This window comes from Syngnathus floridae, chromosome 9 (assembly GCF_059516105.1).
Source record: "Syngnathus floridae isolate MCC-2025c chromosome 9, RoL_Sflo_1.0, whole genome shotgun sequence".
NCBI lineage: Eukaryota > Metazoa > Chordata > Actinopteri > Syngnathiformes > Syngnathidae > Syngnathus > Syngnathus floridae.
Window position 1 is genome coordinate 10,680,833 of NC_142421.1, and position 283,650 is coordinate 10,964,482.

General features: G+C 40.8%; 19 protein-coding genes and 3 long non-coding RNA genes across 48 annotated transcripts in view; 12 read left to right on the forward strand and 10 right to left on the reverse strand.

Annotated features, from left to right (window-relative positions):
- Positions 1-283: 283 nt before the first annotated feature.
- Positions 284-125,022, forward strand: cdh23 (cadherin-related 23). Of its 4 annotated transcripts, XM_088384580.1 has the most exons (69): positions 7,819-7,905; positions 8,386-8,476; positions 10,565-10,639; positions 26,685-26,827; positions 26,969-27,016; positions 27,365-27,457; positions 42,459-42,653; positions 42,739-42,867; positions 48,212-48,290; positions 62,053-62,165; positions 64,510-64,698; positions 67,293-67,442; positions 67,833-67,991; positions 74,814-74,878; positions 75,314-75,551; positions 76,946-77,051; positions 77,384-77,511; positions 79,806-79,878; positions 81,177-81,293; positions 81,515-81,627; positions 82,425-82,532; positions 84,660-84,849; positions 85,060-85,205; positions 85,386-85,605; positions 85,931-86,083; positions 86,240-86,353; positions 86,432-86,580; positions 90,058-90,118; positions 90,810-90,958; positions 91,227-91,362; positions 92,410-92,798; positions 92,863-92,964; positions 93,229-93,378; positions 93,538-93,666; positions 94,309-94,437; positions 94,520-94,747; positions 110,080-110,301; positions 110,381-110,500; positions 110,619-110,799; positions 110,904-111,037; positions 111,255-111,464; positions 111,668-111,775; positions 111,875-111,977; positions 112,719-112,844; positions 112,918-113,121; positions 113,199-113,354; positions 113,472-113,657; positions 113,743-113,859; positions 113,937-114,161; positions 114,797-114,966; positions 115,078-115,215; positions 115,427-115,546; positions 115,739-115,916; positions 116,023-116,234; positions 116,944-117,138; positions 117,208-117,321; positions 118,023-118,152; positions 118,237-118,500; positions 118,581-118,742; positions 119,476-119,732; positions 119,829-119,926; positions 120,644-120,764; positions 120,840-120,919; positions 121,030-121,070; positions 121,152-121,212; positions 121,363-121,492; positions 122,069-122,188; positions 122,415-122,525; positions 123,778-125,022. In XM_088384580.1, the coding sequence occupies exons 1-69, from the start codon at positions 7,858-7,860 to the stop codon at positions 124,114-124,116; spliced, it is 10,038 nt and encodes a 3,345-aa protein (XP_088240706.1). In that variant the 5' UTR covers positions 7,819-7,857; the 3' UTR covers positions 124,117-125,022. The 4 variants fall into 4 exon arrangements, with proteins under 4 accessions (XP_088240704.1, XP_088240706.1, XP_088240703.1 ...); XM_088384578.1 differs by lacking the exon at positions 7,819-7,905 and adding an exon at positions 284-495 and having other exon boundaries at positions 113,199-113,657; XM_088384577.1 differs by having other exon boundaries at positions 113,199-113,657.
- On the reverse strand, positions 86,606-88,936 carry LOC148393447 (uncharacterized). Its single transcript, XM_088385238.1, has 2 exons — positions 88,847-88,936; positions 86,606-87,837 (listed from the first exon to the last, which is right to left on the reverse strand). The coding sequence occupies exon 2, from the start codon at positions 87,823-87,825 to the stop codon at positions 87,340-87,342; it is 486 nt and encodes a 161-aa protein (XP_088241364.1). The 5' UTR covers positions 87,826-87,837; positions 88,847-88,936; the 3' UTR covers positions 86,606-87,339.
- On the reverse strand, positions 97,223-108,910 carry vsir (V-set immunoregulatory receptor). The gene is made up of 7 exons (XM_088384583.1): positions 108,711-108,910; positions 101,990-102,403; positions 101,258-101,308; positions 101,052-101,162; positions 100,577-100,604; positions 100,128-100,303; positions 97,223-98,721 (listed from the first exon to the last, which is right to left on the reverse strand). The coding sequence occupies exons 1-7, from the start codon at positions 108,781-108,783 to the stop codon at positions 98,684-98,686; spliced, it is 891 nt and encodes a 296-aa protein (XP_088240709.1). The 5' UTR covers positions 108,784-108,910; the 3' UTR covers positions 97,223-98,683.
- Positions 125,023-125,574: 552 nt separating the features above from the next.
- On the reverse strand, positions 125,575-130,642 carry eif3l (eukaryotic translation initiation factor 3 subunit L). The gene is made up of 15 exons (XM_088385633.1): positions 130,493-130,642; positions 130,160-130,196; positions 129,816-130,074; positions 129,655-129,734; positions 129,049-129,110; positions 128,866-128,935; positions 128,699-128,772; positions 128,425-128,596; positions 128,142-128,296; positions 127,903-128,073; positions 127,631-127,764; positions 126,836-127,009; positions 126,558-126,747; positions 125,853-125,933; positions 125,575-125,767 (listed from the first exon to the last, which is right to left on the reverse strand). Exons 1-15 carry the CDS (start codon positions 130,514-130,516, stop codon positions 125,696-125,698), a joined length of 1,755 nt encoding a protein of 584 aa, XP_088241759.1. The 5' UTR covers positions 130,517-130,642; the 3' UTR covers positions 125,575-125,695.
- Positions 130,643-131,522: 880 nt separating this feature from the next.
- smoc2 (SPARC related modular calcium binding 2) lies at positions 131,523-152,643 on the forward strand. 2 transcript variants are annotated; one of them, XM_088385512.1, is made up of 13 exons: positions 131,523-131,881; positions 136,913-137,075; positions 139,997-140,103; positions 140,259-140,358; positions 140,730-140,771; positions 143,798-143,878; positions 144,424-144,498; positions 146,217-146,403; positions 147,131-147,213; positions 150,240-150,339; positions 151,246-151,493; positions 151,677-151,714; positions 152,155-152,643. In XM_088385512.1, exons 1-13 carry the CDS (start codon positions 131,807-131,809, stop codon positions 152,176-152,178), a joined length of 1,323 nt encoding a protein of 440 aa, XP_088241638.1. In that variant the 5' UTR covers positions 131,523-131,806; the 3' UTR covers positions 152,179-152,643. The 2 variants fall into 2 exon arrangements, with proteins under 2 accessions (XP_088241638.1, XP_088241639.1); XM_088385513.1 differs by having other exon boundaries at positions 143,831-143,878.
- Positions 152,644-172,601: 19,958 nt separating this feature from the next.
- dact2 (dishevelled-binding antagonist of beta-catenin 2) lies at positions 172,602-177,270 on the forward strand. The gene is made up of 4 exons (XM_088385687.1): positions 172,602-173,088; positions 174,101-174,233; positions 174,332-174,622; positions 175,125-177,270. Exons 1-4 carry the CDS (start codon positions 172,816-172,818, stop codon positions 176,918-176,920), a joined length of 2,493 nt encoding a protein of 830 aa, XP_088241813.1. The 5' UTR covers positions 172,602-172,815; the 3' UTR covers positions 176,921-177,270.
- Positions 177,271-191,450: 14,180 nt separating this feature from the next.
- On the forward strand, positions 191,451-207,581 carry lrrfip2 (leucine rich repeat (in FLII) interacting protein 2). Of its 8 annotated transcripts, XM_088385064.1 has the most exons (27): positions 191,451-191,645; positions 192,705-192,869; positions 195,935-196,021; positions 197,454-197,516; positions 198,071-198,127; positions 198,230-198,268; positions 198,398-198,469; positions 198,801-198,848; positions 198,942-199,010; positions 199,495-199,587; positions 199,900-199,959; positions 200,770-200,823; positions 200,946-201,002; positions 201,293-201,364; positions 201,533-201,646; positions 202,008-202,049; positions 202,525-202,656; positions 203,096-203,167; positions 203,701-203,871; positions 203,971-204,063; positions 204,381-204,473; positions 205,007-205,108; positions 205,718-205,850; positions 206,040-206,210; positions 206,290-206,369; positions 206,445-206,549; positions 206,862-207,581. In XM_088385064.1, the coding sequence occupies exons 2-27, from the start codon at positions 192,780-192,782 to the stop codon at positions 206,970-206,972; spliced, it is 2,280 nt and encodes a 759-aa protein (XP_088241190.1). In that variant the 5' UTR covers positions 191,451-191,645; positions 192,705-192,779; the 3' UTR covers positions 206,973-207,581. The 8 variants fall into 8 exon arrangements, with proteins under 8 accessions (XP_088241190.1, XP_088241188.1, XP_088241187.1 ...); XM_088385062.1 differs by having other exon boundaries at positions 198,071-198,268; XM_088385061.1 differs by having other exon boundaries at positions 198,230-198,469.
- LOC148393453 (uncharacterized) lies at positions 202,772-205,839 on the reverse strand. The gene is made up of 2 exons (XR_015860392.1): positions 205,674-205,839; positions 202,772-205,009 (listed from the first exon to the last, which is right to left on the reverse strand). It is a non-coding gene; the product is annotated as an uncharacterized LOC148393453 (long non-coding RNA).
- A 902-nt stretch (positions 207,582-208,483) lies between the features above and the next one.
- Positions 208,484-213,966, reverse strand: mlh1 (mutL homolog 1, colon cancer, nonpolyposis type 2 (E. coli)). Its single transcript, XM_088385065.1, has 19 exons — positions 213,524-213,966; positions 213,352-213,442; positions 212,832-212,930; positions 212,696-212,769; positions 212,549-212,621; positions 212,036-212,127; positions 211,913-211,955; positions 211,751-211,839; positions 211,576-211,688; positions 211,415-211,508; positions 210,834-210,987; positions 210,222-210,532; positions 209,863-210,026; positions 209,530-209,638; positions 209,398-209,461; positions 209,169-209,333; positions 209,004-209,096; positions 208,818-208,928; positions 208,484-208,734 (listed from the first exon to the last, which is right to left on the reverse strand). Exons 1-19 carry the CDS (start codon positions 213,628-213,630, stop codon positions 208,579-208,581), a joined length of 2,202 nt encoding a protein of 733 aa, XP_088241191.1. The 5' UTR covers positions 213,631-213,966; the 3' UTR covers positions 208,484-208,578.
- A 1,782-nt stretch (positions 213,967-215,748) lies between these two features.
- sack1ha (scaffolding CK1 anchoring protein Ha) lies at positions 215,749-227,903 on the forward strand. Of its 4 annotated transcripts, none has more exons than XM_088385049.1 (6): positions 215,749-215,924; positions 220,262-220,713; positions 220,802-220,966; positions 222,771-222,895; positions 223,041-226,377; positions 226,472-227,903. In XM_088385049.1, exons 2-6 carry the CDS (start codon positions 220,270-220,272, stop codon positions 226,481-226,483), a joined length of 4,083 nt encoding a protein of 1,360 aa, XP_088241175.1. In that variant the 5' UTR covers positions 215,749-215,924; positions 220,262-220,269; the 3' UTR covers positions 226,484-227,903. The 4 variants fall into 4 exon arrangements, with proteins under 4 accessions (XP_088241175.1, XP_088241176.1, XP_088241174.1 ...); XM_088385050.1 differs by having other exon boundaries at positions 220,266-220,713; XM_088385048.1 differs by lacking the exon at positions 215,749-215,924 and adding an exon at positions 219,165-219,418.
- Positions 227,904-228,273: 370 nt separating this feature from the next.
- Positions 228,274-230,171, forward strand: LOC148393456 (androgen-dependent TFPI-regulating protein). Its single transcript, XM_088385072.1, has 5 exons — positions 228,274-228,640; positions 228,713-228,838; positions 228,911-229,012; positions 229,092-229,207; positions 229,774-230,171. Exons 1-5 carry the CDS (start codon positions 228,308-228,310, stop codon positions 229,940-229,942), a joined length of 846 nt encoding a protein of 281 aa, XP_088241198.1. The 5' UTR covers positions 228,274-228,307; the 3' UTR covers positions 229,943-230,171.
- Positions 229,964-232,448, reverse strand: LOC148393457 (uncharacterized). Of its 3 annotated transcripts, none has more exons than XR_015860389.1 (5): positions 232,433-232,448; positions 231,001-231,127; positions 230,862-230,915; positions 230,659-230,706; positions 229,964-230,566 (listed from the first exon to the last, which is right to left on the reverse strand). It is a non-coding gene; the product is annotated as an uncharacterized LOC148393457 (long non-coding RNA). The 3 variants fall into 3 exon arrangements; XR_015860388.1 differs by lacking the exon at positions 232,433-232,448 and adding an exon at positions 231,837-231,852; XR_015860387.1 differs by lacking the exon at positions 232,433-232,448 and having other exon boundaries at positions 231,001-231,861.
- On the forward strand, positions 232,096-241,150 carry herc4 (HECT and RLD domain containing E3 ubiquitin protein ligase 4). Of its 4 annotated transcripts, XM_088385054.1 has the most exons (24): positions 232,101-232,380; positions 233,181-233,443; positions 233,550-233,709; positions 233,808-233,884; positions 233,955-234,176; positions 234,275-234,366; positions 234,845-234,975; positions 235,074-235,228; positions 235,466-235,542; positions 235,642-235,766; positions 235,907-235,966; positions 236,785-236,896; positions 236,972-237,161; positions 237,357-237,529; positions 237,626-237,745; positions 237,836-237,934; positions 237,997-238,164; positions 238,240-238,383; positions 238,630-238,796; positions 239,413-239,479; positions 239,603-239,685; positions 239,780-239,963; positions 240,097-240,199; positions 240,290-241,150. In XM_088385054.1, exons 2-24 carry the CDS (start codon positions 233,218-233,220, stop codon positions 240,496-240,498), a joined length of 3,144 nt encoding a protein of 1,047 aa, XP_088241180.1. In that variant the 5' UTR covers positions 232,101-232,380; positions 233,181-233,217; the 3' UTR covers positions 240,499-241,150. The 4 variants fall into 4 exon arrangements, with proteins under 4 accessions (XP_088241182.1, XP_088241179.1, XP_088241180.1 ...); XM_088385053.1 differs by having other exon boundaries at positions 232,099-232,380; positions 237,626-237,934; XM_088385055.1 differs by lacking the exon at positions 232,101-232,380 and having other exon boundaries at positions 233,297-233,443; positions 233,555-233,709; positions 237,626-237,934.
- Positions 241,151-242,341: 1,191 nt separating this feature from the next.
- Positions 242,342-246,255, reverse strand: LOC148393459 (antigen peptide transporter 2-like). Its single transcript, XM_088385066.1, has 11 exons — positions 245,692-246,255; positions 245,384-245,498; positions 245,037-245,167; positions 244,728-244,933; positions 244,425-244,622; positions 244,134-244,262; positions 243,857-244,045; positions 243,462-243,635; positions 243,120-243,279; positions 242,812-242,948; positions 242,342-242,697 (listed from the first exon to the last, which is right to left on the reverse strand). The coding sequence occupies exons 1-11, from the start codon at positions 246,206-246,208 to the stop codon at positions 242,500-242,502; spliced, it is 2,154 nt and encodes a 717-aa protein (XP_088241192.1). The 5' UTR covers positions 246,209-246,255; the 3' UTR covers positions 242,342-242,499.
- On the forward strand, positions 245,595-256,120 carry ndnfl (neuron-derived neurotrophic factor, like). Its single transcript, XM_088385071.1, has 5 exons — positions 245,595-246,044; positions 251,795-251,982; positions 253,197-253,415; positions 253,481-253,602; positions 254,088-256,120. The coding sequence occupies exons 3-5, from the start codon at positions 253,237-253,239 to the stop codon at positions 255,494-255,496; spliced, it is 1,710 nt and encodes a 569-aa protein (XP_088241197.1). The 5' UTR covers positions 245,595-246,044; positions 251,795-251,982; positions 253,197-253,236; the 3' UTR covers positions 255,497-256,120.
- LOC148393461 (uncharacterized) lies at positions 250,473-257,246 on the reverse strand. 2 transcript variants are annotated; one of them, XR_015860391.1, is made up of 3 exons: positions 257,016-257,246; positions 251,857-251,963; positions 250,473-250,734 (listed from the first exon to the last, which is right to left on the reverse strand). It is a non-coding gene; the product is annotated as an uncharacterized LOC148393461 (long non-coding RNA). The 2 variants fall into 2 exon arrangements; XR_015860390.1 differs by lacking the exon at positions 257,016-257,246 and adding an exon at positions 256,296-256,726.
- On the forward strand, positions 256,431-258,053 carry dnajc9 (DnaJ (Hsp40) homolog, subfamily C, member 9). Its single transcript, XM_088385073.1, has 5 exons — positions 256,431-256,731; positions 257,045-257,185; positions 257,291-257,545; positions 257,607-257,693; positions 257,763-258,053. The coding sequence occupies exons 1-5, from the start codon at positions 256,558-256,560 to the stop codon at positions 257,865-257,867; spliced, it is 762 nt and encodes a 253-aa protein (XP_088241199.1). The 5' UTR covers positions 256,431-256,557; the 3' UTR covers positions 257,868-258,053.
- A 286-nt stretch (positions 258,054-258,339) lies between these two features.
- Positions 258,340-263,929, reverse strand: fam149b1 (family with sequence similarity 149 member B1). Of its 4 annotated transcripts, none has more exons than XM_088385068.1 (15): positions 263,467-263,929; positions 262,877-262,990; positions 262,484-262,628; positions 261,882-262,030; positions 261,659-261,793; positions 261,238-261,566; positions 261,016-261,158; positions 260,418-260,480; positions 259,944-260,050; positions 259,575-259,799; positions 259,323-259,428; positions 259,120-259,245; positions 258,965-259,046; positions 258,716-258,856; positions 258,340-258,574 (listed from the first exon to the last, which is right to left on the reverse strand). In XM_088385068.1, the coding sequence occupies exons 1-15, from the start codon at positions 263,511-263,513 to the stop codon at positions 258,492-258,494; spliced, it is 1,995 nt and encodes a 664-aa protein (XP_088241194.1). In that variant the 5' UTR covers positions 263,514-263,929; the 3' UTR covers positions 258,340-258,491. The 4 variants fall into 4 exon arrangements, with proteins under 4 accessions (XP_088241194.1, XP_088241193.1, XP_088241196.1 ...); XM_088385067.1 differs by having other exon boundaries at positions 259,120-259,248; XM_088385070.1 differs by having other exon boundaries at positions 259,120-259,248; positions 262,484-262,787; positions 263,467-263,481.
- A 231-nt stretch (positions 263,930-264,160) lies between these two features.
- On the forward strand, positions 264,161-268,112 carry ecd (ecdysoneless homolog (Drosophila)). Its single transcript, XM_088384546.1, has 14 exons — positions 264,161-264,294; positions 264,373-264,590; positions 264,652-264,769; positions 264,843-264,930; positions 265,064-265,242; positions 265,698-265,890; positions 265,967-266,095; positions 266,172-266,297; positions 266,377-266,462; positions 266,535-266,638; positions 266,755-267,001; positions 267,217-267,287; positions 267,351-267,541; positions 267,691-268,112. Exons 2-14 carry the CDS (start codon positions 264,398-264,400, stop codon positions 267,901-267,903), a joined length of 1,938 nt encoding a protein of 645 aa, XP_088240672.1. The 5' UTR covers positions 264,161-264,294; positions 264,373-264,397; the 3' UTR covers positions 267,904-268,112.
- Positions 268,113-268,212: 100 nt separating this feature from the next.
- On the reverse strand, positions 268,213-270,855 carry LOC148393465 (uncharacterized). Its single transcript, XM_088384551.1, has 5 exons — positions 270,699-270,855; positions 270,428-270,494; positions 269,907-270,102; positions 268,823-269,123; positions 268,213-268,740 (listed from the first exon to the last, which is right to left on the reverse strand). Exons 1-5 carry the CDS (start codon positions 270,844-270,846, stop codon positions 268,346-268,348), a joined length of 1,107 nt encoding a protein of 368 aa, XP_088240677.1. The 5' UTR covers positions 270,847-270,855; the 3' UTR covers positions 268,213-268,345.
- A 1,489-nt stretch (positions 270,856-272,344) lies between these two features.
- Positions 272,345-281,004, forward strand: LOC148393466 (prolyl 4-hydroxylase subunit alpha-1-like). 4 transcript variants are annotated; one of them, XM_088384550.1, is made up of 15 exons: positions 272,348-272,765; positions 274,719-274,798; positions 274,872-274,968; positions 275,032-275,183; positions 275,258-275,395; positions 275,820-276,059; positions 276,210-276,433; positions 276,517-276,693; positions 277,169-277,239; positions 277,591-277,656; positions 278,737-278,890; positions 278,963-279,028; positions 279,140-279,208; positions 279,504-279,600; positions 279,682-281,004. In XM_088384550.1, exons 1-15 carry the CDS (start codon positions 272,752-272,754, stop codon positions 279,750-279,752), a joined length of 1,716 nt encoding a protein of 571 aa, XP_088240676.1. In that variant the 5' UTR covers positions 272,348-272,751; the 3' UTR covers positions 279,753-281,004. The 4 variants fall into 4 exon arrangements, with proteins under 4 accessions (XP_088240673.1, XP_088240676.1, XP_088240675.1 ...); XM_088384549.1 differs by lacking the exon at positions 277,591-277,656 and having other exon boundaries at positions 272,350-272,765; XM_088384548.1 differs by lacking the exon at positions 277,169-277,239 and having other exon boundaries at positions 272,351-272,765; positions 277,586-277,656.
- A 124-nt stretch (positions 281,005-281,128) lies between these two features.
- Positions 281,129-283,650, forward strand: part of actn2b (actinin, alpha 2b) — a 10,782-nt gene continuing 8,260 nt past the window's right edge. Inside the window, exon 1 of the mRNA XM_088384545.1 lies at positions 281,129-281,413. Within this exon, the coding sequence (XP_088240671.1) occupies positions 281,282-281,413 (132 nt within the window). The 5' untranslated portion in view covers positions 281,129-281,281. The remainder of the gene's footprint in view (positions 281,414-283,650) is intronic.

Genomic DNA, 283,650 nt, shown 5'->3' on the forward strand with positions numbered 1-283,650 from the left:
GCCTCTGTGAAAGTTTTCATGGTTTTTCTTCAGCCCCTACTGTGTTACGCATTTTACCAAAAATTGAATTGTTCTTATGCAAAAGCACTGAAAGCATCTAATACAGGAACAAACTTTGTGCTTAAGTTACTGTTTTTGATCATTATTTTTATTTTATATTTTTTTGCCACAATTTTGAGTAGAAACAATCACTCACCTGTTTCAAAGCGTTATCAGTTGTTACTTCAAGTTGTATTACGAGCTGCACGCTTTTGCAGTGCGTACATGCTTTTGTAGCTTTGTGCGTGGCTCCTTTGCAACATGGCGAGTGTGCATTGGGTGATGACCAGGGCGAGGTGCACGGTGCTCGAGTCAAAGCAGCGGGAGAGATAGTGTAGAGAGGCAGGGAGGGAGAGAGCGAGGAAAAGAGGGGATCACATTCTTAGTGAGGCGTCACAGCGGGACAAGAGATCCAATCTAGAGGTTGTCAGCCAAAGACGGACCCGGACGAGGAAGGTAGGATTAGAATGATTTTAGCCTAATTACCATCATCATCAGAGCATTATGTAGTTGACTCCCCTGTGGGCTTGACTGTTGCGTTGGAGCGCGTTTTTTGGGGGTCATTTACTTAATAGCGCATTTCTTGCGCATTTTAAGCCACGTTTATTCAACACTTTGGATTTGTTTTACTATACTTGTAAATGATCCTAAACATTAATTATTTTTAAATGGCATGGCAGTTTAATGTGATGACAAAGTACATTCGAAGTTTTCTTACAACTTCTGTTATGCAGACTCGGGCGTAATTAAGTGGCGAGTAAATGGTTGATAGGGCGCATGCGCGGTCAGAGGTGTCAGGTGAACAGCATTATCTCAGGTAGCTGCACAGTGACTTCAGATGTGCCTGCTGGTGTGCACTTATTTATTTATGCATCTGTAACTCGATGCGACTTTAGTTTAATTCGGTGATGGCTCCACAGTTTTTTATTTTAAATGCAATTTTATGATAAAAGCGTGGTGTTACTTTGTTTGTTTTCATTGGGTCATTCATTTGCAGATAATTTCCCTTTTATTGAGTCCAAAGTATTTATTAAAGTTAATACAACATTAGTGAAGACGTGTTTGATGCAAATTGGAAAAATGATGTATGTATGTTTTTAAATGATGACGCAGTTGATGACAGCAGACTCTATTAGATCTTTGGACAGAGTCATATCAATTTTATTTAAGTAGGACATACAAGCAGAAGTAAAAAGAATACGTAGGGCTAAAAAAATCAAACCTATATATTCTTTACATTTAATTTACAGTTATTCTACTCTGTTTATTGTTGATGAAACTTACTGGCTAGACATAGCCTGTCTTGGTTTTATTTGCTGGTTGTCACTCCTGTTAAATCTAAGAATAGGAAAGACTTATATTCTAAACAGATGTGTAAAAGAAATATTGTTATTGTTGGTATTAATTGAAGAAATACAGGTTTTATGAGTGTGATACGCTGCAAGCTACAGCCTTTTTTCTTATTTGTTATGTAGTGAGCGTATGTCTCTGACTCTTGGTCTCTCTGAGTGTCACTCTCATTGAGCGTCGCACTCATGAAATTCATTCAGAATACGAAAAAAAAATCTCAAATGGAGAGTCCATATCTGACATGCTGACTGACAGACTCAAATGAAACACAATATAAGGAAGAGAGGACTGTGCATTATGAGGTCCCGGAGAGGAGGCAAGGCAATGTGAGCTCAAGGAAGGACTTCAGTGTTATCAAATTGGAAGAGGCGTAAAAGTGTCGAGTGGGGAAAGGGAGAGAAGGAGATGTACGATGTGGAGAAACTTGTTTATTTTGTGGTGGTTGCTGGAATGGTGCCTGTAATAATTCTTGTTGCGTTGCCATGTGGAAGTTGTGATGAGCTTGCATCCTTTGGGGATGGCTCAGCATTCATTGCCAGAGTCTGAAGACTTCTAAATATAAACTTGTTTTTTACATATATGTATTGGATTAAATCAGACTATGGCCCCAAAAATATATGTTCTTTATCTTTATTGCTGTAATGTATGTGAATGGTTGGTTATGGATTTGTAGATGCGTTTAAATTTGAATAATGTTATTGAACATATCATTGGATGCACTTGCACAATTAAAAATGCCTGTTAAAATTCCATCTGCAAAGTTAACTGTGCTCTTGATGAGCATTATGAGAGATGTAAAAGTAACAATTTAAAGTGGAAAAATGTAACAAGTATCTATTAAGTTTGCAGTAGAGTTCAATAATGAGTCACACGACAAAGTGTTTCTGTTTAGGTCTGCTCTGTACAGTAAAAAAAAAAAAAAATCAAAAGAAAACACAGTGATTGTTTAAATACTTTTGAAGTCTCTTAAAATATTTTGAATATGTGTGGCATTGATTCCAAGTAACTATTTATTCTAATGACTTTTAAGTTCTGCCCAGCCTCTAACCAAAATTTAGCTGTGATTGGCTTCATCTTTGCGTCATCCAAATTAGAAGTGTGAACAAAATGGATGGATGGATTAATCATTTGGACATCCGAAGGTGAGCGATGGATTCATTTCATTGTGCACAATTTAATCTCTGTACGCCCACAGCATATAATTTCATGAATCATATGTACGCTTCTGTGGAACTAAAGTCTGCCATAAAACAAGCAAGCAGCAACTTAAATGGCGGCGGTGTGTGACAAATTCTCATTTTTATATTCACTCACGGAATGCTGTCCAGAAATGTGACTGTAATGGTAGGTGGTGACCCAAGACAGTGAGGGTGAAATATAAGGGGGAGAAGGGAGGTGAAGTGTTTAGATGCAAAGGTCATCTGTGCTGAAGACGACCTCCTAAATGGTGTGTTTTGACTTTAGCACAAGATAAAAAACCATCAGCTGTTACAAGGGCGCTCAGACTCCACGCCGATGTCGAGAGAAACAAAAGGAGATGAATGAGTTTCTACAGGCCATTGTCTGCCCTCTGACACTGTCTGTTTGTGTTTATGTGGTCTTCTGTACACACAGGCCTCTGCTGCAAATAAGCTGATTGCAAAATATGATGGTCAAGAGACTGTAGTTGATAAAAAAACCCACAAATTGACTAAACCACGATTGACTAAAAAAATCAATCACTGAACACTATAGATTATTAACACTATTGAATGTGCTTCTTGACACAATGATAGCAGCTTTTAATGCAGTGCCGCTTGAGCGATCAAAGGTCAAGAGTGTTTCATGTTTTTTTTTCTTTTGGCCTTGCTGCTGACATGTAGAAATCTTTTCACAATTTCTTTACCTTGTATTGAAATTATTGACCGTAGATGATGACATTGTTAAAATCTTTGCAATTGGGCATTGATTAACGTTTGTCTTAAATTATTGGACTGTTTGTCCAGCTCTGGTCCTTGAAGGCCACTGTACTGTGTGTTGGAGAAGAGAGACATCAAAAACGTGCAGGAAAATAGTTCTCCAGGACCAGGTTTGCTCACACAGTTGTTCACAACTTATTGAATTGTGCCCCAACCTTGCTTATGAACTGCTGAGCCTTTCAGGGATGCTCCTTTCATTCCCACTCAAGGTAATACATGTTTACATCTACCTGGTGTTTTAGAGCGTTCCTCAACTTCAGCATTCCAACAGTTTGGCCATGTCTCAGCATTCTCAGGCATAAAAAATAAAAGAATATTGGACCCAAACAACATAGACTAACCAACAGTTTGAAAAAAGAAATATACTGCATTGTGTTTGTTGTGTGTTCAATTGAATGATCGAAAAGGATTCACACATCATTGTATTTCGTTTTACGCAACTTCATTGGCTTTTGTAGTCAGCATTACAGTGTTTGACCATATCGTTTTATTCATGAAGTACTACATGATCTGCTGTCAAAAATGTCACCATGTCATTCAAATGAGCTTTGCCGAGTCAGCCTTTAAGTGTCATGTCATGTTTGAGATAAAGAGATCAGGAAGGTGGGACAGAAGTCATTATGCAAGCTCATCAGAGCAGCACTGCACCGTCATCCCACTTGACAAAGCCGAATGTCTTTTAATCTTTCTGATCACCGTGCTAATGACTGGCAGCTTTTTCATGGGCGCAGAAGAAAGATCATTGATTTGCTGGGATAATCCACAACTGAGGCGTACTTCTTCAAGTAATAGGACAGCTTTTGAGGTTAAGGCCAATCAGAAATAATGGCCTTGAAATCAATAATTTGCTGTAATTCTGAACAAATAGCACAATTTCTTTGGTGATATCCGCATATTACTCACCTTGTACAGCCTTAATCACAGATTACCCTTAAATATAATGTAGAACTCATTAAGTAGACATGGTGCTAGATTAAGATGTACTGTGCTCAGTGGGGGCCATATGTGTTCTCAATAGTCAAGTCAAGTCAAGTCAAGTTTATTTGTATAGCCCTAAATCACAAACAGTCTCAAAGGGCTTCACATAGCCAAAAATTGACAATTATTCTCAAAGCATCCCCTGATCATAAGCTCCCAAAAGGGCAAGGAAAAACTCAAAAAACCCCTGCCAGGGGAAAATGAGAAACCTTGAGAAGGGACCACAGATGGAAGGATCCCCCTTTCAGGATCACCAGGTTATAATGGATGCAGAGAGTGCAAAAGTAATACATAATATGAAAATCAATGAAAAAATGGATGTCGGAGGTGCCCTCGGTTGTCCTGGCCGTGTCTTCAAGGGGGTTGAGCTGCAGTTCCTTCATCTTGAATTGGTCCCCGAGAATCCAGCTAGCCGCGATCAGCTTTTGAGCCACCTAACCCCCTCCCCAGCCGGGGAGGGGGTGGGCAGAGAGAACAAAACAAACTCCGGCCAAATCGGCCATCACAAGTTAGTTAAATAATAGTTAATAGTTAATAGTCTATATTTAGTTCAGGGCTACCTACAAGATACTGGATTTAATTTAATATACCGTATTTTCCGCAATATAAGGCGCACCGGATTATAAAGTGCACCTTCAATGAATGGCCCATTTTAAAACTTTGTCCATATATAAGGCGCACCGGATTATAAGGCGCACCTTCAATGAATGGCCTATTTTAAAACTTTGTCCATATATAAGATATATACATTTGGCCCGCGGGCCGGACTTTGGACACGCCTGCTGTAGTGGCTCAATATTGGTCCATATATAAGGCGCACCTGTCGCACTGTCGGCTTTTGAGAAAATTGGAGGTTTTTAGGTGCACCTTATAGTGCGGAGAATACGATATCCAAAATAGTTCCATCTATCCATTTTCACTTGTCCTCATTGGGATACTTGGTGATTTGGTGTATAGCACAATTCATTTTGGGTTGGGTGCCTTCTCGCACTGGTTCTCAGCCAATCACAAAGTTTTCCCAGGTGACCCCAAACCCCTTTCGTCCAAGTTTGATCCACATCTGATGTGACCAAGAGCAGACGAAATTACGTCTTCTCAGCCCAAAACAACCCAATATAGATTCTGTAGTGGCAAAAGAATTTGAATTGACCTGCTGTATGAACAAAGGCTAAGTAGACATTGAAAGTGACAGACGATCAAAACAAATGACAAAAAAAGGCAGTGTGGGACTGGCGTGAGAAGCTGTCATGGATGAAGGAGGTGAGCATAAGATGAACGCGGACCCTGGCAGAGAAGTGAAGACTTAATAAATTGTGACAGTATAGTCAGCGGAGTGGCACAGTACCACGGTGGGGAGCAGCTTGCATCAGCATTCACCCCGCTGCTTAGTCCTGTCCTACACAGTTTAATTGCCGCATCCATAAGTGAGTGAGAGGAACATCCCAGCATGTCCTAATAGTGTTTTTACACCAATCACTAACCTGTGTGCATGCCTCACTTAATTGGATTCACCTCTGCTCAGTTGGCTGAGATGTGCCATATACTCATACAAATGAATAGAAACAAGACCACTAAAAGGTGAAATGGTAGTATTTGCCCAGTATGCCCCCTGAATGGTTACACATACAAATACTTGAACTCTTGGAAATGTAGAAACAAATTGACTTTTTTTTTTAATCAGTAAAATAATTGAAGGAAATGAAATGGACTGATGGCAGCATGTCACAGTGGCTAGCATATCGGCAATTTCTGTGAGTAAGCCTTGACCCAGCCTTAACTAATATCAGTGCACACATCATGTACCGTATTTTCCGGACTATAAGGCGCACCTTCCATGAATGGCCCATTTTAAAACGTTGTCCTTATATAAGGTGCAGCGGACTATAAGGCGCACCATTAATGCATCATGTCAGATTTTTAATCCAAATCAAATCATTCTCCATTTTATCTTTTTTATTTCAACTTCAGACCCAACAAATTCCTTTATAATCACAAAATAATGATCCATAGTCTTTTTGATTCATGATTCATAGTCTTCAGCAGACAACTTATGATTGATTTCATGACACAATGCGTCAGGCCAGTTTAAATTTAGGAATTTGGTCCATATATAAGGCGCACCGGACTATAAGGCGCACTGTCGGCTTTTGAGAAAATTTTAGGTTTTTAGGTGCGCCTTATAGTCCGGAAAATATGGTACTTGTTTTTGTCCCATATTAAATAGGAGAAATTTTTTTTGCAATTTTTTTAAATAAACAAATGCAAATATTTTCTATGCATTGTTACAGTATGTGAAAAAACAATCCAATAAGACAGAGAAAATCAATTGAAAGCAAACATACAGAGGCATTTGCTATAATCAATATATTTCATCTCCTTAATATTATTTTGTAAATCTTCGTTTTGTCTGAATTTAATCCCACGTGGTACCTCTAAAAGCACCACTATGAATAGACAGAAAGCGGCAACATAAAGGAGCATGTGCATTTTATATTTTACTGAGTGCATATCTGTATTCTTCTATGTTATAGTCAGATAAGTAGAGGGAAAAACAGGTATGTGCTTTGCGTTCAAAAGCTACCGTCATCTGAAACACTGAGGGCACTTGGGAGTTGAGGAATTTAGAAAGATAACCCTTCAAAATTAAATTGCCAACATTTAAGATTGGTCAGTATTGCAAGGCTGCACAAGGACATTGGTCAATTGTAGAGGGAAAATATAAGAGTAAGATGAACAACATGAGTGTTTGTGGGGGTGGGGATGGAGACAGACGTTATGAAAGGGTTCGCAGACCTTCAAAATCTGTCTGAAGTGTCTCAAATTCATCTATCCAAAGTATTATAAGTAAGAACAACCTGCTTTGTGCCATAATGATCACTTTAATTGAGCCAACGCATGGAATAGCATTTCAAATTGCGGAAGCACAGACTTGCATTATGGTTAAATTATTAAAAGTGAAAAAGTATGTCTCAAGTGAGCAATGAACTATTTCAACAAGACTGAAAGTTCACTTTTACTCAATTGCTTGAGGAGACTGGCAGAATTAGGTAGAACTGAGAATTAAACCACTGATTATAATAATAATGCCAGAGACGAGTGGACCGAGGGAAGCAGGCTAGGTTGGGGTCTATTTAAAATAAAATTGGAGGATACCAGAAACAAGGGCAAGTGCAGGCACTGGAGCGGGTAAACCGACTTGCACCATGAAGTGACAGGCTTGGGACAAGGTTAGAAAAAGAGAGGCGTGGAACAAGGTGATGACAAAACAGGTGACGGACAAACTGGTGAACACAACAATGACCTTTACTTGGGCAGGTGATATGTTATAAATGGCCAAACGGGTAAAGGAAAAGAAATACCTAGGTGAGGGCATGCACAGATCAGGAAAACAATGACGACAAGCTAGACAAAGCACAAAGGAATATCAAAGTCAGAATCGGGAGGGCAATTAAAAAGTTCAGGCCATACTCTTTGAAATCGGAATAAGGTTGATTGTGTGAAAGTCAAGGATGGAGGGAGGGAAGGACTGAAAATGATCATAGGAGGCTCAAAAAACACTGGACGCAGACGAGAGGCACAGGTAGGAACGAACAAGAGGACTTATTGTCTGAGGGGGCTTTGTCGGAAGGCCGATGGTGAGCGAGCAGGCAGAGGGTGTGTGCTTCCCGCTGGGTCTCGGTCATTCTCTCAAAAACTGGTGCGGTGGAGGCAAAATGGCAAATGGATCCAAGTGAAGAGAAAAAGGCAAGACAAGACAGGTGTGGATCTCCTCAAATATCTTTCAATTTCAAAATGAAGTGCAAACGAGGGAGCTGGTATTAGGATCTAAAATTAGGAAGGAAAATTTAAAAAAAAACAAGAAACTAAGTGAAAGTACAAAACAGTGGAGAGATGACAGGACGAAGCTTAGCTTTACTACATGGAAATCAATCAATGCAAAGAACATAAACACTCGTATCAGAATATGAAGTTTTACACATCTTTACCAATATCGAATCGTGAATTATGAAACACATGAAAAAGTCAAGGACCAAATGTTTTTTGTGTGTGTGTTTTTCAGGTGCAGGTGATGTCATTGAGTCTGGGCATTGGTAGCAGGATGACATTTGCCAAGCTCTTTCTTCCTTTCCTTATTCTACATTCATGTGAAGGTGAGCTCTTCTGTTCATTAATATTCATTTTGAATTCAGCAAAGACTATAGTTTCCATTCTAAAGACGCAGTATCCATTTTGCTATATAACTTAGTCACCATAAATCCCTTTAAACGACGCCCTAGATGATCTGACTAGATTAGCAAATTAGTTCCCTAATGCCAGAAAGAAATCGGTGAGATTCAGAATTACTGATGTGTATAATTTGTCGCTGAATTAGATTAAAAAAATCATCTATCTGTCAGATATAGTAGTTGTTACAAATAAAACATTTTAATTGTAAAAACCATTTGTTCAATGTAACAATTTATCATCAATCATCTTTTTGGACAATTTCTCATAACTACTCCGAGAGGATTCTCTTCCGTCACAGCAAATAAAGCTACCTTGTACCTTTAAGGATGCATTTTGCTTTCAGACAGTGCCGTTGCTTTCACATTTCATCATTTGTGCCAGCCTTTCTTCTTTCTGTTCTCCTTGTTCCTTATGTGCCTTGTCTGCGATTGTCCTACAAACTTCTTCAGAATGTTTTTTGTGTTCTTGCTGAGTGTGCCCTACGAGTGTCTGAGTCGGACATAGTGAAGGAGCTTTAGTGCTGTGGAAAGTCACGCTAAACGTCTCACAGTGACAGGCAGGAGACACATCCAATCACACGCCGCGGTGAAGCAGTAGAGAACGTTATTAAGTGACTGCCACAACATGTTTCCATCAACCGCCATGAGTTGATTTTCTGTTGTTGTTTCTTTTTGTTTGTTTTAATAACTGGACCCTTGTGCCGTTTCTTATCTGACACCTTGTGTTTGCATGCTGGTTTTGTTCAGACATCATTTTTCTCCCTTTTGCTCTCTCCTCATCACCTTCACCTTTCTCTTGTCTTTACCAATCCATTAGCACATTGCCCTTGCTCGTCTGCTAAACTAGATAGATGATCGTTTCCGTAATTATTTACCAGCAACAATTTATCTGCATTTCATGATGCAAGCATGACATTTGGTCTCGCGAAACCCGTTTTCACAAATTTGTAGAGTTGTAGTAGAGGATGCACTATGGAGGGTATAAACAATCGTAGAGAGCTAATTAATAATCAGACAGACATTTTTTCAGTGAGAACATTTAAACAGGATAAAGCAGCTGGTCAGGTTGTGGCAATAATGTGACTGCCACGCATAACTTCATTACCATTAGTCTTTGTTCAATGTACGAGGATTCAACACACGGCCAGTGACTAAAAAGTTGGTCATTGATGTTACAGCAATACAGATGCAATTATAGAAAAATGTGGGGATACAGATAGATATCTCCTGGCTCATATGTCTATCATTCTTCACCTAAATAAAGTAATGGGTTTTGGAAAGCTAAGAAAAGTTTTTTTATTTTCAAACTTCAGGTCGAAGCCAATGCGTTCAGTGGAGTCTTCAATTTTATTTCTCTCTCACATCAATGAACAACTTCACATTCTGCACCTTCTGCATGTCAAAATGGCAATGGAAATCTTATTGTATATTTTAATGAGAAAAGAATTATAATTTATTTATGTAGCTCATTTTATTTATTCGAATCTCTATTACCCTAAGACACCCTAAAGTTGAATTGAGGTGTTGTTGTTATTGTTACTTTAAATATTTACATTGGTCTTTAAAGATGAAGAAGTATCAAAATAAATAACAAAAAACAAACAAACATTAGATTGATCCATTACATATTTTGCGTTAAAAAAGCATAATGGACATTGTGTTTGACAATTTGATGTTTTGAATGATAGTAAATTAATCAATGTTTGGATGTTTAATGTAGGATTTCATTCAAAGTAAAAGTAAACAAATGTAGTTACAAAACGTTAACTGTTTTTCTGGTTCCTTGCAAAGGTTCTGATAATATTCCCATAACCTGTATGTCTCGAACCACTCATAACAATGGCATGGCAAAATCCTGATCAATGATTGTGAGGTGCTTTGGAGTTTTCTCACTTCACACATTAGCTAATACTTAATATGACTCCTAAAACGTGCAGTAAAATGTTGAAAAAAAAACATCAAAAGTTTTGAGGCTATAATAGGAATACCTGCTTTTTCTTTCCCGCCTCACAGGATCCAACCAGCCTCCACGTTTCCTGAACTACTTTTTCTCGACGTACCTTCTGATCTACGAAGATATGCCTGTTGGTGAGTCAGTGTGGGCTGTCACAGTGCTCTACATCTCGTACAACTGTACATTGAAGAAAGTACCGTAAAACTATCTTTGTCATCTCTCCTCTGAGTATTGTGAACATAAACTGAGAAAGAAAACAAGCCAAAGGGTGTGAAAATAAGATGGGAGAGTGATCGCAACCAGCTGTCTTCTATCTGGATGTTTTTATGTGTACCTACTGAGAACAGGAATAGATTTCACTTTTGACTGTCAGCGCTATAATCCTGGGGTAGTCCGATTTTTCAGACTGGTACAGATATCGGTGATGATCTTAATACAGTATAGTATTCGTATAGTGAAAGTATTGTGGCGTAGCTAAGTAAACCATCACTAAGAGTCCTCTATAACATTTATTTGATGTCATTCCTGGTGGTTGGAGAGATTGACAGAGCAATTTGATGATGCTGGAATCTCATCGTCTGCTGATTTGTCAAAAGCCAGGAAATCTTTTTTATTAGATTGATCTCAAGGGCAGGGTTTTTTTTTTTTGGTTCTTGTTTTACTGTGTGTGTGTGTACCATGACATTTCTGCACTCCTAAAAACAGTGGGGTGGCTCCTCAAGGCCTGTTTTCTCAGATTTCAATCATCCGAGTTGTTTATATGCTGCTCACTAACAACTTGAAGGACTTTTTCTTTACTCATGAGTGAAGGACGTCACGTCTTCATTATTATTGCAAGCAATCTGGACACCTTTGCTCTCATCATGTTTATCATTATCATCTTAGTTGTCTCTTCACTGCTGTAGCCGGGGAAGGGCATAGTTACAGTGTGAGGCAACAGTACATCATCATCATCATAACCCTAAAAGCGGTGTCAGGTTTTGGCAGAGGTCCATCATTTTTTCCAGCTTGTGTATCAATAAAGGCTCGGGTTGTGTTGTTGGGTGCTGCTCATTTCCCGAGCTGCTCCGTCTGGGTTGCCCTCTGACCATGAATCATTGTGTCCTCTAGCAGCTGGGCTGTGCTCCAGGACAGTACAATCCAGCGGTCCAAAGCTCTGTCAGTCATGTCCCTGGCCCAGCCAGTGATAGATTCTTCAGCGGTGTGATGATGAGGGTGGGCCGAGAGATTGAACAGTGACTGTTTGTCAAGATTATTGTTTATTAGCTCAGCAGATGTCCTCGTCCGGTAGGCATTCTAATACATAAACACATGAGGTCCTGCACAAACACACAAGCAACTGCTTTCACGTGTTATGTGAGCGGTGGGTGTATTATGTCCTAAGTCACTATCCAGCAACTAATACAGAAGCATTGAGAGTTGTTTCAGGGCTAGAGTTGGTCTCCGGCTTGATTTGAAGAGATTAACACACTTCTTAGTTGAGTGGAAAGATTGGAGGTCACAGTGGGGGTGGTTAAATTAATAGCCGTGTTCCAACTACTGTACCTGGCCATTATTTTTGCTTTTAGCTTTAAACGCATTGTGTATCTGTCTGACTTCTTGGACAAGAAATGGCGTGACAAAGGAAGGTGATCAGATATCCATAGCCACTCAAGTTGCTAGGCAGTTTGTTTGACTCCGTGATGAGGTAACAGCATAGGGTCTAAGTCACAGGTGTCAAACTCAAGGCCCAGGTGCCAGATACATGATCTTATGTGGCCTGCGAAGACAAATTGTGCATCAACTTCGTGTGTCATTACTAGAATTGCAAATTGTATTCACTTTTAATATCTTTATTTTTTTAAATATTTGACCAGTTTTTACTCGTCTGATTTGTCAGTTTGTTTTGTAGCTTTTACTGTATATAATATGAGGTATTCATACATTTATTTGGGTTGACAGTCATAATGGCCCGTTAAATTTTAAACGTTAAACGTTAAATTTACATGCTGATAGACTGTCTTGATCTGATTTTAGTTTTGTACGCTAGAAGTCATCATTTTTAACCCATCTGTACCATGAATGGATGAACTAAGGTCAATAGCAGGGGCTGCTCACCCATTTGGAAATGTAGGCACATGCTAAGTGGAAGAATAGAATTAGATATAAAGATGCCCGATTAATAATGACAAAACCAAATAAGCAGAGGTGGGGGAAGACTTGACTTTGACCATTACATTTGGTGGCATTGTACATCATAAATTAAAGACAATGCTGTGTTTACTTATTTTGTAAGCAATTGTATCCTCTCTGGTTATAGTAGGTCAAATCCATGCATCTTGGCTCCCCACAGATTATTTTTTCAATTAAATATGTATATGCACTGCTAATTAATTATTTCTTCACAGAGGCTGACAATGTGTATCAGCTTTGAAATCGTTGTTCTGGTTTACTTCTTTATAATTGCACTCTTGCTGATCTTCAAGCACTTTCATTCAATGGGTTTTGCGGTCAATTTAGAAACAATGATTGGCTGTCAGTACTACTAAGAGCCACCAAATATGTACGTATGTAGTTTATTAAGTGTATGCAATTTGATCATCTGCTAGTATACAATGGCAGATTGATGACAGTTTAGCATGTCAGGATTTGAATTCCATAATTAGACGTTAGGAACACTTTGATGAAATCCTCTCATCTCGAACTGCCTTTTGCCATGATCAAGCAGATTAGGCTCTTTTTTTGAGCATAGTAATTACAGTAACTTTCAGAGACAAGACTATATTTGTTTGAAATTAGATACTTCAATCCACTAGTGAAGTGGTAGGTCAGTATTTATTGTACTTCAATTTCTAATGATTAAATTAATCAGATTCAATTGGAACCTTTTATTCAGTGAATCAAAATTCATAGAGAATGTGAAATTCACTTGTGAAGTATGAAGCCCAAGAGGAATGATAGCAAAGAGATTACACCTTGTGCAAATGATTCTTTTGCATGATCTGTTTCAAGATGCAAACATCCCATACAGATCCGCTCCTCCAAACTCTGCTTTTGTGATTGTAAATACCTGCAAATTTAATTATTATGGTGGTATTCCTAATTCAGCAATGATTAAGGAGTTGCAAGTAGCCCCAAGGAAGGAACATGTTTACAATGTGTCTGTTCTTGCTGCAGCCAACTCCCCTGCTGACATCTACTGAAGGCACACTACATTTTAACTATTGCTTGTCAACACTCTCCAATGGTCTTCCTCAGCTTTCTCCTTCGATATAAATTGATTGTGCAGCCTTTCTGCACTGAAAACAAATCACTATAGCAACCGGCTGTCGTTAGAAGCTGAGCGCTGGTTAGAATGCTTACTTATTGTATTTTCCCAAAAGTGGCAGTCCATATATTTGGCCCTATCTCCCCGTATATTCACGATATATATACAGCCATGCGTCGGCATAAGTATCCGGAGTCATTAACTGATTTGAAAAAAGTAATTATGGGGTTTCTGGTTTCTTAATATTTTCCACCATTCGTTATAAGTACTTAGTTGGTCGGTTAAGTCATCTTTTATCCAGTAAATGCTAAGCAATATTATTTTAAGATGTCTGTTGGCTCTATTCTTCGAGATGTTGAGTGGTGTTTAATCAAAATCAGTGTGAATATGAAATGACTCAGAGAGCATGTTTTGCCCAAGACAGACTTTACCTAAGACTTTTCCGCCTGTCTGCTTCCATAGATCAGGTAATCTAAAGCTCAAATGAATATAAAACCAAGCGGGGGATAAAACAGAATGAGCTATGATAAAATAAAAGGGTAATCAAGGTAAAGAGGAGGAGTTGGGAGAAGAAGGCAAACGCTTCTCTTTTGAGTGGATTCACGTTTTTCTGGGATTCTGGCCAGTATCCAGGGCCATCTATCCATGCTCTAGATATTGATGACTGACTACATAGGCTCATGCAGGAGTCTGTTTACGCTCCCACATTCAGCTCTCATTTAGTCCAATTGGCATGAGATGTGTCTGTCCTCACGTTTTCTGCCAGCTTCAGCTCTCTCTGTCATCGTTTGTGAGTTTGAGTTGGTGGATGAGCTATGAGAATTACAGTGGCTGCCTCTTCCTTACCTTTACAAATCCTATCTATCACCTGCAGAAGGCAAGTACCCATTCCTGTGGAGGTTTGAACTACCTGATCTCTGCGGGAGATTTAGTCCCAACATATTGGGCAGATATTCTTAATGACTTCTGCTTTTTCTTGCCTACCTCACTTAAAAGGATTCTCATCTCCTTACTTCCTGTTACAGCTTTCTACTGTCACTTGGCTGTCCCACACTTTAATGTCAACTGACTGCCACTGATGAGGGACCTCTGTTTTGGTTTAGTCAATCATCTCTTATCTCTAGCCCATACCTTGCTCATTCATTCCTTTCCCAGGAATAATGGGGTGCATAGCTCAGCAGCGTCTGCAAACACATCATCCATCAGGCATCGTGCACGATTTTCTCAGCACGTGATTCGTTAGTGTCATAATGAAGCATCTCGAGGCTCAGGATTCTCCATATTCCATTCAGGTCACAAGACAAGTTATCTCAAGGCACGTTTCAGGGAGCAGAATTGAACCGCTTCGACATTAATCTGTTGGCCCTTGTGCTAAGCACAATACTCAGCAAAACAATGTAGCAAATAACTCTTGTACTATAAAGTTAGGAATTATTTAGTTTAACAAGGCTATCCTTGAACTTATAAACAGATTCTTTAGTTCAGTCAATAAAAGTTTTTAGTTGTTACCTTGCTGACAGTTTCGACTGCTACTCCAGTCTTAGCAGTCAAAACTGTCAGCAAGGTAACAACTAAAAACTTTTATTGTCTGAACAAAAGAATCTGTTTATATTCATAACGTAGACATGAGGAATCTCATCGAAATAACCTTGAACTATTTTAAGATCCCTCGAAGAAACCACATACGATTTTTCTTAGTCGTAAACAATTGTTTGCAGGACTGTAAAATGGTCTCTGTAGAAAACACTCATTTTACACATTGTAATTATTATTACTCTGTATTTCTTACTTTTTCACTCTATAATTTAGATCTCTGAGGGACTTGGGATCTTATTGGATTGTCAACTGATTTAGTTCTTAGTTTCTGAATTTACAACTTTGTCCCAGTGGAGTTAAAACCTCTGCTGAAGTAATTGAGTTTTGTGTAACTGCTAGAACAATTTGCTTAGGAATTTGAAATTAACTGAATGATACTGTAAAGAAGACTGCTGCAACTAGTTTTTTTTATTTATTGGCTATGTTACAATAACTGTCAATAACAACAGTGATGGTTTTGTGATTATTGTTTAAAGCAGGGGTGTCAAACTCATTTTATTCGCGGGCTGCATTGTAGTCATAGCTTGTTTATAATAAATGTAAATAAATGTAAGAACACCTCATATTATATACAGTAAAAGCTACAAAACAAACTGACAAATAACTTGTTTTCAAATCAGACGAGTAAAAACTGGTCAAATATTAAAAAAAAAAAAGATATTAAAAGTGAAGACAATTTGCAATTCTAGTAATGACACAAATTTGATGCAGAATTTGTCTTTGCGGGCCACCTAAAATGATGTGGCGGGCCGTATCTGGCCCCCGGGCCTTGAGTTTGACACATGTGGTTTAAAGGGAAAGTGAGAAACAAGGTGGTGATTTGTAGGGTTGCTATATAGGAATATATAACATCTGGAGTAAGAGAAGGAGAGTGATGCATCATGGCAAATGTCCTTTCAAATGCCCTTTCAATCCAGGAATATAACAGCAAATCTAAGAAATTACAAAGGACTGTAAATTTCTCAATGTATTGATTTTTGTTTATCGCTATTTCTGCTCATCAGTCATTGTTCTTGTTTTATGACCGTCCACGTGAGCCTTTCTGAATTAAACACGTTTTGTGTAGAAATTGATTAAAAGTACAAATAGTACATCTCTGTAAGTAATAGGCGTTATTTTGCATTCTGTGTATGGAAGAAGCGTTGACGGCTGTAATAAAGATGCCTCCCATGTGCCGCTTCAGTTTTGAATTAGAGGCAAAACAAAAAAAGGGCAGACCGTGACCAGCCATGACTCTCCTACGTTTTCAACTGGCTCTCACAATTGGTTTGCATTTGTATTTTCAAAGTGCTGTTAGTTAAAACTATAACAGGTCACCCTTTATATTAGTGTCTCGCAACGATTTCACCATTTGGCCTCCTTTTTGTGACATGTCGTGGAATTTTGAATGCAAATGGTTTAAGATGTTTTAGAGACAACAAAATGTAGAGATATCTACCCCCTCTCTCGAATGGAAACACATATTGCTTCTTTTCTGGTTTCACATTTTCTGTATAATGACCACGTCGTTTGTTTCTCTGACTGCAGAAGCAAGCCAAAAAGCCGCTGGCTGTGTGTCTAATAGTATTGTGGGTGTTAAAAGTTAATTGAAATCGTGTGAGGGAAGGCAGCGCGATACCAGGGTGAGCAGTGTTGCCAATGAGCCAATCACCGAGCTGACTTGCATCGATGTGATACTAGCAGAGCGCAAGCTCTCAGACATTTGTACTCATGACCAATTCAAGGTGTACCTCTCACCCAAAGTGAGCTGGGATAGACTGCATCTTGCAACCTTGAACAGAAGAAGCAGTTGAAAATGAATGAAGTTTATGGTAACCAAATGTTTTGTGCTCTAGGCACATCAACATTTGTTGGACTTCAAAGTGCATTGTTGCGTTTAATGTCTTACACAGTTGTGTAGATCCGATAAAATTATTAGCCCTGCATCCTTTTCATGGCGGTCATTTATATGGCTGTATATATACTGTTTGGACACATTTCAAACAGCACAGCATTTTTTTTTTTAAATTAATTCTCTCAAGTTTTCTGTTTTGGATGTATGTGTGCGTGCATGTTTATGTGTGTGCAGGCATTACCACATTCTCCATTACAAAGAGGGGCATTGCTGGATGGCAGATCAGCTTTTTGCAGCTGCTTATCTGGCCCAGCTGGGTCACAGCTGATACCAGCCTGAGCCACACTGAGCAGCTAACCTGGAAATTGATGTTTCACATCACCAACCACCCCTTTTTGCTCCACTGCAGGCCAGCTATAGGTGTGAGTGGAGGGAATGCATTGCATACATGTTGGTGTGACTGATATACTCTAGTTCATCTTTTGTGTACCGATCATGACTCAAGTGAAGCTATGCTGCGATGTGATTGTTAAAAAGGTCTCATCAAGTATTTCTTCTGCAAATGTAAGTCACATTTTTGCAATATCAAATTAGAAACAAATCTGTATTTTTGGTTTGAAGAGGTTGATTTTACATCATGAGGAAATTGAGCATTCAAATTTCTTTGTCAACTCTGGAGAGGTCTGTTCTGATTGAAACGTTTCTTTCATATGGTCTTCGCCGCTATGCTGCAGCTCAGTTCAAAGGTGTTGGCAATTTTCTTATAGCCAGCCATTTTATTTTGCGTGCTTTTTTTACTTAGATCCAAAGAAATTTCTTTGGCAGAAAGTGCCATACTGAACATCCAACGAATAAAGAAAAGTGTGAGAGCGATATCACCAAATTAACACAGCCGCCTCCCATTCACACAGGAAAATGAAAAAACTGGGATCACTAATGGGTCACATGAAAACGGGGAGGGAAATGTCTAATTGGGTCCATTTTTGACAGTTTCACTTGATGTTATAATAAAATCTGTTCCATAATACATAATGGCTTTTTTATATAGAAGACATTTAATGTACAGTTCTGCAATCCTCGCATTGTAGCAAAGTTTTGACCACTTTAAATACTTTTGACCCTGATCAAGAAAACGTAATGAAAAATGTTTTTAATCAGAATTCCAGCTTCTCTTTCTTACCTAAACAAACATGCGTAAAGATGTGCAAAATACACTTTGGTTTCTATAAATGTGCTCGTCAGCTAGCTTTTCAAGACATATAAACTTTTTAGTTCCACACGTTTGTTTTGAAGGTAGGGAGGGAGAGAAGCTGTTACTGTCCAATCATCTTTCTCACATTCTTCATGTTCTTCTGTTGTCTCCCTTTACAGATTGACCAAGAGGTCAATTGCCAATTTACCAGTGCCATTGTCTTCTAACAGGCAACAATATCAATTTTGGCTAATTGGGACCTGCAGCTAATGAGCACTGCACGTAATGACTTCATTTATAATCTATAGAACAAGTCTGGCATATTACAGAATGAAAAAAAAAAAAAAAAAACGACTGCAATAGTGTAGCCAGACTTCAAAATTCAATGGACATGTGGCACACAAACATACTGTATTTTAAACACAAATATACGCATCACACATTTCCACTTGTAGATTACTGGAATCTCTTCTCATTTTGGTCTTCTCCCCCCCTAAGGACCGTCACGGATCAAGTGATGCGACCAAATGATGCGCCCACTGAGCTGCAAATGCTTTTCACGAGTAACCAACCGCTGACAACGAGTTTTGCTGTGATTCAAAATTTGAATTTCAAGAGAACAACAAATATCATTATTTAGGTGAATTGTAAACATGGCAGCAACATGTGTAGAAGTAGCTCAATTCTTGCTTGGCCACAGGCTTTGAAGTCAAGGTAGATGGGTTTGAGTCCCACAACAAACCAAAATGTACAAAAGTCAACTACCGTGTTTTCCGCACTATAAGGCGCACCTAAAAACCTCCAATTTTCTCAAAAGCCGACAGTGCGCCTTATAATCAGGTGCGCCTTATACATGGACCAATATTGAGCCACTACAGCAGGCGTGTCCAAAGTCCGGCCCACGGGCCAAATGTATATATCTTATATATAGACAAAGTTTTAAAATGGGCCATTCATTGAAGGTGCACCTTATAATCCGGTGCGCGTTATATATGGAGAAAGTTTGAAAATGGGCCATTCATGGAAGGTGCGCCTTATAATCCACTGTGCCTTATAGTGCGGAAAATACGTTAGTTTTTGTAAAGGTGCTAGTCTGCTCTCTGCCACTGGTGCTTTCGAGCATGGCAGCATCCCCAAGACACCTTCTCAAGTGGTGTAACACTCTTAGTGAACCGCTTTTACCCTTAATCACTCCTTGCATACCCGCATATATGTGATCTGGTTCTATTTTTGTTGCGCAACACGAAGTATACACTGGAGTTGACTTTCCCCCTGAGGGACATCAATAAGTAATTCAGAATTTTAATTCACTTTAATTAACTCTACCTATAATTTCCCATGCACAAAGAAAAAGTAAACCGTGCGCAGTGCTCAATTGAGCTATCTTGACCAAAAGCCAATCGAATACCCAAACTCTCTCCTTTCCTTATGGACCTTTGCTGTCTTTGTATTATTACCTACAGCGTCCAGGACAATCCGCTTCTTTCTTGTCAATTGTTCCATGTTGTAATCATAATAAATAATGCTCTACAGTACGTACACGAGCAGCCTTAAAACGTTGCTTCCAGATAAGAACACCAGACATCGCCATTAGTTTGGTTCGCAGTTGTTCAGATCAATCACATTTGATTGCTTCGCTTGATGTGAGGCGGCTTATACGTGCATGTTTTTGGAATGAATTGGTATCTGGAGAATACCCACACTAGTATGGGGAGAACATGCAAACTCCACACTGAAAGGCCTGAGCCTTGATTTGAATTTCCAACCTCTGAACTGTGAGATGGATGTGATAACCGCTTGTCCATTATGCTGACATCTTCTCCTCAGAAGAAAGTAAATTTGGCATTACTTTTGGTAAAATAAATAAATAAATAAATAAATAAATACAATTAAATTTAATTATATATAATTAATTATATATAATAATTATATATAAATACAAAAATATACTCAACCACTCTACAGTTTACCCTGCCACTCCTCCAAGTTTGGCTCGCATAGGTTTCATTTTTGCATTTCTTGTTAGGCAGATAATAAAAACGGATAGATACAAGAAATTCCCTAATTCAAATGATGCTTCAACTGAAAAACTGTTACTGTTCTACTTACGCAGAAAATCCTTATCCAAATGCGTGCGGGTAAAGTCACCCGAGGACCAATTCAAGAGAATCGGAATGCACGGCATGTGGAAAAGAAAGGCAAATAACAAATAAGCACATTATAATAAACTGAGCAGCAAAGTTAAATGTTGAGAACAGAGCACGGTAGTTGGAGGACTGGACTGGCATCACAATGTGTCACTGTTGATGGACATTTGTTGGAGTGCTGTGCTTTTGGATGGATGTCGAATGACAGTGACTGAGCAGACTGGTTTGGCTGTCACTCTCGGACCCTCGGAACCACATACCCACCCACCCACCTATCCAGTCCAATCAGAGTCGCTTGCGTCTGTCTGTCTAGCCTCAGCAAGCAAAATGAAGGCTGATGAGAGGATAAGAAAAACAAGAGAGAGCGTGAAAGGGAATACTAATATAGAAACAAGGGGCATGTTACTTGTGCGATTTGAGAGGGACCAGAGCTGCATGTGAATTTGTAGTGGCAGGTCTGTCTCTCTTCAGCACCGATGACTGTCCGATAATGTCCCTTACTGTCCAACTTGACTCCCAAAGTGATTGGTTAGTCATATCCTTGTCACTCACTGTTTTCATCATTGCGCTATTTGAATGCATTAAAAAAATAAATAAATAAAAAAAAACAAGAGCAGAGAATTTTTCCTATGTCCACGACTGACATGAATCAGTCCAGTTGGATAAGGGGTGACAAAGTGATTCAAATCAGAATCAACTGCACTATATAGTCTACATCACAGGTGTCAAACTCAAGGCCCTGGGGCCAGATACGGCCCGCCACATCATTTTATTTTATCAAATTCGTGTGTCATTACTAGAATTGCAAATTGTCTTCACTTTTAATATCTTTTTTTTAAATATTTGACCAGTTTTTACTCGTCTAATTTGAAAAGGAGTTATTTGTCAGTTTGTTTTGTAGCTTTTACTATATATAATGTGAGGTGCTCATACATTTATTTGGGTTGACAGTCATAATGGCCCTCCGAAAGAAGCTATGACTACAATGCGGCCCGCGAAAAAAAAGAGTTTGACATCCCTGGTCTAAACTATACTTATTCACTAATTCAACACCCTGTTTTGCACAGCTTTGTCATCAAAATTCATATCTGTTAAATCAATTATCATTTGTCTAAATGTAAATACTGCACAGATTTGTTTATAGCATGCTCAAACATATATCCAAAACTAGGGTTTCACTCCAGGATAAGTTTGAAAGTTAGAAAAGACTGTAAGACCCTGAAGTTGTGTGCTGTCTTAAGGGTTCCAGCGGCCAGATGAGAAAACCTTTCAAAAGAGTGGGCTGGAGGTAAGGGATGGACAGCTGTGCGGGAGAGAGCACATGAAAGAGAGCAGAAGGTTAAGCAGACAGCTAGGTTTGTTGTCAGATACTGCCAACAGTGACCCCTTTTGTGTGCATTAAAGAGAGTGTTGATGGCCCACCTCCTTGTCCTTTTAACGTCTGGTCAAAAGCTACAATATGGTTGAAACTGAGCAGTTTTAGCAGCTAGCTGCTGAGACTGAACAGCATTCGGTTCATCTCGCAGCGCCAGTGCTACCTACAACTCTGTGAAAATAAATCTTTACTGTTATAAATACAATGTAATGTTAGCCAACAGCTTCACTACTGTTTGAGCTGCTGGAATCGTTTTGCTTTTGCAGACATAAAATATATGCATGTTTTTTATGTATACTTAAAGCTATAAAATTGATAGCACACTTATTTTTCCTTTAACTTTCAAAATGCATGATGCCCCTTGCTGTCGACTGAAGTTCACATAACTTGTAATCAGGTCTCACGTAACATCCAATCATGGCTTGGATTGTAAATGTCACATGATCAAACTCAGAAACATATAGAAACTGAAAAGTTAAAAAAACAAAACAAATAATTGTCTATTGTAGCTTGTACTGTTGGAAAATCAGTACAATCAATCAATAAGTGTCTCAACCGTTTGAATCTGCTCTTTGTCTGATCTCAAGTACAGTCCAGTTTAGGAGTGTGCATTTCTCTAAACGAGAACGATTGGAAAGGTTGAGGGTATTCTCCGACCATCCGTGACAGATTCAGTCATAAATCTGTTGGATTAATACACAGCCTCCCAAGGACTCCAGTGGTTTGCGTTGTGATACACAGGAGTGACTTAAAGCCAGACTCTTGACACTATTTGTCTTCAAAGCTCATTGCCTTTGCAGTTATTGATGTCACGCACACAATCAAACACCAGAAAAGGACGAAGAAATAAGAAAAAAATTTTTGAAAAAAATTGTGTATTTGTTTTAAGTTGTCCTGATATTTAAAGATCATTAAAATCAAAGAAAATATCCCAATTCCACTTCACGAATATATTTTTCTTTTTATTTCTAATTTGTTTTCAACCTCAGGAGTTGTGTTGTTGATAGTTTTATTTTATCGACATAAAGGCTTGCAAACACGCTCGGTTGACTCTTTCGTTCTCTCCTTTTTATTGCCCGTTGTCTAATTGACCTCCCTGGGGAAACTACTCGCCATAGACGTCCTTATCAAACGGAGAAATGGACTGCCTGCATACAAGCTTCTCTCTTCTATTAATGATGGCCCCTAAACACACACACCTATGGAAATCGAGGTCCAAGCACATTTCTGTCCACCCCACAATAATAATTTGAGTAAGATCTGCTAAGTTTATGTCCTCATCGACATTGCCTCCCTGAAGGTACCCAAATTCTTCTAACATTAACTTCACTTCACAAAAGGCACAGGAAAGAAATGAATTCATTTCCATTGTGTTTTCTGTGAAAATAGCAAAAGCACAATATATTTTGGTTTTGACTGGAGGTAACTGTCCTAGAGCTCTTACAAGGATGAGTCAGAATTGGCACTGGAATCCCATGATGTAATCTGACTTCCAAATGACCTAAAAAGTGCTTTGTTTCATCCATCCATCCATCCATCCATCCATCCATCCATCCATCCATCCATCCATCCATCCATCCATCCATCCATCCATCCATCCATCCATCCATCCATCCATCCATCCATCCATCCATCCATCCATCCATCCATCCATTTTCTGTACCGCTTGACGCTGTGGGGGTCGCGGGCGTGCTGGAGCCTATCCCAGCCTTCATCGGGCAGTAGGCGGGGGACACCCTGAACCGGTTGCCAGCCACTCGCATGGGACACAGAGGCGAAAAACCATCCGCACTCACACCTAGGGGCAATTTGGAGTGCTCAACCAGCCTACCATGCATGTTTTTGGGAGGAAACCGGCGTGTCCGGAGAAAACCCAAGCAGGCACATGGAGAACATGCAAACTCCACACAGTGTGCGGTGGATGTGCCAACCAGTGCTATTGTTGTTTTATAGACTTCAAAACTTTAACATTTAAAAAATAAAGAATTTCATAGTAATTTTGGCATCAATGTTTGACAGTGAAGGGACAGAGACTAATATATCTCAAGTGTTCTAAGTGGGGATCAATATTACATCATAGATGTTGATACAGCTTTGAGTACACAGTTTCATTTATTTAAATGCAATAATCCATAAAGTAACTTTAAGATAAGGTAAGGTAAGCAAAATTGCTGCACTGAATCAGCTCATGCTGCCAGTGAGCTGAGGTCAGTATTTGCCTGTTTGAATTTATGATGGAGGTGATTGATGTGAGCCAGCGTGGCTTTAGCCAAGCTTCACTTTGGCATGGCTGATGTGTTTGAAGGTTCTTTTTGTCTGTAGATGGACACCGTGGTAACATGAGTGGCAGCCCTCTGACTCATCAGACTGACGATTGTACGACTTGATCCCTGAAGCTCAGTGGCTCTGCCTTTTCAATTTTCATCAAGTATTTATCATGAGATAAATATCCAAATCCCTCTCCCTGCTTTCTTCACTGGAGGTATCTTTCTTTTTGTTTGTCCCTGCTATGAAAGGTGTCCTATAGGGAACATCGCCCCATATACCACTTAAGTCACTGTGCACATACGATTCACAACTATAATTCACAACAGGCATACAATTGGAGTCTTGACAGTGCTTGTCCCACTGAATCAGCACTCAGATGAATGACAGGTCAAGAGATGCCACTGACATAATGAACAGGGATTTAGCCTCCAGCTCTCCTCTCTCTCTCTCTCTCTCTCTCTCTCTCTCTCTCTTATCCATGTCTATAACATGACTTCTATTGATCTAGAATGGAATGATAGCCTCCAATGACTGATTTAGGACCAGTTGAGCTTTTTGTTTTATTAAACTGCTTAGTCTGAGTAAACTTGTTGAAAATGTAGATGCAAATCTGCATGAAGAACCGGTGTCCGTAGTCGAGTAGACTAGTAATTCCTCAATCAGTCATGTGTGTTGGTGGTCGTATATTTGCAAAAAGAGTATTGTTCAAGTGAACTGATCATTCATAACAGTGATGGTGTCATCACTTTATGCTAAATTGGCCCATTTACTGCCGTGCAATAACATCCTGCTCCCCACACCCTTTTTGAATTGTCTACACTATTTGTACTGTGTGTCCTCTCTGCATCCATTGCAGCCTGGTCATCCTGGAAGAGGGATCCTCCCATCTGTGGTCTCTTCTTAAGGTTTCTCATTTCCCCTAGTTGGAGTTTTGAGTTTTTCCTTGCCCTCCTGGGAGTTTAAGATCAGGGGATGTCTGAGAATATTTGTCATTTTTCACACGTCCTGAGTGTTGTTAGTCGCCTAATCATGTTAGTCATAGTTAGTCATGTTGAACAGAGGCTGTGATGCACTGAAGTTAAATTCCTTGTTTGGCACGCCCAAACATGGCGAATAAAAATTCTTGAATCTTGAATTTGTCATTCAAAGTGGCTTAGCGCCACAATGTTAAAGATAAGGATAGGATAGCTTCTCATTAAACTCCGCAATGGATGTTAAATGAATGTTCACATTCTAACTGTACCAATGCCACTAAAATAAAATACATATTTCTATACAAGTATTGGCCCAGCATGTATCCGTCTAATCATTACATTGAGTATACAGAATCAATTATTCCCTGTAGACTGACTTCAGCACTGTTTTCCAAAAGTTGGAGTTAATGTTCCATAAGTGGCTTTCATACATACCATTAGTCCTGAGTGACCATTTGTTATTAGTCACTTGAAACTATGCCTAGCCATATAGCGTATACAGAGAAGGGGGGGAAAGTTATTGATGACTATGAGGTAGAATGCTTAATTTGCACCGTCTTCGACCATATTATAAATTATATTGAAAGTAGCGGAATTTGCATAAATCTCATTAGATGCAATGAGAGGGGTTCATAAATCCTTATATTAATTAATCATTTTAGCCACTCTTTTATAGCGAAATAGAGTGTATTAATATAATAAGAAGGGAGTGTAATTGTGAAGCCTAATTGGTTGTTGTGTGACGCAGTTTGGTTCACAAATGACAGGATTGATATTGTTTCGCGTTTCGTCGACTGATGATGTACCTGCAAGTAAGATGTGATGATTAGCGTGTCTCATTTGGCACACTCATTGGTTGTGTGAATTGTTTACTCAATGTAATTACACTGCATATTCTGAATGAACATTGCATTTTATCTAATGTGTTGTTGCGGGCACGTAAAGTTTCAAGTTAGGGGCCATTGTGCAAAAAAAAGTTAGTCTGATGATCTTTGGGGCCGAGATGGATGATAATGATTTGCTCGAGAAAGTTGCATTAAGTCTGAGAATTTGTAACAAATTTTTGGACAACTGATTATGTTGATGTACATCAGGGGTGTCAAACTCATTTTTTTCGTCGGCCGCATTGTAGTCATAGCTTCTTTCGGAGGGCCATTATGACTGTCAACCCAAGTAAATGTATGCATCTCATATTATATACAGTAAAAGCTACAAAACAAACTGACAAATAACTCATTTTCAAATCAGACAAGTAAAAACTGGTCAAATATTTAAAAAATATATATATATTATTAAAAGTGAAGACAATTTGCAATTCTAGTAATGACACGAATTTGATGCACAATTTGTCTTCGCGGGCCACGTAAAATGATGTGGCGGGCCGTATCTGGCCCCCGGGCCTTGAGTTTGACACCTGTGATGTACATGTTCTGCATAATCTGACCAGCTCATCTGCATTTAAGTTGTCACAAATTTAAAAAATGGAAAACTCAATACCGTTCTGATACCTGTGGATGATGGTGCTCGAATCCTACTGTGTTTTCAGGTTCTTCAGTGGCTCAACTGAAAGCAACTGACCCAGAAGGAGAACCGCTTATGTATGGAGTTTCAGGAGAGGAGGCAATGCGGTACTTTTCAGTCAACAAAGACACTGGTGTTGTGTGGCTTCGACAACAGCTTGATCGTGAGGTAAGATCACACAAGCCCACTCGCAACTGTGATTTCTTGCACCCGACGGTCCGTATTCCATTTTGGTTTTAGTCGGGAAATGTTTGAATAAAAAGAATGAGAAGCAATTGTTTGCACTGATGTGTTATTTGTATTTTTCAGACCAAGTCAGAGATGCAGGTTGAATTCTATGTGAGCGACATTCAAGAGGTAAGAGCAGAATTTTGTCCCAACTCAAATCAAAACTAACTTGAAAGTGTTTTATAGCAGTACAACAGAATGCACAATTGCAAAGAATCTATAAGACAGAGAGTATATCGACAAAAATTCAATAGAAAGTCTTGTAGGCAAATAAACAAATGTGACCTTTGACCTCCATTTGCGTTTGATACAATGCTTGTGCTTCTCTTTAGCCTAAAGGTGTGTGTTCTATATTAACCTTCAGTTAATTTTTTTTTAACAATATTTTAGTCATTTTTACGCGTTCTGTCTTTTCTGGAATCAAGATTACGTGTTGTGAGTGGCGAACATATTTTGACTGAAATATTTCTTCCTCAGGTGGTCAAAGACACAGTCAACATCCAAATTGGAGATGTGAATGATAATGCGCCAATTTTTCATGGGCAGCCTTACACTGTTCATATCCCAGAGGTAAGGCTGAAAGAAAATTAAAGACTAACTTACTCACTCCTGCGACTAATATTTTGAAAACGTCACTGGCCAGTGTTGGACTGTTACTTAACAGGTTCACCATTGCAATGCTATTCTGAAAGAAAATTACATCATATGAAAACTGAAATCAGAACCCGTAAAAGTACCATATTTTCCGCACCTTCAATGAATGGCCCATTTTAAAACGTTGTCCTTATATAAGGTGCACCGGACTCTAAGGCGCACCATTAATCCATCATGTCAGATTTTCAATGCAAATCAAATCATTCTCCATTTCATCTTTTTTATTTCAACTTCAGACGCAAAAAAATTACTTCATAATCACAAAATAATGATCATAGTCTTTTTGATTCATGATTCATAGTCTTCAGCGGGCCACTTATGATTGATTTCATGATACAATGCTTCGGGCCATTATAAATCTAGGAATTTGGTCCATATATAACGCGCACCGGACTATAAGGCGCACTGTCGGCTTTTGAGAAAATGTTAGGTTTTTAGGTGCGCCTTATAGTCCGGAAAATATGGTAATCACAAAAAAGTAATTAAAACTGGGTTAACAACTTTAGCTAACAGATGTCAAACTGATGATGAATGAAGATCACTTTGTTTGAATTTTACCGCATCGGCCATCTCCTCAAGATATGTGGAATTTGTTTTGAGCTAATTTTTTGAGGGACTGTACAACCTGCATTGGAGGGAAGAAAATATTCCCTCAAGACCTCAAGCCCTTTTGCCGTAGCATGTTTCTGTGCATCTCTGACCTCTCATTGGATTTGGTGCCTCACTACTCACTACCATCCTTCTCCTCTTTGCCCTCCTACTCATCTAATCCATGATATGAAGTAATTGCCAGACTGGAGTGCAGGACTTCAAATGGGGAGCTAAATCCACACAGCCACAAAGACACACACACACAAACACACACAATGTCTGTTTATATTGAAGCCGTAATTTTCAGAGTTTTCACCAAATCTTTAAAGTTGCTGTGGTTTTCTCTCCCCAATCCTTTAAGCCAAGCAAATAAAGAGGACCGTTTAGACTGAGCCACTCGCTGGTATTGTTTTCTCTCTACTTTCAAGTTAGACTCTTATTACTTATCCAAACGTATTTGTCAATGTGTCTTGTCTAATAGCACACACCCAAAGAGTTCAACCGCGTTAAGAATAAGGGGCAGTTCAAATTGAATTGTCCGCTTTAGGAATCAAGTTCACCGTGTCGCCTTTGTTATACCGATTTCTCCACCTTAACTGCTGTCTATGCACATTTTGGAAGCTCCTTCACATGGACTCATTAACTTCATGACACCATTCCATCATGCTGCAACATACCACAGTACTCTCATTAATATAAATCCTGCATAATATTTTAGTAGAACAACTGTATTGTACAGCGCAATGTGTTTAGCAAGTCAAACAGCCCTGGGGATCGTGTGTCTTAATGTCATTTTAATTTGTAGAGCCATAAAAATGGTGAAGGGAATCAGGTGGGCTCCGAGTGTTTTCTCTGTATGTGTTAATGAACTGCAAGACCAAACCAGACACTCAGTCGCCAGAGTCTGGATGCCACAACTGCAAATATCCTCAAGAATAATGTTACTGTGGTGAATATTATACCTTAATTCTATATATGAAATACTAAATAAGTCAATTGACCCAGAAATGCAACTGTCTTGGGCAGGGGCTGTTAAAAATTCATTCAAGGCCAGGTCCAGGAATATGCATATTGGTCTGATATTTCTTCTCTTCATACGCAAATGAAATGACTGTAAAAGCTGCATAAAAATCATCAACATTAATAAAATAACTATTCTTTTACTGACTAGTGCCATTAATAATTACATTAAATATAGTTACATTAGTATATCTGAGTTGATTGCCTTTAGATCTTATTCATGCTTTTTTGTCCTTTATATTTTCAGCCTCTTTCCATTAATATAATTCTGCTTGTGATAAAGCACATACTTTTTTAAATCTCTTATTAGATGATATGTTGGTTATTTGGAAGTAAAATACGCAGATTAATTTTCAGTGACATTGTGTATATTATAACGCAATAGTGTTCAATAATCAATTTGTTATATTATTGATTCAAAGATAGGTTCAAACAATAATGTAATGAACACACACACATGCACACACACACACACACACACACACACAAAGTACAAAGAAGTACACCTGATATGAACAATGAATGGGATTTAGCCAACCCAATTATAGCTCCGTGTCTGCTCTCGCTGTCACTTCTGTATTGTAATAAATTGTTGTGGCTGCGGAGTTGAGTGGCTACTGGTTGACTGGATCAGGTCTCAAAGAGAATTCTGCCTGACACTAACACCCTGAGCCCCTATAGGGAGAGATGTGGGATTTAAGGAGAACGGCTGGGGTGCATATGAAGTAAAAAGATTAAATGAGGCACTCAGTATTTTAGCTGTCACTGGCAACTCTTTATAACTTTGGTCTTTTGTTGGATTCTATTATATATACCCTTCTTTCACTTACCTCCAGACGTCTCCAGACTATTTCCCTCAATATTTTAAAATCACAATCAAATCTTAATTTCGACCCTGCCTTTGCATGCTATTCCAATAATGCTCCAATTGACCTGCTTTATTTTATTTCAACTTTTTGTACCATAGTCTGCATTTGTGTTGTTTACCCCTGCTTTTTAAACACAGACTATTATGACTGTATAAAATGGCCTACAACAAATGTAATGTTATTCAGTGGAGAGCTGAAGGAGGTGGGCGATTCTGTGGATAGAATGTTCACCTTCTGGCTAAAAACGTTGGCATGTGAGAGGAAGGATATCGCTTTCTGCACTGATTCTATGGGCTACTTCCAATATTTGTTTTAGACAGTGGTCACACCTGATTGTTTTGAACCAAAGGCTTCTTCAAGAAGATCACAAATGGTTCATATTAGCCTGTCCTGATACGGGTCGTCTTCTGTGTCTTGTGGTCCAGAACAGACATCTTTACTGTTCTGGGGCATTGGCCAAGCAAGTATTACAGTTGAAAGTAAAGCATGTGAACCATTTGCAATTACCCGGATTTTCGCATAAATTGGACATAAAATCCACAATTGTATACATTAACATTACACAAACCCTGAACTTGTCTTCCTGTTAATATCTTTGGTTCTCCCACAACAGTTATCCATCTGCTCTTTTGTTTATGCCTGCCAGTTCTGATCGGAACTTGCAGTAAACACGACGAGCCTCTCCACAAACTAATCTGGTCTTTTCAAATCCCACTCATTCATTTGAAGCTGGTATAATACATATGGTTACATTCTCTTCAGATTCGCGCTGTTAAAGCAGCTATTTGCGCATATATTTCAAACAGAAATGATTCTGTACGCTTTTTCTGCCATCATGCATTATGCTTGTTATGTTTGTACTAAGTGTATAGCTTTATATCAACATATATATACAGTACTCTCTGTTGGAAGCCTTCATTAATTTTCTTCTATCACATTTGATAACAGAAAAAAACAGTAGTAAGAAAAGAGAATATCTCTTTTATTTTTGTATTTTGATAACTGCATGTAATTCAAACAATTGATTAAAATCAGACACACACACATCAATGAATTTAAAGTCATACTTTTCAGGTTTACTGGTAAGATTACTTCCAATAAATGCAATGGTAAACAATAAATACTGACTATTGGGGCTAAACAACAAAAAAACAACATCAAACTATGATAGATACCTAGTATTTCTGTTCAAATTAAATATCAGAGCACACATCCACTGATAAACTGTTCAGGTCCACTGCTCAGTGATGCACAGGAAAGGATGATGCGCTCAAACAGCAGGAAATGCACCACTGATTTTTTTTATATGGAAGTCATGATATAATACTTCACTGACTACAATCTAAATGTAGGCATACTGTGCCCATAAAGCATAGAATAGTTTTTCAAGCACTGTATAATATGCTCTTTTCACTTGTTCATTTTGTTGCCGATTGAGTGAGAAAGATATTGGGATGGTTTGATTGGGATGGGAAAGTATGATCTGAAGTCAGACATTGCTGAGACCGTTTATTTTGTACTTCCACCAATATACTTCTTACTGTAAGTTGCACAAATGGACATTTATAATGTGCTAAGACATCTTTATGCAGCAAGCATCAAATGTGTTTTGTGTTTGCCCAAAGTTGGCTGGGATTAGCTCCAGCTCTCCTGCGACCATAATGAGGATAAGCTCTTCAGATGGATGGATGGATGGATGGATGGATGGATGGATGGATGGATGGATGGATGGATGGATGGATGGATGGATGGATGGATGGATGGATGGATGGATGGATGGATGGATGGATGGATGGATGGATGGATGGATGGATGGATGGATGGATGGACGGACGGATGCAAATCACCTTCACAGAAATCATAAATTCACTTGACCGAATTTGTTAAACGTTAGAGATGCCTCAGATGGATGGATGGATGGATGGATGGATGGATGGATGGGTGGATGGATGGATGGATGGATGGATGGATGGATGGATGGATGGATGGATGGATGGATGGATGGATGGATGGATGGATGGATGGATGGACGGACGGACGGACGGACGGACGGACGGACGGATGCAAATCACCGTCACAGAAATCATAAATTCACTTGACCGACTTTGTTAAACATTAGAGATGCCTCAAAAGGTAGTTGAACCTAAAAATATAATCAAATTTTTAAATGATTTTATGGCAAAGATCTGTTTGGCGTGTAGAACAACTTTACCGCGCATCTTTTGCATGTCAGCTGTTAACGCTAAAAATGCTACAGAGGCATAACATGGAATATGTAACTCGATGTTAAATCACCTCCGCTTTCTCTATTTATTTTTCTGTCATTTAGCTCACTGAGCATGAAGAGCACCTTGATTTACAAGCTATGTTGTGATAAGTGCATATTTATCTGTCAAAAAAGGAGAGAGAGAGAGAGAGAGAGAGAGAGAGAGAGAGAGAGAGAGAGAGAGAGAGAAGTGGGGGCAGACAAAAAAGGACGGCATGAATGGGGCAAGATTGAACGGAGGGAGAGAACGGCTTGCACTCCCAAAAGCCATTAAAGTTTGATTCACCCACTCCTCAGTCTTTGAATAAATCAACCTGTCAGTCCCTTTTCTTTCAAGTGTGTAGGGACCCTCCCCTCCATCCTAACCCCCACAATGCCTTCGGCTCTCTCCTTTGCAATGACACTCACTTGGCAGAAGTGAGAATTCTGACAAGGTTTTACTAACAAGATGATAGTTCTGCATCTTTTAGCCTCTTCTGTTTTGTAGATGCACGGCTTCTTTATACATTTGTGTGTTTCATACTAAGTCCGTGGGAACAATCGTGTGCCAGAAGTGTAAGTGTCATTAAATTGCCAGACATGTCCAGAATTTCAAATAATAGAACATTGTGGCCTTTGCAGTTTTTTTCAAATCTATTCAAGAAGACATGCTCTCACAATTCAAAAAAGGGTAAGCGGCATTCATTATAATGCTTCATTCATTTTTTTTTTCTTTCAGTCTGAGAAGTGGCTGCCTCAAAGTCATAGGTTCTGGTTTGAATATGTACTCAGACCTTTCTTTGTAGCTTGTTCTACTTATGCTTTTTTTCAAGATACATTGTTTTCCTTCCACCTAACAAAAACAAACACCTCAGCTGCACCTAAAAATTGTGTTTATAAAAGTTGTTAACATAATCTGTAACAAAAGACAGCTTTGGCAGAGTCCAGTTCTCATTGGTAACAAATCCAACACCTATATGGACATAGATTTAGAATTAAGACTACCCTGTAGTTCATCTTCATCGTAAAAAGGTGGACCACCACCCCGGTCTTCTAATAGAGGGGCATTGTCTCTGATCGACACGTGATGGCGCAATTTGTGGTGTCCCCGACACGAGTGCTGTGATGTATAATTGAGTTATGTGCTCAGCCGCTGTTGGCCTCCATTTTTCTCCTCTCGATCCATGTCCTTATTAAACCTCATTTAGAACGACGGGAACAGGGAGAAAAGAACAAAGGCATAAGCCATATGGATTCAGTTAATTACGCAACATTGTTGAGAGAGTTTTCAGCACTGTCGCTATAACAACTGCAACCATCAAGTTAAGCAATAAAATACAAACGCATGTCTATAATATTTCCTCAATCTTTTTCATTGGGTGCTTATCTGAGTGACAAGTTAGTCCTATCCTGCTGTGCCTAGATCAGTAAGTGATGAAACATTTTTGAGACTTACTAGAGGTGTCACAGCGATAATCATTTGTGAATAAGATTCATCAGTATTGTTTAGTGTCAGTAATATTAGCACTTTTTTTTAATACTGATTTGTCATCACACCATAGGCTTTGTACTCAACCTTATTAAGCAGACAATGTGAGTTTAGTTTATTTGTAATGGTGTCACTCATGGCTGGACATGCTGAACTTTCCTTGTGTACTTGCATCTCTCATCCCTCTCTCTTTTCTGCTGCAGAGCTACATGTAGTGATTACAAATGGTAGTGTCACAGTTTATCAGTACACTTTGTTTCTCTGTTCATTTCCCTGTGTCAGCTTGATTCTCACTTTAAGCGTTGGTCCTTCCAGATTGGCTCAGTTCTTCTCTATGTGGATAAAGAATAACAGCAAACAGTAATGTGTTGTTATTGGCTGAGGTGTGGTGTGTGAAATGAGACATTTACAGGATTTGCACTCAGAATTCTACATAGTCATTACATTTCCACATTTGAAATCAAGAGAGTCTAGCGTTAGCCTAATTTGGGACAACTCCAAATATGAATTAAGCACGGAAATGCACACTTAGCAACCAGTAGCATAGATAGATACCGTATTTTCCGCACTATAAGGCGCATCTAAAAACCTCCAATTTTCTCAAAAGCCGACAGTGCGCCTTATAATCAGGTGCGCCTTATATATGGACCAATATTGAGCCACTACAGCAGGCGTGTCCAAAGTCCAACCCGCAGGCCAAATGTATATATCTTATATAAGGACAAAGTTTTAAAATGGGCCATTCATTGAAGGTGCGCCTTATAATCCGGTGCACCTAATATATGGACAAAGTTTTAAAATGGGCCATTCATTGAAGGTGCGCCTTATAATCCGGTGCGCCTTATAGTGCGGAAAATACGGTACTATTAGAGTAATGGACAAAGACTAAACCAAACGACATTGTCTCATTAAGGATAGTTTTTGTTAATTTTCTAAATTTAAAATGTCCTTTCAGTTATTTCATTCATTTTATTTCATGAATGATGGGGTTTTTTTTCAATTTTCACTAGTTCATTGCTTTTTGTTAACTATAATAATAACCTTGCTTATGACACAGCTTGGGTTTCTTTTGCTGAGAAACACCTCAGGCATTAAACTGCATGGGAATAGAGCCCTTTTCTACCCTGACAATACTACATTGCCCACACTACAGATGGAAAGAGACATGGATATACTGTAGAGTGAAGTGTACCTATAGCAACAGGCTGTAGAACAGGGAGATTCAGGGGTCCAGAGGTCACAGTGGTGTAAAACACACACTCATACACACACGTACGTGCACAAACACTTGAAAAGGAGTGCAGAGTATGAGTCAAGGAGAGAGGACACACAGGGCATTATTTGAAAAAAAAGTCAGTTGTGTATTGAATCCCTTATGGTGTATCTGTGAAAGGATGGAACTTTGGCATAGTTGAGAAAGTTATGTAGTGGTCATCAGCTTCTAACAGTGACTGCATCATGGAGCAGAAAGTATGATGGTGAAGGTTAAAGTTGTGTTTATTCAGTACAGTTGCCAAACTTTTCTGTGCCCTGCACTCAAGGACAAAGGTGACAAAAGTGAAATTTTAGGCACATTAAAGGGATACTAAAATGACCAACTGCCATATCATTATTTGAGCAGTACACTTCTTTGGCCTCGACAGGATGTGTGATCATTACTTCTGCCAGTAATGAATGACAGCCACGCACAAAAACAATAACAAAAAAAACGGAATGTCTCAAAATAAGCCGCAAAGTCAGGAAAGTTGTTGTTGCTGTATATTTGATATTCTTTTTTTGAAACCTTATGATGGTAGCAGCAGTAGCATGTTTGCGCATCAATCAGTAAGGCACCAATATGCTATTGACATGCGGTCCAAATTTCCATCCGCTTAATGAAGAAAATGCAACTTTGAAGGGGTCATCAAAGGGACCCATTTTGAAGATGTGATATCATGACTGTACTGCAGAGTATTCCAGAAAAATCCTTCCAAGAGTGCTTGAAGGCGAGGCCAAAAGGCTGAGAAATACAAACCTTTATTTTGGTCCTAGTTGAAATATGTACAATTAATGCTAATGAACATGCCGAGATGATTAAGCTACCTTCTGTCTTTATAGTGTGAAATAGGTATGACTTTTATGGAGAAATTGGAAAAACACGGCAAAAAAACCAAGTACATAAAGCCAGATAGTCTTGCCTCTCAGGATACGTGTGTTTATATGAAAATCAGATTGACTCTCATTTGCATATTTGAAATAAATTCGATGAGGTAAAACTATTTCATCATAAGATATTTGATATAAGGTTGAATAATTTGGACTATTTTGGAAACAAAAATTCAAAATGCACATATTTTATGATATCATGATGGACTTTTTTTCCCCCCACTGGAGTCATTTAATCTTTTATAATGGGGTTTCTTAACCTATGGGCACCTCTTCAGTGTCTATCCTATTGGTTTGACAGAAAGCTTTGGCGGTTCTGAAATATGCCTCCAGCAGTGATGTTGCATATGATAATGTACATTCACTGGACAATTCAAATGAGATCCAGTACATGAACTGAATGCAACTAGTGAAAATATTCCTCAGGATTGTGGGCTTCTATATCAAAGCAAACTGCCTGCACAATAGTGTTGATGCAATGATTATGAAATCACTTCGTGGCAATGTCCAAAATGGAGCATTCTCAGTTATAAAAGCAAAAATTTTGATTCTCATTGGATTGGGGTGTACCTATTAAAGCTGCCGTAAGACTCTGTGTCATTTAAACCTGGTTATCTTTTCCTTTTCACTACAAATAAAATATGTTTCATTCGCCGGTTCAATTACACTAGCAATTATTCTGAGCGAGGCTGCCTAATTTGCAGTGAAAAGCAGAGCAGAGTTCCAAGTGTCACCTTTAATGAAGGTAGTATGTACAAATACAAAACTGTTTACCCTTACGTTTAATTTCTCTGTCAAGATGGATAACTTTCCATGAGAATCAGCCAGGTATTGCAAGACTTGCTGATGCGGCCTGTCCTTGCAGCCATCCCATAGGATCGACCCATCTGCCGCTCTTCTGTCTTTTTTCCGGTCTCTGTGGGTCACACTGGACTTGATTACCTTTACATTTAAACAAACAGCCTTAGCTATTTGGAGGCAGTGAGCCCATGAGCTGTGACAGGAAGGTTGGGGTCAGACACTTGAGGGAGAAGACTAATCGGAAGATAAGGGTGTTGTCTCTTTCCTCAATTGACGGAAGGAGCCATCTATGCATACAAACACTAACGGGAACCCTAACCCAACACGGTGCCCACGTAACATTTTAAACCTCAAACTCACCAAATTTATTTTGACATTTTAGTTGTAAAGACTTTTTTATTTAAAAAAAAAATTAAATGCTAGAATCATTGTAACACACAAACACAGATGTCTCAGTGTAGAAGTATAATATTTCAACATACTAGAAAATAGAATTTAATTCTTAGTATGACTTGTTAAAGCCTGTCGAAAAGGGGGAATAAATTACTTGAAACCGTTTAATATAAGAGTTTATTCTACTTTGTTGAATTACTTGAGGGCGTCTCAGAACAGAAAAACTGAGACAAGCAAAATTGCAGTTTGGAGAAAATAAGTGCCTTTCCCAGACTGAAGGTTGGTTCCATGACAGTGGAGAAGTGAGAAACAGAAAAGCAATTCTGACTCAGAGAGTCTGAGGAGCAATGCCACCAAACAAGAATCATATTCAACCGTTCAAAGGAAAAAGGTGCATCTGCACCTTAATGACCTTACATTTATTTTGTCACCAGGAAAATAAAAACACTTTTTTAACCAACTATCATTCTGTTTACTTCAACAGCATTACTCACAGAGTAGATGGATTTGAAATGTTGACTTTTAACTACTTTTAACTTTAACAGACCATCTACCATTGAGTATTACGACCCTATTATGTAGATTACCTTCATTTTTAGGGGCACAAGCTGTAATTATATTTACCGTATTTTCCGCACGACAAGGCGCACCTAAAAACCTCAAATTTTCTCAAAAGCTGACAGTGCGCCAGCTTCATTGACCTGACTGGAATACGAATCTAAAACAACCCTTATGCAGTTCATCGGTATAAGCACCTACGTCTGTAGACATGACACCTACACTGACCGTATTTTCCGCACTATAAGGCGCACCTAAAAACCTCCAATTTTCTCAAAAGCCGACAGTGCGCCTTATAATCCGGTGCGCCTTATATATATGGATCAATATGGATTTGGGGATGAGGACTAATTTATTAAAATAAGCGTTACGTGTTTATTTTGTGTGTTGTGTGATATTAACATTTGAGCAACGTTGAGTTATTGATATATTGTAGTTGTTTTCACTATTTCGAGTGTTACTATATTGTGATTGCATTAACGTTTGAGCAACGTTGAGTTATTTATTCTATGCGCCTTATAATCCAGTGCGCCTTATATATGAACAAAGTTTTAAAATGGGCCATTCATTGAAGGTGCGCTTTATAATCCGGTGCGCCTTATAGTGCGGAAAATACGGTATTACCACAATGTTAGAATTTAGAAAATACTTTGTGGTAAAAGACTGCTGAAATCTGTTTTACTTGGACATAACTAAAATTTGAGTTTCTAATTTTGCTGCCTTCAACTTCAGGCCGCAGACTTGAGCATTGACAAAGTAGTCGTGGTATTTGCGGTATATAATTTGTTCAGAATTAAAAATTCATTTAGTGCTTAAAAAAGCAATGAAAATGCATCATACTCATCACAGAATCCAATTTAAATGTGTGGGAAAGGATTTAAGCTCCGCTCAACTTGTTGCGCAGTCAGTCCCTTTTACCCCCGGGCATGTTTAGGTTAAAGTGCTCTGCGATATACATTCGGTGCTTGGCATTGCATTTCAGTAGCACAGCTCCATCTACAAACCATTGGGAACACAGAGTCTCTGAAGGAAGCCATGTCACAAATGTCCCTTCCTGTGAGTGGAATTGCAATGTTGCCCACATCTTTTTTATTAGCTGGGCTGTCTATCAGCTTGCAGGTGCAACTGTGCTGACATGTGATTTCAAGTTTTTACTGTCTCCTCTGGGCCAGGGCATTTGTTATCTTGAGATAACATGTTTCAATAAACGCAATATGCTGGATTTTACATCAAATCCATGTGGCATCTCTGAACTGTTTTGCCTGAGAGCCATTTAGAAATAAATACTGTAATATTTATGACCACTTGCCTCAATGTAAAAATGTTCACAAATATATTACACGATTTAATTAAACTACACATTGGCTCTCAGCGTCGTGGTTATCCTCAGTATAAATCACTTTTTTATCTCTTTTTTCCCATTTAATGTTGGATTTACGTAGATAAGGAAATGGTTGCTTTTCAATGTGTTAATTATTGATAGACTTATTTTAAAGGTGAAGTGTGGCTTTTTGCGTCACCTCTATGTTTAATTTAAGCAGTTCTTTTGCTTCGTCCTTCTGCCAGGTCTGCATACGGTCAAATCCTGACCTCAGTTTTTATTGAACACTAGCTCCTAATTGGCTTTGTACTGCCCAGTTACGTGTGCATTGTTTACCATATTGTTCTGCTGTGCACACTTTGGCCTTTTATGAGCCAATCTGCTGCAGGCATGCAGATAATTCTTATATTTTTGACATTTGTGTCTCTAACCTTGAGCTCTTTTGACCTACGGTGCATCAAGTGTCTACAAATGGAAAATGCCCGCACAACACAGAGAAAATGTATGCTGACAGTGACATGTTACAATCAACCCCATTGTCTGGATAAATTGTAACCTACCTTGAGATGAAATGTAACATTCTAACCCAAGGGCCATGTTAGTGACTGAAGATATTGAAAGCTTTCTGTTCAAAACATACAAAAAGGCTGTGGTTATCCAGAGTAAAGGACTTTAAAAAACATGAACATTTAAGAGTACCTTTTTTGTAGTCCTCTTTTTTTTTGTTTAAGTATGTTTGTTGCTTGGCTTTTGGTAGGGGTTGAACAACTGTCAGCCAAGTCAGCATTTCTTCAGTAGAGACTGAGTAGGTGAATTTGTAAGTTAAGACATGATTGTCATGATTTCAGTATTCATAATTTTAGTGACAAGACACTATTGAGAGAGAGAAGTAGAGTAGTAGTAGTCGAGAGTATCGAGACTGGGATAAGACCGATACTTTTAGAGGTCGAGACTAAGACATATATTTTCTAATAGAGTTTGTAAATGTTTTCCCTCGTTTGTTTGAGAGAGAAGTGGCTATATCTATTTTGCTGCGCTTCCCTTATTGTGGGGTGGGTGGGTATGCAACCATTGCAGTGGAGGGGGGATTACTGTACTTCACAAAATGTCAGTGGAAGTGTGAAACGGCACCACAGGTGGGAGGCAGTCGTGGAGGGGTTGATGTGAATGGCATGAAATGAAAGGGGTGAGAGTAGGGCTGGTAAAATCACCAGATGCCTACTTGGTTGGAAGCAGAGCATACAGTTGGGGGGTATGAAATACCTTGTAAAGCAGTGTAGGCGTAATCACAGCTCTATTGTGGTGAACAGTTAGAGCTCTGCCTTTGTTAACAGCAGACGTCTAAGACTAGGATCCGTGTAAATCACCATATCTTTAACATTTCTTATAAAATTTGAAAAGGTCTCACATTAATCACAGATTTCATCATGTAGCCCATGTTCCAACTATAAAAGTTCACTTTTGACATTGCACATTGCGGCGATTATTCCACAATGGATTCCTTAGATAACATAGATGATGCAGCATGAAGGGACTAGATGACCTACTTCAAACAGGTCCAGTATGTAATCTCTCAATATTCTTGAGAGGAGCCGGGCTGTACCGTGATGTTTATTCTCAAGCCTAAAGCCCGTACCCCACTGAGCGGCAACCTATTGCAGGTGTTTTCTAAGTCAGGAATCGTTGCCTTTTAATTTTAAGAATTTGTCGTGAATATCTCTGGGGTTGGACGGTATCCTTGTCTCTCCAAAATCATCACATCACAAGAGTCCCCAAAAATGGCATATTTGTCCATCATGGAAAAGAGCGAGGCATTTTTCAATTAGTCAATTTGTACCACCTGATTTGTACTAGATTTTTGAAAAAATTGAAAATTTACCAAAATGTGACTTATGAGGTTTTGGTCCAACACCACGATATGTAATAATAAGATGAGGGAAACAAACAATCCAATATTTTTACAGTCTTCAATGACCCTCCATGGGGAACCATAGCTACGGTTTTGTGTGCATCAAAAATGAGTTTTACACAGCTGCGTCGATAACGTTGACCACATCAACTTTGTTGTTGTGCCATCCATCTGTCCCTCGTGAGAATAAATGGTTCAGATAATGGCTGTGTGGATTGAAAAACATTAAAGAGGTACGGGGAAGGGGAGCAATGACGGTAACAATGTTGCACTGTCACTGTTTTAAGCCAAGACCTTTCCATCTTACTGGTAGAAATCCTCTTGAGTGTGGACTTTGTCTAAGACTTCAATAAACATGTTTTCAAATTAACAAGAAAATGAATTGAGTTGCCATAAATAGACTTAACAAGATGTTTGTAAATTGGAAGGATCAGGTGGGATAAATAACATAACAAGGGGGTGTTGTGGTTCGACTTCCCTTTGGGCAAGTAGTAAAAACCTCTGTTTGGTTGACGAACTAAAATAAAATCAAGGGTGATGTGAGTGACAGTGCGATACACAGTATGTTTCACAATGTTGCAAGAGTTCCAGTCATTCATTGATGATCGTGCTCTATTGTTTGGCTTTTTTGTGAGAGCTGCTAGAAGAGTCTCCTAGGCTATTGCAAACAAAGGTATACATTGTCCAGCTTTTTTTACTTTGTCACTCTTATTGACCTGCTCACTCTATCAGAAAACTCCAATCAATGGTTGAATGGTGAGGTCATTGAGCCCTGGCGAAAGGTGAAACGACATGTCTGATGGCCATTAGCACCCCCACGCACTACAAAGAGTCATGCTGCTTGTGAACTATGGTGTCAGATATGGACTGTAGAAAGGTCTGTCATCAAGAACTAATGTTAAATGGACTGCACGCCTTCCATTCATTCTGGGAACCACTTTGCTTCACTTACAATGTATATAAAATGCCTTTTCAAAAGCCAGGTTTTCGTACAACTACTGTGACATACAGTAAAACAGTTATTTCTGCTTCTCACCCAAGCATTGAACTTTACTTTTTTTCCCAGTGCAAATGGCACTCTTGCATAAAAATTACCATTGAAGGAAAGCTCAAAACTGTCTTACAAAAAACAACTATGCTAACTACAACCTGTTTGTTATTCCAAATTCACAAGAAATAATATAATATAATATACCGTATTGGCCCGAATATAAGAAAACCCCGATTATGACGACGCCCTCTTTTTCAAGACTCAAGTTTGAAAAAAGCCTTTGTCTAGACCCCGAATGTAAGACGACCCCCACTTTTTAAGTTTTATTTCAATGAAAAAAAAACTCATCTTACATTCTGGTAAATACGGTAATATAATTAATTACTAATAACTTCACAATAATATAAAACAATAATAGTGGTGCATTTGCCTTTTATGCAATTTCATAGATATTATTGTTACTAGTTATTATTTATAAATGATATCGATTGACTGATGAATGTCCTTGCTGTTGGCCTGTTCTTCACCTCCCAATTTTATCAGTTAATGTCACTGTTTGGCTGTCTGCTTGATTGTGGCTTTCAGAATACACAAGTGGGCAAACTAGTTTTTATGGTGAACGCTACAGACCCAGACCAGGGCACCGGAGGCAGTGTGCTCTTCTCCTTCCAGCCACCTTCTCCCTTCTTCAGCATTGATGGAGCCAGAGGCACTGTTACTGTCATCAAACCTTTGGATTTTGAGGTTACCTCAGCCTACCAGCTCACTGTCAACGCTACGGTGAGCCCACACAAAAAATTCCCACCTCCATTAATGGTATTATTGTAATGTTGAAAGACATAAATGTTTATTTGTTTTCACCAAGGATCAAGATAAAACGAGACCCCTGTCTCGGCTCGCTAACCTGGCTATCACCATTACTGACGTCCAGGACATGGACCCTATTTTCACCAATCTTCCTTACAGTACCAACATAGAAGAAGATGTTCCACTGGTCAGTAAAACAAAACTACTTTTGCAAGTCTTTGGGTGTAAGTGCATGTGAAATGTGGCTTAAAAAGCTTTTTTCAGACCATCCCTTATTTTTCCTCACATAACTAAACTCACATCCCACCATACTGCAATGTGAATGCCGTACACTGTAATTACAGAGTGAGATTTACAGTGTGCTTTGGCGATGTGGAGCCTCCAACAAAGGTCACAGGGGCCTATTTTATCTCACCATGCTGTGCATGCAGCTATGTTCATTATAAAGGGACTGAAAGCAACACTGAAGTTTTAAACAGTGGGGTCTCACCCTGACCTCACCTTTGTCTTTATCACATGGTTTTAATGGACATCTAATGTACTGGCTGTCTGTTTCACCGCACGCCATGTGTGTTTTCTCCTCTGGCTCAGGCATCTAAACCGGGTTCCCAGGTGGCTAATGGTCCAGCTATTGATGTTTGCACTTGTCGAGATTGAATTACACACATGGGCGTAATACTTCCCTTCCTAATCTTTTTGGTCTCACCTCTCCCTCTGTTTTTGGCAGCATTGGCTTGAACTCTCGTCGTTTCTTCCCTACCTTACCCAACCTTACATTCCCATCCACGTGTCCCTCGTCCCCTGCCTGCATGCACTGTAGTAGAAATGTCAAGTGCTACATTTGCATGCATATTAACGGGGCGTGACGGAGTCGACGCCCGGTGTCTCCCCACCTCCCTGATTCATCAACTGTCACCGCGAAGGTCACAAGTGGAGGGGGGGGGAATGAAGGGATGAGGGGAATCTGAAGGGGCTTGAAAGATGAAGCCAATTGGTTAAATTGATAGTTGGAAACCGGTGAAAGGAGTGCGGAAATTTTCAGTGCTACAGATTGAGTGATGTTTGATAGGTTCATGCTTTCATTAAAAAAAAAAAAAAAAGTTTCCAACCGATTGGATTTTAAGGTTAAAAACAGCTGATTTCTGGGTTTTTTTTTAATTTCTTTATTCTTGCATGTAAACACAACATTTAGAGCAACTTTCCATCCGTGTAAAGCAGGGATGTCAAACTCATTTTTTTCTCGGGCCGCATTGTAGTCATTGTTTCTTTTGGAGGGTCATTATGACTGTCAACCCAAATAAATGTATGAGCACCTCATATTATATACAGTAAAAGCTACAAAACAAACTGACAAATAACTCGTTTTCAAATCAGACGAGTAAAAATTGGTCAAATATTAAAAAAAAAAGATATTGAAAGTGAAGACAATTTGCAATTCTAGTAATGACACACGAATTTGATGCACAATTTGTCTTCGCGAACCACATAAAATGATGTGGCGGGCCGTATCTGGCCCCCGGGCCTTGAGTTTGACACGTGTGGTGTAGAGCATTTTTTTCCTTTTTCTTTTACAGTCAGTGACTAATTGACAATCGGTCTCAGACAGTTAGTTACTGACAATCATGTGCAGGCTCTTTCAAATGAACATGAGAATGGCTCCCAATACACATTAGTATTTCTTTTGACGCTATTCAATATGGAATAATGAGGCACAAAATATTCAAATTAAACCTAAAAAGATAGACCCTTGGTAACACTATTTAGAGGGATTGTAGACATTGGCTCCAACAATCGAGGGCAGCTTGTAATCCTATTATTGTGACATCGGAGTGAGGATATTACTGAGCTCCTTTGCCCTCGCAATAGATACAGTACATATAGGATAATACCAGCTCACTACTGTAACATGTTTTAATGCCCTCTTGAGGTAGTCCATCAGGCATGTCATTTCAAGCAATGTTTGCCAGCGCTAAGTCGAGGGCGTAACGTGACAGACCAAGTGTCAACTCTTCTCAAGGCCAGAACACAGACAGGTGAAGGCACTTGGGATTCCTATCGACAGCCATTTCTCAGAGGTTTGTGTGCATACGTCTTCTGCACTCTCCCAGCCACTCAGTTTGTTTCTTAGTGCCTGCCTCTTTGCTCTTCCACCACCTGTCATCTGTGGAATACTTTGAAACCGGAGGGTTGGAAAAAAAAAATACCACAGGGCAGGGTTATTATCTTTTAGAAGTGAATCCATGCTGCGTGGAGTGACGTTTAAACCCCTATTAGGCCAAACACACTTTGGCTGTCAAATCAGTGTGGAGAAAAAAGGAAGGAGCTTTGGAGGGCTAATGCACTGGAGAGCTACAATGAAAGGAAGAAGGAGATGGTCCAGTGAGTGTGCGGGTGTCTGTGTGTTTGCAGGAATGCAAATTGTATCTGTGTCACATGAGTGAACAGAGTCCACTTATGTGGACAGCTTGATAATATTGCCGGTATGATTTCGGCATCACTTCAAAGTATTTTTTCTTGGTCGGCTGCTTTGTGGGAACATGGTTCCAATAAGCCCCAACAACACTAGATAATCCACTCAGAGCAGCATTTCTTATTTTTCACATAGTTCACGGAGGACACGTAAATTACAAAAACTATACAAAGACAGGATCAGACAACCAAATTGATACTGTCATGTCACAGTCATTTAGTATTACAGCAAACTTTTGCCAAGACAGTTGTCAACAAAATAGTTTACAATATGAAACTCAATTGATTTAAAAACTAATCCAGCTACCGTATTTCCCGGACTATAAAGCGCACCTAAAAACCTCAAATTTTCTCAAAAGCCGACAGTACGCCTTATAGTTCGGTGCGCCTTATATATGGACCAAATTCCTAAATTCAAACTGGCCCGAAGCATTGTGTCATGAAATAAATCATAAGTGGCCCACTGAAGACTATGAATCAAAAAGACTATGGATCATTATTTTGTGATTATATATTAATTTGTTGCATCTGAAGTTGAAATAAAAAAGATAAAATGGAGAATGATTTGATTTGGATTAAAAATCTAACAATGCATTAATGGTGCGCCTTATAACCTGGTGCGCCTTATATAAGGACAAAGTTTTAAATTGGGCCATTCATTGAAGGTGCGCCTTATAGTCCGGTGCGCCTTATAATCCGGAAAACACAGGATGTATAATTTGATTTTCAGAAAGGAATGAACTCACCAAGATTGGTGTGCTGACATTTAGTACAGGTGACTTAGTTCTGAGTGTGTGCAGTAATGAATAGAGCTGGGCCACAGTAATGAGGTCCCATCTGAAACAAGTACTTTCAGACATATGAGGTCTGTCATCTTTCATTTCAGACGGATTAACACTTACTGGGAAGCTTTGAGTATGTTTGCATAATCTAACCAGATGTCGTCACCCATGTAACTGATATTTGTTTTTTTCTCTAATAAATGCTTAAGATACTCTAGATACACTTAAGATATGATTAACGATGCAGCTTTAAAAGATTCAAATAATATTTAGAGGTATTTTGAATATTTACCCAAGTTTTTAGATGATCGCAGGATGAAACATCCTGAAAACAAACCCAATTTTAAATTCTGTTATTGCCCTTCCCATCCAAAAATGTGTGTGGAAGTGAGTGTGTACAGTACGTGTTGTTTTTCTCTCAGCCTTTAATCACTTGTGAATCAGTGTCTGTAAAAGGCTTGTAATTGATTCTGCTGTAATTGGTCAATGACAGAAGCAGCTTTGGCAGAAATGGAGCATAAACACACCTCAGACACAATTTGCAGGATCAATGGGAGAGAGCGAGTTTATGTGTGGTGAGTGAGAGGATGGAACAGGGACTGCAATTGTGGAGTAGGGAGGGCCACTCCATCTCACACCGTAGCACGAAGATATTTAAGTATCACCACCATGTCTGATTGAAGCACAGAGGCTGAGAAGGCTCAGTGGATCAAAGACTTTAGAAAAGCTTTTTCCTCCTCTTTGTTTTTTTTTCCACCACCACAACTGTCATATTATGTTTTCATCAATGAAATGAGAAAAAAATCAACAAATATATCCCAATGAGTGACAAATAATTCACTCTCTAATGAAAAGGTCTGCAATGATTTGCCAGTAGGTTGATCCTGAGCTTTTAAACGCTGTGACGTCATTTTCCATCGACTGCAAGTTGCAAAATGTCTGCCCCCTGAGATGAAGATAAATGGCTGGATTTTGCTTCTTAATTTATATTTCACCAATGCAATATTAATCAGACTGGCATGTTTAGACTAGTGGGAGGCATAGAACATATTCTTGTAAAGAAAATGGTTAACTTGACTTTTCCTTTAAATAAATGGTATGCAGGTAAGATAAATGATTCATCTTCACAGCACATTTTAGAAAAATATTGTTTGCAGGCATGTATGAACAGCGTCGGAAAGAAGAGTAGCCTATTTCTTTTACAGCACAGCTTGTGCCCGATTACTCAAATGAAGGAATGCCAACTTTGATTTGTATGGAAAAAAAACCCCTGTGTGCTCGAAACACACAAATCAGAAACATGGGCTCCAAAAAACTCAGTTTTTAAAAAACTCTTTTGAAAAACCTTTTGAAAAAAGGTGTCTTTAGCGTGTGTAAGAATATACTTTTTAACTTGGATCCTTTGAAATGCGCACACGTTCATTCTAACTATATTCAACAATAGGTCAAGTATGTGTTCATGACAAACCTATGTAATTTCAATCTGTGCTATCATGTCATGATATGAGCCAATCAACAAGATAGAATCAGTGCATGCAAAATTAGCAGGCCTGTGGAAAATTACTTTTTTTTCTCAAAATGATCGGTTCATCCATTATCTGTACCGATTGGCCCCATAAGGGCGTGCTTGAGCCTGTCCCAGCAGTAGGCAGGGGACACCCTGAACTGGTTGCCAGCCAACCACAGAGCACACAGAGACAAAAAAACATTCCCATTCACACCTACGGGCAATTTAGAGGCCTCAATCGTCCTTCCAAGCATGTTTTTGGGGTGTGGGAGGAAACCGGAGTTGCCGGGGAAAACTCACACGGGGAGAACATGCAAACTCCACACAGGGAATGCCTGAGATGGATTCCAAACCACAACCTCTGAACTGTGAGGCTAACCAGTGCTCCACTGTGCCGCCCTCAAAATAATCAAAAAGTATTAATAGAGTTTGGCTTAGTGCTTTTCAAAATTCATTTATGTTGGGTTACATACAACTGATTTTATCTAGGACTGAATGCATCAGATTGTGGCACCATGCCAGTAGATAACATTTTCGGTGTTCTCATTAGCTAAGATGCACTTGAGAGGCAACAAGTTTGTTTTCATATGGATTTAAAAATGCCCGAAAAGATAAAATGGCTGTTATTGCTTATTTATGATACCGAAATGTTTCATAACATTATTGATGTAAATTGAGTGCTCCTCAAGTGTGTACAGTATATGAAAAATAATGCAACTGAGACGGAGGTCAAGGTATGTTTTGAGAATAAGTGTATGTATGTGTCTCTGCAGGGTTACGAAGTGCGCAAGATAACTGCCATCGATCAGGATTTGGGACGACCCAGGGGGATCGGCTACACCATCATCTCAGGTCTGAGCTTGAGTCACACAATCAATTTGACATCCAAAGCACAGAGAGTGGAATCGATTACCTCTTATCATAATCCCACAGAAAAAAAAGACTAGCCTCATCAAACACATTCAATAACAGTGGGGAGCTGCATCTCAGAATGACAGAATAAGCTTGCCTCCGAGTGTTTATTAATCAGAATGGTGAGAGGAAGTCAGGCGTCATTGAGTGTTTGTTATTCAACCTGGCAGTGGACAACCAAACTGGCATAACTGTTTTCTTTCTTTTTTTTTTTCTCAAAACAAATGCTGTGATTACGTTGGTCTGTTTCTGTCAACTTAAGCTGCTTCAATTATATTATTTGATATATGGCATAAAAAGTTAGGGTAAATCCAAAGTGTCAGTGTTAAAATCCATCATTATGAAATCTTAAGGTTGTAAATGTGACAGAATTTGAAGCTGCTGTTTGCATGGTGCTGATAAGACTGTAGCAGCGATCCTGTTTACATATTCCTGAAGTGAATATTCCTCTGCCAAGGATTTGATGTTTTTTGCTTGCCAGTTACTCTGTCTATCTGCCAGGAGGATATCTCGTGAACTTGTAAACGGATTTCCATGAAAATTGATCGACAGATCAACCTTGGGACAAGGAGGCCCATATTAGATTTTGGTGTTGATCCAAGGCAGGGATTCTCACTAATGGAGTGGCCCAACATCTTATTTTTCTAGCCTTCTTTAAAATAACAAAAAAATGACTCTAAATCCCTTTAGTAACTTGAGCCAAAATAAATCAACGCAAATGTTAATGACTGTTGGGAGCATGAAATCAAACTCTGTTTGGATGTTTTTAGCTTTTCTCAAGCATGGTCTAACCATAACTATTACTGCATTTGCGTAATTGGGTTAAGCTTTAGCTTCACCTGCAAACCTTGATAAGATGTGTTACCTTATTGACCACCATGAGATGTGCCAAATAGAAACTAAAACTTCAGCTGCTTTATGGTCCACATCTTAAACCTGCTGTACTATTCCTGCCACGGTTCATTTTTTATTTAATCCTGTAAGACACAATTGTGAAACTCAAGGCCCGGGGGCCAGATACGGCCCACCACATCATTTTACGTGGCCCGCGAAGACAAATTGTGCATCAAATTTGTGTCATTACTAGAATTGCTAATTGTCTTCACTTTAAAAATATCTTATTATTTTTTAATATTTGACCAGTTTTTACTAGTCTGATTTGAAAACGAGTTATTTGTCAGTTTGTTTTGTAGCTTATAGTGTATATAATATGAGGTGCTCATACATTTATTTGAGTTGACAGTTATAATGGCCCTCTGAAAGAAACTATGACTACAATGTGGCCCGTGAAAAAAATTAGTGCTGTAAGACAAAGAAGTCTCTGTGAGTCAAGCAATTGTCTGTGTAGTGGAAACAAACACCGAAGGGGTTTTACAAACACGAGTGAAGTGCATGCCCTGACAAACCTCAGCATGGCCAAGATGCAAGGACGTCAGTGGTACCAGTTTTGCCAGCTGGCTAGAAAGGGGCTGGCATTGCTTGATAAGCCTGGCAAACCACATAAAATTTGAGGTGATAGAGATAGTCATTGTCAGACCATCTGCTTGATCACCCCTTGACCCGACGGTGGGATGAAGGAATTTGACTCCATGTGTGGAACTTGAGCGTATGTGTAGTCATGCATTATTTTTGGAGTGGTGGCACGTGAGAGCAAGGCCCTCGTGTGTTCTTTCATTTTTGCATGCGTGTGATTCCGCCTGTTGACTGCGCAACCATTTTTTTTCCTTTTCAACTTATTGTAAACTGAAGTTGAGCGCATCCCCATCCTCGGTGTGATTCTGTGTAAACAGCAAGATGTCTTGTTGTTAATATTTGTTTCAAAGTTGAAGGGACGAGTCAAGCTCCAGAGGAGAAGAGCATTAAAAAGACATTAATTACGTGCTGCAACGTATTCCCACTCAGTTAAAAATAAGTTATTGCCCTGCACTAAGCTCCTATGGGGCTTGATAAAATCATTATAAGTTTGAAAGATAATGAAAGTGGAAGGGTGATGCAACGGCAGCATATAAAGGGCAGAAGGGCAAGGGTAGAGTGGATGACGATGTGTCACTGTCTCCACTTTGTTGTCAAAATAATACGAAGTGTACAAGAGTGCTCATGTACGTGCAAAAAAAAAAAAAACAACATATCTATTACATCTCTCGTGGCTCTCATATTCCACTACATGCATGATTACTGACTTGACTCTGAAAAAAACCCATTGTGTTGCTCCTCACTGCGTGTCCTCAAAGAGATCAGCTTGTTCCTGCGGGACTCGTCTCATTAGCTCAGTAATTAAGATAAAAAGGCTCTTAATTGCAGTTGTGATTTATGTTAATTATTGTAGGGCTTAAAATATGGATTTTCTTTGCCTCATCCAATCAGAAATTATATCTGGGAATTTATGAACGCAAGAGGATTCCTCCTGCAATGATGCAGTTGTTTGTTATGATTGTGCGAAGATGGTGGAAGGGGAAGCACATGAAAGGGAGGAAAGGTCCACTACTCTGAGAAATAGGCCACCTTCTTTTTAGCAAAAATTCAAATGACAACTTAAATGTCATGCATTCCATATTTGGATTTTTTTCATATTCTTAAGTCCTGCTCTCTTTTTACCTCATTTTTGTATTAGATGGCCGATATTAATTATCTTTCCCATGTCTCATACTCTAACTTTTGTTTTTTTTGTTTGTTTTTTGTTTTTTCAACGAATAAGAACAAAACATTTGACACATTCCAGGCTTGGCAATGCAGAGCTCCATAAAGTTCTTTTCAGTTTGTCAAAACTAACCTCAACCTAAATTCAGCAGTAATTATGTCATGTTAGTCTTAATCTATAAGTAAAGAAGTTAAAGGTTGATAATTAGCTAGAGATTGAATTTTGTATCTCATCGTGTTGGGAGTCTGTTTCAGAGGTCATCAACATGGTGTCTGCGGACATGTTCTAAAAATATCTCATCAGTGGTGGGACGGTGTTATTTTCTATGAAGGTTTATGAAGTGTTAATTTAAAAGTGTAAACACTGGCAGAAATTTTTAGACATTAGATACGATGACATCCACCAGCTCAGCTCAGAATGTTCAGGAGATGTCTCCATTGAATGAGACTCATGAGCGTCGTCTCATCGCCCCTATTTATTTAAAAAATCAGAATTGGGCTTCGTGCCCAACAGTGTGAACGTAGCCTTAGGCTCACTTTTAGCTGATCCAAATTCTAGTCATGCATAATGATTTAGCAGAATGTAGTTTGTTTAATAAGATAGTTTTTCGTATTTGCTACAAGCGCTCACATTTTTTTTTAATACTGTACGTGATTGGATACATTTCTTTATGTACAGACAATGACATTTCTGATTGCTGGAAATGACATAAATTCAAAATTAATTATTAATCTCGTTAAATCTTTCTTGAAAAAAATCTTAAGACAACACACTGGTTTTTGCTATTATCTCTCTACACACGTTCTGAAATATATATTCATCCCAGTGGTCATAAAAAAAATAAGGACAGGCAAAATATGTTCTATGTATGTTTTACACAGGGCTATGGGTTATTTTAATGAAATCACACCACAAAAACTGACTGTCAATTTGAAATACTCAACGTTGGATAGACAATACACTTACTTTGAGGGTTGGACCATTTGTAACATTAGGCAGTAGGGATCATTTAACGGCACACTCCATAAAAAGAAATGACCCTATATGAGGCACTTTAATAGCTACTCTCATTTCTTTCTACTCATGTTAGCACCCTATGATATCAGATTTTTTTTTCTGCAGTACAAAGAATTCCACGTCACTCATTATCCACTTCAAACAGCCTCCAAGGACAACGGGGCAAGCAAGTAGACAGTTTTGCCTTGTTTGAATGACATCAATGACCCATGGGAATGAAAGACAATCCAAAGCACTGAAGGCCTTATCCTGACACCATGGCCACTTTCATATTCGCATATAGCCATATTCTGCATGTAATAATTAGGCTGTCCTTAAAATTAAACATAAAACATTGATTTTTAAAAGGGTATTTACAGTTTTCTTAAGAATCACTTTTTTGTCGTTAAAGCTGTCAGTATGATCTGACAGTATAGTGCATAACTGAAATGATTAAGAAACCACCGCTTCCGAGGAAAAACAACCAAGAAACACTTAAGAAGTTTTGTTGACGCGATGGTAGAATATGCAACTCCCAAAAAAAAAAAAAAAAAAGCTCATCCATTATGTGTACCGCTTGACCCCATAGGGTTAGCGTCAGCTGTCATTGGGCAGTAGGCGGGGACACCCTAAACTCGTCGCCAGTCAATGGTGGAAAATTGCCCATTCCTTATTTGCAAATAATCCGACATAAGGCTAACAAACAGAACCAGAAAGAAGGGACCTCCAACAACAGAGAAAATTCAGAATAGATATGGCATGAGCAACAATTTCCAACAAAACTTAGTTAATATAGCATTATAGTAACACTCGATCACAGATTTGTCACAGACAAACATTGATTCTTTGAAGTTGCAATCTTTTTTTATTGTTATCTTATCAACGCGTGGCCTGCAACCAAAATTATGATAAGATAAGAATTTCTAAAAAATTATGTAAAATCAAAAGAGTATAAAATCTTTTGACGGGACACGAGAAAAGCATTACCCTCTTGCAGAAGAATAAATTCTTTCTTTAGTGCTCAGTAAAATTCTCAGTGACTTATATTACAGTAAGTTACAACATGAGACCTTGCTGTCTGCCAGGATAAGAGTTAATCTATTGTGTAAAGTTTGTGTAGCCTCACCACTGTGTTGTAATGATAGCATAAGAACAAGCAGCAAAAAAAATCTGCCGACCGCCCCCATAAATGAAAGGACATCCCCGAAGCCTTTTATATCACCCTCTTGTTCATCTTTGTGTGTCTCCATCTCTTTTGTCACAACTAATCCCATCTTAAGTCTTTTTCCATCCTTTACATTTGGACAATCCTTCTTTCGGATTGCATCTGTTCTGTTTGAGGAATGGTAGCAAATACTCACCTCAAGGGGTTTTGTCTTAAAATTATCCAGGCAGAGTAATTGTTCAAATAGATGCAGCATGATAGCTTTCATTTTCATGTCATTACACCAAAAGTCAGGGGTGGTGAAAAAAATCACTCTGTACATACATGACTAATGTTTGCTCCATGTACAGCGCCTTGTATGTAGTGGTGGTTGTTTTAAAGTGCTCTATAAATAAAGTTGAGTTTTATTTAGTTATTAGCTAATATATCTATCTAATTAGTGAAATACAGTGATCCCTCGCTACTTCGCGTTTCGGTCATCACAGCTTTACGACATCGCAGATTTTTTTTCCAAATTAAAAAATCATTTAAAAGTCAAAATAAAACTTCTGAAAACGTGTCTAACCTTTAGGACAATGTAGTATTGCTCCAAATGTTCGTTTACATTTCTTTAGAAGTCAGCTTTCGCGTGTTAGCACGATCACGAATTAGCATCTTTCCGCGAACTTATTAGCCTGACCAGTACTTCTTGTTGGTGACCGTACTTTGCGGATTTCACTTATCGTTTTTGCTGGTTTTTGGAACCAATTATCCGCGATAAATGAGGGATTACTGTATATCTATCTATGAAATACATCATGAGTTACTTCAACCCTATTGCATCATGGTTGCTACTGTCCCTTGGTTCTTATTCCTCCATGTTGCCGCTGTTGACAAAAGTAGTATTTATACTTCCCACTACTACGGTAATTGAATTGAATATCCATTCTTGTTCTGAAGCAACCTTAAGACACCTGGAAAATATTTTTTACCAAATACCTTGACAGGATAAAGATCATACCTAAGTTCAGCTCACAACTAATAGTAAAGATACATTGTTATAACATAGGAATCCATTATTTAAAATTGTTCCTCAGCTGCGATAAACTCTCGGAAACACAATTATATTCCCCCGAACTTCTTCTTCGGAAGTATCTTTATCCGTCTGCCCTGTTACACCCCGATGCTTTGACTCCATTCTGCGATGACCGAGGCTTATATCAGCAGACAAGTTGTAATATGGACAAGGCTAATACCTGTTATTCTGGAGGGAGCTCTTTTTGTGACTGCTGTGATGCTGCGATTTCTCTGCTTTTCAATTAGACGCTCTGAGGCTCTCCACAGCTTGTTGCTTTGTAATCTCTCAGACAAGAAGTCTACGGGACACTGATCACCACACAATCCTAAGCCTAGTTGAGTTTCGAGTGGAGTGGGGTACTCATCATTGAGGTGCAGACCTCATTGGCATGAGTCCTTTTTTTTCCCCCTGCTTTAATGAGTCGTAGGAATTATAGCAATGTTCATTCACAACATCAAGTATACCTGCAAACATCTGATCAATTTTGTAATAGGATCCAATACATGAGCAGCATCAAAAAGTCCACCATTTCAAACAAAATAATGGTTTGTTTTGATTGACACTGACAGAAAGGTAGAGTATTGAATTCACAATTTGTTCGATACTGTGGTTGCAGTTTGCAGTAGTGGAGTGCACCGTATCAAGCTCAGCTTTTTAAATAGTATCATCGGAAATGCAAAACAAATTAGCATCATTTTATGAGAAAACCCCTCCAGTTGATTCAGTAAGACTAATTTCAGTCATTTTTGATCATGTGTAAGTTATTAATATACTATTCATCATTTAATAGATTTATTACTCGAGTCAATATAAACTGTATATCGTCATTGTTGGGCAGAAAACAATTTTTTTTTTTTTTTTTTTCGTTTTCCACAAATCATGTTATTAGTCAATTCCCACGTGGATCTGGTGTTTGTACAAGTGATTGACCGTTGCTATCTTGATGGTAAGATTATTACGGGATCCTCCACATATACGGAGCTGCGGAGGATCCCGTAATAATCTTACCAGGAATGCATAAAGGTGTAACAGAGAAGGCTGAGAAAGAGTGTCTGACTCCAAGGGGGTTACTTTGATGTGGAAAACTTTTTAATTTTTACAATACGTATTTGGTGAGTGACACCAGTGCTAGCATTTTTTTGGACAATCAATGTATGATGCAGACAGAATAAATCAATACACTGTACATTATTTTCTTTGTAAAATCAACTTTAAAATTAGAACACCTTGGAAGAGAACCAGTGTCATGGAATACAGTTTGTTCAACTTTGGTGATTCCACTGTAATTAATTAAACACAGGACTGAACACAGTACTTTGTAATGCTGACAGTAAAAGTGCATACAACCAAATACATCAATGACAGTATCCAGAAAATAATTGCCAAAAGTCATTAAAGGATTTCCAAGACAGAGGTAAAACTTTAGTCACTAGCTTAATCTAAACTAGCATTTGTTTATTCCAGGTTAGCATCAAATTGCTAGAAACTCATCTCAATTCGGATACAAATTCCATTGATGGTTTGCAAGTACGCTGTGGCACTGCATACAAGTCATAAGACTAACATGCAGATGAACGTGTTTGTACTGGGTATTAAGAATTTGATGTTGGCGTGGTTTGAAAAACAATAGCCCAAACCTTATTATCAGTTTGATTTGCCTGCAGGTGTTATCCTTAAAAGTGACACTAATGTGTGTACATTTCGCAAAGCATACAAAATCTGTGCCTCAAGACACAGAGCTTTGGCTGCATGCCATATCGCATTACTAAAACGTCCCAGCTCCCCCGTGGTGTTGTCGGAAACGAGAGAAAACAGTTGTCACTGGATTAGTCATGGTGATTACACTTGTTTGGCTTTCCTCAAATGTTGATTTGTATTGAAAAAGTTATTGTCATGCACTTGTCACGTGATTGAAACTGTGATCATATTTGAATGTTTTTTTTTTTTAAACAACACACACCTGTTTTGGGGTTTTAGTATTGCTATTTTCTATTCCTATTTTGTTCCCTCTCCCGATTTTTTCTTACAAAGTAGGGCAGGAATAATTACAATTAGGAATCTGCTCTACGCCATCTCTTGCTCAGAATTAAAATATCCTTATAAATAAATCACAAAGAATTTGCTCCCAATTTGTAATACTTTGGTAATGCTTAGATTATTCAGAGCAATGATGAGGAAATGCTACAAAAGTTAAGCACAGTATGATTGTATCGTTTATTTTCCATGACATGACAGCCCCTGCCATTGTGCAAGCAATAAGTAAGCATGAACAAACATCAGAAATATTGACCCTCCTCACATTTTAAAGTTGTGTTTTTAAACCACTCCTTTTTTATTGAGGACAAATCTATTTAATTATTCATTTGTGATTTTTTGTTCAATGCAAAAACAGCAGATTGATCCTTCAAATAGTCGAAATGCTTTTTACATTAGTTTTGAACATGTCTCACAGAAGTGAAATATGTTCATGTCATGCTGTGGTCTATTTGATTGAGAACACATTTAAATACACACAAGAAATACAAAATTACAGCCTGAAAATATGAATGCCAAATTCCAAAAGAAATGTCTTCTGCTGGTGTGCTGCAGTTCTTCCAACCCCCCCCCGGGTGTCAAATCATAGTGTTCAGCCAGATCACTGGAGAACATTCTCTATCAGCAATTAGAATATGATTATATTTTCTTTCTTGGTGGTCCCTGGGAATAACTGCGTGCGATTTCAGCCTGCCTCTTTCAACAAATTCAACCGAGTGGAGCCAATGTTAAAGTCACAAAACTTCATTTTATGCATACGTGTTTACAGAATGTTTTGGCTTATTATATGACACATTTACCGTATTTTCCGCACTATAAGGCGCACCGGATTATAAGGCACACCTTCAATGAATGGCCCATTTTAAAACTTTGTCCATATATAAGGCGCACCGGATTATAAGGCACATAGAATAAATAACTCAACATTGCTCAAACGTTAATGCAATCACAATACAGTAACACTCGAAATAGTGAAAACAATAACAATGTATCAATAACTCAACTTTGCTCGAACGTTAATATCACACAACGCACAAAATAAACACGTAAAGCTTATTTGAATAAATTAGTCCTCATCCACGAATCCATATTGGTCCTTATATAAGGTGCACCGTATTACAAGGCGCACTGTCGGTTTTTGAGAAAATTGGAAGTTTTTAGGTGCGCCTTATTGTGCGGAAAATACGGTAAGTGTAGGTGTCATGTCTACAGACGTATAGGTGCTTATACCGACGACCTGCATAAGGAAGGGTTGTTGTAGATTCGTATTCCAGTCAGGTCAATGAAGCTGACAAACCAATTTCCAATTTAGCGGCACAATGCCCACACTGAGAGTCTTCAATTCTATCATCAAACACACACACACACACACACACAGGGACACCAATCATGATCAACATAGGTCTCAAATAGAATAGAGCTTCTTGTCTCGATTGTTACCATAAAATTAAGAAAAATTTAATATCCTGACCAAGATCAACTATCGCATAACAGTGGCAGCCTTTCTGCCGTGTCAGACCTGGGGAGCGGTAAGTCTGGGTTTCCCCACCAAAGTTGCCGCCCCCACGACCCAACGCCAGATAAGTGGAAGAAAATGAATGCAGCTATTGATAATTTATGTGGCTTGCAATCTGTCTTATTATCCACTTGAGAAATATCTTGCTTATCTGGATGACTGGATTTTTCTATTCCAATCCATCCATATTGCACTGTAAATCCACACAACTTTTGTGACTACAGGTGTTGCTATGGGAACGATCTTGGCAAGAAAAGTTCTTAAAACAGATGTCACTCTAGTGGGCTGAGGAGCCTGGACATTAAATGGCATACGGACCTTGTGAATACAGCCTGTTCACTTTGGCTGCCTACTGCCCCAGGCAGTTTCACTTGCATGAATATCTTTTCTACCCTTTGTGAGAGGGTGCAGAATTCTGGTCGAAATATTACCACAGTGTTGGCCCATACACATACGTACATGCCATGTGTATTTATTGCCAGTCATTGTTTGAAGCAGCTCTTGTGCATTCTTGCCGAAGGCAAGGTAAATACTGATGATGCACATGGATACTAAACTGTAGAGCAGATTAGTACACGTTTGTGCTACCGACCTTGTATGAATATGAAGCATTTCGGATTTTGCAGGGTCAAAAAGAGAGAATGTGGTCGAAGTGTCCTGTTCAATTTGTCTACTGGTCAGTGCACTCTGACAGGGTTGGATATTTTATTGCAAGAGCAGCCATGAGTCAGTCTTTATCATTTTACCTCTTAGAGCTGATCACTCCTCTCTTTCCACAAAATTTGAAAATGTCACGGTTATGTTTTCAGGTTCATCACAACTGATGCCAGCTTGTTACGCCAAACATGAAAATGTAGGGAAAAGTTTTAGACAAGCTGTTACTGCTTTTTAGTACTTTACATACATATACTGTGGAACTGAAGTGATTTATTTGATAAAGTACATGGGACTCATTCCATTCCATGTATTAATTGCTTTTTTTGAATTTTATTATTTCAACCTCGATTGTAATTACAATGGAGTAGAATAGACTTACGTCATTGTTGCAGAAATAAAAAATAGCAGCTTATTTTAGAAAGAGTATAAGCTTGCCAAGCTATACTATAACAGATAATGAAATAGGAAATAAGTTCAGAGTTTATCATCGTAATTATGGCAACATTTAGTACATATGTACAGTATTGTCACAGTTTATACTCGAGATGTATACAATTTGAGTGTCTATAACTTACATGTCCAGTGCAAATGAACATAAACTGACAGAACAAAAAAAAAAAGTGCAGAAGCATTACGACAATAAAATACTGTACTTGCAAATAAACATCATATTCAAACAGACCTTTCTCTTCTCCCTTTCTCCACATAATTTAGCTTGACATAATACTGTGTCACATTTATATCATTGCCCCTCCCTCAGTACACCTTTTGGCCTCAATTGAGGTTAATTACCTCAGGGCTCAAATGGAGCTATCTTCTTCTGTCCCCACACTTGCCCTGTGCTCTTTCTTCTGAAGCTTCCCTCCCCTCAATTTCAGATTTACAGGGCAATAATAGAGCAGCGAATGGGGAGTGAGCAACACAGACACGGGTTAATCTGTTGATCCTAGCTGTTGTGCACTTTGGACTTAGCATCTGGGCGTACTGTATTTCTTCTCTACAAACTATCTGAAGAGAATGATTTCTAATCCACCAGAGTACAGATCAGGTTCATTATAAGAATGCACATGAAAAAAAGAGCAAAGTATGAAGCAATTTTTAGTAAGAATGCATGGCTGAAAGGCAGAGAAATATTGACAGAGCAACTGAATTTGTAATCATATGAGTAGCATTATTTTCTTATTCAAGTCTGGAGACTGACTAATAAAGGGGCGTAATTTTGGAATTGCTCTGAAATGGCCCTGAAATAGTTAATTCTGTCCTTCTGAAAAGATAATTTGGGGACAGTTTCTGAGCTCTGTGGACAAGTGTGGTGAATGTCATAATTTTTCATTCATAAATATGACAATGACGAGCATCAAACCGTTTGAATCATTGGAGAAAGCAATTCATCGAACATATTATTTATGCGCAAGCACATGCGCTTCATTGTATTTGTAGACCAGACATGACACTTTTTTGTTAAAATAAAAATATACTTATTTCATTTTTATTATTCTGACCACAGCTGCCAAGCAACTAACCTGACATTTGAAATTAAATATTAATGATAGCTTTGCAGGTGCATTGGATACATCAAAACTGAAGGCGTTTCAGAAAACATACACACAACTCTATTGAAAAGCAAAGACAGCAATGATAAAAAAAAAAAACCATCATTTCAGTACAGAAAACCAAAATATGCAACTTTTTATTTGAATGTGAACCAAACTAAAGTAATTCCATTGTTTGTCCATACATTCACAAAGCAGTGAGTGCTGTGTTCAATAATCCATATCCCTGTGGGTGAGGGGATGGACAGCTGAAGTCTACATGACCTCAAATGACCTTTCAGTCAAAAGATTGACACATAGACTTCAAGATTTCAAGATTATAGATTTCAGTCATCCTACCTTGCATGTAATTTGACTGTCGTGATGTGATGTCAGGAGGAAGCATACTTCTCATGTTTTGGTTACCTAGCAAAAAAAAAAAAGAAAAAATAGAAACAGATCTCTGTATATGGAGTAGAGTTCTGTCCCATGGCCAACTATGCCCGCTTTAATTCTTTACAGCTCTCGCATTAGATTCTGTTTGATTGTGATGGTGCACTTTTGTTGTTTACAGTGTTTAAAGCACAGTGTGATTTAATTTGATTGATGAAAATCTAATCTGCAACAGGTTCTGTGTGCGTGTGTGTGTGTGCGTGTGTGTGTGTGCGCGCGTGCGTGCGTGTGTGTGCGTGTGTGTGTGTGTGTGTGTGTGTGTGTGTGTGTGTGTGTGTGTGTGTGTGTGTGTGCGTGTGTGTGCGTGTGTGTGCGTGTGTGTGCGTGTGTGTGTGTGTGCGTGCGTGTGTGTGTGTGTGCGTGTGTGTGCGTGTGTGTGTGTGTGTGTGTGTGTGTGTGTGTGTGTGTGTGTGTGTGTGTGTGTGTGTGTGTGTGTGTGTGTGTGTGTGTGTGTGTGTGTGTGTGTGTGTGTGTGTGTGTGTGTGTGTTTGCGTGTGTGCTATCCTCTATTGAGCAGCAGAGAATACAAAAAAGTTATAAACGCTAAGTTTGAGTGACTACCAAAACTTTGGTACCCGACTGCATGTACAATAAATGCCGATATTAAAAATAGTATGGATTTTTTTTTGTACTATTTTGCAATGCACTGCGTCAAATACTTTTGATTGTAATTTTCTTTGTAAAAAATGCATAGCAGTGCTGATGCAGTTCAACCCATCAAGTTGTTGTTCTGCACTCAAGACCGTGCATACTGAGTTTATCGTACATGAGCCACGTTTTCATAAGCAAGTGAATAGTTTTTGCTGAGCATGTTTGCAGAGTCTTCTGTTTTGTATCCACAATGTAGCGGAGAGATAGAAGAGTTTGTGTGCTGTCAGCTGGTCAGGACAGAATATATTGACATAGGACGTAAGTGAATTACTTCCAGTTGGACTTGACTTGACTTTCAGGGTTATTTCATTCAGCTCTGTCCGTGCTATTGTTTGCCTTCTTATTGAGAAGATCTTTTCGATAACATTCACATGTATGGCTTGTGTCCATCTACAGATTGCATAGGGGCCTCCCTAGCTCTCCGACAAATACACACTGGGCCTCTCAAAATGGATTACAATAAAAGCAAGAGAGCTGTGAATGTTTCTAAATAATACTTTATAGTATGGTGTAGTGTGTGTGTGTGTGTGTGTGCCTGCGTGCGTGCGTGCGTGTTGTCATTTCTCGAGTAATACCCCTGGAATCTAATTAACTGTTTCATGTATCTATCAATCCTTTTTTTACATTTATGTGTGCATGTTATTATACAGCATTAAGCATGACACGTTCCTCATATATAAAGTAAAGCTGGCAAAGAAAGTGCAGCAGGCAAGGGGCTCGGACTGTGAGGGATGAAACAAGCGGATGCAGTGTGAACAGGTTAGAAGTGGTGGGTCAGCCTAAGGTGGAGTGAAGAAAGGAAGAGCAGCAGAAGATACATCCATATTGCATGAAAGAGAAATCCACATTGCTAGTCCACCACCTTCCCCTTGCAGGGGCTTCTGTGCTGCATCCCAGGGGTTCTGTTGAATTAAGCACAACGACAGTCTCGTTTGGCTCTCTGACGTTCTTATCGGTTTTTTTCTCGCTCACTCTCCATCCATCCTTCTGTACTTCCAACTAGGGAACACCAACAGTGTTTTTTCCCTGGACTACATAAGTGGTGCGCTGACAGTGAACGGCCAGCTGGACAGAGAAAACCCACTCTACTCAGCAGGATTCACTCTTACTGTCAAGGTGAGTTGAGAAACGGGGGCGGAAGGGTTGGAGTTGATGCATTCAACATATTTATGGATTATTGGACACCACCCGTTTACTCAACTATGGGTTCAGTATATTGTTCAAGGATACTTGTACATGGTCTCAATGGCTGGGCAATCAAACCTAGTACCGTATTTTCCGCACTATAAGGCGCACCTAAAAACCTCAAATTTTGTCCAAAGTCGACAGTGCGCTTTATAATCAGGTGCGATTTATATATGGACCAATATTGAGACACTACAGCAGGCGTGTCCAAAGTCCGGCCCGCGGGCCAAATGTATATATCTTATATATGGACAAAGTTTTAAAATGGGCCATTCATTGAAGGTGCGCCTTATAATCCGGTGCGCCTTATATATGGACAAAGTTTTAAAATGGGCCATTCATTGAAGGTGCGCCTTATAATCCGGTGCACCTTATAGTGCGGAAAATACGGTACCTCTGGGTTGGAAGAGCAGCACTCTACCACTGACCCCCCCCCACACACACACACACACACACATACACACACACACTTATTCATGTGCAAAAGTCTATTTTTTACACAAATGAATACAAAACCAACATGCACAAAATTGGGTCACAGTTTCATAGAACAACCAAATACATTTTGGTAATTATCTGAATAATGGTGCATTATTATTATTAGCGTTATTATTTTATCATGTGAGTCATTGGAACCACGAAACCCAGAGAATAATTTTGGCCCCTACCAGAAACCCAAATACAATCATTTGTTTTTGCTTATATTAATACAGCCCAAGTGGAGGTCTACGCTCGACTTAGTGTTATTGTCAAATATGATCCTTGTGACATTGCTAAAACAAGGCACCTTTGCACAGTACTGCCTTTTTCATTGTGATTTAGAAATTCACTTTCAAGTTCAAGAGTTCATCTAACACGGGTAGACTGATAGATAATGTGCTCTTGCACAATTCTCATCCTGATAATGTGCTAAGGCATTTGTGGTTTGATCCTTTGATAATGTCCCTTTTGCAGTTTGGTGAGCAGCAAACAGCCTGCAGTCTGTCCAGAGAGGGTTTGTGGAACTGAGTAGCATAAGATAAAGGAATAGAATTTAGTACCCATGCTCATGTGAAGGGCTACTCCCTCTCTTTTCTTCTTTGTCCTCCTCTTTTGAAGTAGATGCTGTCTCTCAATTCCTCTGTCCCTGCCCTGAGCCTAAAGTGTATCACGCTTGCCTTGCACACCCTCTATCTTCTCAACTTTCAACCTCTGCTTTCTGCCCCCCTCTCCAGTAATTTCTTTTCAGCCAGCATTGTGCACAATGTGCTTTGCAGTGTGCAAGAGGATGCGTGAAATGGATGTCGAATAGCCGCTGAAAGTAGAAAGATACACAATCACAGAGCTTTTGTGACTGCAATGTTGAAGAGTAAAGTTCGATGTTATGTTGAGTCAAATCATTTGCACTTGAGTTGCACGGTAATGGTGCTTACTATATGATTCCCTAAAATTCACCTATTTGCACATTCAGTAGCTGTTCATGTTCATACAAAACGTGACTGTGTTTTGGAATAGAAGACCTCTAGTCTCTCTCACGCTTTCTGGTCTAATGCAAAAAGTGATACTTGCAAACATATTCCAATCTTAGTTCGTCTTTTTAATTGAAATCAATAATTTTAAAGAAGAAAAAATGAATAAGTGAAAATGATGTCACCCCAAAATGTATTTATAAGATATAGATTTTTTTTTTCCTCCCACCTGCACTTTCTCTCTGCTGATGCTTCCTTGGTGATGCTGGTATTGATTTTTTTGCAAGGCAGAGTAATATGACTAATTTTTCAACTTCAGACTAGATAATGCTGAGATTATGAAGGTAAAGTGACTGGGATGATTGAGGCTGGATTTTCTTTATTTTCTGGACACAAGCAGTATGCTCTCCTGCTTGTAGCGCTCCTCTATCAACTATCAGACCATAGAAAGCCCAAGCCCATTTCTAGCTTTCTCCGCCGCCCCTCCCCTTTTTTTTCTCTTTGCAGAAGCTTCAATACTCAGACAGCCAGAGAGAGAAATTGTGTAATTAGGTCTTCTCAATTGAACTATTTTCTCTTAAATCTCATTGTGTCTGTGTGTGTATTGGTCTACACGTGAAGGTCCTCCTTTGGCCTCACTTTGAGCCCCTTGATTCATCTTGTGCTCTTTTTGATTCGATAAATGAAAAGCTGTAAATGCCTGTCTAGATTGTGTGCTGACAGCTCCGTCAGAAATTACATTTAATGTGACGTATTGTGTCTTTTGTCTTCGTCTCGTCATACGTCTCCTCCACACAATGGTCGCTTCCTTTCTGGTTCCCCTTAAGGCCACCGAGTTGAAAGAAGATCGCAGCCCGTCAGACGCTACGGTCAGGACCACCTTCACCATCCTGCTGATCGACAAGAATGACAATGCCCCAAAGTTCAACAGTTCTGAGTACCGTGTCCGCATCACTGAGCTTGCCCAGGTGGGCTTTGCGCTGCCCCTTTTCATTCAAGCCGAGGACAAGGATGAGGTGGGTGGATGGTTGCCACTGCTAAGCATAATGTTGACTTGATAATGTTCTCCGTCAACAGTAATTGTTAAGACATTTTTAAACAGCAGATGTAATGTTCCTGCCACTTACCATTAGCCTTATCTATTTTCCAGACAGTCACAACACATGCACACACTATAAGCTTTCTTCTTTCACTCTATCTGTCTCATTCTAAAATTCTGCGCACATGCTTGTGCACACAGCCGACACCTGCACATTGGACTTTGCTACAATTTAATTTGCTCTGGAAGAGATGGGACAGAGCATCAAATTATACCTAACGAGGAAAATCAATCACACGGGGTGCAGATAAGCAGAAAGCTAGTCAACTCTGATTGATTTAGGCATAGAAGAAGTCAGGGTGGAATTTGTCAGATAACTGCAAGTCAAGTGGCTGGTGAGGGAAGCAAGAGAAGAGAAGAGAGGTCGTAGAAATACGTAAACTAACGGGGACCCTGAGTGTGTTTAATATCTTGCTCAATTGATTGTGCACATGCATCGTGCTGCATAAGAATAGTTTGAATGTTTTAGCAAGAAAATAGTAATAATAATAATAATGATAATAAATAAAATAATATGAATTCTTGCAATTACGTTACCACATTTCCCAGAATGGTTGCTTAAAATAGTATGGGATTTTTAAATTTTTCATTTTCTTGCAATTACGTTGCCACATTTCCCAGAATGGTTGTTTAAAATAGTAAGGGATTTTTAAATTTTTCATTTACTTTTTTATTTAATTTTTTTTTTTTTTTTCAATTTCATTAAGTATTCAGAGGGGGTGTGTGAATTTGTAATATTTATAGTTTTTTTTAAAGGCTTCATTTTAGTTTAGTTCTCATAAGATTTAGTATCAGTTTAGTTATTTGCTGTATTTCTATCACAGCACGTATTGTGAAGTAAAAACTTGACAAAATGCATGATAATCTTTAAAAAAAAAAACACAATTTCTATAGTTACATGCATCACAACGCTTACGTCTTGAGAAAATTAGTAGAAGTATTCCACTGCTCCAAGCCACTTGCTTTTACTGTATCTGTGAGTCATAGTCAAATTAGACAGACAGACAGAAAGACAGACAGACGGATTAAAATCAACCCCAGAAGCGTTTGTCCTTGCAATAATAGTTGTAACGTTGATAGCAGACATGCCAGAGGTTGATGCATTCGTTTCAGCTGCACGTGCATGTTATAGAGGTAATTTGCTTTTGTTTTGATTTGCTGTTGTGATCTGGTAAAACCCACATGTCAGTAATGATGTGCACACTCATTCACACTCGGCTACACCTGAACAGGAATCTTACATTCCTGCAGTCCAGGAAATTATGGGCAGATGTTTTATTTTTGAGACTATGACACAAGCGGTAGTTACCTCTCTCTCCCACTCTCTGTCTGGCTGTTAGTTCTTTCATCCGTTCTTCCGCGTGGCTGGCATTTATAAAAACTTTTTTTTTTTTTCTACGGGAACCTGTCAACAAACTTTGTGGATGTCACTCCTGACAGGGTACTTTTATCAGGGGCTTCTAAAGGCTGAAGTAAATGGACGAGCAATTATATTTATGGGCAGTTTGAGGTGACATCCCTGCATATCGGATGGTCTTTTAAATAGGAGCCATCAGCCACAATGGTTCTCACACAGATAAAAACAAAAACAAGGGGGCTATTTGAGCTGCCAGCAAAATACCAATCGACCAGCGCACTCATCTTCCTCTGTCTGCCACAGTGGTGCTGTGACCGGCTGCCCTGCAGCTTTCAAGAGGATGGGGGGGCTCCAGAGATGGTTTCTTGGCAGCCACGGACTTCTCATGGTCGTGGTGTCATTTTGACCCCACCTTGATTTATATTCATGCTTTTGTACTTGAGGGATTATCTGTGTTTGAAAGACAGACTAAGACACGAGCTGCTCCTTTTTTTTTTTTTGTAGAGGTTATTTGGAATTTCATGTCGGATCAAAAAGTGTTTCCGCGGCATAGTCGATAATTGTAAAGTTCCGACTCTAGTGCCCCCTCTTTTTTTAACTAAAACATCATCCAACATAAAGTCAGCAGCATTTTGTGAGCCAGAACCAAATCCCCGATGTTCGTTTCTGCATTTAGCTAGATAGTCACGCTTGTCATCAACGATCATAACATCTCTTTCTGCTCATAAAACACTTCTTAAAAGTATTCAAACAAATAGAATCCTACACTTTGATATATGTAGAAAGAATTACTGGAAAATCCCTTTGGAGACTGTCCAAACAAAATGTCCATACAGCAAAAGTGATATCAGAAAGTAGCCGCCAGCATTGATCTTCTCTCTACCAATGTTTTAAAAGTTGCTTCAACTTTAAAAAAAAAAAGTGTAAACGTTCGTAGATCAACTACAACTCTTTCTAATATTTAGACTCCACTAATAGTTTCTTGTCTGCTTCTTGATTTACTGTTGTTCTGTCTCTGCTTTAAGTAGCTAGACTAATTTGCGTCATAGAAATGCTAAAAACACAGTTTGCTCTCGGTTTGTTTTCAGAAAAAGACGAGTTTGTTGTTGGTTAAATAACGTTCTGTTATTTCTCTCTTATCTTTCCTGTGGTAGGGGGTGAACAGCATGTTCCAGGTGTTCTTGACAGGGAACAACTCTGAATACTTTACCATCTCCCCCACGGCCGTACAAGGCCGTGCCGACATCAGAATTAGGGTTGCCATGCCACTAGACTACGAGCGCATCCGCAGCTACAGTTTTTCTGTAAGTTAATAACTCATGTGCTAACTTAACCAGAATAACAGATCTCTGGTTTGAGTCAAATTTTGAAAAGGAAACAAGGAAGAGGTGTGGAAAATGGACGACTAAAAACATTCAATGTTAAGTGTAAGATTTCCTTGATGACACAAAGACTCCAAATTTCCTTGATGGACATAAAAGCGATTGAAAAGTTTGAAAAGTGATATACTTGTATGAAGTCCCACTCCATAACAATGAAGACTTTTTTGAACTCCAAAATTTCGAAATTAAAGTTCTTTGAGTTCTTTCAAGCACATTTTGATGTGCACCTTCTGTGACCTTAAAACACTTTGTGTCTGGTTAAATTGTAAATCTTGAAAGTATTGGTATAAATGTTTATTTCTTTCTTTGCAGCTCTACGCCAATGAGTCCATGTCTGACCATGTGGGATTCGCTCGTATTTTTATTGACCTCATCAATGAGAATGATAACCGACCTATCTTCAGCAAATCTCTCTATAACATCAGCCTCCCTGAAAATACACCCAGCGGTACCTCACTGCTTCGTATTCTGGTGAGTGTTCAAAGAGTGAATGCTGAATGGCAAATTCTTAATGAATGACCACTTACCAACTAAATGGCAAAAGATACAATAAACCTATTGTTATAACACTTACTTGAGAATGGGATCAGCATTGGAGAGCTCCATTGGCTAGGTGTTGAAATGGTATGTAATATAATAAATAATTCATATAATTTAAAAAAAAAAAATCTAAAACAGGATTCTTCTTATTGTAAAAATATATATATATGTTATTATTCATTGCCAGGCAACACAAGCAGCTACACCTGCATTCCACTTGATTCAAGTGCAAAACCCACTGTGTGAAAATCAATAGTGTTTATAGACCAGTGCTCATGAAATGGAGATTGCAGGGCAATCTAATACCGATAAGTCTGGCTGATGTTGGTCTTGTGCAGCCTGCCTGAGAATATGGAGTACTGTTTGAAGCCCAAGAGAAAAAGATGTGAAGGCTCACACTGAGGTCTGTACATAGTCACCATTCGATGACGGTATCCATTGTCTCAAATACACAAAATTATGCAAACATTAAACAGATGTTGCCCACTTATGGCGAGCTGTTCACCATGAGAGCGAAACGGAAATAAAGTAATTCACACAAACACATCTCCTTCAACTCCCTCAAAGTCAACACATGGCTAAAATCAGTGTCATTGCAGGCTTTGCTCAATTAGTGAGCCCACATGATTACAATCTAGCGTTGGGTGTTTGTCCGGTAATGTGTTTTCATAGATTTGTTTACCCGTGTGAGTCTGTCATAATTTTGTTCATTAGTAGTTTAGACAGTGAGTTACAAGGTTTGTAATGAAATGAATGCAGCGTGCAGTTTATTTTCATGCTGCTGTCTGATGAAACAAGTTCACGGCCAGTGTCTTTGTGGTGGTCACAAGGAGTTATTTGAAGTTGAGGTAGGATTTTTCATCCATCTATTCACTTGGATGGCTAAATTCTGCCCATGTAAAGATGCTCATACATATTAGTTCTAAATATATTTTATGATTCATTTATCATTTGGGACCAGCCATCACTGCCAAAAGAAAAAAAAAACAGAAAAAACAAGTCCTTGCAAAGCAAAATATTTTTTATAGAAATGCAAAAATGAAAAAGTAATTGCTCGCAAATCATTTTACTATCTTAAAAAAAAAACAGATTTAGATGACGTTATTGCAAGTCTTGCATCTACTCTCAAATGAACCTCTTGTGCGAGTATATTGTCACCAACTTCATAACGTGCCATTCATTGTTCTCCACGGCTTCATTCTCTAAACTTCTCTAAATGTGTTGAGAGACCCAAAGGTGTCAGTTGTCTGCGAGAGGCAAAATAAGGTTGCCAGATGATTTTTATTGCAAAAAACAATGATGGCTTTCTCATTTTAATGGTGTGCATGTCCAGACATATAATACCTATACAATGACTTACTGCCAAACTAAATTGCCTATCATTGCAATAATCCAATAAGTGGATGTAATGTCTGCAGTTGAATGAGTTTGTTTGCGATTGAGACAGTTTTCTCTGCTTCAAGCCATACTTAAATTCTCAAAGCAATTAATTAATAATAAAGACTACATTATGAGTCTTGACAGACAGATTTTCAATGGCCTTTCTACTTGTTAGTGCATGACTATGCAAAATAGCTTAAATGCATATTATTTGTCATTATGTACTTTTCTGCAACATAACGTAGCACTTTACAACTGTCCTCTAATGGTAGTGCTTGAGAATACATTGAATTGGTAAAAAAAAAAAAGTCATCTTGAATTTTGAGTTGACATGAAAATTGGAACTATTGATCAAGTATCCTCAGTAGATAATTCACACCTTCATGTTGAAAGAGAGTCATAAAATGAGTGTCATATATCATAAGTATTCCTCTTTTTTACCTTGCCATAAATATTATTATTGTCAAGTAGTGTGTGCTGTGCTCATTTCTGTAGCTGTCGTAGTGTGAGAGAGAGAGGGTGGAGTCTTGGTAATGTTTATACAATGCTTTATACCTATGCTAATTGGAATTATGCATGTTGTTGCCAGCTCTTCTCAAAAGTGCCCAACAAGCAATCTGATAATGTTGCTGAAAGGCTTGTTTTAGGTTAATATTCATTGCTCATCTGATCAGAGCTGATGTACAGAGGGAGCTGATGCATTTGGTAGTGCCCACTCCTGCATCCCCGTGGACACTTACGCCCAACACATAAGTACACACACAAACACAGCTGTTTAATATTTATGCTTTGCAGTGTTACTTATCAGTATAAATATTTATTGTGATTTACTCTTTTGTCTCTATCCGTTCCTCTCTCACTTCATCTCTTTGTCTTTTTTTTTTTTTTTTTTACTCGTAAGACTCTAGACATTAGCAGCTGCTAATGTTAGTAGAAATCAAGGTGATTTTGCAGTGGAAGGTTACAAAGAGTATCTCTCCTCTATCATTTTAATTAGTTTACAATTAGAATGTGAGTGCTTTTTGGCTGTTGATTTTCTTTCAAACCAAACTCCCCCAAGTATGACTTGAGTGATTTTGATTAGTGCACTGTGACACGATCATATTGGCACAGACAAGGACTCGCCCAAATTGTTTCCAGTTGGTTGATTGGGTGGGTGGGGTTGGTTTTGGTTGTGTTGAGTTGGTTGGTTTGTTGGTTTGTTGGTTGGTTGGTTGGTTGGTTGGTTGGTTGGTTGGTTGGTTGGTTGGTTGGTTGGTTGGTTGGTTGGTTGGTTGGTTGGTTGGTTGGTTGGTTGGTTGGTTGGTTGGTTGGTTGGTTGGTTGGTTGGTTGGTTGGTTGGTTGGTTGGTTGGTTGGTTGGCCAGTGGGTTTGTCAATGGGTTGGTCACTGTGTTGGTCAGTGGGTTAGTCGGTGAGTTGCTTGGTCAGCTGGCTGGCTGGCTGGCTGGCTGGCTGGCTGGCTGGCTGGCTGGCTGGCTGGCTGGTTGGTTGGTTGGTTGGTTGGTTGGTTGGTTGGTTGGTTGGTTGGTTGGTTGGTTGGTTGGTTGGTTGGTTGGTTGGTTGGTTGGTTGGTTGGTTGGTTGGTTGGTTGGTTGGTTGGTTGGTTGGTTGGTTGGTTGGTTGGTTGGTTGGTCACTGTGTTGGTCAGTGGGTTAGTCGGTTGGATGGCTGTTTGGGTGGCTGCTCGGTTGACTGCGCGGTTGGCTGCTCGGTTGGCTGCTTGGTTGAGCGATATTCCCTATGCCTGAGTCCTGCCAGTGACAAAACTGGTTTCCTATAGTGATAGTAATAGCATGAGGACATATCAAACAGTACATTAGGATATGAGTTGATGTAGGGATTCATTTAAAAACGAGTTTAAGAACATGTTGAATTAGTCTGCATTTAATTTGTCGTGAAAAGCTATCAAGCATTAACACATTTCATTACAAATAAATTGGAGTGATGTGCGGTTTAGTCATGTCACTAAATGGGACATTTGCGTGAAAAGAACATCCCTGCCCTAGTTCTGGCTGCATGTTAAGCATGTCTATTGTGACTATGTCATGTCTTGAGTCTGCTCCCTCATCATTCGACGATACTGCTGCTACCACTTTGTTCCTTTTATTCAGCGTGTGTCTTCAGTGTCGTCACAACTCTCTAATCTCATTCCTTCATCGTCGAGGACAGAGGCAGAAAGAGAGGGGGAGGATGAAGGCCTTTCAGCAACACGGAGCTGCCAGCTGATTTAAGCCTTTTCACTGGCAGCTCAAACTGGATCCACAGTTTGTGCATCCAATACAGTCCCCCACCTTTTTTTTGCGCCTCTTTTCTCCTCTTCTGAGTTAAAGGCTATTTTTTACCTCTTCACATGTGCTTAGAATAATTATAGATTCCTAAACTTAATGGTGGCAATTTTGCCGCTGCCACTGCGTCACGTGAATACACAGGCAAATATCTTATAGCATAATATCGTCTAGTTTAACACTGACAGACTACATTAGGAATTGTAAACATATTATTTGATTACAATCTGAGAGCCTCAGTCAAATCTGATGTTTATTAAAGCAGAAATTTAGCCAAGTGTGGTTAAAACTACATGTGTTGTTTTCTGTTACCCAAAGTACCAACAGGCTTATCATCACCTTTAGGATCAAATATATGCTAAATGAAATTTATTGATCTACACCAAAACGTAGTGGCCCCATTCTCTGGTCCATGTGCACGTCTATAAGCTTTGTGAAAATTGGTTTTCTATATTCTGTCATCTCAGTTTAGGAAATGATCTTTAACCAAACTAGATATATACCAAAAAGTATATGTCCTGAAATAATGATGAGTTTATCGCAAATTACTGACCATTGTACATGATCCTATCGAGTGCCACACATACTCAGGTACTCATATTGTGAGCCATACACACATACAATAAGTGTGTTTGCCTGCTGGCCTCCCCTCTCTGATGGAAAGAAACACATCATTTAACCAAACTGGTCAACTGAAAACTAATTTCTCTTTTGTAGTTAGTGCCCGAGGCCCTGTGGGGGTTTTTAGACTTTATATTGGCAATCAGCAGCTCACTGACTTTTTGTGCACCAACTCCTTAACAACTTTTTTGAAAAAGAATGCTGACGATAATAGTTAGGTGCAGTGGATATTTCAACCCTTTAACTTTCACAGTACAGTCACATTTAAGCACAGGATCATTACTGCTGTCATCAAAACTTAATTTGGAATTGTATTATTCATTATTTGTTTTTTGTAGTTTATCATAATTTTAACATTGTAGCTAAAGGAAAAGAACATATGTAACATATAAAAAATATAAAAAATATATATATACCTGCAATAACTCCCATAGACACTTTGGGCTCTATTTAAACTGTGCATCAAAAATGTATTTGAAGACAGTAAGATTTTCATTCTGATGCAAACCTAAAAATCACCCAAGGCTAAAAAACCAAAATCATTGCTCATATGCGTTTTATGTTTGAAAACATGCATAACTGAAATTTGTCAATTGTGATTATCTCATGATATTGGTTGCTAATTCACCGTCCAATTTTGAATCCTTGTCGAAAGAGATCTTAATGTACGGTATAATGATAGTAACAAATGGTTACATAATACCCAGTTGTTAGGTAAAGTTGTAGTTTAGTGTTCACATCCTTTGGGCTTGTTTGCATCTAAAGTTGAACGTCTTTGACTTGCAGTTGGCAAAGTGACTTGTCCACACTGTCATGCTGATTGTTCAGAGGATGGGAGTTAATGACTGATGGGGGGGAAAGAAAAGATGGCTATCACTTTGACTTCTTAACCTCGCACCCATCTCTCTCTCTCTCTCTCTCTCTCTCTCTCTCTCTCTCTCTCTCTCTCTCTCTCTCTCGCACACGCTCGCTCTCTCTCTCTCTCTCGCACACGCTCGCTCTCTCTCTTTCACTATAGCTCCCCAGAGGAGCTTCTGTCGCTGCCTCGATAGCTGTCACGCTAACACCCCCACTGCTATCATTGGAGCACTTATGGGCCTGTCACTCACCTGGGAAAGAGGGAGCAAAAGAGAGACAGAAGCATCAAGGAGAAAGAGTGTGCACAGGAGATATGTAGTGCATGGGAAGAGAGAGGCGGAGTGGGGGGATGCAATGCTGAAAGAGGGGGTAAAAACAGAAGGAATGTGTGGAAGATAAAGGAGAAGTGGGAATGAATAGAAATTCAGAAATACAGAGGAAGAGAAGAAGATGAGTTGCGTTTAAGGATGAGCTCTGAGACACAGCAGATGAAACCTCAGAGGTTAATAAAAGAACCTGACTGGAGTTCTAACGACTTTGTATGTATTTGGTGTCCCTCTTTGCAGCGTGTGCTTCAGTGCATTTGACAACAAAGGGATTTGGACATTAAAAAAAAAAACATTGATTTACTATCCACAGTGATGTGGAGGATGGTCTCTGTGAGGTTTTTTTTTTTATAAGAAGGGAAAAAAGCATTTAGCTGCAGCCTTTATACTATCTCTGGAATTGTGATACATAATCACAACTTTTTTCACAAGACTATAGGGGTCATTGAGAAGTCTTTGCCTTACCCCATCCGGGGTCATTACAGCAAGTCCACATGATTAATATTTTATGCCGGATGTCCTTTGTGATGGAACCTTCCCACTTATTAGGGCTTGGAACAGTGATTTTAAATTTAAGTTTATTTTAATCGGCAGTCGGCTGGCATCCAGTCCAGAGTGTGCCCTCCCTCTCAACAAAGGTCAGGTTATGTAGGCTCAAGCGCACCTTCAACCATAGAGGGGATATAGAAGTTGAACGAATGGATGGATTTTTATTATTATAGAGTACTATACAGTAATATCTGCTAAAAACCTTTTAACTACCAAGGTCAATCTCTTTCTTTTTTTCTTTTTTTTTAATTAAGCCCTCTGAGAGTCATAGACTATATCGAGGTTTATTTATTTTTTTAACAAAATGACATTTAAATGTTCATTATTACATATTATGTGCCATTGGGGGTTGAATATTTTGGGGCATTTTTTTTAAAAGTTCCTCTGAGGTTTTATTTGTTGTTTATGCTCTCACAGGCCATATATACTCTAGCCTAGGGGAAGTAGGTTCTCCATCCGTTTTTGCTCCAAAATTATGGCAAAATAAAACATGTCTGCAGTATATCCAGACTATATCCACCTTGTTTGTGCCATTTGTTGACTCCCAATTGGCTCGAGCCCACACAGCTTCTGCAGGTACATTCTTTGTGCCGAAGTAAAAAAATGTCCAGTCGTGAACTAAGCATGAACACAATATACTAAACCCAGACTGACTTTCAGTATCTGTATCCACTCATTTCTCCAAGAAATGTATTACTCCATAACAATCTTGTATTTTTTTTTTTTATCCAGGCTACAGATGGGGACCTTGGCACATTTGGTATTGTGCATTACTTCTTCAGCGATGAGCCAGACCAGTAAGATTCATTTACAAATTCACTTCACTGTATCATATATATATATTCTCTGGCAAAGGAAAATGGAAAACGAGAGGAGGCATATCCAATGCCATCACTTTAAACTTGTGCTTTAAACTTGCCCTTCCAAACAATGCATGGTACAAACAATTCAGCAGCCTCTACACTTGTTGCCATCACCTTGCACAATATCTTGGAGTGAGTGAAGACACAATTTAGATTTTAGTAAATGATCGCAATCTGAGTAGATCACATAAAACGCCAATGCCGCATGTAATTTCTTGGAGTGAACATACAATTTAACACCCACTTTTAATCAGTCAATAAATCAATGACTCAATCAATCAATCAATCAATCAATTAATCCAGCCTAATGTGATGATACATGTCTCCACAGCCAGGACCATCAAGCCAATTATTTGTCTCGTCTTGCAGGTTTTCCTTAGATGCCGAGACAGGCTGGGTGATTCTGCGGTCCAGTTTGGATTACGAGTTAATGCGTCGCTTCACATTGACTGTGTTGGCGAGGGACGGCGGTGGAGAGGAGACCACCGGGAGAGTCCGAGTCAATGTATTGGACATAAACGACAACACGCCACTCTTCCAGAAGGAGGTTTACGTAGGCTCGTTGAGAGAGAACGAACAGGCTGTCCAGCCAGTGGCCCGAATCAGGGTGAGGGGATAAAAACTTCTAAGAATGAAAAAAAAAAAAAAATATATATATATACATATATATATATATATATATATATATATACCTTATAAATTGACCAAATTCCTAAATTTACACTGGCCCGAAGCATTGTGTCATGAAATCAATCATAAGTGGCTCGCTGAAGACGATGAATCATGAACCAAAAAGACTATGGATCATTATTTTGTGATTATAAAGTAATTTGTTGCGTCTGAAGTTGCAATAAAAAAGATAAAATGGAGAATGATTTGATTTGGATCAAAAATCGGACATGATGCGTTAATGGTGCGCCTTATAGTCCGGTGCACCTTATATAAGGACAAAGTTTTAAAATGGGCCATTCATTGAAGGTGCGCCTTATAGTCCTGTGTGCCTTATAATCCGGAAAATACGGTACATAAAAAATTGTTGGTCATACTTTACTGAATTTTTATACAAATATACGCACTGTGTATACTCAGTTGATGTTTTCATTCATCTAGTACCTTGTCCTTACTGTGCACTGTATCCAAGGAGATCAGACTGACCTGTTGTGTTTGCTCTTTGTCACTGCCACACAAAAGCCAGAGGTGCACGGGCACAATGGTAACTAATGGCTCAGCACTTCTTTTGATTGTGCCCTCAAGAAAGCCTATTACATGGCTTGTAACGGAGGGTCCAGCCATGGTTTTCCCTTCCACAGTGCACAGTGGCAGCTTGTGTTTACACTGCAGGACTCCAGGCGATTACTTGGTTCAACGCCTGGCTCGCTGTGTTTGATGAGTCTAAGCTAACCTTAAACGCTTTTGATATTAATAAGCTGCCCTGGAGGAACGAGGAAGCCACATGTCACCAAATGCTGGGTCAGCAGACCCCATGCGCTAGACTTGGCATGGCCCACTAGACAAGCATAAAGAGTCAGGCAACAAAGTTTTGTTGAAATTGGTTGGTAATAAAAATACCAGATGTAAACAGAAGTGTTACAGTGACAGACTTTGCTGATGTTTTCTAAGAATTGTTTGATTTCCTATGGTTGTCCTTGTTCAAATGGATTTAAATCAAAATGTGGGCTCATTTAAGCAGAAGATTTGACAACGTGCCCAACAGAATGATCCAGTACACAGAAAACATCTGGAAGAGTCATGACTAACTCCAGCCAAAATCAAAATAATGACGGAGTGGTATCATTGTTGTTATTATTGTGGGTTACGTCTGGAAATGTTTTTTTTGGCCAGTTTTTAGCTAAGTTGGTGTTTTGATATCCTGAGGCTAATAGCTGGAACCGGCTTAAACGTGGGCAGTAAAAAGCTGGCACTAGTTGAATTTTTGTTTCCCTTTGCACTCACTCAAAATCTATAACAATAGATTTCTTCTGTACCTTCTCTTGCCCGCAGGCAACAGATGAGGATTCTCCTCCTAACAACTTCATCACATATGCCATCATTTCAGCTTCGGCTTTCCCTCACTACTTCAGTATCATCATGGTGGAAGGATATGCAGGTGTGTTTAGCATCGAAAAAATAAGAATGCATTTTTGGTGTGTGCTATATTTTGTAGTTGCCAAACACCTGAATTCATCCAATATGTAGGACATTTTGAGGCTAACCATCTTAGTTGGACCAGGTTTGCAGTAGACTCTTCTGATTAACATGACTCTACTTCAGTGCGCAAATCAAGGTCCAAAAGGAACACTTGGATGATTTTGGTATGGAAGAACATGACCTCTTATGTAAAGTCAGATCAATGGACACATTCCCCTATAGATAGAACCTCGTTGAAAGTCTTCACCAATATGGAAAGGCTTACCTTCTCTTATAATCTCCCTTCATTAGTGATCAGCGTAACCAGACCTCTGGACTACGAAAAAATTCCCAGTGGAACAATCCATCTGACGGTTATGGCCAAAGACGGAGGAAACCCAGCGCTCAACAGTACTGTCACTGTCACAGTCGAGGTTATTGTAAGTAGAGCCCTACAAAATACACACGTACAAGGACACACAACATGCGAACTTTGTAGAGGTGGTATACACCCTAAACTACCGTATTTTTCGGACTAAAAGTCGCTCCAGAGTACAAGTCGCATCAGCCATAAAATGCACAATAAAAGGGAAAAAAAAGCATATATAAGTCGCACTGGAGTTTAAGTCACATTATGGGGAAAATTTGACAAAATTCAACACCAAGTACAGACATGAACCAGCAAAAACAGGCTAAACAATATGGTATGCTAACATGACCTAAACACAAACGAGGAGCTGAGAATGGGCCTGTCGTAACATTAGCAATTATTCAAATAACTTGCTAGACAATTTCTGGGCACATTTTTACAAATATGTATATAAATATGTAAATTAGGTCAACTAAAAAGTAAATTGTTTGTAATTGTGAAAGTTTTTTGTTAAAGTCAGCTGGAAAAGGCTCCAGTGCACCTGTGACTTGAAACGGCACAAGTGGTGGATTGATGGAGGATGCAACTAAAAAAAAAAGTAACTGTAGGACTGTTATGGAAAATTAATTAAATCGTTTGAGTTGCATTTAATAATTCCAGTATGATACCTCCTCAAAAAAACATTTGCTAGTACAAGTACTATCAACACTACAAAGTGATTTACTGGAGAAGCTCTCCAAGTGGATTGGATTGATGGAGGATGGAACTAAAAAAAATAACTGTAGGACTATTATGGAAATTGAATTAAATTGTTTGAATTGCATTTAATAATTCCAGTATGATACCTCCTCAAAACACATTTGCTAGTATAAGTACTATCAACACTACAAAGTGGTTTTCTGGACAAGCTCTCCAACCGTTTTGCAGTTTTGCATCAATCTTTAAACAGTAAAAGTATTCAAACAACTATTATGCATACGATACTAAACATAAAGTTGCAGAAGGTATACAGAAGTTGTGAGATCTTCACCTACAATAACAACTTAAACCTGCAAAAATACACTTTCCCTTTCCTCTAAAACATTAACAGCGAATTCACCATCCATCATTTCATAAAGGCTGCTAATATTTTTGAAAAGATTTGGAGTTTATCATTTGATATGGAAAAATAGGAAATTTATCATTATAGTGTGTGCACAAAGTGTGCATTGAAAATCAACTTAATGTCTGGGTGAAATCATATTTGTTTTTCAATCACTGATTGATTGCAATTACTGAGGACCAAAGGGTTGATCAAAATAATATATATTATGATGTATCTACAATATATGGTGTTTTATTTAATTATATTGATGCTTCCTAGAGAGTTTCTAACCATCAAAAAAAGACATACATGTTGCTAGTCAACCGGCATTTTTTGTGCCCTACATGAGAAAGAAATTATGTTGGGGCAAATATTTACCGCAATGCAAAAGCCATCAGGGAGAGATGATCATAATTCCGTATTCCGCACATATCTTTCTTGCTTCCTATTTCCCTCGTCAGTTTGCCACAATGTTGTGACTCATGCCACAGTGGTTTATCAACTGATGACAAAATCACACACAATGCCCAAGCGTAACTTGGAGACTGCATAGATAACGGCGCCAGTTACTGTTGCTCAAGTATTAAAAATTTTTTGCAGCTCACACAGAAGAAAATCTCACTATGAATAACTAGACAATGAGATGGGTTGGTGCGACAAAATGCAATCCAGTCCTGTGGGAGAAGTGAATATGAAGGTTAATGCTGATCCACAATATAAATGTTGATAACTCTCAATTTTCAAGGTATTGGGTGCCATTGAGCATTTTATGGGAATAGTGGAGCCTTGCCTTTCCGAGTCCACCAGATGTTGCGCTGATGGAAAGAAAAAAGCATGTTATTTTACCCAACAGTGTAGCAATTTAATTGGAAATGAATCTGTATGACTCAACATATATCGGGCAGTACATGAGTGGTTAGCACATATGGCCAACACTTCTGAGATCGTTTATGATATAATATAGCTTTTCAGGTAATTTCCCAAGTGTATTTCTTTCTACCTTACAAAAATGGTTGCACAAATTAGTGACCAGAAATTAATCCAAGCAATTCTTTTAATCTACATGGCCAAGCATAATTGACACGCTGCTTGTGAGAGTGCATTTTTTCATGAATCACAAATATTTTTATTTTTTGAATTGCAGTGTATTGCCAATGAAGGAGAAATATGTTCGTACCAGAGCTGTTGAATGTATACATCTTGTTTTTCCAACATAAATGGACTCTCATTGTTCCCCTCACTGAACAGCTGTTGATGTTTATATTTTCTACCACTTCCAGGATGAAAATGACAACCCACCCGAGTTCAGCAAGCCATCATATATTGTCAAGATTCCAGAGAACATTAATGCTGGTGAGTAAACCTTTACATTTAGACTAAGTGCCTTCAAAGCACTTCCTGGCTTATACAACACGCACACAAATGTGTACAAATCACATTATCTTGCCTCTGTTTGTGCTTTAGGGTTTGCTTTTTTTTTTTCCTATTTCTCATTGTCTTCAAGCCTATACTGTTTCATTTGTTTAGATTTTGTACGTTCAAATAGTCCGAATGCTGGCTATTGACTATTCAAAGCTACATCATTGGCTGCTATATTCATTTTCATGCATGCATTCAGAGATGAGTTTTATCCCAGGCATTAGATTAGCTTCCACTTGCTAGAGGGAAATGAGATATTTTGCCTGCACCCCCCACCGCCTCTCTCTCTCTCTCTCTCTCTCTCTCTCTCTCTCTCTCTCTCTCTCTGTCTCTCGCTCGCTCGCTCTCTCCCTCTCTCTCACTGAGGCTTCTTTTGTGTCTCAGAGATGATTTGAAGGAACACATTGGGCCGTCGCTGAGAATTACAGGACTATGGCTAAAGCCCTTGGGTCTAAGCTGAGGACCTATGGTTCTGGTTGCTCAGACCATCCTGGATTCTGTTTATTGATCAGGGCTGTGCCAGTTACCCATGCCAAACAATATGATAGCCTGCTAATCCATAAACTCACTGACTGTCATACAACTGCGATGTGGATTAAGGCAAAGAATGCCACTTTTGTGGGTTTTATCTAGCTTGGCATTTGTAGTTACTTTCCTTTTTTTTTTTTAAGATTTTCAGTGTGCATTTACTCGTAGGAAACACTTCTCTATGTAATGCATCCCAATTTGGCTTCACAACAATGCTAAAAAGAGTATATTGTTAAATGTCTCTCTGACAGTATCAGTCAAAACTGGGTTGTGATAGTTTTGCTCTGGGAGAATACTAAAAGTGGAGTTTGCAGTGTTAAAAATGGAGATCTGAATGGAGCTTCACTAATCTGTCATCCCATGCTAGTGTCTGACTAAAGCCACAATCCATACTAATGTGCAAAAGCATGATTCTCATGGCCACTCTGAATGGCATTCAAATGTGAAAGTGCTTAGTCGTGATAAATAGTCACAGAGAACGCTTCCAACGTCAACAAATAGTAGCGTTAGTATAGCTAAGAATAAACAATTACTAAGCAGACGTGCTGCCATTAGGTGAGCCTGACAAAAACATATAGAAAAGTTGTCTTTTTAATTGTAAAATCCCTCATTTTTATTTAATTTTATACACTGATTATTTCACCGACTGTTGCTTCTGTTTATTTTATTGTTTTTCCACTTGTATTCCTGCCAACTCTCTGCAGGGGCTACAGTGCTGGTTGTCAATGCCACTGATTTGGATGCCTCTCGAGAGTTTGGCCAGGGCTCACTCATCTACTCCCTGGAGGGCTCCTCCCAATTTCGCCTTAACTCACGTTCTGGTACGTGTGCATGTGTTATAACAAAGTGGATCCTTTTTATTGGCAAATTAAACCTGGATAGTCCAAAGGAAGAACAGAAAGAATTCTCTAGTAGATCACACTCCATTGTTCCTTGTTTACACATGTCTGCTGTCCATATTTCTAGTTACTTTTTATCAACTCCCTCCAATTGTTGTTGACATCTTGATATATTTGGCTATATAAATGTGTTTGTGGCTCAGGAGAAATCACAACCACAGCCTTGCTGGACCGAGAGCTGAAGTCAGAGTACATCCTCATCGTCAGAGCTGTAGATGGAGGTGTTGGCCCACAACAAAAGACGGGCATTGCCACGGTAAATACGTTCACGAGCCATTTCACTTAAACAAACTCTTCATTTAGTTATCTAACTTTGTATTTCAACATAAAAGAACCACAGTTTTCCCTGAAGTCACCCCTTTAATATTTTGGCTGTTTACTTCGGGTTGCCAAAAGATGAAGTGTTTGTGGTCAATTGAGCTCTAGAATAGGTTTTCGTCCAGGATGTCTCTGTACGTTGCTGAATTCTTTTTTCCCTCAAACCTGGCTAGTTTCCGACTTCCACTACTGAAAAACAAGGGCAAAGCATGATGCTCACACAATCATGCGTCACTGTAGGGATGATATTGGCCAGGTGATGAGTAGTGTCTGGGTTCATCTTGACATGATATCTGAGATTCACGAGTGAAAGATTTGTCTCATCGGGGAATTTGGTCTCTCAGTCGTCTGAGAGTCCTTCTGGTGGCTTTGGGTAAACTCAAGTGAGACCATCAGGTTCTTGATAACCCTCCTGATTAAGACCCTTCTTACCTGATCAATCACTTCAGACAAGAAGGCAGCTACCGGAGGTGTCCCGGTGGAAATCGGATGCACCTAGTCTCAAAAAGCTTCATGACAATCTGATTTTGCAGTTGTTTGTATGTAAAAAAATAAATGCAAAATTTGAAATAAAAATCACTGCGCATTATTATGGGGTGTTGTATGTGGGAAAAATAAATTGGAATAAGGCTGAAACATAGTGTCATAACAACTTAAATACGTTTTCATCTTGGTCATGACCTTGATTTGCATTGAGTTAATTTTCCCCCACGTTACTGTCTCCTACTTGCATAGGTGAACATTACCATCTTGGACATTAATGACAATGCCCCCCAATGGAAAGATGAGCCATACCACGCCAACGTGGTGGAGATGAGCCCAATCAACACAGACGTCATCTCTGTGAGTCTGCCACATCCAATTTAACAACACTGGCTACTAGATTATAGATTAGGTATATTCTAATAGTTAATACACTGAAAATATTATGTTTTTAATATTTCTGTAATATTAAATATTTTATGGTTGTCATTCAGCTGAATGCAAAATCCATTTTGCACTGACATAATAATGTTTAATTATTATAGTACCATATTTGTCTTTTATGTGGCACAGGTAGGGATTTGAACCGAGGGTGTTTTCTTTTAATCTGAATGCACAGTCAGTCTGTATATTACACATAGTCGTGCCCACTAGACTACATAGACAAATTGCACTCACTGTGTAGGTCATCACAAAGTAAATGCTTGAATATTGCTACTAAACTCTCTCATTGTCCTGCTGGTGTCTTTGGCTCCGTGCTGTTGGAAATTAAGCCCTGATCATTCATTAATTAAAGAGGCGTCGCTGAGTGTAATTAAGGGAGTCCGATTGCTAATTAAAATGTAGCCTGCAGTCATACACTCGGCAAATTATTCAGATGCCAGGCAGGCAAACGAGAGCTCGTCTTGCACAGAGACCAATGGTGAAATGGTGATGAAAGACACAAATATTGACTTAATAAAATGTTCATCCTTCCAACTTTGTACCTTGTAATTTAGGGCTGTAAAATACAGCCTTAAAAATACATTTTTTAAGTAAACCAAACAGTTTGTAACCTTAATAGGGTGGTGTTCCCTCCAAAAGGTTTACATAACTAACAAGATTGTTTTCTTTCTTTTTCTTTTTTCATACCATTTAGTTTTGCCATAATTTAGTCTACAAGGTGGTTGTTTAGGAGTAGCATATACAGGTTGTGATCCTTCATCCATTATTACACTCAGCTCATTTTGAGTTGAGTTTTTTTTTTTTTTTTTTTAGGTTGCAAAACTACTGCAGACTCACAAAGTGGAATTCTGTATTCGAGACACGCAATCAATTACATCAGAAATGAACCACCAATGATACATATTTATATTTAGAGACATTTTAAATCAATATAACCAGTAATAGTGATTTTTTTTTAATTATTTGCATTTTAATTGTAAATATGGCTCTTAAAAATTGAAATTTAAAGGGATACATGGACTCAAAAAAATTGATACAGGCTATTAATTTGCATCTATATGTCTATTTTGATCTCTCCATTTCGGCATCCTTGGGTCTAATAAAGATGTCGGATTTGGGAAACCGTATAGCCACACCCATTACTTTGTTTTGTAGTGCCGCCTCAAAGACTGTGATGTAATAGATAAAAAATACGAAATAGAAAATGGAGAAAACTGAACGAAGTAAAAAAGTTCCCCCAAATATATTGTAAAAGTATCTTTGCAGCGCCTGGAGGGATTAGATTAATTTTTTCTACAATCCTGGAGACTCCAAGTGTGCAAAAAAAATTATTTTAAAGCTAAAAAAGTGGATTTTCCATGATATGTCTCCTAAATATTAGAAGTGTTTTCATTCAAAGTGAAAAAAATGAAGCAAATCATCTCCACAGAATGTAAGCTTCCTCAAATATCAACACACATCACTTAGTTGAAGATCTTTCAGTGAGCTCTAGGGTCAGGCCAGAAATATTTACTTCAACTGACCCCCAACTGCACACTTGCTCGCTTCTTACAACACCTTCATTTCTTTGCAGTTGCTTATCAATAGGCCTCCAATTTGCTCGCTTACCATGTTGCCTTAATAATTAAATACCTGAAAAACCTTTGTTCCTCTAATGACCAATTAACCATTTTCCAGCATTTTTAGTCAGGGCATTGAATAATTGATCAGCTCTTTAAAATCCAGCAAATGTTTTAGCCGTGCTCCCCTTCCAAGGCATTCATCACCGAGCTCACCGAAAGAGACGTCACCATTTTTCTTATTACCGAGTGCTTCGAGAGAGCCAGTCAGTATGTGTGTGTATGTGTGCGTTACTCTGAAGGTGAGGTGGGGAATGCAGTGCACTTATCATTCCTCCTCTCCTGTCATCTGTCAGTTTCTGTCATCTTCCCTATTAACTCTTACTTGTTAAGCACATTTTATTAAGACACACCATTAAACCTGTGGAATAAGCTGTTGTTAAGGATACCAATGAATGAAGCATATTTGTATCCTTCTGTCCAGGTGCTGGCGCTGGACCCTGACAATGGTCAGAATGGGACTGTGGTGTACAGTATCAGCACAGAAAACCCATTCTACACCATAAACAGCAACACTGGGAAAATCCGCACCAGCGGGGTAACCCTGGACAGGGAAAGCTCCGACCCTAGGGTCACAATGCTCATGAGATCCATCATCATCTCTGTTGTTGACCGTGAGTGGTGTTAGTTTGTTTGACTCATCTGTAAAGCAAGCGTCAGTGACTTTATACCACCGAGTAGAGTGCTTTCAATTCTGGGTGATTAGTGTCTATTTTCAAGCCTTAGTCCTTAAGTTTTATGTTGACCATGAAACGTTTTATTGTGCGCGATAAATTCCCTTGACCATGGGTTGTTTCTTTATGTTTCTCTGGCGCCCTCTGTAGGTGGTCAACCTCCCCTGCGAGCATCAGCAAGCGCAACAGTATTTGTCAACCTGCTTGATCTCAATGACAATGACCCAGCCTTTGTCAACCTCCCATTTGTGGCTGAAGTACCAGAGGGACTCCCTATTGGTTCATCTGTGTTTAAGGTATTATTTGGGCATAAACGTTTTGGGAGTGACAAGAGAATTTACTTAACCCACCTTCACAACTACTGCAAAAGGGGAAGACGCCTAATTACTGTGTCAGCTCTTTTATGTGTAATGGCAATGTTTGATTATATATTTGCTTCTAAATCATATGTGGCCATCCCACCTTTCCTCTTTTAGGTTCAGGTGGAGGACCCAGATCAGGATAAGAACGGTTTGATTACCATGGCGTTGCAGATGGGTATGCCTCGCTTGGACTTTTACCTGAACACTTCCACTGGCATTCTCACCTCATCTGCAATGCTTGATCGCGAGCAGATTGGACAATACCATTTGAGGATTATAGCATATGATGCAGGAAAGTTCCCTCGCACTTCAACTTCAACTCTCACTGTCACTGGTGAGTATCTAAATGTGTCTGATAATGAGAATTGCACTTGATTTGCTAAACTCTCCTGATATTATCCCACAAATGAAACTGTTGAAGCATTTGATGAGTAAATTCTCACAGTCTTTAGGGGGTTCTCCTTTTAATCTCATTTCTTTGGAATCCACCGAGAGAGATGCTACCATCTGCTGGTGGCGCCTGATCATTCTAAAACGTGACATTATGATGACTGACCAAATGTCCACAGTCAAACTGACATATTAATAATTGAAAATTAACTCTGTTGCCTTAATTGGCCTGGTAATATCACAACTACTAATTTCTGTGTATGTGTCAGTCCTAGATGTAAATGATGAGACACCTACCTTCAACCCTCGTGTATACAATGTGTCTCTGAAGGAGAGTGTCCCAAGAGACCACATTGTTGCACGCCTCAGCTGCTCGGACAACGACGCTGGCCTCAATGCTGAGCTTAGCTACTTCATCACAGGTTAGAAGTCACGCTGGAGGAGGTTTTTTAGGTTCTATGCTTCAGTATGGCAGCTAATTTCGTTGTTACGTAAGCTATAGTGAGTGCAGGTAAAGTATGATTTTTTTTCCCAGCTGTTGATTGTAAAGGAGAGAATTTGAATGTTTGTGTTTGCAGGTGGTAATCAGGATGGTAAATTCAGCGTGGGCTTCAGAGATGGTATTGTTCGGACAGTGGTTGGCCTGGACAGAGAAACCCAGGCAGCATACACAATGATCGTAGAAGCTATAGGTGTGTTTGTGCGTTACGTGTACAGTGATGTCATTATATCAATTGTCTTTCTGTAAATGGTTCTGTTTGTGCTCACAGACAATGGTCCAGCGGGCAGCAGAAGGACAGGCACAGCCACTGTGTTTGTTGAAGTTCAAGATGTTAATGACAACAGACCCATATTCCTCCAAAACAGCTATGAGACCAGCATCCTAGAGACTGTGGCCAAGGGGGCTAGCATCCTCCAGGTGAAAGCATTTGAACAAACTTCCATAAGGAAAAATTACTTTATTGTCCAACGTAGCAACACCAAAGAAAAACAACACTGAGATTTTAGTGTTGCTTAATGTATATTTCAAGTGGAATCAGTAATATTTTTGACCTACCGTATTTTCTGGACTATAAGGCGCACCTAAGAACCTAAAAATTTTTCAAAAGCCGACAGTGCACCTTATAGTCCGGTGCCCTTTATATATGGACCAAATTCCTAAATTTAAACTGGCCCGAAGCATTGTGTCATGAAATCAATCATAAGTGGCCCGCTGAAGACTATGAATCATGAATCAAAAAGACTATGGATCATTACTTTGTGATTATAAAGTAATTTGTTGCGTCTGAAGTTGAAATAAAAAAGATAAAATGGAGAATGATTTGATTTGGATTAAAAATCTGAAATGATGCATTAATGGTGCGCCATATAGTCCGGTGCGCCATATATAAGGACAAAGTTTTAAAATGGGCCAATCATTGAAGGTGCGCCTTATAGTCCAGTGCGCCTTGTAGTCCAGAAAATACGGTAATTAAGTTGGAAAACCAAATTGTACGGATTGTTTTGCACTCATTTAACTCATTATGAAACTACTGAATGTGCAGGAAAATGCTCTCTGAAGTATTTCCACTTTCTGAAATTTCTAAGACGTTCAAAGATTTCAAATTCAAATATTTCATGATTGGTTTTAATGACTAGCAGTATCTGTCCTTCATTCAGTCCTTGGCTCGTGGACTTGCTAGATCTCAGTGACGTAGTCATACAGACAAGGCGTAGTAAAGTGCAGCTCCGTGTTGACCCCCGTCTGCACTGTCTGTGTGCCTGGAGAATGGGAAGCACGTGTGTTCCCGTGCTCATGTGGCCTTCGATGAGGAGGTCTTCTGAAGGACATATTGTAGGAGCGTCTATAGGAGCCCAGCCTCTTCCACACTTTGAGCTGTGGTTCGCTAGACTGGCTCCTTTCATGTTTCAAAGTCTCTCCTGAGCCACAGCCCGCTTCACACTCCCCGTCTCGTCTAAAGCGTCGGCACACTGCCAAGAAGATGGCCAACCCTGCCAGCAGCAGCGATAAACCCAGCACCACCATCATAGTGAATTCTGGGTCATGGTTATCTACAGAATGTGAGGAGATGGTGGGGGTGATAGTGCTGGTTGACATATTGAACCCCATGTTCTCCCTGGTGGAGGCAAGGCTAAAGTTGGTTCCCAGATGACTGGTGTTCATGTTGCAGTTGACCTGGTTAAAAAGAGCACAGTAAGATTTTCAACTACAGTGTTAAAATATGTCGGAATATTTGAAGTGTCAGCTCTCTTTGATATGCAATGTTTTGCTTCACCAACTACGGTGAACCAAGCTGAGTTGGTTTATTTAGGAGCGTGTTTTGATTGGATTGGGATCATGCACTCAAGGGTTTTCCTTCATATGCACACACATGCACAAATAAAAGATTAAAGCTTGCATAGATATGCAGATTTGCCAAGTGTTTGGCATTTGCAGCAATTATGTGGCTATTAAATCAAGGTTTAAAAAACAGCCATTGCCTGACAGGAGGTCTTCAATGCAAAACAAATTGGTTTTATTAAAAAGGCCCTTGTAAAATGCAAGTCGCCCACCTCTTCTACACAGGTCTCCAATTATCCCCCTTTCTTTTGCCGCACCCCCATCTTCAGCGTTGTAACATTTGTAAATGTCATCGTCCTTAATGCAATGGAGACAAAGCGTAGCTTATCGGTTTAACGGAAACACGCTGGGATGTGAAATTATTTTCAAGACTAAATGCCAGGAAAGCTGTGAGATAGGCCAGTGGAGCAAGAGGCTTGTTGAAGAGTCCCTTCATTAGTCTGTGACTTAAACGCATACTTTACTTTTTATATGCACACACAACTACTGTTTATAAAGGTTTTGGCATGCACTGCATCAAAGTTTTTGTCAATCACTGCAACTCTTACAGATTTTTATTGTTATAGTTTCACCTTCTAGGCAATCGATTTTTTTAGATACATCTATCCATCCGTCTATCTATCTATCTATCTATCTATCTATCTATCTATCTATCTATCTATCTATCTATCTATCTATCTATCTATCTATCTATCTACCCATCCATCCATACATCACTGTCTCCTAAATATATTTTGCATGTATATAAAAATGTAACACTTGATTTTTAACTTAATAATACACATAATATTCATTAGATTGAGTAAAATCACACAAAACATATTTTAAAATACATGCTACTCACAGCCCCACTTTACAGTTCCTGTAACAGAGGTCAGACCTGTGCCTTGGCTCCACACTTGTTTTTCCCCCTCTAAAAACTGTTCCTTTCCCAGAGACAAGAGGGGAAATAGTGGGGAAGACGAGGAGGGGTGCAGTGAAGGAATGGGGTGCAACAATGTCTCATTTTTGTTTCCTTCCCAGTAAAGCGAGTCCCCTTCCTCCAGCTGAGCCACACTGAATCATGGTGGTCAACCACTGTCTGCTCACATGCAACACGTCCTTTACCCTCCCAACATCTGGCTCTTCAGTATACTCACAAAGTTGATGCACCCCTTTTTATGGCTTAAGTGGTGCGGTCCACTGTGTAATACCCTATTCATCACCCACCAGTCTGACCCCCCAGACTCTTTTTTTCTCTTTTCTACCCCTCCCCTTTCTCCACATCTTTTTATAAAGCTAATGAGACTCAAGTTGGGCCTCTCTTCACTGTGCTAGTAGAGAGCGCAAAGGGGGACAGCGAAAGAGGGAGGGAGGGAGAGAGCAAGATGGTGTTTGTATGTGTGTGTGCCCACACATGCATACCTGAACAAATATGCGCGGGTGTGCGTCGTAATGCAATTTAAAATGCAGTTTGTGAGCACCGCTGCAGGCTTTGACACATCCACAGAGGAGCACGCTGAGCCATGAAGTCGGCCTCATCCAGTGCCAGCAGATCTCTAGATTCAAAAGTCAGTCTCATGACATGGTCCATTCAAGCGTACGCCACTTTTTATCAGCGTATGCTCCACGGAGCCAAGCTGTCTGTGCTTGGCTTCTCGCTGGTTCTGGACATGTGCCTGCGACACAGAGAGATGCTTTCTCGATGCCGAGCCGTGTTGGGGTGTTGTGTTGTGGTGGCAACAGGACGGTGGTTACCAAGTGGTTCGACACAAAAGGAAGATGTCAACTATTTCTCAAACGTTTGCAACAATGGTTGAATGAGCAAAAACTTCAAAAAGACAGATGCTGTTTTCTTTATCAATGTTAACTTTATTTACGCGTCCATATGAAAACCTTTATCCAAATTCTCACCATCCATCCATACATCTATTCTACAACCCATCTACCAAGTCATGACATTTTATTTGATTTTACGAACAATGTTATTTGATTGCCGCAGATATGCATTCATACATTTGCAGAAAGGTGTATTTATATATTTGGATTTCGCTCTAAGTTTTTATTGTCAATCAGGTACAAGCTACGGATGCCGACCAAGGGGAGAATGGCCTTGTGCTCTACAGGATTGTCACTGGTATGAATGTTACTTTGTTTCTTCCATGCATTTTCCATTATCATGCAGTGATTCCTAACCAGGGTGCCGTGAGAAAAAAAATATATTTTTTTTAAATCTAAGTAAAAACGAACTAAAATTAATTATAGCCAGTTTAGTTTACTTTGCCACACAATACGTAGAGACCTGTTGTTGTTTTCTAGCTTGCACTCAACAAATACTGCGAATATTTTAAAAAAGCTAAAACTAATACTAAATTGAGTAAACCTAAACAAAAATGAAGCATTTGAGAAAATGAAAGCAATTAAAACTCACAAACTTGCTCGAAAAATGAATCAAAATGAACTGACTTTAAAAAATAAAAAACTAAGCATAACAAAAAATTAAAACCTATTATACTAAATGTGATGTTTTAGCTAAATAAAGGTTGGGAAGCACTTTGCTAAGGTACACCACTCGGAAATGTGCATGGTGGCTTATTCTAGATTCTGTGATCAAATCGACAAATGGATAGCTAGCTCAAATAATTTGAAGAACATTGTGAAAAGGCAACACCATACCTCAATTTTCACATCCCCATCATATGTGTATTTCAATTAGGTGAAAGTGACACGTAGAATTACTTTTTGTTTTTTGGGGGTGGGGGTATTTACTCTGTGAGACAATAGTATTTTTTTAAGTGTGTGCATGCTGCATGTGTGCTTTAATACAGGTAACAGTCACAACCTGTTCAGCATAGACAAACAAACAGGTCTGCTGACCAGAGGCCTTCGTGCTTTGGACAGAGAAACAAGCAGCTCTCATCTATTAGAAGTGGAAGCCTACAACAGTGACGAGGGAAGCATGAGGAGCTCTGTGAGGGTGAGCTGACAGATAGTGTCAAATGGATTCTTGTGCTTCGATACAGCATTATAGAGACTCTCGGACAAGTGTGGCATAAAATGTCCTTTTTTTTTTTTTTTTTTGTGTTTCTTAAAGCCAGAACAGTCGCATTTTGAATAAAAATATTGTTTTGTGGGGCATCTGGGATTTGCCTTCTGTCTTAACTATGACAGAAGTTAGTTTTTAGATGTGACATGAATATTTGTGAAGGTAAATATACACTTTTTGTTTGTTTTAACTCGTGCAGGTGATAGTGTATGTGGATGATAGCAACGATGAGGTGCCAGTGTTTACTCAGCAGCAATACAACCGTCTTGGCCTTCGGGAGACTGCTGGTGTTGGCACGTCAGTGATAGTGGTTCGTGCCACGGATCCTGACACGGGTGAGTTCAGGAGGAAGTGAGTGAAGGAACTGCAGCTTATTGGTTTTATGACTTGATTTTATTAGTTTTGTACTGCTGGTGAAAAAAGACAAATATTCCTGTAAGGTGTTGAATTGCCTCCTCTCCACTTTTTTTTTTTATTTTGCTTTTTATTCTGATGATTCTGAATAGTTTTTAAAAATTATATTTACTTTGAAAGAGCAAATGAAAAACGTTTAAAATTTTATTTGACATTTGGAACTGCATCACATGCTTCCTTTTTTTACTTCCCCTTTTGTAATGTTCTTCGATTGTGTTCATTTACCCTTGAGCCACTACATTGAGTGAGGTTGGCGTCAATAGCATTATAACACAAGGCTTGTTGCTAAATAGTCATCTTTCTTGTTTGCATTCACTTGCTCTTACTAAATAGTTCTAGTCTTATTCTAAATTTAGTTTCAACATAGGTACCGTATTTTCCACACTATGAGGCGCACCTAAAAACCTCACATTTTCTAAAAAGCCGACAGTGCGCCTTATAATCTGGTGCGCCTTATATATGGACCAATATTGAGCCACTACGGCAGGCGTGTCCAAATATGCAGATTTATATATGGACAGTTTTAAAATGGGCCATTCACTGAAGGTGCACCTTATAATCCGGTGCGCCTTATATATGGACAAAGTTTTAAAATGGGCCATTCATTAAAGGTGTGCCCTATAATCCGGTGCGCCTTATATATGGACAAAGTTTTAAAATGGGCCATTAATTGAAGATGCGCCTTATAATCCGGTGCGCCTTATAGTGTGGAAAATACAGTAAAAATTATTTTGTACCTATGGTCTTTAGATTCCTTTTGACACTCAATGGTTCGCAAAAACAAAACTTCAATAAATTATAAAGCTCAACTCTATGCAGGTTAAATGAGGTAGGAATTTAGGGACATTTCTGGGAAGTTCCAGCCCTGTGAAATTTTACTTGAGGGGCTAGCACTTACAGTATACTTTATTCATTTATTTATTTATTTATTTGTTACCACCCCAACTACATTTTTTCTTTCTGGTCAGGTGATGGAGGGGCAGTTGCTTATGCCCTTGTGTCCGGCTCGGATCACAAGTTTGAAGTGGACGTCAGCACCGGCCTGGTCACCACCGTAGACTACCTGGACTATGAAACCAAGACCACCTATCTGATGAACATCTCAGCGACTGACCAGGCTCCACCGTTCCACCAGGGCTTCTGCACGGTTTATGTCACTTTACTCAATGAACTGGATGAGGCGGTGGCCTTCTTCTCAGCCGGTTATGAGGCGTCCCTACGCGAGAATATTGCCACGGGGACGGAGGTGGTTCAGGTACAAGCCCAGTCTGCTGACAACTTGAACCAGCTGACTTATAGATTCGATCCAGATACTTCACCTGCAGCCCTCGCCCTCTTCAAGATAGACAGCGTCACGGTGAGAAAAAAATAATTGGTTCTGGGTGAAGGGTGAGCTCCATTACATCGTGGTGATGTTTCAGGGCCGGATCACAGTTACAGGACTGCTCGACAGAGAGAAGGAGGACATGTACACCCTGACTGTTGTTGCTGATGATGGAGGACCAAAAAAAGATTCGACGGTGGTATGCACATTTGTTTCTGGATTGATCTCCACTTGATTGACAGAGGTGTTAAGGCCTAATGCTTTTACCCATTTTGTGAATGGTGAAATGAACCCATGTTATTTACTGCTATGGAAAACTTAACAATATTTTTTTTATAATTTGCATCTCTTATTGGAACAACAGAAGGTAAGATTTTTGTGGTCCTCCGTAGCATCTGCAAATTTTTACCCATCTCAAGTATCATTTCGTATCAATACGGCATCTGACTTGCTTTCTCAACAGGTGACGATCACCATACTTGATGAGAATGACAACAGTCCAGAATTTGACATCACATCTGATACTTCAGTGGACATTCTGGAAAACACCGCCATGGGAAAGAAAGTGGCCGTAGTTCTGGGAAGAGATCGAGATACAGGACTGAATGGACTGGTAAGATAGAGAAATTAAATGTTGTGATCCCTTCCAGTTTGATTGATTGCCATCCGTTTCATAGCACATAACAAGATGAGCTGAGGGATATTTTCAGTCATCTCTCTTTCTCATCCCTTCTATTTGTCTCTCCCTTTATTGCATCTCATGCCGTCATAGGTCAACTTTACTTTAGTCGCAGGCAATATGGAAGATGTGTTTAAGATCAAGACGGTGAACCACACCTATGGGGAGGTCTTCGTCAATGCTCCACTGGACAGAGAGTCTGTGGATCGCTACCTGCTCAAGGTCAGAAATGAATGGGCTTGAATAATATAGAGTGCTATTTTCCTTATTAAAGACATTATTTTCATCGGGAAATGATTCAAGGCACCGTATTTTCCGCACTATAAGGCGCACCTAAAAACCTCCAATTTTCTCAAAAGCCGACAGTGCACCTTATAATCAGGTGCGCCTTATATATGGACCAATATTGAGCCACTACAGCAGGCGTGTCCAAAGTCCGGCCCGCGGGCCAAATGTATATCAAAGTCAAAGTCAAAGTCAGCTTTATTGTCAATTTCTCCACATGCCAAAGACACACAAAGAAACCGAAATTTCGTTCCCCCCTATCCCACGGTGACAAGACATGGCTCACAACAGACAAACAAGTAAACAAGTATAACAAAAATATCTGACATATGGACAAAGTTTTAAAATGGGCCATTCATTGAAGGTTTGCCTTATAATCCGGTGCGCCTTATATATGGACAAAGTTTTAAGATGGGCCATTCATTGAAGGTGCACCTTGTAATCCGGTGCGCCTTATAGTGCGGAAAATACGGTATTGTACTTTTTTCACCAAATCACCAAAGTTGACAGTCAAGTATGATTGGTGTGTCCAAATGAATGGTGGCTCAGATTCCAATGCACGTGTGTATAATGTTGCAGGTGCGCGCTGCAGACAATGGTTCACCTCCACGACACACAGACCACTCCCTCACCATCAATATTCTAGATGTCAATGACAATGCACCTATTGTTGAGAGTCCAAGGGGCTACAATGTCAGCATAAGCGAGGTGGGAGCACTTTTGGAGTCAAAATGCTTGATCTTTACTCAGCAGCAATTGGAAAGTTTGATTTTTATGGTGTCAAATGTAGAATGTCGGCGGAGGGACGTCGGTCCTGCGTGTGATGGCTACAGACTGGGACACGGGTCCTAATGCCATGTTGTTTTATTACATCACGGCCGGAAACCAAGACCTCACCTTCCGCATGGACCGCATGACAGGAGAAATGGTGACACGGCCCGCCCCTCCTGATCGAGAGCGTCAGCAGGAGTACAGACTCATTGTGACTATGGAGGATGATGGCACGCCTCCTCTGTCGGTAAGGATAATGAACACACACACACACACACACAAAGGAAGTGGCACCTTGGAGTTTCACTGCAATGCAGAACTTTGATTTTGTTGACTTACAAAACAAAAATCCCCATGAGATGAATTGTAATTTCAATAATTCCTTTTAGAGGCCAAACTCACACCATTATAAAACCTTTACAACTTACATATAATGGAAATTTATTTTTTAATTGCTTCAATAGAAATAGCTGGGTCCCAGTAGTGCCTGCCCACCCGTCAGGTGTGAAATTAAACAACCAAGCACACTTTTGTTAGCTGCCTATTTGCATAAATTTTTGCAAATTGTCATCATTTGGTGCTTGCACTGTCACACAAGTATAGAATTAAATCAACAAGATATTTGGGGTTATTGCAATCCCGCCCCAAAAAAAAATGGAACACAAAAAAAAACTAAACATCACTTGACAGAACCATCATATCTTCTCAGACGCGACTCTAGCAAAACCATAATTTTGTTACAAAAGGTGATGTGCTTTTCTGTCGTCTTTAATTAGAATATGGAGCGACAGACATCAATTCATGTTTGATGACAAAATTAATTCAATTCAAATGTGTTTTTCCAAGTGTAACTTTTAGCCCGTTGAACTTCATGTTTGCACTATATTGGAATATTTTCTCATTTGAAAAATACGACTGGGTCTGGGTAAAAAAAAAAAAAAAAAAAAAGAAGACAATTGACTATCAGGACATTAAATTGACAATTGCTGGCATATCTTGTTTGCAAGCATTTATGAGCCTTGCTTTGAAAGCATTGTGATAATGTGACAATGTGTACCGTAATTTTCGGACTAGAAGTCGCTCCGGAATATAGGTCGCATTAGCCATAAAATGCACAATAATGTGAAAAAAAACATATATAAGTCGCTCTGGAGCATAAGTCGCATTTTGGGGGGAAATTTATTCGACAAAATCCAACACTAAGAACAGACATGAACGAGCAACAACAGGCTAAACGATAGGTATGCTAACTTGACATAAACACAAACGAAGAGCTGAGAACGGGCCTGACGTAACATTCAGAGTTATTAAAAAAACTATTACATAAATAACACGTTTATAAAACTATCTGTGTCACTCCAATTCATTAAATCCATCGATCGTCCTTTGTCAACAATGGGTGCGCGCCGCTGACGGCGCTTGCACTTCAAAATATTCCACTGGCACATATAATGATATATAAATGAGATATCAAATAACTATTATATAAGCAATAATATTATCAAACCATCTGTGCACTCTAAATCATTAAATCCATCGATCAAATTCCTCGTCCATTGTCAACAACGCCGCGCGTGCGCCCTGACGTCAGCCTCGTCGTTATTCCACAGATCTAGTATATAACTATATTGTAGCGTTAACAAAGTACAAGGAAAGACGTGGGTTTGGTAAACGGCTCTTTATTTAACAAAACAAACTTCCAAGCGTGTGGCGGCGTGGACTTCCAGCCACAGAGGTGGAAGAGAGATCCATAGAATAGGACCGGGTGTGCGTAAAAGCCATAACTGAGCCCCATCCAACGTCCCCGGACAGCCACCCGGCCGAGCGCCGGCCCCCGACTTCTATCCACGGAGGTGAAAGAGAGCTCTGTAGAGTAGGACCAGGCATGCGTAAAAGCCATAAGAGTTTTTCAAACCTTCTGTGTCACTCCAAATCCTTAAATCCTTCAAATTCTTCATCCTCCGTGTCACTTAGAAACAAAGCCGCTAATGATGCCGGTAGTACGTGGGGCCCTTCCTCATCTTCGTCATCCCGTGATCAATCTTTGTCCTTTTTGTAAACAACCGCCGCGCCACGCCGCATCGCGCTGCTGACGTCACTTGAAATTCAAATTAGAGTAATCCCTTGCTACATCGCGGTTCGTTTATCGCGGTTTCACCTTTTTTTTTTTTTTTTTGAAAAGTTTTGAAAAAAAACACATATAAGTCACTCCTTATTATAAGTTGCCCCCCCACCCAAACTATGAAAAAAACGCGACTTATAGTCCGAAAATTACGGTACATTAGAATCATCTCTCCTTAAGTCTCATTACATTGCACCACCTCTTTTGACTAATTCTGGTTTTACAATCACAATTCCCTGTACTGACAAGAGCAACAGATGCAGCATAAAATACACAATCTGATTTCGATCACATACACTTCATAGTAGACTCAAATGAGAAGTTGTTGACAACACAGGAAACACCTTTGCAAAAAAAGCCACAAGCACTGTTCTCAAAAAGGGGAAGAAAAATGTTGCTTGTCGAAGCTCAAAATTGTGTGTAATATTGAGCGCAGACTGTTTAGTTTTTTTTGTTATGTGATGTCTGACCTTGTTACATTGTATGCAGTGGATTCCATCTGTGAACAAATGTGTCAAACGGTAAGGTCTAGGGCTCCACCACAGTGATGAACATCTGTAGCATTTTTTTACAATGTAAGCAAATTAAAAAGCCATAAAGTAAAGGTAGTACAGCTCCATTTTTATTATTATTATTAGTTAAGCTTCAATCTGTTTAATTTGAGGACAATATACAGAACAATAGGTTTTCACTCACACTAAGGCAAATTTGCATAAAAATCTTCTTGGGCCACATACATTTGAAAGAAAATAAAGTACACACATAAAATACAGTATATACACAATACCCTGTTTTAGGAAACTTGTAGCAAAATAGCCACTGACCACTAAAAATGAGAAACCAACTCTTTCTCACAGCCCCGATAGGTACATTACCTCTCCGCTGTCGTTTAACCACACAGTCAAGCTATTTTCAAACAACTCAAAGCTCAAATTCCAACATAAAAAACAAAAATAAAATCCACCACCAAAGACAAATTGTACAAACACAGCAGTGATTAAATGTGTTACATTGTTTTTTAATAAGGAATCTGGGCTAGTTATATACATGATTTTTAAAAAAAAAATAGAACACTGAGGTCTGGATGTGCTGAAATGAATGTGGATATATCACAATATATTATCCACTGCAAATTGCTGACTATTCTGACTTGGGAGGAATTTAAATTTTTAGAGCAGAGCTCAAAGGTGACTGAAATGAAAGTGAGATCTGTGAGGAAGCATGCAGCGCTTTAGGACATCCATGTTTTTTTCACTTCAGGTTGACTCACCTGATCAGGAGCAAAGGAAAGAAAAACTAAACTCCCCATGGTGAATGCAAGTTTTGTTATTACTCATTAGATAAATACAGCAGATTTACTATGGCCGGCTGGTATCCCAGTTAAGAAATACTCTTCCTGAGTGTAATCTTTCAACATGATCTTTGTATGAACCAATAATTGAATACTATTTTCAAGTCACGGTGTGATTTTTTTCCATCTGGGAAAAAAAAAATTAAAAGCCTGCGATGTCTAGACATGCATTGTGGTGTAGCAGTTAAATAAAAAACCTGTCATGCATCTGGTGTGGGATTAGTTCTCACCAACTCTTCATTCTCAATCACCTTCCTCGGCAACTGACCGCCAACCAGTACTACAAGTTCCCTGCTGAAAACTGTTCATGTCCTGCATGGACTAAATTGGCAAGTTAAAAAAAAAAAAAAAAATTTTGTTTTGTACATTTTGTTATCCTTCTGACATAGAACCCTTTCACAAAGCCCTCAACACTCCACAGTCTCAAACAGTAGAACCCTGCCACAGCAGTAGTCAGTTCAATCCCCGCACACGTACCCTTGACCAAGCCGCAGCGCAAGAGTTTCCGAATCACGCCTTACCTATGTCCTCCAGCTTTTGCAAGTGCAGCAAGCAGTGTTGGAAATCAAGATGCAGTCTGTCCGTTACCTCATACAGACCAAACAGTGCGTAGACGACATTCCCAGCAATTGTGAGACAGACCGAGGGAAACGTTGCTCTGGGGACACACTGGAGAAAACGAAAAAGTTGCAAAGCTCTTTTCTCCCTCTTTAAAGCAGGAGGTTGTCTGGAGACTCAGGGATGGTGTCTGTAATAGAGAAAATTGTGTGGATTTTAATTTCAAATTAGAGTTGTTAAAATGCCATCACAAGCACTACAAATGCATCTGTCATGTCTGTGCTAAAATGAGAACACTATTCGTGGAACAAACAAAAATAATAGTACTATTTTTTTGGTCTATTCTACGGACTTCTGCTCAATACATTGTTAAATATATTTATTTAAAAGCCCTTTAAAATGCCTGAAAAAAAGTTTAAAAGTCTGAGTTGCGACATGCTTACAGTAAGAGGAACCAGCTTGGTAGGTTCCTCTCAGTTTAAGGTCAGCTGGCCGAAAAAGATGAAGAAGAAACCTGAAGTGTGGCTTTTATTCATATGACACAAAAACTATGGCATTAAATTGTGTTGTTTAATTTGCATCACGTATGTCGTAAATAACTGAAGAATACTGGCAGAGGAAATTGACAAAATTTCCAGGAATTTACTTTTGTTAAAATGACTGTTTGCCGTGTCATTTTCTCAGATAGTAGATTGAGTCATCAACAGAAGAAAAATGATATAGATGATGAGACTGCTGAGTTGTGAAATAATTTTTAAAAAGGCAAAGACCAGAGTACTCAGCTATGTGGGGGAAGACAGATTGGACTTCTTTACATCTGTCGCAAGCCATCCGATTTAAACACGCAATTTTACACAACACTTCCAGCAAATGTGGAACATTGCAACACTCAGACCACGGTTACACTTCTTTTGCGTCAGAGTCATTTTTCATTGTAATTTAGAAACACTAGTTGTGTATTTCTGCAATAAGAGTTACTTCTAAGAGTAGATAAGAAATACAAGCACTTGACTATTGACATTTACAGGACAGTCAAAGATTCCGCAGTGCAGAGCTAGTTTTAGTATTGATGAGAGATGACAGAAAACATCGGTTCTGCAGTTCAGAAAAGTTTCCTTGTCTAGCTCTATCAAGCAGTCACATTTTTGTCCCTCTAGCAGGGGTGTCAAACTCTTTTTTTTCGCGGGCCGCATTGTAGTCATAGCTTCTTTCCTAGGGCCATTATGACTGTCAACCCAAATAAATGTATGAGCACCTCCTATTATATACAGCAAAAACTACACAACAAACTGACAAACAACTCATTTTCAAATCAGACGAGTAAAAACTGGTCAAATATAAAAAAAAAAGATATTATTCAAAGTGAAGACAATTTGCAATTCTAGTAAGACACACGGATTTGATGCACAATTTATCTTCACGGGCCACATAAAATGATGTGGCGGGCCGTATCTGGCCCCCGGGCCTTGAGTTTGACACCTGTACTCTAAGGCCTCCAAACCAACAGCATTGGAGACTCAAGTTTTTTTTTCCAAACCTAAACTTTTGACTGTAGTAAAATCCAGGATATATATAGTCTAAATATAAATGTCTTACCTTCTAGTGGGAAGAAAACATCCCCATGTGCAGAAGGAGTCATGGGGGTTCCTGGTTCAGATAACAGATGGTGGCCTGTCCCCGAGGACTGCCTTGTCATAATTTGAGCAACAGTCCGGGTCTTCGCTCGTGGTGACTCCCTAAGAAACACTGGGTTCTCATGGCCCTGAGCTTCACTGAAGACAAACAAGAAAAACAGACACACAGTTAACAGGAGGACACAATGTGTGTCATGGTGAAGACATTGCCAACATATGTTTATCTGCTCCGAAGTCTTCTTGATATTAAACTGTGCTTCTTTATTGTACTACAAAATAATCTACAGATGAACTAAATGCAACAGTGCTTTGGGTATTTAAAAATCCATGTGGAAGATATTTAAAAGACCAGATGTGTTCCAGAACACGTCCTGTAAGAACAGCTGTGTAGCAGAATGTGGGAAAACATACCTGTCCATCCTCACCAGTTCTTGTGCACCTGGGACAGAGGAAATAGGAAATAGGTTATTGTGAGTAAAGCCAAACAAAGCAGAATGGCAGCATCTATATAGTGTACGAACAGGTTTCCCTCTGTGTACAGTTGATTCAACTCTCAAACAGGAAATGCGTTTTCAGACAAAGCAAAGCGAGGGAAATATTGAGGGCAATTCACGTTTGATGTGAAACTGTTTGTTATTCACTTAGCCTCATTTGGGCTGGAGTTGGACCTACTTTTCAATTCTTTCACAAGTAAAATGTTAAGTACACGTCCTGTAATGCTGTTGTACACCCCATGTACAACATATGTGTTGTTAATTTAACACCATTTGTCTTTAAAATCTTAACAATAGATTTGAAAATAATTTCTTTTGATACAGGTCTCTCACTGAATCTCATTATTTTGTGCAGGCGGACATACATAATGAAATATATGGGAAATACATACGTCTGTTCGAATGGCTGTTCTGTCTCTGCCTGTAGACGAGAAGCAGAATAACAGGCAGCGAAAGCAGAGCCAAGATGCAGGCCGCTATGGCCAGGGCCACTGGCACAGCCCCTGAAGATGGAGGAGAGAGGATGTTAGTTAGAGTAAATGCCACATAAACAGAATAATTAAGAAGCTACGCAATGGGCTTAAATGTGATGACAAACCTCCAGGTAATGCAGGTTCTGTGACGGTACATTCTTGAGATCCATTTCTTCCTATAAAGGAACGATATGGGTTTCAAATGAATAATATTTTAGGATGAGTTAATCATAACAAAAAATATTCATTCAAAGGTACTTTGCTGTATGTTGTTGTGGAAAAAAAGAACATCTCCAAATTGTGAGCGTTTTTTCTCCGAATAAAAAATAATATATCATTTTAGGTAGGGCCATGCATTGGGTAGTGAGGATACTGTAGTTTATGAATTAATAGGGCCAGACCGATATGTTTTTTTCGGTGTTCATATTTGGCAAAAACAAATACAAATTACAGATTGATTGGCCTATTGATTAAAAAAATATGTATGCCATTGCATTTCAATAGGGATCAATTATATTCTGAGTTTTGCTATTCGTGGGCCAACGTGGTCCCTTTCACCCGCTATTAGCGAGGGTCGAATGCAAATATATTGTTTAAAAATAAATAAATAAATCAACTTTTAAGTTCCCAGAATGCATTGTGTAATGCCTTTAATTATTGAAATTATAAGGAAATTGATCTTTGTGATTTATGTGTGCGTTACCAGTAGTTGTCATATTTAACACATTTTAGTTTGATTTATGTATGTTTTTTTTAACGAACAGTGCTTTTAGGTTGTGTATAAAATAGTGACATCCAGTTGAATTCCTTGCAAAACTTCCATTCATCATGTTTCTACTTTGCCTTGTCTTACTTACGTGGTGTCACATGGAGTATAACATGACTGTGGGAACTCTGCACAAGGTTAGGATGTTTATGGTCTTGCTGAAAGTCCAGGACCATGCAGCAGTACCGACCCTGGTCAACCAAGGTCACATTCTGCAGAGCCATCCAGAGGTTGCTCTTCGTATATCCAAATTTGAACCCTGGTGGCAAGCTGTGGTTTCCATGTGGACGACCATACGTCATGTGACGCGGCCCTAACCGTCCCGAGCAGTGTTGGTCGCTATGTGGCGTGAAAAGCCAGACGTGTTTTAAGACGTCAGAGGGGGCCAAGGGGGCGCCTGTCTGAGCGCAGTCGGGTGCGAAAGTTGCCCCTTCCGGACAGGTCCAGAAAAGGTGAGGTGTAGAAATGCTCAGTGAGGAAGGGGCATGGGATGTCTTCCCAGTAACTATAAAGAAGAAAAACATAAAATACATGAATATATTACGAACCACATCTTCTTATTTCTATGCAAAAATGGGTATAAGTTCCAAGTATGGTTCCTGTTGGAATGAAATTAACAGTTCAACTCAATTTGGAGGATTTTCACATGACATGAAATACAGCACAGGTGTCAAACTCAAGGCCCGGGGGCCAGATACGGCCCGCCACATCTTTTTATTTGGCCCGCAAAAATAAATTGTGCATCAAATTCGTGTGTCATTACTAGAATTGCAAATTGTCTTCACTTTTAATAATATCTTCTTTTTTTTTTCTAATATTTGACCAGTTTTCACTCGTCTGATTTGAAAACGAGTTATTTGTCAGTTTGTTTTGTAGCTTTTACTGTATATAATATGAGGTGCTCATACATTTATTTGAGTTGGCCCTCCGAAAGAAGCTATGACTACAATGCGGCCCGTGAAAAAAATGAGTTTGACACCCCTGAAATACAGCAAAACTTACATTTTAAAAAAGCAATGGAAGGATCTGTACCATCAGTCAACATTGCTACAACATTGGTACCATGCAAACACAATACCAACTATCAGTCCCTTGGGCATTACACTTCTTACAAACCACAACAACATCCTTTCTCCTATTTCAGTGCATTACAAACTTCCTGGTTTTTGTGACTATTTGGTCTGAACAGCCTGCTTCCTCTTCTTAAATGTTTGGAGCACTTTAAATGAATATACAAAACATCTGAGGGATTCAAGTTGCCAGGTCCTCAAAATATTTCCACAACACAACAAAGAAATCTAAAATCTGATCGGTTTGGAAAGCACGCTGGGCTTTCTTCGACATTCTACCCTTTTATTCTTGATCTAAATGTCAAATAAGAATATAACCATCTTGTAAGGCATTCGAGTTTTGCTTAGTCACTGTACATGCATGGCAGGAAAATGTATCACGGTGACGAGCTTTAAAAGGAACGAAGCGGCTAACCTTAATGCCAATTGAATTACCACTCAATGTCACAGAGGTGGCAGTAATTTTCCCAAAACTATTTTGTAATTACTGGCAAGGTTGCAGACTGGTAAAAATAGAAATATTAAGTTGACTGACAATCTGCGTGTAATTAGTCAGTGACACACATGACTCAAAAAGTCTGGTAATCCGAAGTTTGGGTGTAACTCAAAAGTAGGAGTCATTTATACACAGGCTGTGGTTTGAAGACATAGTTGGAGCAGACACTGACTGCTATCATTTATTTTGTCCTCACACCCGAGGCATGAGTCTGGTATTAGGGGATGCACGAGAATGAGTTGCTCTTTCCCTTGTGGCGTGTGAGGTTCTTGCAGAACTTGTGTTTTACATCTGGCAGTGCTAGCGGTTGACCTCTGGCGGTGTTGACGAGACCAAACTGAGTTGTGTTATCCAAAGCAAGCGTTTCTTTACTGCCAGTTGTGTTCAGTGTGGAATGTGAATGTGTCATGTGTGGTTATAGTCAAGAGAAGTAGTTTGACTCCATTTTATCTACTCTTAAGTCTTCTAACCAGTGCTGTGTGTGTGGTTTAGGCGTATTTCCATTTTCTAAACGGAGGGTTATTTTTGACTGAAATAAAGCTTGGGCGGGATCGAATTCTACAACCACCGCTGACGACGGCAGTGTGGTAAACAATCACTGTGGTGAAAAAGTCATGCGTGTGCATTCCGGAAACCAAAAAACAACACACACGATTCTTCTTTGCACCGGATCTCATGAAAACCTTAGATGAGATTCAAACCTAAAATCTGTCAACTGTGAGACACACGTGCCAACTACTCCATCACTTTGCTGTCCTAAACAACACTTTTTTTCACAAAATAAAACACCTTACCAGGTGTACATTCGTCAAAATATTTTTGGTATTTCTATACATATATACTACACATACACAGATGCAACAGGTCACATCCCCAAACAAAAACAGCCTTTCAGCATCTGTCAATGAACAGTGGTGATTCAGAAGCCGACGTCAATGTGTGGAGTGATCCCTCGCTACTTCGCGTTTCGTTTATCGCAGGTTCACTACATCGCGGATTTGTTTTCCAAATTAAAAAAAACATTTAAAAGTTAAAATAAAATTTCTAAATTGAGGAAACATGTGTCTAACCTTTAGGACAATGTATATTGCTCCAAATGTTCTTTTACATTCCTTTAGAAGTCCGTTTTTGTATGTTAGCACGATCGTGAATTAGCATCTTTCCGCTAACTCGTTAGCCTCCCCAGTACTTGTTGTTGGTGACCGTACTTCACGGATTTCACTTATCTCGGGTGGTTTTAGGAACTAATTATCCGCAATAAACGAGGGATTACTGTATTGGCAAATAGGTTTCCTTTCATTTGAAAAAGCAGCATCTTCACCCGCCCAGTGTATGAATGTGTGCTGTTAGAATAACAGTATGTGCAAGGACAGCAGTAACTATGCATACTTGGTTTGGGTTATTGAAGGATTGCTATGGATATTTTAGAAACGGGCGTGTCAGTATTTGAGGAGTGGACATCCTTTCTGGATTGTCCTGCCATTCAAATAAGACTCTCTACTTCTCCGCTCCTTCCCGCCTGGCTTCTCGCCATGAACAAATAAGACAAAAATATAGCTGCGGGGTTTTCTTTGGGAATAGGTTGTATGCAAACCCACACTCAATCCAAGGTGACGCTGTAGGTGTTTTCCATATGCTGCCATTTGAGGACATTGGTGTAGCCACTGGACTGGAAAAATATCTAAATTAAAAAGCAGTTTCAGCATATTTCAAAACAATCTTTCTCACTGCTATCCAATTGCAAGAAGGATTTGTGGGTGAAAGAGAACAAAAATGAAGAAGTGTACAAGTGTTATTTGTTTTGAGTTGGGTCTTCCATTGGTTTTAACTCTGCAAGACTCCAAAGCACTGTTTTGTTAAGCTGTGCATTTGCATGGGGTATGTTCAAATGCGGTGAACTCTGCATCGTCCATTGTGCGCTGGAGGCAATAGGAAGACCACGGAGGGTTGATTAAAGTGAATCTTGCCCCCATGGCTGTTCCTGCCACTGTGGAGGGACAATAAGAGGGGAAGCCCTTGTCCACTCTTGTTTCGCATTCACACCCACCCTGACTTCCTCTTTGGCTGCCTTTTGGCATCTCTTCCGTGCTTTCTTTCCTAAAAGTATTTTCTTACATATGTACATACTGTGACTGTTTGCGATAACTGGAAGGAAAACACTTTGGAATCATCATCATCACCACAGTGAACTCGATTTAACCACACTACATTGTAGTATGGGATGTCAAATTGTAGGTGTGGTGTTTTCTCAAGTATTTCTCAAACTGGAGTTAGGCCTTTTTTGTTTAAACTCACATCGACCTGTGTTTATAATCTTAGTTGACCTGGTCTCAGGACACTGATACGCCCTTAGGGTGCAAAAACAGTCCTCCTTTTGTCATATGCCTGAATGGCACCTGTTTAAAACACATTGCCTCTGACAGCACTCGTTTGACAAGAAAGCCCTGGTATGTACTCTTATTTATTTTCACGAAGCACTCCAAGGTTATTTAGGACATGGGTGTTTTTATTTTAGTTTCTGCAAAAGACAAGTGACCAACTGGCAGAGCTGGTATCATTTGACTCATGTGAATTCACTACCTGTGTTTGCTCAAGTGTCTCCCCAAGTACACACCCCTTTTCACACCTCCTACAAATGCAAATGCATTAGAGACTATTAGGAGTTAATGAAACCAGCAGGAGGACTCACGAATATCCCTTCAACACACGGTTTTAGATGAAGCCTCTAGTAGAAGCAAAAACAAAGAGACATTTTTGGGATTAAGGGCTATATAAATAAACTTGACAAAAATAAAGCAAAAGAAAGTGTTTTTGTGACTCAAAATGTAGGTGGTAGGTCAGTTATTAGTATCTAGGGTTGAAGGTGCAATTAACTTGGCTTGAAGGATTTGTCACAAGACGAGTGTATGTTTCTTGCTTCCTCTTGAATAACCACCACTTGGTAAGCATTTTACAACATCGCTTCATCTGCAGCAACCATTTTGAAACATGTGGTGGCTGCTTCCTACACATGCAGTTTGAAGATAAACTAGGGCTGCAAGTAATTATTATTTTAATAATAGATACGTTACTATTTTATTTTTTAATCACTAAATCATATAAAAAAAACTTTTTTGTTTCAGCTCTTAATAAACAACAAGGGAGTTAAGTGCTTGGGTCGTCAAGTACAGTGATCCCTCGCTACTTTGCGTTTCGTTTATCGCGGCTTCACTACATCGCAGATTTTTTTTCCCAAATTAAAAAAACATTTAAAAGTCAAAATAAAACCTCTAAATTGAGGAAACGTGTCTAACCTTTAGGACAATGTAGTATTGCTCCAAATGTTCGTTTACATTCTTTTAGAAGTCAGTTTTTCCGTGTTAGCACGATTGTGAATTAGCATCTTTCCGCTTACTCGTTAGCCTGCCCAGTACTTCTTGTTGGTGACCGTACTTCGCGGATTTCACTTATCGCGGGTGGTTTTTGGAACCAATTATGCGCGATAAACGAGGGATTACTGTACACATTTACATTGTCAGGTTTTATCTCACTTTGAACAGTTAAATAGCAGATAAAAAGGAGGGAAAATTATTTTGAGCCTTGAAATAGGCAAAGGTTTTGACTGGTTTTCCCAAATGAAAGTAGATGCAGAGTAAATGTTTGCAAATGTCTTATTACCATTAAACAAAGAGAACATCAGGAGCACTACAGAAATCTGTGAATATTTACTTTTGTTGAGCGGTTGAAATTCTGAGTATTTGGAGAACTTTGAGATAAAAAATTGTTTTATTCATTTGATGATTATTTGCTGATTAATCAATAAATTGTTGTACGCGACTCGTAAAATAGTTTCATCTTCTGTTTGGTGTGTGAGGTTTACTGCGCATAACACTGTTGTTGTCATTGAAGCAGTCAAGGTTCTGTCAATGGTGGTCAGTGTTGTGTCCTTGATACCAAGGAAAATAACCAGTGCAAAACGTGTTGATGCCTGTTTTCACTCCCATTAACAAATATGACACCCTAAAAACAACAACAAAGGGCATCTACTCACAAAACTGACATCCTGTCTTACAGAGGAGAAAAACTCCCTGAGGCCACATCCTGTTGATGAGACTGACCCAGGAAACCATTTTCAATCACTGCCCCCTAATATTGACTTATTTAGGATCAATACATTACATGCGCTGTGCTAAACAGGAGGGGGGGGGGGGGGGGGTCTACGAGATTGCTCGGTCATATCCTGTGCGGAGCTCATCTCGACTGTCACAGTGCTGCACAGACAGCAAAGTGTTTATCTTGACTTGGAGACACTGATTATTGTTTGTCTCAGCCCATGGTTTGCGGAAAAGGCCATTACTGACAGTAGCATAAACAGCTGTTTGGGCTTAAAGGAAGGAAAACCTCCTGACAAGTAAGACATAACAAGAGGAGGGCAACCCTGGAGACATTTTCTAAATTAGCCTCAACAGTTTCAACAGTCAGTAGGCATACATAATAACTATCTTCTCATATCTAAATCATATCATTTAAATAATATGCCAAATAGTATGTTAATGGCATAATGCTTAAGGCGCAAAATGGTCAGTGAGGTGTCGGCACCCAGCGCCTGAAGGCAACAGCTGTCTCATCTCTCTATAACAGTCAGCTGCCTAAACTTGCAATGATAAAAGTCCTTGACAAAGACACACATTTCATTTTAGGAATTAGGCCAACATAATCACAAGTTTTTTCAGACAACATGAAGATTATTTATATGCACAGTGCAATGACATTTGCGTTCATTTTAGGATGCGCCATGCTAAAAGCGTCATTGCGCAGTTTGTGAGACTTAATTCACAAAAATGATTTATTCCAACACAGCTTTACATAAAATATTCTCAACACATAGTGTTTTACAGAACGGCAAACATTTCATATACGTACACGATGGGTGTGATCTCTTATTTACTTTTAAATGGAATTTGCTTATCTGTCACCTTGACAAGAAACATCTTTTTGAGGGGGGGGGGGGGCTTTCATAAATAAGTCACTGGGTAATTCAAAGTATTAAAACATGTTTAACTTGAACAATAAACTTGTGCGTAATAAAACGGTGCGCTAAAGTTACGTCACGCATCTGACCAAGTTTATTTACGTACACGCGCATATTCCAATCACTAAAAAGACGCACATAGATATTTTACGTCGGGGGGGGGAATTGCTGTGACAAAGGGTAAAGTGTCTGCATGCTGCCACACGCCCGCTCGGTCACAAAGCCATCAACTCACCTCCACTTGAGGACAGCACAAGCCAACAGCACCAAAACAACATCGTTTTACTCCAAAGTAGTTCGAACTCCATGCTTGTCTGGACACTTTCAAACTATTTTCACGTGGAATTTACTTGTAGTTTCAGTCTAATTAGCATGAGAGGATTGACTGATCGTTGTCGCTCCAACTCTTGCGAGTGAAGCTTCTGAGGTTGGAAAGTTTGTTGCGCTCATGTCACGTGACGTGATGCTGCGGTTTCGTTGGAACCACCCACTCCAGACAGATGAGGACTCAAACGAAACTCTAACAGTACTTTATCCAAAATATTTTCTATATTTTATCATGTATTATTCTGAACATAAGAATATTAAAGATCGAGTTACGTCATTGTAGTTTGGGAATACTACCATGTAATTGTTTCTTATGTGTTGGCTTGAGCTAATAAAACTTGTTTTAATTTTTATCATCACAGTCAAGACGGCCTTGTTTTAAGACTCTGGGTTTGCATTTTCTAGTGAAATGTGCCCCACAAATTGCTGCACACTCAAAAGAACAAGCACTGTAGATGGGTGGCAGGATGGATATTTATATTTTTTATTAGTTTTTTTTCCTTTTATGATTGCATGTCTCTTTTAAGAGTCCTTACTTTGAGCATTCGCTTAAGTCACCAAATGTGAATTCTTGCTTACATTGTCCTAAAAGAAAGGTTCAAATGTGCACTGCTGAGTTTTTGTCATCATTTGCGTCACTCACAAGACCCCCTGCCTCATGTTAAGCAAAGTTTGATTATGTTGGCTAGTTTATTAGGACATGTTCACCATTTCCATTGAGTGATTCATGAAAAGCATTCAGCACAATGCCCAAGGAAAATGCTCAGGAAAATGGCTCTCATGGCAAACGCTGCTTTTATTCTCAGTTCTATATAAGGATCTTTGTGACTTACATACCAGAGTCTTTCGGTGGAATGTTTTGATCCTCCTTACTTTCTGGGCTTAATGTTTGTGTAGAAGAATGTTGTTTACATCCATTCTTCCTAAATAAGATTCAAAATGTTTATTGTGATGTGCACAATAAAATAAAATGCAATGGAAAAAAACATGCAATTATGTTTGCTCTGTACTTGCTTTCTTTCCCTGTCCCACAGGAATAGGAAAGATAATTGAAAAATATGGGGAAAATAAACAACAACTTGGGCAGACTAAAAAAGATACATTTTCTTGAGTGTTTCTATTAGGAATAGAATATTTCCTATTTCATATTTGATATGCTAAATCACTATCAATCCATATTATCAATCAATAATTTCCTGTTGCAATGAATACGAAAACATTAATTTGCATAAGGTTAATAATAATGAAACAGCTTTGCTGTTGTTTTTCTCATGCAGACTTCCACCACCATCAATGTTCGCATTGTGGATGAAAATGACAACGCCCCTGAATTTCCAGAGGAGGAGTATGTTACAGTGCTGAGCGAGGGCCCCGACACAGTGGGCGCCACCATCGCCATAGTAACGGCCATTGATCCGGATGAGGATCTGAATGGCACTTTGCGATATGCCATCACTCATGGCAACCTTGTCCAAACTTTTCATATCAACAGCAATACTGTGAGTTTAAAGAATGAAAATTATAGTGTCACCTTGTGGGTTGACAAAAAAATATATATTTATGATTATTTGTGTTTAGGGGAGGATCACAGCTGTGAAGGAGCTTGACTATGAGATCAGTAATGGTCACTATGCTCTGGTGGTCACAGCGACAGATCAAAGTCCAAATCCTGCTCATCGCTTGACATCTAGCACAACGGTAATGAGACTCCTTTTTCCTCTCACATGTTCTGAGAAATGTATTACAACTTCAACTCAACATCTTCTTTGAGACTTTGCACTGACTGGCAAATTTTCAAATCTCATTTCTATCCAAGGTGCTGGTCAACGTCCTGGACGTGAATGATGTGACTCCCACTTTCCCGAGACCCTATGAGGGACCTTTTGAGGTGACCGAGGGCCAGCCGGGTCCTCGGGTCTGGACACTCAAAGCCACTGATGAAGACTCTGGGCTGAATGGCAAAGTGGAGTACAGCATCACTGGTGGAAATAATCAAAGTTGGTGTTGCTCAGTTATTTATCAGCAGTACAGTGTTGATGTGCTCTTTGTTGCTCAAGTTTTTATCAGCATGACTGAGCAACCTTCTGTGTTGTGTTACAAGATGAGTTCATGATATCTCCCGTGGAGGGGGAACTTCGAGTGAGGAAGGATGTTGAGTTGGATCGAGAGGCCACTACCTTTTACAACATCACTGTCACAGCCCGAGACCTGGGCACACCTTCACGCAATAGCTCGGTGAGTGCACATGACGCAAGCATATTGTCACATTCCATTCCATCCATGCATGTTATCAGATGTCATCAACCACAGAGTGTGAAAATAGTAACCAGCCTATTTTAACAAAGCAAGCAATAAAAAAAAGATATCGTTTTTCAAATGTGGCAGGGAGAAAGAACCTTTTTGCTGAAAACAGACTTATTCAGAGGTTTCTCTGGACTTGTGTATTCCTCAGGTTGTAGTTGGGGTCCAAGTTCGAGACATCAACGACAACGACCCCGTCCTCCTCAACCTGCCTCACAACACCAGTGTGAGTGAGGGCGCCTCTATCCATACATCTGTGGCACGAGTCCGAGCGAAAGATGCGGATAGCGGACTCAATGCGTTGCTCACCTATAACATCACTGCTGGCAACCAAGATGGAGCCTTCTACATTAATGACACAGTAAGTGAATCACTTTGGATTTTACCAATGAAATATCTTGTCATGACCTGACACACAATACAATGAGACCTTCACATCCCTTACATTTCTACAATTTAAACAGCAAGGGAAAGTGAAGCTTAGCCATTTGCATGTCAATTGCTAGGCTAAGTTTTTGCATTTCTAAAAGAGAAATTCTCACCCATCTTTTCTTTATCTCCCAGTCAGGTGTGGTGCAAGTGAACAGGCCACTAGACAGAGAGCGAGTAGCTGAGTACAGACTCACCATCACTGTCAAAGACAATCCTGAGAACCCTCGCATTGCTCGCCGGGTAATTTTACATTTTGCATGTGTATTAGGGTGCTGCAGGTTTGGAAATTAATCAAAAATACACTTCATTGACTCTTTTTCTTCTGTTGCACACCACCAGGATTCAGACCTCCTGGTTATAACTATACTTGATGAGAATGACAACAGACCTGTCTTTACCAGAAATAGTTACAGAGCTGAGATCACAGAGAACTCTGCAGCAGGTAACACCTGCATGTGTGTGTGTGTGTGTGTGTGTGTGTGTGTGTGTGTGTGTGTGTGTGTGTGTGTGTGTGTGTGTGTGTGTGTGTCTTTTGCCTGTTTGTGTGGCTATATATTGAGAGCCTCTTGCTGAAAAACCTGTGAACCACATCTGCACCACTTCCTGTTTTTTTACATGAGTTTTAGTTGAATGTGTGAAGTTGTGAAAAAGAAACAAGTCTGAACTTTGCATCACTTTAAGACATAGGTGTCAGACACAAGGCCCGGGGGCCAGATACGGCCTGCCACATCATTTCATGTGGCCCGCAAAGACAAATTGTGGCTCAGCTTCGTGTGTCATTACTAAAATTACAAATTGTCTTTTCTCCGATTTTTATTTCCATTCAAGTTTTTAAAATATCTGAACAGTTCTTTCTGGTCTCTGACTCCAAAACTAGTTTTTCATTAGTAGTTTTTTATGTAGCCTATACTGTGTATGGAAGGCAGTCATAATGACTATGATGCAGCCTTCGATAAAAATGAGTTTGACACCCCTGCTTTAAGAATTACAGAATATATTTTCCTACATTGTGGACCAAGTAAACCACATTACTTAATCTGAGCGAGTTTAATTATGAATATAAGCATTATCACACTAACTGTGTGAATGTGTAACTCTCTTCTAGACCCTTTTCAAACAAAAATGTCCACATGTTAAATGGCAAATTTCAAACTTCCAACCTTGCTTTCTGTCCATCCTTCAGGCAGTAATGTAACAGTGTTGAACGGGCCCGTTCTGGCCGTAGATAAAGATATTGGACGCAATGCCGTCGTCAAGTATCGTCTGTTTGGAGCGAGGGTGGACCTTTTCACTGTGGATGCTGACACTGGTAAATTTGAGCAACACATTACAGAAGATGCCTGGACAATTTTTTAATGGTCGGTCTTGGTCTCTCTTTGTAGGAGTTATTCGTGTGCAACGGGGAGCCAAGTTGGATCGTGAGGCGTTTCAGGAGCCTCGGATTGAGTTGATCCTAGTTGGGGAGGACATCGGGGGATTAAACAGCAGTGTTCCTCTCACAGTGACAATCCTGGACCAGAATGACAACCCACCCGTTTTCAACCCTTCCAGTTTCAGTGTGCGACTCCCCGAGAATAGTCCCACCGGTGCGTGTGCTTTGTGGAGCATCCCAATGAATGCAACGGGAAGGAATATTATTGTTTCACTTGAATGTCTCCTCCAGGTGTGGTGGTGACCCAACTTTCCGCCATGGATGCTGACTCCGGTTCAAACGGCTGGCTCACGTACCGCTTAGTAAGCGGCGCTCAGGATCGCTTTGTGGTTGACGCGATCTCCGGTGCCGTTCTAGTCGGCAACAGCACCCTGGATAGGGAAGAGCGTGGGTCTTATCGCCTGGTTGTCATGGCAACCGACCGTGGCACACCACCCATGTCCGGCACGGCCACTCTAACTGTCATCCTTGATGATGTCAATGATTCGCGACCGCGTTTTATAGAGCCTCTGACAATGATTAATGTCAACGAGTCCACGCCGCCCGGGGTGGTGGTCGCCACGTTAACAGCTGAGGACCCGGACCTGCATCCACGACTGGAATATTATATCATATCAGTGGAAGCGAAAGATGATGGAAACAATCCTGTAGATGGCCTGCAGGAGTCCTTTGGGATTGATTTGCACACTGGTCAGTCAGTCTGTTTAATATCATTCTGTTGAATATGTGCATATAATTTTTGTAACAAATCAAATGCGTTTGGCTGAAATGTTAGGTGCAGTGTTTGTACGTAACCCACTCAACAGAGAACAAGTAGCTACTTTTGAGATTATCGTGTCTGTCCATGACAATGCCAGTGAGGTTATTGACAAGTCTGGTAGTGTCCCAAACGGTAAGGCCCGTTTTCATTTATAGGCCAAGATAAATATTGCCTTGGAGTAATTCATTTCTTATTCATTTCCATCTTAGCAAGACTAACCATCAACATTTTGGATGTAAATGACAACGCTCCTCGTTTCCGGCCCTTTGGAGTGACAAATTTCACAGAGAAGATTTTGGAGGGAGCGCAGCCAGGCACAACACTTCTCTCTGTTTCAGCTGTGGACCCGGACAAAGGCCCCAATGGCCAGGTCATCTATCAGCTGCTCCACTTACCACGAGGAGGTTATGTCAGACTGGAAGACCCCTCCACCGGTATAACAAGCACCACACTCAAATGAGCATTTACATTCTGATATATGGTGAACACCACAGCCCACTCTTATGATAAAAAATAAAACTATTTTACAATACAGTAATGTTCTTTAGACTAATATTGTATTCAGCATATGGTGCAATGTATTTGAGGATTCATATTCATTCATTGATCGGTGATTTTAATTCTTGTCAATCAATATGTTGTCTATGAAAGTACACTAGCTGTTTCTCTCAGTTAGTACTGTTCAGTTAGACCAGTGATGGGCAACTTAAACGTTGGAGAGGGCCAAACTCACTTCCTAACAGGCTTTAAGACACAAATGCCACTTTAAATGAGAACAAAATGTCTTTTTTTACTGAATCAATACTGAATCTTCCTCTCGAATGCAGATGCACGATCTTGTGGTTAGTGGGACTCTTGAGCGGATGTCTGCCATCTAGTGGTGAACACTGCTTTTACATCCTAAAACTGTTCAACTACATTAATCATTGTCCATTTCAAAAATTAATTGAGGGCCACTCCGAGTGTGGGCGGCCCACAGTTGCCCATCCATGAATTAGAATATTGGAAGTATGGCAGAATTTTAGCCCAGTTTTTGATGGTGACAGCCAGTTTCTTGTAAATGTTTCAGGTAAGATTGTGGCCAACCAGACGGTGGATTTTGAACAAGTGCAATGGCTGAATTTCACGATTCGTGCAAGGGACCATGGAAGTCCTCCACGGATTGCTGAGCTGCCTGTTTATCTACGTATAGTGGATGTCAATGACAACAACCCAGTTTTTCTACAACCGTCATATCAGGTACTGAAATGATCATGGCTTGCACAGTTGTGAAATAAAACAAAAGATATGAAAGTATTATGTAATGCTGATGAGGATTCATTTCTGAAGTTTATTTATCTTTGTCAATAGGAGCCTGTTTTTGAAAACGTGAACCTCGGCACAATCATAGTTCGTGTCAGTGCAACAGACGCCGATTCAGGTCTCTTTGCTGTTATTGAGTACAGCTTAGTAGACGGAGAGGGCAAGTTTGGCATCAAACCAAAAACTGTGAGTTTACTACTTACTTACTTAGATATGTTCCTGACACTTACGAGAGTCTGAGTTGAGTTCTCAAGTTTATATTTTATATAATGTGCAATCCATTTGGAATGAATTCAATGAAGACAATTCTGTATGTGAATTTTGTGTTCCACATCCACAAAAAGTATGAAACAGATTCCCAGTTTCTTCCCCAGTCATCCTTCCACATCTGTTTTAGGGAGAAATATACATTCTCTCTCCCTTGGATAGAGAAACAAAGGACCACTACACTCTAACTGCTGTTGCCCGAGACAACCCTGGGGGGAGCTCAAATAACAGGCGAGAGAACTCTGTCCAGGTATATACTAATAAACAGTAAAACGATGAAGCCAAATGCCATTGCCTTATACTGTTGGATTTTTATTTCTTTTATATGATGCCACAAACTCAAAATATCACATTCATTGGCAGGTGTATGGTTTCAATTCAGAACTGTAATGAAGTATTTTCTGTGAGGGAATGAACCGGTCTGCTTACTGGTGATCATTAGGTCCTCGTGACAATTCTCGATGTCAACGATTATCGTCCACGTTTCTCTGAGAGAGTATTCACCACCAGCGTGTTTGAGAACGAGCCCAGTGGAACATCAGTGATCACAGTGAAGGCTTCTGACCTGGATGAAGGCGAGAATGGGGCAGTCCTCTACAGCCTATTGGGACCCCATTCAGGTTTGAATTTGATATATGTTTGACTTGACCAAGAAACAAAATTTAAAAGACTGTTTGAAAAGAAAATAATGAACCATTCCTAAGCAAACTGCTTCTTCCTTTCTAGATGCCTTCTCTCTGGATCCCAACACAGGACTTGTGCGTTCTCGCCGTCTGCTTCAGTCGTCTGAGAGTTTCAACCTGACTGTGGTGGCCACAGACCAGGGGCGTCCCCCCTTATGGACAACCGCAGACCTCATCATCACAGTCATAGATGTCAATGACAACCGGCCTGTGTTTGTCAGACCGACCAACGGAACCACCATCCATATCTCAGAGGTAGCTTCATGCTCACTCTGCATGACAGTGTTCATGTTCCGTTTTTGCTTGCATTGAGCCTATAGGTATTTTTCTTATTTTATATCTAAAGCTATTTTTACTGTAGCACTTGGTCAGTTGTATTGTTCTACTTTGATACACAAACGCTGCCAGCAGGAGTTTTCATAACAGAATTGTCATTACAATTTTTACTTCTTGTTTTGTTGCCCGGTTGTTCCAGCTGTGAGGGGAATTCAAAAGTGTGTTAATGCAAGGGAACTGAAACACCCTAATAGCATTCAATCTTTCTGAATGCATTGCTAATGCATAATAGATAACACCAATGAATGGTGTGACAAAAAATAATGCTAATAATGCAGTCAATTACAGAGACAGTGATTTTGCTTATACCAATTACAGACAATATCAAATTAAACATTTGGTGCAAATGATTACAAATGCTCCAAACAGCGTTTATGGATATAAAAATGTGTAGCTCTTTAATCACACTTACACACACACTATATATCAGCAGCCGTAATGTTTGTGAGCAATTACAGCTTGTTTCCAGTGGTGAATGGTTACAGCTCAAATTATACATGGATATTAGGACATAATTGTATTATCACTTAAATAGTAAGCCATTGAATATTCATACAATGTCTGACGTATATTCAAAGTTTGCTCTTTCTACATTCAAGATTGGGCTTTTTTTTTTGCGTCGATGTAGGAGCAGCCTCCAGGCCTGCCGGTGTATGAAGTCTATGCAACAGACTCGGACGAGGGCGTCAACGGAGAAGTGCGCTATGGCTTCCTGCAGACTGGAGGAGGCAACAGAGACTGGGAAAACTTCCATATTGATGCTACATCCGGAGTCATTACAACGACAGTCAAACTGGACAGAGAGAAACAGTCCTTACACAGTGTGAGTGAAAATGTCCTACTGAACTTCAGGTTAAGGTTTCTAACTGCGTTCCCATGCTTCTTCTAACAGCTTATCATTGTGGCCCGTGACATGGGCCAGCCAGTGCCTTATGAAACCACACAACCTCTGCAGGTGGCGCTGTTGGATATTGACGACAATGAGCCAGTCTTTCTCAAACCACCAGTGAGTATGAGGCCATAGTTATTGCAATGCTGGGGCATCTTAAAGCATAGGTGTCAAGCTCGAGGCCCGGGGGCCAGATACAGCCCGCCATATCATTTTATGAGGCCCGCGCAATGTTGCATTGACTTTGTGTCTTTACTTAAAGTCTCTGATTTCAAAGCTACTTGTTCATCAGTTTGTTTTGTAGCCTATACTGTATATCAGGGGTGTCAAACTCATTTTTTTCGCGGGCCGCATTGTAGTCATAGTTTCTTTTGGAGGGCCATTATGACTGTCAACCCAAATAAATGTATGAGCACCTCATAATATATACAGTATAAGCTACAAAACAAACTGACAAATAACTCGTTTTGAAATCAGACAAGTAAAAACTGGTCAAATATTTAAAAAATATATATATATTTAAAAGTGAAGACAACTTGCAGTTCTAGTAATGACACAAATTTGATGCACAACTTGTTTTCACGGGCCACACAAAATGATGTGGCGGGCCGTATCTGGCCCCCGGGCCTTGAGTTTGTCACCTGTGCTGTATATAGTAAAGGTTGACAATCATATTGGCTCTTCGAGGGAACCTATGACTACGATGTGGCTCGTGACAAAAATGAGTTTGACACCTCTGCCTTAAAGGAATGGCCCTTGTCTGAATGAGGATGTGGACAGTTGAGAGTTGCTCTGTATTTTTGTGCTATGCACCTCAGCGTGGCAGCTTGCCTTACCAGAAGCTTTCCGTACCGGAACACTCCCCTCCTGGGACTGTGGTGGGGAATGTGACCAGGGCTGTAGACGCCGATGAAGGCCCCAATGCCATTGTTTACTACTTTATTGCAGGTGATCCAGTTCCTCTCTTTCTCTTCTGTCGAATGCAAAATGACACACAAATCACACTGCAATTCTTTCCATGTCCTCCTGAAGGGGGAAACAGCGATGGAAACTTTGGCTTGAGTCTAGACGGAGAGCTAAAGTTGTACAGGGAACTGGATCGTGAGGAGATCCCAGTCTATTCCATCATCATCAAGGCCTCCAGTAACAAGAGTTGGAGTCCTTCCAGGGGTCAAAGGGCTTCACAGGCCAAAGCTTTGGACCCTGCCCGAGACCCCAGCCTGCTGGAGGTGCGGATTGAATTAGAAGACATCAATGACCAAAAACCACGGTTTGCCAAGGCAGAGTACACTGCGGGTAATTTTAATCCATTCTTTTTGGATCCATCTGATGGTCTGTGGTCAACATGTCCAAAATGTTTCTATTCTTGGTGGCAGGAGTGGCTGCTAATGCCAAAGTGGGCTCAGAGCTCATAAAACTGGTGGCCATAGATAATGACATCGGCAACAACAGCTTGGTGCAGTATCACATTGTTACCATTCGTTACTTTCCATCTCAGAGCAACGGCAGCGAGGACGTTGGGAGCATTTTCATTATTGGTGAGCTTTAACCCACATGAGTAAAATTATTCATCTTTGACATATCTTTATATACGCTGATGTAACATGACTTAGAATTAATTATTCTATTGATTATTCCATTGATTAATAGGATAAACATTTTTTTTCTTGCGGTATTTTGTGTATTATGAAACATGTATTCCTAATTCCTGTTTATTAACCAATTATAGGTGTTAATTTAGTACTATGAAATTGTGAAAAACAAATAAACAACACTTGAGAGGGACTGATGTACTCACAAACCTTCTTGAAACTACTTCAGTCCCATTGTTTGCCAAAGTCAAGGATGTTTGCAAAGGTTTTATTTTAATAAAACACAATCACAATAAGTCATGGTAATTACGGTTGGGAGGTTGAAATCAGATTTTTTTCAGAGAAGTTTAAAAATGACATTTACTCGATTATTGAAATGGTTGTCAATTATTTTGATAATTATTTGTCGATTAATCGATTGATTTTGACAGCTCTAGTGAACATGCACTCATTGACCACAGCGTCATATACACAAGTACAACCTAATCTAATGAGCTATTTAAAAAAGGTTACAGTATCGCCAATGCATTAAATTTTGATTGACAGTACTGTATTATATTAAAGATGTAGTTATAGTTAAGTTAGAATTTGTGCTTTGATTCTGCTACTGAAAGATTTACAATATACTAAGTAAAAATATAATATGAGACTGAATTAAGTTGCTTTGTGACGTCCACAGGTTTGACTGATGGTATCATCCGCACCTATGACCTCTTCACTGCTTACAGTCCTGGATATTTTCAGCTAGAAATTTTGGCATGCGACCTTGCAGGACATAGCACCACCACTAATGTCAATATCTACATCCTGCGGGATGACCAGAGGGTCAAGATAGTCTTCAATGAGATCCCTGATTTGGTCCGTGAAAATCAAGATGAATTCATTAACTTGCTCTCCAACATCACTGGTGCTGTCGTAAACCTGGATGACATACAGGTGAGCTTTTATTTTGAGTCAGTTAACTCAAATATTGTTTATTTGTGTGTAATCTGTTATCTGAGAGTCTTATGTCCTCTGTTTGCTTTGGCCCAGTTTCACGTTGACAAAAAGGGCCGGGTGAATTATGCTCAGACGGACATGCTGGTACACGTGGTCAACAATCAAAGCAACACCATCCAAGATGTTGAAAGGTATCGTATGAATTCCAAACTCAACAAAATTTTCAGTTCAAAGCGGCACGTAATAACACCAACCAATAATTAATGTTCCGTTTTTAAAGATCTAAAATGACTGCACTGCTACTTGGACATAAAATATTTTTTTCCACTGTGCTTTACTGATCTTTGTACGACATTGTCTTGATTATTTTTAAATATATTACCGTATTTTCTGGACTATAAGTCGCACCTAAAAACCTAAAATTTTCTCAAAAACCGACAGTGCGCCTTATAGTTCGGTGCGCCTTATATATGGACCAAATTCCTAAATTTAAACTGGCCCAAAGCATTGTGTCATGAAATCAATCATAAGTGGCCCGCTGAAGACTATGACTCATGAATCAAAAAGACTAGGGATCATTATTTTGTGATTATAAAGTCATTTGTTGCGTCCGAAGTTGAAATAAAAAAGATAAAATGGAGAATTATTTGATTTGGATTAAAAATCTGACATGATGCATTAATGTCCGGTGCGCCTTATATAAGGACAAAGTTTTAAAATGGGCCATTCATTGAAGGTGCGCCTTATAGTCCGGTGCACCTAATAGTCCGGAAAATACGGTATTTATTTATTTATTTTCGAAACACAAGCTTAGAGTTGCCTCTCAATTCATCTGCACCATACAATGATAATAAAAGTTTTATGTTCTATTACCTGTATGGCTCCCTTGCGCGCTCTCTCATATGCAGAGTCATCCAGATGATTGATGAAAACAAGGAACAGTTGAGAAATTTGTTTAGAAAGTACAACGTGGTGGATGTTCAGCCCGCCGTCACTGACAAACTGCCTGATGACATCACCACCCTGCAGGTCAGCTCGAATAGTAAAAAAAAAATCTTCTACGCTTCTGCGGTGTTAAATTTCTATTTTGTCTATCTGTTACAGCTGGTCATCATTATTCTGGCTGTGCTGCTGTGCCTGGCAGGAATATTGTTTGTCTCAATGAACTGGCATTATCGCAGAGTGTAAGAGTGTTTCACCATGTCACTCATTCATGGAATTTATGTGTCTGCTCATGTTTTAAGACATGTAGCTACAGATTGTCAGAATATTGACATTTGTACTACTGTTGCAGGCATCAGAGGAAGCTCAAAGCTATCGTTGCGGGATCATCAGGTTTGTGTCCGTCCCTGTCTAGCTGCATACAGTTCTAAAGTAGCAAGTTTCTGTAGACGTAATATTTCCTCAACGATCCAGGGAACCAAGGCTTAATGGATATTCTGGACATGCCCAACACCAACAAGTACTCCTTTGAGGGGTGAGATTTTAATTTTCAGTTGAATGAATGGTTGATATCAGTAATTCAGTAGGTCTACATTTCAGAAGGCCAATTCGTGCATAAATATTAAAAATACTGTTCGTGGTAATATTGTAATATTTACATTTTACATATAAAATCTCTCTACAGAGCTAATCCAGTGTGGCTGGATCCGTTCTGTCACAATCTGGAGCTGGCCGCTCAAGCAGACCACGAGGACGACCTGCCTGAGAACCTTAGCGAGATAACGGATCTGTGGAACAGCCCTGCGCGCACTCATGTTAGCACCAGCAAGATTTCATTCACCATGTATTGTGTTCGGAAAGTCTCTTTAGAATACCACTTACTTATTACATAAGCAAATGAATAGACACATTTGGAAAAATCTGTAAATTTTTTTTTTTTGGTTGGGGGTGTGGATATACCGTATTTTCCGCACTATAAGGCGCACCAGATTATAAGGCGCACCTTCAATGAATGGCCCATTTTAAAACTTTGTCCATATATAAGATATATACATTTGGCCCGCGGGCCGGACTTTGGACACGCCTGCTGTAGTGGCCCAATATTGGGCCATATATAAGGCGCACCTGTCGCACTGTCGGCTTTTGAGAAAATTGGAGGTTTTTAGGTGCGCCTTATAGTGCGGAAAATACGGTACTGTATATGATTTGGTCTTATTAAACCATGACAAACGTGCTTTTTCTAGATGTAAATAATGTTGATAACTACTCAATACAAATCTCATCAATTCAGTTTGTATTTTTTTTTATGTATTGTAGAATTTGGGGACATGCTGTGGTTTTGGTTCTAAGCGATGACATCCTCTAAGTTGGTATTTCTGGTATTGTCACAGGGAACATTCGGCCGTGAGCCTCAAGCGAAGCCTGATGATGATCGTTATTTGAGAGCAGCAATCCAGGAGTACGACAATATTGCTAAACTTGGCCAGATCATGAGGGAAGGGCCCATCAAGGTGAGACATGAAATGTTGGACACACACTGAAATGTGTTTCCATGCAGATTCAAATCATTTGCCTTTTAAGTGGAAACTAAAATCTCCTCCAGGAAGTTCTGAAATGAAAACAGGAAAGCAAGCAAAATGTCTGGGCAGCTGATTCAGCACAGCCCTGAATAATTCCTTTTCAACATCTCTGGCCATACATGTGCTGTAAGTTTGATCCTGACTGCCATCCCGTCAGGGTTCCTTGCTCACAGTGGTCCTGGACGACTACCTGAGACTGAAAAAACTTTTTGCAGCCAGACTCGTCACTGTTTCCACCAGCCAGGGAGAAAACTCATCAGTCACTGAGGTGGGCTCGGTTGACTGCTGTGTGCTGCTGCTGCCTTGTGACAACGCTGCCTCCTTTGACTTTCCATCTGATGTGGCTTTTTCTTACATCTTGGTGACTTGGGAGAAAAGTGTTGCTCTCTCTATTACATCGCTACGGGACAGTTCACCTTAGTGTTCTCCGATGAGACTTCCAATGTGACTAAGACAGAGAAATTGAGAATAAACTAAAGACTAAATGGTTTGAATAATAATTTTTTAAAAATTTCAGAGAGTCTTGTGGTCTTCACTGTGCAGATATTTATGACATTTACACACCTCATCCTCAGGTTCCACAGGATTTATTTTGATTTTCAGGGTATATATGGCAGCACAACCTCATAAGGTTCACTTCAGGTCAGCGGTCTAGTCAGTCACTTCTTTTGCCACATTAAAGTATACAAGCGTCTGTTGTTTACGAATACTATAAAATGGCCAATTTGAAATTGTCCATACATAGCCGCTACAGTCGTCATCACTAAGCTACATTCTAGCTGTACTCACATCATTGGAATACACAAGCAATAACTATCGTATTTTCCGCACTATAAGGCGCACCTAAAAACCTCCAATTTTCTCAAAAGCCAACAGTGCGCCTTATAATCCGGTGCGCCTTATATATGGACCAATATGGATTCGTGGATGAGGACTAATTTATTAACGTAAGCTTTACATGTTTATTTTGTGTGTTGTGTGATATTAACGTTTGAGCAACGTTGAGTTATTGATATATTCTTATTTTCACTATTTCGGGTGTTACTATATTGTGATTGCATTAACGTTTGAGCAACGTTGAGTTTATATTCTATGCGCCTTATAATCCGGTGCGCTTTATATATGAACAAAGTTTTAAAAGGGGCCATTCATTGAAGGCGCGCCCTATAATCCGGTGCGCCTTATAGGGCGGAAAATACGGTATGTGAATTAGTAATAGGAAGTTTAGCTGTGAATTTTCTCATTCATCCAGGTTATTTCAACTTTTCAACACAGTGGGATACAGGCGGTCGGTGCATTATGGTCTCGGTCAGAAGTCAAATATTGAGGGGAATTAAGAGCAACACCTGAGTTCGTGATTGAATACCTTTTTTTTCATGATCTCCTTTCATGTTTACTCATGACAACTGGTTCTTTCCTAAATTTCAGTTCCTCTGTATCTCTTCACTTGTGTGGATTTGTTTGTAGGCAGCAGCCTTAATTATTGTGCCTGTCACTTTTCTGCCTCTGTTTAACCTCAGCTGATCCAGAGTGATTTGGATGATGATGAGGAAGAGCGTAGGAGCATGGGTGGAGGTCGTGGCACTCTGCGTTTCAAACACAAGCTTCCCATGGAGCTGAAAGGGCCAGAGGGCGTGCACGTGGTGCACGGCAGCACAGGCACCCTACTCACCTCCGACCTCAGCAGTCTGCCAGAAGATGACCAGCGGGCACTGGCACGTTCTCTCGAGGCTCTAAACGCTGATGGGGGAATTTACTCCGAGCGCAACGCCCGCACCGAGTCGGCCAAGTCGACTCCGATGCACCGTCACAAGGACGGCGAGGTACCGGAGACCCCCTTGGAAATCACTGAGTTATGACTAGCCGAGGCCTCGCTGGTCTGAGCCCAACCGTGACTCACGTGTGTGCGTGTGCTTGTGTCTCCACACCGCCACCCTGACTCTGTTGGGAAGGTACAGGAAAGATCCGAGAAGGACCAGAATACGAGTGTGCTAGTCCACAGCCCACTTGGGCCAAACTCACAACTTTAAGTGGATGGCGAACTTGCTTAAAGAATTTTTTTTCTGAAAATCAAAAAAAGGAAAATGAGCAGCAGGGCACAGCAAGGACAAACATTTTAGGTGTCATCAAGTTTCATCCAAAGAACGAAGGAGCTTTACTATGGAAGGGACAACAGTATAAAAGTGGAGGGTTCTGCATCCTCACTTGTTTTTTGCTAAAGGCCTGCATCCACTGGCACAAATGCACACTCCACACACAGCTCCACACACTCAGACCAGCGAATGGCCTTCAATGGGAGACTGAATATTCCAACTCCTTTTCATACTTTGAGTTCATTTGCAAGTGTAAAACCAGTGTCTGTCAGTGAAGATGGAAAATGAGGATCTTAATTTTACTTATTATGGAAAAGTAATGATGCAGTGTGACCGGAATGCCTCAAAAAACCTCTTGATGCTTGAAGAATTAAACTTTCCATCAGCACAGTGGAAATTGTTGGATCAAAAATAAATAGCACCCAAAACTGCAGGCCAAGCTGGAACATGCTGGTCCATCTCCCTGACTTAAGCGTGTTCTGAGCTTGTGATTTACACAAGGAGCACTAACTGTTAAAACCACCTCAATTGCTCAAGGTCGATGTTGGAGCAAAATTGAGAATTTTCAGTCCTTGAAAAATGGTTATTAAATTTAATATATATATATATATATATATATATATATATATATATATATATATATATATATATATATATATATACATATATATATATATATATATACATATATATGTATATATATATATATATATATATATATATATATATATATACATATATATATATATATATATACATATATATAGTATTTTATTGATATATGAAGACGGCAACTTGCCCAAGACTTACACTGCCACATGAGGGGTTAGAGTCATGCTCAAATGGAGCCATGTTTACTTTATTTTTTTATTTCAAGATAAGTATATAAATTATAATATTTTTAAAGAGAAATACCTGTTTACAGGTAGGTTTATTTGGATGTCTGTGGGCATTCGTGTGAACTGTGCAATAGTGTTTTTCTTTTCTTTTCTATGACGCTGTTTTTGCGTGGTGTGTTTTCAGTTAATTTTTATATGTGCATTTTTGTATGTTTTTATTTCTTTGTCGTTACTGTCACGAGCCCTGAGATCTGTGATAATAAATAAAATATGCAACAATCTGTCACATTCTTATGTTACATAAGTGATGGAAAATTGGACAGCTGCAGCACAGGCTAGAAAATGTTGGCATCTAGTGGTCAAAGGCAATAAACCCAAAATGAGGTTGTAAGCCCATGAATCGGTGGATTTATTGTTTCCAAATTACATAAAAAAATCATGAACAAATTTCAAGACCTGAAAGCGACAGGTAAGGAGTCAATGCTCTTCTTTGTTCAGGATCTTATTCATCGACTTGTGGCGCTCCCAGATGTGGTTGTGGTGCTACTTGCCGGCGTCTTCTTCAGTGTTCGATTCAACTGTGGAAACAGACAGCAGATTTTTAGTTATTTAAGACATAAATTCATGAAAGCAAAAGGCAAAACTAGGATAGCTCAAATTCACCTCCTCAAACTTGTGAATCTGTCGGATGAAAAAGTCTCCATATCGGCGAGCCACTTTTGTGTCTGCTATGTGGATCATGTCCTGGGGAGATGAAAGGAGAAGCAACTTGACTCACAAACTCCTTTTTATCTTCAGTGCTTATGAAATGTATTATACTACCACTACTCTTTTTCTTTTTTTCAGAGAACCATGCAGTTTCATTATGAGTAAGGTCAATATTTCAAAATTAGGAACAAAAATGCTACTGAAGCAACATGATAAGATCTGTGGGCGTGTTCTATCAATATACAATTTAAATTGAATTTTGCTAATGCTTAAAAGGTTTTGAAGAAAGTATCAGATTGGTATCGATTGGATCACCGTCCGAAAGAGCATGCCTTTAAAAATTGATCAAAACCCAAAGAAATCTTAATCAGGACTTTTACATAATGATGCATCAACCACAATAGCTTTTGGGAATTCTGATTGCTGTCCATTGAAAGCAATTGTGGCATAAAAACATTAAACGGTGTTTATCAAATTTGCTAAGCACTGTTTACACAAGAGGACAACAATGCTTGCAATGTGCTAATACAAGGATGATAAAAACAAAACGTGAAAAATACTATAATATTACTCAAAAGCAATTCACAATCACATCCTCCTCTTCGTAACTGACCTTATTCCATTTTTATATTAACAGCATTTCATCTTTTGGAACTGTACCTTATCAATGTAAAAGTCGACCTCAGAAGCTGACTGGAATTCTCCATCCAGAGCTGAGATGCCGCTGGTCCACACCAAGTTCTTCATCTTGTGCTTGAAGACGAGCAGCTGAATCCGGAAGTCCTGCTCAGTCATGTCAAGGAATCCTGCCAGCTTGGCCACTGGCATTGTGGTGTACAGCTTTAAGAAGCTGGAATGAAACAAAGCCAGTTAGAAATTAAGGCAACTGCTGAGGTGTACATTGCGCATCCACCGCAAAGTCAATGATTAAGTGGCACCTGCGAATGGTGGAGAGCTGAGCTTGCTGCTTCACTTCCTCTATGAAGACCTTGAGCTGTTGCTCGTAGGGTTCCTTATGGTAGTTGTCGGGGACATTTTCATAGTTGGGCACCACTGGAGACAAGAACTTGGGGCGGGCGAAGCTGAACAGTTCCTCAAACACCTGCAAGTCGCTGAAATATAAAAATCAAAATTCTCTGATTAATAACATTGTCATTGCATTGTTAACTTCACTAAAACCATCCAGATCATAACTCAGAAATGTTCAACATCTTATATTGTATTTTGTACTGTATATGGTTGCTCTCAATAGCATCAGTTATGATGAAACCACAAATGTGCTGTAGCAATTGGCTATTCGCAAATTCACCAAATCAAGGATTTTGTTTCATCCTGTTGTGTTATTTGTTTAAAAAATAATGGATTCACTATTTTGTGTTATTTCTAAAATGCCCTAAGATAGATGATGACACAAATTAAAAAACCCTGCCTATTAAAAAATAAATATGCTGTGGTGCCATCTTGTGGCATCTATGAACATACACAAATATATTCCCTTTGGTTGTTGGAAGTTTTGTTTGTACGGTTTAGTTCTTTTTTTTATGGTGCACTATTTGTTTACAAATAAGCCATGTGGCAGGAGCGCAAAGCTGTAAGACTCATCCCAGACCTAATATGCTCTACAATGGGACCCAAATATTGTTTTGTAAAATGCAGCAACCTTTTGCGAGCCACATGACACACAATGGCTTTGATTTGTGACACCTTTGTCATAACCAATAAAAAACAAATACCCTTTCTGCATACGCAGCATCTTGTCTCCGTACTTGTCCCTCAGCTGGGTGTGGATGCTCTCGTCGATGCGCATCGGGTACATGGTGAGCGCGATGGCCAGCAGACCGTGCATCTGCTCGTTTTGTTTGTTGATCTGCAAGCACAAGCACATCTGTTGCGTTATTTTGTTTTGTGAAAAAAATATTATGTCAACATTCGAACTGCACTTCTTAAGCACTGAACTGATCTAGACACTATATCACGCCTGTATTAAGCCTTAAGCAGGACTTACCATCTCATATTTATATGTTGACCTCTGGAACATGTTTCTCGTCCTCTGGATGTAGAGCAGGATGTTTGCAAACACTCGAATGGCGTCCTGGTAACGCCTCATCATTAGATAGGCGAAGCCCACATAGTAATAGGTGGTGATCTGACACTCGGGCACACGGGAGTACATGCTCTGCAGGGAAATAAAAAGAGTTACAGATTGAGATAAAAATGCTTCACGAGGGCTCGCTAGGTTTTTACCTTTTTGTTGAGCTCAATGTTCTCCAACACTTTAATGGCCTGGTAGTAATCTCCAAGCAGAGAGTGCAGTCTCAGCAGCCCCACCAAGCTGAAGTAACCCAACATCTTGTAAAGGGAGTGGCGCCCATATTCCCCCGCCACACTCTCAGGGTCCCCTGCAACATAAAGGAGAAATGCATTTTCACTTTGACAGCAGAATATTAAAACACCAGTAGCTCCTGTTGATCTTGTGAATGGTTAATGTGAATGTTGTCCACTCACAATTTTAAGATGATTTTCATACCTCCGCTAGTGTAGACTTCAAGCTGGCGATTTATGTTACTTTTATCAACAAGGGAGTGGAGCACATTTAGAACACTGTGAACGTTCCAGATCTTTGGGTTGTTTTGCAGGGACACAATCTCGGCCTCCGGCTTCTTGTCTATCTTACAGCGGTACTGACTGAACGACTGAAACTGAAAAGGAAGAGGAGTCAAAAGTTATTGTGTTACCTGCAAATATGTTACGTCTTCATCATGCAGCATATTATTTCTTGGCACCTCTCATGAACAATATACCTGATAGATAAATTCATCAATTATGTCCCACAGCCATTGGTTTGGTAGTTCCAAGGGAGCAGGACCATCAGCATCTGTTTGTAATTAAAAAAAAAAAAAAAACAACAGTTACAAAATATTGGCATTTCAGCAATGTCTGAAAGAAGACAAACATTCTTGAAACTTACTCAGAATGTAGTTGAAGAGGTTGCAGTAATTGTAGTAGGACTCAAACCGCTGGTGTAAAGTGGGTCCCCCCTAAACAGTATTATAAGGATGAGTTAAATTTACAAAGTGCAACTCTGAAATGTTTCCCGTTAGTTAATGTTCCCATGAAAGAAATGTATGATTCCAAAGTGGTGGTGACTTACGCTGACTTTAGCGTAGATGTGTCTATAGTAGAGCTCTTTGTAGAGAATGAGGAAGACGGCATCTGTCAGAGGCAAAAGATTACAGGTTAAAATGAGCGGCATCATGCTGAATTCTAGATTGCAGGGAAATCAGAAAGCATGGCCATCACTCCATCCAATGTAAACAAATAAAATGGATGTCTGCCCTGCATTTGACCAAATATTTAAAAAGTTATATTACGTTACTTGATTTTAGTTCAAATTATATTGGCAGGTTTTTAATTACACAATCGTTAGTATATCATGTCAACTAAAATAACTTTAGACATGACATTTGTTGCTAAGCAATTCATAAGAATTATCCATCCAGTCTTTTTCAATGGTGGTTGTCCTCCTCATAACGGGTGGCAAGTAACCTGAACCCGAGCCCATCTGATTTTTTTGTAATGAGTGGCGTTCACAACGGGCTGGTCAACAGTCAATGACAGGTCACATATAGACAAAAAATTGCATGTTTTTGTAACATGAGATGAAGCAGGAGTGCCAAAGAAAATGACTGGTAATTTCCCGCCGTCCAAGGCACTTCTTTGGTATTATCTTCATAAAGACCTTGAACAACCCACTCACCGTTGCCAACAAGTGATGAAATAGACTTGACCTCTGGCCAAGGAGACGTCTTGAAAAAGCGATCAGTCAGCTTGTTCCAACTTGAAAACAAATGCATCACAAAACAGGTAAGACACTCGGAAAGGGTCGACGGGAGATGAAGTTTGGAGGAGCACTGTTACCTGTTTTCATAGACATCTTGGATCTCATAGATCTTCTGTTCAATACTCTCGCTGGACACCCGGTTGGATTGCAGCTCGTAGACCTTCTGGTCGATTAAATCAGAGATGGTTTTATGGAAGTATTGCAGGAAATTCTTGATGACCTCTGGGATAACGTGGTAGGTCTGCTGCTCATACTGCTGATCATACTGCTGATCATATTGCTGATCATACTGACGCTCATACCGCCGCTCATAGGCCATGTCGGCTTTCGGGTCACCTGCGAAGAGACACAAATTGCTCGTCTAAGACTTTAGCGCAAGGCTGGAGTAACATGCACATAAAATGTCTTTATGCCGACAAACCAGTGTGAAGGTCCGGCTCAGTCGCGCAGGCTTCGTACTAAAAGAATGAGGAAAAAACATTAGCAACAATCAATAATGTCAGCAAATGCATACGCCAGCCACGATTAACGTTGAATATGTATCAATTTAAATAAAGATCTCCTGCTAATACAGGTGTTACGAAATCGGTAAAAGTACAAAATAATCAGATAGCTGTTTTATTGTGGTCAAAACATATTATTGGGATCGGTGAATGATCTCGTTGTACGACAGCTAGCTCCAGTTAACCGGGTATAGCTTCTAGCATCTGTTGACAAGAAAAAAAGTTCACACACAAAAAACAAGTATACTAACTTCCTCTTCGTCGTGGTACGACATGATTCCAGAAATAATCCAATGGATATGTTTTCTTTACTGGTGGTAATTTTGTTAAATATGATCAGCTAGCTATCCCTGCTAAACCACGCAGATGCTGGTGGCCGGATGGCAGGAAGCGGAAAGAAAATTGTGACGTACAATTGAAATCTCGCGAGAATATAATTTATTGCTTTATGGGAAATGTAGTCTGAACCTCTATTGCAAAAAAAAGACTATGTAGTTCGTTTTCTCTGTCATATCAATCATTGGTATTATTGGTATTATTTTATCATTCGTTATTATATACGTAGTATAAGTAAGTATAACACCCATATTCGTCAACATCCCCATCAATCCAACAACAAATGCCTTAATCAATAACTTTAATTATGTTATTGCATATGGGGATTTAATCTTATCAAAAGTCTTATTTTATTTCTTTTAACCCAACTTATTTTTCAACATATTACATAAGAAACAAAAGAAATTCGCTACCGGTCGTTGGCCAAAGTAAAAGCTATTCTTGTACCATTTACCACACTGAAATTTTATTCTCTTTACAGTGCAAAATATGTGCGTATAAAATGGTAAAGAATTAGTAGGTCTGCCACTTGGTGGCGCAATTGCAACAATTTACTTTTTATGAACTACAAAAACCACAGCTAGACCTGTTCCCAAAAATAAGTGTCGACTCTCACGTCACTCTCGGTTAGGTTTGGAAGTATTATCAGCTCTTATATGACAACTATCATCATTAGAATTTTGCAATTAATGGAGTTTGTATCCAAGTGTTACACTTACCACCACAAAGTTAGTTTTCTCGAGGTTCTTATGTCAGTAAGCTCCATCACAAAATATATCCTCCAATATCCTTCATAATGACAAATATTTATTTGATTTGAGTTAATTTTGAATGGTAATGGCAAGGCGAAAAATGCAAAATTATGACGTCTATACTCCAGAGTTGGTCTCTCCCACCCTCCCACGTTCCCCTTCCCAACTGGAGGTGCTGCGTGTAGAAGGAGGGGGTGCACGGAGGAAAGAAAATCGGATAGGAGAGGAAGGAGAAGTGGAAGACACGCTGAGGGAGAAAAACCGATCAGGGACACGGACCTGTCTCACACCGCGTGAAATTATAGGAGCTTGCACAAACTGTGGCGCAGAGAAAATTAAGAAGCTTTGGTGACAAGTATAATAAACCAGCGCCTGGTTTCTTTTTCATTTTTATTTTATTTTATTTTTTGATTTGGTATTGCACAGGTGTGTTTTTGACTGAGCGTAATTTGAACGGCGTTGCCACATTGCGCCAGGATGCGCGTCTGTCCTCTGCTGGTCTTCCTCTGTCTGCTGAGCGCAGCACACGCTCAAAAGTTCTCCGCTCTCACGGTAGGAACAACTGCCTGTTTGAAATCCAACTCATAGGATGCATTTACTTGTCCGACTAATGCAGAATTGATGCATATATCAAATAACGGAAGGGGTGACTGTTTAACCCAAAGGCAATTTTGATGCTTTTTGGGGTTCTTGAAGGAATCTGAAACACAGGATTAAACCCATTTGTTCTATTTTTTGTAGACATAAGAACTAATGCTGTAATCCTTATGAACCCAACGTACGTTTTAATGGCATAAAGAGATGCAGAAATTGTAAAATCTCAGAACGGGCAGCCTCTTTAATTGCTTGTAGTAAGTAGATTGACTTGCTTTCCACGCACTATCCAATTTGTGTTTTTATTTTCAATAACCACCCTTGCTCCGTTTTGAGAGCTGTTTTCCAAAACTTTACACGTAAATGCTTTTGTATTGTTTTAAGAAAAACAATATTATTTAATCGATTAATCTGTTTAATCTGTGAATCTGTCCTGACCAATTCCAATTAATTTCCTCATTTGCCTTGTATTTTTCTTTTTTTTTTTCTTTTTATTAATTTGACGTTCATGTCGTTTTGGGAAAGTTTGCAGCCATGTGCAGCAGGACAGCAAAACCACTGGTCGTTTTTCCTGAAACTGTTTTACTGCTGTATTATATTTCTATTATGTGCAATTATAGTGAAATGAAAATCCTGGTCATTATCAAGTGCACATACAGGAGCAGAGTGGAATGTGCTCAGTCAGGGGCGTTCCTGATTTACAGGTTGATGCAACAGCTGCCTCCCCAGGCATCATTATTTATTTTCCGCACCAAAATGCCTTAATAACCAGTTGGAAACAAATGACCACAAATTGTTAACCTGTAGGTGAAAAGTCGGAGATCCTCTCGTCCAATGACACAGTAGAGCTGTGGAATGTGGGAGGAAGTGTTGCATGAGCAGATGCGCTTCTTAATTTTATTTATTTTGTTCATGTTGGATCGTTTATCACGAGTACCAGGCTCTGCTATGTGATTAAAACATATTTTATGACAGCTCTGCGTCAAACTTCCCCATTGTGGGTTTTCACTTGCTTTTTATTAGAACAGCACATGGCCATTTGGATTTGTTCTTTGCAAGTAATTAATGGTGGATTGTTTGAATGACACACGAGAGGCTGGTTGGTTTCCAATGTGCTACCCTCAGCATATTTGAGGTCAAACAAGAGGGTAGACCAATGGGATATTTGACTGGGATTTTCACGACAACAATATTTTCCATGGTTGATGGCATGAAATGGTCTGTGAGGGGATGTGGACACATTAACACTGCTCTTCTCGTTTCAAACTAAATGGTTCTCAAACATATAGGCTCCATTGGTCCCCATGATTTCATTAAATTGTGGGCCTGCCCCAAGAGACTTTTTTTTACAATCATGTGACGAAGAGAGGCCTTCCTTCACCATCACTTTTTCTTTTGAGAATCTTTCACAGCAATTAAAAGCCTTTTCCTTTGATTGAGTTAGTAGCTTGGTTAAAGGCTGTCACTTTCATCCCTTTCCACTAGGCTTGAAACTAATGATGCCCGTAGCATCCAACCGATTACGCAGGAAACTCCCGCCAAGGCCATTTAACACGTTTACCTCGAAACTCAGCTGGGGACCCCATTGACCTTGTGAGGCGGTGGTGTGAGGGGCCTCTCAGGGTGTTGGAAGTAGGGGCCCTTGAGCCCAAAAGGCCCTTCTGAGCCTACAATGTGCTCACTGCTGGAGTCTCGCCTCCTCCGTACGCCATTCAGGACCACAATGCTGCGGAGCCTCGGGGGAGATAATTGGATTTGATTTTTATGCCGGTTGGTCTTGAACACTCCACCTGTCTCGCCCTTTCTTGACTCGCTTGATATTCTACCATCTGTTGGTACTATTGTAGCGGATACAAAAGCCAACTTGTAAGACGGATCATGAAAATAAATGTGAGACTAGCAAGTTGGTGTGAAACCTGAGACTCAATATGAATGTGGACAAGAAAATAATTTGTGCAATATCCTAAATTGGTTAGACACACTATTTGTTGAATCCCAATTAATGAAAGTAATGTCATTAATGATTTGCTTGTGAATCATGAGAAGCTGTGCTGCCTAACTTCAAGAAGATCTTTCACTCTCTCATATTGATGCATGAGGTGATGGAATGAGGAGCCGGCCAACCGCATAGCTCTGCCTCACCCATCCGTCATCGCTGGCCAAATGCACAAACATTTGCATCTAAAAGCCACTTGATGAAAAGCTTATACAGGAGGAAAATGTCTCTGGAGCATATTTATCTCAGTGTTTTAAACAGTGATGGTCATTCTGGGTGGGTGAATGATTTCATGCCTCATTTGGTTCTCATTGCTGTTTTCTTGGAGCTTCATCATAAACTCACAGACACTTGGCGCTTTGCTGGGTGCTGCTCCGTGGCCCTTGAGGAGGATCCTGTTTTGATGAATGAATCTGTTTGGGTTGTCAGGCTGTTGGCTGGCATGGGGAGATAATGACAATAGTGGTGTTGTACTGGCAATGGGGTGTCCAGCGGGAGTTGTGGAAAGGCTTGTAGCCCACCATCATAGCAGGGCTGGAAACAAACAGTCTGTTTTGTGGGGGGTGACTGAGTGGAAGGTTTTGTTTTTTTTAACCTGTCTGCCTTATCTGTTGGTCAAGATGAATGTGGACTACCAAACAGATAATAATTGTTAGTATTTGTGAGTGTCAGGAGAGTGGAGCAATGTTTGATCACCTGTTTAAACACAAAAAAAAAAAAAAGGTATGCATCAATTGAAAAATTGAATGTGAAATTCTGTTAAACTATAGCGAGCAATATTGCGATTCTCACTTTAGTATCACATAATTCCTTTTCATATTTAAGGACAGCAAGAGTTAAATACTTCTTCAAGATGAGTATACTGCCATAGTTATTGTCACAATCATTGAAGAATGTGATTATTAATGTTATTTTTGTTGTTCTTGCTGTAGGTTCAGTGATGTGGAAACTGATAAGTGTTTCATTATTTTGGTTTCTCTATTTACTCGTGTAGATAAAACATCAGTGGTACAGATGATGCTAAGGACAAAGTCATTGATACAGCTCTCATTTGAATTCATTAGAAATGTGTCTAAATATTTAATAAGATAAGACATATGTTTTACATTAAAAAACACAGTTGGTTCTATTCAGCCGTTGAAATAGAGTGGTGACTTTTTTCAAGTTATTGCTAACAAGGAAGTCAAGCTAGTTCTCTTCGCATTGGTTGCGTGATGACAGATGAGTGCTGAGGCGTAAGTTCTCATAAGGCAAACAGCTCCCCAGCTCTTTTTCATTAGCACTCATTTTGTCTCCTCCTCTTGATGATTTGCTGCTTTGAAAAAGGTCATATTTTTGAAGGGCTCCCAAAAAAAATTATTTTAATTCAATCACTTCAAGAACAACTCCACTTCCGATGTGTGTCTACGGGCCTCTTGGCTCTGGGAGGATTTATGAGCCAGGCTGACAGGCTGGGCTCATCCCCCATCTGCACCCCCCACACCCCCACCCCGAGGCGACATTGCCCCCCCTCCCTCTCTGCCAACCCCCTTCCAGGTGCAGCACAGCCCTGCAGCCTTGCTCGTCTGAACATAGGAGGCTGCCACCAAACACCATCCCTCACTTGATTTGTAAGACGTCAGACGCAACAAATTTGTTTTATTGCTGTTCATCCCACTTCTGCAGGGTGTGTGTGACATTTGCTCTAGCTCCGTGGCGTGCCATGCCTTCTCTTTTGTAAATTCACAACAAATCCAAGGCATGAGAAAGCCTCTTTTTGTGCAATGACAAGTCGCACAGCTTTCATTTCAAACACTAATCAAATAGTACTCAAATATTTTCTTCATAAAAGCAGACATCTATCTAGTGTTATGCCTGAAACTAGCACCTGCATGCTATTTATCCCTGCCTTAACTCACGTCGTGGAGAAGATGAATCACATAAACTTTATGAAAACCCAACTCCCGCACTGTAGCAACACAAAGACTCTGACATGTATTTGACTGAAGCACTCCATCATCTACTGTCTTTTCAGTCATTGTAGCAGTCACAGTTGGTTGCCACCCCCTTCGCCACCGCCGCCCTATTGTGTGGCTTGGCCAGGGGATTTCATACCATGGTGGTTGATACAATGGTGGCATTGACACAGGTGATCCGATGTGTTCAGCCAAGAGTCTGTGTTGTTATGTTTCTCATCCTCGGGAGCAACTCCAGGTGCAGGTGTTGGCAAAGACATGGAATTACATTTTCTCCAAGAGTTGACATTGCAGTAGATGATTTGTGTCTTTTTACTATGGATCGAAGAAGTATTTTAGATATCCAAAAGTGGGAGTGCCCCCCCCCCCCCCCCCACCACACACTTTGTCAATACTGTAAATGCTGCATGTCTAGATAATATTGATACATAATATTCAGAAAGATACAGTAGATGACAATCCTACTAAATTACTATGCATGTTTTTGGAACTTGGAAGGAAACTGGAGTACCCGCAGCAAACAAACGCAGCCATAGGGAGAAGATGCTAAGGCAGTAGCCCGGTTTTGAACCCGCGACCTCTGAGATGTGCTAACCACTTGGGTGCCATGCCGCCATGTCACAAACATTGACGTAAAATACAAAGTGTTTTCCTCTTACTTTTTCATGGTTTGAATATTTATATCCATTTTAGATAAATATAAAATATTTCCTGGCTTGGAGAAATAAGCAAACACAACTCATTTTAAATTAAAGCCATTAGTTTTGTTGCAAAGGAATGGCAAAATGCGGTGCACACACTGTCAGCTAACCCCCCTGTCTGACAGCTCGGATGAATTATGTAATGATTTCCCAAATATATCAAGTTAACCACAAATCCAACTTTAAATGGTTTGTAAAAGCGCCCACATCTAAAATCCTTTCAAAGTTTTATTTCACAGTTTGGAAAACATTAGATGTAAAGTTTGCTGATTCCCAGAAATAAGAAGTCTTGCAACTGTTTCCTCATGCTGTCTCGTTTTTTTTCTCCTTGCGACAGTTCCTACGAGTGGATCAGGATAAGGAGTGTAACATGGAATGTAGCAGAGCTCCTCGCAAACCCTTATGCGCCTCAGACGGCAGGACCTTCACATCTCGCTGCGAGTTCCTTCGAGCCAAGTGCCGCGACCCCCAGCTGGAGGTCATCCGAGGGCCATGCAAAGGTCAGGTCATGAGTCACGCTTCATCGCCGCCTGATGCTCTCAAATGCGCGGAGGGGGTCACAGGAGAAACTTCTGGGTTAAATTCATTTCAGCATAATTGATTTTTTGAGTGCTGGGAGGACAAGTGGGGCTGACATGCTGAGAGTGTGTGGGAGGCTTTACGGCCTGCTTTCAGACGCCCACGTTGGCAGTGCAGAAATGTTGACTCGATTATTTGGCTGTGTGATTTAACGTAGAGTACCTACATGTGTGGGTTAAGCATTTCACGTTAACAATATCAGATATGTCAGACACTCCTTTTAAAATCATTCAGTTCATCACTGTATAGGCTGGACCTGAATTTAGTAGGAAGAGACGTGAGAGCCTTGTTGGAGGCGGAATACAGTTTAAGACATGTGTCTGTATTTATATTTTTAGCTTCTAAAGCGTATGAGTCTTAATGTTGAGGATGTAATGAATAGAACTGGTGAGCCTGAACAAAAGGAGTCCGAGAACGAGCGGGCTCGGGAAGCATCACACAAACCTTCATTGTTGCTAGGATGGAATCGGAGCTCCCCGATGTCGCCCTTACTATCCTGACAGTTAATTGCGTTTTACTTCTGATGCATTTACCATGAGAGACTTTGAGTGAAAGTGTTTGTTGAGATAAAGAAAGGTCTTGTTTGATAGAGAAGGATTTTGCACAATTGTATGCCCTTGCTGGGTCTCTATGGCAACATCTCTTAGCAGACATCTGGATGTAGACGGCCGCGCCGGCAAACAGAATAGAGGATTCCAGCTAGGAAGCTGAAAGGGCCGAAAGTCCATGAAAGTCGTATTGTATGTGTCAAAAACATGGGGTCTATAAGAGTTTGGACCCCCCTCTGCTGCTGGATGTCAGGGGTGAAAGGAGCAGAAGCTGCATTCATAATCAAAGTCCAAATGAGACAGAGGGCTCATCTGCTCTAAAACCACAAAGATGGTGAGAACGCTTTTACATTTGTTTTCTATAACCGAGCTGGAATGAATCAAGTGTCCTGTCATTTTTTCCATTCAGCCCTTTTAGGTTAAAGCCCCCTCGGAGAAAGAGGATGGTTTTGGGATTTTCCAGTAAATCTAACTTTAGAGAGGTCCTTAATTCCCCGTTTTCCCCCGCATCACCTTGCCCTTCCTCAACAGTGGCAGTGACACACATGCAGACACGAAAGATAAACTAGCACGCTCTACTTTGTGCGTCAATTGGATGATCCATATTTAATTTCAATAACTTGCAGCCGTGTGACCAAATGGGTCCATTTTTCAAGCGTTGCGTGAGTCATTGTTTTGATGAGCTATGAACCTGCCAGACAGACGGGCACTGTGTGTCACTGCAAGTTACCATTGAGGCGTAGCTGAAAGTTTAAACAGATGGTGTAATTGGCCATCAAGATGAGTTGAATTCATAGCTGTTCTAAATTCATTATTTGAAACCTTTCATTTTGTACCTGTTTTAACCAATCATTCTCAGATGTTTATTGGAAAACGGCTGCACGGTGGTTGAGTGGTTAGCATATCTGCCTCATCGCTTTCTGGCTTTGCTGTGTGGAGTTTGTCCGTCATAAGCATCGGTGTCAAACTCAAGGCCTCTGGGCCAGATATGGCCCACCACATCATTTTATGTGGCCCGTGAAGACAAATTGTGCTTCGACTTCATGTGTCAATATTAAAATTACAAATTGTCTTTACTTTTAAAAATAGAGGTATTGCAGCCATTTTTTTACCATTCATCTTTTGAAAATATTTCAACAGTTTTTACTATTCTCTGATTTAAAAATAATACAACTAGTTATTTATCAGTTGGTGTAGTTTGTGTAGTGTATACTGTATATAATATAAGGCGTTGAGACTCATAATGGCCCTCCGAAGGAAACTATGACTACCATGCGGCCCCTCGACACAAATGAGTTTGACACCCCGATCATGAGATGTGAATGTGAGCGAGAACGACTAACCGTCCAGGTTAGCCTACCTCTCGCCCGTTGTCACCTGATATAAACTCCCGCTCACTCACAGCCCTATTGCAAATGATATATACAAGCCATGGTTAGCTTTCTGAGCTCTGTGTTTGCTAAGATATGTTGGGTATAAAGGAAAAGGTTTGTATTGAATATGCAGGAGGCATGATCCATCCATATTCTCTAGTGCTTATTGTTATTATGGTCACGGGTCAGCTGGGCCTATCCTTGTTGACTGGGCACAAACTGGACTAGTCACTAGCCGATCGCAGGTAGCATCATAAATTATTCAGATTTTGTGCTTTAACTCCCTTATAGGGCAGGAATTGAAATTTGACATTCTTTGAATGAAATTTCTTTGTATAGTTATCACATTGCAAGACATTAACTTTTAAGTTAACCAGCTCATTTAATCAAAACTACATCATTATAAGATCATTGTTTTTTCAATATTGATATTGATATTGTTGGGGTGAAAGACACCAGTGAACGCTCACAGATGCACATTTCTACTGGTATTTACACTCCTTGGTTTGGGTACAATGATGATGGTGAGCGGCAGACTGAGGAAGGTTTAGCTTTGCCTTGTGCATCGTCAGCCCTTTTTTTCATTGACTGGAATGCTCTGCAGAAGCTGCACAAGTCGTCTCCTTCCGTAATGGCTTTACCACCAGGCACCACGCAGACCAGCCTGGCGTTCTGCTAATAAGACTAAAAGGAGTGTTGGTTCTATTCCCAGCCACACAAGCATCTGATACGCTGCTTCCGAAATGTCTTGAATTATTAGTCCCCCTTCTTCCAACCCCTTACATTTCGTTTTTTTGTTTCATCATCATGCATGCAATTCAGGGCCTGCAGCTGCGCGGCATAAGAAAGTAATCGAGCTGTGGCTCGTATCATGGCTCTCTGTGATGTGTCGTGATTGTGGTGATTTGCGGTTTTCCTCAGATACGTCCAGATGCGTAGCAGAGAAGAAGTACACAGAGCAGCAGGCCAAGAAGCTTTTTCCTCAGGTCTTTGTCCCAGTATGCAACCCCGATGGCACATACAGTGAGGTAACTAAATAAATGTTAACTTTGGGATGTGAGGGATGGATGCTACGCAGCTTTTATTCATTTTCAGCATTTTTATTAAATCCAGTAGAATTGGGTATATACTATATGTAGTATATAGTATCACTCCAATACCATTGCTAAAACTTGCTTCACAGGTTCAGTGTCACAGCTACACCGGATACTGTTGGTGCGTCACTCCCAATGGCCGACCGATCAGTGGATCAGCTGTTGCCAATAAAAAGCCTCGATGTCAAGGTGGGCACAAACCCCCCCCTGCCCCCTTTAAAAAAAGAGATGGCCAGCAAATTCCGAGTCAAATACTGTAAAGGAGTCGCTGCATCTTTTAAATACTTATTAATGTCAACCACCACCTCCTCTACTTCTTTATTCTTTTGGGTTTTTGGTGAATCTTTAGGCAACTCTCTTCTCTTCATTTACATCCAATTACAAGACACTGCTGTTATTTCATAATTTATTATTTACTGTGGTTCAGTGCTGGTAGACGTCTCCTTCCATCACAAATTATTCCAATCGAATCAAAAGTGGATCTAGTGTATAAGTCATAATTGATGACATTCTGAAGAGTGTTTTGAGGTATTTGATTAAATGCAAATTCTGCTTTTTAGGGTCGAAACAAGAGCGAGCAACCACAAGAGAGCCTGGAAAAGGTGAGAAGTCAATTTTTGTCACTCACTGTGTTTTCACTTGGCTGCTATTTCCAATTGTCTGACATAGGTTTGCTATCTTAAAGCTAGTATACAATGGGAAATGCCATAGACAGGCCAACATATTATCTATCATTTTAAACATCATCATCACAACTGCAACTTTAGTATAAAGTAACACATAAAACAACACCCATCAATACTCAGAAGCATACACTTAGTTGCAGTTCCCTTTTCACAAATTCAACAAGTGTGTTCGTCTACTACAATGCGTTTAAGTGATTGCCCTTTGAGGAATTTTTCAGTACTTCCTGTAATGCCCTCACATGTGGGAACAGAAAGCCACAGCCATCATTGCACTTTTCAGCCATTTAACAGCGGGAGATGTGTAAAACATATAAACACACTCAGCCTCCCTCGGCCACAGCTCATGCAGACAGTCACACGACATGACACACCAACAGGGCAATAGACATGTGTGAGAATAATTTTCTTCAGATTGTTTGTAAAGAAATGTGTGTTCAGAGCTGTTAACAATGTGTTTACAAAATGTGTTTTCTTGAAATGTCTCTTAGGTGTGTTGGAGGGGTAAAATTGTAGAAATGTTTTCTTTATATGACCTTCTGCTGTTCGCTGAAAATCTCACCTTTCTCTAATGCTCTAGGTAACACAAGATGGTGAAAAAGCCCTGGCTGGTAGCAAAGTATTATTGGTGTAAAAAAAAATTATATACCGTATTTTCCGCACTATAAGGTGCACCTAAAAACCTCAAATTTTCTCAAAAGCCGACTGCGCCTTACAATCAGGTGCGCCTTATATATGGACCAATATTGAGCCACTACAGCAAGCGTGTCCAAAGTCCGGCCCGCGGGCCAAATGTATATATCTTATATATGGACAAAGTTTTAAAATGGCCCATTCATTGAAGGTGCGCCTTATAATCCGGTCCGCCTTATATATGGACAAAGTTTTAAAATGGGTCATTCATTGAAGGTGCGCCTTATAATCCGGTGCGCCTTATAGTGCGGAAAATACGGTAGTTCACTGAGAGAGTAAGATCATTTTGTGAGGGCAAGGAGCTAAGTTTAGCCTGGGATGTTAGTGGAAGTTACAGAGAATCTTTCAGGCCATCTCAGGTACATTTTACTTTAATGGGAAATATAGCATGACTTCGAAATGGGTTTTGTTGTAGTGGCTTGTTTGGTTTGCTGACTTCTTCTTAACATCGTCACTAAATTCTGTGTTACGCTACTGCCACCATCAGGCTGAGACATGCGCAGCAGTGATTGCAGCACATGTGTAATTTGTGCACTAAATAGAATACATTTGACTGTACACTCTCTATGTGCTCAATGTGCATGTGTGCAGCCTTCAAAACATGTTTGTGCATGTGTCTGTTCGCCTGTATCTGTGGCGTGCAGGTTGGAAGGCCTGTAAAGGCTTGCTGCTACTTTATCAAGCTGAGGGGGCCTGAAGGCTGTTATGAAATAAGTCTGTTAACTGAGAGAAACGTTTAAGCAGAGATGTTTTGAGATAAGGTTAATGATGATTTTTTTACGACTATGTTCAAACATGATGTCGATCTAACCAGTCATCTCAACAGCCCTAATTGATGATTTATAAATACTTTGTATCACTCTGCCTCATGGAGTGATTCACATACAAAAAAAATGTTAACACTTTATTCACCATAATTAAATTTTCAACATTAAGCATTCACCAGCAACCACAAGTCTCCCTTCCAGTTCTCTTTCAAAAAAAATTCCTCATCGCTTTCAAAAGTTCATCTGTCTGACAGATGATCTGAATGATTAAAAAAAAAATGTAATTTGAGGGTTTGCGATTGATTCACAATTTTATTGTTTGTGTCAGTGCATGTTTGTGTTTGCACGCTTGATTGAACAACTCTCTGTTGCGATTGTCTCTTGGGTACTGTGTTCATCTAAGCTTGCGCCAGTAATTAAATTTATATCAAGTGTGAATGCAATATTTGAGAAAGCAAGTGATGCTGGGAGAAAAGTAGGGTGGGGGAGTGTGTGTCAAAAAATCTGAGTAAACTACATTTGGTGTGTGTCCATTGGAAATAGCAGTAATGGCAGTAATAGTTTCATCCCGCAGAAGTCCATCGGCACCAAAATATTCCATGAAGCACTTTAATTGTCAAGGCATCGAAGCATCATTAAGACACAAAATGCTTCACCATAAACTCTTCTCTGGTGCTTAACTTGACAAACTCATTCACATGCTGGAAACATGTGCGGCTTATGACTGGCAAACAGCAATAAATCTAATGCTGTAAGACCACAAATTGCTCAGGGGTTTCCTGGCAGATGCAATAAGAGGTGTTGCAGTCATGTCAAACGCCGCAAAGTAAAAATAGGTCATTAGTGGTTCGTTATAAATCCAAATCATAAATAACTATTTTTATTTCAGCCCCTGACTACAAGCTGCAGCTCACATTGTAGTTGTATCCTCCAATCAAGAAGATGAGTGGCTGGTGTTCAAAATTACATTCAATGGAAGTGCTAGCAATGAAGGCTACATTGACCTTTAATACTCGTTTTGATTTGTCCTCACTCCTGCTTTACTTTTGGAGAAGAAGTGACCCGCAGTGAGGTTAACCACACCTACGGCCTTGGCTTCACCCCGAGAGACTCCAAACCTCTGTCCCCGTCCTCTTCTTACCACAAATCAAACAAACACACCAAACAAATACTGAGCTGAATTCTCTCACAGTTCTTTGTTTCGTCTCAGACCTGGCCATTGCATTCTTTAACATTTGTGTCCTTTATTTATGCTTGGAATAAGAAGCACAGGAAGGACAACTGGACACGTGATGTTACTTCATCACAGTTGGTGTGTACCTCAGAACAACGATTCCCCATGGGACGATATGACCACTATCTTCTTTTCCTCCCTGACTTTTTTTCTTTCACCTCTATTTCTGCCTCCAACTTTCTTGACCGGGCAACGTGCAAATCTCATCAAGTTATGTATCATTTTGATCTAGTTTACGCTTGTAATTGTAGTCTCTTTGCAAATATTCTCCATTCTGAATGCAGATGAAACTGGCTTAGTGGTGGATCCACAACCCCCTGCAGATGAAGAAGGTAAGTCTCTATCCATCCATTGGTCCATCATTATGTGATTGGTAGTCACTACATGCCTTTAATATTATTCGTGACTATAGATGTACAACAACTAGTGTTTGGCTCAATACATTGATATTTAGTATCATTATATAGCAAATGCTTATGTAAATGTCATCAACGTTATGAAAATGGGAAATTCCAAATCCAGCAATAAAAAAAATAAAACAGTAGCAGAGGAACTACTGTGCTTTAATCTCTGCAGTCTCAACATTATATTAGATTTTTTTTTTCATAGTCAAAAGAAAGTATCATTTTTGAATGATGTAATCATCTAATGGCTTAATGACACTCACAGGCAGCAGTCAATAGTTTACCTACCTCAGATTTTCCCATTTCCCAGCCATATCTGTCAAATGCAGTTGACTTTTTTGGTATTTGATATCTGACAACCTTGATGTGATTTTTACAGTCTGTGAGTTTTGGAAGGCCTACATTTGGCTCAGATGATATACGACTGTGTTTTCAATTGATGCTAATAAAGCTGTCATGGTGATTTCTTTCAGACATCATTTCCCAGTACCCCACTCTGTGGACGGAGCAGGTCCGCAGCCGGCAGAACAATAGAACAAGAGCACCATGTGAGTTTGAACCTTTTTTTCATAATGATTGGGTGTTTGCAGACCTCAACTGAAAGCAGGCTTTGTGTTTTCCTGCAGACTTTAGAGAGCAATCATAGTTTGTGGCTGCTCTTCAGTACAGATGAGGGGGTGGGGGGGGGGGGGTGAAGCCAGTACATCTTGGTGTTGGGAGTACACCACGCTTCACTGTGGTTCTTTTTGTTGCAAGCTATTCGTAATTATCAGCACATGGCACAAACACAGGATCTTCTATTCTTTTGGCTTGATCCGTGCTTTTCTTTGACTCACGTTGCACGTTGATCTCAACACACAGATCAGTTACCCTTTGGTCTCTTTGGGGATTTGTGTTTCTTCCTGCATAAAACATTCATCTAGGCTCAAAAGCCAGCGTGCATGAGTACATTTGTGCATGACTTCCATTATCATAATTTAAAACCAATAAAAAAAAAAAAAAGCATGAAAAATGCTGGAATGATGGTTTTGATTAACATGTACTCTTTGGGGTATTGAGTGGGGAATGAAGAAAAAACAGCCCAACCAAGAGAGCCCATATGGAGGTACTGGAGCGAAGAGAGTCCGTTAAGAAAAGCAGAGAGGCGTTTCATTCAGTCTCTTTTGTATGCTCAAAGATTTCTTAAAATAAACAAAGAAAAGGGATATTCATAATCCTGCAGTTGTTTCCGATCCTTGAAAGAATTAGCAACAAAAATAAAAAAAGCTTTCTTAGCCAGAGGCGATCAGCTTGCATCCCCGAGTTTAATGCTACACATCTCTTGGATATCTCCACAACAGATTAGATCCTGCTGGGGCTTTGCAAGAAGCCCATCAGACTTTTCTGTAGGAGAGAATAAAACACAGTGAGGCACTCCATTTTCTCTTGGAATTGTGTTCATGTAAATCACATGTGTCAAACTTATGGCCCGGGGGCCAGATACGGCCCACCACATCATTTTATGTGGCCCGCAAAGACAAATAGTGCATCAAATTCATGTGTCATTACTAGTATTGCAAATTGTCTTCACTTTTAATAATGTCTTTTTTTTTTTTTTTAATATTTGACCAGTTTTTACTCATCTCATTTGAAAACGAGTTATTTGTCAGTTTGTTTTGTAGGTTTTACTGCATATAATATGAGGTGCTCATACATTTATTTAGGTTGACAGTCATAATGGCCCTCCGAGAGAAGCTATGACTACAATGCGGCCCGCGAAAAAAATGAGTTTGACACTCCTGATGTAAATAAAGATTCCTACGGAACACTGCAGTAGGGTGTCAATATGTGTGGGTGTGTGACGGCGAAGGCCCAAAGGACCAAGGTTTTAGTATTTGTCTTGTCTGTTTCCCTCTCTGTCATATACATCCATGGAGGATGGCTGACTTTTTAAATATTTACTTAACTTGTGGCATGGGGTGCCGTGCTTGTGTGTCATTAGCCCATTAATGTCCGTAAACAGTGCCACAGGGGGCTGATATAGAAGTCTGCACACTCTGTCTCTGAGGAGTCGTCGCCTCAACTTCCACAGACTCTCCCCGCCAATAGTAGCAGTGAGAAAGCTATCTACTCTATGTTTGACTTTCCTACATTATGTTTAAAATTATGTCAACCAGATGTGGCTAGGCGTAAGACTAAATTCATGCTTTAGCGTCCAAGTGAACCTGCAATTACATGAAAAAGTGTTTGTGTGACAATAATGCCTCTGTGATGTCGCTCTCTCCAGCCTCATCGTGTGACCAGGAACAACAGTCTGCTCAAGATGAAGCAAAGCAACACAAGAACGATGCTGTGTTTGTTCCCGATTGTGGCCAAGGCGGATTGTACAAGCCAGTCCAATGCCATCCGTCGACTGGTTACTGCTGGTGTGTTCTGGTGGACACTGGTCGGCCCATACCTGGTACCTCCACTAGGTAGGACTTGCCTTGGGCATCTTGCTACAATTCTTTTTGCTAGAACTTTGAAGACATAAAGAGGCAATTTCCACTCATCACTGGGATTGTATCATTTTGACCCTGAGGTGGCGTAGTGACTTAAAAATAGTAAAAGTTCTTTCTACATCCCTCCACAAAGTATTGTGATTGTGTAGTTTGCATCATCCTGCAAACTTATTTAGACACAAACCAACAGTGATAAAAACAAAACAAACCTGTCTTGAGCTGGGTTGATATAACATCTCTGCTTACGTTGAGACAGAGATCATTCAGACTGGCAATGTGCATTTGGTACCAGTACCCATGGTTTGCTATCAGATTAACAAGGATCCAGGCAAAGAGCCAGCGAGCACATTAGCACACACCAAAGTATGGATTGTGACACTTCTCTTGACTTGTCCCAGGCCGGCTTATGGCCAACTCGCAGAGCACCCTGAGTGGGGCTCTGGCTCTCCGAACACTTCCTTGTGTCCCACGCTCCCTTTCTGCCTTTCTCACTCTAAATTTCTCCTTGTCACCCTTGCTGTCCTCATACCAGACTCCAAATCATTTCCCCCATTTTGGATGTGTGTCAAGGCCTCCGCTTTTCCACAAGTATTTTAATCTCATAGATTTATAGAAAATGTCTCTGTTGAAAACTGTCTTTGCGGTCCAGTTCACACTGGGTGACATGACACGTGATTAACTTCTTCCTATATTGCCCAAGGTATGAGCAGCCAAAGTGTGATGGCAATGCGAGGGCCCATCCAACAAAACCAAAGGACCATTACAGAAGCAGACATTTACAAGGTACGTCTCACGGGTAGTTGGACTCAGTTTCTGTTATTCTTCTTTGCTCAGAGGGGAAGTTCTTCAGTCATTGGCCTCCAACTGCTGCCACCCTTCCAAGGTTGTGATAACAATGGAAGTGTGTGTCCATGTGTGTGTGTTTACTGATATCATTAGGAAGGTCTTGATAAAGGCTTGAGCATTGCCAGATACTGCCCTTCCATGATCAGCTATCCAGGAGACAGAGACAGATTGGTGGGGATTCATCCACACTGACATGTGGAGATGGAGGATAGCAGGATGAGGATAGATAGGAGATGAGGAGAAGCAGCAGGGGACAGATTTGGAGGTAATAGATCATGAAATGGAAGGAATAGGCAGTGATATACCGCTTGACAACAGCATAGATAACCTAATTAAAGGTGTGTACAGAGTTTATCAGTTATCAGGGTGGCTTACTTGCAGTCTGAATATAAAAACTGTGCAAAATAGAAAACCCATTACAATGAACCTTACCCGTAGACTTGAATGGTCCTCCTCTCTTTTAGCTTTATTTAAATACAATAGTTGATAAGTAAATATGTAAATAAATAAGCAAACAGACAGAACATAAATGAATAAATAAATAAATAAATAAATAAATAAATAAATAAATAAATAAATAAATAAATACATAGTACATACATTCATAAATACATAAATAAATACATAAATAAATAATAGATGAATGAAACTCACCTAAAGAGTTGAACTGAAGAGAGAGCGTTTAAAACGTAGTAGGTGTGTGCTGCTGGGATTTAGTTCCATTCTCACTGATGGACGTGTGTATAACATTATCACTTAACCACTTGCAATTATCATTTGTCATGGTTGGCCAGTTTCCACTACCCTTCCCATAAATTGGTATGCATTTTGTTACATTTAATTGTATCCTCCAAGACACCATATAACAAATTGTAAACAAAGTACAGCACGTATAGCTTTCAGGTGCGCACAAGCAAATTATAGTTTAGGGGAGGTTTCTATTTTTATTTTTTTTTGATAGTTTGGTAAACATGTTAATAATCCAGAAGCAAATGCACAGAGGTTGTACTGTTCTTCTCCAGTCCAAGTGTTTTTGCAGCCGTGTTCCAGACAGGCACATTGGTCACAGGTGCTGCATTTTAGCAGCAGAGCAACTCTGGCTCTGCTCACACATGACTTGTAATACCACAAAGTGTTACGGGGCTGTCATAGATGAACACAGCCTATGTCAGCAATTATTACTCATCTTTGTTGATGTTTGCCCAATGAGCCAAACTGTGACAAACAGCACATAAAATAATATATTTGTGTCAGATGAAACAAACACACTTTGTGCTGCTCTACAGACAACCTGCACCAAAATCCCATTTGAAAATACACCTGGGTAGTGTAAAAAAAAAAAAAAAAACCTGCATTTTATTTTCTTTATGAGCTATTGCGTCAAGGGCTGTAAACCCAGTTAGTGTATAAACCAGGCATAATTACAAATGCTGCCTTCACATCAGTCCACTTGCTGTTGAAGCACTAGTGTTGAAAGGTTTATGGGGCGAGATGCGAAAAGGGAGCAACTCGCTTCAAAAGTGGTTGGAGTGGAAAGTAGTGCATTTGACTTTCTTTCTCTCCACTGTGGGAATCATAAGATACTTTTTAGGCAAGCACTGGGAGCTGCTGATGTGAGTGCTGACAGGGCTGTGCCCCATGTGGTTCCATAAAATAACATTGCTTCTCATTGAAAGCAACACACGGGTACACACATGCACTTATTGGCCAACCTTTTGCAACACGCAGCAGCTTGATAAATGGAGGCATTGGAACACATGCAGGAAATCTCATAATTTGATGTGTTCTTGACTTGAGCTGTCAAACACGGGCATTAAGGTACAATCATAAAAACAGATTTGATTTGAAAGTCAGATGCTGAAGTAATGGCAGCCAGGCATCTGCTGCCAATAGAGGCAGAGCCAAAATGATGATCTGCATTTTATTTCTGCAGCAATGCAAAATAAAGTTCTCTCAAACTACAAATCTCACCTTCTTCAATGACTTTCTGAGTGTACAATTGTGTGTGTCTAGACTCATTTACAAGAACACGATTTTGGAGGGCTAACAAGTGGGTCACAAATTATACTGGGCTTAGCCCATGAAGTTCCTCTAAAGCCTGAATGCAAATATGCTTGGTGTGTAAACCAGAGCAGGGAAAAGTTTGGGCATGTGTATTATCCAACTTTGGACTAACGATCCACACTATATAGGAGAGGTGAAGCGGAGGCGTGTTGCTGAGTTGCCACCTGTTATAGACAACCAAAGCATGCTATTATCTCCAATGTGGGAGAATCTGGCCCCGCAGGCCTGAGCCGTAAAACGAGTAGCAATGGAAAAGCGGAGGAAGAGTCGGACTGTGAAAAAAAAAAAAAGAGAGGCAGAAGAAAAATCCAAGAATTTGTCAGACCTCTGTAGCCTTCAGCTCTTGTATGGCCGAGCAGATAATGACTATTATTAAGGTTATTCCACCCCAGGCCCATTTTAATTGTTCACGTTTTTTTTTTTCTCCAAGTAGTATTGTCCTTATTGTTGATGGAAGGCCAGTATGTGAGTTCCTTTTTGGTTAGCATTTTGACATGATTCCATCAGAGTCTGTCCGTCTTTTTGGGCTGAGGTGGACCTACACATAGAACGCTTAGGAACATCTTCAGTGTCCAGCTGTCAAAGCCACTCAGGGGCCTCCTGAATGATTGGCAGGTATCCTATTCCTCTTCCAGATGAGGGGAGGTCTGACACTTTATGAGGAGGACTTAAAGACAACTGTGAGAGATGTTTGGGTTTATTTTACCTTCTGCTGTCTTCTTACACGCTAAAACCACACTGCCTGTTACGTGACGTCCCACCCCAAACATTTATTAGGCCACCAATGATGGCAGCATTCCACACTTGAATGTTGTTGACGTTGGGGATCAGTTGAGAGAGCTATATCAACTGCATAATTTCCAAACTTGCACACTCAATCCATTGACCTTGTTTTCCAGGCTGTCCTGGTGCAAAGAAAACAGAGTTCCTGACAAGTGTTCTTGATGCGCTGTCGACGGACATGGTTCATGCTGTCACAGATCCAGCATCCGCCGGAAAGTATGATGTCTTAATCCACCACAAAATAATTTTGTGCTCAAGCCAAATAAGTACCGTGTTTTCCGGACTATAAGGCGCACCTTCAGTGAATGGCCCATTTTAAAACTTTGTCCATATATAAGGCGCACCGGACTATAAGGCGCACCTTCAATGAATGGCCCATTTTAAAACTTTGTCCATTTATAAGGCCCACCGGACTATAAGACGCACCTTCAATGAATAGCCCATTTTAAAACTTTGTCAATATATAAGGCGCACTGGACTATAAGGCGCACCATTAATGCATCATGTCAGATTTTTAATCCAAATCAAATCATTCTCCATTTTATTTCAACTTCAGACACAACAAATTACTTTATAATCACAAAATAATGATCCATAAACGTTTTGATTCATGATTCATAGTCTTCAGCGGGCCACTTATGATTGATTTCATGATGCAATGCTTCGGGCCAGTTTACATTTAGCTATTTGGTCCATATATAAGGCGCACTGGACTATAAGGCGCACTGTCGGCTTTTGAGAAAACTTTAGGTTTTTAGGTGCGCCTTATAGTCCGGAAAATACGGCAATAGTGGAAGGTCTAAGGGTTGAAAAGCAGCCTGGTCCGAGACACCAATAAACTAATTTGAAACCTACCAAATAAATAATACTATTCTATTTGCAAGGTAAAATTAAAACTGTTATTACCTGAAGGTCCTCAATTTCTTATGGAGGTGACGTAACCAGAATTTGTGTGTCCATGGGAACATGCCAGAATTGATCACTAGCCTATGCTAATTTGGTGGTAAATTCATGACTGTAAATATTTGTATAGAAATCCTCTCCACCATAATTAAATACTGCATTACAACTGACTAGCAGAGAAGGGATGCTGTATACCAGTTTGATGATTTTCTCTTCTAGGGTGGTGGAGCCCGACCCCAACCACACACTGGAGGAGAGGGTGGTTCACTGGTATTTTGGTCAGCTGGATAAAAACTCCAGCGGGGACATTGGAAAGAAGGAAATCAAGCCATTCAAACGCTTCCTGCGCAAGAAATCCAAACCTAAGAAGTGTGTCAAGAAGTTTGTGGAGTATTGTGACATCAGCAACGACAAGGCGCTGTCTCTGCAGGAGCTGATGGGCTGTTTGGGGGTTACCAAGGAAGAAGGTGAGCTGGGAAATACCACCGTGCAAATCTTTGTGATAAGCCTTACAGGCCTATCAACAGTAACTAAGGGGACTAGAGGTTAGTGAAGGGTCAATTTGCATTTTGTGTTGACGGAAGTTGTAATGTGAATTCAGTCCATGTATTTCCTCCTTACAAAAGTTTCCGTCACTTTTTGTCTTACAGGGGCCAAAACAGGAGAAGGTTTATCTCCCAGTAGACTTGTAAGTCAACTATTGCTTTTGCCCCCAATCCCAATCCTAAATGAACACCAGACATTTTTGTAAACATACTTCTGCAATACTTTTTTCTTTTAATGTCTTTACATACTGCTTGAATTCATCTGAGGGCAGGCAAAAAAAAAATGCTTGTGATTGGATGAATGTTCTACCCTTCAGAACCATAATGTTATTTCCGTGAGGAATGTGGGTTTATTTTTTTTTTAGATAAAAACAATAATTTTATTTAACTAACTCACTAACTGCAGTCATGTGGAAGCGCTTACCTAAAATCATTTTTTTGTCTGTATTTCATTTAAAAAAATAAAAGTAGAATCCTTTCATTGGACAACAATCATATGTTGGCAGATGAGAAAAAAAAAACATATCTTATTCCCAAAAAATGTGTGCGTCAAACTAATATGATTTGTGTTTGCTTTCCTCAGCACCCCTCGAAGAAACAGGGCTAAAGCAGCAAATGAGATTCTGCCCTCACCATTCGGCAACAACAAAAACCATAGTATTTGCACTTTGTACTTTAAGGAAAATGTAAATTCACTTTGTAGAAATAAGGTATTTAAACAGACTGCTGAATCTGTGAATGTTGTAGTTAGCTTTTTTGTGTGTGTCCTGACAAGCAAAAATTATTAACACATACAATGTATGTGTCCTTTGAGTGTCTTGAGTTGTACAAGTTTTCTTGTTTGATGTTTCATATCATTCCCCTTTCTTTGTGGATTTTTTTTCTTTTTGTGTTGATGACTATAAATCTGATGTTTGGATAGTTTCCTTGCAGATGACACCCATTCATTTGGAACCAAGTATCTTTTCCTGTGTCATTAACGGCAGCTTGTTTCAAACACTAACCATGAGAAACATGCTACAGATTTCCATGTATTCTTGTTTATTAGAAATAAAGAAGTGTTTTATACATATTTGTTTTTTGTGTGTGTCTGGCTGACTGCTAATTACATGGAGTAATGTTTGTGTGTGTTGCTGTGTCAATCTAATTCAATTAGACTTCCGGACTTATTTACATGTGTAGTATGTTACATAACTGCTATGTTTTTTTTTTCTTGCCATGTGTTTTCTATTCAATAAAACACCTTGTTGACAGTCTTAAGAAGCCGAGCGTTAGTCATACATAGCAACGGTCGTGTATCATCCTACTTTTCGACAGCTTGCCAATTCCCCCCCAAGGCAACATTTTAGAATTGGAACAAATGGCTGGTCATCATTCCTGTACTCATTGCAGGTTTTGAATGCAAATTGACGATTAGATGGATGCACCAATCACAGAAAAGTAATAATTGGTCATTTTAAAATACGATGCATGACCCAGCATGTGCGTGTGTGTGTGTGTGTGTGTGTGTGCGTGTGTGTGTGTGTGTGTGTGTGCGTGTGTGTGTGTGTGTGTGTGTGTGTGTGTGTGTGTGTGTGTGTGTGTGTGTGTGTGTGTGTGTGTGTGTGTGTGTGTGTGTGCGTGTGTGTGTGTGTGTGAGTGTGTGTATTTTCATAAGATTTACATCCATGCAAGTTGTTGAATGGACTCTTTCTTAGAGAATAACAGCCAGCTCGGAGCAGTCATGACATATTACACTGTGGTGCATTGTTCCAGCCAGATTATGTGAGGCTACTAAGTGCTAAACCGTGGCTTTTCACACAGGAAGGTGAGTCGATGACCTCAGACTGACCTGTTCATTCGTCTTTAGCGTCTAATTTATGATTAGCAAATTAGTCTCCTTTCTATGAAATAATCTGACTCAATGGTTTGAGATTGGGGATTACTTATAAATAACCCATGGCTTTCTTAAGAACTTTTACCAGCCACAAAAAGACAAACCCAAGTATATTTTTGAATGTTGTTTGTAGTTAATCTCAACACCCAGAACATTGCCATTTCCCAAACAGCCATTTCATTTGTTACTGGGTTACGGGTGCTTGCACCATCTTATTGTTTATTCATGATTACCTCTCAGCAGCTTTTCCTCAAACCTCTTGTTAACTTCTACTTTGTCCACAAAGCTTACGTCTTGTCACTTATGATTTCTTCTCAGTTTGGGTTGAGATACACATAAACACCTTTTACGAGTTGGCAGTGTGTCAAAATATGGTTATGTGGCTTGGATTCTTGCCTGACCTGAAGAAAACTGTCCATACTTTTTGGCTTGCACAATTGGCAAGCTCTCCCCCTCCCCACCTCTTTGACCCATTTTTTTCTCACCTCTCTCCGTCACACAAGCACAAACAGACCCCCTGAGCACAGAGATACTATTGAGTGGGATTTGTGGGCAGAGTTTGTGTGCTTTAATGGACAAGAGCAGGCACCCGAACCCACCACTGGCCTGCCCCATGAGCTGTGGACTCATGAAGAAATTACTGTCAAAAGCCATCAGAACTTTAATAGCCTCTGGCCTGACTGTTAATTCCCTCAGGCCCACGGAGGGGCTCTGGTCTGTGGGTAAACAGTGTGGTCCAACACAGCCTGGGACTCACTACTCTCCAAATTGACTACCTGGTGTGATTCAGGGGTCTAGTAAGCGTCATAGAACACTGGCACTTGCTGAAGCAGGTTAGAAAGATAATAAATAATATGCGGTTTCATTGCACCACACCAAGATGTTTTTCTAGTGGATAATAATAATGTCAGTGACTGTCATCCATTTTCTATGAAGTTTGTCCTCATTTGTCATGTATCCTCTTCTATGCATAGCTGGCCTTTAATTCACCAAAATTGTGTTTGGGTTAAATTAATCGAGAATACAGTAATCCCTCGTTTATCGCGGATAATTGGTTCCAAAAACCACCCGCGATAAGTAAAAGCCGCGAAGTACGGTCACCAACAAGAAGTACTGGGAAGGCTAACGAGTTAGCGGAAATATGCTAATTTGCGATCGTGTTAACACGCGAAAACGAACTTGGAGCAATACTACATTTTCCTAAAGGTTCGACACATGTTTCCTCAGTTTAGAAGTTTTATTTTGACTTTTAAATGTTTTTCTTAATTTGGAAAGAAAGTCCACGATGTAGTGAAGCCGCGATAAACGAAACGTGAAGTAGCGAGGGATCACTGTATTACATCATAGAAAGCAATGTGGAGAGTGATTTTGATTGAATGTGACCATCATGATTTGTGTTACAAGATTTGCCTATTTTTAACAGTGGCAACGAACAGGTTAGCACTGTTCCTTCCAATAAAATGGTTATGGTGTTAAATAAGTGTCAACTTTTGTGTGGAGTGCTATTGGCCCTATAAGGCCACCATATTCATTCACTTTCCCGTGCTAGTGGGAGCTGGCGTGAATACAAAACAATCCATAGATGGTCAAATGACTACAGGCATAAGGTTGTAGAGTTGTTTGGTTGTAAAGTTTTCTCTGGGCTGCTGAGATGTCGGGAATCTTACAGCTGGCTTCTTTCGATAAGAAGAATACATAAAGCAAGAAGGGGAAGGGGATCACAAAGTGCTGTGCGCCTACTGCACCTCTAAAACTGTGTTTATTTAATTCGGACCATATTACCACTGCCGTTAGTGATATTTTTCTTCTTCTTTTCGGAATGTTACTTCCATTTTTGTGGCAACAGTTTGGAGAAGACCCATTTTTGTTTCATCATGACGACACCCTAGGGCACCATAAGAGGGAGAAAAGTGATGTCGATTTTAAAAGCGTATGACTGACAGGGGCCCTAGAAAATAATATTTTTGGCAATCCCTGACTGCTCTCCTTATTGTGTCTCAGTGCACAAAACAAAGTCCACAAGACATGGTTAGATGAGTTTGATGTGGAAGAGCTCTGATGTGAACCACCTTTAGACACCTTTGGAACAAACTAAAACAAAATGAAAAGAAAAGGAAAGTGACAAAAAATCAGGATTCAGTTCAAATCACATGCAATGAACTTAAGAGTGAGTGAGGTGTAAATGGCCTTCATGCTGAAAACCACATTCATTAAATGGATTCATGGATTTTAGCTTTTTGAAAATGAGCCTTCAGACTTAACAATATTGGCTGTCATTGTTGAATATTTGAGAAGATTAAAGTATCCTGTCCTTTTGCGCTGGAGTTTAGGCGTGCACGTGGTGTCACATACTTTAATCTCTTTCTCACAATGTCCAGTTTGGATTTAGCAATATTCCAGCTAAGCCTGACCGGAACTGAAAAGGAAAGATGTGAACAAGGTGCAATGATGAGAGAGGGAAGCAAGGAGATAGATTGGATGTACTAGAAAAAGGGTGAGAGGGAGATGAATGTCGGGTCTAAACTCAAGGGATTAATGGGGTGACTTCTTCTCTGGAATGTTTCGCTAGCAGCCAAGACCCGCCCACCCACAGATGCCTGCTACAAACAGGTGCACAGCTGAGGTAAGGCTGCACGGATAGGTAACGGATCCATGGTGGCTCGTAAGAAGATTTTTAAATGCAGACATTCTTTTGCCTGTGATACTGGTGCGCTGCGCAAAGTGAAATAACTATAAAGTAGGAAAAACCTCCAAATACGCAAAACACAACTGAGGACAGTGATATTGAACTTTAATGGCCTTTGCGTCCAGAAACAACCCTATTGAACATCTGCTTAAAAGTCGTATACATGTCAACCATTTCTGTCACAATCGGTGTTCAAATATACAAACATGTTGTCCCATGTAAAAGTTGGATGATTATATTGCGGTATTCAGAACACTGCTTATAGAGTTTTATCCATTTCACAACATTCAGCCCAGGCTTTAAAAGTACTTACACACCTTCCTAAGCTGATTTAAGACTTGAACTGTGGATTGTTGAACTTTTGCTGCACAACAAACAACTTAACGTCATAATCTCCAATTTTTCTGAGGATCTAGTACCGGGGTGTTAAACTCATTTTTGTTGCAGGCCACATCATAGTCAAAGTTTCCTTCGGAGGGCCATCATGACTGTCAACGCCTTATATTATATACAGTATAGCCTACACAACAAGCTGATGAAATCAGAGACAAGTACGAACTTCAAATATTTTAAAAAGATGAATGATACTAATGATTCCTTGCAATTTTTTAAAAGTGAACACAATTTGTAATTTTAGCATTGACACATGAAGTCGTTGCACAATTTGTCTTTGGGGGCCACATCAAATGAAGTGGCGGGCCGTATCTGGCCCCCGGGCCTGGAATTTATAACCTATGCTCTAGTACAACCTGGTTCCCAAGAGACAGGTAGTCTCCAGGGACCGCATGAGTAGCCCATAGATCTGTCCTAGTAATATCTTATCAGAGATGGGACACTGCGATTTCCTAGGAATATTCTAGAAATGATTACCAATATGTGAACATGTCAACAGTTGAAGAAATTTACAGCTGAATAATTTTTAACAAATATTTAACAAGGTAGAAAACTGTGTGAAAATTTGGTAGTACTTGGCATTATTCAGTACCCCAGAAAGAACTCTCAGGTTCCAAAAAGTTAGTGACTGACCCCTGATCTGACCTACTTTCTGTGTCAGTCTACAGACACTTTTTCATTCAACTAAATCAATTTCCCATGATTTATGTCTGGGAATGTCCTGAAACCTGCCCTCGCTTGATTTATGATATTACAGAAAAGGAAGACAATGCCCCCTGCATTGCTGCATTACTTCAATAACGATTAATACCCCAAAGTCTTGGTTACCTCCTCGAGTTGTATCAAGTAGCAAGAAAGGACACTAAACACCAAATCCATTTTGTGAATGCTGGAAAAATCCCTCCCATGTGTGTCTTTGAAGCCGCTGGGATTCCTGTGGGTCGTGCGAGTGTGATTGTAAGATGTTTGATTGATAGAGGCTCTGTGAAATCTGACTCTTTGTTTTCATCTCCTTTTGGTGACCTGCCCTGTCATGTTTTCCCTGTTTTGAGAAGCAGGCAGTCTATCTAAACATCAGGTTAACACCAGCGGACAACACACTGCTCAGTCACTCTATGAGAGGTCAAAGGTGACATGCCAGGGTCACTGGAGAATCCAGGTGGATGGAACATCAGGAATCTGTGGAGGTGCTTTCAAACAAAAACAAAACAAGCATTGACAGTTTTCAAAACAATATGAATGTGTTGAGTGTGACTTGAGAGTGATTTAAGGAATGTCCTCGTGATTTTATTTGCCCTGTATAAATTAAATATTCTTACAAATTTGAGCAATTTTACAAATCACAACAATCAGTCAGTCCCAACATGTCTGTTATTTTTACAAAATAGTGAACAGTTTCAAGAAAATGGTTTGCTGCCTTTGATGAGGCAATGTTAATGGCTCGACAAATATGTTTTTTGTTTGATTGTTTTCCAGAAAAGTGTTGGTTTTCCAGATGTGAGGATTCAGTAATACTAAACACAGCTCTCCTTCTAACACATTCTACAAAAAAACTACAACCAAGACTGCAATATTGATATGGGCAAGTGGCCATCAGTGTTCAAAATAAATGTGATGCAGAAGTCTTAGGTTATGAAAAGATTTGAAATCAATGATCACTGCCCATCGCTTCCACAGTTTATCATCACTGTCAAGGTTTCATGATTTGTGGATTGCTAAGGCACAATTTATCTCAGAAAAAAATTCATATTAAATGTTGTTGAGACTTTTTGGCGCGCGAGAATGACTCTGTTTGAACAACGCTGATAGAACTGAGCTATTGGTTTGAATCAAACAAAAAGCTGAGTCATCCATAATTCAACACACTCCTTAACAAGCTCAGCGTCCAAGAACTGGGTGTAGCACAGTTTGCTTGAGGTTACATACTTTTGAGGCACGTTCTTATGTTTTCTTTGCCAAACCGGTCCAGGCAAAATAAAAAGTAATGACAGGGAAGGTTTGGGACTTTGCTCTGGGTTTTAAAGACACAAAGGGGGAAGTCGAGTAGGAGTAGGAGTTTGCTTAACAGGTGGCGGGCGGTGCATTGGGCGAGGGGGTGAGGAGGTTGATGGCGTACTTGAAAGATCTGTTGTTGAAGGAGACAGCATGTGAGGTGTCAAAGCAAACAGAGCTGAGCAGAGGGGCCACAGGTGTGCAGTCTGCTCCCCTGCCTATGAACAGGCTGCAGCACAGACAGCCTTAAGCAGCCGGCGTGCATACCATACAGCCGCTTGCCCTGCAGGACTCTGGCCTCCTCCAGCCACCTGGAGCGCTGACAAGTCATTGGAAAAAAAAACTTTTCTTTTTAGTTCAACACGCTACAAATTGCTCGTTCCAACACGTGGAGAGAAAACACATGGGGTCATTTTCCATTAATCTCTACGGATTTTAGGTCAGGATCATTTCCGCCCAGACAAAAAGAAATTTCCTCCTGTGTATAAGTCATTAGATTGATTTTTATTCCAGCGAGGCATGCAGGAAGCTGAACCATCATATGGATGAGGTTCATGGGTCAATAATTTTTTCGTAAGCATTTATTTGTTTCTTGTTATGACTTACATTCTATATTCATTCTGATGATCTGATGACACCCTCCAGCAAATTACCAAGACATCCAAATTGCCCTAAGGCGTAATTTCGAATTAAACAGGTTTATTTACGATTGTTCTCCTGTTACTGTTTCCGTGTAAAAACGCATCCCACAGCTAAGCATAATTGCTCAAAATAATATCACAGTCATTTGAGAATGTTTCTTTTGCTAACTTTGATCGTTGTGTGTGCCTTCTTATTTTTACTTTTTGTATTGTTTACTTGAACGTTTTGTTTGTCTGTGGACCAATTGGGTGTAATATGGTTTGTCTCCACCGTGGGATAGTAAGAAACACAATTTCGATCTCTTTGTATGTCTTGACATGTGAAAAAATTGACAATAAAGCAGACTTTGACTTTGACTTTGACTTTGAAAAGGGGAGAAATGTTTAAATTATTTTCTAAAGATGACTCTGTTTAAAGTCTTAATAATCTGATTCATAAAATAGTCATGTCTGGTCTTATTGTATATTACAACAAATATTTTTCATTTCTAAAATCATTTGAAATCTGTATGATGGCTAACTGGGATGATTTTTTGCTCTCAAAGTTGAAGCCACTCTGCGTCCCCCTCAAGTCTCCTCCCCTGAGGATAAATTGTGGTTGGGCCCTGACATCCCACATAATTTACTAAATCAACATTGGCTGAAGAGACCCGTGTACTGCAGAGAAAGCCCCTCTGTGCGATAACCTCAGTCCCCGAGGGAATATGGTGCACCACAGCACGAGGCTGTGGTGCCTGCGCAGATATTTAAAAGTACGTTATTAGCATATATATTCAACAAATAAAATTGATATTGCATGGAATGTTTATCTAATCAGTGAAGCATGTAATGACTTTTTTGGGGGTGAGACAAATTAATTCCGCTCTGCTGACTCGATATAATACCGCTTTTTGTCATACTGAAAATGTTGGGCCTGCTTTAAATGATCCCATTTTTTTTTTCCTCCTTTGTGGCCAGGCAAAACGTGTGGATTATATTTATCAGCTCAAAATTAGGCCTTGCTCATTTGAGGATACCACGTCATCTTCTTTCACCTTGTGAAGGAGGACTTTCTTTCAGCAAAATACTTTCTCAAAAAAGTATAGTCAGATTGTGGAACACAATGCACATACGCACACACATGCACACACCTTATACACAAACATGCAGTACTCCACTTTCGCTTGTAATTGAATCCGTATAATCACTGTTTGCTTTCCTATTTGGTTGCCCTTCGGATGTACTAAGTGTGACCTTGGGCAGTTTGCTTCCCATCTTTCACCAAGGATAGAAAAAGACAGACAGATATGTAAATAGTCAGCCCCTTCATACTGTATGTATTGTGCAGCTTAACTTCACAGCAATATGTTCTATTTTCTGTTAACTGGTCTTTATCATTAAAATATTTTTTAAAAAGCCTAATAAAAACAAAACATACTTGTGTCTCTAAATACTTTATATATATTTAAGATAATTTTTCAAATCCACAGAGTGTTGTAGCTAATGGTGCTAATTTCTATTTCTCCTGCTCTCATTATTTTATAACACAAAAACCTGCCATTTGAAAAGGGGTGTGTAGACTTTTTATGTGATCGTACTGACACACATAGTTATTTTATTTTGTTTTGATTGGAAAAATATGAAAGATGACCTTTTATGTCATGAATCGCGCGAGGTTACACACTTAAAATGAATACCGGACTGGAAAGAGCATAATGAACAAAAGTAAAGATATTTTCTTCATTTTTCTTTCCTATTTTGGTGTTTGATATTATTTCCAGTAGGTAAAAAATGGCAACAGCACAGCTCCGCAGCATGCATCAGCTTTTACACTGGTGAGAATGTGTTTAGTTACGCCAAATGTGATGCAAGCTCCCGGTGAAAATAAACATGCAGTTCAGTAACACGTTTCCTTGGAATAATAATTGTGTGAAACAGAGCCACTTGTCTGAGTCTGAACATGTAGATTGTGTCCCAAAATGTATTCATATTTTTGCAAAACACAAAGATGCCTATTTGAAATCAACGGCAAGATTTAGGCAGGTGTTTACTTTGGAGTTTAGATTACCCAACAAGGCAATCCACCGATCTAGAGTTTGTCTGCTAGAACACAGACACTCTAGCCACATTTATGAGTCTCATGCAAGGCTTGGTGCGTATTTACGAGAGGTGGATTAGAAAAAGAAGAGACTTGAGGTGAGGGAGTTTTCAAGTCTGAAAGTGGACTGCGCTGCTCCCTGTAAAAAAGCAGAATGGGCTGCTTCGCAGCAGAGTGAGAGTTTTATGCAATGACGGACGATGAGTCAAGACAAACCTTGTCCTGAACCCGGGACAGAATGTTTCATTTGCAGTCATCCACATGGACACCCCGGCCTGTGCCTCGTCTGCTAAGACCCAAGAAGGATTTCAAACAATGTAGATTATGCTACGCTGCAATTCCCCCCATCTCCCCCTTTTCCCACCGCCATACAAAAAGTCTACAGACAGAAAGGCATGACGAACTTGCACTCACTGTTTTACCTTCCCACAGTCAATACCTCTTTGTTATCTCACTGGAGCTGTCTCTATTTTTCATCTTTAGGCATTTCCACCAAATAATTCCAGGGCAAATAATTCGGCATGACAACATATTTACCAACATTATTAAAACCAATATTTGCTGTGAAAGCAAAGCAAAGTTTTCACACACAAACTTGTGAGTGTATTTTCTTAAAACCCTGGACCATAGACTTGCTCAGCCAGTGAAACAATATTTTTACTGCTGCAAATCCAATAAATGTAATGTTGTCATTATGGTCAATAAAATCAAATGTAATGGCCACAGTTGGCAATACAGTTGAATTGTAGCCAGGCTAGGGATGAACGCTGCACATGGAAAATTAATCTTTTAACGCACTATTATGTCCAACGTTGGAGCTTACAATAACAGCTTAAAAACCATTTGGATGACGAACAGGCTTCTAAAAGGTAGAATAACATATATGTCATCGTTTTGGTGACCCAGTATCACCAATTCTAGTGGTTTATAATATTAGTGGACTGGCCAGGATAAACCAATTAATATGTTCTCGAACCCTCCCGAAAACAAATCTTATTTGGAGATGAACAGGAAAAAAAATCACAAAATTTGAGCAAAACAAATATTTCTCCATTCATCCATTTATAATACGTATCCTCAATATAGAACAAAGAGCCGCTAATGAGCCTAAAGTAAATGATTTTAGAAAGTGAAAGAAAACTGCAGCAGCCAGAAGTTTGCTTTGCTGTAGTTTCTTAACTACACACGCCTTGACAGTATCAACTGTTTTTACGAACTTCAGTTCACAAGAGTGAGTTTAGCTTCTATGAATTGCTCACCAATCGGGCATTGAGTCTAATTAGGTCTCTTCTTATCAAGACAAATCCTGCAGTGTTTGGCGTTAGGCTGTGTTGAGAGTGTTCCTCAGTGGTCATGTTCATGCAATGGTCATCAATCACTAACAGTGGGGAGTGAGAGGCGCCCAGCTGGCAGGGGGAGTTGATGGCTTGATGCAACTTGCCTTGAACTGCCAAGAAAAACTAGTGAGAAGGCGCAAGAAGGAAATCAAGTCTAGCTGTACTCGTTGGGTTGTGGTATTGAGTATTGATTGTGTAACATAATGTAGTATTGAGGTACCCGGCCCTTGCACAAGAACGTAAGTAAAATAATAAATATCAGTTTCACACGGCAACACCGATACTATTAGTTAGCCCTTGTATGTCATATTACAAGGATTTAGGAGCTTTTTTCTGCCAGGTGCAGAAGGTCTAATCAAGCCAAACTATTTGCTTGTTTTTTAACAATTTTAGCCACACCCACATCAGAGGGCAGCTTTCCCTAGCCCATGACTCCACGGTTTTGACTGGATTCAACTCGTAAGTGTGCCAGGTGTACCGTAGATAAGGAAGTCTGTACAAAGAAAAGGTCATCTATCTAATTGTGTTCCAAAGAGGCCTAATAGTATAACAGTGTCAAAGGCAGAACTGGGATCGAGTAATAACAGTATTGATGAGTTGTTGGAGACCCTAGCTAGTAAAAGATCATAAGTCACTTTTGCAAGGGCCGTCTCAGTTGAGTAATCAGCCCTGAATCCAGACTGAAAAAGATCAAAAACATTGCCGGCAGCAATGCAATCATAAAGTTGTTACGCTACAACTTTTTCACAAATTTTCGAGATAAATGGGAGATTTGACAAGAGCCTATAATTACTCTGGGTCGAAGTTGGGTCTTTTAAGTAAAGGTTGAAGAACAGCGGTCTTTCAAGCTCTAGGTACAGCGCCAGAGGAGAGTGATAAGTTTATATCTAAGATAAAAGGTGCTATCTTGGAAACAGTTCTTTCATTAGTTTCCCGGAGAGAGGGTCGGCAAGCACGTTGTCTGTTTTGCCACACTAACGAGTTGTATAAGGATTTCAATGTCACTCATATCTCAAGGCACCACTGTAAATATGAATTTTGTCACATCTTTGCCACCATAAAATCATAGGTTCTCACGGGAAGACTTCTGACATAAATTTCAAGTATGTCTGATGCATTGTTTTTCCCCATTGTTCGAGAAGAACATTTGTGAAGTCAAAAATAACCAATGTTGGACAAGGGTCACAAACTCTGATCTACTAGTTTTTCCCAAAACATGTTGAATGGGGTCGGTTGTTACGTGCCTGGATTAAATACTCAATCAATTAGAGTATTTTCCGCACTATAAAGCGCACCGAATTATAAAGCGCACCTTCAATGAATGGCCCATTTTAAAACTTTGTTCATAAATAAGGCGCACCGGATTATAAGGTGCATAGAATAAATAACTCAACATTGCTCAAACGTTAATGCAATCACAATATAGTAACACTCGAAATAGTGAAAACAATAACAATATATCAATAACTCAATGTTGCTCAAACATTAATGCAATCACAATATAGTAACACTCAAAATAGTGAAAACAATAACAATATATCAATAACTCAACATTGCTCAAAGGTTAATATCACACAACACACAAAATAAACACGTAAAGCTTACTTTAATAAGTTAGTCCTCATCCACGAATCCACATTGGTCCATATATAAGGTGCACCGGATTATAAGGCGCACTGTCAGCTTTTGAGAAAACTGGAGGTTTTTAGGTGCGCCTTATAGTGCGGAAAATACGGTATGTGGTGTATATTTTAGCATGCAATCAATAATTGAATGATGTAATGATGTCACAGCGACACAGGCCTCAGAGCGTGTATAACAAGTTGGTGCCTTAATTGGAGTGAAGCCAGCCCTCCACAGTCAACAACTCCTCTCTTAGCAACTCGGCAAACATTCAATACACACACACACACATAGCGAGATTTTAAACCACACGGCAGTTTATTCATTAATTTGAATGTGTAAATTATGCTGGACATATTTGCAGTATTTACAGCCAGCACAAGACAAGTGAAGAGAAATGAATGTCTCAATTTACTCACAAGCTCCGTCGGTCAAAGCTTGATGAGTTGGAAATTTGTACTTGTTTATTATTACAGGTAGATTCTCAAGATAGCGTGATCATTCGTAATCCTGAAATCATATAAACAATGTATTATTTCTTCTGATAGAGATGAGCAGCCATGATGGCATCATGGCATGATGACATTACTGACTCATCCTGCCGGCTAGTATGGGTGAGAGGAGTCTGTGTGCGATCCTCTCAAAATACAACAGGGAAGTCAGTTTGTTTCACTGTAACCCACATCGATGAGTTTAGACACAGATTAGCAGATATATACCACTCGCTCCTCACATCCCCGGAACATAAAATGGCGGGAACTAATCAGTATATGCCGGTATCTGGGATCTGACGTGAGCTGGACCTCACAGGAGGAACCAACTCAACAAAACAAATAGTGGGACAATCTTATCGGTTGTTCTCATATAGCTGTGCAGCAACCTAGGCAGGTGTTTTAAAAAATATCATTTTGATGATAATAATGCAATGAATTTACCGTATTTTCCGCACTATAAGGCGCATCGGATTATAAGGCGCACCTTCGAAGAATGGCCCATTTAAAACTTTGTCCATATATAAGGCACACCGGATTATAAGGCGCACCTTCAATGAATGGCCCATTTTAAAACTTTGTCCATATATAAGATATATACATTTGCCCTGCGGGCCGGACTTTAGACACGCCTGCTGTAGTGGCTCAATATTGTCCATATATAAGGCGCACCTGATTAAAAGGCGCTCTGTCGACTTTTGAGAAAATTGGAGGTTTTTATGTGCACCTTATAGTGCGGAAAATACGGTATTGATTTCTACAATGATTCAGACAGTTCAATGCATGTTCTCATATAAACGTATGGTATAACACAAAATCTGTCTTGATCAAATCCAAAATCATAATCACAATATTGACAGTTTGATCATCAAGAGCAGGTTTAGCTCGTTTTATACTTGAAAAAACAAAATGCAATGTGTTTTCATCAATGGACTAACTCCGCTTGAGCATACAGGGGATTCCATGCAGTATAGCAAGGTGACAGAGTTTCTGTTGTTGGCTGTCCACACAGACTTGCTCTGTGCCGTCCTGCTGAGCGTCAGGCTCCCTGCGTCAGACCTGGCCTTGGAGAGAAGGACTATATTATGGCACCTTGGCCCTTTGCTCCTTCGCTGAAGTTCGCAACTTTTTCACTGAGAGAAAATGTCAGGGATCAAGTTTTCTATTTAGGCCCCCGAAATGTTCCTATCTTATCACACGTCTGTGCTTATGGCTCCAGAAGCCGGGCAGCTCACCACCCATTCGGGTCCAAGACATACACCCATCAGCCACAGCATCCAAAAAATTATTTACCCTCCAAACACAGATATGCATAAATAATTCAAGAATCAGACACTGAATCCAAAAGCCGATATGCTGTATGTTTTCAAATACCTGTGCTGATACTTGATACTCAAAGGATTTACATAAGTGCTTTAAAGACGACAAGTGGAGAGATGTATAACCAATAAAGGCAGCAGACCTCTCTCTGCCCCCGCACGTGACATCAACCAGCATCACTTGCGGATCTCACTGTCAAACTGGAATGGCCTTGATTTTTTTTTTCCACCTCAACGACCATAAACATCATGCAAACTCAACCCATGGAGCAAAAAACGGCTGAAATGTTCTCACCGCCTCCACTTACTATACTGACATTTAATAAATGGCGCCAAGCTTGACCTTCAGCTCCTTCTATATAAGGTGTCTTGCTCAAAGGAGAAGATCACTCAGAATAAGACAAGACATCAGCAGAGAGTTTATAGTTCTCATTCTTCAAATATCTGGGGAGTGATGTTGAGCAATTTGCAAACATTTGCTCAATATTATCTTGTGACAAACATTCCTAATCCACACACTTGGTTTCTGATAGGAGGGAAACATAATTAAGATAATTGCTCCTCCTCACGAAGAGATACATTTCATTTGTTTTCAGTTAGTGCACTGAATTTGGTTTGAAAATTGTTCAAAAATGTTAACTATCTATTTGTGAGTTCACCTCAGACATAAATCGCATGAGAACAAATGATTTGGTCTCCAGTGAATATTTTTCAGTCAGCGTTCCCATCTGGAATACAAACTAAATTTTGTTTGGGCAAAATTAAGCATTAATCTGGCAATAGTTGTTTCTCATGTTTATTGAAATAAGTACACAACAGTCTTGTGTGGTCCTAAAGGAGCACACAAATGATCTCCTCAGTACCAAACACTCTCTACCTGGAAGCGAGGTTCTTCATGGGGTGAGCACATGGTGGACATTGAATAAGACAAGTGGGCTTTTCTCCTCTGTGCATCAGATTTGTAAAATGGGGTGATGGGTGGGGTTTCGTGTGTGTGTGTGTGTGTGTGTGTGTGTGTGTGTGTGTTGGGGAGACTTTCAGCCTTACAGGCCAGCTGTGTTGGTGCTGTCAGCCTCATTGCCTCCAGTCCATCTCCTCTGGGCCACATGAGCTCTCATGGAGGACTTCAGGCGGATTAGCACACCAGAGGACAGCTTGAACTGTTCAGGTGCAAGTGTTAAGGGGTCACTTTGAGGTTTTCCATGTGGTCCCCCCCCCCCACCACCACCACCACCACTTGAATGAACATTTAAATACACTTTAATGAATGGTTTTAGTTCCTCTTATATGCAGCCGAGGAGAGAGCAGTAAGATGTTTTTGTTCGACTACTGGTGAGAAATGGCACATATGCTGACAGCTTCTGTTTTTAAAGAGGCAAAAAATGGGGGAATGTGGCAGTTGTATGTTTCCATCTATGATGGATGGCTCTTATGTGCAGATAGTCAGCACCGTGTTGATATTGAAAACTCATAGGACAGTTCTATAAATGGGGGCGATAAAAAACATAGACAGACAGATAAATGTCTACAATTAAAAGTAAGCAAGAAGCAGCTTAGATTACAAATTGCAATATTTTTAACCATCACTGACAAAGTGAAACAATAGAACAGGAAGATTGTGGTGATACAACATGCTAATCAGTTGTGCACAGAGTATCTGTGCACATTTTCATGGCAGGAATTGTAGTTTATGAGCCATTTTAGTTGAGTGAGCTAACTGCTGAAAATTGCATGCCACAAGCAGACATGAAAACATTATCCGTTCCTCAAAACAGAAGTCCTTTGTGCAAAACATGTCTTTGGGCCGTCCCATTGAACCACAGTTGTGTTTCCTAACTACAGACTCAAATATAGTTGCACAATGAATTGTGTCTTCAGCCAAAAGAAGAAATATAGTATGTGCATGCTGAGACTTTTTGCCTGGGCATATTGTTTAAAAGTAGCTCCTTCAGTGCTATAATAACAAACTCCATGTTATGGAATAGCCCGCTGCTCAATATGACACTGCATGCCTGCAAAGTTAAAGATACAGCTATGATATTGTGTGGTCTATAAAGATGAATGGATAAAGTGGCTCTTGAGTATTTGATCAGTGAAACTGGGTTTTGTCTTCATTTGGAAAAACTGCAAAGGAGCTAAGGTCAATGAAGGATTTTTTGAAAATCATACCGACTCCAATGTGTTCCTCATATTTAGAAAAGAAAAAAAAAACATGAAAAATAATGAGCCACTTGAGATTAAGAGTCCGTTGCAATGACTTGGACATTTTTATACCCATGCCTGAAATATAGTCTGTAAAGTAGGTAAATGAGGTCGTGTGTTTTTCTCCATCTCATGCCCATATAGACATGAATTCATAAACACACTATAAAAATTATCTCTGTGTTTTATATAAACACTGTTGGTGAAGCAAACATACAATATACTAAAAAATAATAATAATTCCGGAAATGAACATTACATTCATTTTGATTGTGTTGCGTGCACTTCTTGACAACCTAATTTGGGGGTTTTACAAAAATAATACACCGTATATGTGTATATTTTCCACAAGGGCTGTCTTGCTTGTCACACAAGAGCCTTGGAACATTTACTGTTTTTGCTTCTCATCGGGAACTTGGCTGAACGTTGCACACACTCTAAAGTAGTAAAGCAATGCTAAATCAATGTTAATGTAGACCGATGTCTTTATGATTTACAGGGCTACACTGCATGGAAGCCAGTCTCGCTCACTTGCTGAATAAACAGAAGTTTGCTCAGCTCAAATAAAATTTGATGAGGAGATAATTTTGTGAGCATACAGCATAAAGGTCTCTCTCATGTGTATGTTTTTTTTTTTTTTTGGTACTCTAAAAGCGAGTCAACGTAAAGCCAGCAGCATGCGAGTTGATGAAATATATTGCTGATCAAGTCCATATCTTTCCCAATTGATCTACAATTTTTTGATGTGGAGTCAGTGAGCCCTTGATTAACAGCCATTATTTCAAATTGAGTCATATGGCCATTATGACTTTGACTTTGATTATTTAAATAATACAGCATCGTCGTTTTAGTTTATAGCGGTGTGAAATTTCCTTACGTCATACTGAGAACTGTTTAAAGAAAAAATTGTCTCCCTCATGTAGCAAAACAAGAGAAAAAAAATATTGGAAACCGCTTTTTATGAGATACAAAGGAGTTCTACACCACATATATAGTAAAATTAATACTTGTCAGCCAAAAGCGACAATTACTTTTGAAAAGACTGAAATTTAAACAGATGTAAAGAATTTAAGCATAATGTCAACCGACATGAGCTGTTGTGTTGAAATTAGCCTATTTTATGACCACTGGGGTGGAATCTTTAAGTAACTCTATTTAACCGAGAAAATTAAGTCAAGTACAAAGAAAAGACACAACTTCAACTTTTTTGGAATGAGCAACTTCTAATCAAAGATGAAACCCACATATTTAAACGGCTAATCTCAGATTTCATCAAGAGATAGATCTTGGAGTTGCTCCACAGACAGAGAATAGAAAACTGACATGCTGGATTGTGATGTGACTGTCTGAACGTTAGAATCCAAGTCACTTGGACAGTGACAGAATGGGAGCAGAACAAAGGCTATGTGAAAAAGGCTTCTCTAAATTTTCTCATATGGAAAAATAGTCTCAGATGTAAGTATGGAAGTTGCTCAAAAACAAAGAGACAAAATCTAACCTGTTAATGTGTGTGATTTTCCATAGGTTATAACAGAAGTGCATACTTTTGTTGTTCCTTTTATCTAAACAAATTTTTAACCTGGTCGTCAGAGGTGAGAAGTCAACGATCCTTAGATTGCACAAAATCCTGCCAATCAGACAACCCACATGGGAATTCCTTACATTACACATACTGTGTTTAAAACTCACATGATTTACAGTATTATAGGAAATCTTCTTCCTTTTTGGTATCAGTCGCTTACAATGCTATCAGATTTAGCTTACTTTGAAGTCATACGCTGTGATGCCTAAATATGAAAAGATTGTTTATCATTTGCCAAGAATAGACAAGAGATTCACTGCACGATTCCGCCACACTGGCCTTTTCCCACATGTGACAACACCCCATGTTTATCAAGGTGATTTCTACACTGTGCATCCTTTTGTGTGTGTGTGGCAGTGTCTTCCATTGTTTCCGTTGCTATCTATCTACACAATACCTGTTCCTTTATAGGGCTAGGAAACATACTTGGTAACTTACGACAAAATCACGCAACTCACTATGAGCAAGTAGAACCTTGTGATTTCAGGAGAGAAAGGTATGATGTCACAGTCAGGAGATATGGGTTTGAATCTTTGATGGAAAATCTCTGTGTGGGGTTTGTGTATTCTCATCATGCTTAGGTGGATCTTTTCTGGGAATTCCAGTTTCCTCCCACATTTCAAAATACTGAATACTTGAAAGTAGAGAGCCAAGTCACATTTCCATTTTGCAAATCTTAGGGCACACAACCAAACAAAAATGTCACAGAAACAATACTGAAATAATCCCATTTTATTTGAATTCACACTAATATTTATTGTCAATCATGGACCTGTTGTTGAAAGGTATTATCCTGCCGTAAGAATATTAGCCTTCTGCCATCTGGAACATTTAGTTTTGCCTGTCATTTATGCATCACTGTAATAAATAAATAAATAGATAAATGATCATTTTGAGACGGGGCTTACAGTATTGTAGAAAATCGTCTACGTGGCCAATCCTGCTGATGTCACCTTGTTTTTGAAGAAGATGGGGGCACAGGGGACAATCCAGACCTCACAATGCAGTGTTGTCTGTCAGCAGCATCACAAGGACATGACGCTATCCCTGGGACGAGTGGCCTTATATAATGTGACCATCTTGATGAAATTGTGACACATGTGTGTGATGGAATAGACAAGAGATTAAATTTTGTGTTTGTGAAAAATATCATCTGGGTACACAAGCAGCACTTGGATTAAAGACCTCAGCAAACCACAAAGTCCAAGAGTGTGGGAATCAAACAATAAAAGTGAACCAGTTGGCAAGGGTAAAAATTAGTGTGAGACTGCCCTCTAGTGTGAAGAGCCTAAGATTACTGTGTTTCAAATTAGTCACTTTGATATAGTCACTTTTATATATGTTTTTATAGTATTATTTGCTCATTAGCAATCGATGTTCTCAAAACTGTAACCTTGTTTGATAGCAGCAAAGTCTGTGTCCTCCATTTTTTTCCTGCAAAGACAAGTACTCATTTTTTAGAAAACATTCACTTTGAAACACTTGAATATTCAAATATCGGCAATTTCAGACTACGTACTGTCTTTACAGGTATTTTTCTCTGCCCATTGAAGGAAGGTAAAGAAAAGATGTGAACAACAACAATAGATTAATAATAATGAAATACATATTCAATTTTATGTTTTTTTTAATTGATTTTCAGAAATGGACTGACTGCCTCACAGCTCTTTGGTTCCAGGTTTGAATCTCCGCTAAAATCTTTTTGTGTGAAGTTTGCATATTCTCTCCTTGCTTGTGTGGGTTTTTTCTAAGCATTTTAGCTTCACTTTCACCTCATTTTCCAAAAGCATGCATCTTTTAGTATGTCGACTTAAGGGTCTACATTGTTGAAAAAGTGTGAATATGAGTGTTAGTGATTTTCTGTTTATATATGTGTGCCCTGTGTGAACCCTGTGGTTGACCTCAATGAGGACAATCAGAAGACAAAAATGAATGGATTTACAGGAAAGTTTTTTTTTATTTGTTCCACTACACAAAACAAAATCGAGCACAGCATCATTAATGTGTCGTTCCTTAATTACTTTGGTACAAATACAATAAAAATAAAATTCCGAACATTAATCTCACTGGGTACATCTGAGTGTTGACTCTTTTGTCAAGACATTATTTCACCATCATGAGTGTGTCAGCTTCGGCTTGCAGCACAGACAGGCAAGTGGTAATTGAAGTGACACGATAGTGAGAGGATTTATATTTATACCTCACACATTTCTTATCATACGCGACCCCACCGACCCTGAGAAAAAACATATCCTGCTTATCCACAAGAGGGCGCAGTTGTCTAAGAGTTTTTACAGAGGTTTGCTTGATCCACTTTTGTGTTCTTGCTGCTAACAACACAAAAAAAATCCCACGTCAACTTGACTGATTTCCTACCAGTGGCTAACCATCCAATCTCGATTAAACGGTCCAAAAATTAATCAGCCACTACAAATAATGTATCCATGCCAGCGACTCCTATGTAGTGATAGGTGGAACAATTAAATTATCTCCCACTAGGTGGCAGAAGGTACATAAACAACTTGCGTATACACGGTGGGTGATATTTTTGTTTGTAAGTGAAGCGTTATTTTTTTTTCTTCATTTTTTAATACAAGACAGACAGACATGCGTGCGTGCGTGCGTGCGTGCGTGCGTGCAATGTGGAAAATGTAATATTTATTCTTGATGGGAATATAGTCAGAATAAAGGGGATTATTTCGAACTAAAAATGAAAATAGCTCAATCACACTTAATGGCGTACATCTTTGTGCGTGGCTTGGCAGCTCCGGGGAACACTTGAAAAGGAAGATTAGAACCAGATGTTGCATGGGGCCCAGGGGCCAGCCAATAGGGAGCGGGGCCGTTTGGTCTGTGGGAGGAGCTTCAATCTCCTATGAGCTCCGGAGTATTTCTATCAGGTAGTTTAAAAGCCTAGGAGGTCAACAGCCGCAAGACACTGACCAAGCACGTCATTACCCTTCACTGTTGCGATTTCTGCTCTCTTTTATGAAGTTTTGGATATGCACGGTGTCTGACCTCCAGTATGCTGAGTACTAAGGGTTCATACGTGGGAATGATGAGCGCCCCCGTGGGAATGGACCGCGGCAGGGTCGGAGAGAGGCTCCAGGCCGCCCTGGCCGGGCTGCAAGAGCTCCATCTGCTTCGGGACAGACAGAGCGACATGGTGAGCTGGGCGCTCAGAGCGAACCGGGAAGAACCGGTCACTTACGTGCACACCGCACCGGAGGACGCCAGGAAGATGGGGGTGGAGGAGCAGCGGTTGGAGGCCACCCTCACGGCCCTGAAGCAACAACTGGTAGGAAGTTGTTCCAATACAATTCACAAAAGATGTATCTAAGATAGAGCTCTGACATTAATATGCAATCTGATGACAATATTTTCAATCACATATTTGTCAACCTTTACTTTGAATGTAAAATCTCTCGTGTGAATATTACAGTCAGCTGCTGATTCACATGCCTTAGTTTAGTAGCAAACTTTCAAGTGCTCAGCTGGAGATAGGAAGCAGGAGTGGAGTCATAAATCAGCTTCATTGCTTGAGAAAAGTATGGTGTGTGTGGTGTGAACTGCAGGGGGGCAGTCACAATCATTAACCACTAATGCCAGGATATATCATAAAATGAGGGATGGTGTGTGCTTTTTTTGAATAGAGAGTCACAATCAGTGCTGCCCTTGAGTGTTGCTGACAACTGGCAATGTGAGGTTCTATCCATGACAAGTTTTGCCATGTGTGCTGCTGTTATAACCATCTGCAGGAAGAGCAAGGACGATCACGCATGCCTACAATGATTTCCTATGTGATGCATATGAGAGTTCAAATCCTCTTTACATCCCATCTTAAATTACATTAGCCATAAATGTAGTCATATTTGTGCTACACATAGTTGTACTGTAGTTGCAGGAAAATAAATGCATGAGTTAAGTAATAAACATGATTTCAAAAAATATTTACAACTGTAACAGTAAATGCCAGAGCAAACAGTCCTCCATCCCAACCCCCAATCTTTGCTCCTCTAAGCAGTTTACACAATGGCCAGCCTTCGCGGTGGGGGAGAAATGAGTTACCCACCACTGCTTTTCCTTGCTCCCCCATGTCCTGCTGGGGTTAATCATCAGCCACTGCTGAGTAGCACCTCTTTTTCTAAGGACAGTACAGTGGTTGTCTTTATCCACAAGTGTGTTTCCGGACTTCTTTTTTTTTTTTTTTTTGTGACCTAAATATAAATGAACACTGACTTGTGTATTAGCTAGTGCTGAATGGAGACTATGTTCCCAGGTTCGCTTGAAATAATTTATTTTTCTTACAGTCTCGTCTTCGGAAAAAGGATGTAGGACTGAAGACTCACCTTCAGCAGCTTGATCAACAAATCAGTGAGCTGAAGCTGGATGTCAGCAAGGCCTCCACTGAGCAGCTGGAGAGTGACAGCAGGCCAAGTTCAGGTGTGTGTGCTTACATTACCCCACAGTACGCTCTACATTTAAAGAAGAAAGCGTAAAGTCAATCGAGTTTTGCCATTAAGTAATTGCTCTCTCTCCAGGTTTCTATGAGCTCAGTGATGGTGGCTCTTGCTCCTTGTCAAACTCCTGCACCTCAGTGTACAGTGAGTGCCTGTCATCCTCCCAGACGAGTCTTCCCCCCCCTTCCGCAAGTCCGGCTAATTCTCAAGTGAGCCCACCATTTCAAGCTGACGTGTATCGTCGTCGTTCGGCCGATGAAGGTGCATCTCATCCCAACGCTACCCGGGCGACAGGCCTTCATCTTGGAAGCAGTAGGATCAGAGCAAGCTCTACTGTCACTGAACTTGGACGGCCAAGACCTGTGTCAACAGGTAGACACTCCCGTTTAATTCCGATCAAGCAAACACATCATTGAACCATACATAGTATAATAGTTATGCATGCTTTATTTAATATACAGTCATCCTCGCTACTTTGCGTTTTGTTTATCGCGGCTTCACTACATCGCAGATTTTTTTTCCCAAACATTTAAAAGTCAAAATAAAACTTCTAAATTGGGGAAACATGTATCTAACCTTTAGGACAATGTAGTATTTCTCCAAATGTTCGTTCACATTCTTTTAGAAGTCCGTTTTCGCGTGTTAGCACGATCGCGAATTAGCATCTTTCCGCTAACTCGTTAGCCTGCCCAGTACTTCTTGTTGGTGACCGTACTTCGCGGATTTCACTTATCGTGGGTGGTTTTTGGAACCAATTATCCGCGATAAACGAGGGATTACTGTATTCAATAATAATGTGAATTAAAAATACATATTTTCACTAGCAGGTCAATCAAAGTATTAATTCTTGTTTATGCTTGCGGTGTTTCACCAGGTGACCTAGACAGGATGATAAATCAAGGACTGAACTATAAACCAATGGATGCGAAGAAACCACAGATGTGCCCAAATCCCAAGATCCCTACAATGGACCCTAAGTTCCAGAGCAATTTGGTTTCCCGCAATGGAATTGAATTGTATCACTACCCAAGCCCCTTGCATGCTGTTGCCCTCCAAAGTCCTATCTTTTTCCAAGGTGGTGAATCAGCCACAGATGGTGGCCGGCCTCCAGTGAGTGATTCTGACATGCTCCAGGGTACTGAGATGGGCTATGATACCAAGACTCTGGGTTACATTGACAAGCTCCTCCAGCGCAGCTCCAACAAATCTCACATTCAAATGGCCGCCGAGGCTATGCAGACCCACGGCGACTATCAGAAGAAACCACCTGAAGTTGTAACTGTGTTTCCACAGAAACCGGTATCTCTTCCTCAACCTCCCCCAGCTCAGGCCATACCACTAGATAATGAAGAGAAGAGACACTGCGTGACTAATACCGGTCTAGAATCAACTGATAATGAAGGCCACCAACAGTCTGGGAGACCTCAGGAGGTTTCATATGGGTATTCCTATCCTGCTGTGATGAGAGAGTACAGCTCTGATGAGGTCACAACTTCATCATTGAGGAAGATGGACAAAACGCATGTTGCTTTTGTAGCTAGAGGCCATGCAGAAAAAGCATGTGGGGAAATGAGGTCCACAGAGAAGAAGGCTCAGAGACAAAGAGCAGCCATGTCTCACAGTTCAAGCACAGAGGACAGTCAAGTCTTTGAGGTGCAAAATGGCTCCCCCGAGTTTGTCCATGCCAAATTTGTCCCTGCTGGAACTCAGAGGGTCAAGGTGAGACAAGCTGATCGTAAAACCAAAGCTGTAAAAATCAGACGAAGGAGCAGTGAGAAGCCTCGAGCGTTGAGGCAGCAGCAGTCATCCTGCGAACGAGCCAGAGAATCCAAGGGAGATCCGAGAAGACTAGGAAAAGGGAAGGTCATCCAGAAATACCCCTGCTGTCCATCTGAGGAACACAAACAAGGCTCAGGCTCAGATTCAAGCCAGTGTGGCCCCGGAATAATCTACACCCACAAGGTCCATCCAAAGCCGCACCCTACTCCAGCTGCTACTAAGTCCAGCAAAAGCCGCAGATTGCAATGTGGAGAGTATGAGCAGGAGCAAAGAAAGAAGAGACACGGAGCGGCCAAGTGGTTATCTGATGCCGAGAAGTTCCAAGCTTTGTGTGCTCAACGTCAGAGGTCGAAGGAACTCTTTGCGCAAGCGCCAGGAAATATGCATTTAGCCAAATCAGGCCAATGGATGGGTCCTCATCATCCCTTCATGTCATCCATGTCTTCTAACTCCTTCAACACTAAACTCAATGCCAGGTACCCGCCAGCACCCCATCACGTGTCCACTCTCTACCCACCTCGATGCGAGTCTGAGTACTCAGCTGAATGCATGTCGCTTTTCCACTCCACCATTGCCGCGAGCAGCGATGGGGAGATGAGCGATAACACCACCAATCGCTTCGGCGATAGCGAATCTAGCCAGAGTTTCCAATCCTTTTCCGACTCTGACACCAGCCTGTCCGTGGAGGAAGGAGACCATCTGGATAGCCTTGAGGAGTGCGGCGACCTGGTATGGGCGGAAGCTTCTCTGGTGCCCACTGCGGTTGGAAAGACCCTTCAGCAACTCCCACGACCAGAGCCCTCAGCTTGTCGCATCAAAGCTTCACGAGCCCTGAAAAAGAAGATTCGGCGCTTCCAGCCTGCCTCACTGAAGGTCATGACCCTGGTGTAATTACTTTAGGCAAAATATTTGTCAATGGGGGTGGAAAACAAAGAGCTGTACGAAACTAACACAGAACTTTATTGAAAAGATCTCGCCTCTTCCAGAACCCTTTTTTTTTTCAGTGCACTGATTGTTTATTATAGAAAAATATTAAAAAAACATTATCTAGATTTTTGTTGTTAAAGCATGCTTGTATCACACAATTAGATTTACACTCATTTGTAAATATTTATCTTATTGTAATTCATTTGTCAATGCATGTCATATTCGTCACGTTAAAGATTTCACTAATAGTAAAAAAAAAAAAAATATGTACATCAACAAATAACTCCGACATTATTTCATGTGTTGTCTGTTACTGACTTGATTTTCCCTGAGCAACAATTTGTGTTTCTTATAATAAACTGCCAATTAATAATTATTAAATCTTACTTGCATTGGCCTTTTACTACACACTTCAATTTTAAAGTTTAATTATAGGTAGGTTTGATTGAGAGACTGAGATTATTATCTTATTAAATGTGAGTAAACAACATTCCGGTGACGCACAGTTGAAAATGAAACATCTTGATCCTAACAAACATCCTGCTGTGGGTAACCAATTTAGTACGGATATCTCTAACAGCTTCTTATCTGGTTTCCTGATTTGGACCAGCTGTTGGCTTAATAAGTTGCAGATTCAACATTTGACCCAGACAGTCATGCTTAATTAGTGGGGTGAAAACGGCACTCAGACATTCAAATGAAAGTAAACACATTTGCGCTGTAGCACTAAAACTAACACTCCCCACACATGAATGGACATTGCGATGACGGTAAGTGAGAAAGGAACAGCTAAGTCAGAGTTTAAGATGAAAGTGGAGCTGAAATGATTGTGTTGCTGAGTTATGAAAAGGAGATTAGAGAGTTAATGGCAAGTGATCAAATAATCTCATTTTCAAAATGAATGGAAATTCTTTGAAAGATTTAGGAAAGAAAAAAATACTTGGGAGGATAAATTGTCTAATGACCAAGCTTCACATCTGTCGCCTGTGGTCATAAGTAATAATATTTTCCCACCTGAAATTTTTTAAGAAGCTTACGATTATGCCGAACTCAATGTTTCATCAAATTTTACTTTAAACTCGTGTTCCCTGCAGCTATAATCACTACAGAGGCGAGTATTTAATTCTCTTTCAGTCTGAGCTTGTCTCATTCTACTTTAACAAGAACCCTTTGCTCTTTGAGAAGAAAAGAAAAACTTCTTAAAGTGCACACTGAATGGCAACACTTCTTTACACGCATCACAAGATGTGGGTCTTAGGGGCAAAGGGCTCAATTCACATCAAAGTTAGTGTTTTAAATTCTGTCCTCTCCGTGAGGGTGACAACAAGACCTTGGTGGGATTAGAGCTGCTGTTTTCAAGCAGGCTCAGAGGGAGCTGGCCTTAACTTTGATGTTGGGTGAAGCAGGACCATGTCAGCTTGACCTTGTGTGCTAGCTATATAACCTTTGTAGCACTGGCTCATCTCCTAGGATAGCAACAAAAGAAGGGTCAGGGGGCCTTTTTATATCCTTGCTGTCTCTGGAATTTTCTTTTCATGTTCAGCATGTCTTTTTTTTACTCTCTTTTGTTGTCCAATGATCTACAGCTGATTAAACTAGGAAATGCATGTGCATACCTTTACCGGAGCAATACTTTTGAAAAATACCTTCCAGGCTAGCAACGGTGTAAATATTTCAAGATTACCTGGATATTTTATATTTGACGTTAACCGTATTTGTATTGAGTTAGCCTCTTTCCGAGATACTCCCCATGGAAAGCTGTCAAGTTATAATGAAGGTCTACAGATGTCGTGTGGGATCTCATTACACAGATTGTCGCTCAGGCGCTCTGACATCAAATGGAAGAACACACATGGGCAGATGTCAGTTCTCATCAATATCATACACTTTTCTGCTGACACCACAAAGACTGGTGGTGGAACTATCACAGCTACTTGCCAAGGTAAAGAATCACGCCTCTTTCAGAGAAACATGTATCTGAGTTGAATCAGATGGAGCTCTATTAAAAGGCTGGGATTTTTACATTTGGGTTAAATTAGTCACTAGGGATTTATTTGATGAAGAAAAAAAAAAGGACAGCAGCAACTGGTTATTTAGGTTATTTGTAGTATATCCAGATTTCATCCATCAGAATGAGTTTGAATGAAAACCCCAGTCTGAAAACGTCATTGTTGTGAACATTTAAAGGGATATAAATAAGTCAACGTGTCATTAAAACTGCTTTCAGTACTGGGACGGATGATCACTTAGGTCATTAGAAGGCGTGTCACTGAGCCGCTTTGGAGCCGTGATCTCATTACACGTTACACATAAGGTCACTGAACTACTTGCTGTTAGCGCGACAGTCGACGCATATTTCTATTAACTAAAGCTGTGCAAAAATAAATTAACAGATGAAAAACATTAATTATGAATTGTTACACAACTTTTAAGAATTCTGTGACAACTGTGAACAACATTGCAAACAAACGCAAAGGGGAGCACATATAGGACTAAAAGAACAACAAAGGGGGAGCTGCAGTCAGGTGCTAAGGGGGAGGGGTTCTCCTGGTCCAATCCCAAATCTTAATTTATACCAGACCTTCCCAGTGTTTTAAATAAGTGGGCATAATCTGTGTTTATCTTGCATTAACTGTGATTATTTCTTCTGTTGTTTTCAACTACTGAGTCTTCTTGAGTCATGTGAGAGGTGATGTGAGTTCATTGATGGAAAAAATTCGGACAGGGGAGCTGAGCCTTTTTATAGATAGATTCTGGAGGGAGCTGGGAAACTCATGAATGTCCAGCTTTCCACTGGCAGCAAGGAGGATGTCAGTATTTCTATTTGACATCTAAGTGTACTAATATAAAAAGCAACATATTGTGTACAGCAAGTAAGTTTATGTTGCAAAATATGATTCCACTGCAAAAAGTTATCATATATCACAGGTGTCAAACTCAAGGCCCGGGGGCCAGATACGGCCCGCCACATCATTTTATGTGGCCCGCGAAGACAAATTGTGCATCAAATTCATGTCATTACTAGAATTGCAAATTGTCCTCACTTTTAATAATATCTTTTTATTTCTTTAATATTTGACCAGTTTTTACTCATCTGATTTGAAAACGAGTTATTTGTCCATTTGTTTTGGAGCTTTTACTGCATATAATATGAGGTGCTCGTACATTTATTTGGGTTGACAGTCATAATGGCCCTCCGAAAGAAGCTATGACTACAATGCGGCCTGTGAAAAAAATGAGTTTGACACCCCTGTCATATATTTTATGCACAGGTCTGGCGGGGTATTGTATTTATAATTCCCCGCCTACTACTATACTATTTTTTATTTCAAGATGATGAAATGATTAAGATACATTTGCTTTTTTACACCCTTTTGAATGGGGGATGGCCTCTATAGTATCTTTTGTCCCTTAGCTGACTGTACATACGAATGGGGCTGGACCGGAATGTCCAATCTCATGAATGTCAATTGTAGGCAGCCAGAGTTAAGGAGCAGGCTCCTCTGGTTATGTAGAAGTGGACAACGGAGATAGAAAAGAGACATTTGAAGAGATTGAAAGTGAAGGAAAGAATTGAGCAGGGCAAAGACTGCGACGTGTGCAGGCATGAAGGCCAAAGCAAATGGTGAACAAGTCAAAAAAAACATTCATGCTGTTCTTCTCGTCCAAGGCTTAGCAGGCCCTTCCTTTACCACCACCTGCTCCTCTTTAAGCACATCCTGTCATTTAATAGCTAATCCCTTCATTCACTCCACTGTGTTTGCTTACCATTGTTTCAACTCCCTTCAAGCTGTGGTCAAGGGGTGGTTCAAAAGTTCGCAGTGTATGGAGAGCATGCACTCACCAGCGACAGAGGGCAAAGTGAGTGCATTTGCCCCTGCCAAGCAATTGTCTAGCACAGAAAATCCCTGAAGCAGTGTTTGGGTCGTGACCAAGGAACGTTTTTTTTTTGGGGGGGGAAACCAATATTGAAGCCAACAACAAAAGAATATATATATATATATATATATATATATATATATATATATATATATATATATATATATATATATATAGGTTATGCATTGATCAAGGGAGTGTATCTTGTGAGTATATCTGTTGAATGCACGGCACTTCCTCTACTATCAGACTCGGTTTTCTCTGTGAGGATGTCCTGACTGTTTTATGAGCAGGATGTCCTGTGTCACTTCAGACGATTGCCTCTCTTTTGTCAAGCCTGAAGGCTCTAAACTTCAACTGGAACAATCTTGCTTCATCTTGTTTTTTGTTTTTTTTCCTACTCTGGGGTTTGTCTTATTTTAGCCACCAACAAAGCCAATAATTTTCATCATGAACAAAAAACAAGGCCTGGTTCTTCTGAAATTGTGTGTGAGCTCTGGAAGAGGACATCAAAAGCACGGCGAGAGTGACAGCTGGTCCTCCTCTTGGCAGCCCCCCTGATAAGATCAGAGTGACAGGGGTACATGGGACCCTACAGGTACCCCCCTCCGGCCTCATGGCACTCCTTTCTGCTCCCATATGGCCACTAACAAGTCCCTCACCTACCGACGTAAATTCCTCTTGACATGTGAAGCTTTTTTTTTTTTTAGCACAGATCCTTTGAATGATCATTATTAATAATAATATGTACAGGAGTATTGAGGCAGTTTTGATTCTGCTTTTATACAGCACCCCAATGGAATAAAACAAAACATGATTTAAGTCTATAGATTGCACAGATATATAAAGATCAGCATTTATTGTTTTTAAATTATTTTGAGCAGAGTTCCACAATTTTCAGAGCTATTGGTATTGATTCATTGTTTGACTGAAGCTGCCAATCAAACAATATTTCAGTACAAGTGAGAGAAAGGCTGAAAATGGCAATTTACAGACATGCATCAAGAATAACACTGATCAAAATATTCGACATTTTCTGCAAAGATACCTGTTTCTCTCCTTCCAGTGCATGAAGATTATCAAATGATGGCACAGCTGTCAAGTCAGAAAGCGTCAACATTCTATTAATATAATGATTACAAATGCACTAGTTTATGGCCTGCCTTCCTAAAATCATTGATTTTAAAGAAGTGTATCCCTGTTGGAGTGCATGTTTGATGGTGAATCGAGATGTAATTCCATGGACACAAACACCCAATTTTCCAACACTTGGGAGATTGTCTAATTTGATTTATTCAGCAGGGGGAAGTTGCTTATTACTGAGCCAAGTGTGGCATTTCCTTGGGGTCAATATTGCAGTTTTGTTTGTTTGTTAATGTCTCACAGGTATTGTTAGTGGTTAGTTTCCTCTCCCCGGATGAAAGAGATCAGAGCTCACATGCAGGTGCATTGGTGAGGCATGACTCATTGTACGATTGGAAAAGATGCTTTCTCAGAATTACAGTTCCGGGTGTCTGCTCTGCCATTCGTGTTTGTTGCACTGTTTTTGTATCACAGGGCAAAAAAAAAGTCAAACAAACATGATACTGTGAAGCATACAAAGGTAATCTCAGCCGACTCCACTAACAAGTTGCAAGACTCCCTGAGGTCTTGTCTCTTGAGTGATTTGGACAAGCCGCCCCTCTCTCAGCGCAGAGGTCAGGGGTCATGCAGGGAACAGACTGATCCTCCACGCAGTATCGAGTCTCTGCACCCAGAGGTTCAGACAGCTGTCACTATCTACCCAGAAGTATTGAACACAGATAATTATTGTCATAAAATCATTTTGAATAATTCTGTATGTAGAAACATACAGGAGTGGCAATTTAAAGAAAAGTAAACAGCTCAAAAGTTTGAAATGGTGCATGCTATTGTTATTTGATTACATCATAATGATGAATGTCTCTTAGAAACATGACTCAAAGTAGCTTATGTGGGAGGGCTGGCCGTAACCTTTTGTACTGGGAGTAGAAGAAAATTTATCTTGTGAAGAAAAGCAAACTTTTAATTGGATAGTCCAGTTTAGAGAAAATGCAAAAACACCAGTTCATTATATTTATTTAGAATAAGACCCAATGTTTGTATAGTTGTATTTCAAAGCAGTCGGTCAAGACAACATATGGTGAATCTGCCTTTATCTTCTCCTGACAGTTCGCACCGCTGCTTCCTGGCATAAATAAGTTAAATAAAAGGGTGGCAACTGAGCTTCCTTTTACGGCTGTTAAGATAAACATTGACACCTGACGGTGAATGTGCTGCAAGATAAACCCAGCCTAATGTTTGCTGATTTATTACTCTAACGGCACACATGACGGAATATCTGTCAGGAACATTTTATGTGCTGGTCATGGCTTGTGTTCCATGATGGTAAGAACAGAGATGGATAAAACGTAACAATCTGGACCCTCGGCTCAGTGGAAAAAGTCCCCCAGAGGGCTGGATGCTGACATGTGGATGATATGTTTATATGGGCTGTGTACCCATGCAGTAAATCACAACAGGTCTGGAGTGGAGTGGAGAATGACAGTCTAGCTGGGGCCCCATGTGTTTCTAGAGAAACTGGGGTTAGTTTGGGGCTAACTTTGTTACTTTTGGGAGGTTGACCCAGCAGGTTTGACCCCAACATTTCTTTGACCAGGACAACCCAGGGTGACACTTTTGACTAGTTTGTTGAGGGATTTACACATGAAGGCCAGGATTTAGAGGATCTCCAAGGACAGCTTGCAACTGAGCTGCCTCATCTTTTTGAATGAGGCATTTGAGACATTAAAATCAAAACAGATGAGCTTCACTTGCACCGCAGCATGTCTCCCCTGAGAGGAAATATTGCTGGTGAGTTTCCGCAGATCTGGATGAGGTCAAGCTTTAAACTTCAAAGAATGGCTGTTAACCACATGCTCAATTTGTGGTGCAAGGCCTATCTCTACAGATTGGATTAGGACACCACAGAGCAGGTTTACTCACAGAAGATCACGAGACAACACAAAGTAAGATGAAAAAACAAGGACGCTATTTGTCTAATAAAGAAGCATTGACTTAGCGATACATCACTCTTAGATGTGCCAGTTCAAAGCAACACTTATAACTCATGCACTATATGACCTCATTGAGGATTATGTGGTTGGCGCCACTTTGTAAATATTGCAATCATAAAAGGAAGCAGAAAATATGGCAGACAGGGTGACGGGCGGGGATCTTATAGGCTCCAGTCGGGCTACTCGCCAGCATCCGACAGGCATCACATAATAAAGGTTGACACCCACACACTCCCTGGCAGATCTATCCCATTGATTAGGGTTGTGTGCACTTTAGAAGGATCAATGCCCAAGCCTTTTCATTTCTGTGCTCTTAACGATCTTTACAGGCATATTGTCCCTCTGTGAGATCCATAAAAGTTGAGACATCCGCTGCGAAATGAGTATGAAAGGTAAACGAATGAAAGGATGAGGGAATAGAAGCAGTCTATACGCATTTGACACATTTCATTTGCCGCTTGCCATAGAAAATCTCAGTTCTGACTTGTGTTGTTTCATGCTGTGGATAAACTCACTACCCAGCATGCATGCATGAAAGGAGCATTGAATTATTGGCTTATATGTTCTCTTTTTAGTCTCATGTCATTTTCTACAGCACAGCAACAGTTCAGTTTGGTGCAGCCGTTTTCCCACTTCAAATAAGAATGTGCCAAAATAACACCAAATAGAACCCACCCAGAAGATGACGCTCAAAAAACAACAATGGGGGAGTACAGGGAGCTGCTAAAGATTTTTAGCATGTTTGACATATATTGGTAAAATGCAAAGCAGAAACTGTGGAGTGCTGCTCCGTGCTTTGGCTCGGATGTGGTATCCAGATGACCTTTGCTTTGGTCCGTGTAGAGGGGGGTCATCTGGCTAGGGGAGGGGGGGTCTATGGTCATGCAAAACAAATGCCAGAGCATATCCTGTGTCAAAACCCAGGGTGCTGTTCCTGCAGCCTTATCTACCGCCTTGCGATAGAACACAGAGATTAGAGTATTTACATTTGGTTTATTTTTTTATCCAGACATTCTTTTACAAGCGTCAAACAAATGTCAAATCTCTACAGTGTCAGACAGCCTAGGAGATAACGTTACACCCTATTGCACAGGAGGGCACAGCTTGGACATATCTCAGTGTGTCTCCAGCTAACAAACAGGCCGACTCTCCGGGAGATCCCCCATGTGTTGTCATGGCAGTCCTCCAAACACAGTAGGGATGCATTTAGGGGCTTTGTATTTCCTGTGTTTACCAAGCGTCTTGGGCAATCCCGCAGTGAGGCAGGCCCAGGATGCCTTCTCCACAATGGCAGCAGTGAAGTCGTTGGATCCTTCACGGAGGAACGGCACACACACAAGCAGAGGAGGGAAGCTAATCCCGGATGACAATGGTGTGCAAGGCCTGAGCTGTTATGTCACATTTCCGTGGTTCTGACTAGAATGCTAATAACAGACTTCACACTTAACATTCCCCCTCATCACGTCTTAACTAAGCAGAACTCAACACTTGGTGCAATGCTACGCGGAGATCTTTGTAGGCCATAAGTGGATTTGTCAAGCAGGAAACCGGGCTGTATTTAAAGAAGGATCTAAGTAAAGGTCAGAGGAGCTCATCTGCTTTTAGCTTGACATCAGCTAATGTAGTTCAACACGATTTGGGTTGGAGCTGTAAGTGGCTTTTCCAGGTGTGAGCTCATTGTATGAGACATTGTTCCTATTCACTAAGCACGCAATAAGCACTGGTAATGGACTACTGTAAAGCCTTAAAACCTCTACAATTGTGGTAGCAGGGGACAAACTGTCATCAGTTTGCATCTGTCTTTGTTGAGATCAGCTCAATTATGCGCTAATGTATTCTGCTGTTTAGCATAATGAAAGGCCAATGAAATGCTCTTTACTGTGAGGTCGCATCCAAGACAAAAAGTGTGCTTGCAGCTGTCACTCGGGAGGAAAGAGTGTCTCTCTGGATGCTACAAAATTTTATTGAGTGTTGCGGACATTTGCAAAACATGAAACCACGTGCTCAATTTTGTTCGCCTTTTGTTTCATGGTTCAAATTCATTTGTTTTTTTTTTATTAGTTTGTTAATTGGTTGCACATGTACAGGTTTTGTGTGTTATGTATCAAATCTAATAATGATAATATAGATTCAAATTGATTGAAGGCCACCTCATAAAATAAAAAATCTGTCCATACATTTTCTCAATCATGGTTCTGCAGGCGGTCAATCAGACTTTTTGCTAATTTGGTAAAAAAAAAAAAAATAACGGTTAAAACAAGCATTTGATCGACAAGTTAAAAAATGCAAGGGCCAACACTTTGTTTCATGAAGTGCAAAAGATTCATTAACCAAAGAGAAGGTCAGTTTGCGTTGTTGTCAGCTGACTTGTACTTCACAACACATTCCTAGTGTTCTTCCATTTCTCATAGCAAAAGTGACATTGCAACCCCCTGCAGAGTGGCGTCCTTCATCCCTCAGTGAGTCTGCTGTCTAATGAGGGGCTTAGAGCCATTACTTCATTGCCAAGTGCTTTGGCTTTACCATCAAGTTATACAGCCTATCTGCACTCGCCTCCTCCTTTAAGGTAAGTGCAAATAAAGACATATTGATATTCAGGATAAAACGATTTGAACACATTTGAATTCCTTGAAGGCATTTCTTTTTCTCTTTTTCACTGAAACATGTTTCAAATAGGGTCAGATTTCATTTTGAAATATATGTTTGCAAAGCTTTTGTTTATAATTAGGTTAAATGTATTGTTGTGGTTGTTGTTTTGTGGATGTCGCTTTAATAAAAATAAAATATAATGTGGTCTTTTCTTTATATGTAATATGCAATAAAAGCCCAATTATAAAATAAGACAGGTATATGATATCATAACTGCATGTAAAATGTTTGTAACAACTAACCCATGTCAAAATTGGCAAAGAATAGGACAAAACTTTATTGAAGCCAAACACAGTTTACTCAGTACAAGTGAATGGAATAATTGAATATAATATTAATAGTCAATAATTCCTGTATTGCTGCATTGATTTGAAAACAAACAATAAATCTACAGTAACTTGAAATATTGTTTGTTTTCAAATCAACAAAAATATTCTGAAACATAATAAAACATCTCTCGGTATATGTCTATAAAAAATATCCTGTTCTCTAATTTCAATACAAATTATACCTAATCCGCATCAATGGAAATAATGTTATTCATTTTAGCACACTGAAGTAATTATAGAGTGAAATTACCCTATTCTAATCATATTGCAACTAAGTACAGGTTATCATCATATAATTGCATTCACTGTGTGTCAAAACAAAAACAAATTTTAAGTTATATAGAGTACAGCTAAATAATCATGTGAAGATTATTGTGCTATTTTGAGCAGCCAGTGGCAAATCAAAGTCCTCTTCTCACACAAACGTAACATGTCTGAAATGAGTTTTGGTGTGGGTCTTCTACCTCTTGCTGTGATGTGCTTTTTTCATGTAACACCCTTTTACCAAATGTCAACTGGCAAATAAAGCAGAGCCCACACCCGGAGAAGACCCTGATTAAGCTACCAGTTCTCTTTAGACAGGGTGGGAGGCAAGAACATGCTAAATGTGGGTAAATAAAGAATTATAGTCCTTTAAACGGCTGAAAGCTCACATGGTGGTAATCATTTAAAACCCTTGCAAATACACAAATACACAAGGTAAAGCCACAGCCACTAACTGAATGACAGTTGTCTTATTTATGGTTTGCTTTTTACACACAATCTCCAGATGCTTGGAATATCACCATTATCATTCCATTATAATATGAAAGAAGAAAAACAAACTGAGGAAATATGCTAACAAATCATCTACAGCACAAAAGCTCCTCATCTCTGACAAGATAAGGTTGCTCATGACAAACATCTGGTAAGTAGACAACATTCCTTTCTTGGCTTTTGAACCTTCTTTTTGCTGCGAGGCTTTTCTGTTCCTTCAAGAGGACAATTGTTCTGGTCTTCACAATGTCTCAAGTATGTACTCGTCTATTAAATGTTAGGTGCACACTTATGTTAACCCTCCTGGTCATCCGCAAGCAACTTCCCATGGCCTATATAGGGAAGGAATGATACCTTGCTCAAAGACAACTCAGATATTGGGGGAGGTCATATCAGAGGTCACAAGTCGTATTATTCTTCCCTTCATAAATGTACAACTGACTAAAATTTTCATTGCGCTAATTCCTGCTTTATTTCCGCTGCTTGAGGAACAATGCCTCAATTATATCTACTTGAAATGTTGCCATTGAAAAGCCAGTCACTGGGTTCGACCCCACAGGCGTCCACAGAGCAAGCCTCGGAAACATCAAAAGACACTGTTTATTCTTAGTTAATGGGCCTCTTGCTTTGCCTATTGTTTCCATTACTCTGGTTGTTTTTTTCAGTGGTTGATAAAGCTTTTCCAAAATATTTGTTGTTTAATTTTTGATTCATGTCTAACAGCTATTACTATGGAGTCAAATCAAAACAGAGATATAAGTGAAGTGTCACTTATTGCGAGTTTGGGACATGTAACAGTTTCCCACGGAAATGAAGATCTGTGCATTACTCTTCTTAACTGGATGTTATTCTATAATTATGTGGTATGAAATTGTAATGATTAAATTATACAGTATGTTGTAAAATGAAGATTCCCCATGCTTCAACCCACCGCAGTGCTAAATGCAAGATTAGTTCTTTCGCTCTTTGCTTAAATTCAACAATCCATTCGTCTTCTATGCCGCTTATCTTTATTCGAGTTGCAGGTGACTCTAAACCCTGAACTGGTCATCATTGATGATTTGATCATCAATGAATTGATGAGTTTTTTTTTTTTTTAAATAACCCATGAGACATATGCTCCTGTTGTGCATATGATTCGTCATCTCTGCTTTAAACAAGACTGGTAAGTTACTTTTAACAAGCCAACCAGGATAACCAGCTCACAACAATGTATGTTTGTTGGTTGTTTACAGAATCTGATTTGGGTTCCAGGTACTGGCCATGCTGTCCACACTGAATCACCACCATCAGAGTGCATGTGCACACTTTTAGGACGCTACCCTCCCCCCGCACATTCACCCCATGTTATGTTCCTGGAAGCTTGGAAAGAAGTAATCAATGAGTCATGTGTCCTGATAACAACCAACTCCCCATGGGGCATCTTCAAAGGGCTCCTGAGGAGATGGAGAGAGAGAGGCATTGCTCTCCATGGGGTAATTACAAGTTGGAGCTGAATGGTTTCTTCTCCTTTTCAGAAGAGAGCTTAAAGACAGTCCTGTAAACAATTCAACGAGTCCTGTTAGTGCAGCAGGAGGTGTCTTCAACCACTGTGCTCCAACTGGTGATGTCATGGACACAAATTCAAACTGTACTCCACTGTGTTAAGGTGCAATGGTTACTCGGTAAAAATATTATACAACAGCTGAAAAGTCAGGAGACACACATGGAGACAATTTCATGTTTGGTGCAGCTGAGTACACGGCTCTCTGTCCCGTGACAACCAGCCAAGTGTTTGGGTGCTTCTCAGTTAAATGGGTAATAAACTAGACAAACACAACAGTGAGCAAACCTGTCTGGCAGTCTTAAAGCATTTTGTTTGTCGGCCCTGCTTGGAACAAGTGGTCATCCAATCATGGAACTCATTTATTTTATAAGACACTTTAAATCATATGCTCATTGAAAAGGAAAATCTGTCATTTATTAGATGAAAAAATTGACGCTGCAGCAGCTGCACAAAAGAATCCGGGAGTGTTGCATATCTGTGTTTTCAGGTGAAACATTATCATAATATCCATGAAAGTTAGATAGTCAACGCTTGAGAGCGTGTGACCAAATTGAGACTGTATGGGTGAGGATGATATGACTCCCATGAGCCTTGTCAGCACAGCAGTAGAAAAACCAGTCATTAGCTCCATTTAATGAGACAGTGCAATAAAGAAATGTGTGTGCACTCATCCTCTGGGTGATTGTGTCTGAAAAATTCTTCAAAATAAAACTCTTAGCTTTTTTCTGCTGTGTTTGCAAGGCAAAGAGAAAGCGTGTGTATTGTATTTGAAAGGTGCATTACTAATTTTGTATTATTGTGTCATGCAATTATGGACAACTTGATATGTTTTCGCTGTTGCATAATGTAGTTGAGATAAACTTGAGTTTTTCGTGTCTTTCAAACATCACGCTTTGTTATCTAAATAAATTTTGAACTTTTATAAGCCCCTTTAAACGTGTATTGTTATTATGAATACTATTCTTATAAATAAGGCCACCAATATACTGCATTTGAAACCAAATTACAGTGTGCTGCACTGATGTTATAGTGGCATTTAGTAATTTGTTTGATTTATATTTTTGGGGTGCAAAACTGAGCATCGTTTTACACAGTGAAGGCATAATTGCAGACGAGCATCTGACTTTGCTGGTTAGCGTCTAATGAAGTGACCCGCGAGAGCACAAAGAAATTGACGCGCCTATACGTCTTAGGAAATGATCAACCACTACCCCCTTGTGGCTATAAACAGACCGTGCAATTTAGAAAGGGGGCTTAATGTATTTGGATGTTTGGTTCAATCCATCCATCCATCATCTCTACTGTACTGGAGCCTAACCCAGCAGTTATCGGGCAGTAGGCGGGTGACCCCGTCAACCGGTTGCCAGCCAATCGCAGGGCACACAGAGACAAACAACCATTGACCTATGGGCAATTTGGAGTGCTCAATCGGCCTACCAAGCATGTTTTTGTTTTGGGGATGCGGGAGGAAAGAGTTGCCGGGGAAACCCCACATAGGCACGGGGAGAACATGCAAACTCCACACAGGGAGGGCTGGAGGTGGAAATCGAACTCATAATCTCTGAACTCTAGGCAGACGTGCTAACCGTGCCGCCTGGTTAAATATCCATCCATCCATTATCTGTACCGCTTGTCCCCATTGGGGTCGCGGGCATGCTGGAGCCTATCCCAGCAGTCATCGGGCAGTAGGTGGGGGACATCCTGAACTGGTTGCTAATCAATCACAGGGTTACTAATGGGCAATTTGGGCTGCTCATTCGGCATACCAAGCATGTTTTTGGGATGTGGGAGAAAACCCACGCGGGCACGGGGAGAACATGCAAACTCCACATGGGGAAGGCCGGAGGAGGAATCGAGCCTGCACCCTCCGAACTATAAGGCGGACGTGCTAACCAGTGCATCACCGTGCCGCCATTCTGGGTTTAATATAATTATAAACAAATAAACAAACATATTTTTTGAAAATTTAACCATCCATCCATTTTCTGCAACGCTTGTACCCACCCTAACCCATTGACCCATAACACAGTCAATTGCAGTTATAAAATCCACAAAATTTGATTCAATTACTCTCTACAAAAAATGTCAAAGATCTGTTAAAACAAAACTCCCAGTTGCCTGGCTTGTGCTAAATGCTTTTGTAAGCGGTTTGGATGCTGGCGTTGTCTCGTCATGTGACAACTTGTTCACTGTGTCCAGAAACAATCGCCGACGTAATATGAAATCATTGAACGCATCATCACGCCCTAATTTTCCCAACATCCGGGAACTTTAGAACTAGCCAGTGTGGAGACTGGTAAGGAGGGCAGCGGTGGAAAGTGGAAAGATGACAGCTGTCAGTGGGGACAAAAACACTTCGAAATTCTGAAGAGAGGACTAATGTAGGACCATTAAACTGCCGAGGGTGGAGGATAACATCTTTGCTGTGTCGCGGGTTATTTTTAGACGTCGAGAAGGTAACTTGGCTTTATTTGAGTGGGAAATATGAGTGGAAGAGCTCTCCCCGTTTTCGCTGTCTACTGAGAGAATGGACGGTTAGCTTCACTGTTTAGCAAGCTAACGTAAGATGAGTCAGTCTGATCGACTTCAACTTATCCCATTGGGTTGCTAGTGATATTAAAAATATATTTGTGCAAAAGTTGCGTTTTTGTCCCGGGTCAGTAAAAATTATGTTCAAACTTGTCAGGCCAATAGTTGATGGCTATTTGAGGACAAATGCTAGTTAGCTAGCTTTAGCAGTGTGCTGACAAGCGTAACATTTTCCTTTGCGTTGCCGAGATAACTCTCAATTACAGGACAGTTAAACAGATTTGTCAAATTCCGTATTTCCAAAACGATAGTGATCAAATACTGTTAGTAGTGTATTTTGGATGTACTAGTGGGTGGAAAACTTGTGGAGTTCGGTGACGTTAGCAATTTGAATTTGGTTAACGTTGGTGGTCATAAATTGCTAAACAATGAATTTATTCGTGACGATTGTGTTTGTAAGTGTTGATCTAACATCAGTCGTTTAATATAAGGAAAACAAGAACACCTGAAATGCGGTCAGAATGGTTTCAATGTCCTTATGGCGGTTTTCTTTCTTTTGTCTGTACCAGCTAGTCAAGGTGCTGTTCCTTTTGTAAATAAAATCTGGCAACCGTCTAACGGTACGAATTAGTCACACGTCACTTTGTTGATGATGAGGAATGTCATGTCGTCAAACCATTCAAACACATTATGCACCTCCAGTTCAAACCAGACTATTGTAGTCATGTATTTTTTAATATCAGTCGTTTTTACAACGGCATGCTCAAATTCTATGCTTGTCAGGTTCCAAGCTGGTTCATGTCATGCACAACTGTTTACCCTGTTGCATACATGAGTAATGTGTTTTTGCTGGAATAGAAGTTAGAGATAGGGAGTCTGTTATGGCCAGCCACATGGAGACTTTAAAAACATGCTGCAATATCAGGAAGTGCAGTTGTGTTGTATTTGCTGACCAGATAAAAACTTGGCCTCTGTTTTCTCACTAGGTTTTTACAACAGTTGAATTCAAGCCATATAGTTTTGCGGGTCTCCGGAGGAGCTGCTACACTTGGTGGGACAACATGGGGACACAAGGCACTGGAAGGAAGCGTGCCCCGCTAAAAGATCGCTTCTCTGCAGAGGATGAAGCCTTGAGCAGTATTGCACGAGAGGTAAGTGTTTAAATTGTGAAAAAAGACATGATTTTTGTTTTCAGTAATAGAATTGACTTTGTTTTCAGCACTTGTCGTTCATGTCTCTTTATAATTTTTCCATTCAGAGGTGGTTCATAGATGATTTATTACGCAATCTAAAATGTAGGCACTGTTTGAAGCCTTTATCAGCACTTTATCAAAAGCTTTGGACATTGATCTGTGCCTATTCAAAAGCAGTTTAATTGAAATCCATGCTCTGTGATGTTGTCAGTTTATAACAATAGCAACTAATTTTCGGAGCAATGGTCGACTTCCTGACCACTATCAGATGTTATACTGAGTATGTAACACAAATACCAACATACATTTTAAAGTTATTTTATTTACGCATTAAGCGTCAAATGTTAGTTACTGCCTTAAAATATAGTGGTCATCTACGTTAATCCCACTAATATGTTGATATTCAGGTTGTGCTAGGGGCAGCTGGTTTCGCTGTACCATGTTTTTGTCTGAGGGAAACTACCTGTCTTGTAACAACTTGTCTGTGTATTACTTGACTTTGTTCTGCTGCAGGGCTGCCATTCTTTAGCTCTTTTTTTTTTTTTTTTTCTTTCTTCTTCCTTCCCCCAGAATGCTGTTGTTACTGTACTAATGTGGATGGACAACATACAATGGAACTATGGAATTATTTTCCTATCACAACTTGGCTAAATATCTCTTTCTTTGCTCATAATTTGTAAATTGTTTCATACCTTTACACAAATATTGTTTAATGACTCATTTTAAGAATGACTCCTGTCTAAAGGCCGTCTAGGCTCTCATTCTTGGGCCCTAAGTGCAAGGCTCCATTTGCTTTCTTTACAGTCATGGAGGCCTGTCATAGAAACATGAGTCATCTGACCCACCCGACCAGCTTCTAAATTTGAATCTCTTTGCAACAAAACAGTGATTAGATTGACCGTGTGGGGAGTTCAGGACGTCATTATGCAACCTGTTGAATATTGGCTTTACAAAGCAGCATCTGCCTTGTGTTTTAGATTTTTCCTTACTTGGCATGAATCCCCTCAGTAATTTTAACTAATATTTTATCATTCATAATATTGTCACCTTTCCTAGTCACTGGAGTACATTCTTCTTACTATTGGTTATTGACCAGCAATATTTAGATTCTGCACATATGCGTTGTGTTTGTACAGGAAGTGTGCTTCATGTTGTGATGATCCACAAGGAAGAGGCATTCACTGGACACTTGAGAGGGGACCGAGTTGACATGTTTTAGGTTTAAATGGATGAAAGACATAAGGGTTGAACGAGTGTAAATAGTCAGTTTTGTGTGGCGTAAAACATGACGTGCCTTTGTCACCTCATCTCATCATTTACTGTATCCCCAACCCACCAATAATGCTTTAGGAAAATATTAACCATTCTTGAACCTTGACCTTTTGCCACATTTCAGGTTTCAAACTTCCTCCACCCATCCATTTTCTGGGATCTGCATTTCCTCACAAAGATCAAGGAAGCTTTAAAAACAAAAATCTAAAATTTGATTTTGTGTGTGTCTATTGGAGTGTGTGTGAAGAATCAACACCAATTGGGATACAATCATGAAGTGAAATCAAATTGATAAGATATTGAGATTTTTTTGTCTTACAAATAAACTGAAAAATAGGGTATGCAAAATTCTGAACCCCCCTTTTTCTGCCAACTGACTGTAGAAGTGACCCCATGATTTCTGAATGATCCAACGTTGCCCTAAATGACTGATAAATCCAGGATGAGCCTACACTGTTGGTCTCAGGTGTTAAAAGAATATTGGGGAGCAAACACAATCACAAATCGAAATTCAGGGCAATTCTGGAAGAAAACCTGTTAGTCTGCAAAGACCTGAGACTGGGATGGAGATTTATCTTCCAATGATCCTCATCTTAAAGCAAAAAGTAATGGTTAAAAACGAACGTGTTTAAAAGGTGTTAAATGGCCAAATCAAAGTCCAGACCTGAGTCCAATTGAGAATCTGTGGAAAGATCTGACAACTGCTGTTTACAAAGGGGTCTCAATGTAATTTACTTGAGCTGCTGTTTTGCATGGGAGAATTTTAGCTCTCGATGTACAAAACTGGAAAGGGTTACACAAGTGATTGTAAATGCTGAATGTTGAGCACTACTCACACTAGGAGTTGTCATCCTGTGAAGATGAGGTAAAGGACAACCCAAGGCATGCTGACGAAAGAGCTATGGAAATCTTTGGCTCATACTAACATTTTTGTTGACTAGTAGATATTAAACCAGAATGGATGTACAGTATTTGGAGGAAGCCACTGCTGGAAAAAAAAAACATTCTACGGGTTTGAAGTTGGATGAGCACCAGGTAGTTGCCAGCACTACTGGCATTCTATTGTGTGGATAGACAAAACAAGATTTGATTTATTTCAAAGGAAAACGCAGTCCTATGCATAGAGGCAATAAAGGTACACCACAGAAACACTTCAGATACCCTATACAAGTCTACCGACATAGTTTTAAAGTTAAAAAATATATAAATTATGTACTACACTGTTGAGTTGACGATTGAACTTGTGTTCCGATGAATAAACCAGTCCCATGACATGTTTGTTAGCGAGCTGAGGCTATATATAAACAGAGCCAGACCTCTGCCGTGGCTCTGCAGAGCAGCTCATCCGACAGACAGCTCAACAGGTGCAAAGCACAGGGCCAGCCTTCTCATTGGGATCTTCCAATTCCATCTTTACTTTGCACAAAGCATACTATAGGCAATACCCAACAAATGCTCTGAACAACACTGCAAAACATTAGTTATCAGCCATAATGCTGCTGAAGTTTAACAAAGATTATTTTATGTCGACCCATTCTGTATAGGTATCAGGCTTCGTGTTAATTGTATAAAATGGAAACCCAAATACCCCTTGCTGACTTTTCTTGTATTAGAAATTACTGTCCATGTGTCTGCATTGAAATAATGAAGCACCAGAAAGGGAACGTTTATTTATCAATCTGGCTTCCAATGTGTGTTGAAATCTATGCTGACTGCAATTATTGAGTGGCTAACAATGTTTTGTCCTACAGGCGGAGGCCAGGCTTGCAGCAAAGAGAGCAGCACGGGCGGAGGCCAGGGATATTCGGATGAGGGAACTTGAGCGTCAGCAGAAAGAGGTATACATTTATACGATACCATTTTATAAACTAAATGTACATCGCTGACCAACATTGTACGTGAGAATTATTCAACCTTAAAGGTCCTCTGCAGTATTTGAATAGAAGGTCCTCAGATTAGAACATAACCCATTCAGGGAAACCAGTTAGCAACAGCTTTGTTCAAATTTAGAATCCTTCGCAAGCAAATTGTGGCAATTGAATTAATCAGTTAAAATTTGATGAATCCGTTGTTGGCTTAAACTCCTACCATGATAAAAGCTTACTGATCATTTTCTTTGGGTTCCCTATAGGTAAGTCATACTTATTGTAATGATTTAACTCTGTAGATTTTTCAGGAAGAGATAACTGAGATAGAAAAAAAATATATTTTACGCACCCTTCTCATTCATGTTTATTGTGCCTTTTTGCTGAGTGAAGTTACACTGGTGATCCAATGGGGATTGAGGAAAAAGCAAAGCAAATTTTCTCATCAAAAGAGAGTATGTGAAAGTTAAGTCTCCTAACATTTAAAACTTAAAGCCTTTTTTACTTTGTCAACTGTTAAAACATTGTAATTAAGGGTGTTCCAATCACTGCTCTTTGTCATCGATACCAAGACGATCATCCATGAGTGCCATCAGCCGATTCCTGTACCAATCATAGGAGTTACCTGGACTTTTTTCTATATTAGAGCTGCTTAATAACGATTACTTTAATCATTTAATTGAATTGAAAAATTAATTGATGAAATTTATTTAAAAGAAACATCCTATTAAAATGGCCATTCTTTATCATATTGACAGTGTACACAGCCTTAGTTACAGGCTACATAGTAGTACAAGCTGACAGTGGTAGTTTTTCTTGATTTGCAATGAAAAGCATTGATCGATATATGCCGATCAAGTATTTCCACGGAAATTGGCTAACCAATCGGAGCACCATTAATTACAATATAATATTGTTGTTCCAGAGGTAAGTCTTTTCACATAGATACTGAATTCAGGTCACTTGCAAGCTCCAGTCATTTCATTTTTGTCGGCTGACTTTAAGCAAGCATTACGGCATTGCTTCTATTAAATAGTGTTTTAAAAATGAGTGAAATCTATGTTGACTGCTTATCTAATGTAGCTTTGGTTGAGCTACTTCATGCAGTGTCACATTGCAATAGTGTCTAAATGATGCCCTCTGTATCTTGTATTCACTTGGCTCTGAATATAATTACATTCTATATAACAACCTTTTACCATCTCATGCAGAATACTTGTTTGGCTGTGAGGCTCAAAATATTTTTTACAAACAAAAATAAACATGCGAAGAAAAACCTGCTGCATATCCACACAAATACCAACATTTCTATTCTTGTAATAGTTGCTGGCCACGTTTGACATTTCAGCAGTTTTGGGTGATGTATGATTGTATGTTTTTCCTGGCACTTCCTTCCTCTGTCCAGCTTTCTTACCGCTCATCTAGCAGCAGTAGCAGCAGAAAATGGGGTCAGATCCACCAGTGGATGGTAGGCGAGTGGGGGGTGTTGTAAGACCACTAACGTAGCCTGTTGTGTGCGATTAAATTCCAGTCAGTTTTCACCCTTTACTCATGGGTTACTGGCCATAATGAGCCTTCCTCCAGAAATGGCACTCAGCTTGACTTTATTAATGGTGGGTGCTTGCAATTTCGTTTGAACACAATAAGATTTTTTTCAGATTTCATTTATTGTCAGTTAATTGATAATGCATGTTAAAAAACTGTTTTGCATGATATTAGTCTAGCTGTTACAATAGAGGAGCAGGAGATTAATACTGTAGTGTTGAGAATGTGTTTTGGAATTTTTGAATGTTGGATTAATGAAATACAACTTGCCACCACTTTTGTATCGATGCACTTTTCTGGAAGAAATATTGAATGACTAACAGTGAAAGACAGGTATGAGTGATCTCCATTTGGTGATGAACAGAATGATTTTTTGCATGGTTTGGGCTTTCCATAGCAACGTTTTGGCCTCATCCAACCCTGTAATTAAGCCTCTTGTACTCTCTAATTCTTACCAACTTTCTTTTTTGACTTCAGGCTGACTCAGAAAAAGCTAGAGCCACTAGTAGTAGTAGATCAAGCAGCCGTCATCGGGTGTGTATATTTCCCTCCTACTTTCCTACTTCCTTTTTCCTTCTTTCATTTCCTTTTATCCCTCTGTCTTTTTTTCGTTGTCGTTTGTTTCAACATCAACAGGGCCTGGATAATGATGTCATGTCTGTCCGCAGCTACAGAGTGCGTACTTTACTAACGCTTAAAAATCAACACTTGCCAAAAACATTGTTGCTAGGGAATGGTTTGTTAAATATTTTTTGTTCATGCTCATTGTGGATGTATGACAATGTTTATGTACTACGTGTGAAGTCAACCTCATCAGACATCCGTGACTTGAGCTCTAGCAAGAGTCGAGCCAGTTCTCGTAGGAAAGACATCTTGGTGCGTTTTGCATGAATGTTTTGTTATCTTTGTGCGGTGCTGAACTGTGTGCTGCCTTGCAACAACGGCCTACTGTTTGCTTTTAAAGTTGGATGTTTAGCTCAATGCAAATGATGCAACAGGAAGTGTGGTTTTGAATTAACTGAGATAACTAATGGTACCTTGATGCATTACGTACCTCCATAAAGTAAGTAGCTTCTTGTGAAAATTGGTGCTCCTGAAAGAGTGTTGGCTTGATGGCTTCACTGACCTATACCTAACAAGCATTGGTGAGACTTCTCCACCGTCTATTTAATGTTCAGCCTTTTTTCTCCTTGCTCCTGTTCTCTAGTCTGATGGTGTGACAAATAGCTCCACTCTCAAGAGTTCGCGTTCCACTGTATGTATTTCTTTCTGACACGTGCATATCTGATTCATCATCGATAGCTACTTATTAAGATTGTATGACTTTTTTTTTTTCACGGTGAAACAGAGTTCTGTATACAATGATCTACATGGCCATAAAAGGTCTTCATCTAGCTCCTCCAGGAGAGATCTGCTGGTCAGTAGTACTTCACTTTCATTGTATTTGCTTTGACCTCGTAACATGGAGTAGTGCAAACTTCTGGTGGTTTAACTACTGAATTTGATTTTGACACAATCTACATTGCTTAGTTAAGTGGTGCCATGATTTACCATGAGCTGCTAGAGCTGTTCACAAGCACCAGAAAACTCTTGTCTGAAGTTTCCGTAATGTGTTGGTTCCTGATTTTAATGCTACTGCATCAAGAGATTGAACTTAGCAGGCGGGCACAGAGTAATCAATCGATTGAAATTGTTTTAAAACTAAGTATACTTTTTGCTCTGGATCCCATCTCGTCAGAAGGAATATGATCCCTGAAACTTTATAGAGATAGCACAGTTGCCCATTGAACCCCAAGTGTTGCTTTACACAGTGTAGTGATATAAAATCGGGTTCCATGATTGTGTTTTCTGTTTCTTACTTTTTGGGGGGGGGATGTTGTACTATGTTGCTGTCCCTCCAGACCGGACTGTACCACGATCAAAGGAAATACACCAGCCTATCGAAGACCAAACTTGAACCTCCTTCTACCATATCCACCTATCAGCCACGACGGGTCTGTCTTCCTATCCAACTCTTTTTCCTTTCATACACAGACTCCTGGGTATAAAAGCCTTTGACTACCATTCTAGCCTTCACAGTGAACTAACACATCGAAAATTGCTATAGGTTGATGATTTACTGGACATTGTTGTGTAAAGGTAGAGCTCCGGCAGCATTAAACATTTGCCAGCGCTCTGGCTACAAGCCTTGGTGAAAGTTCCACAAATCGTGCATTCGTTTCCATGTAGGCTACTGCTAATCTTGCTATAAGAATTTCTCCTCATCACATGAACTGACATTCCACTGTCCCCCTGCTATTTGACAGGCCACCCCCTCCTCCTCCTCTTCCACCATTGGCACAGGGCTGGCACGTAGCTATAGCATGGTCAGTTTCTGTCCGTTGGATGGACAATCTCACTGCATGCATTTGAGAAGTAGACCTCCCCCTCGCTTGTGGCCATACACTGTACATGCTCTAGGATGCCCCCAGGCGGGATGACAGATTGTTTATTTTTAGCTCCTGGACAATCTCAGCTCTTGGCAGAGGCCACTGATTTATGCTTTAGCAAGATTAGAGGTGTGTGTCTGTGTGATCAGGCCTAAAGATCATTTATCCTAATCAGGATTGTTCTTATCTCATTTGGAACTGCAGGAGAAGTTTAAGCTACATAGCATTTGCAACATTTTTTACCCAATATAAAAAAGTTGCATTATGAAAAAAAAATGAATCACCACATTTATTTCAAATACATTAATGGATTATATGGCAATGGCACTAATTCTATATGCCTATTCATCTTTCAAAATAAAATATTAATTGTCATTTGTCCTTATTTTCTCTTTGCAGAGATTAGTTCTAACTTCCGACCAAAAATTGTTTAAGCTCAATATTCTGATTTGGCATATCTCCTCCACTACTAACTACAATTTCAACAATATCCCGTATTTCTTCAGCAATACCAGCTACATTATTCCTGGAAGAGTTGTTTCATTTTTTTCTACCATCTATACGTAAGAGTAAGGACAGATTTTGAATCAAGTCAGAGTGTTTGCCAGACAACACTGAAAGGAAATGGCTTCTAATAATGGAATACAGTGAGTGCCTCTACTTACTGCATGAGTCTCTCGAGCCTAACAGCTACACAGCTCTCTGTTTTTTGCTGAGTCCTGCATTGTTTCCGATATGTGCCCTCAGGCCTCTATTTATGACGACCCCGTTCTTTACGGCTCAAGTCTGGGTTCAAGAGCAGTAAGTCTTGTTAATGCCAAATGACACCACAACGGCCTACTTTGTGCTTTTGACTTAAGTTCTGTCCCTCATCTTAATCTCATTTTCTGCCACATGTGCCACCGTTATCCCTTTTCACACAGCCCTCTGAATATAGCTGGTACTCCTCTGGAGCCAGTTCCACTCGCAGCAGCCCTGTGGTGAGCACTCTAATCAGCCTCCAATTGCATGATGTCCGCTAACATCACACGCAAGGTGTCCCCTACTGCAGGGCTTCTGAACTTTGATCATCCATAGCCTCTGACTTAATATTAAGGATGCTATCGTTAGCCACGATGTATGTGAATCAAGGTTTGAGAACCTGTCTTTTGAAATTGAAGTGAAAGTTTGCATTATCCATCTGATACATAGTTCCGTCAGCCTACCAAAGTGGGGATCCTCACAGTGTATGTTGTGCTTTGTGTGAATATTTCCGTGCGTCGCCTGTCAGAATTCCTCGGATGATGACACCACGAGCAGCGTATCTCAAGAACGCTTCAAGAGAGGCCGCAGGGACAGTGCGGTGAGCTTTAGGGACAAGACAGTGCTCCTCCATCTAAAATGTTTTTCACTTGTCGTAGCTATTCATCTCAACTCATGCTGTTTTGTTCTCAATACCATATATTGATCTGTTATTTTTTCCCCGACTTCTTTCTGTCTTCCTCGTTCGTCTTGTGTCTGTCGAAAGTAGTCGTCTGACTTCTCTGACATGAGTGAGTCTGCAGCTGATTATTTCAGCCGCTCCAACAGAAGGGGCAGTATTGTGTCTGATCTGGATGATTTGAGCATTCCAGATCTGGATGCTGTAAGTCACCGAATTCAGTTCTCAGCATTGAGTGATGCAATATATTTTTTATTGCATGGTTTGAAATTAACATTTTCAGATTCATTTCACGGTTTGTGATTTGGCAATCTTATGACTCACTCAGTAAAAAGCCTTCTAGTAGTTCAGCTTTGCATTTGTATTAAAAAAAAAAAAAAAAATCATGATAAATGCTATAGTTATGATTAGTCGTGTTAATTCTGTGAACATGCAGCACTTGCCTCAGTTTACCTGAACTAATTTCCACATTTTTCCAGAGTGGAGAACTGCTTCAAGCATGACTACTAGTTTCTCAATTTACATATTACACGATGTAACATAATGCAATATTTCTTTTTTTCAGCTGGACGAAAAATGTGACAAACAGTATTCAGATTACAGCAGGGTAAGTTTTTTTACCCCCACAACATTGAGCCTTAAGTACATGTGATGCAATTTTCAGTCGACAGCAAGTCGCCAAATGTGTTTTTTAAAGGTGTTAATAATGCACGGAAAATAATGAAACAAATCAATGAAATAATTGTACATGGCACTTCCAAACCCTCACCACGACATTTGTTCTCATAATTAATCACACATCCATTTCATATTTTTCAGAATGTGATCTTTCACTAACATGGTGATAGCACGGTCGCAATGATAGGATCTCCTTGATAACAACAAATTCAAAGTGAAACCTGAATTTTGTAAACATACGCACCTTGAGAAATCTCAAGAACCCGTTTGTCAAGTTTATCAAACCCTACCTCAAGCAATTGACAGTGACAATGCCAGCCGCAGGATCTTTTGACTCTTGTGTGCTGTTAGATGCTTTGTTGTGTGTTTTATTTTGACTGGTCGCCCGTATGTTGTGTTTCCAGCCATCTTCCCGCTGCGCCACCCCGGGCCTCTCAGCAGCAACTTTAGCCTCGCTGGGTGGAACCTCATCGCGACGAGGCAGCGCAGACGCCGGCAGCGTCTATGACCCAGACACTAGTCTGAGCGAACTAAGGGTAAGGCAAACAAACAGCACTTAGCTTGTGCTGTCACATAAACAACTGTAGGGGGGCGGAGCTATGAGGGTCGTGGGAGGGGAAGGTCATTACACAAACATTGAACTCCAATAAAGCTGTGTAACATTTTATATTTATTTCACTCTATGGTCTATTACTGTTTTGTGCCAATGAATCTCTCCAAAGCATTGCTTCTTTTTTGTCCTCTCTGCTGTTCCAAATATTTACTTGGCCAGTTTTTCTGTTATGTTTGCACGGGAGGCCGGGATGTGATATGTGACCTTTAAAGCTATTCCTTATATGTGAATGTGCTGATAGTTTGCCTTTAAGAACCGATTGTCATTTAAGAGAAGGCAGCACGTGTGCTTTGTAATCTCTCCTTGATCATCCCTACCCGCTTTGTAGCCCAGTTCAACCATTCCCTCCATCTGCTCCACAGGATATCTATGAACTAAAGGACCAGATTCAGGATGTAGAAGGGCGATACATGCAAGGGCTTAAAGAGCTGAAGGTAGAGGGGCTTGAACTCACAGCATGCCTTCTCTTGTCCTCTGGGAGCAGTACAGCGTCACTAACCCCCAGTCTCTCAGAACCCCACTTGTACCCCCCTAACGCCGCGGCTAGGTTGTCGCTGTGCTCCCTGTCTGAATTGCAATCGATGAGTTTTCTTTTGCATGATCTTCCCGCACTTTCAACACTAAGTCTGTGGCCACAAATAAAGACACGCCCACATTTCTGTGAAAGAAGTAGCAGTGATATGCTTCACCTGCTGACTGACGGCAGGGATGTTTTGAATTTCTGCCTTTATAATTAACTGACTGAAGTAGAGTTCTTTATCACTCCTAGTTCATAGAAGTGCTTCTCTTTTAGATGCTTGCTCTGCAAATATACAGATGGCTTTAGAGAAAAAACAAGTACTACCAAGGAGGTGTAGAAGAATTCCTAGGTCACGTAAAATGTTGTTTGACTTTGGATTTTATAAACACAGGTGAGCAGTGATTCAATCATCTTGCTGTGTCATTAACATGTTCCATTTCATTTTAGGAATCCCTTACCGAGGTGGAGGAGAAGTATAAGAAAGCAATGGTATCGAATGCGCAGCTGGACAATGACAAAGGCAACCTCATCTACCAAGTGGACACATTGAAAGACGTCATAGAAGAGATGGAGGAGCAAATGTCAGAGATGAAACGAGAGCTAGAAGAAAAATCAAAGGTGAAATCGCCAATCAACTTGTTTTGTGTCAATTCATCTGCTGGAATTCGGTTTGTTTGTGGTGACTTATTTGAAACATGCTGGCTTTTTTTTCTTCAGGAACTAGAAAGGCAAAAGCACACATGTACGGTCCTGCAGCATAAACAGGAAGAGTTGAAAGAGGGAATCCGCCAGAGAGATGAACTTATTGAGGTGCGTTACGCTTGCTCGTGTTCATGTGTGACCCACATTGCTCGATATACTTGTCAGCACAAGTGCTTGTTATTCAGTGCAGGAACTTGATAAGGACTGATTGACACTGGCCTTCCTCTAATTCATGTATATTTACTTTAGTCACTTATCACCACAATCCTGCGTCTTCCTTAGCACTGTGGGGCAAAAAAAAAAAAAAAGGAAATCCTCACCCTGTTTTAATTATGTCCGTGCATTTTTGCTTCTTCTGTCTTCCATTGACTATTTTCTTACTCTTTTGTATTCTGCATTGGTGTTACTGTTCATCACGTCTCCAGGAGAACCAGCAGTTGCAGGCTAAGTTAGATGCTTTCACCAGAGAGATGTTTGACCTGCAGGAAACAATAAACTGGAAGGACAAAAAGATTGGGGTAGGAGCTCCCACGTAGTCCGAGAGGCACAAGATGGTCCGGCTTTTAGGCCACCTGGATCTTTTGGCTCTCATGCATAATGGACCGTTGTGACACAGACAGCCAACTCACAGTTTGTGCATGTCAGAATAACAAGATGTTTAGTTGTGAACCGACAAGCTTAGCAGACAAGAAAAAAAAAACAGCTGTTGCATAAAAAACACGATGGCTAGTGTTATATAAACTTCTGCAGCGTGTTTGTAAGCACATATGGCTGTTGAAAATGTAATCATCCAGCATGATGTGCACATTTAAGATAAGAACCATGATAGGCCATGAAGTGTTTGTGTTTCCCTCCTTAAGCACTCTTGTCCTTCATCCTTTTGTCTTTTCCCACTCACTTTTTCCTTTGTAACATTCCCACTGTTGGTTTGGCATGCACAGCGCATGGTGTTGTCCGTGAGGCACCGCAAGCATGTGCTGGTGCATCTCTATCCACTGTCCAACTTCACTGTGTCTTGTCAATTCTTGTCTTCTGTCGTCTGTGTGGCCAGGCCCTAGAGAGGCAGAAAGAGTACTTTGATTGCATTAGGAATGAGAGAGATGAGCTCAGACATGAGCTTGCTGACCTCAAGGGGAAGGCCAAATCAGGAGAGGTAGGTTGTCCTGCTTGAGACGTGGCTTGCTTATCAATAAGAACTTAAGGTGGTGTTAAGTTTACAAACAAACATAACTTTCAATGTTTTTTTTATAAGGTTGTCTTCAACAGTCTTTAATTAGATGTTCGAAAATTAAGCACTTTACTGCTTTGTATTATTTAGTCCAAGGTCTGTAATTGACAACTAATCGATTACAAATATGTTATTGCTAATCAATTAATCGTTTGGATTTTCATTCAATATTTACCAAGTCTCAGAATTCCAGTTTCTCAACAATAAATGAATGTTTAATATTGATTTCTGTAGTTCTCCATGTTAGTGGACAGATCATTTTTGTGTGGAATCCAAATCCTCTCATAAAAATGTCCCTTTTGTGAAAGTGTATCTAAGTACAGTCTTTAATAAATTACCTTTTGAAATATTCAACAATCTTACAGAATGAAGCGAGCTGTTGTTCCATGGCTTGGTTAGTGATTAGTTCTCTTATGGTATCCTCTCCTGTAAAGTTGTAGATACTCGCAATGTTGACTGAAGCCCAGAATGATGTTGAGGGCGGCATTACCGTAGATAAGTGGCTTCATTCCCGCTTGTGTTGTCTCCTGACAGACACACGGGCTAGTCATCATCCCAGACGGCACACCAAACGGAGACATCGACCACGAGCCCGCGTCCTCGGGAATCACCGTGGTCTCGCAAGAAGCCGCACAGGTACTGGAATCTGCAGGAGAGGGTCCGCTTGGTAAGTTACACAAATGGATTTTTGTTGACACACTAGAACGTGTTTGCTCGGCCATTGGTCTTACTGACCACCAAAAGTAAATGTAGTATGGTGGCCTGAATTAGATTCTAATAAATTCTAATATTCTAGATTCTGATAAAGCTTCCAAACTGATTGTTGCGCATGTGTCTTTTCCTTTTTCTTTGACAGATGTCAGGCTACGGAAGTTAGCTGAGGAAAAGGATGAGCTGTTGACTCAGATCAGAAAGTTGAAGAATCAATTGGAGGAAGAGCGACAAAAACACTCAAAGGTGGACAGTGTGTACACTGACGGCGAGAAGATGGAGAACGGTACCGACCTTCACTTCATTGAAATGCAGAGTAAGTTGACCCTTTCTTGATTGCTCTCCACATTTATCAAACTCATCTTCCTTCATTTTAAAACTCTTTTCATCTTCAGGAGATGCCAACAGACAGATCAGTGAATACAAATTCAAGCTTTCAAAAGCGGAACAGGAAATGGGTACAATGGAACAAAATGTAGGTACAGATTGCTTGTCAAATGCTTCAGAAATGTGCAAATAACCAAATGGTTCCCTCATGTTCTTATTTCAGATAAACAGGCTGGAAGGGCAAGTGTCCAGGTACAAGATGTCCGCCGATAACTCTGAGAAAGTAGAAGATGAACTGAAAGCAGAGAAGCGCAAACTTCAGAGAGAGGTAAATATGAACTATTTGGTTAAATTTGGGATGTACATTCAGAAAAAGTGAAACCAGCTACAACAAGGAACCACAGCAGGTTCAACTAAAACCACAAAATTTCATTGAATAAAAATCTGATCAATTATTGCTAATATATAATGCAAAAAGCTAGAGATGGGCTCATGAAAATTAGCATAGATGTTAATAATACCGCACTGTGAGAATCATTGTGGTTTACACGATATAGTAGTAAAATGTCGTAGATTAAATTAGGTTGGTCGTTTAATTGCAAGCACGCTGTGTGTAATCCACAATGTTGTTGTCTGGCAGCTGCGCACAGCTTTGGACAAGATCGAAGAGATGGAGATGACCAACAACCACCTCGTAAAGCGGCTGGAAAAGATGAAGGCCAATAGGAATGCTCTCCTCTCCCAGCAGTGAGCCAAAAGCGGCTATGGCATCACCACAGAAGCCCTTAAAATCGCACCGCCGACTGCCATGTAGCGCCTGGAGCTGCTCATGCTCTCCAAGCTCTAACACTTCAAAATGTGTAGCTCACCCAAAAAAAACACTCAATTCTACAAATGGACAAAATAATGAGGAGCGTTGCATTTCTTTGCAAACCAAACGTTTTGGTTGTTGCCAAGCCTCAAATGTAACAAAATATAACATCAATGGGAAATACATGTGAGGAAATTTCTAGTTTTGTTTTTGTTCTGCAACATTTTATTCACATGATTTTTAAGTTCATTCTTGCTGGGTGCTTGGCTGTTTTTTTTTTTTTTTCCATTGTTTTGCCTAAATTGCATGAATGATTATCAGGATGCTTTTAAAAGACTGTCACAGCTGCTCTGGCCCTGTACCTTCCAGCTTCCCTCACACAAGTCAAGTAAGTGCCTTCTCCATCAAACAATAATGATTTTTAACTGGTGGTACAATATGTATTTAAAAAGGTGCAGATGGAAAATATAGCCAGCCAACTGCTGCAGTTTCCTTCACTTTTTTGTCAAATATTTAAAAGATTTTGTGTGAATAAATGTGTAATTTACAGACTTGTGTTAACCATTTTATTTCAAATACCAGGTGCAAATGCGTTCAACAGTCGCACAATCTTTTCTCTGTTTCTCTCCAAGTAGTTCAGAAGGGATTTGCTAAGGGTTTAGATTCATTGAAACACATCCAGTTTCTTTTCCGTTGGTGGAAACTTTGAAGCAGCCTGTGATTTTCCACACTTAAAGTTGCATTACAAATCATGAGCAGAGCATTTATTCCACCATCTCTTCTTATGACTGTTGGGGCGTGGAATGTTCATGTGGTAAAAGTGAAGTGCGGTGATGTTATTTTAAATGTCGTTTACATAACTTAAACGTTGCTCAGAACCACCTTATGGAAAGTTATTCACAGTGGTGTGAAAAAAGTGATTGATTTCTTTTTGTTTTTGCATGTTTGTCCCTCTTAGATATTTCCCATCATCAAGCAAATTTAGATATTAGTCAAAGACTAAGAAACAATACTTTTTCATGGTATTGTATTTGATGTTGTGCTCAAGGTTCATGTAGTACAAGTACACATTTTGTCCTCTAGTTAGACAATTCCTTGCACTAGTAGAATGACTGTAGCATGGTAGTGAAACAACTAAATTATTTTTCAATTACTGCCTTCCCCTACTGCATGATAATTCTGCACAATATAGAACAACTGTTACTAGTGAGGCATACTTATGAGCATTTTGGTGCTACTAGTAGGGTCGAGGAGGCTAATGTAAATGCCACATTCCTAATAGTTAGTGCAGCACAGTAGTTTACTAGCATAATTCAATACAGTAGTAGTAAAACAAATTGGTGAATTGTCTTGTAATGACAAAGGCCACACTAGTGAATTCAAAGTGGATAACAAAAATGCCAAATTAAATGCTCAAAAACCTTTCCTCACTGAGTCACTTGAGCCAGACGTACAAAGAACAAATTTAATGACAACATACAAAAAGTTACACAAGGTCAAATAGAGCAGCATGTGATGTTGATGCTTCTGAGGCTTCCTGGTTTATCTAACACCTCTCAAACACTTTGTAGAGATCCGGTAAGTTGGCGATCTGCAGCACCGTGCCGTCCTCACTGATGTGTTTGGGAGGACTGATGAGCGAACGGAAAGCCTTGCAGAGGACATGCTCAACGTTCCATTGCCATGAGTTGAGCTCTGCACTCTAACGTGACAAAAAAATAAAACACACAGATCAATGATGACCTTTAAGCTACATTTGTTGACAACCAGCTCATGTCCCCTAACCTGCTGCTCTCCTGGCTCCGCCTCCAGGATGTATTGCTTCCTTATTGAGTAGAACGCACTGCACTCTTTGCTGAAGTCTCGAAAGCATTCTTTTTCATTGTCCCAGTTTACCTGCAGAGTGCCAAGCAAAAGCCTTAAGCTGCTATCATGAGCATCCATGAGAAGACTTAACTACTAGTCCATCACCTCTGTTGCCAGGCGGAGAATGAACATGGGCAAACCTTCCATGATGGGTGTGTACTTGTCAAGCAACAAAGGTAGTCCTCTTAAATTGCCCTCCTGCAGTGCACAATTGTTGTTACACGACAAGTAAATCCCAAAAACTGTTTGACTAAGTACATGAAGCTCAACCTGGTCAACCTCCATAGAGAAATAGTCCTCCAGCATCTCTGCTTTCTTCGTCAGGAAGTCCACTATATACTGAGCCAAGCCTTCCTTGGGTCCATCCTCCTCAGTCCAGCCACTCTCCTCAGAGTCCAGAGCCAACATGGCCAGCTCATAAATAGGAGCCGGTGTCTAGAATCGTGTAAAGGCCCATTAAAAATAAACCATCGCCACACAGTGGTCACTTGCTACCTACAGATAGTCGGAGTACACCAAAGTTCCCAAAGTCATAGATGAGGATTTGGTAGAAGAGCTCCTGGCTGCAGCAAGGTGAACAATGACAAGTAAATTGATGGTTTGGTAAGTTTTGTGTGAGCGAACGCTTGACCTTAGTGTTGTGGTGTTGAGCAGGTAGAGTTTAGTACGATGCTGGATTAGAGTCCACTGCGGGTTGACGCAGCCCACAAACGAGTGATTCTGTAGCATCTCCTGAAGGCCTGGCGGCACACAGGAGATGGATTATTCCGTTTCTCTTCGCTGACGTGTTATTTAATGACAAAAAGAAACACACTTAGGACAAAACTTAAGTGGTAGGTGTTGATCAACATCATATTAGTCTTACATTGCTACTATGTGGCCCTGAAAAATAAATGGCTTGCAGATTCATTGATTAAAAAAAGAAACGCAAATGAGGCAGGAGTTCACTGGCACTCATTAATACCTTTGTGAGTGTTGTCGTTAATTTCGCCTCTCAGCTCTCTGATGCTGTTTAGTTTGATGACTCGCCTCTTAGGCGTTTCTGCGGCCGTCAGATCCTCCTTGCGTCCCTCTCGGGTCTCCTCCTCCTCCACCTCTTGCTGCTCTTTCCTCAGACGCTTCCTGGTACTTGAGACAAGTTATAGTCATTCATGACTTTGTTGAGCTTCTTGTGAAAATTATTTAGGCCAGTTGGGGGCGGTAGAAAGCCACTAATGTTCAACAAGTAGAAGTGAAGTGTTGAACGCTATCGATCCATTCATTCATTTTCTATAGAGCTTGTCTTCTTTGTTCCTGACACAGACACAAAAGGGAAAGAGTCACCTTTGGACATCCTGCGCTTCATCGCTCCTCTCCTCACTGTTCGACAGCTCTGCCTCCATCTGGTCCAGGGCCTCCAGCATGTCCAAATCATTCGGCTCGACAGTTTTGGACTCAGAATCCACGTCGCTCTGCCCAACAGGTTCGGGCTGGGGAGGGAGCTTTTCCTTTGGTTGGAGGAAGGCGTCCAGCTTCTGAACACGACAATCGGTCCGCACCATCTGATGCGCGTAGACACGCTCGGCAGACTCCGACGCGGTGTTGGAGGACTTGACCTCACCTGCTCCGCACACAGACAGCCCTGGCAGCAATGTCTGCACAAAGATAACGGAAGGCAAGTTTATTCCTCAGCACACTGCCAGCCAAATACAGTAGAATATTTGCCTAACTCATTTTTAGCCGACTGTGTTCTTGATAAAAATCTTTCATCAGGTCATGGTAATCTGCAAAGATTCAATCAAGGCAACTGGAGATTTCTTGGCAAAAACACAATCGCACTCGAGTTGAGCTGCAATCAACTCCAGCTCAGCCCGTGATGCTACAATTTGGTCTTACACGATGTATTATCGCGACAAACTTTTGCCCTGCTCAATAACGCTAACACACCAGTTGTACCTGAGTGAAGTACGTGCGCGAGGAGTTGGAGCCGAGCAGCTTGCTCTCAATGTGCTTCTGAACGCTTTCGATGACACTGTCCTCATGTAAGAAATGCACCTCGTGCTTGGTGGGGTGCACATTCACGTCTACATTCTGAGGAGAGATCTCTAAACTGCAGAGATCAGGTCAGACAAAAGCATTTCACATTAAGTGGATGTAAAAAGTTTGAAATCACTAAAACCTGGCATTTGAACAAGGGTGTGTAGACTTTTTATATCCACTTATTTCACTGTACACTTGAATACTTTGTTATAATACAACTTTTACTATTTAAGCCCATAGATCTGACATTGTAGCAATGATCAGGGTATTACAAGGATTTTCATTTCTAAATGTATAATAGTTAATTAGAATGCTTAAGTCCAGTTAATTAGAATGCCTCAGATATGGTTACCACAATTCTGGTGCAAAATTATTAAACTTCTACAGTTCTCGAAATGTTAATGATATTGGGTATATCAATCATGTTCATTATATATATTTAAAAAAAACTCTGACACATCTTACAGTCGTTTGCAAACTTAAAAACGTGTTGTTACCTGAGATAAAGAAAAGGGTGTGTGTTCTTGGGCAGGTATGCTGCATAAACTGTCTCCACTGCTTTCTTCAGTGCGCTCGACTCCACCAGACGGTCTGCAAGTGTCGTTCAGTCCCAACCATTTCATGAGTGAGCAACACTTCCTGTGTGTTTGGTACTCACGGTTGATGAAGAGGACCATAATGCATTTCTTGACCGAGTAGTTTGCGTTGGAGATGTAGCCTTTCAGTTTGAAGGCCAGCTTCTGGTCCTCGCAGCCAACCTCAATCAGCTCCCTAGGAATGTCACCGATAGTCAGCAAATACCGTTTGAGGTTCCTTCCTCAATTGACTAATACCTGCTGACTGCATTGCCAAAAACTCCTCGAATATTATCCACCACTGAAGCGTTGGGTAAAGTCCTTACATCTGCTAAAGTCTCTCCTTGCTGGACGAGAACAACAACTTGTAGGAAAAATTAATATTATTCACTTCGATTCATTCGTGAGTTATTCTCTCACCTTCTTGACAGAGAAGCTTTTCCCGGAATTGTGTATGGCATACCTACAAAAACAAAACAAATCCCCAAACATTGACGACAGAAAAAGTGCTATCAGAAGTAACTCTGATGTGAAGAACAGCACCTGCTCACCACCTCTACAATCCTGGAGTACTCATCGCTAGGGCTTTTCAAAGCTTTCCTCCTGGTGGACACGTTGTAGAAGAGATCTTCCGCCTGTGCACAGAAAGAACAAAAGAGCGCATTTATTCGAAGTGGGCACAAAGTTAGGCAGACCTGCTTGATGTAATAAGACTAAAATGACCTCCATCAAAAATTCTGCACTTGACTGTATTGAGGTAGGTATAGTATTGAGGTAACTTATTAACTTTATCTATCTATCTATCTATCTATCTATCTATCTATCTATCTATCTATCTATCTATCTATCTATCTATCTATCTATTTGGCAGCGTGGGGTTTGGAATTGATTGTTGTTCTTTTTGTTATATATTATAATATGTTGTAAAAAAAATAATAATAATCAGCAAAAATTGGAAGATTTTAAAAGAAATGTCAAGCAACCTGTCCCAGGCACCTCTGGCCCAAAATCACCCCTATAGAAAATGCTTGAATGGACTAGTAGCTTTCAACTTACAAGTATTTGTGTTCCCTGGTTTCCAGCGCAGGGTTTCGGAGGGCCTTTTAGTTTACCATCACTGTAAGTGCCTCTGCAAAGTACAAGAAGGGGGAGCAATGTCATCCATCTCCCTCATTGTGAGACCTATTTGACATGTGGCCATACCGATAGGCGCATTTGGCATCAGCTGTCTTTGACGTTATGGTTACATGAGCAACGTGGCTTATACTGGCCAGAGCCTGCAAACAGATACCAGCAAGATGTGTGTAGTTTTTGGATATTATTCTGTGTCAACACTCACCTCTCCTCTGAAACCATAAGTCGCAATGGCAGAGAGATCCTCGAATGTTTGCAGCTTGCTTGTGGTAAAACGCTCGCAAACTATTTCCATGTCTTCTTTCTGTATCACAAATAAAGACGTCTTGGACATAAATCATGTCAATTTTAATTTCACTCTGTACTGCACAAATTTAGTCATTTTGTTCATGCAAGGCGAACTGATGCACATGGTAACTGTGAGTAAGGGCATTTGTTTGAATTACTGGAGGGTCCTCAGTTTACGATGGTATGTGAACGTTACAAAATCTATACTAAGCACAGTGAATAACTGAGTATGAAATTATCTATGATAGCCTTGTCCTTTTCTTGTCTTGAATCAATTGAAATGGGGAAAATGTGGCATTTTAAATAATAATAATATTATTACTATTAATAATAATATCATCACTAATTTAAAGCAAACAATAAGAACGTTTTTTAAATGTGAAAGTTCCATGAAAATAATGACCTCCATCGCATGGGCGACCCTGCATGTAGCCTACCCGAATACCGGTGCCGTTGTCCAGAATCTGCAGCAGCTTCAGTCCGCCGTCTTTAACCGTCACCTGGATGTTAGTGGCCTTGGCGTCCAGACTGTAACATTTAAACACCTAAAACACACTTATTTCGAGGGACGCAAACTTTTACTGCTGGCTCTGGGTGTGTGTGACTTACCAGTTTTCAATCATTTCTTTAACAGCGTTAGCGGGACGCTGTATAACCTCTCCCGCGGCTATCCGGTTGACAACCGTCTCGTCGAGCCTCCGGATGACACCCGCCATCGTTGACAGTATTCTACCACTTCAATTAATGTGCTGATCGGCTAAACCTCTGTGGCCATGCTGTTTACATCTGTTTGTTTACAAGTCGCTATTCTAACAGCAAGGCGGAACTTGCGTTGCAAGAGATAATATACACGAAGATGGCTCACTCTCAGCTGCTATAATTTCACTGTCTTGGTTTCTTTTGTTGCGATATTACTACTTTGTTTATATAATCAAAGTATTTAAAATAACAAAGGTTAATTTACACAAATTTGGCTGATGGATGTTTTGGTATTTTGCTATAGTACTATTGTAGTGCATCTGGGATTGTACTCACGATCTTTGAGGACAGCAGCGCGCGAGGAAAATAGGGCGGGGTCTTACGTCGCACAAGAAAGATGTCATCACGTTATTTTTCTTCTTCGTCACAAATCTATTGTAGCTTTAATCGTGGATATTATACATATTGCCACCCAGAGTTTGACGTGTGGACATATACTCCGTACAGCATGTGTGTAATCCAGAAGCTGCGCCTGGTATTTAGATATTCTTCTGTAAGGTAATATAAAATGTGCTCTTTCTTATTACTGCTACAAAAAAATGACATTGGTGAACTTAGTCATCAAGCAGGATGACCTCATCAAAATGAAACGCTGTGAGGAGGCTCCCCTGGGAGAGGCGCTGTTGAGTAATTCAATCAGGCGGAGATTTGGGGATTTTGTGCAGCCTGATTGTAAAGTAATCATTTCATCGTGTCATCACATAGATAATGCAAAATTAACCTCAAAAGTGGCAGTTTAGTTTTTATTTTTAAAAAAACATTTAGATAAATACTCTGCCGATTTTAGCCACATTTACATACTTTATGAACACCATATAACAGCGGTGTCAAACTTTTTCGCGGGCCGCATTGTAGTCGTAGTTTTTTTCGGAGGGCCATTATGACTGTCAACCCAAATAAATATATGAGCACCTCATATTATAAACAGTATAAGCTACAAAACAAACTGACAAATAACTCGTTTTCAAATCAGACTAGTAAAAACTGGTCAAATTGTTGAAAAAAGGATATCTTTTAAAGTGAATACAATTTGCAATTCGAGTAATGACACACGAATTTGATGCACAATTTTTCTTCGCGGGCCACATAAAATGATGTGGCGGGCCGCATCTGGTCCCCGGGCCTTGAGTTTGACACCCGTGCCATGTAGCAACGATGGCTTGAATGGAAAATTGTATACAGCGGATGGGTTGCCCTTAGAGATTTTTATTTCATTACTCTTCAGTAAATCATGTCAGTTCTGCAGCTCTGTTACCTGTTACCTATAGGTCTCATTAACATTCTACCTCAAGTGCATTTTTCATTTATGACCTTACTTTCCAGGTCGGCGTCTACATAAGTGCTGTTTAATTGCTTGATTTCATAGAAACAGTAGAAGCATTCCAGGGGAGCACCAACTTGGCAAAGGCCACTTCTTCCCGCAGCTTGTTGCGCTGCTTTTTGAGCCTTAGTTTCAGTACAGTCAATAATAAAGAGCCTTTGGCAGATGCACGGCATAACCAGAAATGTCACTGAAAGTATGAAAGGAACTATTTTGAACTGTAACTCATTAATGTCTTTCAATTGTTATGCTTGCAGATAAATATGGGCCACAAGCGTTTGCTCACCTTTGACCTGAATGAGGACAAACGCTATAGGTAATGTATGAATGATATCTTTACATCAAATGTGTATTGGAAGGAAATGATGTGCATCCTGTGAATGTCTTTGACGTAGTCCAGGAAAGAACTCTCCGGAAATGTTTGCATCCACAGGATGTGTCTCTGCAAACAGTACAAACGAACATAATCAAGAAAAAATGAAGGAAGACATCACGGCTAAATATAATGCTATGGACTGTTTATGATATCAGGCAGCCATTATGACGTAAAGGTGAATCACTCAGCATTTTTTCATCAAGTTTTCATTTACATTTGAATAGGATCAAATAAATGTTAATAGAGGTCACGGGTGGTTCAATAAAGCCCCTCCCCTTTTGTTCATTTTAAACACTGTTGCAGCTATCTCACACCCCCTTTTTTTTCTTTTCTTTTCTTTGTAACTAGAATGCTTGAGCTCAGAGTACAATAGCCACACCTACCATGGGTCGCTACTTGTGGTGACAAGCATTTCAAAGTATGCAAGTTCATATGATTGCGAGCTAGAGAACAGAAAGTCAAACTTGAAATGTTTTGGGGTTAGTGTCGAAAAGGCTGAGAGGATCACAGAATGAACTGTTTACTGATTTGGCACATCAGAGATTAAAAGGCAGGTAAGACATATAGCTAACTTGGAATCATTCCACACCTTCATGCTACTGTGACTGATACATGGTTGACATACATTCCACACTAACGATAGTGTGTGATCTGGTTTTGCAAATCTTTTTTGTTTTTAATCTCTTCCAGTAAGTGAGAGGAGTTTATCTCACCTCCAAGTTCATTACTTGAGAGTAAAATGGATTATATCTTAGAAACATCAGATATTGTGGAAATGCAATAGTGTGTGGAATTTTTTATGGCCTCTCCAAATGACACATTGTGAAACCGTTTTTTCTTTCGATGAAGATGCTAGTCAAACTTCAAGATATCTGGCTTTTCAGTGTTTGGCTGTAATGCAAAGTTCACACTTCATTATATATATGTAAAGCTTCAGGTTCCCCATCAAGGAAAAACATGAAAACTTGCATGTCTTTGTTTAATTTCATAGAATGATTTTTAAGTAGTTGTGAAATCCCATCAGATCAAGTTGCAACGTGTTTGCCTTTTAGATCCTCGACTGAGACAGTCCTTTTTCCCCCCTCATGATTTCACATGTGACAAATGTTGAGCCATGGCAAAAGGCTGTGAGTCACTGAAACCTTTTAAAATTGTATTTAGTTTTGTTGTTGTGACTTTTCCAGCAATGTTCGGTTTGTAGTTTACAGTGGTATCATGAGCAGTGTTTACGTTTTGGCTCGCAATGTTGTAATGGTGGCATGTCTGTCTCACATTTTATGGTTTAAACTCACCTCCGGCCTTCCTGTGTATAAGTTTGCATGTTGTCCACGTGTTTGCACGAATATTTTGCGTGTACTTTGGCTTCCTCCCACAAAATGATTGTTTGTCTATAGGTGCATAGCAAGTGATTGGCAATCAGTGCACGATATACCACCACGGATTTTGACTCCATCTCATCCTTGTTCTTTTTGTGATGTAGAAAATGAATGGATCATTGTGTGACTTCCACTTACTTGGTCTCTCTATTTGTGTATAACCTCATCTCCAGGAGAACGGTGCTGTTGCACAAAAGGCTTCACCCAGTAATGAATCTCACAGCTGCATGTGCTTCCTTCTCTCTTTTGTTTTCCAATGTCACATTTCCTACTGTAGCTTTAAAAAACACCAGAAATAGACTTTCAGTACTTACAATACTTTACGTACAATAACAGTAGGAGATCCCCTGACTAACGATGAACAGAATATTTTCATCATGCTAGCCTTAAAATAAAAACAAGCTTGAACCGACTTGTTTATCATCTTGTGATGGTTGATATTTTCATTTCACTGCCATTTATAAGTGTCTTTAATGCAAAAAAAAAGCATTATTATTGTTATTTATAGTATTATCCATCCATTTTCTACAGCATTTGTCCTCATGAGGGTCAAAGGTGAGCTGGATGTTCTAGGTTAGTGTTTGATGCTTCATAACCAAAGCTATCAGCTACACAGTCATTGACTAAATACCGAATGTATGTTTTGCTCTGAGCCACAGCGTTCCCAAGGGTCCAATAGTGCACGGTGTGCCATAGCAACTATCTATGAACAGTTTGAACATTTTTTGGGTGGTATTAGAAAGGAACAATAAGGGATTGTTTCCACCTCACCACTTTGGCAGATAGCATGCATCACTTGCTTTACTTTTGTTATATCATAGTCCATCACAAGGCATGGCTATTTTCGCTCTCACCCAATATCAAAACATTTGGTCTTTCCCTCTCGCTCCTTCTATGGTTCAAACAAAACATGCAGACATGGTGCTTAACTCCTTGGATTCCAAATTCCTAGATGTTTAATCAGAGAAGATGCATCATCCTTGGTCATTGGCCATTGTAGTACGTAATTGTTTATGTTGCATGAAAAGTAAACAAAGATTCAAAGTTGACAGAGCACTTAAACACTGTGAGCTATTCCTGTGTGATGTTTATAGAAATACATCTTCACAGATAGTTTAAGAGCATTGCCTTTTATTTGTAATGTACACCATCGCGCACATGCATAATTTAATGACGCTGCTTTTTTTCAGGCTCCTGAAAGGTTGACATGTTTTATCTGAAGCGAACGTTAGAGGCGTTGTGTTCTCTCACTGTATGATTTATTTTAAAGTTGTGAACGTGCACTGCATGCTAATTTGAAAAGTGCTGCATTGCCTTCCAGTTTGTGAGTTTGATCCTCCCACTCGTGTTAATTAATTGCTTTTGTTTGTACGAAGGCATGCATTTGTGTACGCGAAAGCTACCATGGTAATGGCCTCTTCTCTCAGTGTGGTTGAAATTCGGTTTCTGAGGGAGGAAAAAAAAACACATTGTTTGGATTTTGCCTCCCAAGCAGCATGAATACAGTAAGTGTGGCTTCTTTATGCAAACGGGAAGGAATGAAATGCGTACAACCTTTTGTGTTCATTTCCTTGAAGAGCATGACTACAAATGTTCTTTCATTTTATTTATTTTTGCAAAACTTTATTGTAAGTAGCCACAAAAAAATAGTCAGATTTCCTCCTCATCTGGGTTGAAAGAGAGACCATGATTATAACCAATAAATACAGTATATAAAATGTATTGATTGTTTTACCGATTAATCGAAGAATCTGATTTTTAAAACTTGTTCTAATTTCCATCCTTTATTAAAAAAACAAGATATTACAGTAATCTCTCGTTTATCGCGGATAATTGGTTCCAAAAACCACCACTAAGTGAAATCCGCTAAGTACGGTCACCAACAAGAAGTACTGGGCAGGCTAACGAGTTAGCGGAAAGATGCTAATTCGCGATCGTGCGAACACGCGAAAACGGACTTCTAAAGGAATGTAAACGAACATTTGGAGAAATACTACATTGTCCTAAAGGTTAGACACGTTTCCTCAATTTAGAAGTTTTATTTTGAATTTTAAATGTTTTTTTAATTTAGAAAAAAAATCTGCGATGTAGTGAAGCCGCGATAAACGAAACGCGAAGTAGCAAGGGATCTTTGTATTTCAAATTGACAGTGCAGAAAACAAACAGATTATGGTTCAGCTATTGGTTTGGTAAACAGGTTAAAATGTTTTTCGGTTTTTCTGTTTCTTGCCATTTTCAATGCCCATATCGACGCCGATCCTTCTATCCATTGACTGACTTGTATTTTCTGAGAAGGTTCAAGTAGCTTCCTAAAACCACAAAGAGGAAAGTAAGAAGGGAGGGTGACAGTAGACTGAGAGAGAGGGAGAGAGAGAGAGAGAGAGAGAGAAGAGGGAGGGATAGAGAGGGGGCGGCGCTCGGTTGACCCCCCTGCACTTCTCACTGTTAGCTCACTTGTCGTCTACATGCCTACAGCGTGACAATAAACTGGTTTAACTAGGCGACGAGCAAAAAAAAAAAAAAAAAAAAGACGATGTGTCAGAACACTTTCGGCAGGTTCCTCTTTTCTTAGGGGCGCGACTGGCAAGGCAGCGACCGGAAGCACGGCAAAATGGCCCGTTTCGAGTTCAAAGGACGAGAACCGTGACGATGATTTGACGTTAGTTTGCTCAGTAAGTTTACCGATTAACGTTGAACGTACTTGTTTTGTTTATGTGTGTATGTGGTGGTGAGTTATGTGTGTTGTGACGTTATGGAGTCTAACATATGGCCCAAAACATTTTCGCCAACGTTTTTACCTGTTAGTCGTCATAACAGATGGGTGACAGAAACATAACTTTTAAACATGGAGCCTTGCGAGCGCCGTTCGCTCGCCTATTTGTACCGTATTCGTCCGTCTGGCTGTCGGTTTTTATGTTTTTCACTGGTCTTTTTGGGGGGTGGCTCGCGGCTAAAGAGAGTTTTTTTGGTAAATTCGCGAATGGAGTCTCGTGTTTTGGGCCAGAGGGAGGAGCCGCACCCATAACTATCCCGGACTGGAATTTCATCTCTTCTCATTCATTTGACTTAAAGCGCCAATTGTAGGAAAACAGGGTGAAGAAACTTACATAAGTTTACAAAGTTACATATTATTCCTCTTTCTAATTTGAATATATGTTGTTGTCTATAACAGTGTTGGAACAAATGCCGTATTACTATTTTTGGAAAACGATAAGGGTTAAGTGTACTACTTTCAGTATTATCTGTAATATTTGGAATCAATGTGATTACACATTGCACATTTGTTGTGATATCTGATGTAAATACTAACATTGAATGTCACTCACAATTGTTCTTAAAATCATGTTGGTGTCAAAATGGCCTCTGTAGAAGGTTAAAAAAGCCTTTACTAGTGCATATTTTTTTTATTTAGATCTGTATTTTAATGTTAGTGTTGTTTTTTACCTTACAGTTTGTGTTCCACATGTGAGGCATTTAAATGATTGTGCTTTCTTTTGCCCTCACCATCTCCTCAGCCAGCAGTATGGCACGTCGCTCTCAATGTTCTTCTGCCGGGGATAATCCCCTGCACCCCAACTACCTTCCTCCTCACTATCGGGAAGAGTATCGTCTGGCAATTGATGCACTGATTGAGGAAAATGTGGATGGATATTATGAGTTCCTCCAAAAGGCAGATGTGGTGGATTTCCTGGCTCCACCCGAGATCCAATATATTCAGAGTTCAGCACGCCTTCCTCAGCAGGCCACCTACCAGGAGCAAACCTTTCTCGAGAGTGGAGGAGACAGCTCCTCGGATACATACTGGCCAATACACTCGGACCTGGATGCCCCTGGCCTGGATCTTGGCTGGCCTCAGCTGCATCTTTTTGGTGGACCCACGGAGGTCACCACTCTGGTTAACCCTCCTGAGCCTGGCATGCCAAGTATCAAGGAGCAGGCCCGGCGACTTATCAAGAATGCTCAGCAGGTTGTTCTTTGTTTTGTTTTTTATGGCAGCAGACTACTGTACATGAATGACCCTCACAGTGTTGTCATATGTGTTTTTGCTTCCACAGGTTATTGCCATAGTGATGGACATGTTTACTGATGTTGACATATTTGCCGACATTTTAAATGCAGCCATGAGAAACGTCGCCGTCTATATTCTTTTAGATGAGCAGAACGTGCATTATTTCATAAACATGGTGTCCAACTGCAGAGTAAATCTACAGAGTATCCAAGTAAGTCATTTAAAGCCATACAATATACATTATTATTACTTTGGAAACAAAAGAAACTACAGGGTCCGGCAAAATGATCGGAGACATTTGTAGGTATAATGAAATGGAAATAAATTAAAGAAACAAAAAATGTTTGTTTTTTTTCTTTCCGGAAAGTACATATAATGCCGTTTTGTTTCATTTCATTTCATTCTCGTTTCGTTTTCGAATAATGTCATTTTGGTCTTACCGCTGCCACATTTTCTGGAGTTCTGGCGGTGTGAGGTCGGTTGGTTGATTTTCGTTTCAATGCTGATCCACTGGTTCTGAAGTTAGTAACCCATAACAAGATCGTGTTTCGAGCAGGTCATGTCTACCAAGTCCGAAGCGCAAACGGAACGCTCGTTGTGTGTTACAGATTCGTTCTTGATAAACGTTTCCACAATGAAAGCGCGATGCTCACCGGTCAAATTCATGTTAGCAACTGTAATGAAACAAAATAACATTATTCGAAAATGAAATGAAACAAAACAAAATGGCATTAAAAGTGTGTACTTTTCGAAAAAAATAAAATGTTGTTTCTTTAATTGATTTGCATTCTATTAAACCTACAAATATGTCAGATCATTTTGCCCGACCCTGTATAATTGAGTTATTAGCAGCAATTGCCGTTTGTTATCTGAAGTATAAGAAGAACTACAAATCATGTTCACACAGATTAAAAAAATGAGCAGGTTTGGGCATGGACCTCGCCTTCAACATTGTAGCCTAATTGTGTGAGAGAAAGGAGCATAATTAGCGTTGTAAACATCCTACAACAATAGCAAAGCAGGAAGAAGTTGTTGAAATAACTCACTGAGCTATAGTTATGTGTGGCGAGTGTTACAAGTGTATCATGCAATCATTTTCCCCCGGTTACTTTTTTTTTTTTTTTAACAAAATCATTGTGATTAGGGTTAGGTGATGTTGCACTCACCAACCTTTTTTTTTTTTCTTTTTAAACTGATTTGGTTGCTTGTTTGGTAATTTCAGACTTAAAAAGTCTACACACCACTGTTCAAATCTTTTTTGTTTTATAGGAAATGAAAACAAGATTAATCATTTCAAAACATTTTTCACCATTAATGTGATCTATAAACTATACATTTTTCTTTAAAGCTTTTGAAGAGTGTAAATATCATTTACTAGCAACTAAGACATGGCTGCACAAGTGTGCGTAAACATCTTCGCAGTAACTGTGTTCCAAATTCATCACTCACATTCAAACTAATTTGAATGAAAGTCAGAACATATCTGCCACCATTTTTAACATCTCTGATGTTCAGTTCAGATGTTCTACTTATTTTTAGTCACATCTTACGAGCCATGCTCCAAAATGCATGCAGGCAAATGTGTTATCATCCGATGACAGCAAGGTTGAACTTTTCAGCCAGAATCCCAAAAGGTATGAAAGGCGCAAATTAGGGCTGGACAATATATCAAAAGAATAGTGATATTGTGATATCGGCCCATGCAGTGTTTCTTATGGAATTGTAGGTTTTGAATCTGAATTTTATCAGTCTGATGCACGCTTAAATATGCATCACCATCTGGGTAATTTCGATTAATTAGCCAAGTATACATTAAGATTTTTCTGCATGAAAAAAAATGTAATGACATCATTATATAAATGTTATTTCTTTAGGACCATGTTAAATATTACAGTAATATCAATATTGCAATATTCAATCACCATATTGTATATTGCATGGTTTTGCGATATTGTGCAGCCCAAGCCCCATTCTGGTTTAATCTGAATACAAACACTACAATATTTCTTTTGCAGTTTCTACGTGTAAGAACTGTATCTGGCATCACTTATCACTGCCGCTCAGGGAAATCCTTCAAAGGTCAGATGATGGATCGCTTCTTGTTGACAGACTGCAGGGCCGTACTGAGTGGCAACTACAGGTAACATTCCTACCTACCCTACTTGATACAATTGAAAAATGAGGTGCGATGAAATGTGTTGACTCATCACTTAGCATGTGTTTGTCCAAATGAACTTGGAAGACTGAACATTTATTAATATAGTATTTATTTTGCTTCTGCACAGCTTCATGTGGTCTTTTGAGAAACTACATCGCTGTATGGCACATCTTTTCCTTGGACAGCTTGTATCGACTTTTGATGAAGAGTTTCGGATCCTCTTTGCTCAGTCACAACCATTATTGATTGATGGGCCTGCTGCCATGGAAGACATTGGCCTTTTACAAAAAAGGCAATACCCAAGTAAAATAACTTCACTCGTGTACAGAGAGCCCAGAAAGTTTCTACCAATGGACATGCCTCATGCAGATGATTGGACTAAACCATCATATGATGAACAAATGGAAAGTGACTGGAGAATGTCACACTTGAAAAGAAATGACTCTTTCCATGGTCCTGTTGATATGTACAGTCAGCAAGGGCACTCCAAGTTTCCAATGATGGAAAACCCTGCTTTGAAACGCAACATTTATGCTGAAGGTGTTACCGGCAGGTACAATTACCCATTCCCGACTCAACCCGCAGCAGACCTTGAGGCCCGGGGAAGGCTGTTTCACAGGGGGCAGCAGAAAATTGTGGGCCAAAACTATCATGCTGCAGATCAGTATTCTGAACCAGGCTTACCACAAGAGATGGAGCCATTTGATAACTTTGACCCTGTGCTTAACTATTTATCATCCACCAGGAATGTGGACTTTGAGCAGGTCTCGGAGAAATTACAACCCCCTGCAGATTTGGCTTCAAGTTTATCTCAGCCTACGTCGGATGATAAACAGTTTTTACAGGAGCCCAACGCTGACCGGAAAGACCCCATGGTAAAGCGGGGTTTAAGGAACTGGAGAATTAACTCCTTCCTTAGTGCACATGATATTCCAGGGGATGAAGGCCTGCCATCGATGCTGCCTCAGGCAACAGATCCTTTCGAGGAGCCATCCGTCACGGTTCAGCCAACAGAGTTATCCATTCCTAAAATCCCAAATGTCCGAGAGTTTAAAATTCCTGTCGTACCGAGAGTAAGTCAGTTGCCATGTTATGCCAAAACTTTTGCATTGGAACCAGAGCAGTCAAATAAATTGCCAGAAGAAAGTACCGCTGGGCCAGCTGACACCAAAACAACACCAACACCCTCCGAATCATCATCAACAACTGAAGGGGAGAAACTAGAAGAGGCTGAACAAAAGGAACCGACCGCTTTTCGGAAGGAAGAGTCCTTTAGGAGAAAATATAATCCAGCAATGCCAAGAAGCTCAAGATTAAGATCATCTCTGATATTTAACTCTTTAGAGCAACATACAGCAGGACAACAAGATGACGAGAGTGACAAAAATGAGGGCGATCAGACAAAACTACCATTTGCAAGAAGGTCAGCCGCAAGAGAAGCTTTCGGATGGACTCGTTACCTAAAGTCGTTCGATAGCTCTGCCCCGGAAGCATCCAAGCAAGAGGGAAATGATAAACCACAGGATAAAGATTCATCAAAGGAAGATTTAAAGAGTTCCTCAGAAAATCTCGAGGTACAACATCCAGATATTGAACAAGCAAAGGTTTCTCCATCACCATCCAGATTGAAGCGGTCTGAATCTGATATGTTAAAACGTGATCAAGCACCCAAGTCTTCGGTGGACAAGATGTCATCTGTCGATATGAGTGATCCTGATAAGAGATTCGTGTTTTTCAAAGAGCTGGCAGCAAAACGCAAAGCTGCTAAGGCTGCAGAAGCTGACAAGAAAGGCACGAAGACTGAAATGAAAACACCAACTGATCCTGACAGTGCTGGCCCAAATGATGGAAGGAAAGATGATAAGACTTCCCAACTGTCAATGTCACCAAGTGTTACGTCAACAGATTTAAGTAAAGCAAAATCTACAGAGCCACCTGTTGATGTCAGTCACCAGGCAAAGAAGCAAGAGGCCCAGGTCAGTAATCTAACCGTTGTCTCCCAAAGCTCAAAACGTGAACAACCAACTGATTTAAAAAAGGTAGAATTGGGGAACACCCAAACGGCAGCATCTTTATCTGTTTCTGCAGAAACAGAGACTCATCAGTGTGAATCAGAAGATCCAGAGCTTCACAAAGCTTCCTTGAGTGAGTGTAGCTCTGGTCACCAATCCATGATAACAAAAGAAACACATGCTAATCTTCCATCGCTTAAGCGTAGCACCGATAAAAGCTTATCACCGGTTCTTACTCCCACCACGGGGGATTCAGCATCATCTTCTGCATCTAACATCCAAAATCGAGACTCATCACAGGTCAAGAGCAATGTGGTTTCTCTTACTCTGGCACCACAATCTAGCAAAGTAGCGCAGCCAGATGCGAAAAACTCTAACTCTGAAAACACTGCTTTCATTCGTGGCCATCAAAGCACATCCAGTCCTCATGACTCTAACATAGACTCACCTAGTATGCAGTCCTTAACTGACAAAATACACCTGGAAAAATCTGTCAGTGCCTCCCCTCCTCGTCCCACCCAGTCTACTGAGGAAGCCATTTTGAAGAAGAAACAGGCAGTGGCTGCTCAGGACCAAAACGTTTCTGTAGATGAGTCTGGGGTGTCACCCATTGGTGCCCTCTCATCTCCCAGACAAGACAAAGGGGACGTCCCACTGGAATCCAATATATTTGGCTTTCATATTCATTCTAAATCTGACCGAAAAGAAGACTCATCTCAAGAGCAATTAAGGCAAACAACTTCCCCGACTGACGCTAACCTGGGACGATTGTCAACTCCTGATGTTCCAGATTCATGTCCATCTGTGTTGGTTCAGTCTGTTTCGCCTACTCACGCCGAAAGTACAATGACAACATTACATGGATCTCCAGACACCAACTTTTTAACCAATGGGAATCCAAACGACAGAAAGAAAATAACAATGCACCCTACCTCAGTTGACACATCTGTTACGACGGTGCCAGCACCTCTTGATAGCATTAGCATGGACTATCAAAATGATGTCAGCAAAGATTTGAAATCGCCTACAGTTTTTGAAAATAAAATGGAGGACAGTGAAAGAATAAATGAACCAACAGGGCAAAATAAATGTTCAGGAACGACAGCAGAGGATGGGGTACCATCACAGCTATCCAAGCAGCCAAAGTCAAGCCAGTCTCGTTATCACTCATCAACTGCTGGCGTGCTCTCGAGCAGCAACCTCCGAGATGATACCAAGCTGCTGCTCGAACAAATTTCGGCAAATAGCCAAAACAGGAATGAGTCTACAAAGGAGTCACCCGTCACTGATGATGAGAAAGAAGATGAAGCTGACAAAAATGCCAAGAGGGAAAAAGAAAGAGAGATCGGGTCACTAAGCAGCGACATGCCAAATTCGTCTCAGGATCGTGACAAGCTGCTGGAGAGGCTTCAAAATATGAGGAAGGAGAGGAAAGTTTACAGTCGCTTTGATGTAAGCTGAATTATTCTTCAAATATTTTTCACACATTAATATTTGTGCTCACCTCTATAACAAAAAACTTTTTTTCCCCCCCTCTCCCTTTTAGATGACTTCTTAACTGGGATCCAGAGAGAAAGCCGCGAGAAAAGATTAGAGACTGAAGTACAGCAGGAAGCTGACAAAGACGTTTTACATGATCAGTAAAGACCAATAGGGTAGGGGTTCTATTTGTCAATCACTATCACTTAAGTCAGTGTGGCGTGCGTTTACTGACGGTGGACAGCGCACATGGAGTATGTGATAAACGGTTTTAAAGACATGGATGGGTAAAGTGCAATTTGTTACAAGTGACTATTTGAGGAGCCTTGGCTTTTTATTACATTACTCTCCACAGTACTTTGTCCAGAATGAACTTGTTTAGAATCATGATCATAAGAGCCTGCCCTGGTTTTATAACATGGGGGTGTTCAAAAATATACTATGATGATAAAGACAACATAGTTTCTTACCAATTAGCTGGATGAACTCTAAACTTTCTACAGTAAATAGAAATCAATTCGATCCAGTCAGACACTTATTCGTAGTGCAGAAACAGAACTTGTTGGAAAGTATCTTCTGCCATCTAGCGGGTTTTCTTGTAACTACAGGCCCCCACGTCAACATCGTTGCTCTCATAACTAAGGGCAAATGGAAATGTTACCGCATTTGGTGACTTGTTGGAAGTGTGATAGAATGACATTATTGCCTCATTTACATATTTCAGCAGCAGTCATGGTATTCTGCTCATGTACGTTTCTTTTAAACTTGTTTTTCTCCGGAATACACAAGTAGGCATTTGTAAAAGTAAGAAAGACTTAGCCACCTGCTTGCTGGTTTAGAATTAGAATTTACAATGCCAATACTGTATAGTTATCTTAATGCTATTTAGAAAAGATATTTAGTCCAATAATAATAATCACGCGTTAGAAACATGAGGACCGTAAGTGTGATAGAAGCAATCACATCTTAAACCTGATTTATCTTAGATAAACTTTTAAGAATCGTCTCTTAGTTTTGTTGTTTTAACTGACTATAATGTGGCAATGAAGGTATTCATTAATAAATAAGCTCCACTTTTTAAGAAAGCAATTTGCATAAAAAAAACTCCAGACTCTGTTCAGTGTCAAATTATTGTAATGCCAACTTTTTGTGTGTGTGTGTTATAATGTCTGAACAGCTTTGTCACATTATTGGTGTATTTTTGCAGCGTTTGAGTTATCTATATTACTGTCGTAGCAATAAGAAAACATGTTCCTTAAAGGACCTCAAAGCCTGACCATGTACAATGTTCATGTGGAGGTAAATGACAAACTTGTTTTATATTTTGTGATTGAAGAAACTCAGCTTTTGTGCCTTTGTATTCTTCTGAAATTGTGCCTTACCTATAAAACCTGTCAAATGAAACAAACTAACAAAATAGAATGATTTTAAAGATACTTTTAATGGATGTCTGGTCTTCTAGACAAAATGGAGAAAATAAATTGCTTTTAAAATGCCAATATTGGATCTCAGTTTTAACTCCGATGGTATATATACACACATACACACATACGCACACTAATCCATTCCACCCATTGTGTGTGTGTGTGTGTGTGTGTGTGTGTGTGTGTGTGTGTGTGTGTGTGTGTGTGTGTGTGTGTGTGTGAGCCCAGCATTAGCTCAAGATTAAAACATTTCAACGATTGCTTTCATGTGTGCGTTTTTTTTTCAATTGTTGAGCATTGTGCAATAATGACTCCATCATGCTACCCTGCACATGACAGATGCAAGACATTCAGGTTTTCCATGTTTAGCTTCTATCAGATACTCTGCCTCGTACCTATCGTACTTCTCTCTACATCATATTTGTCTGACTGAGTAAGTGTGATCAAGCTCGGCGAGCATAACATAGCCATTAAGTCACATGCTGCACAGCTCTGCTTATGAAAGACGCACTCCTCTGCTGTACTTCCTTAAGAACAGTGGGCCTCTTGTGTGTGCATTGCAGTGCCCTTTTGCACTAATCTTCTTTTCAATTTTCACGCTTCAACCTGCAGCTTTTATCAGCTTGTATTTTGCTTTGTGGAAATCAGTCTGTTATAAAATGACTTCAAGCCTGAAGAGAGTTTACCATATCAGCGTATTCAGCTGGTATGCTTTCGTTGTCATGACTTTGGCTGCTAAGGATGGTGAGGAGTTACCACCTGGGATCTTTGCGTATGGGGGACCTTGGAAATACCTCACATTTTTGAACTTAGTAAGTACAATATCATGTTTGGAGGAGATGACATGTACAGACATATACGGTATCTTACTTGCTGTGTTTCAGATACTCCAAATGTTATTCTTTGGATTGACGGCCGTGAACGATCTTCAGCGTGGGAAAAAATCTGATAGCACACTGAAAAGATTTACAGATCTAATATTCTCTGTCTTTGCCTTCCCTGTAGGCATGGTGAGATCTGTACTTAGAAAACTTTTTCAAATATGTTACAGAACAAGTCAATACAACTTAAGTCTTTTTTAGTTTGTTGTTCTTCTCTTTTGGGCTCTATTTGCCTATGACAGAGAGTTGGTTTACCCGGCAACAATGGACGCCTTCATCCCTCCTTGGATTAACCACGCTATGGTCTGAAAAATGTGTATTTTCAACACTTTATACATGATTAATTCCGTTGTAATGACTCATTTCTGACCCGTTTTCTTAGCACACAGTTGTCTTTCCTTTGTTACTTGGAGAATTCCTTGTGCAGCCACATGCCTACCCACGAACAAAAAATGCACTGGCCACACTGGGATTAGTGGGTGCGGGTTACCTATTCTGGTAAGTGCCCAATCACTATAATACAGACTGAAATGATAAAGAACTGAACTGCTGTTGTCGCAGCTTTGTTAATTTTCTGCTTAGGAAGTTTAAGATAGTGTCGTCCGACATCTGGACTATTTTAACTGTATTTAAAATGAACAGTAAATGTGTGCGTGGTTTTTTTTTTTGTACATTTAATCAAAGACACAGGTCTTGAGACAAAAAGGCAGCAGTGGCCCACTGCATCTTTTTATGTGCGACAAAAATAAATAAGGATGACTTTGTTTTTAATAAAGGCATTTGTGTCCTTTTATTTTGACAGGAAATAAATTGCAAATTTGCTGTTTTAATTCAAAAATTCATTCCTTTAAAAAAAAAATGTATAAAGCATTGGGTTGTCCTATTTTCTGTGACGTGATTCCAAATTAATTTTTTTGTTAAAGAAACGTTTAACAATACAACAATCCGTCATGGCAGCCCACGTGATGTAAAATAATTACATTTTTGCCTGTGGGGAAAAAAACAAGTTCGACTGATCTGTGACAGTGAAACCTTTTTTCCCTTCCTTCTTACATTCTCTGCAGGATTCTCTGGGTGCACGTCAAAGTGGGGATTTGGGTGTATCCCCTTCTTGGACATTTCAATGCAGTTGGTCTGCTAGGCTTCTTTTGTTTTAACATGTCTTTGGTGACATTACTCTACCTCCTCGGAGACAAACTCAACAGCCGCATGTGGGGAAAAAAACTTCACTGACAGAGGAAAAGACAACAGGGCTTTGATCATTTGTGTGTCTTTGTTTTTGTTTCAAAGGCAACAACATTTTTTACCAATGCCATCTGCTAGCCGTGATCAAGAATATTGCAATGTAAACAGCAAGTTCATAATCTCACTGGAAAGATTTGTGGATTCTAGCACTTTATCTTTACAACAAAAGTGTGTACAAAACCTAAAAAAAAACTAAATAAAACAAGTTCCAGAGACATCCTTTGTCTGATGTTTCTTGTAAAATCCAATCCTTTTTTTTTAATTGATAAAACTATGAATTAAAACAGCAGAAACAAAACTGTGGTAACTTTCTCTGCACGTCTAATGTCATTGGAGGGCAATTCATCACGGAGTCATCATTTTGGCCTGTGTCGGAAGGAACTCCGGTAATTCAAAACACCATTCTAAATAGCCGGAGGTCGTGATAATTCAGTCAGTATCTTCACCAACAGGGCTTTTGTCGTGTTCTTGAATAATCGCGTGCATCTGTCCACGTCATCCACCTCTGAGATCTCTGTAGCCTTTAAGATGGTGGAGGTAGTTTGGATCTGCATCCACCAGGCCTACTGAAAGGATCCTGGCCAATAAATGCAGATCTCCCTCACTCAAGTCCTTCCGTTGACACACAAAAATATCAATTAATGAGTCTCTTATCATATGCACCAAGAGTCTTTTTTTTTTTTTTTTTTTTTACAAATACTGACCTTGTTGCCGTTCGATTCCAATATCTGTGTTTTTTTAGGTTTATTTCCCTGTTGAAGACAATAATCAAATTAAAACCTCAGCCATTGAGCACAAAAGTTATTTTGCTTCTGGTGTCAGTTTGTGGAAATTAACCACTTGCAGAACACACATCAAGCTCAATTGATCTAAACAAAAAGTAAATTCAATTTTAAGGTTCACTTGCCTCTGTAAGTCCTTTTGAGAACCACATAATGATGACGAGAAGGCCTGCAACTGTCTGTTGGTTTGAACCGAAATGCTGTGGTCAACATCACAAATGTAAGACCCAATTAGACATCAATAAATGAAATGTTTTTACTTACCCCGAGCAAGTACAGCATTTCTCTTCTTGGTGCCCTGAATTGTTAAGAAAGAAGTGTCTCCTGCTCTGAGTTGGAAGCACACTATAATGCTTGAACCAAATGGGAGGGAGAACCCGCCAGACAGGATCTGTAACGTTTTCAATTCTTAGGAGTTCACATGCTTTTACGTAGGTGACTACGTAAAATAGGGTGTTGTTTCCAGTTAAGTGTCATTGTTGTCCCACTGTTATTGTTTTCCTCGTTTCTCAATAGTGGATTGCGATAAGGGGGAAACTTGACCAATAATTTGACATTTTAAATATAATTGACACCCTGGGGGTGGATAGACCGCATTGAAATGTGTACTTCTGCTTCATAGGTCTGAGGTTTGATGTGGAGCTTGCATGTTCTCCCAACACTTGCTTGCAATGTATACATAATAGAGAATGTGACTCTAGATTGTAGCTAGGCGTTAATGTTTATGCATATGTTGCCTGTAGTTGGTTGGGAACCAGTTCAGCTTGAACCCAGCCTGTCACTTTTAAGTCATTAACTTAATTGACATCCTAGGAACATTTTTGCAGTTGCTTCTATGTTGCATATACACTGTCCATAACTTTACACAACTACAGTAAAGCTCACTGTTTCCAATATGCAATGTGGTATCCATCCATCGATACGTCCTAAATGTGACATGTGATCTTCATTTTTTGCTAACTTAATGGTATATTTTCTAATATTAAGCCGTGCCGAGCTCCAATTTGGAAGCTGAAAATACTGAGAGCCACTAAGACCTCAAACAACCGATCTGAACAACGTGATGGTTCAATAATTCCCAGAAATGTCGTTTTCATTACCATATGCCAAGAATGTGTGTGTGTGTGTGCGTGCGTGTGTGCACGCGCGCGCGCATGCAAAATGTGTTAAAACGCACTAAACAGCGCATGCGCAGCTCGCCGTGAACGTTGTCGACGCTTCGCGATATTTCTTCTCCATTGTGAATAAAGATAACGTCAGTAACGGAACTACCGCGAGTTTACCTTCAAATTAAAGGTACAAACGTTTGCGCTCGACAATACGAGCAGCAACAAAAACAGCACGAAAATAACAAATACAAACTTCAGTCGTTCCTATTGATTTATGAATATCAGTTAGACGCGCAATAGATCATGCCTAGCCAATAAAGACATCGACATGATGAGTTTTGTAAACCAAGTATACTCGACAATGCAAGTTGTTAAATATGAACAACTTGACGTGTTGTAGTCCCCCCCAGCACGCTCGTAACAGCAGTTGTTGACAGTTAAGGAAGGGTATGTGGAGTGGAGTGGAGTGGAGTGGTGGAGCAACTGTGACAACGTGAGCTACACAACAATAGCGTCATTAGCGCAGTCTACATCGGTAAGATTTGCTGTGTGCTGCTCATAGCGCCTTTTCACGACAATGCACCCACCACTGGGTATTCCGCTGCTTCCAAAACCGTGCGTGGCAAGCCAAGAGAACGTACAACTAAACCGTAACAAGATCGTGTTTAAGCTTAAAAAGCCTTTGGAAATCTCTGCTGTATATATTCTAAATGAAACATTGAGAAGGGGCTCATCTTGGCTAAGGCTAATAGTCTCGCCATCGTGCTAAGGACGTCAAAGTAAGAAACCACAGTGGGTAAAGATAGCCGTAAAGACAAGCTAGTCGCTATCTTGATTTTAGCCCTGTGTTGTATTCGTTAGAAAACGCTGACTTCCGTAAATGCGCTTGACCTAATTGCCATAATCTCAATGGCTACAAATTAAGTTCATAACAAGCGTATTATTTGGTCTGAAGCCGACGGTGAGAGTTCATTTTAATTTGGGATGTAAACCGGATGTCATGCCGTAGTTTTTGTAGTATGACAGCTTGACAAGTGTAATTCTACTTGTTTGAAGGGGATGGAGTAGGCACTATATATATTGCTACTCATCCCTTGTTTTCTTTGTTCACGCCCACTAGGATGTATTGTACAGTATTTTGCTCAAGGTCATTTTGATATAGTCATCAGGGGCTGAGAATCGGACCAACAACATTCTGTGTGACAGACAACAACTCTACCGCCTGAGGCATGCGGCCATGCTGGCCCACATAGTATCAATGAGTTAATATTTGTGTGAATCTGGGTGATTGGTTTAAGTTTGAAATCATTTCTCTTTTCAATTATATACACTTAGGCTCCTGCTGGCTTATTTAGCCACAAGGAAAACCACAATGCTGTGCTGGGGCAATGCTTCCTATGGCCAGCTTGGTTTGGGGGGCATCGATGAAGAGATAGTGGTGGAGCCAAGGAATTGTGACTTCTTTCTTGCAAAGCAAGTGCGCGATGTAGGCTGTGGACGCAAGCACACAGCAATCGTGCTGGATGATGGGACAGTATACACGTGTGGTTGCAATGATCTCGGTCAACTTGGCCATGAGAAGTCCCGGAAGAAACCAGGTTAATGTTTTTATTTAAAAAGAAATGTTCAGTCTAAGTCATTTAGTTCATGGTCCTTTCTTTTTGTGAAATGACTCTATCATTTAATATCTTTTTCCTCTATTAGAACAGGTTGTGGCTCTGGATGCTCAGATCATAATAGCAGTGTCCTGTGGAGAGTCCCATACACTTGCCTTGAATGACAGCGGGCAAGTTTTCTCATGGGGCCTTGGTTCAGATGGACAGCTGGGCTTAAACAACTTTGAAGAATGTGTTCGTGTGCCTAGGTGATTTTATGTTATTTTTCTAATATGCTGTTTTATGTACCAATGATGAAAAAAAAGCAAGAATATTTGTTGAACCTTTTTCACTCTGATGACGGCAGGAACATCAAGACTTTGACTGATGTTCAAATCACTCAGGTAGCCTGTGGGTACTGGCACTCACTAGCACTTTCAAAAGGTGAAGATGGTGCTTAACCATAATCACCATGACCACAATCTTATTGATATGTTTATTTTGTTCCCCCCAGGGAGCCAGGTTTTCTCCTGGGGTCAAAATCGATATGGACAGCTCGGCCTAGGAGCGAATGAACAAGGCATTTCTACCCCTCAAATCATTCAGTCTTTGCAGGGCATTCCTTTTGCTCAGATATCAGCAGGTGGCGCTCACAGTTTCACCCTCACGCTCTCAGGAGCTGTGTTTGGTTGGGGCCGTAACAAGTTTGGTCAGCTCGGTGTCAATGACACCAATGGTGAGAAGCTAGCGAATATTAATACATGTGAAGCTTTTTTTCCACAATGCATAATACGTTTGGTCTTGACAATAGTTGGCTCTGCATTTTTTTTCCAGACCGGTGTTTTCCAACCCTGCTGAAGTCACTTAGATCGCAGAGAGTAATTTTTGTCTCCTGTGGAGAAGATCATACAGCAGCCTTGACCAAGGTAAGTTACATTTTGCAGCTGGTGTAAAATTAAATTCATTGTCACAGCTTGGCGGACATATGGAAAGTAAATTAATAGGAAAGTAAATAACTTCACAACAATTTTATGTCGTTTTTTTTAATCATACATTTATTACTGTGTTGTCTTGTAGTATGACTCTAATATTGTAGTTATTTCTTAGATTTACACTCAAAACTGTAGTTACTGAATTCAATAATGTAATAATTGGAAAAGGAAGATACTGCAAGTGTAAACATCTGATTGTAATACTGCTCTACGGTAATTACTATAATGACAATGCAAAGAACAAGTTGAATTATTTATTTGTGTGGTTCCTTTTCCTGTTAAGACTGTTGCTAACTGTCAATACCTTCAATAAAATTCCCACGGTTGAATGATGTACTGTATTTTCGTTTATTTAATTCATTTGTTCATTTCTGCGTGAGAGAGTTTAGAACTGGTGTTGCTACTTCTACAGGAAGGAGGTGTCTTTACCTTCGGAGCAGGAGGATATGGTCAGCTGGGGCATAACTCTACAAATCATGAAATCAATCCAAGGAAAGTGTTTGAGCTCATGGGAAATGTAGTCACGCAGATTGCATGTGGAAGGTAAGACTACTCACTGTGTTACAAAATCACATGTTTTTCATATTTATTCAAGATTGCCCCCCCTCCCCTCCCAAAAAAAATCATTTTGCTCATTAAAGGCAGCACACACTGGCTTTCACACCCTCATGTGGAAAGATGGACTCATTTGGTCTTGGTGGGAATGGACAGCTTGGTACACGCTCCAGCTGCAACAGGAAAACTCCGGGCCCTGTCAAGTTTCCCTGGATACACTCTGTTGATTCAGATGATAGTGGTGAGACTCAGTGGAATATGATCAATGAAACTAATAAAAAAACTTAATTCGCTAACTCCTCCCGTAAATCTAAACATGTTTGCTTTCTTCATTTTTTTGCTGCAACATTATTAGGAATCTGCAATTGGGCTCTGTTTTCAAAAATGTTTGATAAATTGAGGCTAACTTTCTCATGCTTACCGGTCACCTATCTAAAATGAATTTGGGTGATTAACCGCTTTACTTCCACATTTACAGTCATGAACCAGAACTGTTGTATCAAGAGGATTTATGCAGGAGGGGACCAAAGCTTTGCTCACTATTGTACTGCTAACGTAAGTTTCTCTTTTTATTTGGTAACAACATACTTGACAGGGGATTTATCCGGTGTAGCAAATTTGTAATTTTTTGGGGGGCGGGGATTGTTCTTGTAGAGCCTGCAAAACAATGATAAAGTGGCGACACATGACACCCAGCGAAGAGTTTGTACTTTGAATGAGGAAACCATACAAAGATGGCTGAACCATACACCCGGAAGACTCCCGCTAGAAATCTCCAAGTAAAGTCCTCTCCTCACAACAGATGACTGTGTATTAACTAATTGTACTAACTAATTGTACATGCTTCAGTCATTTCTTGATTTGAAATCAGTGGGAAATGTCAGTCACACTAATTGTTTTGCTCTTGTGATTTCCTCAGTGAGATTGACCTGGTGTTCTCAACTGCAAGCTGCCTCAACGGGTCCTTTTTGTCTATGAGGTAAGGAGCCAAAGAAAAAAAGCACCCTCGTGGAGTTAATCCTGAGTTTAGGTGTCATAAACTATTCAAGATAAAGATGTGCATAGTTCTCTTGTGATATTGTACAGAATTTGCTTTGCCTTTAGATTTGTATTTTTCCCGTAAACTAAAAAGTTGTTTCTCTTTCCCTTTTGTCTCAGATTTACTTTTAGGTGAAACAGGTAGCGTTTTTTGGATTGCCACCGGAAGTGCTCCGTTTGCTTGCTTATCAAGTCAGGCAGGGTGCAAACATGTTTTTTGTTTTTTTTAATCTCTTAAGTGTGTGGTGTTTTTAAACAGCAGACTGTGTCTGTCATAATACCAAAACTGACCTTAGTTTATCCATATTTCCACAGGATAGCCAGACTGGCAGACCGCAAAGTTGAAGCAAATGTAATAGTAGTACTTGTAGAAGAAGAAACTTTTTGGCTTGTCTGATAACTACACTAAAGTTGCAAATACTTTTCTTAGTCATTTTTATTGTGAATGTCAACCAGTTGCTCTTCAAAGTTTGTACAGCAACACCACCTCCAGATCACTTATTGGCTATCATTCTGTTTCACATCACACAATTACATTCTGTCGTTCAAAAAAAAAAAAAAAAACACTCCACCGTAGAATAAAGCTAAAATTTTGCCCCGTTGTTGATATACGAATACCGTTCTTTGGATGGATGGTGAAATATGTATAAATACAAAGTACTCATTTGTATGTTGTGTTATGTGCAAACTGAACCTTACAGAATTTGCATTTGAAATCGCATCTATTCAGTCATATCAACTGTGCATTTCTGTCACCAGTCAACCAGATCACTACAGTACCAGCAGTAAATGTTCAGGAATCGATCTGAACATGGCCCGCCTCCAATTTCAAAGACTGATTACACCAGACCACCCTGAGATTGGCCAACAGGTCAGTTGTCATGAAATCAATTATGATGATTGATTCTTGCAAAGCTGACTTCTATACTTTCTTCATCACTATCAGATTGCTGCAAGTGTGGAGAAGAATCTTATTCCAAGACTGATCAACTCCCCTCCAGACATAGAAGCGCTGAGGCTCTACCTCATTCTTCCAGAATGCCCTCTCTTCAATGATTCCAACAATTATGTGACGATCTCTATCCCATTTGCCAAATCAGTCATCAGCCTGAAAGAAGCTCCACTTAAAGTGCTAGGTAGGAGAGAAAAGCATACAGACGTGTTGCGACACATTTGATCACATTTCCACCAAGCCACGCTTGTTCACTTTAGCTCACCGGATTACATTTTGGGAATTTAACATTCAAGTTTGTGTGTCCATTGTTAGTTGGGTTAAGTTTTGAGAATGTTTCTCAAGCCGATACCCAACTTTTCTGTTTGGTTTGCTTCAGCAAACTGGTGGTCCACCTTGGAGCCCCAAGTGTTCCAGCGGCTGGTCGAGATGTACAAAGAAGTGGTGGTGTACCTGCTCCAGATGCACAAGGTTGGAATCCCGTCAACAGAGCAAAGGATTTTCACCAGTTTTCTGGACACGTCACTTCGACTGCTGGAAATCCTTCACAAGGTATGAAATGAGGCATTCTGGCATTTTGATTCACTTCAATAGGGGTACCACAGTACATCCAAGTGTTAAATCACGTCCGCATTTGTGTCACTTCAGGTGAACGAGAGAGGTGGACACATTATACAGTATGATAAATTCTACATTCATGAGTTGGATGACTTAATAGACATCAGAAATGACTACATCACATGGATTCAGAGACAAATGTATCCAGGGGCAAGTCATTTCGCCTGCTTTTTGAAATTTTACATAACTTTGGATTCATCGACGAATATGACTCATTCCGCGATGCCTCTCTGTCCTCAGGGTCCTGATGGCGTGGTGACCATGTGCAGGTATCCCTTTGTATTTGATGCCCCAGCAAAGACTACTCTGCTACACACCGATGCTGTTTTACAAATGCAGGTAAATAGGAGCTAATAGCGCTCGTGCTTCCAAGAATCTAATCGGCATTCTTATATTGGTAGATGGCAGTGGATCAGGCACAAATGCAAAACTTGAGTTCCATGTTCTTGCCTGCTGTGGAATCCGTCAACCCATGCCTCATCCTGATTGTCCGGAGGGACAATATAGTTGGAGACACCATGGAAGTTCTCAGAAAGTCAAAGAACGTCGACTACAAGAAGCCGCTTAAGGTTCTTCCATGACAGTGAAATTCACATGAAGACATTTCCTTTTGTGAAACATGTGATGGTGACTACCCATGGCAGGTTATCTTTGTGGGAGAAGAGGCAGTGGATGCAGGAGGTGTGAGAAAGGAGTTCTTCCTCTTAATCATGAAAGAGCTGTTGGATCCAAAGTACGGGATGTTTCGTTACCACGAGGAGTCCAGGCTTCTCTGGTTTTCAAGCAAGGTATTGATTGAATGGAATGGCTTGTGGCTAGCTTGTATTACACACACAAGACGAATATTGAAACCTACTAGAATTGTTCATTTCATTTTCATTATTATGTTCATTCTAATTGCTCAAGAGCAAATTCAACACACCCTGACGCATATATTGGAGAACTAGATTACACATACAAGTAGTGACATGTACTTTGCAGTGTCAAAAAGAAAATCTTTGGTAGTTGTGAAAGTTAGTTAATGTTCCTTCCAGACCTTTGAGGACATTGAATTGTTTAACCTCATCGGAGTCATATGCGGTCTGGCCATCTACAACCTCACGATTGTGGAGCTCAACTTTCCAGTGGCCCTGTACAAGAAGCTTCTGAAGCGGAATCCCACGTTAGATGACCTGAAGGAGCTCAAGCCAGAGGTGGGAAGGTAAGATAAAGGGTGATCGTTTAATTTGTCCCCTAAAGAGTCCCTTTTAAAGTTTTGGAACTGTCAGGTCAATTCCTGACTTCCTACACACTTTGACATGCAGTCTTAGGAGCCTTCACTATGTCAATTTTACAGATTTCTACCAAAACAAGTATAACGTCAGTCAGTAAATGCTATACTCACACTTGTAGGTAAACTTGAAGTGTGTTTCAGTGACCGCTCACAAAGTCGGACATCCCATAATTACATCAACAAAAATTTCATTCAATGCACCAAACAGCAATGACAAGCCTTGAGTACATTGCAGACAATGCGTGGAAGCATTCTATACTTTGACCCAGCAAAATCAGACCAGCCGCATTTAAACTCAAATTCCTCCTCACTTTGTGATGTCACAATGTGAGGACCTTGTGTTGTTTTCCTGGATCGAGTGAGGCTGGTGCATAGAGAGGAGAAATGAGCAGGAATGCTCCAAAATGAGTGAATGGAATTAGTATTTCAACCTGGCTACAAGCTCTAAAAAGATTTTTGCATGATGTGGCTCCTTTTAAACAGGAGACAGTTATCACACTTTGGAACTATGCAATCGACGAATTGATAATTTGCCTTCAATTAGGAGTCTCCAACTGTTGCTGGACTACCATGAAGATGACCTTGAGGAAACATTCTGCTTGAACTTTACAGTAAGTATGATTATTATTGTGTAACGCCTCATGTAGAAATGAAGCTACAATGTTTCTATGATGCCAAAAGTTTCTCCTCGAACACTTTTACCAATAAATCAACAACAACCTCTGACTTTTTAGATCACAGAAGAAAACTACGGCGCTACAGAGGTGTTGGACCTCATACCCAATGGTGAAAACATCAATGTAAATAAATCCAACAGGTAAGATCATTTTGGCACTATCTATTGAAGCAAAATTCTGTGCTCAAACCATTTTAATGCTTTGTACACATGCAATAACTGTTTGTCCATCCAGGCAGGACTTCGTCAATGCCTACGTAGACTACACATTCAACACCTCAGTTGCCCCACTCTTTGAGTGCTTCTATGCAGGCTTCCACAAGATTTGTGGAGGCAAAGTTCTGGAGCTGTTTCAGCCCAACGAACTGCAAGCCATGGTGATTGGCAACACCAACTATGACTGGACTGAACTTGAAAAGGTTTGGCATTATTTGTCTCTTTGAATAAAGTGTTGTCTGTTCATGTGTGTTGTGTAGCTCAGATCCACAGATTCTTTCCGGGTTTGGATTTTTAGAATCTCATGCCTCTTTTATTTTTTTTTCCCTGCCTCAGAGCACTGAATATAAGGGAGAGTACTGGGCTGAACATCCCACCATCAAGCTCTTCTGGGAAGAGTTCCACAACCTTCCTTTAGAGAAGAAAAAACAGTTTCTCTGTAAGTCTTTCTTTTTTTAATGTAGAAAATATAATATATAGGATGCTAGTGCTTGGAGCATGAAATGTGAAATGTCATTTGTCCCCTCAGTATTCCTCACAGGAAGTGATCGCATACCCATCTTGGGCATGAAAAGCCTTAAACTAGTGATCCAGCCGACCAATGGGGGAGAACTTTATTTGCCTGTCGCCCACACGTGCTTCAACTTGTTGGACCTGCCCAAATACACTAATGCGGAAACACTGCGTGAGAAGCTTCTTCAAGCTATAGATCATAATCAAGGCTTCAATCTAGCATGAGGAAAGCTCCAGATGACCATGTTCAGAATGTTGATGGCTTCCAACGTTTTGCTTTGCAGACTGTAGGAAACGAGCAGTGTGAGCATTGCTTGAAAACAGGCTATAAGACTTTGCCATGTCAAGTTTTCATTTTACTTGGATTTTTTTTTTTTTCCCCAGCTTTTTCAAATCTGTCATAGTGTTTTGGTGAGTAAAACACGTATTAGAAGCGGACTTACATTTCATATTGCACTTAGGCTCATTCATTGTTTGGATTTGGCAAGTTCAAGAAAGAGGTGTTACAGTTGACACAATAGTAACAAGCAACATATAATTATCAATACATAGCACTACCTTTCTGACAAATGAAATCTAATCCTGCAACAGTACTTGACTGAAAATGGAGAATAAAATGACCCAGTTGAAATGAACACTTCCAAGTGATCATAACAAAACATGTTTGTTTCAGTGTCGCTGAGGTGATAAAATCACATATTTACAAAGCTAACAGACCACCCCATATGCATGAAGTGTGTGCTATAGAAATGACTGTACTAACCTTTGTTTCACATGAGTTCCACTCCAGTGTGATAATTGATGCAGAATTGTGCAAGACATTTGCTTTGAGTGCATTGTGTTGGCTTTCAAGATTAAAATGGTCAACAAATAAAAAGATGCTGGTCATTGTCAGGAGACACTTTCAAATATTTTATTGATAGATATTAATATGTTTGTAGGCTCAATTTGGTCTTAATAAAGAAACAGCAGACTGATGATGTTAATAATGCCTATGGTCAAGATTTCTATGAGACAGCTCATGATGGACCATGATGACTTTTGATGACCACTTTAATAGATTATATTTGTTAATTTGAATGGCATTTAAAAAAAAAATTCCTCCCTTTTAAACATCACTTACAAAGGCAGCCCATCATCCTCTCTTATCCAACACAAGGCACGATGTTGGGGTCTTCTTTGTTCCTGCATACTTCTTAGGTTTCAACATAATGTAGGTGCATTGATACATTTTTAGTACATACGTATATGAAGTGCAGTCTAAAAAAATGTGAAAACTGTACGGTAGTTGCATTTCATAGGCTTACCTTTCCCAATTTTAGGGCTTGCATGGCACAGCGTTCCAGACCAGTTGCTTGTTCCTCATCTGTAGGTAGTCCTAGAAAACATATTCGTAAATGAACAAAATGAATGCGACAATGGAAATAAGCTTAATTTAAAATTGACTGTTTTTGAATGCCACCCTTATTTTCAGGGGTTGTCTTATTCTAATAGGGCTGCTGTTAAAATTCGTACCCCTTGTAATTTTGCTTGGGGAGCGGGCAACCTGTTCAAATTTGCTACACTTGGTGAAAACACCCCCCAGGAAGACAGAAAAAGTAAATTGATGTTGCAAACGGCGCTGCCGCACCATACTGGACTTTAAACTCAAATATGGCCGGAGAACACAAACATTTGACCAGGATCACAAGATGGCGCTATGGAACCACTCTTTTTTTCACCAACCTCAAGAGCAACTTGGGCTTTTTTTTTTTTTTTTTTAATAAAGTTTAAATCACAAAACTGGGAAACGCCTGCTTTTTAAAACCAGGACCTAAAAACAGCATAGTTGCTCTTCAAGCAGAAATAAACAAACGAAGCCAATCCGAAGCAAGCCAAGCCAGCCAGCATGAAACACGTCGATGAGACGGTCGCTTTGTGTCATGTTATCAGAAGTATATGATGACTTTTGATGAGTCAACAGCAACAAGCTGCGGTTGTTGTGGCGCTCCACTTGCAAGACAACTCACTTCTTGTCAACTTGATAATTATCAATTGTGATTGATTGATTGATTGATTGATTGATTGATTGATTAATTAACAACTTTATTCTGAATATTCACGTATACAAATAATAGCGAATTTCATGTTTGTTATCAGATAAAGTCCTTGCATAAAATCAAATGAAATTGAGTAAGCAAAGTAAACACACAGAGAGAAAAAAGAAAAAAAGTGCTTCTGACGGAGTTAGCTTCCAGCGGTGGTGAGCGTCTCTCTCATTTTACAGTACATCCCATTCTTTTCCATCAGCTGGCGGTGGGTTCCTCGCTCCTGAACACTGCCCGCGCCTATCACAGCAATCTGGTCGGCCGTCTCGATAGTCTTCAGGTTGTGGGTGATCAGCAGTACAGTTCGGTCAGAAGGCCTCACCAGATCCTGCAGGACCTGCGCCCGGTGAGACGAACCTTCATAACAATGTCTTGGAAACCTTTGTCCCATTTTTATGTTGTAATTTTTCTGGCGATTTGTGGCAGGCCTGGATTGCTGAGTTTACCGTACCTTGTTTTGACTATGCTCATCCAGGGAGCTGGTTACTTCGTCCAGGACGAGAACTCGTGGTTGCCTGACAAGCGCTCGAGCGATGGCCACACGTTGCCGCTCGCTCTTGGACAACAGACTGCCCCCCTCACCAACCTCTGGCAGACAATCAAATCCGACACTCCAGTCAAGACGCGCATTTACACCGGAGACAATCATCTTCAGACGTGGAACCGTGCAAGTCTTAAGTAAAGTAAAGTAAGTCTTAAGTCTTGACTTTTAAATTTCAAAATAAGCGAGGTACAAAACTGGAGTCCACGTCCACTCACCGGTATCGTAGCCCTTCTCCAGCTGTGTGATGAAGTCGTGGGCGTTGGCCTGGAAGGCCGCCTTCTGGATGGCATCCAGAGAGCAGTCCGCAAGGCCGTAAGCGATGTTGTATCTGATGGAACCGGAGAAGAGCACCGGCTCTTGGCTGACCACTGCAATCTGCCGAAGCACACATTGCTCTTCAGTTTGTTTAGGATTGTTAAAAACACAATCAACAATATGTGTGGGAACTCGGTCCGCCTTCGTACCGTACCATAAGATTCAAATCCAAAAATGTGTATTGTTTCAGCCCTACTAGTCAGTTATCAGAAGAAGCCATCAGTCTAAGTTCGGGCGTTCACCTTTTTGCTGAGATAGCGGCAGTCATACGACCGCAGCTCGATGCCGTCCAATAGGATTTGTCCGGCGTGCGGATCGTACAAGCGCTTGAGCAAACTGGCGCAGGTGCTTTTTCCCTCTCCGGACACACCCACCAACGCCGTTATCTGACCCACTGGCAGCTCCAAAGAGAAGTCCTGATGACAAAGGTGTATTGAATTGAGTGCCGCGTGAGAAGAAGGGCTTGCCGCGGAAGAATAGCGCCAAATCTCTCAAGTCTCCCAGTTCATGTCTCTGCTGGCTCAAGTTCAAACATTATCAACTACTACTTTCCTCCGTTCGATTTTTAGTGGAATACCACGACTGAGAATCCACACAGACATGAGAACAAGGACCTTCACTCCATTGTGACGCCCACCTGCAGCACCGCTACGTCGGGATGTGCCGGGTAGGTGAATTTGAGATGGCGGAAGATGACGTGTCCTGCGAGGTGATCAGGTGCAATTTCCCCATCCGTCCTGATCTGAGGCTGTCGATCGAGAACCTCAAAGACTTTACCGGCCGCACCCACCGAGTTCACCATGTGGCTGCTCATGTAGATCAGAGTCTGGCAGGCAATATTCCCAGGATGAGTACCAGTTCTAAATCCTGACAGAGATGTCGGATTCATCCGGCGATACTTTCAGCGCTGTTACCCTGATATTGTGTCCGATGTCTGACTGGTAGAGGATGAAGGAGACCAGGTTCCCGATGGTCATGTGGCCCTTCTGGATGAACAGCCTGGCGTTCCACAACATCAGCACATGAATAGCCAAACCTGTCAGCTACAAGCACAGATGCACGGAAATCAACCTCTGTCTGCTCTTGGAATGGAACACTTCTCAAATGACTATCGTAGAAACAAAGGTCAGTCATTAATATTTTTTGCAGAGCCCCTGAAATCCAGTCTTGCTGCGGAATCTCCCAAAAAGTCGCCAATAGCTTACCCTTTGCGCCAGAAGAGACACAACTCTGAGAATGTCCCGCCGGCTCTTGAGCCTGTGCGTGTCCAACAGCTTGTTGGCATAGCGACGGGCCTCGTGTTTCTCGGCGTTGAAGCTGCGCACTGTCCGAACGGCCGAGAGGATCTCATTGGCTGTTTCATTTGCCGCGGTCATGGAGTCATGCGTAGCCTGCGTCAACCGCTGCAAGCACAAGGTTGATCATCGCTCATCATCCGTTTCATTGAACGGAATGGGAAGCAGAGCTGCAGAAGCAATCAATGGATGCGAGTGGTTTGTCGGCGTTACCTGGCAGTGTTTGTCGGTGATGGACTGTATGAGCCCACTGACGGGGACCTCCATGAGAACTAAACACGTCAGTGTCCATGAAAGGTCCACCATGAAGATCAGTGTGTACACCGTCTTTATGAGGGTCCTCAGCAGAACGTTGATGTTCAGACAAACCGTTTGCGCCATCAGGGGGATGTCTTTGGAAAGCAAGGAAGTGAGCTCACCTGCACACGAAGAAATCAAATATTTAAAAAACAAAACAAAAAAAAAACACAATGTCGAGGAGTCAGAGATCTTGTTCTATCTATCTAAGTTATCATGCCTTACCGATCTTTGTGGTGTCGAAAAATGCAATTTCCTGTTTGGTCTGAGCTCGAAACAACTTTCCTTTCACTCTGCACTGGAAGGAGTTGATGGCCCACATAAGGAGACCCCCTCTGCCGCCTGTGCCCACCAAGCTGCTCCAACAAAAACAAGACGGGTATTCACTTTATCAATGTTTCTGTCCCTGAACAGGTCTCCAAATGATTTGCCATTCAAATTATCCCATCATTTTTTTAATGAGCGTCAGAAAACATAATAAACCAAAATCGGCAATTTTTTTTATTCCTCGTGGTATTTATTAAGTGATGTTAGGTTTATGATGTTTTGGGGGTCAGGTTACACAATCTCACCTTCCCACTGAGAAGACGCCCATGAGAAGCAGCGCTGACAAGAATTCATCGGGCACATAATTGTCTCTCAGGTTGTCAATCACCTTGCCCGTGTAAAACCGGATCTGGATCTCACCTGAGTGACAAAAACACGTTCCCCCAGTGAATAGTTAGGTAGTCTCTTGCCATTTTATTTCAGATTTTACAACGAGTAGCCTCTATTTCTCCATTCAACGAATGAAACTCGTAAGTCAAGGCACCAAAAGGATGCCCCACTCATTCAGTCGGACCCCTTCCTTCATCCTCATCATCGTCATCAGTGTACTTACAGACAGCAGCCAGGGTGAGAAAGCCAAATCCTCCCAGCAGCAAAGCCAAGTCCGGCCTGTACATGCGAACCACCCTCATGAACAAAACTCGAGGCTTTTGTCGCTTCTTTTTCGCCCCACTCGAGTCCGGAACCCAGCCTTCCCAAAACAAGGCGGCGGCCAGAGATAATCCGGCCCATATCATCCAGCAGCGCGCGACCCCTGCAGCCGACGTCATCGTCGCGCCGCACGGGTGGTCGCCGAGACGCACGGCGGCGGACAGGCTCTCCAGGGCCGCGGGGAGCGCGCTGTGCAAGACGAGGAAACGAGCCGGCGCCGGGGGAACTTCCCCGAGGTTAAGAAGGTAGACGGCGGTAAGCGCCAAACAACACCGGATAAGCGCGAGCAGCCAGACCGACACCCAAAGCAAACTCCCCGCGCACACGAGAGGTGCGGTGCCGTGAACTAGGCAGGCGTCCGCGACGAGTGCCACAGTCACCGCAAAAGCTTTGCGAAGTGCTGAACTCTTTCTCCGCATTTTCACGTCTATGCAGTCTGCTTCCAAATGCAGCAATGCGCGTGATAGCAGCCGCTTTCGGTTTCATTTTGACGGAGCACGTCAACTTCTAAAAAATGCGTCATACTGCTTCCACTATAAAACAATATGAGATATCGCAGGTCACAAGTCCTGCTTTCTTTGGTTGACTTTGAAACACCCTGTTAAATAAACCCAGATTTGTTCCTGAATATTTTTGAAGATAAATGATAAATGTTGAACTTGTAGTGTTTTGACTCTACAATATGACACACGCGATTCCGTGCTTCGTGATGACGCACTTAATTTTCCCCTCTCTCTGACATGAAATAACAAATTAAATACATACATACATACATACATACATACATACATACATACATACATACATACATACATACATACATACATACATACATACATACATACATGTAGTAGTAGTTGGGACTACTATTCCAACGTGATGAAACATCGCCGTCTCCTGGTAGCGGTGCGTAACTACAACGTAAATTCGAGTTTGGAGTTCTCTGAAATCACGTGACCCTCATGTGGAAAAGCGCCGTGCTGGGTGAAATATTCAGTTTGTTTGAAGCGCTTTTTAGCTATTTCACTGTTGTCTTTGGAGACCTGCTCATGACTCGCGCTGATGCTCATCTAGTTTTACTAGTGTTTGTTTCACCAAAAACTAACAGTGTATGTTGGGAGTTTAAGATCAGGGGATGCTTCGAGAATAATTGTCAATTTGTTTTGTATATGTGAAGCCCTTTGAGACTTCTTGTGATTTAGGGCTATATAAATAAACTTGACTTGACTTGACTATGTTATTTCCAAAACAGCTTTTGACTTTTTCACCATCACTGCCAGACGCTTAGTTGCAAATTCGTCTGTAAAATTTCACTAAATTGCCTGAAAGTATCAAGTGGGAGTGTCTGTCTGGGTGAACACCTGATGTCTGCTTTTGGGGCTGTAGCCAATGAGCTTGTCACACTGGTTTATCTGCATATTTTACCTTTGATAATTAGAAGATGAATCAAGTAGTGTGTATTGTAAAAACGTAATTCTATGGTGGTAGACTGGGGTCAAAACGTTTGTACTGAAAATAAACGTGTTGAGATTGAAACTTGAAAAAAAAATCAAAATACTTGTATTAAAAGTTTTTCGAGAATTTTGCTTCACTTTGTTTTGGGAATAAACTTAATTTTCAGGTTTCACCTCCATTTATTTTTCAAGTTTTAAGGTATTTTTTTGTCAGTTGCATGTTTTATATTTTCAGAATCACATCTCTTTCAACTCATGCTTTTTCAGATTCTGATCTTTTTTTTTCAAGAGCTACTTTAATGGCGCGTTTTTATCCCCCCCCCCCGTATGCGCTCGTTCTCAGGGGAATGCTGGACGATGCTCAGATTTGGTCAATAAGCACTAAATTATTCAAAAAGAGTAATTCAAGATCTTCCTTTCAGTCCTGTTGAATGATGTAACACGAGAACCTTGCTGTTTTGGATTATTATTATACCTGAGAGGGATGACATCTTTGTTTTTGAGCATTCTGCTAAGAAGATTGTGTTGCATTACGCAATCGCGTACTCTTGTTTGTATTTACCGTGTGCATGCTTGATGCTATTTTACAAATGGCCGCTCATTTGTAAAACAGCATCAAGCATCCTCCCCCTGTGCCATATGGCCATCCTTGTTATTACCCATAAAACAAGGGTTAATAATGTCACCCACCATGCTGCCCTCCCTACATGCCATTCATCCTTCTTTCCTGCATCTCACATAAGCGACCCCGTGAGAGTATCAAATAAATGCTCAAACAGCCTCGACCTCATTTATGTTCCTCTTTTCTGTCTGCATGATTCTTTCACACTAGAACATAGCATGCATGTCACCCAGCGGCGACATCTTCATCATCATCATTGTCCTCACACATCACAGCAATGACATGCTTTGGTGTCAATGTCAAGACATCACTCCATCCAAAATCAAGCCCGTTCTCCAATGAACCGTGTTTGCAGGTCACATGACCGACTCCGTAACTCCCTCCAACTTGATGATATCATAAACTATGCTCGTTCATTAAAAATTCAACACGGCGCTCGGTCTTTATTAGCTCGGCTGATCGTGACATTTTACAGACTCTGTTAAATAAGTCTGATGGTGTCATTAGGCCGAGCATCCCCGGGTTTAATATCTCCTCCCGTGGGGGATATCAGCTCATTTGCGAGAAATTTGACTTTAGTAATAAAGATATTTCAATACATCAGATCAGGAGTGATTCGTCATTATTTAGAATCTCCGAACAGTGTCGTGTGAATGACTCATCTGTCAATAACTTAGCTAATGGAATTGAAGTCTCGGTTATTTCATTCAGCAATATATTTCGGATTTATCACATCCGCAAAATGGCACAAATAAATAGCTGGACATGCGGGCTAGACTCGGTATCGTTCAATAAAATCACTGACATTTGTGCGCGTCGGTGCCACAAAAGAACTTAATAAGAAACGCCATAAACAAGTCATTAAAAGCGAGGGCTTCGTTGACGGTGCCTTGTAAAGAACCGAGAAGAAAAAGAGGAGGCAGGCGCATCACAAAGACGGTGGAGAAAGAGCGGGAGGGAAATGTACAAAAGTGTGCTTGGGTATGCTTGGTGATGGCGTGATGCATAAAAAATGGATCAGAAATGAGGGTGGGGTGGGGTGGGGGGGAAAATGATGAGGAAGAGCGAGGAAATGCGTGGCTGATGAAAGGAGGGAAAAAGCTGCAAAAACGAGGACGCATAAGCTGGAATGGCATCCTGGAGCTGAGACGCTTGACCTCCACCAAGGTCAGATGATTGCATGGCAAGTGCATTAGGAGGACTCCCGTGGGTCTCCACATCGTCGAATAATTTGGTCCCCAACTGAAGTGGACTTTGGTTGAACTTTAGTTTGATCGTGCTCATGAATTTGCTAATGATGATTGATGCTCCGCCCACTTCGTATACTGTAAATCTCCACCGTTGACGACTTGATTCCCTCTTTATGCGAGAAGTGAACATGTAGAGTCGAGGCCACCCTGGTGGTCCACACGCACGCACACATACACACACGCACACACATGCACACACACCTCCCCCTCCTTATCACTTCTTATTCTTCATGTCTTCACCCTCCTCTTCAGTCCTGTCCAATCATGGCTAGATTGCTTAATCCCGCTTTGCCTTCCCTGTCACACGCTTGCAAACGAGCCCCCCTCTCCTCTCGTCACACCTCGTTTGGACGCAAGACGACGGCCATGATGTATGCGCCACCCACCGGCCACCCTCTTTAACCTTCCCGCCCACCCTCCTTCCGCCCACCTTGTCCCTTTTGGGTGCTGATGTGATCTGTGTGTGACACACACATTCACACAAAAACACATACACATGCACGCACGCACGCACACACGCACACACACACACACACACACACACACAAACGCAGCGACGGCATAGGAGCAGATGGGTGCCTGCTTGTGATAAAAATAAAAATGAACCCCTCGCGCCCGCCACTCACTGCCATGTCCGTGTCAATCCACAAAAGTGAGAGTAAAAGAACCCCCTTGAAAGTAATACTTTAATAGTCCCACCCCCTTTGCCACGCCCCCCCCCCCTTCCCCTGCATTATATATAGCATCTAAGCACCCATCAATAATAGATGAAAAGACTGCTTTTGCTGCAATTATGACAAGTGAGATTTAACATTGGCGCTCTGGCAGATAGACGAATCTATGTATGGCTATTAATTATTTAATGGACACAAAAGGGGCGGGGCTGCACTGGGTGATCAAAGAAAATATTCAGGCCAGCGGAAGACATGTGAGGAGAGGAAGTGTGTCCATCAATTCCTGCTATCAGGCATGACTTGAGCCAACCACATGGCTACACATAAAGCCTGATATACATTTCATCTCACATATCCTTTACAAGCGCATATTAATTTATTCAAGGTTAATCACCATCCAGTCATCAAACACCCCTCCCCTCCATATCTCCCGCTGCCAGACTGCCGACTTTCACAACTTCTCAGTACAAAGTGAGCCAACCAATGGCGAGCCATCCGAAGCGGAAGACTTTGAAGGCGACTGCAGCCGCACCGCAAAGGGCCCTCCGTGAAAACCGAGCGCGCATTTAGTCGTGGCTCGTAGATTGGAGAAAATTCCACTTGAAAGGGGTCGACGGGCAATATTGGAAAAGGGTGTTTATGGGGGTCCCGTTCAGAGTGACCTCAATAGGCTTGTGTTGGAGTGTCTGCTCAATGAGGGTCTGTCATAAGAGAGTGGAGGGGGGAAGGGCGGGGTCTTCACACAAAGTGGCAAGACTTGTATGTTCGTGGTGATATCGATTCAAGAGCGACACTCACTCTTTTTGTGTGGGGAGCTGAAGGACCCCGACCCCCTCCATCCGAGAGTGGCACTTCATCTATAGGGACATATGGGGCCGCCCGCCACCCCGTATAGAAACCTCTTAGCACCCGCTCTGCCGTCTGTAGCATTTCTCCTCCATCAATCTGCACAATGACACCAAAAGAAATGATTGGCCATTACATGAAGAGAATAAAATACTCAAAGAAATGACTACAAGAAATCATTTTACGTTTATATTCTGGATTCTGTGTTTTATTGGAATTTTCTTTTGAATCCAATAAATATTTCATCGTCAAAATTGCTGAATTGGCATATTTCCTGTATGAAATCTATAATGACGACTAAAACCAGCAGTGCATATTTTTTTCCTGTTGAGACAATCGACACAGTCGATAATAAAACAGCAACAGTGGATATATAAGAAGTCTACACCCCCCTGTTCAAACAGCCGTGTGACACACAAAAATTAGACGAATAAGATAAATCATCCAAAACATTTATTCTGATTTGATTGTTTTTAGATACTAGAGAACAGGGGTGGTCTTTAGATGTTGATTTATTTGGTAACTGGGCTTTTATCTCCAAATTTACCTCCGTCGGGTAAATGTGCCCAATATGGACCGGATCGGTGTTGATGAAGCCAACGTGCTTTCAAATGAGTTTTTCAAGCCCGGCACTCACACACACAACACATTTGCATAAAATCCATGAAATGTCTGATGGGCTCTTCTTTGCATTTAAACGTGTTCAATTAGAGGCGGCGAGAGCGCCTCGATTGAGCGTGCCGATAACAGGCCCAAAGTCAGTGTCACCTCTAAAAACACAACCGCCCGCAGCCCACCTCACAGAGATGTTATCGGGAGATTTTTTTTTTTTTTTTTTTACAATGCTGCTTTGCACGCCAAATAGAGCCTCCTCATTCTCTTCCCCCTGCATGCATTCGGTAACCTCATCATCCTTTACAAATTTCTAGAAGTTTTTTTTATTTTTATGAAACTCTTTTAATCATTAAAATTTAGTCGGGACAAGATGAACAGTTTTAATTTTGAGGGACTGAAAGCAGTCTTGCCAATTAAATTTTTTGATAATTTTGTAAGTGATTTTCCTTTATTTATTTATTTATTTATTTATTTATTTATGCAAGAAAGTTTTCAAGTAATATATATATATCCTAGTTTTATAACCTCTCTTTTTTTTCTCCAGGGTGGATACCCCCCCGAGGAGTTGTCTCCAAGAGCCTGCATGTGTGAAGAAGAAACAACAACCTGCTCGTCGCTCCTCCTCCATCTCTTCACTCCTCCTCCATCCATCCCCCATCCTCCTCCTCCTCTTCCATCCCTCACTTGATGCCATCCCAGTGGCGGAGGAGAGCCTGCGCGACGGAGGAGACGGTAAGAAAAGCTGCCCGATAACTTGTTTGGGGCTTGTTTTGCATGCATGTATGTTGAATCGCTCCCAAGAAAGTCTGCCTGGAAGGACAAGGATGACGTCGCCAGGTGGTAAACATCACCCGCACGTCACCTTGTCAACCGTCCTCAATGGAAAGACAAGTAGCGCCGTGCAACTTAATCCCTCCCGCCATACAAATGACGGGAGGCAGATGGTCCGGGAAACGGATGGGACGTGTGAGTGGAGAGCACGCCGCTTCCAACCTGTCCCTTATTTGGCTTCCTTCTCGGCAAGTGACTAAGAAGAGGAGGAATAAACAGCAGGGGAGTTGTGGAAAAGGAGAAGCCAAATGTATCTTGAAATGGAAAAAGCCATCAAAAGTGGTCAGCTGCAGTGTTTCAAGTGGACGGTGTGGGTATTTATAGAGGCCGCTGGTTAAGTTCACTAAGCTCCCGCTCTTGCGCTCGCTCTCTCATTTTTGCCTTATGAAAATTCATCTGCTGAGCAGCCAAATGCATATTTCATCAGTGGCTGCGTGCACACACACACAAACACACACACACACACACACACATACATATACACAAAATCTGTATGAAAGTCAATCAGCTTGTCCTTAAAACGTCAACCGACTTGACTGGTTTTTTTTCTGATTCCCAACCATCTTTCCCCCCTTTAGTTTCCTTCCCCTCTAATTACTCCAGAATCCAACAACATCCCTCCAGTTGCCTCCCTTTCTCCGTGCAAGAGTAATGAGCCATCGCGCCTCTTTTTGTGTGACTTTGTAGCTCGTGGAGTTTGCAATCCGGCAGCGTCCCGCAAGATTTAGATGTGTGCGCGTGTGTGTGTGTGTGTGTAGCCGCCTCCGTGGTTCTTCCTGCCACGATTGTCATCCGATCTGCGGGGGCACAGCGCTAACATCTTGTTAGAGGCAAAGGCGCTCGTGTCACTTTGCGGAGACGCCGTCGCTTTGAACAAACGCGGGCCTCTCCGGGGAGGAAAAAAGTACACGCAGACCTGTAATCATCTCGTCTGTGAGCCAAGTCAACCCGTCCGGCTCTGTGCACCTGCGTGGTACAGAAATAGATGAATGAAGTCAAATGGAAATGAGTTTTAGAGTGATCATCGGCGACCCAAATGGATTTGATGAACTCGTTTATATGAGCACATGGTTTCAAGAGGATTTGGGCTAACGTTTCCTTTTGTGCGTTTCTAGAAGCGAGGGCCAATAAGAGCAAAGCAAAGAAACGGGAAGGATGGCAGTGGAATCGCTGTCCCGCTGTCTCTGCGCGGTTCTGGTTCTTTTCTGGAGTGCGTCGTGGCCCTTGGCCCATTCGGCCTCTGCGCCCGAGAACGAGGTGACGCTCTGGCCCGCTGCCTGGTTATCGGAAGGCAAGCTCAGCACTGTGACGCTCCCGAAAGGACGCACTCAAAGGTTAAGTGACAAGCGTGATCTGTTGGTGGCGACTGTTCTTTTCTCAAGACAACCTTCGTCCGTAGAACGTACTTCACGCTGAGGAAGGCGGCAGCCATGTCGGTGACCGTCAGCCCGTGTGACTCGCCCATCGAGTGGAGCCTGGCTGCTCGCACCCTGAAGGACAAACCTCTCAAGAGTCATGAGTGTGAGTGGACATGTCTCGTGTTAGCATTAGCATTGTTGCTAAGGGTTCCGTTCCAATCCAGACAACTTCAACATGAAAAAGCTCGTCCACATAGTAAAGTAAGAAAAATGACATCATAAAATGACGCATGAATCATTCAGAGCCTCAGTTGGCGGGTCCCCCGTTGCCAGTGTGAATTATTCACTTTGATCCAGCAACATTTGTAGAAAGATTTCTCCTCGCCTGTTTTTTCATTTACCAGTGACATCATGCAAGTGAGGTTTGCCTCAAAATGACCTGACATTTTTTGTTTCATGATTTACTCTTTTGAAAAATTGGATCATGAGGATAAGCGGTTCAGAAAATGAGTTTAGTATATTCAATATTCATCTGATGTCTGCAAATGTACAGAACTAGATTGATTTTAGTTTTTTTGAAAAGGAAAAAAAAAAAAAGTTTTCCAAAACTGTCCTTATCTACTACATCTTTTTTCTTTTCCCCCACAGGGAGCTCCAAAAAGAGCATGCCCGAGATGTGGTGGAGGGGTCCTGGGACTGAGGAGAAAATACACACTTTTTCCGGCAGTACGTCGGACACCTACAGCGGTCGGGCGTCCCCCCACGCGTCCATCTACATTCTGAGGATGCGCTCCAAACAGCAGAGCAGCAGCGCCACAGTGTACCTCCACCAAGGCTCAGGCCCCTCGGGCGCTTTCCCAGAGATTCCAGCTGACCCCCGCGTACACACGTTGGGCGTGGGGATGACAAGCGTCACCCTCAGCTGGACTCCCAGCGCCTCGCTTGCTGGTCCCTCTCAGGACAAATATGATTACTGCGTCCTTGTCAACTCCCAACGCAACTTGCCCAGTCTTTGCGCAGCCCAAGAGAGCGCCAGGGAGGAGAGGGATAAAAACAGAGAGAAGACAGCGAAGAAGAGGAGGGTGACAGCATGGCCCATCTTGAAGGAGTGGTGGTGGGAGCAGTGGGAGGCGGATTTGGAGGAAAAGAGTCCATCTCCTTACGGGGATCTTCGGTGTGTCTGCCAGGGGACGGAAAACGTCTGCACAGTCTCTGAGCTCCTACCCGACACGCAGTACTACTTTGATGTCTTCGCAAGGGACCGAGTCAATGGGACCAGCGCCACGTACGAGGGGACCGCCGCCCGGACCCACGGGGAAGCCCAGCCGTCCGTCACCTCGTTGAGAGAAGGTGAGCTGAGGTGGGTCACCTTCCATGACACGGGACCGAGATCCGAGCAGTTCTTCAGCTTCCGTCCACGCGGGTCGCAACAAAGCGGTCTCCTCACTGTGCAGAGCTGCGGCGGGGGCAGCAAATTCAAGCTCACCGTTTCCAGTAAAGGTCGTGTTCTGACCACTCGGGCCGTGGGGAAGGACTTGGTGCAAATTTGGCTCCAGGGAAGCCCGGTTTATCTCATCCACCTGGAGAGGGAAGGAACCGCCATGAGCGAGAGATCCACGGCTTCCTTACTCGGGGGTCTGAAGGCTTCGGTCAAATTACAGACCTCCTCAGCCTACCACCGCAAGGGCGTCCCATCCCTTCCTTCCACCTTGCAAGTCAAATCCTTCAACCGCTTACGGAGCTGCAACAGCGTCACCCTCGCCTGGATGGGCACAGAGGAGAGGAGCCTCTACTGTGTGTACCGACGAAAGCAGCGGGGCCGACGCGACGAGGACACCCTCAACGCAACCTGTCTGGGACCGGAATCCCGCTCGGATACCGAGAGGGTTCTCTGCAAGTATTTCCAGGAGCTGAACCCAAGGCGGGCCGTCACAACAGCTGCGATTGGAAGCCTAGAGCCGGGGACCACTTATGTGTTTGATGTCTATTTAATGAGACGCTGGGGGATCCCTGTCAAGTATGCCAGCAAGATAGTCAAGACCAGGAAGGAGTGCTGAGATACCGCCCCCTGCAGGAGGGTTGTGGACTACACTGTAAAGCCTGATCATGAGAATGAAGCCATTTGACTGTTGAGAGACAGAAGGATTTATTCCCTTTTGGAGGAGCAATAGTTGGCCTGGCCACTTGTCTTCTTCTGAGGACGCGAGAAGAGTCCACACACCAGCAAATATTCATATTATTCCTCTTCAATATTTACAACACAATGCTTCTCATCGTCCATCGCGATCATGACGTGGCAACAGTCCAAGTACTTGTTTTGTGCCCGAGTACAAAGGACAAATGAGGTTTGTGTTGTCAGGCAAGAAAAAAAAGCAGTGCCCAATATGCAACAGAAACAGATGGGGCAATAATTGGATGACATCTGAGACATGTGGGCGGGAAGGGGAGCAGCGGGGGAACTGGGGGGGATTTGTAGTGTATATTTCCGGTGCTGCTTATTGTATCAACGCAGCGGGAGTGCAATCTACAGATGCTTAGTTCAAAGTCAAAAGTGTGTATCTTTGTGTTGTACTTTTTGCATGAATCAGTGGAGAAAAACAAACTTGTGTCTATTGCCTCATTGTCATTGATGTATTCTTGTCCTGCCTCAAACGCTCCAAATAAATACCAGGCGTATTTCACTACATTCTTTATAAAGTCACAACAGGCCTTTTCCCCATGGTAAGACTGGCCACCTTAGCACTGACATTAGCAAGCAGCATACCCATGTCATTAGGGTCTGTCCATCACCCACACATTTGTTACAAAAATATCATTAGTCAATGAGTAATAAAAGATCAAAAATAAAAAAATTACCTGAATAATTTCGATTTATTATGACGTTTTCTGTTTTTAATCCAACAAAAATGTACTGTAGCACAAGCACTGTCGCGTAGATGTGACGTCAAGTCACTGTAACCAATAGAACAATACGTATATTATGACGTCAGTGCGTTCGTGTAAATGCGGATATATGTGACAGACCAGCGCGCCAAAACTGTCAAGCAACAACAAAAGCAAAGCGGTACCGACTGGCCTGGGTCAAAACCTCGGGTAAGCTAAGCTAAACGACGGCAGGATGGCTTTGCTCGACCGGTGCCAGGTTCTGTTCAAGACGGCGAACCTGTACGAGGTGCTGGGCATTAAAAAAGAGGCGACCGAGGCGGAGATCCGCAGGAGCTACTACAAAGTGTCGCTAAAGGTTCACCCGGACCGGGCCCCCGACGACCCGCAAGCCACAGAGAAGTTCCAGGTAACTTCTGCAGTCAGATGCTTCTAGAGAGAAATATATATATATAAATATATGCCGTTTTGCTGCGGTGTATATCCTAGCCAATATGTGTAGTAATAGCAGTTAAACGGATCACGAGTAAATTTAGAGTTGTTTATACATTGGGAAAATCTCGAGGTACACCTACCGAACAAATTTGCAATGATTACGTAATGTGTTCAAAGCCACTCTCCGATGCATTACAATAGGACCAAATCAATAACTGGAACTGATGGATTGGAAGCATCATTAAAACTGATACTCGCCTCCAATTCCAAAACGTCCTCTCTCGCAGGTGTTGGGCAAGTTGTATGCGGTGCTGAGCGATAAGGAACAGCGGGCTGTCTACGATGAGCAGGGCGTGGTGGACGAGGAGTGTGATGTATTGAGTAAGGATCGCTGCTGGGACGACTACTGGAGGCTGCTCTTCCCCAAGGTGTTGAAATTTATCATAGTTGGCTCAACATGTTGGGCTGTTTATGAAAAGAAAATAAAGGTGGTTGTTTTTACTCAACGTCAACCTGGTCTGTCCGTCCTCTAGATCACCGTGCAGGACATCCTTGATTTTGAAAAGCAATACAAGGGCTCCGACGAAGAGAGGAATGACTTACTGCAGTTGTACACGCAGCATCAAGGAGACATGGACGCCATCCTGGCTTCTGTGCTATGCTGCTCCCAGGATGACGAGCCCAGGCTGGAAGACATCATCCGTGCGGCGATCAAGGATGGGGAGGTGGAGGAATTCCCCGCCTTTGCGCAGGAGAGTGTCAAGAAGAAGAGGGCTCGCAGGAAAAGGGTGAGTCAACTCACATGAAGGAATTCACATCCGGTGTTCTGAAATTTCATTTCCACTCCAGGCGGACAGAGAGCGAAAAGAAGCAGAAGAGATGCAGAAAGAGATGGGCCTTGGCCAGGAGGACGACAGCCTCATGATGATGATCAAGGCAGGAAACGAAACGCCATTCGTGCACGTTTGCTTTGGTTGCTTGCTTCATTTGTTGTTTTTTGTGCAGAAAAAACACGCATCCAGAGAGCAGAACTTCAACAGCTTCCTGTCTGACTTGGAAGCCAAGTACTCCAAGAAAGGTGGAAAATCCTCTAAGAGGGGAAAGAAGTGAGGAGCGTTTGGACTCTAAGTTATGGAAAAAAAATTTGCACCAGTTCAAGATGGAGTTGCAGCTTATTACCATTAGTTAAGTCAAATTATCTTCATTGTTTGAAATGTGATGTTCTTGTCATAAAATGTAAGTGTGTATTATGTTGTTAATGTCAGAGGAAAATAAAATTGTTATTCTTGTACATGACTTGCAGTGGATGAGTTGTTTTCCACACATGAAGCCCAATTCAGAAATTGACAATATGTTCTATGCACCCCCATTAGTGTAAGCGTAGTATTAGGATTAATATTGCATTAGAAGAATATAAATTAAACAGCAAAATCCACATTTATCCTCACAGTTGCCTGCTCAGGTCACGACTAATCAGTTTACCTGTTTGTTCTTTTCAGCAGTATGGATGCCATGTGGCACCATGCTGCCTCTTACAGGTCGGGCTTGGTACTACAACTGACACCTGGTTTTAGACTCAAAATACAAAAATAGACCTTTTATCAAAGCTGCACAATAACAGTACGAAACATTTTTGTACAACAAAAGAAAAATGTGGGCACTTGACCGCGCCTTGTATCTACACAGTACCAAGAAGTAAGGCTAAAGTGCACTGAGACATTTCGAAGCCACCAGCTACAGTCCCGGTCTGCTTGCTCTGGATGAGACGCCTCCCCGGCCGTGAGACCGAGATGGCCCTGATATGGGCACCAGTGGAGCTGCAAGACAGGAAATGCAGAAATTATTTCTTACATATAAACATTTAAAAAAAACTTGAATGTATTTGTAACATTTTGTTATGTTTGTGTCAAAATGACATATTTATGATGGAAAAAGAAAACCCTAAACCGTCGACTAACCTGGGTGTGAGGTTTGAAAGTCTGTCCCCTCGTCCTCATCCCTGATTGGCCAGCGGCCCAGTGGGCGCTGAGAAAACGAGTCCAGGAAAGACGAGCTGCCGATCCCGAGGCTGACGCCAGTCACGCCGATTCCAAGGGAGTCTTAGGGAAGCGAGGAGAGATTGTTACAAATGTCCTGGATGTCTATTATCTCCTTCAAGGCGGTTGCACAAGTGTGCACCCCCTGTCGTAAACCAAGACGCGGCCCACCTGTGGCCACTGAGGCTCTGCCGGGCCTACCCTGTCCGATGTTGTCCAGCACGGTGAAGGAGCGCCGGTACGGAGTGTCTGACTGTGGGGGCAAGATCCGAGCTCAGAGCACGGCGCATGTGGAAACCGACGTCTCTGCCAAGGTGGCGGCTTACCCTGTATGTGTGCGTGGTGTTGGGCCGGGAGAAGACATCCAACGGGTAAAGGCGATCCCTCGGAATTGAACCGGCGACCTCATCGTTTAGGGCGCTGTGGGCCCGGCTGGATGGGCCTTTGTGGCGCTGCTGGGAAGGAATGTCACAGAATTCTTTCAGCTTCTCTCAAGCAGCAACATAATGTGGAGTTGTTGGGCTCTTACCTGAGCGGTTTTGGGCTGCTCTGCGTTTTCGGCACCAATGGGCGGAAGGAGGGCGTTCCTGCTCAGCGCAAAGAATGGAGACATCAGGCGATCGCTGGCTGTGGGTCTTTAGATAAATACACACACAGAAATCCACAAGGTTGTAGCACTTCTCTCTTGTTCTTCTACACTGCAGCAGTTTAAAGTGTGTCTGCCGAAAAAAGTCGCCGCTTCACTCGACTCTCATCTACGCATGTGAGCAAGGCAACTCACAGTCTTGTACCCCGGATGACCTCATCCATGGAGCCGGCCGTGCCGGATGGACTTAGGCTGGGGACGAGAGGCTGGAGAGTGCGGGGTGCCGGGTTTCTGCGGCGGGCCGACTGGGGCGGGCGGCTCAGCGAAGACAAGCCCTGCTCCTGGACCCGGCGAGGACGGGGCCGGCCGGCCGCCGCCAACCCCGAACCTGGTCTGAGAGGGCTGCGCTCCTCTGGCTCCCTGCAGAGTGAATGAAAGAAAAGATGTGCCAAATGAAAAGGTTCTAGAAGTGTCCAAGTCACCCCCTGCGGTTTAATTGATCACTAAAAGCAATTCTAAACATTTTGTGGGAGCCTTTTTCATTATGTGAGGGAGATTTTTTACTGAGTTTTGTCCAGCGTGGCCAAGTTCCTCTGTTGCAGCGGAATGCTGTGGATCACGATGAGGTCGTTCAGGTCCTGCTGGGCGCCTCCCATGGAGATCCTTCCGACCTGGTGCGAGAAAAACAAAAGCAAGAGATATGGATGATAGCTGACAACTGTTGAACTTTACTTGAAGCAGTTTGCTGCCCCAGTGGTTAGTCGTTTTAATGTCAACAATTCAGCCAGCATCTTCGCAGTTAATTATCGTGCAGGCGCCCCCCCCCCCCAGAAAAGAATATGCAAGGCCATCCACAAAACAATATTCACAAGACTTTGAAAGAAAACATAAGCATTCAAGACGGTAAGCTGCAGTTAATTCATGAACGGCTTTCGGGTTAATAGACAAGCACAAGCACATTCTGTCTAGAACTAAAAGACGAGGAGCCAAAATAGCGGCATGCCGCCTTTGTGGCTCCGAGCAAGGCAGGTTACATACACTGGGCGGCCCTTTCTGCTTTTGGGCCTTCCGGCGGGACTTGCACTTTGAGCCCCTCGACTTCTTTAAGTGAGGTGCCGGAGAGAGACAGCGGATAGTCATGAAGGAGGTAACGGGAAAACGAAGGTAGGAAAAGAAAAAAAAAAGCAGATGTAGATAGGTCGGAGGAGAGAAAAGACTTCATGAATTTGGGGGCACTGACAGAGTAACAAAGTTAGTTTATTTATTCTAAGCCATCTGTAAACATCACATTTGATAGAAAATCATGTTCCAATGCTAAAAGATGCAGATGGCGCTCCTCCAAATTGTCAAAGAAGGAATTAGCATGGCAAGCTAATGGTTATCATATCTGCCTCACAGCCACAAGGGTCCAGATTTAAATATCAGTTCAGTGTTTCTGTGTGGAATTTGTAAATTCTTTCTGAGGTGTGGTGCTCTTACTCACCACCCCCCAAAAAAATGCTTCTTAGCTTCGTCATTGAAGATTCTAAATTGTCAATAGCTGTGAATGTGCTGCATTGACATAACATCAGAACAATTTGACTGGATGCTAAGCCTGTCAGCTTTCACATTGCTATTCAAATGCAGGCTCAGTTACCTGGAAGGGCAAGCCAGGGGCGAGCAGAGGCGGAGCCAGCGCACGGCTCTGACCAAGTTTAGGCAGCATGCTCGGAACGGTGGAAAACGACGTCAAGGAATTCTGCAGCACTGGGCTCAAGTTCCCCGACGGCTTTTCGTCACCTGCCAGTCACGCAAGTTCAAGCGAAGGCCATGATAATTTGTTCAAATAAAATAAAACGTACAGTGGAGGCGGGCATACCGGAGGCACCACGTTCCCACTGGCGGTGGACCAGCTCGCTCATGCAACCCACCAGCTGCCGCCACAGGTCGTCAAACAAATGGTCCAACACAGCCTGGCGGCGGCACCCGTAGGGCGAGACGGGAGGCATGCAGCCACGCCTCGGGCACGGCTCAGGGAAGCCTCGCTCTTTCTCGTCCTCCAGGCTGATGCGGTCAAAGGCCAGGTACTCCTCCATGTTGCCCTCCACCTCGATCACTCTGGGAGCGGAGTCCCTCGCGCTTAAAAACCCGTTTGGTTCAGCTGAGTTGGAATTGAGCAGGGCTGCGCTCCGACCCAGCACATTCAACCTTAAACCCACACAAAAGAATGAATGAATGAAGAAATGAATAGATGAATACATAAAAAGATAAAGCAGATAGAAAGCAAAGAAAAAATTCACTCTGTACTGTCGTCGTCTTCCTCAGCCTGCTGGGACGTCGATGGGCCACCACTGGAGCTGTTGCCGATCGTCCCTGAGCTTGCGTACCACTGAAAGCCTTCATCGCTGGGACACACCAGCTGAGTGCCCAGGATTCTGAGTTACAAAAACACAAGTGATAAGAAACTATTTTAGAATTTAATGAGAGGATGAATTGCTATTTCCAGATGGGCGGGATCCAAACCGAAGATGAGGGAAGCGCGTGGCCCACTGCTGACACTCCTCCTGTAGCCTCGGAAGTATCCCTCTCCCGCTGCTTTTGCCCTCGTACAGCTCTTTGTCGATCTCCTCAAACATTTGCTGCACTTGGCGGGAAGCCGCCTTGTCAAACTCCTGCGATGAAGAAGAGCGATTATTTGGTGCTTGTTAGTGTGCAACTCCAATCTTCCGTCGACAGTTTATACAGAATAGGATGCTTTTGTTTCATATGAAAGTGCCAGAAGGGCACAAAAAAGACATACAAGGTCAAGCTGAGTTGAAAAATACACAAAATCCTCCCACAGAGTTTTGTTTCTTAGAAGCAGTTAGAGGAAGTTGAAATAAATGAAATATTGAGCTTTTGGAAAAAAATGTTTACAGGACCAACTGTGCCTACAAACAATACCCAGCAGGCGCAGGCCTTGTGAATACCCAGAAGCAGGAGACAAACAAAGCAACTTGCACACTATATAGCCTAAGAATGTCAATCAAACATCCAATTAAAATTTCACAATGTGCATCTGGTGAGGATTCTTTTTTCTCTGTGACTACAGGACGCGGCAGTGTAGTGAAGAAGCAGAGTCTTACATCGTAGCCCCAAGAAAAGACAGAACTCCTCTCTGTGGAGACGCCGGTGCCTGTGGAGCTGTGGATGCCCGACCAGGACCGGCTGGAGTCCACAGAGATGACGGTGGGACAGTCAGACGTGCTGGAAGCACCAGATGTCTCAGCACTATGTAAAGAGGATTAGTTTAGTGTTAGTCTGGTCTGGGTTTTTTGGTTGATCAAATAATCAGAGGCAAGGTTTCCCAGTGGAAAAGAAAGGGTAAATGTCACCGTGATAGAATATTCTATCAAGCTGCTCTCATTAGTTATTCTTTTAGCTGCACATCTGAAGGAGGCAACACGATATCGATTAATGTACGCAGTTTCGCATTTCAAGAACTCTTTTTTGGCTCCGCAGGCGTGAGGCTGCCTTACCTGTTGCGGATGGAGACGATCTCCTCCACGTCATTGAGGGGGCACAGAGGGGTTTGGCCGTATGCCTCCTCGGGCAGAGGATGGTGGTCAAGGCTGCTGCGAGACAGGCCACGGCTGCACAGTAAAACATAGTCAGTAAATATTGTGTACCATGAATCAATCCATTTTCTATACTGGAGCCCATTCCTGCTGACTTTGGTCGAGACAATTGGGGTACTCAATGTACCCCATTTAGATATTATAGCCAACTTAGACTGTAAATATATAAAAAATAAATGTTAAAAAATCATGTGAAAATCATGTACGGTAGTAACTGAGTGCATTTTCTTGTTCCATTTGACACTTTCAACCCTTAGTTCAATGCGCGCCGTTCGTATCTTCGAAACATGGTAAACCGAGGATCCCGTCCAATTTAATGATACAATACAATGTTTGCGTCCACTATTTTAATTTAAATATGAGAAAACTGATTTCAGACAGACATGATTTTAACATTATTGTTATAGTTACTCTTGTTTGCCCCTCGTAGTGATGAAGGATTGTAATGATGCTAACACAATTATTGTTAGTTAGCCATGTTTCGTACTTACATCTCTAGCTTGTGCGATACAGGTCTCCTGTTGTAACGTGAAATCATTCTCCTTCCCACCGTGGCTAAAGGCTCAAGTCCTCTCCTCGCCTCCTCGTCCCCGCATCTTGAACCCGCTGCTTAGGCGGAGCAATGAACGAGACATCTCCATAAATGCTAACCTGGCTTCCGAACGCGGAAGATAACGTTATGTAGCGGCTACACTTTGCGGCTTAGCTAACATGGCACCGACGCCGTCGCTATTTCCTCAAAGAAATTCGCTTCCTATCATTGCTACGTTGAAAATTATGTTTGACAGTCACCTATCTCTTCAGTTTACACTTTACACGCATTAATGTCACGCTATCTTTCCTAATGTGAACGCCTATTTTACTGGCGTTAGCACCGCCAACAATACGGCTGTCATGGTTACGCTATGTGGCTTACTCGACACGGGATCCGCGTTTGACTACAACTCCCGGCATTCATTACGACGATGCGCTTCAAAAATATGCCCGTCTGTCGTTGGTATATTTCGCTTTAGATTTTTACGCTTATTTGATTTAGAAAATAAAGTAACGTTCTCAAAAAGCATTCCAATATTCCATTATGATTATAGCTATAATTATAGAAGCAAAAAAAAAACATGATTATTTTGAAGTACAAGAAACGATTTAGGTCACGGTGATGTCATTGTAGGAACTTTTTCTTTTCGACTTGGCGAGTCGAGGAGATTTAGCAGTAGGACGCACGACAATGAGGAATAGAAATGGCGTGATAGAAGCGTAAATAAAAGTAGCAACATTAATTAAACTATCTGTATTAAAAAACGTCTTAAAAATAATTCAAGGTAGGATTAATAGTTTATTATGTGTGGTGAAATATGCACATTCCACTTGTGATTTACTTAAAAATCTTTTCCCCGCAGGGATTCAATTACAGTGCAGCAAGCAATGGATTTCCTCCAGAGGAGAGTTGTCCAGGAGGATGCAGTCCAGTACAAACTCTTTCTGACGCAGCCGGTGCAACACACCGATGAACATCTCTCGCGTCTTGTAGAAGAGATCCTTGCAAAAATAGCGCCTCTGTCCATGCAGTATATTTGGCAGAATCAGTCATTTAACCTAAAGTATTATCCCGAGAAAGGTAGGAGTGCTATCCAGCCTTGGCTTGTCGTCCACACTGCTTGATATGTTTTACTGTTTAGGGGGTGTTCCGGCTCACATCGGTGGCAGCACCCAGTTTGGCGACAACGTGGAGGATGAGTGGTTCATTGTTTACCTTCTGAAGCAAATTACAGAGGCTTTTTCTGAGCTTGCTGCAAGGTGGGAAAATCCACATTTTACTTGGCTTTTTAATTTTATTTATTTGTTTATATATTTGTATATCTTTGGACAGAGTTGAGGACAACGATGGTGAATTTCTTCTAATCGAAGTAGCAGATCATCTCCCTAAATGGTTGGATCCGGACTCAAGTGAGAACAGGGTGAGTTGTTGGGGTGAGGTGTATTCAAGTACAACTGTTGGAAATCTCATGATCAGACTCATAAAAATGCTCTGATACGACGGCGGTCGAAAGCAGCCTGACCTAACAGTTCCAATTGTTTTACTTTTGCCAGGTGTTCATCTACCGAGGCGCGTTGCATCTCCTTCCCCGCCCTTCGCGTTCCAATCCGACAGGGATCCCGAAGGATGTGGTACCAAGTGTTCAGCAGGCTCTGGCGCTACTCTCCTCGCAGCCAGAAGCATGCCGGGCAAGCCCCAAGATTACTTGGGCGCTGGATAAGCGGCTGGACGGGTGAGAGGCCATTAACGTTTAGTCTGTCCTAAATCAACCTCTTATTGCATAGGAGAAATTCCTTCAAGTGAGATGCCTTTAGTTTTGTCTTGATTTGGGTGCGCACATTGCCTTTTGTCACATACAAGAGCAGCAGATTGTGTCCTTCACAGAGGACACAGCGAAATGAGACGCAGCTGGCTGTGTTGTTCGGAGATCATTTAGATAATGAATAAAGGGGTTAGCGCACTCTCGGAGAAGGATTAGCTCTTTAGGTGGGGCGTGCACATACAATTATCAAGCCTAAATTGAGCTGACAAAGGCCCAATTATCGGATGTCTGTGAAAGATTATCCTGAGCGATTGTCCTTTGGTGTGTGAGGAGGGATTTTAGTTCCTCCCCTGACCTGCCTGAAAAACAGTTAGGGCAGGCAATCCCAGTTGTTATATCTCAAAATTACTTTTATTCACGTTTAGCTATCCGGAGAAGATTGGAGCCAGCCAGCACCGCGCCCACTGCTTTGTACCGGCGGGGGTGGCTGTGGTTTTGGCGCAGAGGCCCGACCTGGTGGCCCCCGCCGTGTCCGCCTTTTACCTGCGGGACCCCGTCGACCTCCAAGCATGCCGAAATTTCAAGCACTTCCCTCCTGTCACGCGGGTCTTAACTTCGGTACGTTTAATAGCGTACGGGATTTAGCATCGCTACCACCCGGTCGTTCACTTTGAGATGCTGCGTGCTCTTTCAGGTGACGTTCACTCGCTGCCTGTACGCTCAGCTGCAACAACAACAGTTTGTGCCGGACAGGAGGAGCGGCTTCGCCATGCCCGCACGCTCCGACTCCCTGTACAAAGCGCACGAGCTGGGCATGAAGCTGGTGAAACAATATTGTGGATATTGCCTCATTGGTATCACTGGAGACAAATAATGACCACTGTGTACGTGTGTCCCAGGCTCATGGTTTCGAGATCCTGTGCTCCAAGTGCAGGCTGCCGTCTTCGGAGGAAGACTCGTCGGTCAGTTGTAACCCTGAGTGGAAAGGGTTCCTGCAAAGTCTGAAGCGCAACGGTTACTTCCGGGTTAGTCTGGCTCGTCCAATGGCAACATGAATGCACGTGTGACCTGTGAAAATAATTAAAATGTCCTGTTTGAACACAGGAAGAGCTGGAGGGTTCGGCACGTTTCAGACAGCTGATGACATCGGCGGAAAATTTCTTTAAACAGTCAGTCGCCTCAAAATCCGGGTGAGCAAAACATTTCTTATGTGTTAGTTACCTAATCTGTAATGTCTGATCATGAACTGGCACGTCTTGCAGTGACATATCTCCAGGGGAAGAGGTTCTTCAACTGCTGAGCTCCTGTGGTCCCATCGACATTGAGGAGTTGAGGAAACAAGAGGCGCAGCTTCCCCAAGAGGACAGTGAGTGCAATCTCCAAGCTACCGTTTTTGTATTTTGTTTTTGAACCAGGTGTCTGAATAACACATTAAACTTAAGATCAGGTGTTAACAGGATGTTTCTTCGTGGCCATCTTCAGGTGACAATTGGTTGAACGTCACCGCCCAGGATCTGGAGAGCATGCTTGAGGAAAGGGCCGGGTCCAGACCGGACCTCGCATCTGCCAAACGTCCTCAGCCCGCCAAGCATGAAGAAGACGCCAAGAGTACAGCGACGGAGGACAGCAACGAAGAAGTGGAAGCCGGTTACAGTCTGGTGGGGGTCAGCCAGAAGATGACGCAGTTCCTCAATACTAAGTCATCGTACTTGGGGGCCGAGTTGCCGTGGTGAGACCCGTCAGCTGATGCACTGATTCTGAAGCGCTGTGATAATGGGCACCCTCTAGTGGCGCACAAGGGAATCGTTGCCGAAGTATAGTTCAGTTGTATTTATTCTCCATTTGATTGAATGAAGCGACGTGTTTATAGGTGGTACTTGAAGTAAACAGTTTGGGATCCATTGAGATCATGTCCTAAATATTCACTTATGTCTTTTATCACAGGAACTGTTCAAGCAACAATCCTTTCGCCTTCGACATGCCAACCCTCATCAAAGAAATGGAACAAATATTAGGTACGTCGTTTGTTTTGAAACGTTCTGCTCACTTGACTTGAATCTGTCTTCTTTTTTCTTTAGACGTAAGTGATGAGGAAACGTTAGATTCCGACGATCTTGACGAAGATGAAGAGGATGAAGACGTAGAAGAGGGACCTGCCGGTCCTGCAGAGATGAATGGGATCGAGGCTTTGGACACGCTTAAAGGATACATGGACCAGATGGACCAAGAGCTGATGAACACTCACATCGGGCAGAGCTTTAATCAGACGGTAAGAACATGGATGGATAGGTAGTTGCTGCATATTCAGAAGTTCATCCCTTCTTAGTCTACAGATGTGAAAATGGCGAAAAGTAGAAAATAGGAAGTTGCATGAGTAATAAAAAAAAAACAAAGGAAACCTTCTCGTCCTCTACGCAGACGGCTCCATCCGCCCCACCTCCTGCCGCAGAGGGCCTCTCACGCCCAACCGCAGCGGCGGAGGATGAGGAGATCCAGCCTCTTGACTTGGACCTCAACCTGCTTACCAACCTTATGGAGTCACTCAGCTCCCAGGAAGGGCTGGCCGGACCCGCCTCCAACCTGCTGCAAAGTCTGGGGGTACACCTACCCCCAAACTCGGACCGCCCATAGCAGGCGCCGCGTCCTAATGAAGGAGGAAACTGTCGTAACTCAAAGTGAAAGCATGAATCAAGATTTTCCACCTTTCCAGCTGTATCTGCTTCCATGATGAATACACCACTCTGAGGCTGACTTTTTAATGAAATAATGTGTAGAAATATCACTGTAAATATTATTTACATTTGATATGCTGAAACCCAATAAATATTTTTGCAATCAAAGTGCATCATGTCTTTCATTGAAAAATGTTGGCCGCAGTTTTGGCCCTCAGTGACATCACCGTTTTTCTATTCCCTGATCTGTTAATCAGAGCTGTACACAGTATATTTAATGATGTATTTTATTTTTCAATCCTTTTGTCATTCATTCAATAAATATCAACAGATAGTAGGAATAAAACCTCAGTGACTGAGGTAAATAAATAATAAATAACCTTGAGGAAATCCCAGTCTGTCTAAAACCACAGCAGCTGTACAAAGGGCTGCAGCAGTTCCCCAGCCAAGTGTAACAGCGCCGCAGCCAGCGGTGAAACGCACAACGCCGACATAACCACGACGAAATTGAGGAGCGTGCCCAACAGCAGAATGGCCAGCAGGTAAGCGTGGAAGAGCAGGCTGTGCCAGCTGGCCCGACTCAGCACCAACAGGGGGCCGTCCGGGTGCAGGGTCCACAGGAGGCCCAGCAGCCAGCACTGGTTGACCAGCGATGCGTAGTAGATGTCCAAAGCCGAGAACCGGCGGTCGGCCTCGGACACTTTAGACAGCCAAGTCAGGGAGAGGCTGAGGAGCATGACGGCAAAAGGCGCATACATGTACTCAAGAGGCTCCACTACTGATAGACCATGCCTGGCTGTGAGAGGGAACCAAAAACATTGGAGTAGAAGTATTTTAACCCAAAGTAACTAAGAACATTTAAATGTAAGTTGAGTTACCTGTGCAGACCAGAGACGACCCAGTCAGGATGGAGACAAGGACAAAGGTGTGGCCAGAGGGCGGCGCTGGTACCTTCAGCACAAAGCTCAGGCCCATCGTGATGAGAGGCAGCGGCCGCAGGGCGAGCGAAAATAGGCCCGAGTCGGCGCTGTTAGCCTCGGCCCACATGGCCAGCGCGGCGTGGACGCTGCTACAGATGGACGGAACCAATAGACGCTCTGCAAGTGGACGACTGAACCGCTTCAGTGGCGCCACTCCCAGGAGGTGGAGAAGATTGAAGAAGAACACTGATGACAGAACCTGGAAAACAAAGTTTGCAGTTGTGTAGAACGACACAGCACCACACAGAAACTTCTGGCAATGTTTCGGTTCCTCCTTTAGCTTAATTAAAGGAGCACAATTGATATTCACAGATGGCGGATTTAATGGAGCACTGAGGCAAACATAAATGGAACCCGGCAGATGGCGTGTCGAATAATGACGTTTGAACTTTAACAATCTCAGCGGGAGTGTGATGCGAATTACAAGGTCGCTGTAGCTCTCAACCGAAATGTGATTTACAACATTTTGCAGATTGCTAGCATTGCAAAGGCTTATGTATTCTTGTAGGCCAAATGAACGTGACCAATCAAATGTCATTCCTTCATGGAAATTAGCGTATATCTTTTATTACCATGGCAACTAAAGGCGGCGCTAGGTAAGCAACGACAGATAAACATGCAACGTGGCACGCCACAATTTGTATTCACATTTGTTAACAGTTCAACCTTGAGTGCGCTATTTGTGCTACTCAATGCTGCACATTTTGTTTGCCCACATACCTTCCACGGTTAATTCTCACCCTCCGCTCAAGGTTCGTTTCACTGATTGTCCCTCACAAGCCTTACTCATTTGCATCCACCTTTGTCACTTGCATGCAAAGACTTTGAAGCATTCCGTTAAACCCGCACCCAACCTTGCCCTTTTGCGGTACAGCAAAACACACACACTCACACACACTCATTCATCAGTATAAATTTAAATGTATACTGATGAATGAGTGTGTGTGTGTATGTTTGCTATTAATTAATAGTTAATACCAACCTGGCCAAAGCAGAGCGCCACCGCGTACGGGTAGTGGTACTGTGGGAGAAAGATGCCGGCCACAAACGAGCGGAGCCCGACGCCCAAGCCATACAAGAAGATGACCGCTGCACAGAGAAAGGGCAGCAGGGCCTTCAGGGCCTGGTTGGAGGAGAAGGTCCTCAGAGTGAAGGAACACCATCTCCAACTCCTCCACCTTCCACAACACACATTAACAAATCGAGCAGTTCATTAACTAAAGTGTTTTTGTTCTTTTATGATTCACAAAAGAACACTTCGCTATTAATAAGTACTTTTTATTGGTTAGAAAAGTTACATAAATGGTTTGGTCATACGGTATAGAAGGTTAGTCAATTTTGGGACATCTGTCAGATCATTAAAATGAGGATTATATTTTTCTTCAGTGGAACGTGATGATTTCGCCACTGTTGTATTTATCAAGGTAACCTTTGAGAGTTCGCTATAGTTCAGTCAGATGATAAATACATGAAAACAAAAAGAACATGAAGATACAGAGCTACCTTTCAGACAAGAGGCACGTTGGCATTCTGCGCAAGGTCATTGACCGGGAATGCGCTGGGGTCTTATCTAAAGTCAGATGTGGCAAAAGAGAAAATCACACAACACTCCGAGCAACTGCAGAGATTTGTTCAGCTTAACCATTCTGTATTTCCAGTTCACCGTCTGGCATGTAAAGCCAGACATTGTTTAACCGTCTGATTTATTCCATTCAGAAATAGAAAGTGTAAAACCAAACGGAGTGATTGATTATGGCAAAGGTAGTTTACTCACCATCTGACAGTCCTCCAAAGTCACATTTCACTTGCAGACTGTGATCGTCAAAATTACAAATAAGAAATGTTTCGGTGAAGCGTTTTCGCTGGAGAGAACGAGGCGCCCTTCTGACATGCTCTGCTGCCTCTTTCTCCTCGCCGGTCATGCACTTGAATTGTCCAGATGGACTTTGGTCCAGCTTTGTTTGTCCCCCTCATTACATAAACAATTGTGAATAGCCATTCATGAAGTGTCCCTTTGGCGGATGGAACAGATAAAAGTGACGCCATTTGTGGATTGTCTACTTCTACTATGTGTTGAATGACACATTTTTAAAGATAGTAAGGCCAAGTCAAAGCTGCTCCTGTAGCGCTCACTCTTATAGATTTTTTCCGCTCTGACTTCACTGATACAGGAGAGTAAAACAAATGGTTTTGTTTTTCTCGGCTTTTCGACATCTGTTTGTGACGTTCACATCCACCTCCACTGTTGTCCCTGCGCCCACTTAAGCCAAAATGGTAAAGTAAACACACTCTCGTGCAGGCTAGGAGTCATATTTGTCACAGTGCAAATCTTTTTTTTTTTCTGGAAATACGATAATGATTGCAAACCTATGAACCGTGCACACCTTGTACGCCGAACTATTGACATGGCTGAGTCTGAGCCTCTCCCTGACGAGAAACACCCAGGAGTACTCGCCAGGCAATCGCAGGGCACACACTAGAAACAGTTGGGTCAAAAATAAATGTCATGTTCCCAATTATGCTGGTTCTGCTCCCAGTGTTGCATCTAGTTCCTGGGGACATTTATTTAGTTTTGAATCACTCCAAGTCGGCGGCATTGGCTAGCATGTCCGCCTCATATTTCAGGGGTTACGGGTTCGATTCCACCTCTGGCCCTCCCTGTGTGGAGTTTGCATGTTCTCCCCGTGTCTGCGTGGGTTTCCCCTGGGAACTCCGGTCTCTTCCCACAATCCAAAAACATGCTGATTGAGCACTCCAAATTGGGTGTGAGTGCGTGTGTGACTGGTTGTTTGCCCTGCGATTAGCTGGCAACCAATTCATGGTGTCCCCCGCCAACTGCCAGATGACTGCTGGGACAGGCTCCAGCACACCAGAAAATGGATTGATGGATCACTCCCTTTGCGCATTTGGTAGCTGGGTCTGCAGTGTGGATTTACCCGCCTTCATCCATCTTAATTAACTAACTCCTTACCGATTCCTTCCTTCCCCGATGACTATGTGAGAGGGACAGGGCACACCTTGGATTGGTCAGACAAAGAACCACTCACACATTATGTTCATAATCTTTAATGAACCAAACATATCATTTATTGAGCCGTGGGAGAAAAGACACGCACAGTGGAGCACCTGAGCTGAGATTCAAACCCAGAACCTCTTGACCACAAATCCACTATGCCGCCGGAGTTAAGAGACTTCTGCAAGTAACCAAATTACTCCCTGAATTACTGCCAGATGCTGCTTGTTACGATTTATTGCATCCAAAATACACATTGAAATTATCCTCACAGTTGACTGTGCACACACACTCACGCTTGCACGTAACTCCACCCAGTTGCGCGGAGGAAGGAATTCCCTCCCACCAGACACGTTTTGGGTTTGCGGGGATTTTTCTGGAATGTGGGATAACTCGGAAGTCTCTATTTCCAAACGGTGTCCAGAAAAAAATAATGATTTCCAAAATATCCATTAACACAGTTTTTTTTTTTGGTGGCCCAGTCAACTTATAAACATGTGGCACGGTACGGTTACTCTGTGATTTAAAAAACCCAAAGTAGTGCTGTCCCAGCATGCATGATGACACCTCCCCTGAAGATTCGAAACGACGGCCCCCTCGCAAGAACTGAGGAGGCTGGAAAGCATGTGAGAGTCTGCACGTACTCCTTTTAGGTCTTGGCTTGTCCACCCCAAAAAGCAGACGTCCAACAGTGCGTCGGGACATCTCGTCAAATAGGGCCACCGACACCACTCTCGAATTTCTGCGTCTACCTTCGCTCGCTTGACTGCACCACCGAGCCTACTGAACACTCGGACACTTTTCTACAACCACGATGTATTTTATCAGGTAAACGTTGTCATTAATGATACTTAGACGACTGTCACAATAGTTTGTTTACCAATGCCAATTACGCACTTTCACATTGCAGCTCTGCGTGCCTTTAAGCTAGGCTACGCTATAGCTAGCTGGCAACTTTGTTCATCTTCATTAGTTTAATTACGATTTGGAGTAATTATACCTAATTAAACGTAAGAATAAAACTGTGTCGGTGTATAATGTGGTAACCTAGACAACGTGGACGGCCACTGAATTCCCTGTGCTAGCTTGTGCTGCACGTTTTTTAACACAATTAAGCCACTTGCATTTCAATCAGTCTGTACAAACGTCTCAAAACGTTATTCAAGGTTACGTAGTCGAGTCATTTTGATGTTGGTCTCAAGTGTCATCTCTGAGCTGAACGCTAGCTCACCTGATGCTAAAAGCTAACAGTCGTCTTATTACGGTTTCCTCACAAGGAAAGCAAAATTGGTTTGTAAACCAAAAATGTTGGGTTAATTTAAAAGCCACTCGGTCGTTTTATGCTTATTTATTGAAGTGCGGCACTTGTAATGGGTAATGTTTATCCAGCAAGGCTCCCAATCTCTGTGGCGGGGAGGGGCGAAGACGTGGCAGTCCTCTTCCATTCACTTTCAATGAGAAGTTCACGCAGCACGTATTTTTGTTGAAGCAAAATAGTATATTAATGATTTAAAGTTGTTAAACTTGATTTTAAAATGTTTAATGACACTAGGATTCTACTGTACCAATTTCATGCTTTTGCTTGTTTTCATCTAATGGTGTAGCACAAACAGGGAAAATGACTGACAACTAAGTACAAATGAATATAAAATAAAATATATGTTTTGTCCATCGAGTACAACATTTTGCGATCCAGGACTCGTGTTTCATTGCCTTGTGTCCCAAAGCTTCTCTCTGCACTGTCTGATTTGCATTGGCAGTGATTGTAATGATTTTATAAGCATTATTCCAAATGAAAACATTGTAAAACTATCGTCGTGTGATGGTAACAGAGGTTCACCCTTTTCACCTCTGTTACCAACACATGACGATAGTTACTTCCTATGTTTCCTACAAGGTAAAAAAAAAAAATCCAGCTCTGTTTTTATTTTGCCCTGCTGCTGACCTAAATCGAAAAGCCACATGAAGTCTTATTTTCTCTGGCAGCTTGTCCGTGTGGTAGAACCTGTCTGAACCTGCGTCTGTCATGCTTCCAGAATAACCTTTTGAATTTTCTAAGTGTTTTCTTAAGGCGTTTCAAAGTTTGTATTTATGCTTGCCATCCAAATTATGTGCTGTTAACTGCAGGTAGACTTTGTCACACACAGTGGCACAGTGTGACTGGTTGAGATCATTTCCGCATCGTTGCTTGTGCTTATTTTGTGGAGGGTCACATGTCTTAGCTGCCATTGGCCCAAGTGGTCAACTGCGGGAACTCTCAGGCCCGACATGTCGGGAGTCAGTCAGCCATTAGGAAATTTGGCTGTCACCACATATGCTGGGCCTTTGGTTTCTCCAAAACCTAAGTACCCTCCCTTGCTTTTTGTTCAGTTAGTTGTTATTGTATAACTATCCCACAATAATAGTTTTTATTCAGTTGGCTTTTTTTCCTTGGTTCCGCTTCACATTGCAGTTCAGTGAGAGGAAAAATAATGGTGCCCAACGTGTTTCTTCACATCAAGGTCCAGGCTTCGGGAAGTCACGGTGCACATTTTGCATCGAAATTCATTTGGAATTTGAGAAATGAGCCTGTCACGACCTGCCCCCCGGAGAGGAACTTTGATCCAACATCTTATCACACGCCTTCCTGCCAGGTCTAATGACCAATGAGTTTATGATTTGATTCATGATTTTTTTTTGGGGGAGATTACAGAAGATGTATTGAACGTAACAGTAGAAAGATAATACCTCAATGATTCTTTTTGTTAATGTTTTTTTTTGTTTTTATCCATCTCTCCTCAGGAAGCTGCTGCCATGTTGGTGTTTCCTGTTGCTGAGCTGTCGGACGTCGCTGTCAGTCCAGGACTTTTATACCTCCATAGGTAAAAGCTCTAATTTTTCTGACATGAGATGCCATGCGTGGCCTTGTGTGTTAATATTGTGTGTGTTGCTCAGGCCAAATGACAGATCTATTGTTCACCGAGAAAGACCTGGTCACATCCCTCAAGGACTATATCCAAGCTGAGGAGAACAAGTTGGAGCGGATCAAAAAGTAAGCCATCTGACATCGCCACAACGCCTTGCGAGTGTAAAGCTAACGTGCGTTTTTTGGCAGGTGGGCTGATAAACTGGAATCTTTGACGGCGGAAGCCACGCAAGATCCCGAGGGCTTCCTGGGCCACCCGGTCAATGCCTTCAAGCTGATGAAGCGGCTCAACACAGAGTGGAGCGACCTGGAGAGCCTCGTCCTCAGCGACACCACAGACGGTTTGGGAATAATAGTGCTTCTTAGTCTTTGCTAGCTTTCGTGTGCTTACATCATTTCCTGTCTTCCGTGTCAGGTTTTATTTCCAACTTGACCATCCAGAGGCGGTACTTCCCGACGGATGACGACCAAACTGGCGCGGCCAAAGCTCTCCTCCGATTACAAGACACCTACAAACTGGATGCCAACACCATCTCCACAGGAAACCTCCCTGGTCAGCACTTGCATGAATGAAATCTGACTTAAATGTAATGGAGATAAAAAAAAGGAATGACCATTCATAATTGTTTTAATTACATCCTGGCTGATATTAAACCTTTTAAAAAATAAACAGGCCAATTTATACAGATTTTTCTTTCTTTTGCAATGGTAAACAAATACTGAAGGACAATTAAAAAGTTGTTTTATCTATTTATTAAGTATTTTCTGGATTCTTTTTGATTATTGTGATTTCAGTCTGCCAAATATTAAAACTGACCTCATTCCAATTGTTTATAGAGTTCAAAATGGCAGCAAAACACTTTTAATCAACTTACTTCAGCATAGCTCCCACAAAATGGCGAAAAAATAATTGGAATATTGTTTGTCTCTGTTTGTGTTCTTGTGCAATCATGTCAATATCCCCGTGCGCACATCAGGAGCGAAGCACAAGACTCTCATGACAGCCGAGGACTGTTTCGAGCTGGGAAAGATCGCCTACTCAGACGTGGACTACTACCACACGGAGCTATGGATGGCGCAGGCCCTGAAACAGATCAACGATGGCGAGGAGTCCACCGTGGAGATGGTCACTGTGCTGGACTACCTCAGCTACGCTATCTACCAGCAAGGAGAGTTGGAGCGCGCCCTGGTGTACACCAAGAAGCTCCTTGAACTTGGTTAGTCCCTGAACCAGAATGTCAGCTGAACAAAACCGATGCGGTGATATTTTCAAAACTGCTCTTCAGCTGACTTGGAATGTAATTACAGCACAGTTTAAGATGTCTTCGTTTGACAGCAGTTGCATTCCCCCCCCCCCAAACATTCAGATCCAGAACATCAGCGGGCCAAAGGCAATGTGAAGTACTTTGAGTTCCAGCTAGAGAAGCAGAGAAAGGCGAAAGCAGAGGAAAGTGCCCTTAAGAAGGAGCCTGAGAAGAAAGAGGTGCCAGTCAAGAAGGAGAAGAAGCAGAAGAAGGACAGGAATTCCTTCACTCTAATGCCGGAGAGGAAGAAGTATGAAATGCTGTGTCGCGGGGAGGGCATCAAAATGGTGAGATGGACTTTTAGATTACAAAAATATGCTCATGCTCGAAGTACATTTTGGTTTTGAACTTGTTTTTCTTCACTCCAAAGACTCCCCGTAGGGAAAGCCGGCTGTTCTGCCGTTACCATGACAACAATCGCAACCCCTTCTACGTGCTGGGACCGGTCAAGCAGCAAGATGAGTGGGACAGCCCGTACATTGTCCGCTTCCTCAACATCATCTCTGACAAGGAAATCGCCAAGGTCAAAGAGCTGGCCAAGCCGAGGGTAAGTCGTCTCAAAATTCGGCTTGTTTTATTGTTATTGTTGCAAAAGGCAACTAATGCATTTTACTAAGTCACTTAGTTGTGAAACTCTTCTTTGTTTGTGTTTTCTTGTATGTGTTATACCGCCACTTAGTGGCTAAAGTGTGCACTTCAGCAGGAGCCCAATATGAGGCTGGAATTAAACACAGTAAACCCCCTCCATCGTGGGTTCCATGTTCGCGATCCCGCTATTGTGCTGATTTGACACTATTTTGGACTAACGCTCATTTATATTTGGCGTAATTCCGTTGTCAAGCACTAGATGGTTAAGTTTGAAATAAATTTAAAAGAAGAACACATATTTTAGCCCAGCCCAGCCACAAGGCCAACGCAAAATAGCTGCTCTTGTGGTCATGGCATCGGGGAGAATAGCGTGCAGACACACACACACACACATGGCCATGTGTGTGTGGTAAAACCTCTGCCTGGCTTCACAGCTGCGCAGAGCCACCATCTCCAACCCCACCACGGGAGTGCTGGAGACGGCGCCGTACAGGATCAGTAAAAGGTAAGTTTCATCCAGGGTTCGCCACAACAGAGGAGGAAAGCGCAGATGGAGGAAGTGGCATTGCTCCTCTTCCCTTCTTCCTCTTTTTTTTTTTTTTTTTCTCCTGCTATAGTTGATATTAACATGCGTAGTTGCTTTGTCATGAGCCCGGAGTTGTTTCAGAGGCAAAATGGCGTGAGTGGTCGTGCCTCATGAAACAAACTCCCTGGGCTATTTTGAAGCAGTAACGTTGACATTTAGTGACTCTCTCTGCTCTTCTCTTTCTCTCCCTCCTTCCTCCTCCTCTCTTACTGCTTCTCTTTCCGTCCACCCTCTGCATCCACCTCGCGGCGGGGAACCCACTTAGTTAAGGCGAGCCACGGTGCATGACCCCCAAACCGGGAAGCTTACTACAGCCCTATACAGAGTCTCCAAGAGGTAAGGGGGAACAGGTCGAAGCAACTCCTCGCAGCTTGGCTCAAAATGAAAAAATGTCAATGGTGCTCGTTTGAGACTATTGCATTGTCACAACTCTCGTCTCAGGCTGGAATTGGCTCGGCCAACACTTTTTACGAGAAGCGCAGAATGAATATTTCTTCTGTCACGAATCTCTACTCTGCTGCAATCTTTCATGAGCTGATCACAGCTGCTGTAGTTCTCCTACGCACTCTCAGGCTCCATATCAGCAAGTCAAGCCAGACAATTCAAAGGCAAGATCAAATACATGGCTAGCTTGATACTAGCTAGCTAGCTCTATAGATGGCGAAAGCATAGACCATTAACATGGTATTAATGTGCTGCAATTATAGTGGTGTCCATTAAAAGCAACTGTAAATACTGTGAAGTGCTTTGGAGGACAGTGCCAATTAAAGTTACTTTTCATATTTTCATTATTTATATATTACTGGCATATTTTTCTTAACTTTACCACTCCCCAGTTTTTGTATTGACTTCGCAATTTCTTTTTACTGGTTCTCCCCACATTAAAAAACTCTTAGTTGTTTACCTAAGGCAGGAAATTTGTGCATGTTATTGGCAAGAATGTTCAAGGAATGTGGAGTGGAATGTGAATTTGACCTTCTGGTGAACTCACTGTGCAAGACACATGAGGGAACGTCTTGCTTGGCTAAAGAGTCACAGAGTCATGAAGGAAATGCAAATGACGTGCTCCCTTCTTACAACACCAAAATGCCTGGTGTGAAATTATTTCAGAAATATTTTGAATAATGTTCATCTAGTGTCAACCCTAAACTAGTCTGCACAGTTATTAAAATCGCCCTCAACCCTGAAACCTGAGCTGATTGGAGATTCTGAATCTTGGGCCTTTTTTTTTTTTCTTTTCTTCCAACTCTCACGTTGTCCCCTGTGCTCCTGTTTTTTTTTTTTTTTTTTTTAAATTACTTTCTGTTTCCTTCAGCATGCAACCTCTCTCTGCTCGCTCGTTCATCGAGACTCTGTTTACCGCCGCCTGCAATCGCCGCCGATGCTTCTTTCTCACCCGGCCTCGCTCTGTTCCAGCGCTTGGCTCACAGGCTATGAAGATCCCGTCATCGAAAAGATTAACCAGAGGATTGAGGATCTCACCGGTTTGGAAATGGACACAGCAGAAGAGCTGCAGGTGGCAAATTACGGCGTCGGTGGTCAGTACGAGCCCCACTTTGACTTCGGAAGGGTATGTCCACACACACCTCGGGATGGTTTCAACGCCAGAACTCAGAACCTGACTTTGATTGTGTCGTCTCAGAAAGACGAGCCGGACGCCTTCAAAGAGCTGGGAACGGGCAACCGCATAGCAACGTGGCTCTTCTACGTGAGTCTTGACATTCATACCTGCCCCATGCATCATTATTTTGATGAACAACTGAGGAGTGTGGGGGAAAAATAATTGAAGCGCTGAAGTTGTTTTCCCTTCTTGTTGTAGATGAGTGACGTGGCAGCAGGGGGCGCCACAGTATTCCCAGATGTCGGCGCATCGGTTCAGCCTCAAAAGGTTCCCATTGCCACATGACTGACTGTCAATATTGAGTGCTTGCACAAAAGCAAGCGTGTGTTGTTATTGTTTAATTAAATCAAATAAATTGATTCAAGCGTGTGAGGCCAGCTGGACTGCTGGCTTTAAAACTCTCAGGAGGTCAAAGCTCCATTTAAATTTTAATGTGTTTTATGATTTTGAATTGATTTATGCTCAACAGTCCATCTGGGGGTGGGGGGAGTGGTGTTAAGGTCAAGTTAGTTTTTTTGATGATCTGTGTTTGTGGCTTATGTGTGTTGTCTTTTGTCGTCAGGGAACTGCAGTGTTCTGGTATAACCTCTTTCCCAGTGGGGAGGGGGACTACAGCACGCGACATGCTGCTTGTCCCGTTTTGGTGGGCAACAAGTGGGGTGAGTTCCTCGAATGGAAAGAGCAGAAGCAAAGTGGATGAATACGAGTAACATTTGGTTTGTTCCTTCCTGCTCTTTTAGTATCAAACAAATGGATTCACGAACGGGGCCAAGAGTGGCGGCGACCATGTGGGCTAAATGAGACTGATTGATTGGAACCGAAACCCCCCCCAGCAGTCCCGCTCCACCTCCTCGTGCCGAACACACTCAGACATCATGGATGCTTGGGTTCCAAATGGCTCATCTCCGCCAAGCTCAAACACTCCCTTTATATCCTCCAGCCGTCACACTCCAAGTCCCTCGAGATTGTTTGGACAGCGTCAGTGTAGATAGTTGCCCGGATCGCCACACTGTGCCTTTTTCACTCTCTTGTGGTTTTCATTGCACTCTGTTTGACCTCGGGTTCTGTGGCAATGCTATCCTTCAGTCGCAGGAAACACTACCCCCTCCCTCACCCTCAGCACTCCTGCCGGTTGACATTCTTCAGAAGGCGAACGCATTCACTCCTTCACGCACCTTCTCGCAAGTTTACACGATGTCATTGCGTGACAATTTGCTAAGCGAGCGCCACATACTCGCAGCACATTAGATGCAAGTTGGTCTTCAGATCACAGGGACAGCATGAAATAAAGGTTTAATAGATTTCGTCATAGTTGCCAAAGATGTTTCAAGTAGTTTTGACATAATGTGAGCACAAGCGTTTAGCATGTCTGCCTCACAGTATTCAAGGTTTGAAATTGCCCAAAGGTGTTTATGTGAAACTTTGGTTGTGTGTAAACAAAATGTGTCAGAAATGTTTCAAGATTGGTGTTACGGAAGTTAGATTGCACACTCAAACTACAAGTTTTCTCCATGAAATCGACCAGACAGCCAATCAGCATGTCTACAAAGAGATGCGTCCTTTGCCCGACAATACTCCGAGCATCCGACCTACTCACCTGACCTTGCCTTTTCTTAGCAATGCATGTAATGCCTTGAGGTACAATTGCCTTGACTTATGAGATTTTCAAGATTTGAACTGTCGCTTGGCTTTTTTTCAAAACTTTTTGGGGGTAGAAAATCTGTTCATTTGCAGATATCTGCTATTTACAGGCTGGCCTCGGCCCATGGTTCACTCCATATGTGATACCAGTACTGGAACATTTCTAACACATTAGTTGGATGGGTGTATAAATGGATAGTCTAGCAAATTAACAGATCCACTTGAACACATACACATCTACATAAATCAGGACTTAGATGTCCAAGTCAAACATGCCCCCAGCATTTTTGGTGCTTTTTTTTGGTGGGTTTTCTGAGGAAGAACACTTTTATTTATATGACCCAAGCCATTTTTGTATTATTGTTTTGACAGTCCTCGTTTATGTTTCGTAAGATATTAAAAGCTGTTTTTATGAACTTTGAGCGAGTGTCCTTTTGTGTTTTTACGTGCGCGAGCACACGAGAACGCGCGACCTCGACCGGATGGCTTGCATGGGTCACGTGACCACGCCCCTCCGAACGATAACCCGCCGCTCCCGTCCCGCCTGGAGGCAACCGGGGCCAGACGTCTGTCAGGTCGGGGGGATAAGGGCGAAGTGTGCGTGTCTATGACCGAGTGTGAGAGAACCTCAAGTGTTCTTTACAACTGAATTTGTTCTTTTGACTCAAGTTGAAGTCGACTTTCGAGAAGCCCCTCAAGATGATGACCATGACTCACATGGAGACAACGGTGCGCTACGACAACGGCTACGAAGAGGAGTACATGCTCCAGGAGGACGAGTGGGACCGGGACATGCTGCTCGACCCGGCTTGGGAGCAACAGCAGAGAAAAGTAAGTCCAAAAGTGGTCCTGGAACCCACCAAAACCTCTCAACAATGACGTTTACAATTAACGACGTTTGATGTGGTTCGAGCATTTGACGTCATAAGTATCCAGATAAGGTCCAGGTACTTGACAGCTCTTGGTCCTCACTCGTGGACAATAAAGATTAACGACTGTCTACTGACATTTTTGCACGCTATATAGTAAGGAAACGACAAGTGAAAATAATTGTCATCTCGTGGCGAAGGCATTAAATGTCAACGATGGCATAATGTCATTAACATAGCAATTAATGCAGATTTGCCTCACTAATAGCCGTGAGTATTGCAGATTTTATACACAAGGCAAGTCAATGTGTTTCACAACCTCCACAGTAGATTAGAAGCATTCACAAACAAACTCAAGACATTCAAAAGCAACAAAAGTGTCTTACCAAAATTACTAAAAGAACAAATATTGACATTTAAACTCTTTCGCAAAGGATCAAAAGACATTTAAAATTATTTACACTCGAGTCTGACTTGTCTTGAGTTGTTATCCCATATGCATGCATCATAACAGCCTCTTCACCATGTTTGGGTTAACCTTTGGGCTTGATTGACGACAAAGCATACGCTACTAAGACAACAGTGACTCCAACAATTCAAGTACAATAACTGTGTCTTACAAGTATAAACTTTCCATGACTTTATGTCAGCTCAGAGTTTCTGCCAAGTGAAGTAAAATGTGCCAAACATCCGGTGATGGACTGCTGCAGTTCCCCGCTGGCTCTTTGGAAGTGGCGGGTAGCAGTTAGGCTAACAATAGCCCTGCTTTCCAGCGGCTCTGCTCTCTCTCGGGCGATACGTTCGGAATGTGAGCTGTCAACAGATGCTCCCAACACATGATGACGCTCTCGGGATTTAGAATGGACCCTGCGTCTAATTTTAACCACTGCCACGGGCAGGCATTGTAGTAGGGCTAAGCCGATGTCCTTGGCGCGGAATTCTTTTGTTTATAGCGATGGCATGCAGAAAATATTGCACCAGCCTGACTGAATTTAGCCTCAGGCCCCCCATGCTCACAGTTGATTTTAGGGGTTTATGACTTGGCTTCTTTGCACTGCTGGAGGCACAAGCTCTTTCACCTCCAAAGGTTCTGCCTGTAATTCATCTTTCTTTATGTTAATGGACCAAAAAATAAATTATCCAGTTCAGTTGTAATCAGCAGATAGATAGGATTTATCGGAATTGGTTTTTCTGCCAGATATCAAAATCGGCGTTGGCCTAAAAAAATCCATATCAGTCGGGCCAGACTAAATAAAGTGTAAAGTAGACGCACTAAACACTTTATTAGGTACACCCGTTAGCAGTGGTGTTGTGTGTACACTTGATCCTTCTTAATAGTTTGACGCCCACAGAACTAAATAAGCTATTCAAAATATTAGAAACGCAATATAGTGGACAGCATCTCATGGCTGGTAGAGACAGTACGGGACAGATTGGATGTGTATATATAGCTGATTTTCCATTACATACCGCCCCCCTTGTTATAAGTGCAGCTGAGGGAGTGTGCTGGAGTATGTCGCTTCTACATTGTTGTAGCTGGTAAGTTGCTTTCTGGCCACGGTGCTCATGTTGTTCCGTGACCCAGCACGGTGGCCTTTTTCGTGCCTGGCATTCACAGTGAACGTTCACAGCTCTGCTCAGGGTCACGTATTGTAGCCTTCCAACGTTCTTTTTTGTCTTTTACAGAACACATTTTCAACATGATTGCATGATGAGCTACCAGGACTTGGTTTCGACATGCATTTCAATATTTTACCAATCAAATATTTATTACATTTCTTCAGAAATTCACTTTGAAGAAGACAGTGTGACGTCAAATGTGAATAAAACACTGAGTGAAGGAGGAAGACAGTATGATGGACAGTATGATTAATTTGTCTTTGTTGTTAGACATCTGTTTTCCATCATCGTTCTCAGGCCCGTCAGTCTTACCTTGCTGGTCCCCAGTGGCACCAGCCAGTAGACTTATAGGCTTGGTCCCTGCTCTATGTGATTCATAAATATTTTTAGTGCAGCCGTCACCGGCCAATAGCCCCATGCGGTTGGGAAACTGAGTGCTCGGAAACGTGGGCCGCGGGATTCTTGCGACTCTATTCCGAGTCCCTGCAGGCTGCGGTTTGTAACAAGGATGGCAGCAGCTCACAGTCACGCACCCCAAGGGCGATTCCGCTCTGCCTTTTTACTCCCAATGGGGAAATG

Coding starts and splice junctions, on each gene's coding strand:
- dnajc9 (XM_088385073.1), top strand. CDS start 256,558: ATGGCTTTGCTCGACCGGTGCCAGGTTCTGTTCAAGACGGCGAACCTG. Junction 256,732..257,044: donor AAGCCACAGAGAAGTTCCAG/GTAACTTCTGCA, acceptor CCTCTCTCGCAG/GTGTTGGGCAAGTTGTATGC. Junction 257,546..257,606: donor AGAGGGCTCGCAGGAAAAGG/GTGAGTCAACTC, acceptor TTTCCACTCCAG/GCGGACAGAGAGCGAAAAGA.
- LOC148393459 (XM_088385066.1), bottom strand. CDS start 246,208: ATGCGGAGAAAGAGTTCAGCACTTCGCAAAGCTTTTGCGGTGACTGTG. Junction 244,263..244,424: donor TGTCTCTTCTGGCGCAAAGG/GTAAGCTATTGG, acceptor CTGTGCTTGTAG/CTGACAGGTTTGGCTATTCA. Junction 243,280..243,461: donor GCCGCTATCTCAGCAAAAAG/GTGAACGCCCGA, acceptor GTGCTTCGGCAG/ATTGCAGTGGTCAGCCAAGA.
- ndnfl (XM_088385071.1), top strand. CDS start 253,237: ATGGCAGTGGAATCGCTGTCCCGCTGTCTCTGCGCGGTTCTGGTTCTT. Junction 253,416..253,480: donor CCGAAAGGACGCACTCAAAG/GTTAAGTGACAA, acceptor CTTCGTCCGTAG/AACGTACTTCACGCTGAGGA. Junction 253,603..254,087: donor ACCTCTCAAGAGTCATGAGT/GTGAGTGGACAT, acceptor TTTCCCCCACAG/GGAGCTCCAAAAAGAGCATG.
- LOC148393456 (XM_088385072.1), top strand. CDS start 228,308: ATGCTGCACAGCTCTGCTTATGAAAGACGCACTCCTCTGCTGTACTTC. Junction 228,641..228,712: donor ACCTCACATTTTTGAACTTA/GTAAGTACAATA, acceptor GCTGTGTTTCAG/ATACTCCAAATGTTATTCTT. Junction 229,208..229,773: donor GGTGCGGGTTACCTATTCTG/GTAAGTGCCCAA, acceptor CATTCTCTGCAG/GATTCTCTGGGTGCACGTCA.
- herc4 (XM_088385053.1), top strand. CDS start 233,218: ATGCTGTGCTGGGGCAATGCTTCCTATGGCCAGCTTGGTTTGGGGGGC. Junction 233,885..233,954: donor CTCACTAGCACTTTCAAAAG/GTGAAGATGGTG, acceptor TGTTCCCCCCAG/GGAGCCAGGTTTTCTCCTGG. Junction 237,935..237,996: donor ATGCTGTTTTACAAATGCAG/GTAAATAGGAGC, acceptor TTATATTGGTAG/ATGGCAGTGGATCAGGCACA.
- LOC148393466 (XM_088384547.1), top strand. Junction 275,184..275,257: donor CCTCAGCGACACCACAGACG/GTTTGGGAATAA, acceptor CTTCCGTGTCAG/GTTTTATTTCCAACTTGACC. Junction 277,657..278,736: donor CTATACAGAGTCTCCAAGAG/GTAAGGGGGAAC, acceptor GCTCTGTTCCAG/CGCTTGGCTCACAGGCTATG.
- cdh23 (XM_088384577.1), top strand. CDS start 7,858: ATGATCATAGGAGGCTCAAAAAACACTGGACGCAGACGAGAGGCACAG. Junction 82,533..84,659: donor TCAACACAGACGTCATCTCT/GTGAGTCTGCCA, acceptor CCTTCTGTCCAG/GTGCTGGCGCTGGACCCTGA. Junction 121,213..121,362: donor AACAAGTACTCCTTTGAGGG/GTGAGATTTTAA, acceptor ATCTCTCTACAG/AGCTAATCCAGTGTGGCTGG.
- lrrfip2 (XM_088385057.1), top strand. CDS start 192,780: ATGGGGACACAAGGCACTGGAAGGAAGCGTGCCCCGCTAAAAGATCGC. Junction 203,168..203,700: donor AAGGGCTTAAAGAGCTGAAG/GTAGAGGGGCTT, acceptor ATTTCATTTTAG/GAATCCCTTACCGAGGTGGA. Junction 205,851..206,039: donor TGCAGGAGAGGGTCCGCTTG/GTAAGTTACACA, acceptor TTTCTTTGACAG/ATGTCAGGCTACGGAAGTTA.
- fam149b1 (XM_088385067.1), bottom strand. CDS start 263,513: ATGATTTCACGTTACAACAGGAGACCTGTATCGCACAAGCTAGAGAT. Junction 260,481..261,015: donor CCCCTGGCTTGCCCTTCCAG/GTAACTGAGCCT, acceptor CCTCACTTAAAG/AAGTCGAGGGGCTCAAAGTG. Junction 259,047..259,119: donor ACACCACGCACACATACAGG/GTAAGCCGCCAC, acceptor TTGCCCCCACAG/TCAGACACTCCGTACCGGCG.
- sack1ha (XM_088385049.1), top strand. CDS start 220,270: ATGGCACGTCGCTCTCAATGTTCTTCTGCCGGGGATAATCCCCTGCAC. Junction 220,714..220,801: donor TTATCAAGAATGCTCAGCAG/GTTGTTCTTTGT, acceptor TTGCTTCCACAG/GTTATTGCCATAGTGATGGA. Junction 220,967..222,770: donor TAAATCTACAGAGTATCCAA/GTAAGTCATTTA, acceptor TTTCTTTTGCAG/TTTCTACGTGTAAGAACTGT.
- eif3l (XM_088385633.1), bottom strand. CDS start 130,516: ATGTCGTACCACGACGAAGAGGAA. Junction 130,197..130,492: donor CGTACCACGACGAAGAGGAA/GTTAGTATACTT, acceptor TCATTCTTTTAG/TACGAAGCCTGCGCGACTGA. Junction 128,074..128,141: donor ACATTGAGCTCAACAAAAAG/GTAAAAACCTAG, acceptor ATTTCCCTGCAG/AGCATGTACTCCCGTGTGCC.
- smoc2 (XM_088385512.1), top strand. CDS start 131,807: ATGCGCGTCTGTCCTCTGCTGGTCTTCCTCTGTCTGCTGAGCGCAGCA. Junction 131,882..136,912: donor AAAAGTTCTCCGCTCTCACG/GTAGGAACAACT, acceptor TCCTTGCGACAG/TTCCTACGAGTGGATCAGGA. Junction 150,340..151,245: donor GATCCAGCATCCGCCGGAAA/GTATGATGTCTT, acceptor TTTCTCTTCTAG/GGTGGTGGAGCCCGACCCCA.
- vsir (XM_088384583.1), bottom strand. CDS start 108,783: ATGGAGTTCGAACTACTTTGGAGTAAAACGATGTTGTTTTGGTGCTGT. Junction 101,163..101,257: donor AGAACCTGCATTACCTGGAG/GTTTGTCATCAC, acceptor CTCCATCTTCAG/GGGCTGTGCCAGTGGCCCTG. Junction 100,304..100,576: donor GAACTGGTGAGGATGGACAG/GTATGTTTTCCC, acceptor GTTTGTCTTCAG/TGAAGCTCAGGGCCATGAGA.
- LOC148393465 (XM_088384551.1), bottom strand. CDS start 270,846: ATGACCGGCGAGGAGAAAGAGGCAGCAGAGCATGTCAGAAGGGCGCCT. Junction 270,495..270,698: donor CTTTGGAGGACTGTCAGATG/GTGAGTAAACTA, acceptor ATCTGACTTTAG/ATAAGACCCCAGCGCATTCC. Junction 269,124..269,906: donor TGGCGCTCTGCTTTGGCCAG/GTTGGTATTAAC, acceptor TTTGTTTTCCAG/GTTCTGTCATCAGTGTTCTT.
- LOC148393447 (XM_088385238.1), bottom strand. CDS start 87,825: ATGAACACCAGTCATCTGGGAACCAACTTTAGCCTTGCCTCCACCAGG.
- dact2 (XM_088385687.1), top strand. CDS start 172,816: ATGCTGAGTACTAAGGGTTCATACGTGGGAATGATGAGCGCCCCCGTG. Junction 173,089..174,100: donor CGGCCCTGAAGCAACAACTG/GTAGGAAGTTGT, acceptor TTTTTCTTACAG/TCTCGTCTTCGGAAAAAGGA. Junction 174,623..175,124: donor GCCAAGACCTGTGTCAACAG/GTAGACACTCCC, acceptor GTGTTTCACCAG/GTGACCTAGACAGGATGATA.
- ecd (XM_088384546.1), top strand. CDS start 264,398: ATGGATTTCCTCCAGAGGAGAGTTGTCCAGGAGGATGCAGTCCAGTAC. Junction 267,288..267,350: donor AGAAATGGAACAAATATTAG/GTACGTCGTTTG, acceptor TTTTTTCTTTAG/ACGTAAGTGATGAGGAAACG. Junction 267,542..267,690: donor GGCAGAGCTTTAATCAGACG/GTAAGAACATGG, acceptor TCCTCTACGCAG/ACGGCTCCATCCGCCCCACC.
- mlh1 (XM_088385065.1), bottom strand. CDS start 213,630: ATGGCGGGTGTCATCCGGAGGCTCGACGAGACGGTTGTCAACCGGATA. Junction 212,931..213,351: donor ACAACGGCACCGGTATTCGG/GTAGGCTACATG, acceptor TTTGTGATACAG/AAAGAAGACATGGAAATAGT. Junction 209,097..209,168: donor TCTCTATGGAGGTTGACCAG/GTTGAGCTTCAT, acceptor TGTGCACTGCAG/GAGGGCAATTTAAGAGGACT.